The sequence below is a fragment of the Trachypithecus francoisi genome, unplaced genomic scaffold (assembly GCF_009764315.1).
Source record: "Trachypithecus francoisi isolate TF-2019V2 unplaced genomic scaffold, Tfra_2.0 Lachesis_group1, whole genome shotgun sequence".
NCBI lineage: Eukaryota > Metazoa > Chordata > Mammalia > Primates > Cercopithecidae > Trachypithecus > Trachypithecus francoisi.
The window spans coordinates 1,852,498-2,118,063 of NW_022681454.1; the positions used below are offsets into that span (position 1 = coordinate 1,852,498).

At 50.8% G+C, this 265,566-nt stretch overlaps 5 protein-coding genes, 1 non-coding gene and 1 pseudogene across 28 annotated transcripts; 5 read left to right on the top strand and 2 right to left on the bottom strand.

Annotated features, from left to right (window-relative positions):
• The first annotated feature begins 1,363 nt into the window (after positions 1 to 1,363).
• On the top strand, positions 1,364 to 17,352 carry FGFR3 (fibroblast growth factor receptor 3). Of its 17 annotated transcripts, none has more exons than XM_033213468.1 (18): positions 1,364 to 1,564; positions 1,938 to 2,148; positions 7,662 to 7,931; positions 8,154 to 8,219; positions 9,769 to 9,941; positions 10,017 to 10,140; positions 10,232 to 10,422; positions 11,310 to 11,460; positions 12,718 to 12,914; positions 13,211 to 13,356; positions 13,741 to 13,862; positions 13,941 to 14,051; positions 14,261 to 14,451; positions 14,561 to 14,683; positions 14,763 to 14,833; positions 15,051 to 15,188; positions 15,332 to 15,437; positions 15,608 to 17,352. In XM_033213468.1, the coding sequence occupies exons 2-18, from the start codon at positions 2,040 to 2,042 to the stop codon at positions 15,755 to 15,757; spliced, it is 2,439 nt and encodes an 812-aa protein (XP_033069359.1). In that variant the 5' UTR covers positions 1,364 to 1,564; positions 1,938 to 2,039; the 3' UTR covers positions 15,758 to 17,352. The 17 variants fall into 17 exon arrangements, with proteins under 17 accessions (XP_033069359.1, XP_033069360.1, XP_033069344.1 ...); XM_033213469.1 differs by lacking the exon at positions 11,310 to 11,460 and adding an exon at positions 12,089 to 12,233 and having other exon boundaries at positions 9,772 to 9,941; positions 12,718 to 12,908; positions 13,208 to 13,356; XM_033213453.1 differs by having other exon boundaries at positions 1,389 to 1,564; positions 15,611 to 17,352.
• Positions 17,353 to 21,461: 4,109 nt separating this feature from the next.
• Positions 21,462 to 65,550, bottom strand: LETM1 (leucine zipper and EF-hand containing transmembrane protein 1). 2 transcript variants are annotated; one of them, XM_033213471.1, is made up of 14 exons: positions 65,181 to 65,550; positions 58,892 to 58,952; positions 50,725 to 51,175; positions 45,228 to 45,371; positions 43,351 to 43,488; positions 41,282 to 41,485; positions 35,683 to 35,802; positions 33,449 to 33,580; positions 32,776 to 32,919; positions 31,956 to 32,084; positions 28,258 to 28,392; positions 25,380 to 25,567; positions 24,347 to 24,485; positions 21,462 to 23,092 (listed from the first exon to the last, which is right to left on the bottom strand). In XM_033213471.1, the coding sequence occupies exons 1-14, from the start codon at positions 65,260 to 65,262 to the stop codon at positions 22,943 to 22,945; spliced, it is 2,217 nt and encodes a 738-aa protein (XP_033069362.1). In that variant the 5' UTR covers positions 65,263 to 65,550; the 3' UTR covers positions 21,462 to 22,942. The 2 variants fall into 2 exon arrangements, with proteins under 2 accessions (XP_033069362.1, XP_033069361.1); XM_033213470.1 differs by having other exon boundaries at positions 31,956 to 32,087.
• Positions 65,551 to 81,246: 15,696 nt separating this feature from the next.
• On the top strand, positions 81,247 to 196,435 carry NSD2 (nuclear receptor binding SET domain protein 2). Of its 4 annotated transcripts, XM_033213473.1 has the most exons (22): positions 81,248 to 81,403; positions 113,701 to 114,326; positions 117,869 to 118,031; positions 131,754 to 131,920; positions 133,040 to 133,522; positions 145,419 to 145,563; positions 149,776 to 149,894; positions 153,235 to 153,316; positions 154,450 to 154,574; positions 165,811 to 165,942; positions 166,780 to 166,903; positions 167,998 to 168,198; positions 169,793 to 169,972; positions 170,323 to 170,479; positions 170,613 to 170,818; positions 172,557 to 172,660; positions 174,110 to 174,379; positions 175,690 to 175,806; positions 188,990 to 189,131; positions 189,510 to 189,616; positions 190,757 to 190,961; positions 192,901 to 196,435. In XM_033213473.1, the coding sequence occupies exons 2-22, from the start codon at positions 113,730 to 113,732 to the stop codon at positions 193,170 to 193,172; spliced, it is 4,098 nt and encodes a 1,365-aa protein (XP_033069364.1). In that variant the 5' UTR covers positions 81,248 to 81,403; positions 113,701 to 113,729; the 3' UTR covers positions 193,173 to 196,435. The 4 variants fall into 4 exon arrangements, with proteins under 4 accessions (XP_033069367.1, XP_033069364.1, XP_033069365.1 ...); XM_033213475.1 differs by lacking the exons at positions 81,248 to 81,403; positions 113,701 to 114,326 and adding an exon at positions 127,272 to 127,375 and having other exon boundaries at positions 117,917 to 118,031; XM_033213474.1 differs by lacking the exons at positions 153,235 to 153,316; positions 154,450 to 154,574.
• On the top strand, positions 188,765 to 188,889 carry LOC117086519. The gene has a single exon (XR_004438417.1).
• A 501-nt stretch (positions 196,436 to 196,936) lies between the features above and the next one.
• NELFA (negative elongation factor complex member A) lies at positions 196,937 to 225,056 on the bottom strand. Of its 2 annotated transcripts, none has more exons than XM_033213477.1 (11): positions 224,221 to 225,056; positions 206,237 to 206,408; positions 204,064 to 204,225; positions 201,957 to 202,046; positions 200,420 to 200,550; positions 200,262 to 200,331; positions 199,922 to 200,010; positions 198,963 to 199,074; positions 198,038 to 198,303; positions 197,786 to 197,885; positions 196,937 to 197,688 (listed from the first exon to the last, which is right to left on the bottom strand). In XM_033213477.1, exons 1-11 carry the CDS (start codon positions 224,461 to 224,463, stop codon positions 197,504 to 197,506), a joined length of 1,620 nt encoding a protein of 539 aa, XP_033069368.1. In that variant the 5' UTR covers positions 224,464 to 225,056; the 3' UTR covers positions 196,937 to 197,503. The 2 variants fall into 2 exon arrangements, with proteins under 2 accessions (XP_033069368.1, XP_033069369.1); XM_033213478.1 differs by lacking the exon at positions 224,221 to 225,056 and adding an exon at positions 206,719 to 208,133.
• Positions 225,057 to 253,883: 28,827 nt separating this feature from the next.
• On the top strand, positions 253,884 to 254,380 carry LOC117086266 (annotated as a pseudogene). The gene has a single exon (XR_004438257.1). The product of XR_004438257.1 is annotated as a 40S ribosomal protein S14-like (transcript).
• Positions 254,381 to 259,937: 5,557 nt separating this feature from the next.
• On the top strand, positions 259,938 to 261,904 carry CUNH4orf48 (chromosome unknown C4orf48 homolog). Its single transcript, XM_033213479.1, is given in 5 exon segments — positions 259,938 to 259,976; positions 259,978 to 260,012; positions 260,261 to 260,421; positions 260,671 to 260,759; positions 261,794 to 261,904. Coding segments are annotated over 5 exon segments (390 nt in total). The 3' UTR covers positions 261,860 to 261,904.
• Positions 261,905 to 265,566: the final 3,662 nt, after the last annotated feature.

Below are 265,566 nucleotides of genomic sequence, written 5' to 3' on the forward strand. Positions count from 1 at the left end.
CGTGTCCTGGGAGGGGGCCTGACTGGCAGTGGCCTGGGGCTGTGCTTTGGAGGGGGCTGCACAGTGCACTTGGAGGTTAGTGAGGCTGGGCCCCAAGATGGTCTGGGGACATGGACTTGGCCAGAACAGGAAACAAGGGTGGCCGAGGACAAGTGCTGAGCCACCAAGTGGGCACAAAGGGGCAGGCATGAGGGCTCCCTGGGAGCAGAGCCCTTCCAAGGCCCTGAGGTCAGTCCAGGGACACCCTGGCCTCTGGGAGCTGCGGGGTGGGGCTGTGCATGGGCTGGGTAGGGTCAGCAAGCAGCCAGTCACCGAGGGACTTTTATCGCCCATTTTCCTGATGACTACATCTAGTCCTGGAAGCCACAAGCCAGGCGGGCAGCAGACCCGGCCGGCCCTCCCCCCAGCTCACTGGCTCCCATGGGCCCCAGACCTCCTTGGGCTTTGCCTGAAGATGGGAGCAGTTGGCCTTTTCCTTGTGAGGGTGGACACAGAAGCTAACAGTCATGTGGGGTAAGGAGACCCAGACACCCGCAGCGTCCTCCGCAGGGCAGTACCTTCCCCTCCTGGGAACCCACCTCACCAGTCCCAACCCTCCTCAGTTGGACCCTGAGCCCGCCCCTTGGAGCCTAGAACCTCGGGCCGGCTCAGGCTCTGCCACCAGCTCTTCGTCATCCTCCCTCAGAGCCGGGCTGTGCTCCCCAAGCCAGGGGTCTCCAGCCCCTGCCCTTCATTCTAGGCCGGGCAGGCAGCCAGTCCCAGGCCTGTGTCCTCCTGGGGGGCAGGGGTAGGGATCTCTCGGGGCGGGGAACTCAGGCGGCTTAGGTGCCTGCGGCTCGGCCCCAGGTTAGTCAACGCAGCCTCTGCTCCTCGCCAGTCAGGTACGCAGGCCGCTCCGGGCTGCCCCAGGCCTGCGGCGCACACGGGAGGCTCGGCCTGGAATGCCGTCCTGCCCTCCTCCACCTGAGGAATTCCCGCTCACACCACAGGGTTCAGCTCCGCGGCATCTTGGCGAAGCCTCCTGACATCCCGAACCCCGCCGAGACCTCCCCTCTGAGCTCCTGAGCACAGCCCCAGGGGACCCGAGCTGCGCGCTGTGCAAACGGAGGCCTGCGCTCGCCCTCGGTGCGCCCCGTACCCGCCGGCCCCCGGGCCGCCCCGCGGTGCGATTGGGGGCCTCGCCCGCCTGCCCCGGCTCCCACGCCCTCGAGACCGCCGGGCGCCCCCGCCCGGCCACGCCCCCTCGGGTGCCCCGCTCCGCCCCGAGAGGGCGTGCCTTGCGCCCCTGCGAGTCGGGCGGGGGCCGGGCGGGAGCGGGGCGGGGCCGGGGCGGGGCGCGGACCGTCCCCCACTGGCTGCGGCGCGCGGGGCAGCCCAGGCTCAGTGCGCGGTGGCGGCGGCGGTGGCGGCGTCGCGAGCAGCTGGCGCTGCGCGGTCCTGCTCTGCCGGTCGCACGGACGCACCGGCGCGCCGCCGGCCGGAGGGACGGGGCGGGAGCTGGGCCTGCGGACAGCGAGCCAGAGTGGGAGCCGCGCCTAGCGAGCCGGACCCCGGCGCCCGCCAGGTCGGTGCTTGGGTCCGGGCAGGCGCGCGGAGGGGTCCAACAGTGCTCGCGGAGGGGCCAGGGCGCGGCAGTCGCGGAACCGCAGCAGTCCCTGCGGCGGGCCGGGCCGGGGCGCGGGCTTCCCGCTCCGGAAAGTTTGCCGCCGCCGCCGCCGCCCTGGGAGGGCTCTGCAGCAGCCAGGGAGGGAAGGGGGAGGAGGGAGGAACCGCGGCGGGGAGGAGGCGGCCGGCGCCAGGCGGCCCGGGAGCTCTGGGCGGCGGCGGCGGCGGCGGGCGGGGCGGCTGGGGGTCGGAGGTGTCGGGGCGCAGGAGCCGGCCACCGCCGCTTTCGTCCCTACCCGCGCCGCTAACGAGCTGCCCTCCTCCTCCCGCAGTCTCCCGAGCGGCGCCCGCCTCCCGCCGGTGCCCGCGCCGGGCCGTGGGGGGCAGCATGCCCGCGTGCGCTGCCTGAGAACGCTGCGGCCCCCGCCCCCGCCATGGGCGCCCCTGCCTGCGCCCTCGCTCTCTGCGTGGCAGTGGCCATCGTGGCCGGCGCCTCCTCGGAGTCCTTGGGGACGGAGCAGCGCGTCGTGGGGCGAGTGACAGGTAAGAAGGGACCCACTGGGCACGGGAGGGGCCGGCCCGTGCGGGCAGAGGCCTTGGGGACGGGAACCGTCCCCGGGTCGGAGGGGACTCCGGGTGTGAGTGACGCCCCGGAGTCAGCGCCCAGATTGCGCTGCCTCCTTCCCGGAGAGCGCGGCCAGCGGTAGCGCGGCGACTTGTGGGGCGCCTGGAGCCGCAGCTACCCCCCAAATTCGAGGCCGCCACGGGGAGCCAGGCCGGGGGTTGGCGTCCGCAGCCCCGTCCTCTGCGGCTCCCCAGCCCTGACCTGTCCGGAGGGCGCGGGTTTCCCCATTTCCACGATTCCCGCTGTTCTTCAGGCTCTGCGCAGACGGAAAGTTCCCATTGTTGGCGTCCCCCTCCCCCGGGCCCCAGTTTGTGGCCAGCTTCGGCCAAGGGGAGAGGCCGGACTTCTGAGGGTGGGTGTGCGCGTCAGCGAAGCCCGGCCCCTGCCCGCCGGACGAGGCTGCAGCCTCCAGCGCCCCCGCTGCCGACCCGGCCAGTGCCTGGGGCCTGAGGGCGCTTCCCCGTGGTTGCGCGCCGAGCTCCAGGCAAGCGAGGAGCGCGTGTCCCAGCGTCGCGGGCCCTAGACCGGGCTGGCGGTCCAGGTCCTGCGGGACGTCGAGGGTCTGAAGGGAGGTGAGGGAAGGGGCGCCCGGCCCGCCCTGCACGCGCGCAGCGGTTCCTCGCGGGTCAGGCCGAGAGCTCCGGTGCCGCCGCCCCGTACACGCTGCCGGCTCCGGGCGGGCGAAGGGGGCGCGCACAGCCCAGCCCGGCGGCCGCGCGGAGGGAGGCCTTGGCCCGGTGAGCTCGCGCCCCACCCGGGCCCAGGCCCGAACAGCCGCTCCTTTGTACCTCGGGGCGGCCACAGACCGCGCATTGATGGCGGCGCAGCGGCTCGCGGGGAGGTGTGAGCGGCTGCGGGCGCGGCGGGCCGGGGAGGGCGCCGGGAGGGCCGAGGCAGATGGCGGCCGCCCCGCCCGCGCCCCCGCGCCCCTTTCTCCGGCGGCGGCTGCAGCCTCCCGGAACAATGTCATTTTTTTTATGAATGAAAGTGGCCCGGCGCTTGAATGTGCGTGTCATTCAGCGGCGTGACAGGGGCCGTCGGGAGGTCAGCGCGCGCTTTTAGCGCCTGCTCGGGCGGCCCCGCTTCCAGGGGTGCGGGAGGGGCGGCCGCGGGGGGAGCCTGGCTTTCGTATTCTCATTCAGATAAAGATATTACTCCCTACGGCCGGGGAATGTCAGCCAGCCCCGGGGAGGGGCGGCGGCCAGGCTGCGGAGCCTCTCCCGGACCCCCTGCGGGCGCGCGGGGCCTCCCCCACTGGCTCCTGGAACGCCCCGCCCCCCGCCTTGGGGCGGCGACCCCGCCCGCACTGGAGCTGGTGAAACAGGTAGTGAGTTGATCGGTCAATAAACTTAATCCGGTTCCTTAACAAGATGGGCCGGGCAGTAAAAATACAAAGACCTCGTGAAATGTACTGAGGTCTAGGCTGGCGCTTGCCCGGGAACATAAATTATGGAGCCTTGGCTGGCAGTGGTCAAGGGCGGTGGGGAAGGTTTTGGCCCCTGGACTGCCCTGGCCACCCCAGGCCCTGCCAGGACAGCCCCCATCTCCCCGGGCGGGCCGTGTTCCTGGTTGGAACCTAGGGGGACCCCCCAGGGTGCAGGGAGGAAGACAAGGTCAGCTCTCTCACAGCCCCACCCCACCCAGCAGGGGTCTCGGGGGTGCAGGGTCTTTCCCGAAGGTGCTGGCTGCAACCTCCCCCACCCTCCTCTGCCGGGCTGGACTTTGAGCCGCGTGGGCCCCTGGGTGGTTCATTAACCTGGGCTGAGCCTGGCCTCCAGGTCCTTGTGTGAACCTAGGAGTCCCTCCTTCCTCACCACCCAGCCCCCCAGCTCTCAGGTCTCACTTGGAGCTGGAACTGGGAATGGGGCACCCCTTACTACAGCTGAGCTTGGGTGGGAGCCCAGGGGCTCGGGGGTCTCCTGGAGGAGGGGGGTCCAAAGTCACCCCATCTAGGGAGGCAGGCAGCCCTCACCTGAGTGATTGAGGAGTGAATGAGCTGGGAGTGGAGCCACCTTTGGTGGGGTGGGGGGTTGGCCTGGACCTCCAGGCTGCCAGCCCAGGCTCGGGTACCCTCTTCGAACCTCAGTTTCGAATGGCAGGCTGTTTGAAGGATTAGGCCGGATAACCCTGGCAAGCCCTCTTTAGCCTGCCCAGCCCCCAGATCCCTTTTTTGCTGACTTTATTGTGAAACTCTGAAGAGGAATGTTTCCAGGTGGGGAGACAGGGAGGCTGGACTTTTGGAGGCCGCCTCCTCTTAGGCTGTTTTATGGCCCCTGCCTGGCAATACCCCCAGTCCCCCAGAGAACTTCATGTGCATCCAAAATCAAAACGTGTTGTTCCCTGACCCTAAGCCCTCTTCTCACCCCAAAACCCAAATAAACCCCTGGGGCAGCCAGCTCTGGAAGTGAGTCTGAATTTGCTCCTTGTTCTCTGGGGTCAACCCAAGGGGCTTATGATGGCGCAAGCCTCCCCCACCCTCTCACCCATGCTCCTTCACATGCACTGGGCCTGCACTGCAGAGACCCAGAACCTGGAGAAAGGTTCCCCAGGCCAGAGTTTGGCCGTCCCCAGCACCCTGGCCTAATGGACATCAGTCCTGGGGCAAGAGAACCAGGGCAGGGAGCGCCTGTCACCCCCACTCTCACTTCTCCAGCCACTTCACAGGGTGTGGTGCCTTCCCTGAGCTCCTGGGCCTGTGGGGTGGGATTTTTACATTGTGCCCCATTGGGGGAAACTGAGGTACATGACCAGTGAGTGGCAAAGTCTCTGGGACTAGGAAACATCCCCCAGGTCCAGCACAGCCCCTCTGGCACACAGCAGAGGGCTGTTGTTGGCATGTGGAGCCCAAGTAGAGGCTGGCACTGTGTGGGGTTGGGGGTCTGCAGGAGCACGTGTTGTGGGATCCATAGAAGGGTGGGCTACCCCGCCTTGGGTCCAGCAGGAGTTCTGTCTACGATGTGTTTGGGCACCAGTGTCTGTGTAGTGTCAGTGGGGCCTCCCTTTTGTTGATGAAGAAAGAAAGAATCCTTCCTGGGGCCACTGGGGGGTAAAGCTCTCCCATGCCTGGTAGCTGGGTGGGGTATGGGGGTTCCACCCACCTGTGGACTCCCCGGGGCGTCAGACCTTGAGCTCACAGTGGCCACTCATGCCTTGTGTCACAGCGTCCTTCACCTGGTGTTCCCCACCCAGCCCCTGCTGGGGTCCCCTGGCCTCTGTTGGCACCTAGTAGGCAGGCAGTGGGGGGGCAGTCAGGGCTCCACCCTCCCCACCACACACAGGCAGATGGCCACCGGTGTGGCTGGCCTGGGGCTGCGCTGCCCCCCGTTCCCCCGCGCTGGACCAGGCTGAAGCGAATACTTGTGTGGATGGCTTGACCTGTTGTCTCCACTCAGACCAAACCGGAACCAACCGGCTGTTGCCCTTGGGCCAGGGCCTGCAGCTGAGGCTGCCATGACTAGCCTGTTCTCAGCCTTCTGGGGGGCCTCGAGCAGCTCCCAGCTCTGGGTGGTCCCCACAAGACACTGGCCAGAACTGGAGGGCTGGAGGTCAGGCCGGGAGCCCCCCTGGCTGCAGGGTCCCCGCAGGGGCCATCCTTGAGCTGTGGGTCCCTGTCGGGTGAGGGCTCCCGCGATGCTTCAGGGGATGAGTGTGGGCCCTTCTGGCTGGCAGGGTCACGCTGGGCACTGGGTGCGTGTGGCTGAATTAGGTGGGTTGGGGAGAATAGAGCCTGGCCAGGCAGTCAGGGACTGGTGTGGCCAGAGTGGGCAGCTGGGTCCCCGAATCTAGGCCACGCGTCTGCAGAATGACAAGTGATGGTGCAACCCGCCCAGCTGGGTCTGAAGAAGGAGGCTGCCTGGGGGACCACCCACCCCCGTCCCGGCCCCAAGCCCAGGCCTCCCGCCTGCACGCATTGTCTGGCCCTGGCAGGGAAGCCTAGGGGTGATGGTCCCCCCAGCCCTGCCCGTGCTGTGTCCTTGGGTCACAGGCTTTGGTGGCCCTGGGGAGCTGGGCAGCTGCTGGGGAGGGACCCAGGGGCCACCTGCACGTCTGCCCCTGTGGGTGAGCCCCAACCCCAGCTTCTCAGCCCCCAGGGAGGGACCAGGGCTGCTGACCTGCTCTGTGGCTCTCACAGCTTCCTGCCCCCAGCCTGGTCCTCATCTGTGAGGGGGCCCCAGTCCCCCTGCAGGCAGCAGGACCCCACCACCAGGCCCCCTTGAGGACCCGCCTGGGCCTCCCCAGTCCCAGGCCTGTGACACCCCCGGCCGGACCCAGCGACGTGTTCGCAGTTGCTCTTCTTGGTGTGTTTTCTGTCATGACTGCTGTGTGGAGCTTCCATAGGAACTGCAGGATACAGAACCTTGTCCGCCCCAGGGAGCCCCCACCCCGGCCCCCTTGTGCTGCTCTGGCCTGTGCTCTGCCCGGTGAACCCGCGCATTGCCCCCCAGATCCGTCCATATGGCGACGTGACCCTGCACCTCCTCCTTCTCGCCTGTTCTGTTCCCTGGCTGTCCATCTGAACTGCTCTTCAGGCCCATATGGGGTGCGGGGGCTGCTGAGAGGGACGGACTCCTCCTGGGGTGAATCTGCGCCACGAGGAGGCTGGCTGACCAACCCTGTCGTGGTACCTCTGTCGAGCTCAGTATCCTCTGAGCTCCATTTCAGCCGAAGGCCAGCAAAGGGCAGCCTGTCCCCTTTGCCCCCAGCACCTGCCCATTGTGGTGCCACCTGTGAGACAAGCATGGATTTTATGTTTTCAAGCAGTTGAACAAATCAAAAGAACGAAGAGTCACAGTTTGTGACACTTTGAGATTTGAATTCTTGGCCGGGCGCGGTGGCTCAAGCCTGTAATCCCAGCACTTTGGGAGGCCGAGACGGGCGGATCACGAGGTCAGGAGATCGAGACCATCCTGGCTAACACGGTGAAACCCCGTGTCTACTAAAAAATACAAAAAACTAGCCGGGCGAGGTGGCGGGCGCCTGTAGTCCCAGCTACTCGGGAGGCTGAGGCAGGAGAATGGCGTAAACCCGGGAGGCGGAGCTTGCAGTGAGCTGAGATCCGGCCACTGCACTCCAGCCTGGGCGACAGAGCGAGACTCCATCTCAAAAAAAAAAAAAAAAGAGATTTGAATTCTCCGCGTCCGTAAATGAAGCATTGTGGGGGCACCGCTGTGGGGTTGGCTGCAGGTTGTGTGGGGAAGGCAGCTGTCACACCAAGGCAGACCAGAGTCCTTGGGACAGAGACTGGTTGGCAAAGCTGAAGATAGAGACCTCTGGCCCTTTCGGGGCACGGTTTCCAGCCCCTGGTCTGGTGGGACCCTGGATCTGGGTCAGAGCCTTCCTCACTCAGGGCGGCTGAGGCCTCCACTGCTGTGTCTGTAAACAGTGCTGGGTTTGGGGGTGCCTGCCTCATGGTCACCCATCTTGCCCACAGAAGTCCCCGGCCCAGAGCCCAGCCAGCAGGAGCAGTTGGTCTTCGGCAGCGGGGACACTGTGGAGCTGAGCTGTCCCCCGCCCGGGGGTGGTCCCATGGGGCCCACTGTCTGGGTCAAGGATGGCGCAGGGCTGGTGCCCTCGGAGCGTGTCCTGGTGGGGCCCCAGCGGCTGCAGGTGCTGAATGCCTCCCACGAGGACTCTGGGGCCTACAGCTGCCGGCAGCGACTCACACAGCGCGTACTTTGCCACTTCAGTGTGCGGGTGACAGGTGAGCTCTGGGGCCACGCCAGCTACAGAAAGGAGCCGAATGCCGGGCTCCCTGAGTCCCTGCGTGGGTCAGGAGCGACTGGGGGTCTCTCTGGTCATTGGTGGAGAGGAGGGCACCCCCAAGAAGTGCTGCCCAAATGGGGGACCCTTCCTCACCTGGAGGGGCACCTGGGGGCCTCCTGGGGCAGGTTGGGCATTGGACATGGCCGTCTCTGCCTTGCAGACGCTCCATCCTCGGGAGATGACGAAGACGGAGAGGACGAGGCTGAGGACACAGGTGTGGACACAGGTGGGAGCAGGGTCCAGGGTCAGGCCGGCCGGGGTAGGGCCTGCTGCCACTGCCAAGCCCTGCCCTCCACAGGCAGCTAAGGGCCTAAGGCCCTGGAACAACCTCCCTGGGGTCACCCTGAAGGTCCGTTCCCCTCAGGATGCAGGAGGGGCTGAGCCACTGACATGGCTCTAGATGCCCGACGCTGGCTCCCTGGTGGCAGGATTGTGGTGCACGGGGACACCCGTGTTGCTGATGGGGAGACTGAGGCACAGGGCCCTGGGGGTTCTAGGAGCAGGAGGAGGCCAGGGCTGGCCTGTGGAGCTCTGGTGTTGGCTATAGGTGAGGTGGACACGGTAGGTATGAGCGCAGCAGGGCAGGGCACTCAGGTGGCTGCCATGGGGTGGATGGACCCAGGGTGAGGGCGCCAGCCGGGGGCACCTACCACAACCAGTGGCAGGCAGGGTGGCTGGCAGGAGGGTGGCTGGTGGGTGGGCTGCAGCTGTGGGAGAGCTGTCGGGGTCGATGCCTGGTGTCCCGGCCTGGAACACTGGCAGGTGGACTTTGTCAAGTTGTAGAGCAGGGAGGTGGGACTTCTGGTTTTGGAGGGACTCTGAGGTGAGTGTGTGCAGGGGAGGGTCATCGTGGCACAGATGTGGGGGTAGTTACGACTTGCGGACTGATGGTGTGTGGGCTGGGTCCCTGGGCCAGTGGGGTGAGCAGGTGAGGAGGGGAGGCTGAGTCCATGAGATAAACTGAGCTAGGGAAACTCACCCTGGGGGTTTCCAGGAGGCCTGGGAGGGAGCTCAGCACCCTGGGGTGCCTCTTTCCAGCCTGTGTCTACACTGCTTCTTGCTGGGCCTCAGTGCCTCTGATGGGTTTGTCCCTGGAAGGGGCTGGCAGTGAGGTCACTGAGGGGAGGACTGCTCCCCTCCTGGGGGATGCCAGCTCAGCCTTGCCCGGAGTCCTGGCAGGAAGGCGGTCCCAGCCCTGAGGAAGGAGAAAAACCAGTTGGGCTGTGAGGGAGGGGTGGTGGGAGCCCTGGACATCGAGATGGGAGGAGGCAGGGCCTGGGTGCCCGTCAGACTGGGAGCTCTGCAGGAGGTGGTGTAGGGTCTCTGATTCCCGTGGGCCCATGCTGCACAGCTGCCTCCAAGGCTCCTGGCTCTGCAGGCGACTGGGCTCCTCTCCTGATAAACTGCTCCCAGGTCCTGGCTTGTCCACTACATCAGGCTGCCCCCTGGGTCCTCAGTCTCCCTGTTGGTGGGCCTGGCCCCTGGCAAACCTCTCTGGGCGGTTGGGCTCCCCTGGACAACGCCCTGTGCCCTGCGACTTCACAGGTCCAGGCAGAGCATCTTGGAGGGAAAGGGAGGGGAAACATGGCCCAGCTCTGAGAAACCCCCGGGGTGGGGACATGGTGTGGAGGCTCCTGGGAGCCTCATCCCACCCTCTTTCTACACAGGAGGGGAAACTGAGACTGGGGGTGGGCAGGGGCAGCTTTGGGAAGGAGGTTGTTCAGAGGGGCCTCTGCTCCCACTTGGGTCATGGCCTTCACATGCACCTCGGCCAGCAGGGGCCCCTTACTGGACTCGGCCTGAGCGGATGGACAAGAAGCTGCTGGCCGTGCCGGCCGCCAACACCGTCCGCTTCCGCTGCCCAGCTGCTGGTAACCCTACTCCCTCCATCTCCTGGCTGAAGAATGGCAAGGAGTTCCGCGGCGAGCACCGCATCGGAGGCATCAAGGTGGGCGCAGCAGGGTGGCTCTGGGCCTGGCAGGCGCGGTGGTCGCTGCCTCCACTCATTTGTGCCCCGCTGCAGCTGCGGCACCAGCAGTGGAGCCTGGTCATGGAAAGTGTGGTGCCCTCGGACCGCGGCAACTACACCTGCGTGGTGGAGAACAAGTTTGGCAGCATCCGGCAGACATACACACTGGATGTGCTGGGTGAGGGCCTCGGGCTGGCGTGGGCTCTGGGGCGGCAGTGGCGGCAGCGGCGAGGGAGGGGGTGGCCCCTGAGCATCATCTGCCCCCACAGAGCGCTCCCCGCACCGGCCCATCCTGCAGGCGGGGCTGCCGGCCAACCAGACGGCGGTGCTGGGCAGCGATGTGGAGTTTCACTGCAAGGTGTACAGTGACGCGCAGCCCCACATCCAGTGGCTCAAGCACGTGGAGGTGAATGGCAGCAAGGTGGGCCCCGACGGCACACCCTACGTCACCGTGCTCAAGGTGGGCCACCGTGTGCTCATGGGTGCTGCAGCTCGGGCTCCTGGGCTGGCCCCAAGGGTGCCCCATGGCTGGGGGTTGCGTGAGGATTGGGGCCTGGGGTTGGAGCTTCAGGGGAAGAAGCTGTGGGGGTGCTTGTGGGGCCAGGTCTCAGCCACTCCACACCTTGGGCCACAGGCAGCTGCGGTGGGACCTGTTTCTGTGTCTGCAGAGGGCCAACCTGGGCCACTGAATCCCTGACATGGAGCTGCCCACAGGGGCCTCTTGAGGCTGGGTTTGACTCGGGCAGCAGTGGTGGCCCAGGACAGGAGGGCAGTGGCCAAGCCCTCCAGGCCCCCTCTGGACCTCAGAGGCAGTGGCCGAGCCCCAAGCTGGCCAATGAGCAGTCGTCAGCTGTGTGCATTGGGGCCTGAGCTTACTGTCTGCCCGCCTCTCGGAGTCCTTAGCTTTGTTCCCATGGCTGCCGGGTGGGGGCCACTGAATTGGGACGGTTGCGACACTCAAAGCCCAAAGAGAAACATCTGTTCAGAGAGAAGACGGTCTGATGGGGGCGGGGAGCAGGCCCAGGGCGAGGGTGGAGTCCAGACCCTGCCCAGAGAGAGGCCACCTCCGGTCCTGTCCAGGGCCCAGGTTCTGCAAGAGCCCCGGGGAGAGCAGGCCAGCGACCAGGGGCTGTCTGAGGGTCTAGGCTGGGTTGTTGGGGTGGAGGCAGAGACGTGCATCCTGTGGAACCACAGCCACCGTGAAGTGCCTCCACGCCACCTCTGGGCAGCGTTCGGGGCTGACGCAGCCCAGTCTCCATCTGTACCTTGGGGGTCTCCCATATCCTGCCTCGTGCCCGGCGAGGCTGCCTCAGGGGCGTGCCTGAGCCGGGTCTCTTGTCCCCGCAGTCCTGGATCAGTGAGAGTGTGGAGGCCGACGTGCGCCTCCGCCTGGCCAATGTGTCGGAGCGGGACGGGGGCGAGTACCTCTGTCGAGCCACCAATTTCATAGGCGTGGCCGAGAAGGCCTTTTGGCTGAGCGTTCACGGGCCCCGAGCAGGTAACGACTCTGTCCCATGCCGGCCGGCACAAGAGCTCCAGCTCCAAGGCCCTGGCCGCGCGCCCTGCACGCCCCGCACGCCCAGCCCTGCTCGCTCCCGCCCCCGGCTCGCGCTCCGCTCGTGGCCGCCTCGGCCAGGCTGGCAGCTCCAGCCTCCACGGTGACCGCCCGCTTCGAGCCCTGTGGTCTGCGCCGACCCTTCCCGCACGCCTGCGCCCCGCACAGGCGGTGCCCGGTGCCCACCGGGCCGGCTCCGCGCCGTCTGTGAGCGCCCCCTGCCGCCTCTCTCCGCCCCCGCCCGCTGCCTGCTCGCTTCCGCAGCCTGTGTGTCCGTGTGTCCATCCTCCACCTGCACCCGCCCGGCTCTGCGCTAACCCGCATGCTGCCTGCCCGCCTGCCGCTCACCTGGGACAGAGGACTCGCCGGTGGAGGGGCCTGGCTTCGGGCTCGGTACCGGTGCACCAGGCGGAGGGCCCTCGGCCACGTGGCGGTGACCAAGTTGGCGGTGGCTGAGGAGTTGGTGGTGGCGGCGTTTTCCTTGCAGCGGCTGGATCCTGCCGTGTGGACTCTGTGCGGTGCCCGCAGGGCGGTGCTGGCACTCGCCTATCGCTCTGCTCTCTCTTTGTAGACGGCGGGCGCTAATACCACCGACAAGGAGCTAGAGGTTCTGTCCTTGCACAACGTCACCTTTGAGGACGCCGGGGAGTACACCTGCCTGGCGGGCAATTCTATTGGGTTTTCTCATCACTCTGCGTGGCTGGTGGTGCTGCCAGGTACCGGCTTCTGCTGCTGCTGCTCCGCACTGTCTCGGGGACGCTGGCTCGGGACATGCCAAAGCCGCCAGGACGGACGGGAATCCTGTAGCTTATAGCCGCCTCGCTCCTCGAGCCCTCACACCTGGCCCTGTGCCCCTTGTGGGGACAAAGTTGGCCTGGCCCGGTCCTGGTACCAGAGGGGCCCATCAGCCCCTTCGAGCCCCCTTCCCGTCTGGGTCCCCAAAGGCCCCTCCTGCGGCTCTGGTGTCTCCTGGGCGCCTGGTGGCGGTGTGGGACTGGCTGGCTCTGCTGGGCTCCTCCTCTCCAGGGTCTGGTCCTCCAGACTCACCCGAGTTACTGACTGCAAGACCCTCCCGACAAGGCGGGTGCTGAGGTTCTGAGCCCCCTCCTGCTCCCAGTGGTGCCTGCAGCTCTGAGCCAGGGGCATCCATGGGGGCCGGGGTGGGGGCCAGGCCAGGCCTCAATGTCCGTGTCTTTGCAGCCGAGGAGGAGCTGGTGGAGGCTGACGAGGCGGGCAGTGTGTACGCAGGCATCCTCAGCTACGGGGTGGGCTTCTTCCTGTTCATCCTGGTGGTGGCGGCTGTGACGCTCTGCCGCCTGCGCAGCACCCCCAAGAAAGGCCTGGGCTCCCCCACCGTGCACAAGATCTCCCGCTTCCCACTCAAGCGACAGGTAACAGAAAGTAGATACCAGGTTCCGAGCTGCCTGCCCGCCGGGCCTCCCGGACTCCCCCTCAGCCCACGCTGGTCCTTGGCTGTGCGAGTCCTCCCTGCAGCCAGGCGGGCTCACCTCTCCTTGTCTCTGGTCACCATGTAGAGCCCAGGGTACTTTGGGGCACAAAACATTCTAAAAATCTTCATTCAATGCTGGTGGAAGTCAGAATGCCCCCGCTTCCGGCCCAGCACTGACCCCCAGCTGTACCTCCACACCGCATCGCCCACACGGCGCCAACCTGCCCCTGCTGACCCAAGCAGGTGTCCCTGGAGTCCAACGCGTCCATGAGTTCCAACACACCGCTGGTGCGCATCGCAAGGCTGTCCTCAGGGGAGGGTCCCACGCTGGCCAATGTCTCCGAGCTTGAGCTGCCTGCTGACCCCAAATGGGAGCTGTCTCGGGCCCGGTCAGTGGTGCTGAGGGCTGGCGTGGGCTGTAGGGGGCTCGGTGGTGGGGGTGAAACGGCCACCAGGCAGGGGCCCGGCTGTGTTTAGGGGCCATCAGGGATGTGGTGGATGTTGGGTGTAGCTGGGGCTCTGTGGAGCTGCTCCTGGGAGGGTGCATGGCAGGGACTGCCCCTCTCAAGGTGCCGTGTTTGGAGGGGCAGCAAGGGCGGGAGACAGTAGGTGACATTCTTCATCGTTATGAGCAGGCTGTAGGGGGAGCATAGAGGGCTTCCTGGAGGTGGTGTCTCTGGGCCTCAAGGGCTGGGCCAAGCGGGAGTGGGGACCATGATGGGCTGAGAGTGGATGAGCTTGCACGCTCATGGCCCCTCTGCCTCCACTGCCAGGCTGACCCTGGGTAAGCCCCTTGGGGAGGGCTGCTTCGGCCAGGTGGTCATGGCGGAGGCTATCGGCATTGACAAGGACCGGGCCGCCAAGCCTGTCACCGTAGCCGTGAAGATGCTGAAAGGTGAGGATGGGGCGGCCAGGGGTGCAGGGCTGGGCTGGGGGTGCCGCTGCCTGACACAGGCCCTCCCTCCTTGCACAGATGATGCCACTGACAAGGACCTGTCAGACCTGGTGTCTGAGATGGAGATGATGAAGATGATTGGGAAACACAAGAACATCATCAACCTGCTGGGCGCCTGCACGCAGGGCGGTAGGTGCGGTGGTAGCGGCGGTGGCGCCCGCACGCAGGGCGGTAGGTGCGGTGGTAGCGGCGGTGGCGCCCGCACGCAGGGCGGTAGGTGCGGTGGTAGCGGCGGTGGCGCCGGCACGCAGGGCGGTAGGTGCGGTGGTAGCGGCGGTGGTGCCAGGTGGGCAGCCCTTCTGGGTCTGGCAGCCCCTCTGAGGAGCCCGTGCCCCCAGGGCCCCTGTACGTGCTGGTGGAGTATGCGGCCAAGGGCAACCTGCGGGAGTTTCTGCGGGCGCGGCGGCCCCCGGGCCTGGACTACTCCTTCGATACCTGCAAGCCGCCTGAGGAGCAGCTCACCTTCAAGGACCTGGTGTCCTGTGCCTACCAGGTGGCCCGAGGCATGGAGTACCTCGCCTCCCAGAAGGTGAGCAGGGTGGCAGGTGCGGGTGGAGCAGGCTGGCACTGCCCTGAGATGCTGGGAGCAGCAGGGAGAGGTGGGGAGGCTTCAGCCCTGCCTCCCATCCCTTCCCCAGTGCATCCACCGGGACCTGGCTGCTCGAAACGTGCTGGTGACCGAGGACAATGTGATGAAGATCGCAGACTTCGGGCTTGCCCGCGACGTGCACAACCTCGACTACTACAAGAAGACCACCAACGTGAGCCCGGCCCTGGGGTGGGGGTGGGGCCATGCCAGCAGGACACCTGGCGCCAACACCGCCTTCCCACCCCTCCCAGGGCCGGCTGCCCGTGAAGTGGATGGCGCCTGAGGCCCTGTTTGACCGCGTCTACACCCACCAGAGTGACGTGTATGTGTCTTCCAGACCCCTGGCTTCAGGGGTGGAGGCGGGAACTGGGCAGAGCCAGGACCCCAGCGGCAGCCCCCACGCCTGTGCCCTGGGGCTCTTGGGCGTGGTCTCTACCCCTCCCTGGGGCAGCAGCGCAGCCCTGGCCCGTTCCCCTGGTGCCCGCCCAGGTGTCTGTCCTGGGAGTCTCAGGACAGCCTGACCTCGCCTCCCCCTGCAGCTGGTCCTTTGGGGTCCTGCTCTGGGAGATCTTCACGCTGGGGGGCTCTCCATACCCCGGCATCCCTGTGGAGGAGCTCTTCAAGCTACTGAAGGAGGGCCACCGAATGGACAAGCCGGCCAACTGCACACACGACCTGTGAGCGCCATCCCTGGCCCTCCACGGGGTCCTCGGGTGGGAGGCCCTCCAGGGCTGGGTGGGGTAGGGACTGGCAGCCCTTCAGGCTGTTCCCGAATAAGGTGGGAAGTGGTGGGGCTCACACCTGAGCACCCTGCCCGCAGGTACATGATCATGCGGGAGTGCTGGCACGCTGCGCCGTCCCAGAGGCCCACCTTCAAGCAGCTGGTGGAGGACCTGGACCGTGTCCTCACTGTGACGTCCACCGACGTGAGTGCTGGCTCTGGCCTAGTGCCACCCCTATGCCCCCCCTGTCCCCGGCCATCCTGACTCCGAGAGTGCTGAGGTGTGGGGCAGGCCCTCTGGGGCACAGCCTGGGCACAGCGGTGGCTGTGTGAAAAGGGGCTTTGTGGGACAGCGCTTACCCCGCCTCCCCCCAGCAGGAGTACCTGGACCTGTCAGCGCCCTTCGAGCAGTACTCCCCCGGCGGCCAGGACACCCCCAGCTCCAGCTCCTCAGGAGATGACTCCGTGTTTGCCCACGACCTGCTGCCCCCGGCCCCACCCAGCAGTGGGGGCTCGCGGACGTGAAGGGCCACTGGTCCCCAACAATGTGAGGGGTCCCTAGCAGTCCACCCTGCTGCTGGTGCACAGCCACTGCCCGGCATGAGACTCAGTGCAGATGGAGAGACAGCTACACAAAGCTTCAGTCTGTGTGCATCTGTGTGTGTGTGTGTGTGTGTGTGTGTGTGTGTGCGCGCGCGCGCGCATATCTGTGTGTGTCTGCGTGCGTGCACATCTCGTGGCCTCCAGGTGCAGAGGTACACCCTGGGTGTCCCTGCTGCTGTGCAACGGCCTCCTGACTGGTGCTGGGGGGACCCAGTGCAGAATGTAAGTGGGCCCACCCAGTGGGACCCCTGTGGGGCAGGGAGCTGGGCCCAACATGGCCCCAGCCTCTGCCTTTGCACCACGGGACATCACAGGGTGGGCCTCAACCCCTCCCACACCCAAAGCTGAGCCTGCAGGGAAGCCCCACGTGTCAAGCACCTTGTTCCTGGGGGTGTTAGTGACACTGCCCCCCGACCTCCAGGCTTTCCCAGTTCCCACCCTGCCCCTCAGAGACTGAAATTACGGGTACCTGAAGATGGGAGCCTCTACCTTTTATCCAAAAGGTTTATTCCAGAAACTAGTGTACATTTCTATAAATAGATGCTGTGTATATGGTATATATACATACATATATATAAAGTATATGGAAGAGGAAGACTGGTACAATGGAGGCCTGCGACCCTGGGGGCACAGGAGGCGCGCGTGGCCCTGGGCGGGGAGGGAGCCCCGGGGGCTCACCCATGCAAGCAGAGGAGCAGGGCCTTTTCTGGCACCGGTTTTGTTTTAAAACTGGACCTGTATATTTGTAAAGCTATTTATGGGCCCCCGGCACCCTTGTTCCCACACCCCAACACTTCTAGCATTTAGCCAGCCACATGGCGGAGAGTTTTAATTTTTAACTTATTAACAGCCGAGAAGGTTTATCCTGCCTATAGAGGGACAGCCGAGAATGTACGTCCAGCCTTCCCCGGCGCTGGAGGATTCCCTCCAAGCCTAAAAGGTCGTTCATAGTTGGAGGTGATTCCATTGAGTGAGGATATTTTATTTCCTTTGTCCTTCTTTTTCAGGGGAATTAGATTTCTATACGATGTTTCTTGAGGAGATTTATTTTTTGGACTTCAAAGCAAGCTGGTATTTTCATACAAATTCTTCTAATTGCTGTGTCCCAGGCGGGGAGATGGTTTCCAGGGAGGGGCCGGCCCTGCGTGCAGGTTCAGATGTTATTAGATGTTACAAGTTTATATATATCTATATATATAATTTATTGAGTTTTTACAAGACGTATTTGCTGTAGACTTAACACTTCTTACGCAATGCTTCTAGAGTTTTATAGCCTGGACTGCTACCTTTCCAAGCTTGGAGGGAAGCTCTGAAGGCAGTTGGTTGGTTCTGTACTGTTACTGGGCACTGAGTCTGGGCGGCTGTCCCTTGCTTGCCTGCAGGGCCATGGCTCAGGGTGGTTTCTTCTTGAGACCCAGTGCGTGGTGGCCAGAGGTGTCACCCAAACCTGCAGGTGCGATTTTGTGAACCCAGCGACGAACTTTGCAAAAAATAAAGACACCTGTTTCCTAACCTGGCTCTGAGGTTTCTGCCTCCCATTCTTCTGGGATAGGGGAGGGAGGGGTCACTGGCCGCCAGGTGGTCCCAGGTGGATGCTGGATGCTGGCAGCAGCACCGAAGGTCCCGGTGGTGGTCTGGGAGCCCCAAGGGCAAGGAGAGTTTACGGGAGGGCCCTGGTGGGAGGGAGTAGGGTGCCTGGGGGTGCACTGCCCTGGCTGCTCCCAGCTCGTGGTTCCTGAGGTGGTGGTGGTGGGGAGGCTCCTGTCCCACTAGCTGTGAGGCAGACCTTCCCTCATCACCCCACCCCCGGCATCCGCCTTCCCAGTCAACTGGGGAGCTTTCTGGGCATCCCCCCCATGGAGCCAAAAGTAAGCAAAACCCTCTTGGGGCCCTGGGGGGCTACACAGGTGGCCACTCTCTGGGTCAGCCTCTGCCCTCCCAGGCCGGGCAACCAGTGCCCCCACTGCCTTGGGCTCCATCAGGGTCCCCCACAGTGACACAGCACCTTTGGGCAGATGAGGTGCTGATGGGGTTGCTGAGAACCCAGAGACGGAACCGGGCTCTTGCCCAAGTTCATAGCCCTAGCAGGGTGGGAGGACAACCTGGTGAGAGCAAGTCTGGGAAGGCTTCCTGGAGGAGGAGTGCCATCTCCTGACTCCCCACCACCCTCTCTGTTGTCCTCCCCTCTGCTTTCCCCATCTGTGCTGTCCCCATCTCTGCCGTTCTCCCTCTGCTCTCCTCCCCCATCCCCTCTGTTCTTCCCACCTCCCTCTGTCCTCTCTGCCATCCTTCCTCTTCTCTGCTGTCCTCCCCGCTGCTCTTGTCCCTTCTGCCATCCTCCTCGTCTCTCCTCCCCTCTGCTGGCTTGAGAGCACGGTTTCCCAGCCATGGGCTGCATGAACTTCCACTCTATACTCTGGCTCCAAACTCACCTTTCAGGTCAGGGGGTGTTCCTGGCCCGTTTCCTGGGCAGGCAAGGGTTTAACTCAACCCCATTCAGAGAAGCACATGTGGGCGCAGGCCTGGTGGAGGCCTCACAGGGGGCTTTCCCTAATGCCCACACCTGCCCAGAAACCCCATGCTGGGCCCAGAGGCAGGCCTGACTATGGGACGCCTGGTGACAGTGGCAGGATGCGGAGGCCTACATGGGCCTGAAGGTCACAGGCTGAGGCCTGCAGGGTAGTGGGGCGACCGGGCCAACAGGCAGGCAGTGACAGCAGCCACACCAAGGCCAGCAGAGCATGGGGCTTGGAGCGCAGGCCGGGGGCGCCACCTAGCGCTGGCTGTGTCCCTGCTACAACTTAAGGCCCTTCTCCAGTCAGAGCCCTGGTGGACCTCTGGTGGGCACAGTGGGACCCTGAATGGGTGCTGGGGACCAAAGGGCTGGGCCACCGGGAGAACAGTGGTCCATGAAGGTGCTGGTGGGCCAGTCTCCTCCTCCTCAGAGCACTTCCTTAGAGAACCCAGATGGCAGGGCATAGTCCTCGAAGCTGCCCCACCAGGGGCTCCCCAGCTGCCTTCCCTGTCCCATAAGGTGAGCCCATGAGCGACCCCAGCTGTCAGCACAGCTGAACCTCCACCATCAGGCACGGGGTTGGGCGTGCTCTAGGCTGGCAGGGTCCCTGCCCTTGCCGTCTGCTGATGGCTTTCTGAGGGGGACGTGTCTCATGGGAGGCCCGGCTTCCAGGACACAACTCGTGGCTCCTGGGGTCACCAAGGGCACCAGGTTTGTTCACAGCTCTTGGGGTTGCTGTCCCCATGAATGAGCACCTCCCAGCCCATCTGTGGGTCCATCATTTTCTCTGATCAATAAGGGCCTAAGGGTCGAGGGAGGCCCCGAGGGAGGACCCTCAGCGTGAACAAACCAGTAGCCAGGGCCACAGAGAAGCCCGTGAGGCACCCACAGAGCCTGGTCCCAGTGTGGGCAGAGCCACCTAAGGGATGGCTTCTGTCTACTGAGAAGGGTTGGAAGCCAAGATGCCACACTGCTATCCTGGCCCTGGAACCATCCACGCACTCCTGCAGCCGGGCCATGCTGAGGCAGGTAGGCACCCAGAGGTCCGGACTGGGGACTGCCCTCCATGCCCCCAGGCCATCACACGTCCCTCAGGGTGTCTGGGCCCTGCCTGTGGGCTAGACTGCAGGCTCAAGGCCCTGCCTCATCCAGGACTCCTGAGGGCAGTACTCGGTACCCTTTCCCCTCAGCTGCCTGAGGAGTCTTTTGGAAGAGCTGGCCCTCCTGGGTGACACCTCGGCCAGGGTCCCAGCCCCTAACCCCAGTATTCCCAAGAAGTCACTGAGGTCCCCAGAGCAGGGAGAGCATGACCAGGTAACAGGGCCACTGGCCTGGAGAACATCCCACACTGTTCCATGAGCAGCTCACGCTGTCACAGGACCTGGGAACGTGGGCCTCCTGACCCTGCAGACCCATCCTGCAGAGCAGGAAGCGTGAGGCCAGAGGCTAAACCCACGGAGGGCGGCCTAGCACTCAAAACCTCAGGGATGGTGAGGCTCCTTCTGGAACTGGCCTCACAGCCACGCGCACCCCAAGGCCCAGCCCCTGCAGCCACGTGGACAGCACTGCTGGCTTCCACTAGCTCCTGGGTGCCCAACGGTTCAGAAATATTATTACTCTGTACTGTTACAGGAACAGATTTGATGTTTTAATAAAAATACGAGTTCTACAAAAGGTGCTTAACACGGCCCAGGACGGGCTCTCCGGTGGTCAGCCCTAGGGCCCCTGAAGGACACACAGACAAAGCCGGCTCGCCAGCACGCTCCTGCCAGCACCGGGACCCACTGGGAGCCACTGCAGGTTGTCCATTAAAAAAAAAAAAGTCTGGATTGTGACATTCCAAAAGGAGTCTGGAAGCTGTATGCCCAATTCCTGAATCCCTACGCTAGAACTGAGAGTTTAGGCCGGGCGCGGTGGCTCACACCTGTCATCCCAGCACTTTCGGAGGCTGAGACGGGTGGCTCACCTGAGGTCAGGAGTTCCGAGACCAGCCTGACCAACATGATGAAACTCCGTCTCTAATAAAAACACGCCTGTAATCCCAGTACTTTGGAGGCCAAGGTGAGTGGATCACGAGGTCAGGAGATGGAGACCATCCTGGCTAACATGGTGAAACCCCGTCTCTACTAAAAATATTTAAAAAATTAGCCGGGTGTGGTGGTGGGCGCCTATGGTCCCAGCTACTCGGGAGGCTGAGGCAGAAGAATGGCGTGAACCCGGGAGGCGGAGCTTGCAGTAAGCTGAGAGTGCGTCACTGCACTCTAGTCTGGGAGATAGAGCGAGACTCTGTCTCAAAAAAAAAAAAAAAAAATAGCCAGGCATGGTGGTGGGTACCTGTAATCCCAGCTACTCAGGAGGCCGAGGCAGGAGAACTGCTTGAAACCAGGAGGTGGAGGTTGCAGTGAGCCAAGATCGCACCACTGCACTCCAGCCTGGGCGACAGAGCAAGACTACGTCTCAAAAAAAAAAAAAAAAAAGAAGTGAGTGTTTAGCTGGAGTGAGGAGGAAATACTGAATTCCCAGGTCAGGAATTCCAGTTCCATTTTCACCAGGCACAGATATCCCAGCTCCTGAAAAAGGCCAAGGCTGACGGTCTGGCACTGGGCAGGTGTAAGAAAGGACTGTTTTAAGAACCTTATTACACAAAGCTCTTATTTCTGGATCCACCACTGCTTACATTTGCACCTGGACACCACTTTGAGGTGCAAAAACAAAGGTCAGGACATAGAGAAAAATGCACACAGAACGATGAGAGAGGATGATGAGTGAGCAAGCCTGCATCAGAGCACAGCTGATGTCTTGGAAGCCACCAAAGGCACCCACCAGAGCCTTCCCCACCTGCCAAGCCCCTGCAGCACCCGGAGGGCAAGCCGGCTTCCTGAGGCCATGCGGAGTCCAGGGCAGAGGGGACAGTGGGAGGGGCTGCCTGTGGCAGTGGCTGTTCACATCAACAGGGCTCAGCCGAGGCAGTGAGGATGAGGGCGAGAGCCGGGGCAGCTGACCGGGCCCAGGATGCAGCTCACAGGAGCGGCGTCTGCACACACCTCCCAACTGCAAGGCTTCTTCTCAAAGGCAAGCACACTTGGACAGACCAACACGAAGCTACCTACACAGGGTAAGCAAGTTCATAAATATTAATCAAGGATCTGAAACAAACTTCTTTCTCAAATAATTGAAATCCGAAAGCCTTTGGAAGCCAACTGTCCCTGCACAAAGGTTTACAATTGAGAAGCATCTCCTGTTCCTATTTTGTCAAGTTTCTTGGATGGCCGAACAAAAAGAAGCTTCAAGTAATGGAGAAGGCATCGTCTGAGCGCAGCTGCTCTCCTGGCTGCCTGTGCCGTTCCTGTCTTCCAAATCCTATGCTTGGAGGCGCCCGGAGGGACATTTTTGCCAGGAACCAACCTGACGTTAAAAAGATGAGTGTGACACAGCCGGCTGGGCAGGAGGGTGGAGGTGGCCACAGGAGTCTGCCCATGCCCTCCCTGGCCAGCCCGACCATGCTGCTGAGTGCTGAGAGGCCGCCCCACCCAGAGGGCACAGGGCAAACCCTAAGCACTGAGAGTTTTGCCCGTGAAGCCTCAGGGGATGCCCTGTGCCGCATCCTTGTGCCTCGTTGACCAGCCTGCTTGCTAAAGGAGCCCAGGGACCTGAGCCTGCAACACTGTGAGGGGTGAGAAGAGCACGCTGCTGTGGGTGCACCAGACTCAAACCTCACATCAGAAGTTACAAAGAACCCCAAATGCGCTTCAGAGCCCCGCCAACCCCTGAGCCAGGCTCATCCCTGACACAGCGAACGCACTGCAGCCCCTGTGGCACACACCCCAAGCACCACCCAAGGGAGCCCCATGGCCAGGGCTGTGTCAGTTGCGCTGCTTGGGGCAGACACGGCTCTTGGGGCAGGCAGACCGGTGTGGGAAAATTCTGTGCCAATCAACTGCTTAAAGAATTGGGGAAAATAGAAAGTCAAGAAAGGGCTCCGATACACAAGGGAAACCGCATGTGAGAACCGGCACTCCCAGCAGGGAGATGTCACTCTCCAGAGGCCATGGAGATGGCAGACACCTCTGTCTCCACAGTGACCCAGATCCAACTGAAAGTGTGCAGGAAGACAGGTCTATTGACGCTGAAATCCAGAAATCAAGGTCCACAGATGAATGGAGGCATCTTCAGCCCTGAGGAGGCCAGGCTGTGTCCCCTGATGCCTCTGAGGGTGGGCACAGCAGCCAGCTCCCTGTGGGCAGAGTCCACGTGGTCCTTATTCCCCTCCCTGGGGACAGGGTAGCACAGTCAGACGCTGAGACATGAGGCCACACGCAGGGGGGCACCTTCCTGCCTTGGCCTGGCCCGACCATCTCTGGAGTCAGGAGGCCGTGGCAGCCACACCACAGTGTGGCTCCAGACACGATTCTGTGGACGGATTCCAGGATTCCAGACAGATTAAATCTCCGTGGAATGATGAAAATTAAAATTTACTTGATTATGGAAGTCTCTGATTTATTCCAGCCAAAATATTAAATGAGCCACTAAGAATCACCACAAAGCCATCGCCAGGGTGGCAGCACAGCAGGACATGTGCCAGGCCGGCGGCTCTAGCTCTTCACCTCTGCAACCTCCTTCTCTGCCTTCTCTTTGGCCTTCTCCTTCTCCTCCACCTTCTCCTCTTTTTCCAGTGTTGCTACGATCTCAGCCACCTGGCTGGTGGAGATGTGAACATCTTCTTTGTCCACCAGCTCAATCACCTACACACATGGGAAAGGGAGAGGCTCAAGCGGCTGCACCCTACAGCACAGTGAGGCGGGGCGGGTGGCAGCAGCATGCAGGCAACCGCTGCCTGCGGGCCCCGGGGTCCTCAGAGCACCAGTTCCCCCAAGGGGGGCCACAGGCCCTGGGAAAGGGGCTCGGAAAGTGGGAGGACAAAGGAGCCAGGGGGCTGCCTTGGCGGGTGGCAGACAGCACAACGGGGCTGCCAGGGTGAAGTTCCTGCTCTGCTCGGGAACCTGGGCCATGGCTTCTCAGGGCAGAGTGTGGTGACATGCAGGGACCTTGTCCCCATTCTGCCACCCAGAGTAGCAGGGAAGGGAAGGGCAGCTGTGCAGTAGATATCTGATCCTTGCTTCCAAACTGAACTGCAAGGAACCAGCCAATGTTCCTGATAGACGTTTAGAAAATCACTAACCTGAACCAGCCAACGCTTGTGATAGGCGTCTGGAAATCACTAACATGACACATGCGCCGGGAGCCACGAGGCAGCTTCCCCTCAGAGATGTCAATGACTGGGAAAACTGGTGTCCGCACTCAGACTACAGCCCTGCCTTCCCTCCAGAGACTGGATCCTGGGCCAGGGTCTCCCGGGGTACCCTGGAACCTAAGTGGCTGCACTTGGGAGCTCAGCCCAGCAGCCACCTCTCAGGCTCAGCGGCCCCTGGCAGGTGTAAGCTGTCCCCCGGCTCCCGAATGCAGACGCCTCTCAGTCTCGGGGGTCCCCAACTTCCCTACACAGACACCTCTCAGCCTCAGCGGTCCTTGGCTCCCCTATGCAGATGCCTCTCAGCCTCGTGGGACCCCAGCAGGTGTGAGCCGCCCCCCAGCTCCCTGTGCAGATGCCTCTCAGCCTTGGGGGACCCTGGCGGCTGTGAGCCGCCACCTGCTTCCCTGTGCAGTCGCCTCTCAGCTTTCACGGGCCCCTGAGAGGTGTTTGCCGCCCCCCGGCCCCCACTGTGCCACCAGCTGGGGGCGGGGTCCCGGGAGGCGCATTGTGGTCACTCGGTGCATTTGTTGTCTCAACACTTGAGTTTGTAACTTCAGTAATTTCTCACTTCTGATGTTTCCAATGAGAGCAGCGGCTTAAAGGAGCAGTCGCAGCAACAGACTCAAACCCGACAGGAAGGGGTAGCTGCCCAGGAGGATGCCGGGCATGCAATGAACAGTCCCCCTGCCCTATGCCACCCCAGAGCAGGTGGCAGCTGGCCCGCACCGTCTGCCGTGAGGCCCACCTTGACGAGGTCGTCGATGTTGACCTTGCCGTCCTTGTTTTCATCCAGTGCTGCAGCCAGGCTGGTGAGCTTGCTTTCAGGAATGTGCTTGACTTGCTTCATGGCACTGATGAGCTCGGCGACACTGATGACGTTCTCCCTGTGGGAGCATAGCCTGCATGTGGCCACGGGCAGGTGTCCTGCTACACCGAGCCTCAATGCCCACACCTGTGGCTGCAAGTGGTCAGCACTGACACAGGCAGCTCCACGTGAGCCAGGAAACCCCCAAGGTATGATCCCATCCTAAATACACTGCCAAGAGCTCCCAGAGCCAGCGTGGACACAAACACAGAAACACTACCGGGTCCAGGGTTTCCACGGGCATGTCTGCCCCTCAGTGGCCACCCCTCCAGGGCCATGGCTGCTGGGCAGTGGTCCTCAGGCCTGTGGCCACTTGGCAATACTTTCATCATCATGGAGGCTGTGGTGCCCTAGGCAGATGAGGGCCTCCAAGAGCATGAGCAGGGGGCCACAGGCAGCCCGCCTACAACGCTGTGGGGGTGGGGGTGGAGATTTGGAGCCTGCAGGGCACCAGCTGTCGCCCAACAGCTGTTTCATTCGCCCAGAAGGGACTCACACAACGGCAGCTCCCTCAGCCACTGCTGCAGCAATCTGGGACATGTCGGGCAAAGAGAAGGGCGACTGCCTGAGTTGGTGTCAGTACTGAGTGTGGGTGGGGTCAGGAAGAGGGAGAGGCAAGAGAGAGCCTGGTAATTCGAGGAAACAGAAGCCAAGAGAGGCGGAGGCTGGAACAGGAGGGGAGAGGGCTGTGGGAAGAGGAAGAGGGGCCAGGAAGGGAGGAACTGCTCTCAGAGAGGCAGAGACTGAGATGCCAGTGGGTCCCTGGCTGGGACTGCTGGGTCAAAGGAGGAGAGGCAGCTAGTCAGAGGCCAAGATGTGCTCTTTGGAGCCAGAAGGGCCCAGCTTGGATCCAGCAAAGGGACCAGGCTTCCTGAGTCTCCCATCCCTCTCCCACGCCCGCCACCCCACTCACCCCGTGGGCATGGCGCTGGCTGGGGCCAGCTTGCCAGCTTGCTGGTCCATCTCCAGCTGCGAGATCAAGCCGTCGATCTGCCCGATCATCTGCTGCACCCTTTTTGTCAGTCTCTTGCTGGCTTTAGATTCTTCCACATATTTTTCTTCACCAGTCTTTGAAAGCTCCTTCTTGATCTCCTGCAAGTCCTAATAAAATTATTTTAGTTGTAAAAAGTTTGTCTTAAAAGAAAAAGGGGGCCGGGTGCAGTGGCTCACGCCTGTAATCCCGGTACTTTGGGAGGCCAAGGCGGGCAGATCACCTTAGGTCAGGAGTTCGAGACCAGCCTGGCCAATGTGGTGAAACCCTGTCTCTACTAAAAATACAAAAATTAGCTGGGCGTGGTGGCGGGCGTCTGTAATCCCACTTACTCAGGAGGCTGAGGCAGGAGAATCGCTTGAACCCAGGAGGCAGAGGCTGCAGTGAGCTAAGACCATGCCAACGCACTCCAGCCTGGGTAACAGAGCGAGACTCTGTCTCAAAAAAAAAAAAAAAGAAAAAAGAAAAAGGAATCTGGTTGGGCACAGTGGCTCATGTCTGTAATCCCAGCACTTTGGGAGGCCAAGGCAGGAGGATCACTTGAAGACAGGAGTTCGAAACCAGCCCAGGCAACATAGCGAGACCTTATTTCTACTAAAATTCAAACAAAAAATTAGCCAGGTGTGGTGGTACACACCTGTAGTCCCAGCTACCCATGAGTCTGAGACAGGAGGATCGCTTGAGCCCGGGAGGTTGAGGCTGCAGTGAGCCAAGATCACACCACTGCATTCCAGCTTGGGTGACAGAGTTAGACCCTATCTCAAAAAAAAAAAAAAAAAAGCTAATAAATTAACTTGTAAAGGTAATTAAATCCATTAATTCAAACCAGAGAAAGTTACAAACTGTATTTCTATCACACAAATTTCTTATTTTTGTACACTGCCTTTTTAGCAAAAGATACAGAATCTATTCTGAATCTCAATTTCCTTCACATTTGTTAAAGAAAAATTAAGTGAACAAATTAATCAAGGAAATTAAGTGTCCTTTTTTTTGAGATAGGGTCTTGCTCTGTCGCCCAGGCTGGAGTGAAGTGGCATGATCTCAGCTCACTGCAGCCTCCAACTCCCAGCCTCCCACTCCCAAGCAATCCTCCTGCCTCAGATTCCGGAGTAGCTGGGAGTACAGGCACACGCCATCATGCCTGGCTAATTTTTGTATTTTTTGCAGAAATGGGGTTTCACCATGTTGCCCAGGATGGTCTCAAACTCCTGAGCTCAAGTGATCCTCCTGCCTTGACCTCCCAAAGTGGGGATTACAGGCCTGAGCCGCCAGTGCCCAGCTTTAAGTGTCTTTTTAAACTCGAAGTTGTTTTTTTCCCCACGAATAAACACCATGGGGAGGCGAGGAGAGGGGAGGGAAGGAACAAGCTGAGGTGGTGATAAGCACCTCACATCCAGTGGAGAACCCACAAGGCATGAGGCTGTCATAAATCCAGAAATGGCAAATTATTTTTGCCAATTGAAAAATCAGGCATTGGCCGGGCGCGGTGGCTCAAGCCTGTAATCCCAGCACTTTGGGAGGCCGAGACGGGCGGATCACGAGGTCAGGAGATCGAGACCATCCTGGCTAACACGGTGAACCCCGTCTCTATTAAAATACAAAAAACTAGCCGGGCGAGGTGGCGGGCGCCTGTAGTCCCAGCGCTCCGGAGGCTGAGGCAGGAGAATGGCGTAAACCCGGAGGCGGAGCTTGCAGTGAGCTGAGATCCGGCCACTGCACTCCAACCCGGGCGAAAGAGCAAGACTCCGTCTCAAAAAAAAAAAAAAAAAAAAAAAAAAAAAAAAAAAAAAAAAAAAAAGAAAAATCAGTCATTGGCCGGCGCGGTGGCTCAGCCTGTAATCCCAGCACTTTGGGAGGCCGAGATGGGCGGATCACGAGGTCAGGAGATCGAGACCATCCTGGCTAACACGGTGAAACCCCGTCTCTACTAAAAATACAAAAAACTAGCCAGGCAAGGTGGCGGGCGCCTGTAGTCCCAGCTACTCGGGAGGCTGAGGCAGGAGAATGGCGTAAACCCGGGAGGCGGAGCTTGCAGTGAGCTGAGATCCGGCCACTGCACTCCAGCCTGGGCAACAGAGCGAGACTCTGTCTCAAAAAATAAAGAAAGAAAAATTGTATTAGGAAGTAATATTTACAAAAAAGAAAAAAGAAAAAAATCACCATGGAAGAAAAGAAAAGCCACTTTTACGTAATCATGAATAAGATCTCATCATCAAGTGACCAAACTCTTCATGAGACACCCTCCCATGTTTAGAAACTAAAAGATGTGGCCAGGCACGGTGGCTCACACCTGTAATCCCAGCACTTTGGGAGGGTGATGCAGGTGGATCACTTGAGGCCAGGAATTCAAGATGTGCCTGGTCAACATGGTGAAACCCTGTCTCTACTAAAAATACAAAAAATTGAGCTGGGTGTGGTGGCACATGCTTGTCGTCTCATCTACTCGGGAGGCTGAGGCACAAGACTGCTTGAACCCAGGAAGTGGAGGTTGCAGTGAGCTGAAATTGTGCCACTGCACTCCAGCCTGAGCAACAGAGCAAGACCTTCTCTCAAAAAAAAAAAGGTGCACATGCATCCGTGGCCAGAATGGCACACAGCCACATTCTAGAAGATTGGTTCAGCCAGAATGGCTATGGAAAAGTTACTGTATAAGGTTTATTTATAATTTGCTTTCCTCTCCACATACTCTTTGGCCAGCTTATCAAGTATCTGACGGAAGTATTATGTAATACTTTTGCAGCCAGTACAGCGATTTTACTCTTCTTGCAGTCTCAGAGTCCAGGGAGCAAATCCCACCCACCTCACTGTAGTCCTGCATGTCCTCCTTCAGCAGCTCCAGCTCCTCCTTCTCCTTGGTGAGTGACTTCTTCTGTTCCTGCAGCTTAGAGCAGGCATCGCTGAGGATGTCAATTTCCTCCTTAGTGATCTGTTCCTCCTGAGAGAAAAATGGTCAAATAATAAAGCCTGAGCCAAGGGAAAGAACTGGCCTGTTCCCAAGTGACCGGCTGCTCCGTTCATATTATATGGGCAGCCCAGGGCAAGAGTCTCACTGGACACTCATTGGTACCAAGAGAGCAGCAGGGCTCAGGTTCAGTGCTGTGCTGGCTGCATGCATGCAGTCACTGTCTGCCCTCATATGCCGAACCGCATTTGTGTAAAGCGTGTCATCTATGAATCGACACGTGCACTGTGAAACCTTCACTACAGTCAAAGAGTCACCTCCAAATGCATCTTCATGTCCCCGCTGGGTGCTGCCGCCCACCCCGGCAACCTCAGGTCCACCTCCTGCCACGGCAGACTTGGGTGCGTTTTCTAGCATCTTTTTTTTTTTTTTTTTTTGAGACGGAGTCTGGCTCTGCCGCCCAGGCTGGAGTGCAGTGGCCGGGTCTCAGCTCACTGCAAGCTCCGCCTCCTGGGTTTACGCCATTCTCCTGCCTCAGCCTCCCAAGCAGCTGGGACTACAGGCGCCCGCCATGTCGCCCGGCTAGTTTTTTTTTGTATTTTTAGTACAGACGGGGTTTCACCATGTTAGCCAGGATGGTCTCGATCTCCTGACCTCGTGATCCGCCCGTCTCGGCCTCCCAAAGTGCTGGGATTACAGGCTTGAGCCACCGCGCCCGGCCGTTTTCTAGCATCTTAAATAGACGGATCAGCCAGTGCACGCTCTTTGTCTGGCTTGTCTCCCTCACTTATTTTGAGATTTGCTCCTGTGGTCATGTGTTTCTTGTTGTTTTTGAGACAGGGTCTCTGTCACAGGCTGGAGTGCAGTGGTGCAATCATGGCTTGCCGCAGCCTTGACCGCCCAAGCTCAAGCAGTCTCCTGCCTCAGCCACCCCAGGAGCTGGGACTACAGGCACACATTGACATGCCTGGCCAACTATTTTTATTTTTTTATTATTATACTTTAAGTTCTAGGGTACATGTGCATAACATGCAGGTTTGTTACATATGTATACTTGTGCCATGTTGGTGTGCTGCACCCATCAACTCGTCAGCACCCATCAACTCGTCATTTATATCAGGTATAACTCCCAATGCAATCCCTCCTCCCTCCCCCCAGCCAACTTTTAATGTTTTGTAAAGACGGGGTCTCACTGTGTTGCCCAGGCTGGTCTCAAACTCCTGGGCTCAGATGATCCTCCCACCTCGGCCTCCCACAGTGCTGGTATCACAGGTGTGGGCCCCCCACCCAGCCCCTCTGTTGGGTTTCTCTTTCCCTCAGCAACATTTTATAGCACTTCGTGGACAGCACTTGCATATCTTTCTCCAAATTTATCCCTACGTAGTTCATTTCGGGGGGTGCCATACCGTTCAAACCTTCTCTGACTACTCATTACCACAGTGAAGCACAATTGATGTTCACACCATTTGTGAATAAAGAGTTTTCCTTTTTTCTTTCTGATCTATATGGTTTTGTTTTCTGTATCCAACTGCCCTGACTGAAACCCCCAGGCTGATGCTGAGCTCAGACACCAGCTGATTCTGAGCTGAGGAGAGACACCCTCATCAGCGTCTCACCACTGAGGGTGATGGCAGCTAGAGGTGTTTCTGCAGATGCTTTTGACTGGGCTGAGAAAGCTGCCCACGTGTGCTGGACATCTGCGAATCAGGAACAGATACTGGGTTCTGCCATATGCTCTTTCTGCAGCTACCGAGATAAAACATTCCCGGCTTTTCTAATTTAGTCGGTTTTTTTTTTTTTTTTTTGAGACAGAGTCTTGCTCTGTTGCCCAGGCTGGAGTGCAGTGGTGTGATCTCGGCTCACTGCAAGCTCCGCCTCCCGGGTTCACGCCATTCTCCTGCCTCAGTCTCCCAAGTAGCTAGGACTACAGGCGCCCACCACCGTGACCGGCTAATTTTTTATATTTTTAGTAGAGATAGGGTTTCACCCTGTTAGCCAGGATGGTCTCGATCTCCTGACCTCGTGATCTACCTGCCTCGGCCTCCCAAAGTGATGGGATTACAGGCGTGAGCCATCGCGCCCGGCCAATGTAGTCTGTTAATACAGAAATTACATTTAAAAAAATTTTGGCCAGGTGCAGTCTCTCAAGCCTATAAACTCAGCACTTTGGGAAGCCGAGGTGGGAGGATCGCCTGAGGCCAGCAGTTTGAGACCAGCCAGGCCAACATGGTGAAACCCCATCTCTACTAAAAATACAAAAATTAGCTGGGTGTGGTGGTGGGCACCTATAATCCCAGCTACTTGGGAGGCTGAGGTAGGAGAATCACTTGAGCCTGGGAGGTCAAGGCTTCAGCGAGCCGAGGTCACGTCTCTGCACTCCAGACTGGGCAAGACAGTGAGATCCCATTTCAAAAAAAAAAAAAAAAATTCAAGCCAATTTGTATTTTTTGGACAAATCCCATGTAATCATGATTCTTTTTACATAATAGTTCTATTTGATTTGCTAAAAAGTTTATTTATTTATTTTTTTTGAGACAGAGTCTCACTCTGTCACTCAGGCTGGAGTGCAGAGGCATTGCAATCTCTGCTCACTACAAGCTCTGTCTCCCAGGTTCACGCCATTCTCCTGCCTCAGCCTCCTGAGTAGCTGGGACTACAGGCGCATGCCACCATGTCTGGCTGATTTTTTGTATTTTTAGTAGAGACAGGGTTTCACCATGTTAGCCAGGATGGTCTCAATCTCCTGACCCCGTGATCCGCCCACCTCGGCCTCCCAAAGTACTGGGATTACAGGTGTGAGCCACTGCGCCTGGCCCCAAAATGTTTTTTATGGCTAGGCACGGTAGCTCACCCCTGTAATCTTAGCACTTTGGGAGGCTGCGGCGGGAAGATTACTTGAGGTCAGGCGTTTGAGACCAGCCTGGCCAACATGGTGAAATCCCGTCTCTATCAAAAATACAAACATTAGCCAGGTCTGGTGGTGTATGGCTGTACTCCCAGTTACTTGGGAGGCTGAGGCAGAAGAGTCACTTGAACCTGGGAGGCAGAGGCTGCAGTGAGCCGAGATGGCGTCACTGCCCTCCAGCCTGCGAGTTTAACATGGAAGGCACCAGGAGGCATCCCTTGTAGGCAGCACAGGTGCCTGGAGGCTGCACCTCACAGGCTGGCATAGGCAGTCTGAAGATGCCGCAAGCCCAGATCACCCCACAGGAGGTGACATCAGGTTGGGCCTGTGGAGGAGGCTTCACCTTGAGAGGCCACATTACCCTCCATTGTCTGGGCAAGCTGACAAAGGGCCCTGAAACCTGCCGACCGGCATCTCTACCTGCCACACTGTGGGCCAGGGTGCCAAGTTCCTGGCAGCCTCAGCTGCCGTGCACCCAGGCACAATGCAGAGCCCAGCCGGACTCACTCTCTTCCCAACCACCAAGCCTCCTAGGGGCCCACTGGCCTCATCCTCAACCCCTTGCACCATCTCCTCTCACTGAGGGCTACAGGTGCCCCAGCTAACCTGTCCCCATCCCTGCCCCACAACTGTCCACAAAGCCAGGCCACGCCCTCCTCAGCCTCCAGTGCCCCAGAACCTGCCTCATTACCTTCAAGCCCTCCAGCACAGGGGCAGTGTCCTTCAGGGTCTCTGACCGCAGGACTGTGTCAGACACTTCTGGCTGTAGCTCAGCCCCTAGCCTTTGGGGAATGGCTACCACACGTTCCGGCTCCACATCCTTCTGAAAGGCAAGGGGACACCGGCCCGGCCGCCGTCACACAGAAGCAGCCTCCTCAATCCCCGATGCTCAGAATGGATGGCAGAGGCCACACTGGGAGCAGGCCTGCCGGTGACAGCGGGCAGCACACCTGCCACAGGAGGTCCCCCGGGGGGCTCCATGCAGCTGCCAGGTCACCTAGGGCCCTCTCTGGAACAGGCTAGAGTACCTCACCCATCTCTGGTCTCCCCATGACTCCACCAAGCTGTCCTGTCACTTGCAGAGCAGGAGGCTGAGCCTGTGGGTGGGCACCATGCATGTGACCCAAGAGGACCACAGGGCCCGTGTTGAAGAGGAGCCCAGAGCCTGGGGGAGCCTGAGGCTCCTCTGCCAGCGTCCCTCACAGCAAGTCCCTGAGGAGAGAGTGGGCACTGCCGTGTGCTAAGCTTGTCCCTCTGAGACGGCTAAGGTACATCTCCCATGAGTACCACCGTGGCCATCAGGGAGTCCCAATGTCAGAGTTGCAGCCCCCACACCCAGGCACCCTGTCTCCCTGACCACTCCAGGGGGAAATAAAAATGCAGGACAGAGCTAGAGGGCCACGCACGTGGGGCGCCAAACACACGGGAGGCCAAGACTGTGGGCTTGTGGGGTTTCTAGGGAGGCTGGGTCAGGACAGCCTCATGCCCCACGGAGCAGGGCCACCGCTTACTGCCGCCTCCGAGCGCTTCTGCAGCTCCTTCTCGCGGTGCTCCTGCTGGATGGCCGCCTCCTCTTGCAGCGTGGCCTCCAGCTTGGCCTTGTTGTCCACCTGCTCGCCCTCCACCTCGGCTGCTTTCACCTGCGCTTCCTTTGCCTTCAGAAGAGGGTATACCTGTGGGTGAGCCTCAGAAGCCGCCAGAGGCCCCTGCTGCCCCTAACCTCTGTCGTCTGCCCTGTGTCCTCTGCCCCCGTCACCAGCTGGGCTTCACACACAGGACAGAAGGCACTGTCGAGGTGCCGCCTGCAACTGCTGGGAGTCCTCTGGGCCACTCTTTGTGCTCGCCTGGTGACTCCTGATGTGCAGGGAAGGAGCACAGGCGCTGCTGACACAGCTCCACGGGCCACAGCACAGATCCACAGCAGCCAACATGCGGCCAGGTCAGGACCCCACGGGGGATGGCAGGCAAGGGGCCGGTGAAGAGGGATGGAAGGAAGGGGACAGGTGGCTGGGTGGGGGCAATAGCGAGGGGGTAGAGGGGAGGTTGTGTGGGTGGGGGGGCTCCTTGCCCATGGTTGAGGAATGAGTGCTCTTGCACGCCTCCCCCGACCACAGAAGAGCCACCCAAGAAGAGCAGGGCCAGCTATGAAGAGATGAGGTGAAAGGGGTTTCCGACAGCACGTACCACAATCTCTGGGAGGGTCTGCAGTGTGGACTTGAGCTGGTCGGCTGGAGAGAGGGTGTCCGGGAGGTACATGGCCCGGGACAGGATGAGCAACGATGTGGGGATTTCCTGATGCAGGTGCAGGTCCAGCCACTGCAACCAAAGCCACATTCAGCAGATGGGCAGCCCCTCAACCCCACCTCCAACACAGCAGGTCAACTCATCTCATCACCAGAAGAGCCCTCAGAGAAGATGGTGTCTCAAGTTCTAAAAGGTCTATTTGTTGCTCTGCTGTGTGACCCGATGACAGCCTTAGTAAACAAAACACCAGACAGGCTCAGGAGTCAGAAGCCCCCACAGCGAGGACCCCAAGGGCCTCGGAACAGGGCATCAACTCTTCACTTAAAAACACCCCAGGGGGCTGGGCGCGGTGGCTCAAGCCTATAATCCCAGCACTTTGGGAGGCCGAGATGGGCGGATCACAAGGTCAGGAGATCGAGACCATCCTGGCGAACACAGTGAAACCCCGTCTCTACTAAAAAAATACAAAAAACTAGCCGGGCGAGGTGGCGGGCGCCTGTAGTCCCAGCTACTTGGGAGGCTGAGGCAGGAGAATGGCGTAAACCCAGGAGGTGGAGCTTGCAGTAAGCTGAGATCCGGCCACTGCACTCCAGCCTGGGTGACAGAGTGAGACTCCGTCTCAACAACAAAAAAAAACAAACAAAAAAACCCCCCAGGGGCTGGGCACGGTGGTTCACGCCTATAATCCCAGCACTTTGGGAGGCCCAGGTGGGAGGATTACCTGAGGTCAGAAGTTAAAGACCAGCCTGGCCAACATGGCGAAATCCCATCTCTACTAAAAATACAAAAATTAGCCAGGCATTGTGGGGCATGCTTGTAGTCCCAGCTACTTGGGTGGCTGAGGCACAAAAATTGCTTGAACCAGGGAGGCAGAGGTTTTATCGAGCTGAAATCGCACCACTGCACTCCAGCCTGTGTGACACAGCAAGACTCTGTCTCAAACAAAGAAACAAAACCACCCCAGGTCAACATAGAATGGGCCCACAGAGGCAGTGCCACTGAGGCCGGTCAGCACTCAGGCCCCCGCAGGCTCTGCACAGGCCAGGTTCTGGGACTGGCTGCTTGAGTGACACCAAGACAATCTCCAAATGGGCAAGAAAGACCGTGACAATGTTTGGAGACAAACTGAACATGGGCAAAACATGAGAACAAACCCTAAGAGAAGAAAGGCAACGCTGAGAGGTGGGTAGAGAAGGAAAGTGTGAACACATGACACTCAGGCCCACAATGCACCACACACCCCTGGGGGCTGAGGGGCCTGGGCAGGGACGGCATCTGCCGCACCCCCCCTCCCCCTCCTCAGATGCCCCTGTGTGTGTGGCCCATGTCCCCATGGAGCTCCAGAAGGCTGGGCAGAGTGCTAGGGAGGTTAGCACCCATGCCAGACACACAGAAGGCTCTGCTGGGGAATCCGATGGAAGACACAGCTGTGGAAGGCAGGGGGTGCCACAGGATCATGCCATAAATACTGTCTGTGTCGAGAGGGGAAGTGTGTTCACACACCTTCATCTACACTTGCAGGTTGTGTGAAAAACCCGGCAGGAGGATGACGACCAACAAGGGCACGCCAGTGCCAGGGCACTGGGAGGAAACTGGCTGGAGCCCTGCACCCCTTAACCTTTCCATGTAAGAGTGAGTGGCCGGGGCCACCACTGCCCGACCTACAAGCCACTTGATCTGACGGCATTGGGAACCAGGCACCTGCTCAGGGCACGGCCAAGAGAAGGGGCACCTACAAGCCACTCGATCTGATGGCATTGGGAACCAGGCACCTGCTCAGGGCATGGCCAAGAGAGGGGGCAGCTCCAGACATCAGACCACGCCATGCCACCCAAACCTTCCATGGCCCCAGTTCAGAAAGAATAAAAATGTGACATGTCCGACATCTCTGAGGTGAACTCTAGTCCTCATCTGACTACAGATAAACTAAAAGCAAACAAAAAAAAAATCAAAGCAATATTCAAAAGGCAATGAAAAGTGAGAATGCAGGGGTGTGAATGTGATAAGACCAGAAGGGCGAGAAACAGCCCAAACATCCTAGCCTTCCCCAGAGAGGCCACAGTGTCGCCTCGCCAGGCCCACCCAGACTTTGAGAAAAGCCTCCAAGTGGCCTTTCAAGGCTGACGTTTCCCTCGAGCCGATGCTGGCCTGGCATAAGGCGAGTATTCACGCACCTGCTTCAGCTGGCCCCTCAAGCGGTCTTCCGTGACGCCCAGGGCCCGCATGCCCCGTGCCCGACACGCCGCCTGCAGCTCCTTGACGTTCAGGCTGTCCACCCCTTCCTCAGCAATCAGCTAAAAAACAAAGCAGTGAATTATCATCCGGGACAGCTGCTGGTGGGTCACCGTGTCTATGTGAACACCCTCCAGAGTAACAGGTTTTGCCAAGCAAGAATCAAACCACTGCCACCAAAGCCCAGGTCTGGGTCGGAAGTGGCTGGAACCCTGTGACGGAGGGTCAGGATCTTGGGAAGCACAGAACGGCCACAGCCAATCCCCTGAGACAAAAAAGTCCATCTCCACCCCTCTGTCCACCTCCACCCCTCTGTCCACCTCCACCCCTCTGTCCACCTCCACCCCTCTGTCCACCTCCACCCCTCTGTCCACCTCCACCCCTCTGTCCACCTCCACCCCTCTGTCCATCTCCATCCCTCTGTCCATCTCCATCCCTCTGTCCACCTCCACCCCTCTGTCCACCTCCACCCCTCTGTCCACCTCCACCCCTCTGTCCATCTCCACCCCTCTGTCCACCTCCATCCCTCTGTCCTGATGGCAGAACCAGCCCCACCCTGGCTACTCCTGCCCCTGATGTTTCTCCTGATCCCCCCAGTCCAGCATCTGCCAAAGTGTGCCCAGGATGGAAAAGAAGGACAGAAGGAGAGGGAACCAGATGCTCTGAAGATACATCCTGACCCCATACCCAAAGAGCCCCTCTCTTCTGCTCAGCCCAAGGTCACTGTGACCCCAACTGGAAAAGCAAACAGGAGTCCCAGAGATAGAGGACACCAAGGCATACAGGGAGCAACAGGTGAAGAGAGACACGGAGAAGTAATGACAGCCACCGCTAGGCAGATGCTGGCAACAGGGCTCCCACGCCAGGACTCTGCAGCAGGGCCCACCATTTTAGAGTTCACTCCACCTCACAACCACCCTGTGGGGTAGGTAGTACCACCACCTCCACTTCTAAAACCAAACTTGACGTAACTGTGGACACACATCCAGTTTTAACAACTAACAGCGCTCCTGTGCATAAGATGCCTCCCCTAGCGTAATGAGCACATGCCACCCACCCAGTCAAGACCGAGGCCACCTTCCCCAGCTCTCGGTGCTGCCCGTTCAGACACGCTTGTCTCCACATCTGCAGCTGTCACCTGGAGTGCTCTCTGAACAAGATCATGCAGGACGTCACCTCTGGGGTTCCCTGAGGACCCACTGGGGGTGCTGTGGGTGTGCCAGGTTAGGCCTCTCACTGCCACGCAGCATTCCACGGCATGCGTGCCCTCCTTGGCCCAACCCTTCGCCCACCAAGCTGGGCTCCTCCGGTTGATCAGGAATGAAGCTCTTTCTGTCTGCTTTCTCCTCCCTGTCCTCCTGTGGGCTGGCTGACCTCTGTTGGATTTCGCTCTGGGCGTCTGAGTCTCTGTGCAGCATTTTCAGTGTTGCTCTGCGGATCGCGACATACAATCCATGGGCGCAGCTCACCATAGTGCGGTGGGGTCGGCGCTCCACCACGAAGGCAAGTGCTGAAGCCTCCCCTCCGTCTGTTCTCAGATGTCGCCTCCACCGCATCGTCACCTCCACCGCACCGTCACCTCCACCGCACCGCGGAGCACATCCCTCAGCCCCGCTTGCTACAGAAGGCGCAGGGAGAGCGCAGCCCACTGTGCCGACCCTCACTCTGGTTGCTGGGAACTCTTCCTGCTGCCATGAGGTACTTTCTCTTACTGTTTCCTCTCTGGTCGAGGAGCTTCCCTCAGCCCTTCCTTTAGGGGAGGTCTGCTGGTGACAGTCGCAGCTTCCTTCCCTCTGATACTGCCTTGGTTCCCCGTCATTGCTATATTTTTGCTGGTGATAGATTCTGGGTTGACAGTTCTTTTAACAATTGAAAAATAATGCTCCACGTCCTGTGGTCTCCACAGTTCCTGATGAGAAATCCATTGTCATTCAACTTTTCCCCTAATAGTAAAGATGCCGTTCTTGGCCAGGCACAGTGGCTCACGCCGGTAATCCCAACATTTTGGAAGGCCGAGGTGGGAGAATCACTTGAGCCCAGGAGTTCCAGACCAGCTTGGGCGGCATAATAGTAAGACCTCATCTCAGGCCGGGCGCGGTGGCTCAAGCCTGTCATCCCAGCACTTTGGGAGGCCGAGACGGGCGGATCACGAGGTCAGGAGATCGAGACCATCCTGGCTAACACGGTGAAACCCCGTCTCTACTAAAAAATACAAAAAACTAGCCAGGCGAGGTGGTGGGCGCCTGTAGCCCCAGCTACTTGGGAGGCTGAGGCAGGAGAATGGTGTGAACCCGGGAGGCAGAGCTTGCAGTGAGCTGAGATCCGGCCACTGCACTCCAGCCTGGGCGACAGAGCGAGACTCCGTCTCAAAAAAAAAAAAAATAGACCTCATCTCTACAAGAAAAGTAAACAAAACTAGCCAGGGTGGTGGCACACGCCTGTGGTCCCAGCTACTCGGGGGGCTGAGGTGGGAGGATGGCTTGGTTCCGGGACGTCAAGGCTACAGTGAGTTGAGATTGTGCCACTGGACTGCACTCCAGCCAGGGCAACAGAACAAGATACCATCTCCCCCAAAATCCAAAAAAAGACCTGGCATTCATAAATGAAACACCCCCCCCCACACACACACGTATGCGCGCACACACATACACAGGCACACACACACACGTATGCGTGCACACATACACAGACACACACACACACACGATGCCTTTCTCTCTGTCTTAAAACTATTGTCTTCAGGGTTCATTAGTTTGATGTGACTTGGTGTGAATTTATTTGGATTTATCTTATTCAGGGTACACTCAGCTTCTGACATTTGCAGATTTACATCTTTAACTAAGCCTGGGAAGTTTTCAGTCAGCCATTATTCATGAGGTATTCTTTCAGCCCTGCTTTATCCTTTCTGCCCCGGAACATCAGATAACACAGATGGTCAACAGCTGCTACAGCACAGGCTGTGGGGCTCTGTTCAACGTTTTCTACTATTTTCTCTCTGTTTGTTGTTCAAATGGGTAATTTCTATCATTTTATCTTAAAGTTTACTCGTTCTGTATTTTATCTTCTCCATTCTGCTGTTGACCCCACCCAGGTTTTGACTTTGGATACTGTATTTTTAATTTGGTTCTTCTTCTTTAATTTTTTTTTTTAAGAGACAGACTCTCCTTCTGTTGCCCAGGCTGGAGTGCAGTGACACAATCATGACTCACTGCAAGCTCAATCTCCCAAGCTCAAGCAATCCTCCTGCCTCAGCCTCCTGAGTAGCTGGAGCTACAGGCGCAAGTCATCACGCTCAGCTAATTTTAAAATTTTTTTCGTAGAAGTGGGGGTCTCACTATGTTGCCCAGGCAGGTCTCAAACTACCGGGCTCAAGGAATCCTCCCACCTTGGCCTCCCAGAGTGCTGGGATTTTATAGATGTGAGCCACTGCACCTGGCTTTAGTACCGTCTCTGAATATCTTTTAATATTAATATTTAAAAGTATTTTTTCTTCTCTTTCTTTGCCAAGATCTATTTTTCATGTGTTTTACTCTGTTGTGGCTTTTGTAGCTCTGCACTGCTGGCTGTTTGAGGCCCAGGTGCAGGGTCTCTAACTGTCGTCTCAGGGTTGGTACCAGACGTTGCCTTTTCTCATTCACTGATACCTTCCTGCTTCCTGAATCTAGATCTGACTTCCAGTTTGTCGCAGCTGACCTCCTCTGGTGTATGGTGGCATGGGCGATGGGTATTCTAATTTGCACAGAGTTTGCAATTGATGATCTGGCATCTACTAATCCCAGGACCAAGCTAACAAGGCTAAAGCTGTTTCTACCTCCCTGTGGTCCAGCTTTCAAGGACCAACCACAAACTCTAACGTCTGTTTCCCTTCCTGCCCAGACATGTCTCCACCTGCTGCACACAAGGAAGGCAGGCATCGTCCCCCCGAGCTTACTGCTCCCCATGGGTGTGGAGGCTTTGTGGGGACCAATGACAGGGAAGCTGTGGGTAACACATTTCTCTCAATGGCACTGACCTCTCCATGTTGTCACTCATTCACATCCATAAGCTAATATTTTAGAAGTGGTGGGAGCGCTGCCTCGTAAGAAGTGCAGGCTCCCCACCCAGCCTCCACAGACATCTGCGGGAGAGCGGGGCTGCTCGCTACCACTGGGAGCAGGTGCGGGGGAGTTCCAGCTCTCACAGGTGCCTCTCCCAGCAGGAGGGCAGAAGCGTCTCAGTACTGTCTCCCACCTGGCTCCCATTGGCACAATGGTAGACGTGGCCTTGTTCCTGCTGGGCAGTGGTCAAAGTCCCAACTCTCCGCTGGGTCCCCAAGGCCACCTCAGCGGTGGGGAAGTGTGGCGGATACACTATCAGATGAGAGGAAAGCTCAAGCCCCCCGCCTGGTCTCCACTGACACTACAGGGGCTGGCCCCCTCAGCCTTCTCTGACACCATCCCCGCCAGGGCTAGGGTGCCTGCTGTGTCCCAGCAAGGGCAGGATACAGGCTTCCCACATGGCCTTGCCTTGATTCGTAGAAATGACCGGCCCTCAACCTGCTCACCAGAGATGCAGGCATTCCCTTCCTGGAAGAGGCCAACACTGCCCTGAACCTCTTTATCTTCCATAGACAAAGCCTGCATTCAGGAAAAACTAAACACTGCAAACAAAATCAAAAGGGAAAGCAAAAGAAAAAGGCCTACGGATCACCCAGTTATTAATCAATGTGAACTAGGGTTAGTGCATTCAAGAAGACAAATGACAAAACAAACAGTTTTACCTGAGAACTGAAATCTTAAATTAAGAGCTCCTAATATGAATGAAAGAGTAATCAGCCGGGCACAGTGGCTCACACCTGTAATCCCAGCACTTTGGGAGGCCAAGGTGGGCAAATCACTTGAGGTCCGAAGTTCGAGGCCAGCCTGGCCAACGTGGTGAAACCCTGTCTCTATAAAAAATACAAAAAATAGTCGGGCATGGTGGCGGGTGCCTGTAAGCCTAGCTACTCCAGAGGCTGAGGCAGCAGAATTGTTTGAACCCAGGAGGTGCAGGCTGTAGTGAGTTGAGATATCGCACTGCACTCCAGCCTGGGCAACAAGATTGAAACTCCGTCTCAAAAAAAAAAAAAAAAAAAGAGTAATCAGACCCAGAAGGAGGGCAGCACCCTGAAAGCACAAAAGGGCGTGAAACACAGTCAAGCGCATGCGATGGATGGGACAGGGCAAAGGGGCAAACGGATCCTCGATGAGGCCCCTCATGGGAAGAGAGAGGCACGGAGGCGCTGTCATCAATGAGCAGGATGAACACAAAGACAGACACACCTAAGCAAGTTATTATAAAACGGATGAAATCCCAACACAGAGAGATCATCCGAGAAGCTGCCAGAGAAAAGACATCCATCTTCAAAGGATCTGCAATCTGCAAGTGGCAAGACTCCTAGTGAGCTTATTTTCCATTGTTCAGCATCTTCCAGAGTTTCTACAATAAGGACATGCTGCTTTTGTCATCAGGAAAAATAAAAAGGTAAAACACCATAGCTGTGGCGCAGTGCGGCCGGCTTACCTTGTCGTCTGCTTTTATAGAGCGCAGCCGCATGGTGAGCTGGAAGCGCAGGAAGTTGTTGGTGCCGATGGACTGTAGCTCCAGCAGCTTGCACAGGGCCACCAGCTGCGGCCGCGTCAGGTTGTCCAGGGTAAGCTCATCCTCAAATAATTTGGAAAAACGCATGATTTCCTCATTGCTGGGCCTCTCCCCTGTCTCCCGGATCTGTGGAAGTGGTCACAAGGGTCACCCCTGGGGAACATGCCCACCCGGCTCCCTCCCACGACCAACCACATTCCCAAAAGGTGCTGCCTCTCATCCTCAGGGACTCAAACCACTGACTTCTTTTTTTGTTTTTTTTTGAGACAGGGTCTCGCTCTGTCGCCCAGGCTGGAATGCAGTGGTGTAATCTCGGTTCACTGCAACCTCCGCCTCCTGGGTTCAAGCGATTCTCCTGCCTTAGCCTCCCGAGTAGCTGGGATTACAGGCTGCGCCACCACGCCCAGCTAATTTTTGTATTTTAGTAGAGATGGAATTTCACCATGTTGGCCAGGCTGGTCTCAAATGATCTGCACGGCTCAGCCTCAAACTACTGACTTGTGACTCGAGTGCTGGGCTAGCCTGGGGAGAGGTGGCGTCTGGCCTCTGGACCTCTCCTGCCTGAGCCAGCAAAGCTGAGGCTGCTGTCTGCTGGGGGAGAGGCCCAGGCCTAAAGGCTGCTGCATGCAGGTCCTGTGATCCTCTCTCTGCCACAAAAGTGTCCGGGACCCTGCTGCTCTGGGGCAGGAAGAGGTGCACCCGTATGCACCCATATCTCCCACAGATGACTGCCTGAGCTTTGGGGGAGGGGCGGCCATCTAGCTCTTTAGGGAGAGCTAGATTCCCTTAGCACAGATCACTCAGAGCCCTTTGGGTGACCCTCTGCGGTTCCTCCCACCTGAGGGACAAGCCACCAGCTCAGTCTCTGCCAAGAGCTGGGTTAGGAGGGTCCCTAGCAGAGAGGACAGATGAGGGAGGACGAGCCTGACTTGGTGCCCAGCTCAAATCGTAACATGCACCAAGACACGGTTTCAGGTGTGCTCCTGGGGGCCGCCCTACGCAGCACACCAAAATGTGTGTGACCGCAAGCACATCCTTCTTGGCAGCTGGGCAGCCCAGGAAAGGTTGGGACGGGCCCCTCCTCCCGCTCTGCAAAGTGCAACATCCTGGGAGAGGCTCCCAAAGCATGGCTCCCCCTAGAACATCTTGCTGGAACCACCACCCACTCCTTGGGGGGCTCAATAGCCCCATGGCTGTGCCGCCTCCTCCCGAGAGGCTTCCCTGTGGTTAGGCCTTGGCCTGGCAGTCTTTTCTGTCAAGGGTCAGATAGCAAGTATTTCTAGCTTTGCAGCCATGGAAACCACTCGCCTCTGTGCTGCAGGGGGAAAACCCCACAGACAATGCACATGCATGGCTGGAGTTTCTAGCCCCAGGTTTAAGCTCTTCCTGCACTTCAGACATCCTTCTGACTCCAGTGTCCCAAGTCCCTCAAGCCAACGACACTGGCCTCTTTGGCCCCATCTAGTCCTCAGGGATCTCGTCCATGGCACCCACCCTCTCCCCCATCCTCACCTCACTGGCCACACGACCACAGGAAACCTTGAGGGCTGCTCCTCCTCTAGAGCCCCCACTGCTCCCACAGTCCAGGCCTCTGACCAGCCCCTGGGACCTGGGACCTTCTTGACTGAGTCTAGCCAGAAGGCAGTGCCCAGCAGAGGAGCCCAGCCAAGTCACCTACACCTCACATCAGCATCTCAGGCCCCTCATGAGTCACATTCTACTGCGCCCGGAGGACTGCAGGGTGACGAGACACAGACACCCGTGATTCTGAAGGCTGAGGAGGCGTAGCCACCACAGCTCAACTCACTGGGAGCTCAGGGGGGCCAGACTCCTGACACTCCACTGGCTCCCAACTGAGCCTCCTGGGTAAAGTCTCAAGCGCCAGCCAGCCACCTGGGGGAGCTCCACTCTGCTGAGCACAGTGAAGGGGAAAGAGAAAAGCAAGGAAGGCACCCTGGTGAGGTCACAGGGACTCAGACGAATCACAGCACCTTCTGGAAAAACACAGAGAAGTCTTTGGTGGCGCTGCCCTTGGCTGCCTTGTTCTTCAAGGCCATCTCTTCGATGGTGTCCTGGAGGAACTTGGCCAGCTCCAGCTTGACCCGAAGCTCCTTCTTCAGTCTCTCCTCCTGCAAGGGCAGAGAGGGCACTACACTCCAGGCCCCGGGCTCTCCTGCCGACACCCAGACCCTGGGGCCTCCTGGAGGGTGGGCTCAGGAGTGCACTCCAACTGCTCAGACTGTGGTTTGGGCAAGGAAAACATCTCACGTTTGTGCCCAACCCCCACCCCCAGAAACATTTCACAAAACACTGACTCTCATGTAAGTGCAATACATTCTCAAACCCTTTTATTTCATGGTTTTAAAAAAATACCCATGTGTGCCGGGCGCGGTGGCTCAAGCCTGTAATCCCAGCACTTTGGGAGGCCGAGACGGGCAGATCACGAGGTCAGGAGATGGAGACCATCCTGGCTAACACGGTGAAACCCCGTCTCTACTAAAAATACAAAAAAAATAGCCGGGCGAGGTGGCGGGCGCCTGTAGTCCCAGCTACTCGGGAGGCTGAGGTGGGGAATTGCTTGAACCTGGGGAGGCGGAGGTTGCAGTGAGCTGAGATTGCGCCACTGCACTCCAGTCCAGGCGACAGAGCGAGACTCCGCCTCAAAAAAAAAAAAAAAAAATACCCATGTGGGCGGATCACCTGAGGTCAGGAGTTCGAGACCAGCCTGGCCAACATGGCAAAACCCTGTCTCTACTAAAAACACAAAAATTAGCCAGGCATGCACACCTGTAATCCCAGCTACTTGGGAGGCTGAGGCACAAGAATCTTTTGAACCCAGGAGGTGGAGACTACAGTGAGTTGAGACTGCGCCACTGCACTCTAGCCTGGGTGACAGAATGAAACTCCGTCTCAAAAAACAAAACAAAACAAAACAAACAAACAAACAAACTCGTGTGATCCCCTAAAGCAAGGGTTGGCACACTTTCCATTAACAGGCTAGACAGGAAAGCATTTGGCCTTCATGGGCTGTGTGGTCTAAAACAACTGCTTAATTCTGCTGGTGCCTCACAGACGAGACACATGACTGGGCATCGCAGGTTCCCACAGGGGACTGAGAACAGGCAGGGTCCAGATCTGGCCTGTGGGCTACAGCTGGCTGACCCTGCCCCAGAAGGACCTCACAACTCCCCTACAGCATGAGGAACACTGGTCTAGAAAACCTGTATTTTAAAACACATTGAGCTGGAAGCAGTGGTTCACACCCGTAATAACAACACTTTGGGAGGTCATGGCAAGAGGATTACGTGAGCCCAGGAGTTTGAGACCAGCCTGGGCAACATAGCAGATCTTGTCTATAAAAAACAAACAAAAAAAATTAGTCCGGCATGGTGGCTTAGCCTGTAGTCCCAGCTATTCAGGAACTAAGACAAGAGGATCACTTGAGTCCAGGAACTTGAGGCTGCAGTGAGCAGTGATCGCGCCATTGCACTCCAGCATGGGTGACAGGGCAAGACCTGTGTATGGTGGCACATGCCTATAATCCCAGTTACTTGGGAGGCTGAGGCAGGAGAATCTCTTGAACCCGGCAGGCAGAGGTTGCATGCAGTGAGACAAGATCACACCACTGCACTCCAGCCTGGGTGACAGAGTGAGACTCTGTCTCAAAAATAAATAAATAAATAAATAAATAAAGAGAAACAAATCCAAAACCCAGCATCCACTAAATAATTATCGCATAGCACAAGGACGATATGAAGATACATAAAGTCTCAAAAATATCTAGCACTTGAAATAGTCACAAACAAGGAAGCTACCACAATGAATTTCAGACTCGTTCTAAAACAAGCAGTTGGGATGCCGCCCTCACCTTGATGGACTGAGTCTCAAATGTGGATGGCAACATGTTGGGGAAGAGCTTCACAGCAACAGGCAGCAGAAACTCCATGAACGGCACCACCACGAACACGAGGAATGGCACCAGGCGGAAGAGGTCAGCACAGATCCGGAGAAACTGGAACGGGGTGGAATCCATCAGAGGGGAGCAGAGCACATGTGACAACAGGGGCAAGGGGTGTGAGCATTTCTCCTATAACAGTTTATAGGCACAACCTCAGGCAGCGACTCACAGGACCCACTGAGGACTCTAAGTTCTAGAACTACTCAGCAGACCACTCCCGAAACCCACTTTTTTCTCAGGGTCCAAAGCAAGTACCAGCAGCCTCCAGAAAAGCAGGGTATAGTGCTGACACCAAGGGCCACTAGGTGCTCCCAGCGATCCGGTCCTCCAAGGACACTGGCCAGCAATCCGGGCTCGGGGACCAGCAAGTGAGGGCTGCAGGCTGAGGACTGGGCATGACTAGAGTAGTGAGGGGTCACCAGGATGGGCTGACCCATACCTTCTCCTGGAGGGTGCTCTAGAAGGAGGGCTTCTCTTGTGTTTCCTAAGACTATACTACAAAGCAATCATTAGGAAAAAACCCAAGTATTTCATTGACATAAACAAACTAGTGCTTGATGCCATTAAAGAAACACCCAATTTGAAACAATCAGAAATCCCTGTGAAGCCTGAACAACTGCTGGAAAACAGCATGCGTGATGCTGCCCCTCCTCGGTGCTGCTCACATGGGTCCTTTGGCCAAGGTGTTCTGTGTAGTTCCTACGTTTCCACTGGCAACAAGTGAGCATTCCCAGGGAGACGCCCTGAGAGCAGCAATGTCCTCCTCCTCCTCATCAGCCTCTTTCTCCCGACCCTGCATTCATGGAGCCAGCCTCCACTCTCATGGACACAAAACAGAAGCTGCCTAACTCTCCTACCTGTCATCTGTAGGAGGGGAGAACCCTGCCTTCCTGTACATTCATTTTTCTATTTATTATTGCACTGGACCCATGGACTCCTATATTTTTTCACTGATTTACAATTTACGGCTGTCTTTATTCCCAAACGGTGCCATATTTGGGCAGGACATATCCTTAAAGCTGGCACATGTGTTTTTTGATATGCCTCATTAATTTTTTTAGCAGTTCTACTGAGGTGTAATTTATATACCATAATATTCACCTATTTTAAATAAATTTGATGATTTTTGGTAAATTTATACATTGTGAAGTCATCACTAAAATCCAAATTTACAACTTTTTTTTTTTTTTTTTTTGGAGATGGCATCTAGCTCTGTCACCCAGGCTGAAGTGCAATGGTGCGATCTCGGATCATTGTATTTTCACCTCCCTGGTTCAAGCGATTCTCCTGCCTCAGCCTCCCAAGTACCTGGGATTACAGACATGCGCCACTAAGCCCAGCTAACTTTTTTATATTTTTGGTAGAGACAGGGTTCACCATGTTGGCCAGGCTGGTCTCAAGCTGCTGACCTCAGGTGATCTGCAGCGCTGGCCTCCCAAAGTGCTGGGTTACAGGCGTGAGCCACCGCACCCAAACAAGAAAATAACTTCTTAAATATTTTAAACACAAAAGCAGAACTACAAATTCCATCCTCTTAGAGCACATTTTTTTTTTGAGACGGAGTCTTGCTCTTTCGCCCGGGCTGGAGTGCAGTGGCCGGATCTCAGCTCACTGCAAGCTCCGCCTCCCGGGTTTTACACCATTCTCCTGCCTCATTCTCTACTGCCTCCGGAGTAGCTGGGACTACAGGCGCCCGCCACCTCGCCCGGCTAGTTTTTTGTATTTTTAATAGAGACGGGGTTTCACCGTGTTAGCCAGGATGGTCTCGATCTCCTGACCTCGTGATCCGCCCGTCTCGGCCTCCCAAAGTGCTGGGATTACAGGCTTGAGCCACCGCGCCCGGCCCTAGAGCACATTTAAGTGCACAGAATTATCTTTATTTTTTTAAATTTTTTTGAGACCGAGTCTCGCTCTGTCTCCAGGATGTAGTGTGGTGGCGCGATCTCAGCTCACTGCAACCTCTGCCTCCCGGGTTCAAGTGATTCTCCTGCCTCAGCCTCCTGAGTAGCTAGGATTACAGGCGCCTGCCACCACACCCGGCTAATTTTTGTACTTTTAGTAGAGACGGGGTTTCACCATGTTGGCCAGGATGGTGTCAATCTCTTGACCTCCTGATCGGCCCGCCTCGGCCTCCCAAAATGCTGGGATTACAGGCGTGAGCCATGGAGCCTGGCCATGATTATCTTTAAAAAGGAAGGCTGGTGCCGGGTGCAGTGGCTCATGCCTGTGATCCCAGCACTTTGGGAGGCCAAGGCAGCAGGACTGCTTGAGGTCAGGAGTTTGAGACCAGCCTTGGCAACACAGTGAGATCCGGTCTCTACAAAAAATTTAAAAATGAGCCTGGTATAGTAGCATGTATCTGTGGTCCCAGCTACGTGGGAGGCTAAGGTGGGAGGATCCCTTATGCTTGGGAGGGCTGAGGCTTCGGTTAGCTATGAGGGCGCAATTGCATCCAGCCTGGGTAGGGGAGCGAGATCCTATCTCAAAAATAAAAATAAGTAAATAAATACTAGAGCCACACAAACGTGATATAAACCCCAAGAGTTAGAAACCATGAGGTGTTCTTGGGAGGAAAGGATGGAGCGGACAGGAGATGAGGCTGCACCTGGGAGGGTGGACTTGCTTCTCAAACAGGGCTGCGCTCTCTGCGGCCCATGGTGTCCCATGGCTATCACAGAAGCAAACAGTATCTGTGCTGAAGAAAACTAGCTCACCACCTACATCATACAAGGTGTACCCCTCTGAAGTGAGATTCCATCTCTTTTAAATTAAAAAAACTAACTAAAAATAAACTAATCGAGCTTTTAGACTTAAAAACACAGGCATTGAAAATAAAACCTCAGTGGCTGCATTAAATAAGATTACTTCAGCTGAAAAGAAAATGAGTAAAACAGAGAGAAGACATCTAGATTGCAGCCCCGAGACGAAGACAGAAAATGGAGAATCTTTTCAGAACCGTGAAGGACAGCAGAAGCTGGTGCACCAGAGGCCAAACCAGGAGCCCCAGAGTCTGGGCACTGGTGAGCGAGCAGGTTCTACGACAGATGGCAGATGTGGAACCTTGGGGTCAGGAGCATGGATCCCAACAATAAAAACAAACTCACCCAGAGAGACACACACAGCCCTCCAGACAAACCTGGAAGCAATAAGACAGACAGGGCCTGCACCTGCACCAGAAGTGCAACTGTGCCGATGCAGACCCCTCCCTGGAAACAGCAGCGGGGAGGGGGAATGGCATCGAGAGGGTCAAGAGTGGGTGGAGGTGTGTGCTGAAAACTGCTGGTGGGAAAGAGGTGAAACATCAGCAGACGGTGATGCAATTCAATTTAGTGGCTAGGTGGGCCTTTCCATAGGTGCGGCGTTATGAAAGGTATTAGTTCCTGGCTCAACTGCCCTTGTTACAGTCTTTCGTGATAATATTAGGTGTGTCAGGCCTCGGGGGCAGGCCTCTGACCTCCCTACCCTCCTTTCACCTGCCCTCAGGCAGGTCACTAATCTTCCCAGCTTCTTTTTTTTTTTTTTTTTTTTTTGAGACGGAGTCTCGCTCTGTCGCCCAGGCTGGAGTGCAGTGGCCGGATCTCAGCTCACTGCAAGCTCCGCCTCCCGGGTTCACGCCATTCTCCTGCCTCAGCCTCCCGAGTAGCTGGGACTACAGGTGCCCGCCACCTCACCCGGCTAGTTTTTGTATTTTTAGTAGAGACGGGATTTCACCGTGTTAGCCAGGATGGTCTCGATCTCCTGACCTCGTGATCCACCCGACTCGGCCTCCCAAAGTGCTGGGATTACAGGCTTGAGCCACCGCGCCTGGCCCCAGCTTCTTGACTACGGGTTTTAAGACCCTCCCTAAAGAGGGTTCTGCCCTATGCCCTGAGGAAAGGAATGCCCAAGAGGACTGGTTCAAGGAGCTTCCAGAAAGCTGAATATGGTAGAGGTTCACCGGGAGTTGCGACCCGGGAAGCATGGAAGCTCCATGCCCCTTCCCTGTACATACCTTGCCTTATGGTCTCTTCACCTGTATCCTTCGCACTATCCTTTTTTTTTTTGAGACGGAGCCTCGCTCTGTCACCCAGGCTGGAGTGCAGTGGCCGGATCTCAGCTCACTGCAAGCTCCGCCTCCCGGGTTCCCGCCATTCTCCTGCCTCAGCCTCCAGAGTAGCTGGGACTACAGGCACCCGCCACCTCGCCCGGCTAGTTTTTGTATTTTTAGTAGAGACGGGGTTTCACTGTGTTAGCCAGGATGGTCTCGATCTCCTGACCTCGTGATCCGCCCGTCTCGGCCTCCCAAAGTGCTGGGATTACAGGCTTGAGCCACTGCGCCCGGCCCGCACTATCCTTTATGCTAAACTGATAAGTGTTTCCCTAAGTTCTGTGAGCCACTCCAGCAAATTAATCGAACCCAAAGTGGGGGTGGGGGTGCCATCACACCTCATGTAGCCCATAAATACATGGACCTACTATGTACCCACAAAAATAAAAAATTAAAACAATTTAAAAACAAAGAGGGGGCCAGGCATAGTGGCCCATGCCTATAATCCCAGCACTTTGCGAGGCCAAGGCAGGTGGATCACTTGAGGCCAGGAGTTTGAGGGCAGCCTGGCCAACATGGTGAAACCCCTCTCTACTAAAAATACAAACATTAGCCAGGTGTGGTGGCACATGCCTGAAATCCCAGCTACTCAGGTGGCTGAGGCAGGAGAATCACTTGAACCCAGGAGGCAGAGGTTGCAGTGAGCCAAGACTGTGCCACTGCACTCAAGCCTGGGCGACAGAGTGAGACTCTGTCTCAAAAAATAAAAATAAAAACGAAGAGGGGTTGGTGGGAACCTAACTTGAAGCCAGTCTGTCGGAAGTTCTGAGAGGCCTGGACTTGAGACTGGTGGGCGGCATCTTGGGGACTGAGTCCTCACCCTGTGGGATCTGGTGTTATCTCCGGGTAGATGTTGTCAGAACTGAATCAGAGGACACCCAGCTGGTGTCTGCTGTGTGGTCTTCTATGTGGATGACTGTTGCAGTGGAGGGGAGATGAAATACACCGGTAAACCGAGTTTTTCCTAGGCAATAGGTTTTTTTCTCTACCAAACAGAAAGCAAGCCCTAAAAATAACTTTCAAACAATCTATAGAGTGAAAAGAATTTGGGCACGGCCCAGCACAGTGGCTCACACCTGTAATCCCGACATTTTAGGAGGCTGAGGTGGGAGGACTGTTTAAGCCCAGGAGTTTGAGACCAGCCTGGGCAACAAAGTGAGACCCTGGATCTATAAAAAACAAGTAGCCAGGTGTGGTAGTACAAGCCCGTGGTCCCAGATACTCGGGAGGATCGCCCATGCCCCGGAAATTGTGCTACTGCACTCCAGCCTGGGTGGTACAGCAAGAAAAAAAAGAAAGGACTGGACGTGTCCCCATTACCTGCCTGCGCTCCCGGCGGGTCAGGGTGTGGCCGTTGAGGATGCGCCAGAGCATGCGTGCTGCGATCTTGGTGTCGATCCATAGCAGGCGGAAGCCATGGTAGTAGTGCTTCAGCTCGTCCAGCACCCTCTGCCCCAGGGACTTCTTTACCACCACCTCTGCGGGGGGGCTGTACACTGGGCCGCCTTCCTCCAGCTTCTTGTTTTTGTCCTTCAAGGACTTGAGGGACTTCTCTACTACCGAGTCATCGCCAACAGGGCGTGAAGAGTGCCAGCTGCGCACAGGAAGGCACCGAGGTCCCATGACCACAAAACCCACAGAGGTAGAGGTCCATGGCGCTCCCAACACCGTGTGAAGGCACTCGGGTCTCAGAGTCCAACAGCCGAGGTGATCGCCTCTGAAGGATGGGTACACAGGGTGGATGGAAGTGCAGCAGCCAAATGGAACATTCCTTGAAAAGGGAAGAGTAGAAAACAGTAGTAAGGGCCGGGCGCGGTGGCTCAAGCCTGTAATCCCAGCACTTTGGGAGGCCGAGTCGGGTGGATCACGAGGTCAGGAGATCGAGACCATCCTGGCTAACACGGTGAAACCCCGTCTCTACTAAAAAATACAAAAAACTAGCCGGGCGAGGTGGTGGGCGCCTGTAGTCCCAGCTGCTCGGGAGGCTGAGGCAGGAGAATGGCGTGAACCCGGGAGGCGGAGCTTGCAGTGAGCCGAGATCCGGCCACAGCACTCCAGCCTGGGGGACAGAGCGAGACTCCGTCTCAAAAAAAAAAAAAAAAAAAGAAAACAGTAGTAAGAGCCAGGACTAGCCTTTGACAGCTCAGCACCAAACACCAACAGCAGCAAAACCCACATGCCCCGTGCCATGCTATGTCACAACCACACACAATAATCCCACCTACTTCCTGATGTTTGCACTGCCCCGGGGAGCCCTTCGGAAGGGAGGCCAGGACAGCGTGCAGCCCACTCAGCCCCACACCTCGTCGGACAGCAGCATGGGCTCGCTGATCCCCACAGCAGGGCGGGCAGGGCAGACACAAACACAATCAGCAACGGATGGATCCCTGGGTGGGTCTCCCAGGCCCACTCCCAGAGCCTTGGGGAGGTGGGTGCATTGCTTTGACACTTCGTGGGGGAATGGAGGGCAGAGTAGAGACTTTGTTGACTTTGGAGGTCTTCTCCTCCAACAAGTGACTTTCCGGAAAGACCCATGGCTCTTGAGCAAGACTTGCAGATCAGTAAGGGCGCTCCCTGACCTCAGATCTCTACACTAGCTGCCTGCAGGCACGGGAGCAAAACAGCAAAATCCAAAGAATAAGGCCCAAGGCCCATCTCCTCCTCCTCTATGCACCTGTCCACTGTGGCACCAGCAGGCTCTGAGATCAGAGCCTCACACCTGCCCCTTTGCCTGGACATCCCTAGCTCACGTCCTTGCTTCACTCAGACCTCCCTGACCACTGCACCGCTCTGGCCTCTCATCCACAGTGCTGCCTCCTAGCGGGTGCCCTGCTGACATCTGGCCATCTTAGAGACCAGGTGCACACTGTGTGCACCACACTTGCTTTCTCCCAACTGGAATGTGGGTCTGCGAGGGCCAGAGAGCAGGCTCAAGGCCTCACAGGCGGCAGCGGGAGGCTGGCACTAACCCGGACCCATCTCGGTCCAAGCTGCATCGGCCCCAGCAGCCGCCTGTGCCGTATCCATCACAGAAAGGCCTTGAGGAAGCCACTGCAGCCCAAGCATCTGCAGCACAGACTGTGCCTGGCCCAGAACCTATGGTTTGTGTGCAACACAGAGACCATCATTTGACCGCAGCGTGGTGCCACAACACCATTTACAGTCCAAAATTCAAACAGCTGACCTGTGCGAGGCCCTTTCAGGCTCACGATCTCCTGCGTGTCTTGCCTGGCACACTAGAAATTCCCCTGCAATTGGGCACAGATCCCCCCTGGTTGGCCCGAGCTCACCTAAAAGTCCATGTGTGTCACATAACTTCACATCAGCTCCTCCTGCTTCCATCAGCTCTCTGTGCCTGGCCTGATGCCAGCGGCAAAGCCCGAGTTCCGGAGCAGACTGTTGGAGCTCAAATTCCAGCTCCACTACTTACTGCTGTGTGACCTTGACTGAGTAATTTAACCTCTCTGTGCTTTGGGAGCATTCCTCGTGAATTCGTGTGTTAACAGATACTAAGTACCAGGACGGTAACTGCGACATGGGAACACCCACCAACGATGTGGCTCCTGTGATTACCATCGCCTCACAGCCTCCGAGAAGCCACCGATCAGAGCTGGAAGCCAGGCGGGGACTCTTAGGACTTGCTGCTTGTTTCTCAGATGGGGATCCTGGGGGCCTGCAGACACAGGCCTGTCTCGGCTTGCAGCCCGGAGAGGGCAGTGCGACTGCTGCAGGGCACTGTCAGCCCAGGGCAGCTTAGAGTGAGCACACACCAGGATCAGAAGCCCAGGCAGCAGGGGCTCCTCTCTGTACCAGTAATGGTCTGGGATCTCCCACAAGAACTCTCTCAGGCTCAGAGTCTTCCCTCAATTACAGACATGCAAACCCAACACTGACCTCATGGAAAGGTTCTCAAGAATACGGGAAACAGACACATGGAAGGTGCCTGGTGGACACCAGTGAGGCCTGGGAGGGGCAGAAAGGGGGACAGGCACCCCCCCTTGGTCACCTCCCCAGTCCCTGTGAGGGCAGCTCCAGGCTCTCTCCAGGGTGGCCCAGCCCCACCCACCATGTCTCTAGGTTCTCCCCAGCTCTGGGGTCACCTCTGAGCCAGGAAGAGGCCCCTGAATCCACACAGTCCTGAGTCAAGGCATGCCGAGGGCTGAGCCACACAGAATGCAGCAGAGCCCATGCAGGCTCAGACTGCCCCCTGGCCAGGCTGTGTTCCTTCTGTGAGGTGGGCTCACCTCCCAGTGTGGGTGACGACAGTGCCCGTGCATGGGAACACACCTCCTCCCTACATCAAGCTAAATTACACAACTTTCCAACCCTCAGTTAGCAAGGAAGATGGTGGCTTCCACAAGAAGGCATGATGCCAGCAGTCACGGGGTGTTGACAGGCAAAGACGAAGACTCAAAAAAACAGACCAGGCAGAGAAGCACAAGGCGGACTCAGTGAAGGCAGGGAGCCATCCAGAGTTGGACACACCCACAGGGGCCTGGTCCTCACCACAGTAACATCCCCCGGCAAATCCCATCAGCATTCACACTAAGTACAGATTTAGAAACAAAAATAGCCTCACATCAGCTGAGGTCTCCCCACTGAATGAGATTCAGGTTTGCTGGGTCTCACAACTGCTGTCTGACAGTCTGCTTAGCCAAAGTCTGGGCGCTGCTTCTCTGCCTTTGTTTCTATGGGAAAGAAGGCTGGAAGCTGATACATAATGTCCATGATGTTCTCTTGGATCAAAACTACTCTGGCAGGGCGCAGTGGCTCACATCTGTAATCCCAGTGCTTTGGGAGGCCAACGTGGGTGGATCACTTGAGGCCAGGAGTTCAAGACCAGCCTGGCCAACATAGTGAAACCCTGTCTCTACTAAAACTACAAAAATTAGCAGGGCGTGGTGGCACACACATGTAATCCCAGTTACTTGGAGGGCTGAGGCATGAGAACTGCTTGAAGCTGGGAGGTGGAGGCAGCAGGGAGGCAGAGGCTACAGTGAGCCAAGACTGTGCCACCGCACTCCAGCCTAGGTAACAGAGTGAGATTGTCTTAAAAAAAAACAAAAACCTCTATCAGCTGGGCACCATGGCTCACACCTATAATCCCAACACTACACGAGGCCAAGGAAGGAGGGCTGCTTAATTCCAGGAATTTGACCCTAGCCTGGGCAACATAGTGAGAACCTGTCACTACAGAAAAAAAAAAAAAAAAAAAAAAAAAGGCCAGGCGTGGTGGCTCACGCCTGTAATCCTAGCACTTTGGGAGGCTGTGGCGGGCGGATCACGAGGTCAGGAGTTTGAGACCAGCCTGGCCAATATGGTGAAACCCTGTCTCTACTAAAAATACAAAAATTAGCTGGGCGTAGTAGTACACGCCTATCATCTCAGCTACTTGGGAGGCTGAGGCAGGAGAATCACTTGAACCTGGGAGGCGGAGGTTGCAGTGAGCCAAGATTGTGCCATTACACCCCAGCCTGGGCGAAAGAGTGAGACTCCGTCCCCCGCTGCCCAAAAAAAATGATCCACCTACTTACCCTCAGAGATCTGGGCCATTTCAACTGAGGATTGCCTGCCTCTGTAAAATAACCGTTTAAAAAAACTAATGTAAATGGTTACCATTTATAGCTACTTATCTGGTGACTCCAGGTGTTTATACTGTGTGACCAAAATAAAAAGTAAAATTTTTTGGCTGCTGAAACATTACCACTATCCACAATTCTTTTTTTTTTGAGACACAGTTTTGCTCTGTCACCCAGGCTGGAGTGTAATGGCAAAATCTGGGCTCACTGCAACCTCCACCTTCCAGGTTCACAAAGTTTTCCTGCCTCAGCCACCGAGTAGCTGGGATTACAAGCATGTGCCACTACACCCAGCTAATTTTTGTATTTTTAGTAGAGATGAAGTTTCACCATGTTGGCCAGACTGGTCTCAAACTCCTAACCTCAAGTGATCTGCCTGCCTCAGCCTCCCAAAGTGCTGAGATTACAGGCATGAGCCACTGCATCTGGCCTCATCCACAATTATTATACATATATTTTTGAGACAGACTCTCCCTCAGTTGCCCAGCCTGAAGTGCAGTGGTGTGATCCTGGCTCACTGCAACCTCCACCTCTTGGGTTCAAGTGATTCTCCTGCCTCAGCCTCCCAAGTACCTGGGATTACAGGCGTGCACCATCACACCCAGTTATTTTCGTATTTTTAGTAGAGACGGGGTTTCACCATGTTGGCCAGGCTGGTCTTGAACTTCTGGCCTCAAGCGATCTGCCCACCTCAACTTCCCAAAGTGCTGGGATTAGAGACATGAGCTACTGTGCCTGGCCTCATCCATAATTCTTGATAAGTAAACAAGTCCATCAAAACAGCTGTACAGTCCTCATTGTTTAAATTTTCAAGTAGATGTTCAAAATTGGGAACTTTAAAAAAAGTTACGTGACTAAACTACAGCTTTTATGTTTTGTTGTTGTTGTTGAGACGAGTCTCGCTCTGTAGCCTAGGCTGGAGTGCAGTGGCGCCATCTCTGCTCACTGCAAGCTCCGCCTCCCGGGTCCCAGTTCAAGCAATTCTCCCGCCTCAGCCTCCCAAGTAGCTGGGATTACAGGAACATTCCACCATGCCCAGCTGATTTTTTAATTTTTATTAGAGATGGGGTTTCACCATGTTGGCCAGGCTGGTCTTGAACTCCTGACCTCGTGATCTGCCCACCTCAGTCTCCGGAAGTGTTGGGATTACAGGTGTGAGCCATCGTGCCCGGCCAGCTTTTGTTTTAGTATGAAATTTAAATGCTAAAAAGTTGCCTGACAAATTCAACATCCATTCCTAATAAAAACAGTAACAGACAGAACAAAGATTACTTAAACCCAAAAGCTAACATCATATGTCACAAACACTAGATTCTGTATTTTCTGCTATTGTGATACCGCATGACTGACTACAGCTGCTCTGACACAGACCTGGCTACCGAGCTAAGAACTGAAACCACCCCCGAAGCAGAAGCCCTGGGAAAGAAAAGGCAGACGATTACTGTGTACTAAGATCACAGCCATAAACTAAACCTGGGCTGCTACAAGAGCTGAACAAATAACAGGAAAGGGGTCAGATACAGAAAATTGTACAACTTAGCAACTTACGGGACAGCAATAATCACTTAGAAAAGACAATGAAAAGAAACAGAAAATAATAAACATCTGGAAATTATCTAAAATGCAATGCATGTGGCCTATACAAAGAAAATAGGCCAGGTGCAGTGGCTCATGCCTGTAATCCCAGCACTTTGGGAGGCCAAAGTCAGGAGGATTGCTTGAGTCCAGGAGTTTGAGACCAGCCTGGACAACACAGTGAGATCCTGTCTACAAAAAATACTGAAAAGAAAAAAATTTAGCAAGGCATGGTGGTACATGCCTGTAGTCCCAGCTACTCAGGAGGCTAAGGTGGGAGAATGGCTTGAGCCTGGGAGATCAAAGCTGCAGTGAGCCATGATTGCACCACTGCACTCCAGCCTGGGCAATAAACTGAATGAGACACTGTCTCAAAAAAAAAAAAAAAAAAAAAGTAATATTCCTTCCCAACTGCTTTGATGGGTTTAATGATACTTCAGTTACGATCCTAAAAAGACTGTTTTAGAAGTGAAATGGTTCAGCTCATCTAGAAGGACAAACAATCAAAGGAAAGTCCAGAGAGACGAGGTTTGGGGGAACTGGTCCCCAGGGAGGAACACCTGCTGGAGAACTCACTAAAGAAAATAACCGGCCGGGTGCGGTGGCTCAAGCCTGTAATCCCAGCACTTTGGGAGGCCGAGACGGGCGGATCACGAGGTCAGGAGATCGAGATCATCCCGGCTAACACGGTGAAACCCAGTCTCTACTAAAAAAATACAAAAAAATTAGCCGGGCGAGATGGCGGGCGCCTGTAGTCCCAGCTACTTGGGAGGCTGAGGCGAGAGAATGGCGTAAACCTGGGAAGCAGAGCTTGCAGTGAGCTGAGATCCGGCCACTGCACTCCAGCCTGGGCGACAGAGCGAGACTCCGTCTCAAAAAAAAAAAAAAAAAAGAAAATAACGGGAGCAGCTAGGTGTGGTAGCTCACGCCTGTAATTCCAGCACTTTGGGAGGTTGAGGTAGTTGGATCACCTGAGGTCAGGAGTTCAAGAAGAGCCTGGCCAATGTGGTGAGAATTTTGTATTTTCGTACTAAAAATGCAAAAATTGGCTGGGTGTAGTGGCGGCAGCTCTAATCCCAGCTACTAGGGAGGCTGAGGCAGGAGAATCACTTGAACCCAGGAGGCAGAGGTTGCAGTGAGCCGAGATCACGCCACTGCACTCCAGCCTGGTGACAGAGCGAGACTGTCTCAAAAAAAAAAAAAAAAAAAAAAAAAAAAAGAAAATGTAACCTTAAGTAAAAAGATATAAGAAAACCAATTTTTTTTTCTCATCCAAAGTTATAATAAAATTACGCTATTTGTGGACCTTAAAGTTGCAGTTTCTGCCAGGCATAGTGGCTCACACCTATAATCCCAGCACTTTGGGAGGCTAAGGTGGGTGGATCACGGGAGGTCAGGAGTTCAAGACCAGCCTGGCCAATGTGGTGAAACCCCATCTCCAATAAAAATACAAAAATTAGCCAGGTGCAGTGGAGCATGCCTGTAATCACAGCTACTTGGGAGACTGAGGCAGGAGAATCACTTGAACCTGGGAGGCAGAGGTTGCAGTCAGCCAAGCATGTGCCACTGCACTCCAGCCTGGGTGACAGAGCAAGACTGTCTCAAAAACAAAAACAAAAAAAGTTGCAGTTTCAAAAGAACCAACAGACATTAAATGAGACTTGCTGTACACCAAAATACTGACACTGGACACTTTGAAGGTGCAGTGGCCAGTGCCCACTCCAACTGGGAGTCCAAAAATTAAATTCCATTTAATTCCTTTTGGGGACAGGAAGACTTCTGTCCCCAGCCCTCCAAGTGCAACTGGGCACTGAGGTTAGGAATGTTTCTATACTTCCTAAAGATTAACTGAGGCGGCCGGGCGCGGTGGCTCAAGCCTGTAATCCCAGCACTTTGGGAGGCCGAGACGGGCGGATCACGAGGTCAGGAGATCGAGGTCATCCTGGCTAACATGGTGAAACCCCGTCTCTACTAAAAATACAAAAAACTAGCCGGGCGATGTGGCGGGCGCCTGTAGTCCCAGCTACTCGGGAGGCTGAGGCAGGAGAATGGCATAAACCCGGGAGGCGGAGCTTGCAGTGAGCTGAGATCCGGCCACTGCACTCCAGCCTGGGCGGCAGAGCGAGACTCCGTCTCAAAAAAAAAAAAAAAAAGATTAACTGAGGCATGTGACAATCATTTTCAAAATGGAAAGATAAAGGTTTAAAAGAAACAAACAACAGGAAAGTAGGATATACTGTTTCCCTCAAAAGTCAAGAGTCACTGGTGACTCTCCACCATTTTCAAACCCTGTTTTCAAATAGACAGGTGCAGAGTGATACTGATTTACTCACAGGCAGCTCCTCAACCCCAGGGTGTTGGCACAGCTGAGATGAGCAGGATCCCCCGGACTACCTATAACAGGAACAGGGGAAAATAAATAAGTAGTAAATCAGGGATTTATACTGGTATCTTTTTTTGTTGTTGGTTTTTGGAGTTTCGCTTCTGCGCCCAGGCTAGAGTGCAATGGCATGGTCTTGGCTTACTGCAACCTCCGCCTCTTGGGTTTAATCGATTCTCCTGCCTCAGCCTCCTGAGTAGCTGGAATTACAGGTGCCCACCACCATGCCCAGCTAATTTTTGTGTGTGTGTGTGTGTGTGTGTTTTGTTTTTTGTTTTTTTTAGTAGAGACTGTGGGGTTTTACCACATTGGCCAAGCTGATCTCAAACTGCTGACAGGTGATCTGCCTGCCTTGGCCTCCCAAAATGCTGGGATTGCAGGCATGAGCCACCGTGCCCAGCCTTTTGTTCATTTTTATTTATTTATTTGACTTTGCCCAGGCTGGAATGCAGTGGTACAATCACAGCTCACTGCTGCCTTGAACTCCTGGGCTCAAGGGATCCTTTTGCCTCAGCCTCCCAAGCAGCTGGGACTACAAGCATGCACCATCATGCCTGGCTAATTTTTGTAAAGACGGAGTTTCATTTTGTTGCCTATTTGCCTAGGCTGGTCTCCAACTTTTGGCATCAAGCGACCCTCCTGCATTGGTCTCCCAAAGTGTTGGGATTACAGGTATGAGCCACCACGCCCAGCCTGATATCTTCTAAGTCTGAAAGAAGGCGGGGCGCCGTGGCTCATTCCTATAATCCCAGCACTTTGGGAGGCAAAGGTGGGTGGATCACCTGAGGCCAGGAGTTCAAGACCAGCTTGACCTATGGTGAAACCTCGTCCCTACTAAAAATACAAAATTAGCTGGGCATGGTGGCGCATGCTTGTAATCCCAGCTACTTGGGAGGCTGAGTCAGGAGAATTGCTTGAATCTGGGAGGCAAAGATTGCAGTGGGCTGGATTGTATCATTGCACTCCAGCCTGGGCAACAAGAGTGCAACTCCGTCTCAAAAAGAAAAAAAAAAAGTCTGAAAGAGTACAGATCTCTTTTGTAGAAAGCTCTGTGTGTAAGTTTCTGGAACCCAGTTCTGAGTGTTGGAAGGTTTCAGAACACTGCTAAGTGAAGGGTCTGCCCCAGTTAGGAAAACAGTATCTCAAAGTAGTCCTAAAGAAAGATGGGGAGCCTCAAGTAGACCCTGGCTCCAGACACCCCAAGAGGGAAGCCAAGCAGGCCAGCCCTAGGGAGGGAGCACTCCTACCAGGTGGCACCATCCCCACTCACTTCAGCTGGCTCTGGGAGAAACATGATCTCTATGCAGACAGCCCTACAGAGCAAGCAATGACCCCAAGGGGCAAGAGCTGTAAGAATTACTACAACCACAGGCCGGGAGCGGTGGCTCATGCCTGTAATCCCAGCACTTTGGGAGGCCGAGGCGGGTGGATCACCTGAGGTCAGGAGTTCAAGACCAGCCTGGCCCACATGGTGAAACTCCATCTCCACAAAAAAAAAAAAAAAAATTAGTCAGGCATGATGGCAGGTGCGTGTAATGCCAGCTACTCGGGAGGCTGAGGCAGGATAATCACCCGAACCCGGGAGGTAGAGGTTGCAGTAAGCTGAGATCACGCCATTGCACTCAAAAAAAAAAAAAAAAAGAAAAGAAAAGAAAAAAAAAAAAGAATTACCAGAACCACAAATACCAAGAGTAAGCCATTTCTTGTATAAACGACAGTGATAAGTGTACAGCACATTTCTAGGATTTCAACATGTTTTTGATGCTTTCCCTAACTTGCTGTCGTTCCTACAAGCATAAAGTCGGAGTTAATTCATACTACTGACATTCAGACCCCACTGTGGTCAAACGTCATGCTGGGAACAAGACAGGAATAGGAGCAGCAGGGCCAGAGGCACCAGCCCATGGAGGTGCCAGGCAAGGCTGTGCAGAGGCTAGGTGGTGCCAGGAGCCAGCAGGTGGCACCTTGAGATGCCCAGTGGCCTTGAACCTCTAGGCAGTGGGGTTGCAATGAGTCCTCAGCCAGGGAGCAGAAAGTGCAGGTTTAGATGGGGGAGCTCACTCCAGCCAGCCACGAGAGCCACCGTGAGAGGAGGGACAGGATGGGGAGGGCAGGCACTGGCCCTGCTCCCAGCAGACCCACTTGACACTTCCCCTCATTCAACAGGAGGCAACCCTCGTGCTTTTCTGTGGGGAAGGACATTCCTAGCACGTGCCGCATTTAGGGCTTGTAACAGTCTGGTCTATAAATTGGGAGCTGGGTTAAGGGAAAAGTGTTAGCTATGTTCTCATACACATCAAGTTACATTTTAAGTTAAAATTTAAAAGCACAGTGCAAGTGAACACACCAAGACCCTTCTCACTCCAGCTGAGACCAGCTTTAGTCCCCCACCTTTCTTCATATGAACGGGGCCCAGCACATTCTCCACTATCCTCCCCACACCATGGCACCTTCGGCCCCTCCACCCCTGCCCTGGCCAGCTCCTGAGTCTCAAGGGCTTAGCCCAGCAAGCAGGAAGGCTGGCAGGTCCCCAGAGCTCCCTGATCTGCCCCCCACAGTGATCCTAACTTCTCTCTAACACTTGCTGTCCCACTGACTCCCTTACTAGGCTCTCCTCAAAACCTGTTCTGATGGCTTCTGTCCCCAGCTCTCCAAGGAACCCCCAGTCAAGGCCGTCCAGGGCGACGGGGATCACTGCTCCATGTCCCTCACGAGCACAGATGTCATCTGTGGCCAGGCCCTGCTGGGAGCCCTTCTGTTCTTTTTTCCAACATCAACGAATTCTCCAACTGGGAGTCCAACAATTTAATTCCATACTGACACTACCAAGAGTTAGTGCAGACCCCACAGGGTAAGGGCTCAGTCCCACAAGACTGCCCCCACTCCATATGCCCAGGCTGCCCACACTTCAGCTGACTACAAATTTGAGGGTTCCCATGACTGCCTTGGTTTTGATAATTCACAAGAATGACTCAGATGCCAGCAACGGGCTCTACTTACTATCACAGTTGATTATAAAGGGTGCCTAGGAACAACCAGCTAGAGAGGCCAAGACGCCAAGGCCAGAGAGGTCCTGAGCACAGGATCCTGTGTCCTGTGGAGCAGGGTGAACACCAATGGAAAGCCTTACCAGCCTCCTCACCTGGAAGTTCTCCTCAAGGCTTCCTGATTGATTACAGTTTGGCCTACTGGCCATGGGGACTGCACCAAATCTCCAAACCCTCTCCCTTCCCTGGAAGGGGCAGGAAGTTCCCACCCTCTAATCACCTCACGGCCAGCGCCTCAATCTATCTAAGGGCCTGCCTGGAGTCACCGCATTAGCATAAACTCAGGTGCTGTGATAACGAATAATAGAAGACACTCCCAAACTCACGCCGGTAATCCTAGCACTCTGGGAGGCCAGGGTGCGTGGACTGCTGTAGAGCTCAGGAGTTAAGCCTGGGCAATACAGAGAGACCCTGTCTCCACAACAAATAAAAAAAATCAGCTGGCAGGAGGATCGCTTAGAGGCTGCAGTGAGCCATGATCAAGTTTCTGCACTCCAGCCTGGGTGACAGAGCAAGACCCTGTCTCAAAATACAAATAAATGAAAAAAGACACTCCCATCATTCAGGAAACTTCCAGGGTTTTCAGCCCTCAGTGCTGGTGCCAGGATCGGGTCAAAGAACAAATATATTTCTTATCATAACACACCTTTCTTCACCTGGCTTCCAGGAGACAATGATCCCCTTGCGATCCTCCCTACCTGACCTCCACCTCCTCCCCAGGCAATCTCTTCCCAGACTTGAATATACACCCACCACAGGTCTGATGAGCACCGCACAGTCCACACCTCCAAGAACTCTCAATCACCCCCCGCATTGTGCTCCTCTCCAAGTCCTCCCCAGTTTCAACAAATAGCACTGTTGTCTCCAGGCAGCTCAGGCCAGAGGTCACCCACACAGCCCTTAGGGCCAACCCCGCTTCTACTCATAAAGCGGCTTCCTCCCAAAGAGGACAAGATGGAGAGGCAGGAGAAGAGTAATCGGGCAGTGAAAACCTGACAAACGCCACTTCAGCCTACCAATCAAGGTCATCATCAACAGTGACAAATCATTTGGACAGCATGGAGCCTAGACATGATGTGATGAGGATGCTTCACCTCTGGGGTCTTCCTCCAGAAAAACCATCTTTCCCAGCTTGATTATGAGGAAACATCAAGAAATGCCAGCACAGCAGCACCCTACACTCCACCTGAGCACTACTCCTCAAAGATGTCAAGGTCACTGCAGACAAGCAAAGCCTGAGAAGTAATCAAGATGGGTGGTGCAGATGGGTCCTGGGACAGAAAAAGGACCTTAAGTGAAGAATGGGAGAGTAAAGAAAATCTAAATACGTTATGGACTGTAGTGAACAGTAACAGATCAACGTCAGTTCATTAACTGTGACAACGAACCCTACTCATGTAAGATGTTAGTAGCAGGGGCCCGCAGCACTCCACTTGGTGTATCACTCATAGGGGTTCAGGGACCTCCTTCACAGTCCGCCCTGGGTTGTGCTGGCTCTGAAATCCCTACTGTTCTACCGCAGACCTGTCAGTGTCCCTGTCACAAAGTGCCGTAGTAACTACGGAAGACATTTGTATTCCTGAAATGACAAAATCACACATAAAAAGTTAATTATTATTTACCAAAAACCTGCTACATAAGCACGAAGTGGCAAAAGTACTTTTATCACCATCAAGAAGTCCAGAGAGAGCTCTAACATCTAACACAGCAACTAGAAAGACCAAATGCTGAGCTCCACCTTCAGACTGTGCAGTTTCACCACTCAACATCCTCCCACCACTCCAAAAGTTTTAGTGGCTAACCAGTCATTATTGTTAAAAATTACAAGAATTGGGGGCCAGGCGAGGTGGCTCATGCCTGTAATCCCAGCACTTTGGGAAGCTGAGGTGGGTGGATCACCTGAGGTCAGAAGTTCGAGACCAGCCTGGCCAACACGGAGAAAACCGTCTCTACTAAAAATACAAAAATTAGCCAGTCGTGGTGGTGGGTGCCTGTGATTTCAGCAACTCAGGAGGCTGAGGCAGGAGAATCACTTGATCCCAGGAGGTGGGGGTTGCAGTGAGCCAAGACCACACCACTGCACTTTAGCCTGAGCAACAGATCAAGACACTGTCTCCAAAAACAACAACAACAACAACAACATAAAACAAGAATTGGGAGGATACATTCAGGGCAACTTCAATCTATCTCTCTGGGGGTGCGGAACAGGGACAAGAATTGAAGCTGGGTGTCTGGGCATGGTGGCTCCTGTAATCCCAGCACTTTGGGAGGCCAAAGCAGGAGGATCACTTGAGCCTTGGAGCTCAAGACCAGGCTGGGCAACATATCGAGACCTGTCTCTACAAAAAATTACAAAAAAAAAAAAAAAAAAATTAGCTGGGTGTTGTGTGGCACAACTAACAACTTGGGAGGCTGAGGCAGAAGGACAGTTTGAGCCCAGGAGTTTGAGGTTCAGTGAGTATGATCGTACCACTGCACTAATTACTTTGAGTCCCCCTTAGCAAGTTTTATGTTTATTCCAATTTTACAAATAAGGACATAAGCTCAGGTAAGTTGGTTAACGAGAGAGAAGGAGGAGGTCGGCACACCCCGGAAGAGCATTCACTCCAGGCAGCACTTTAGGTTAGGGTGGCTAAGGCCATGCACCCTGAGGACCCTCAGGGCTTCGGAGTCCCCGTGTCCCCCGGGTGCAGGTCGCGGCCTAATCACACCACAGGGGTCTGTGGGTGCTGGCATCACCTCATGGGAGAGGGACCAGGAAGGCTCCTGCGGCCCAGCAGGTGCTGCTCGCCGGTGTCTGCCCTGCCCATCCAGTCTCGTCTCCGGGACCCCAAACGTGACTGAAGGGCACGGCCGTCCTCGTGCGTGGACGACACGTTCCACCGAGCTTACTCGCGCAGGACGCGCTAGGGCTGCCCAGCCCTTTAGAACTTTCCCAAGCCTGTCTCGGAGGCAGTGACCCGCGGGGACCCGGCCGCTTAAGGTCACAGCACCAGGCAGAGGCCCAGCGGCTCCGCCCGGCGCTGGCGGTCCAGCCCGCGATGAGATTCGGAGCCCCACCGGCCCGCAGGGGGTCCGGAGGCTGGGACCACCGGGACCCCGCATCACGTGACAACCAGCCCGAACCCCAGGGTCGTCCGCCCTCCCGACCCACCAGCCGGGAGCCGGCCCCGCCCTGGGGCGCCCGCCGCTTACCCCGCGGGGCGGTGACCCGAGACGGCGGAGGGAAGCGGGTGGGTGCCCGGCCGCGGCAGCTCCTCAGTAAGATGGACGCCATGTGCCCGGGCGCGGCAGCCGCTCAGGCCTCCCGAGCTGCCTCCTTCTCCTTCTCCGCGGCTGCCGCGTCTCTATGCCGTCCCGGCGGCGCCTCAGGCCCGGCCCGCGCGGACGGCTGACGGTGGCGCCTTGAAGCGCTCAGCTCAAGGACCCGGCACCGGCGGCGGCCTTGTCCCAGCACAGACGTCCAGAGGCGCAGGGCGGGGCGGCCAGGCCGCAATTCCCATTGGGCCCCTCAGCGCCCGCCGCCGGCCAGGTGAGGGGCGGACCGCACCACCGCGGACTACCGCTTCCGGCGTGCACCGGAACGGCCTGCACTCTGGGGCGCGGACTACCGATCCCGGCGTGCACCGGGGCGGCGGACTACCCCGAGGCGCGGACTACCGCTCCCGGCGTGCACCGGCACTGGAGCGACGAGCTTCCGGTGCTCGCTGTATCCTGGTTCCCGTCGTACCGTGGACGCCGCGGTTTGCAGCGTGGCGGCCGCAGGAGCTGAGGGAGTCGGCCGCGCTTGCGCGGGTATTGTCTTTTTGTCTCTGGGCGGCAGCAACACCGGGTGTCTCTGGACCTTTTCTGGGACTAAGTCCTGCACCCACGAGTAGAAAACGGCTCCTGGGAGCTTGGGGCTCCAAGGACAAGTCAGGGGACGCTGGGGATGGAGTGGCGCCCTCGTCGCCCTCGGCCGCGGGCCCTCGCCGGCCTCCCCTGCTCTGTGGCTCTACTCTCGGAGGTTTGCACTGCGGCGTGCGCAGCTCTGAGTGCCTCTTCCCTGCGTACCAGGCGGCCCTCCGCAGATACAGCGCTGCTCGGCGTCGGGAGTCCCCGGCCACCACTAGGGGGACGGGAGCGCAGGGTCCCGCCCCAAAGGACAGGGCCATGCCGGCCCCTGGAGGCGAGGGCACTAGGCTGGGCGGCGGCGCAGCCAGTAAGCACCGCCAACCCCAGCACACCGCGTCCTCTCGTCTGAGCGGGAGGAATGGATGTGGGTCCTGCGTGGGCGCGGGGGGACCCCTCGTTTCGCTGTGGCCTAAGCAGCCCCTGGGGTCCCGGGCGCCGCAAGGGCGCCAGGTTTCCTAACCTGGGCCAAACCCTGTCCGCTCCACCTCCCAGTCCAAGAAGGAACAGCCGAACGCCAGGACACCAAGGACCTGGCTCGGGAGTCTCCAGAATTCCCGCCAGAGCTGGGCTGGGCTCGCGGACCGCTCATGCGCTGTCTCCCAAGAGCCTCCCCGCAGCCCATTTTAACAGCCAACCTGACCAGTCCAGGGAAGAGAGACCGTGCAGCCTCCTAGCAGACCGTGACCTCTGAGCCCCACCTTCCCCTTCCTTCCCTAAGATGAGGATCCCTGAGTTGGGGCAGGGAAAGCAGACAGTGAGAAATATGGGGACCTGCGGCGCTGGGGGCCCACCTGGTCGAGATCTCCAGCTAGGAGATCCCCAGCACAGCATTTGCCCTGCTCTCTGTCTTGTTCAGGGATGTAACCTGCCTCCTTCTGCTTCTCGGCACCTCAGGACACTGCCTGGGAGGGTTTTGTAGTGCACACTCAGCATCTCTGTTCCCTGGAGCACATGGGGTGTGAAACGCCAGATGCCAGCCAGCTCCCCAGTCTTGAGAGGCTGGTTGAATGGCACATCTCCCTAGGAGGCTCCCTCCCCAGGATCCCCTCCGCCCCTGCTGTCCGTGCAGTCGGTCCTCACCCACAGGAAAACTTGGGTTTAGCCTGCTTGCCTGGGTGGTTTTCCCAAACAGGAACTGCCAGGTACTGGGCCTGGATGCGCTTGGATTCCCCATCGCAGGTGGGAGAAGGGGACATTGTTTAGTGCAGGGCACTCTGAAGCCATTTGTAAGTCCCTGTGTCCACACTGGTCAGTGGGCACTGCAGACATCAAATGCAGACTGAGTTTAAGCACAACTAGGCCTGAACCTAGGCCTGTGCTGCCAACAGACATGAAGGGGCCCCGTTTCCACCCATCCCTCAGGAGACAAAAGGGGGATACAGAAGGATAGTCCTTGTCTCCCCACCCAGGGTCGGGCCTGAGCTGGAGTGGACAGTTGGTCAGGCTCAGAAAGAACTGGACTTTTTATGGCTCAGCTGTAGGACACTGTCCTAGTCCTGGTCTGGACATTGGTCCTGAGCACCAGATGACCCTGCTCGATGCTAACTAGGGAGGGAGACCCCGGGGAGGGGAGAAACAGAGTTCCTCCCATTGATGCCGTGGGGTCCCAGGTGTCCTGACAAGGCCAAGCAGGAGGTGGTGACTGCCCCATCTGTGCTAGTGTCTGTTTACAGGACTTTGAAGGACACTGGATGAGGGGGGAAGCCCTCCCTGGCCTCCACCCTGCCCAAAGTGCCAGGTGTGAGGAAATGTGGAACACACCCTTGCCTGCAGTTGGGATGAACCACCATCCCTGGACCAGGACAAGGAAAGGCTGGCAGTGGAGAGACAACAGCAGGACTGACCCAGGCAGGTGCTGTCTGCGATGCTTGTGCAGCCTAGGCAGGGTGGGATCTTAGATAAATTAATTTTCAACAATTAAAATAGCTGTGGTCAGGTGCAATGACTCACACCTGTAATCCCAGCACTTTGGGAGGCCAAGGTGGGCTGATCACGTGATCAGGAGATCGAGCCCATCCTGGCCAACATGGTGAAACCCTGTCTCTACTAAAAATACAAAAATTAGCTGGGGATTATTAGGGTGCATGGCTGTAATCCCAGCTACTCGGGAGGCTGAGGCAGGAGAATTGCTTTAACCAGGGAGTCGGAGGTTACAATGAGCCGAGATTGCGTCATTGCACTTCAGCCTGGTGACAGTGCGAGACTCTGTCTCAAAAAAAAAAAAATAGGTCAAAAGAAATAAGTAGAAATGTGGCATCCAGCCAGCTGACTGTGTACCCTTAAGGCTGGAATGAGGCCTTCCAGTCCCGCATCTCCATATGCAGCAGAACAAGGTCACAGAACCATGGCGCAGGGTTTAATAGCAAGCACTGTTTTTAGCCTTTCTCTCTTGCTCTTTTTTTTTTTTTTTTTGGTTTGGGAAACTTCCTTTTCCTTCTCCCTATGTGCCTCACAAATCACACATAACCTTCCATAGTCACTCGTGTGTATACAAGTGACAGAGTAGAGAAACAGGGCAGGAAGTCCAGGTAGCACATGGCCGCATTAGGGAGGTTAGGGATGTAGTTAGGGAGGGGGTTAGGGACCCAGTCAGGGAGGGGGTTAGGGATCTAGTTAGGGAGGGGGTTAGGGATTCAGTTAGGGAGGGGGTTAGGGACTAGTCAGGGAGGTTAGGGATCTAGTTGGGATTGGGACCTAGTTGGGTTTAGGGATCTAGTTAGAGAAAGGGGTAGGGATCTAGTTAGGGAGGAAGTTAGGGATCTAGTTAGGGAGGAAGTTAGGGATCTAGGCAGGGAGGTTAGGGAACCAGTTTGTGAACTAGAGAAAGACTTAGAAGGGCTGTGTGCTGTACTTGATCCATGCTCTGGTGCAAAGCAGCCAGAGTTGCATTTGCCAGATTAGGGGTTTGCTGGGAAGTATGATGAAAGAAGAGAGTCAAGGATGTTTGCAAGAGACTATGAGGCTTGTCCCAGGAATTTAAACTGAGGAGAGGGAAAGGGAAGAACAGGAGGGGGCAGTGGGAGATAGCAGAAGATAGCAGGATCACTGGCCTGCGGGCTGAGAGGGGTTTGGAGCCAGGTACCAGAGCAAGTAAGCTGACGAGAGTGGGATGCTCCACACAGGGTGCTTGCACTTACTGGTGATGGCAGGGGTGACCGCCCAGGAGAAAAATCTTGGATACCAGGTCACCTTCCTGCAGCTGGGAGAAACTTTTGCCAGGTACATGCAGCAGAAGTGGAGGTCAGCCTCCAGCCTCCAGCTTCCTCTCACCCCACTGAGGAACCATCTGCACATAGAAGTGGTGACTTTGGGCCAAGCATGGTGGCTCACACCTGTAATCCCAGCACTTTGGGAGGCTGAGGTGGGCAGATCACGAGATCAGGAGATTGAGACCATCCTGGCCAACATGGTGAAACCCCGTCTCTACTAAAAATACAAAAAAACAGCTGGGCGGGGTGGCACGTGCCTGTAATCCCAGCTGCTCGGGAGGCTGAGGCAGGAGAATTGCTTGAACCTGGGAGATGGAGGTTGCAGTGAGATCGTGCCAGTACACTCCAGTGTACATGTACACTATACTACATTACACTTTTTGAGACATAGCTAGACTCTGTCTCAAAAAAAAAAAAAAAAAAGTGGTGGCTTTGTGCTGGGACATGGGAGGGCTGTGCATTTGGATTTGTTTGTTTTTTTTTTGAAACGGGGCCTCACTCTGTTGCGCAGTCTGGGGTGCAGTGGTATGATCACGGCTCACCGCAGCCTTGACCTCTGGGCTCAAGCAATCTTCCTGCCTCAGCCTCCTTGAGTAGCTGGGACCACAAGCATGTGCCACCATGCCTGGCTAGTTATTTAATTTTTTGTAGAGACAGGGTCTCACTATGTTGCCCAGGGTGGTCTTTAATTCCTGGCCTCAAGTGAGCCTCCTGCCTCAGCTTCCCAAAGAAATGCTGGGATTAGGCAAGAGGCACCATGTTGACCTAAGTTTGTTGTTGTTTTAATTTTTTTATTAGAATCAATGGAACCCACTTTTTTTTTTAAGATAGGGTCTCGCTCTGTTACCTAGGCTGGAGTGCAGTGGTGCAAAATCGCAGTTCACTGCAGCCTCCACCTCCTGGGCTCAAGGGATCCTCCCACCTCAGCCTCTAGAGTACCTAGGACTATAGGCACATGCCACCATGCCTGTCTAATTTATGTATTTTTTGTAGAGATGGGGTCTCGCCACATTGCCCAGGCTGGTCTTGAACTCTAGGGCTCAAGCAGTTCACCTACCTCGGCCTCCCAAAATGCTGGGATTACAGGCTCCCTGGTCCCTTTTGGATTTCCACTCTGGGAGCAGCCAGCTGCCAGGTCACGAGGACACTCAGATAGAGAGGCACACATGGGGAAGAACTGAGGATAATCCATTTTCAGCAATAGAGAATCAAGACAGGCTGTGCCTAAAGAATTTGCTCTAGGACACTGTCCCAGTTCCCAGGGCATGGGTCCTGGTGTCTCGGCTGCATACCAAGCCTGTGGGCTGAGACGGGTTTGGAGCCAGGTACCAAAGCATTCATGAGGGACATCAGTAAGGTTAGAATGAGGTCTCTCCATGCAGGCTGGGCCAGAGTTTCTATGGCAGCTTCTATGACAGCTTGCTTCCTGTTAAGTCCAGGTGGCCTCATCCTGAGCAGGTGCAGCCCACTCCTCAGCCAAGGACAGTGGGATATCTCAGGCTTCCCTGCAAACACTTTCCTCTCCAGGGCCTTCCCCACAGATTCCAGCTGTGCTACTGCCCCCAGTTCAGTGAGGTGCTGCACACTAGCGCTCTGGCTGGGCTCCATCTTCTGCATATAGATTTTCTTTTTTTTTTTCTTTAATTTTATTGTACTTTTAAGTTCCAGGATGCATGTGCAGAACATGCAAGTTTGTTACGTAGGTAAACATGCGCCATGGTGGTTTGCTGCACCTAGATTTGCTTTTTATTTTTTATTTTTTGAGACAGAGTCTCTGTCACCCAGGCTGGAGTGCAGTGGTGTGATCATAGCTCACTGCAGCCTTGAACTCCCAGGCTCAAGCAATCCTCCCGTCTCGGTCTCTGGAGTAGCTAGGACTACAGGCATATGCCACCATGCTCGGCTAATTTTAAGATTTTTGTAGAGATGAGGTCTCCCTATGTTGCCCGGGTTGGTGTCCAACTCGGGTTCAAGCCATCCACCTGCCTGGGTCTCCCAGAGTGCTGGGATTACAGCAGTGGAAGCTACTGTGCCCAGCCACATTTGCTTTTTAGATCCTTCTACATTTGTGGGAAAACTGGTGAACTCTGAATAAACCCTGGTGATCAGTTAATAGTAAGGGACTGGTGTTGGTTTCCACAAAGCTACCCTGGAAACGTAAGATGTTACCATTAGGGGAAAGCAGGTTGGGGGCTCTCTATGATCTTCGCAGCTTTTCAGTAAATCTAAAATTATTCAAATAAAAAATAGTACAACATCTGGCTGGCTGACAGAAGGGGAGGCAGCCTCCATCCTGCGTGGCTGTCCCAGACTGGCTGGGGTGGCACTCTGGCTGTCCCTGGTCAGTCCCTAACTCAGGCTGCCAAAGATGGTCGCCATTCCAGGGAAGAAGTGGCCCAACGCGCTCCCCAAAGACGTCGCTGCAGGCACAGGGTCTAGGAAGAACTTTTATTTTCTTCCTTCTGCTGCTGTGGGTTTTAATTTCCTGCCATTTTCATAATTAAAAAAAGAAGTGCTATTTTAGCACGAAACAATGTTTCTTTAGCCAAAGCTGGAGTGAGTGGGCAGCAATGGCCGCTTGCCCTGCTCTGGGTGGTCCCGATTCCGGGGAAGTCCCTGTGCAGAATGGGGTCTGCAGGGGCGGCAGGAGGAAGTGGGGGGCGCAGCACCCAGGCCTCGCTTTCTTCCCTCCGAGGGACCTCGAGCTGCAAAATCCGAAGAGCCTGGCTGGGGCAAGGTCGCGGGGTGCGCGGGAACCGGGGCCTGGGATGCGGGGTCGGGGGGCCTAGCCAGGGCCTCTACGGAAGTGAGGCCAGGACTGGGCCGTGGGGTGGGAGTCGTGGCTGAGCGGGCGCCCTGTGGGCGGTCGAGGAGCCTGGGGACCTCTTCTCCTGCCTGGACACTGTGCTTGCCTGGCTGTCACCAGTCCCAGCCCTGCCGCCCTGGGGAGAGGGAGAAGGCGTGCAGGTGGGTGCCACGCCCTGGGGCTGGCTCTGGCCTGACACAAGGTCCCAACTGTAGTTGCTAAGGCCCTGCAACTAGTTCGAGAGGTGTTGTAGAGCCAGGTGCTCACCAGTGCTTTGGGAGGTGGAGGCAGGACGATTGCTTGACCTTAGGAGTTTGAGACCTGTCTAGGCAACTGGGGAGACCCCCCCGCTCTAAAAAAAAAAAAAAAAAAGCAAAAACGAAGTCGGTCGTGGTCTTATGGGCCTGTAGTCCCAGGTACTCAGGAAGCAGAGGCGGGAGGATCGCTTGAGCCCAGGAGGTCAAGACTGCAGTGAGTCGTGATCGCGCCATTGCACTCTAGTGTGGGCGACAGAGCTGAGATCTTGTCTCAAAAGAGAGATTTTTGGGCCCTAACCCGGTATCTGTAAGTGTGAGCTCATCTGGAAATAGAGTCTTTGCCGATGTAATCAAGGAAAGATAAGGTTATTAGGAAGGGCCCTACTCCAATAGATCTCCGGTCCTCATAAGAGAAAACAGACTCAGGCAAGGCAGAGGCCATGTGACCACGGAGCCAGGGTTCAGAGGTTGCCACTAAAGGATTGAGGCAAGCACCAGAAGCTGAGGAGATACCAGGGAGGACCCTCCCCAGAGCCTCCCACCCCGCTGGCACCTTGTTTTCAGGCTCCTAGCCTGCAGAACGATGAGGGTAACTTTCTGGCGTTTTGTGGCCCTAAGAAACTGGTAGGAGGGGGAACCAGGCCTGGGAACCCCCTAGTCCAGTCCAGAGGTAGTGTTCACGGGGCTATGGGGGATGAAAGAGGGCTCTGGAGGAAGTTGTCCCTCAGCTAAGAGCTGGCACAGCAAGAGGGGTAAAGTTCAGATTGGTGCTTGCCAAAGGTGGGTGTTTGTGGCTATCCAAGGGGTGACACCAGTGGGAGTCACCTCTCAGGCCTGGGGCTCTGCTTGCTTGCATGGCCTCTCCAAGAAGCATCTTTGTGGGGAGATGGATTTCCAGTTGTCCCCAGGACTGAAGCCTGGTCCTGATATGTGGTTTATTCCTGGAGGTGACCACTGGGACTCAGCCAGGACATGGGGAGGGGGCTCCTTAGCTGGATTTCAGCCCCCATGTCCATCACCCCTACTCGATGGGGAACCCGCCTCAGTGGAAGCTCTGTTCACATGGCCCCAAGAGGCCTTGCAATGCTGCCTGTGGGCTTCCAGTGGCTGCAGCTGTCACTCCCATGGGCCATCCCAGGGGACCAATGTGGCTTTCGGGCTGAGTGGGAGCTGGGACAGAGCCACATCTTGGGAAAGGTGAAGTTGCAGCCCGGAGAGCAGAGTGGTTAGGGCTGGGAAAGGGTTGTTGGGACTGGCCGTGGCTGCAGCTCTGCTTCGGCTCTGGACCTGCTGGGCCCTGAGTTGAGGGGATGGGGCCTCCTTCCCTCCCCTCCTTGGAGGCAGGAGCCACCTGGGGCTGGGAGGCGGGGCAGCTTGAGACTGCTGGTTTCCACTTGGAAGCTCTCTTTATCCGGCCTGGGATGGAGAAAGGCTGGGGTCAGAGTGCACACATCTCCATGGAAACGGCAATGAGCCTGGCCCCTGGGGGACCCCAGCCCTGGTGGGGGTTGGGGAGGCCAAGCCGGGGCTCAGGGGCTCCTTTGGCAGCAGCCTTTATAGGGAGGTCCGGGCCAGGAGATGCCAGACATGCAGCCATGAAGAACCAGATGGAGGGGAGAGGGCTCTCCCTCCTAGGGCTGTAGGCCCCGAATAGGCGGTGACTATACAGCTGACAGCCAGATATGGAGCTTTTCTTTAGAGAAAAGAGGAGAGTCATAAAGAGATCAAAACAAGGCTCCGCCTGTGCTACTGTCCCTAAGCACCTGCTCAGGGTCACTCTGGGCCCACCCAGGACCCAGGCTCCCCTACAATGGCCCCTACCAACCTGCCTGAGGCCTGCTCTCCAAGAACAACTTCTCTCAGCCTTCAGGGATGGGGAAGCAGCCCTGGCTGTCAGAACATCCCAGCAGTCTGTACCCACAGCATTGCCCTGCGGGACTGAAGCATCAACAGCCCATCCTGGAGCCTCTCAGTGGAGCTTGGACGACACACCTGCAAATGGCGAGCACCTCAGATGAGGGCCTCCTTTCCCCAGGAAGGCACCAGAGGTGTCTGTTGCGGACCTCTTCTTTTTTTTTTTTTTTTTTTCTTGAGACAGAGTTTCTTACTCTTGTTGCCCAGGCTGGAGTGCAATGGCACAGTCTCGATTCACTGAACCTCTGCCTCCCAGGTTTAAGCGATTATCATGCCTCAGCCTCCCAGGTAGCTGGGACTGCAGGCGTGCGCCACCACACCCAGCTAATCTTTGTATTTTTAGTAGAGATGGAGTTTCACCATATTGGCCAGGCTGGTCTCAAACTCCTGACCTCAGGCATTCCACCCGCCTCGGCCTCCAAAGTGCTGGGATTATAGGCATGAGCCACCACCCTGGCCCCTTGTTGCTCTTGAGAGCAACAACACACATCACTTTTGGGGAGAGGCCCTTGGTGTCTGGGTGGGGATTGGGGTGCAGAGCTGGCCAGACTCACTGCAAGGGGCTCAGGATCACCCGAGAGAGCTTGTCTGGGCTCAGGGAGGCTTGTGCTGGGCGGGAAAAGACCAGCCAGCCCCAGATCACTTTCTTCCAGGAAATCCAAACACACACTTGCATGTTTTGAATACATTTACATGTTGATTGTACTATTCAAAATGCAGGTTTTTTGGGAAAAGGAGCCCTAATTCCAAATCTGTAGAATGAAATGAGATGTAGTAGTATTCCTCTTATGCTGTGGAGATTTAAATGGTGTTGGGGAGGCAGGCGGTTTCCAGGCCTGGGCCCTAGAGGGATCCAGGGCTTGGAGAGGCACCTGTCCTCCTCCCCACAGCCAGAGGGTTTTGGCCACTGCCCAGATAGACACCTTCTAGGGGCTTCTGGTGGCCTGAGGTGAGTTCTGGCAATGACGGCCTTGGGGCATCTCCTGGCAGCTGCCCAAGCCTACACTATGCACAGGACCCAGCAGGGCCTCACCACTTAGGGTTTGGAGGAAGAATAAATAATTTGGTAACCCCTTCCAGTGGGGACCCTGGGGAGGGCTTCCTTGGGCCCCAGTGTACTCCAGGCCAGTCCCTTCTCTAGTGGGAAGCAGAGGTAGCCTGTGGCTGATCACCAAGGGGTCTTTTTGAGCAGGCTTTGTTCTGTCCACCTGCCCTTGAGGCTCTTCCTGGACCTAAAACCTCAGGCTCCCCACTCTCATCCTGCTTGCTTTTAATGGACCCTGCCTGGCCTTAAGGACCTTTTTCTCATCCCTTTCAGACCAGGAGAAGGAGTACTGGACTTTGAGCACTCCTGAGTGACTGGAGAGACCTGAAGGATTTAGGAGTAGGCTGGGCCAGGGCTGGAGCCTTGGGTCACAGCACCTGGTCTCAACAGCAGGGCACAGCTGGGTGCCTGTTTCTATCTGCAGGTGACCTGGCTGCAAAAGTCTGGAGGCTGCACCAGCAGATGTCTTACTCTGCAGCCTAAGGTGTCTGAGGCCCAGAAACCAGGACTGTGGGTACACAGCCTTGTCCAGAGAGCTCACATCTCAGCTCCCGGCACCCCTTCTGGTACCCACACCAGCACCTGGAGTTGGGGCCTGGGCAGGAACCCAGTCTACTAGAAAAGAAATGAGCACGGGCTGAGCACCATATAGGAGGCTCCCAGGCTGGCTCCTGTCATGTGTTCCCATTGTACAGACAGCCTCCAAAGGGTGGAGGGGCTTGCCTGGCTCTCACAGCTCCAGTGCCAAAGGCTGTGCTTCTGCTGTGGGGACAGTGCTCAGGATCCTGGGAAGGAAAAAAGCCACTGCTCACCTCCCTCTGCCCCTCATACCTGCCCCAGCCCCGAGTCTTCGTAAATGTCTGTCTCCACTGCCTGAGTCCAAGCCCACTGTCCTTGCCACCTCATCCCCACGTCCCTGACTCTAATCCAGCCACTTCAGCTGCCATAGGTCAGGTTCTCCAGAAGCCTTATTAGGGACAGTATCAGTCTGCTCGGGTTACTGTAGCAAACACCACAGACTGGGTAGCTTAAACAGTTTAGGAGGCCAGACACGTGAGATCAAAGTATTTCCAAAGTTGGTTCCTTCTTAGGTTGCCAGGGAGAATGGGTCCCATCCTCCTGCCAGCAGTCATTGGCGTTAGGAAGCATCACCCTGACCTCTACTTTCATCTTCACATGGCCTCTCCTTGGTGTGCCTGTCTCCAAATTTTCCCTTTTTATAAGGATACAGTCATACTGGATTAGGGCCCACCCTAATGACCACATTTTAACTTGATTACTTCTAGAAAGACCCTCATCTCCGGCCGGGCGCGGTGGCTCAAGCCTGTAATCCCAGAACTTTGGGAGGCTGAGACGGGCGGATCACGAGGTCAGGAGATCAAGACCATCCTGGCTAACATGGTGAAACCCCGTCTCTACTAAAAAATACAAAAAACGAGCCGGGCGAGGTGGGGGGCGCCTGTAGTTCCAGCTACTCGGGAGGCTGAGGCAGGAGAATGGCGTGAACCCGGGAGGCGGAGCTTGCAGTGAGCTGAGATCCGGCCACTGCAGTCCAGCCCGGGCGACAGAGCAAGACTCCGTCTCAAAAAAAAAAAAAAAAATTAAACTTTATTAGTTAAGAAAAAAGATACATTGAAGTCTTAACTCCCAATACCTCAGAATGTGGTCTCATTGGAGATGAGGGTCTTTTTTTTTTTTTTTTTTTGAGACGGCCACCACACCCGGCCTTTTTTTTTTTTTTTTTTTTTTTTTTGAGGCGGAGTCTTGCTCTGTCGCCCAGGCTGGAGTGCAGTGGCCGGATCTCAGCTCACTGCAAGCTCCGTCTCCCGGTTCCCGCCATTCTCCTGCCTCAGCCTCCCAAGTAGCTGGGACTACAGGCGCCCGCCACCTCGCCCGGCTAGTTTTTTGTATATTTAGTAGAGACGGGGTTTCACTGTGTTCGCCAGGATGGTCTCGATCTCCTGACCTTGTGATCCGCCCGTCTCGGCCTCCCAAAGTGCTGGGATTACAGGCTTGAGCCACCGCGCCCAGCCTTTTTTTCTTTTATGAGACAAGGTCTCACTCTGTCACCCACTCAATTTTTGTGGGGTTTTTCTTTTTCTTTTTGAGACAGAGTCTCACTCTATTGTCCAGGTTGGAGTGCAATGGTGCGATCTTGGCTCACTGCAACCTCCACCTCCCAGATTCAAGTGATTATCCTGCCTCAGCCCCCCGAGGAGCTGGGATTACAGGTGGCTGCCACCACACCTGGCTAATTTTTGTATTTCTAGTAGAGACGGGGTTTTGCCACATTGGTCAGGCTAGTCTCGAACTCCTGACCTCAGGTGATCCATCCGCCTCAGCCTCCCATGCTGGGATTAACAGGGGTGAGCCACTGTGCCCAGCCTAAAGTTTAGTTTTTACAGCAGTTTTAGTTATACAGCAAAATTGAGCAGAAAGTGCACCCAGGTCCCATATAGTCCCTTCTCACCTACACACCCAGCCTCCCCCATCATCAGCATTCCCCATTAGAGTAGTACATTTCTTATAATCAATGACCCCACATTGTCACATCATTATCACTGAAAATCCAGTTTGGGTTCACTCTTGGTGCTGTACATTCTTGTATCCACTGTTATAGTGTCATACAGAGTATTTTCACTGGCCTAAACATCATCTGTGCTCTGCGTATTCATCCCTCCCTGCCCTAACTCCTGGCTAATCTTTTGTCTCCATAGTTTTGCCTTTTCCAGAATGTCATGGAATTGGAATCATACAAGTTTGTAGCCCTTTCAGATTGGCTTCTTAGTTTTTTGTTGCTTATAGCAGACTACCTGAAACTGGGTGATTCATAAAGAAAATGAATTTATTTACTTATTTTTGAGACAGGGTCTCACTCTGTTGCCCAGGCTGGAGTGCAGTGGCAGTGGCACAATCATGGCTCACTCAGCCTCAACCTCCTGAGCTCAAGTGATCCTCCCACCCAGACTCCTGAATAGCTGGGACTATAGGCATGTACCACCACACCCAGTTGATTTTGTAGTTTTTTTTTTTTTTATAGAGATGGAGTTTTGCCATGTTGCTCAGGGTGGTCTCAAACTCCTGAGCTCAAGGAGTCCCCCATCTCAGCTTCCAAAAGTGCTGGGATTACAGGCATGAGTCACTGCACCTGGCCGGAATTTATTTCTTACGGTTATGGAGGTTGGTAAGTTCAAGGTCCAAGGGGTGTGTCTGATGAGAGCCTTCTTGCTGGTGAGGACTCTCTGAAGTGTCCCAGGCGTCCCATGACAAGGGGGCTGAGCATATTAACTGCTAGCCCAGGTCTCTCTTCCTCTTATTTTTGAGAGATGGGGTCTTGCTGTATTCAAACTCCTGGGCTCAAGCAGTCATCCCACCTCAGCCTCCTGAGTAGTTAAATTACACCCTGACAGTGAGGATCTTCTTTTCACGTGCATCCTTGCCATCTGGATATGTACTTTAGGGAGGAGGCATCTGTGGAGGTGTTTTGTCCACTTTACTGTAGACAGGATCACATTCTGTTGCCCAGATTGGAATGCAGTGGTGCAATCACAGCTCGCTGTAGCCTCATGTAACTCTTGGGCTCAAGAGACCCCTCTGCTTCAGCCTCCTGAGTAGCTGAGACTACAGGCATGCACCACCATGCCTGGCTGTTTTATTTTTTGTAGAGACAACATTTCATTATGTTGATCGGGCTGGTTTCAAACTCCTAGCCTTAAGGGATCCTCCTGCCTTGACCTCCCAAAATGCTGGGATTACAGGTGTGAGCCACTGCCTTTTTGTCCACTTTTTAAGACAGGGTCTTGCTATGTTGTACTGGCCGGAGTACAGTGGCTATTCACAGGTGCAATCCCACTACTGATCAGCATGGGAGTTTTGACCTGCTCTGTTTCTGACCTGGGCTGGCTCCCCTCTCCTTAGGCAACCTGGTGGTTCCCAGCTCCTGGGAAGTCACCATATTGATGGCAAACTTAGTGCAGACACCTGATTGGCATAGTCCAGAACTGGATTCAAGTGGTCCACCTGCCTCGGATTTCCAAATAACGAACTATAGGTGTGAGCCACTGTGCCTGGCTTGTCCACTTTTTATTTTTTATTTTTATTTTTGAGACAGTCTTGTTGTCACCCAGGCTAGAGTGCAGTGGCATGATCTCGGCTCACTGCAACCTCCACCTCTTAGGTTCAAGTGATTCTCCTGCCTCAGCCTCCTGAGTAGCTAGGATTACAAGTGCCCGCCACTATGCATGGCTAATTTTTGTATTTTTTTTTTAGTAGAGACGGCGTTTCACCATGTTGGCTAGGCTGGTCTGGAACTCCTGACCTCAGGCGATCCACCTGTCTCGGCCTTCCAAAGTGCTTGTATTAAAGGTGTGAGCCACCGTGCCTGCCCCTGGCCGTAATTTAACAAATTCATTTATTTGTTTGGTGATAGAGACGAGGTCTTGCTATGTTGCCCAGTCTGGTCTCCAACTCCTGGGCTCAAGCAATCCTTCCACTTTGCCCTCCCACAGTGCTGGCTCACACTTCTCACAGGTGTGAGCCACTGGCCTTGGCTCCATTTTGAATTAATTTTTGTTTAGTCTGTGTCTAGCCTCATTTTTTTTGCACGTGGACATCCAGTTGTTCCAGCACCATTTGTTGAAAAGAATGTCTTTTCTCCATTTCCTAAAGTCAAGCTCAGTTGACTCCATTATGTGGTCTATATCCGGGTTCTCTATTTTGTTCATGGATCTATTTGTGTATTTTTCCACCAGTACCACAATGTCTCAATTACTGTAGCCTTACAGTAAGTCTTGCAGCAACACTTTTTTTTTGGGCGGGGCACAACTCAACCCATACAGGGCCCAGCACCTGTGAAGGGACAACAGTGGAGGTGGCGCGGGAGAGGAAGAGGGGAGGTGAGCTGTGGCCACTCCTTGGCGGCTGGAGCTGGGTCCGGGGAGGCAGGACCTGGGCTGAGGTGGCGTTCTATAGCCGAGGCCGGGTAGCAAGACCCTTCTTGAGGGGAACCCGGGTGGCGCACTTTAACAAAGCTCTGCTTGACCAAACTCTCGCCAGGCTCCCCTGGGCCCTCTTCTCAACGAGGCCTCACGCTAGGCCTGTAAAGCTCGAGCAGGCACTAAAGCTCAAGGCCGAAGGTGTCCCCGGCTCCCTGAACCTGCTTGACAGAAAACCCAAGGCCGCCGGCTCAGGCAGCACCTGGAGGCAGGAGCCGAACTTCCATGAGCGGCAGGCAGCAAACCACATCGGCTTCAGCGGCCCGGCCCTCTCGCTTTTTGCAGCGTCTGACCTCCCCGCTCGCCCGCGCCGCTTCCTCCTCTCCCAGTGCTGCACGCCCGCGTCACCCCCCTAAGCCCGGCGCTACCGCAGCGGCGCTGGGGCAGCGCCCCTGGACCCGGCGTCCTCCCCTTGCGAGCGGTCCTCCCGCAGCCGCACCCAGCTCCGGGCCGGACCCTCGCCGGGGGGACTCGTTATTCACGCCCTGCGGCCGTTAGGCGGGAAGAGCACGACGCCCTGCCCTGCCCCGTCGCGGCGTCTGACTCTCGCCGCCACGTCTGTGTTGAGGCCCCGGGTCCGCAACGGCGGGGCCTCTGCGACGGTTTCCCCACCCGTCCCCGCACTGCCGCTCCGCGAGGCGCACGCCGCCAACCGCCTCCCGCGGCCCCAGGCCCCGCGCCCCTCTCACGGGACAGGAGTTTGCGGACCCGCGCGGGCGGGCCGCGCGCCCAACGCCGACCTACGCGGCCGCGCGCCCACGGCTCTGGGGCGCCGGCTCCGGACGGTGATTGGGCGCGGACCGTGACGTCACTGCGCGCGGCGCCCGAGGCCGCCGGGTCTGGGCCGGGTGCGCGCCGCCGAGTAGCGGGAGCAGGGCGCGCGCCCGGCGCTCCTCTGAGGCGGCTCGCGGGGCCCGCGGCCCTGCCCTCCCGGCGCTGCCAGCCCCGCCCGGCCGCGCGGCCACCACCCGCCGCGTGCCTGCCCGCCCCGCCCGTGCGCGGCCCCGGCGCGGATTTGAAAAGCCCGGTCCGCGGGCCCCGCGAGCGCGGCAGCCAATCAGCGGTGCGCACTTTTCCCGCGGCTTCTGCGAGGCGGCGGCGGCCCCGGCGGCGGCGGCGGCGGCGGGCGGGAGGCGCGGGGGCGGGGTCGGCGCCGCGCGCGAGAGCCTCGGCCTGGCCGCGCTGCGCCCGCCGCCGCCGCCGCCCCCTCCCCGTCTGGGCCCTTACGCCGCACGGCCCCGGCCCCCTCCTAGCCTGCCGCTCCGGAGAGCCGCCCGCCGAGGATGCGACGCACCGCAGGTCACTGGGGCGCCCGCCCAACCGTCGCGGGCCGCCAACCGCCGGGGCTGGGGCCGGGAGGCCGGGCTGTGGGAGGCCTGAGGGGCGGTGGGGAGGACCGCGGAGGCCTGAGGGGGCGGGAGCCCCGGGAGGACTGAGGGCACCGATGAAGCCTGAGGGACCGGCTCAGGGGATGGGGGACCGGGAGGCCGAGCGGCCCGAGAGGGTCGTGGGGACCGGGGGGACCGCGAGGACCGCGGAGGCTTGAGGGCCGGCGGGAGGACCGGGCGGACCGCGGAGGCCGGGACGCGTCCGGGCAGGGGAGGGGCGGCGGCCTGCGGGCGGCGGCGGCTAACGGGGCCGGGCGGGCGGGCGCGGCCATGTTGGGCCCGGCCGGGCCCTGCGGCTGCACCTGTGCCGGGCCCGGCCGAGGCGGCCGCCTTTGTTCCCGCGGCGCCGAGCGGGTCGGGCCGGCCTTTGTGCGGCGCCCCCGGTCCGGGGCGGCCGCGGTGGGAGGGGCAGGTTGGGGTCCCGGGGCCGGCGCCGGGGCCAGGGGTCGGGCTGAGGGTCGCTTTTTGTTTGCAGGCGGTGTCCGGCGTTGACACTCGCGGCGCCCGGGCGTTGGTCAGCGCGGGCGCTCCCCCGGGAAGCCGGGCCGCGGTCCGGCCCTTGGCAGGTGGAGGCGGGGGTGAGCCGGGCGTGGGTACCCTGCTGGGGGGCTGCGCGCCCTCGGCCTCCGGGCCTCCCACCTGGGATGTTCCCCTTGCACCAGGATAGAGATTGATAGTCCTTGAAGCCTCAGGACATGAGATGGGACCTGGCGACTGAATGGCTGGTTTTGCTCCATTCACAGGAACCGTGGTTTAAAATCTCGGCGTTTAAAAAATGCTGGTCTTGACTTTCGGTAGAAATAAAATGGATGAGGATATTGTATAGGACCCATTGCAGCACGAATCTTTCTGTGCCCACGATGGGCTTTGGCATTCAAGTTGAAACATAGTATCAAAACTGATGTGGTGATGTTAGTCATTTTTAGGTAGATAACGTGTATTGTGTGTGTGTGTGTGTGAACAGACCCTGTGAAGACAAGACTAATTTGATAAAGTTCAGACCTGGCTTAGGAGGAGCTCTTCAGTACTACCCACCTACTTCACAGACTTTCAAGCCTTGATTTTTAAATGAGTTAAATGCCAACATCACGCATTGATTATATTGACTCTGTTTTGTGTATTTTAAATATTATCAACATGGAAAATAACTTAGGAGCCATCCCATTTATGAACTTGGGACTTAAACTTTTTAATTTTCCCAAAATGTTTTAAGTGCCCTAGTTACATATTTAAATGTGATGAGAGCAACAATATTTTAAAAAGCAGAACGCCAGCAACATAAAGCAAACAAAGTTCTGTGAGCGCAACCTTTCCTTGTGTGCTTGATGTGTGCTCTCATTCCCCACAACTGATGATGGTTCAAATCTAAACTGCCAAATGGAGATGAAGAGGACTCATGCTGTAAGCACGATTACTTTGAGTCATTTCCTTTTCTTTCCTTCCATTTTCTCAGCCACCCAAACCCAGCAACCTTCAGTTTTGGGCTGATGGTTGGTAGAGTGAGGACTTACTGCACAATTTTGAGTTTCTGTAAGCTTTTGTGAACAGCTCTGATCTATTCAGTACAAAAATCATCATCTCCTGACTGCTTTACTATCAAAGAGTCTGGCCTCTGATTCTAACAGTAAACATTTTATTTTAAGAGTATGAGGTAATTGTGAATTTCAAAGAATGATGGACAATTTATCTCACATATTCTTATGTAACATGTAAACTAATATAACTTGTGGAGACATACAGAACAAAATGATAAGGTCTACAGACTGCAGGTGTGACTTGGTTTGTTTTTATGCAATCAACTTATCCAGGGCTTTTAAATCAGTACCTGCTGAAATGTGGGGACCCAAACGAAGCGTTAATCGGAATCCTGGAATGAGTCAGGAAGATAATCTGAATAGGTAGGCTACCCACTCTTCCTAATCCTGTGAGAGTTACATGGGTACAGCCTTCTGCCTATTCAGATGATCTTCTCCTAAAAGGAACCAAATCTTACAAAGTTTACTCACATAGCAGAATGTGAACTTTTTTTTTTTTTACAGTTTGAAGATTCAATGTAAAACATGCAAAAGTAGCTGGAATTAGTCTTGCTGAGCTGCAGGATTCTCTTTACCAAGTAAGAACTTGTATGAAAGGATGTGCTAAGATGGTGCTGAAGTTCATAATCCAAACATATTTTGTCCTGTGCTATTTATTTATTTTTAGAGACAGAGTCTCTCTATGTGGCCCAGGCTTGAGTGCGGTGGCTATTTCAGAGGAGAGCGATCATGGTGCACTTCAGTCCCAAACTTTTGCGCTCAAGTGATTCTCCCACCTCAGCCTCCTGAGTAGTGGGGACTACAGGCACACTCAGCCTTCCTGGCTCTGCCTTGTCCTTTTTAGCAGGGCAAGTGGGCAAATAACTTTTCTAAGTAAATAATTAATCAGCAGAAACAGAAGCCATAAGGCTTTGTACTCATATATTCTGATCCAGGTGCTTGGTTTTGCCTTTTTTTTTTTTGGTGGGCTGCTCATGGCCATAGAATGCATACAACTTTGGATAAGCATTTTAGTCTTCTGAACCTCAGTCTCTTGTTTTGCTTGATTGTGGTAAATTTGACCTTGTTCTCCGAATATGTGGTACCATGTCCTGACTCCAGGCCTTTGTGTGTGCGCTGTTCTTGGGTGTGGACTGCCTGCCACCTGTCCTTCCTCTTTGAGCATAATTCATGGCTTTTTAATGGCCACTTGTGACCTTTCTCCCCTGTTGGGTTAACTCTTAGAGGTAGGACTCTGTCATTGCCTTGGGCAGCATTGCCTCTGCTGGTGCCTTCTCATGGCAGACACTCAGTAAGTGCTGAATAAACGGGTATATGGCTTAGAGTAACCAAACTGCCCATTTTAATGCCAATATCTGGCCTGTTTGCCTCTCTGTTTTGTAAGTAATGGAGCATCTGGGAGAAGAAGCTGAGTCTAGAAAGGAAATGGCTTGGCTAAGGTCACTCTGAAACATTGCAAGTATATAAGTACAACAAGTGATAGGACAGATCTGTACTACCACCAAGATGGAGCAAGAAATCTACCTTGTCGATTTCTCTATCCTTGGTCAGAAAAAAAAAAAAGTACACAATACAATAGAAGAGATGACACAGGGGCTTTAGAGGATTAGGCTTGTATTTATAAACTGTATGATTTGCTAATTCTTTTTTAATGAATAGTTATTTACAGCGAGTACTTTGGGGGAGAAAAAGACTTATGTTGGTTACCCAGGGACTCTAGCATTTTATATTTGTCTATTGGTTGCAATATTGCTCTTTTCTTTCGAGACAGGGTCTCACCTGTTACCTGGTGTGGAATGCAGTGGTGTAATCATAGCTCACTGTAACCTGGCACTCGTGGGCTCAAGCTCTCCTCCCAGCTCAGTCTCCTAAGTAGTTAGGACTACAGGCAGTTGCCACCATGTTTGGCTAATTTTAAATTTTTTTATGGAGACAGTCTTGCCATGTTTGGGCTGGTCCCTGTAACTCCTGGCCTCAAGTGATATTCCTGCCTTGGCCTCCCCAAGTGCTGGGATTACAAGTGTGAGGCACTGTGCCTGGCCAAGTTGCAGTATAGCTTTTTACTTTTTTTTTTTAAAGACAGAGTTTTGCTCTGTTACCCAGGTTAGGGTGGAATCATATGATCACAGCTCACTGCAGCCTTGACTACCTGGGCTCAATCGATCCTCCTGCCTCAGCCTCCTGAGTAGCTGGGACAACAGGCGTGTGCCACCATGCCTGGCTAATTTTTGTAGAGTCGGAGTTTCACCATGTTGCCCAGGCTGGTCATGAACGCCTGGGCTCAGGTGATCCTCCCACTTCGGCCTCGTGCCTGGCCTGCAGTATAGCTTTTGAAGGAATTGATTGATTTGATGAAATTTGGTTTGCTGGTTAAAAAATCAAGACAGATTGTCCGGGTGCGGTGGCTCACGCCTGTAATCCCAGCACTTTGGGAGGCCCAGGCGGGCAGATCACGAGGTCAGGAGATTGAAATCATCCTGGCTAACATGGTAAAACCCCATGTCTACTAAAAAAAAAAAAAAATTAGCCGGGCGTGGTGGCGGATGCCTGCAGTCCCAGCTACTCAGGAGACTGACAAAGGAGAATGGCGTTAACCCGGGAGGTGGAGCTTGCAGTGAGCCAAGATCGTGCCAGGGCACTGCAGCCTGGGAGACAGTGAGACTCCGTCTCAAAAAAAAAAAAAAAAAAAATCAAGACAGATTTTGGCCAGGCCCAATGACTCAGGCTGTAATCCCAGCACTTTTAGAGGCCAAGGCGGGTGGATCACGAGGTCAGGAGATTGAGACCATCCAGGCTAACACGGTGAAACCCTGTCTCTACTAAAAATACAAAAAATTAGCTGGGCATAGTGGTGGGCGCCTGTAGTCCCAGCTACTTGGGAGGGTGAGGCAGGAGAATGGTGTGAACCTGGGAGGCAGAGCTTGCAGTGAGATGAGATTGCGCCACTGCACTCCAGCCTGGGCGACAGAGCGAGACCCTCGTCTCAAAAAAAAAAAAAAAAAAAAAAAAAGCTTTCAAATTAGATTTGTGTTAGCATCTGCCTTCCTAAAACCACGTGGCCCCAGATGAGTTTTCAAAGTATCTTACTTTCTGTAATACTTAATGGTTTCAACAAAACATACAAGGATAGAAATTGCAGTGTTAGTTAGCTGAGTGATGGCCTCGGCTCAAAAACTCCAGTAGTGGATAGACACAGTGGCTCATGCCTGTAATTGCAGCACTTTGGGAGGCTGAGGTGGGAGGATCGCTTGAGGCTAGGCGTTTGACACCAGCTTGGGCAACATAGGGAGACCCCATCTTTACAAAAATTTTTAAAAATTAGCTGGGCATGGTGGTGTGTGCCTATAGTCCCAGATACTTGGGAGGCTGAAGTGGGAGGTCACCTGAGCCCAGGACTTTGAGGCTGCAGTGAGCTATGATCATACCACCACACTCTAGCCTGGGAGATAGCACAACCCTCTCTCAAAAAAAAAATCAAACCTAAACACAAAACCCCAGTAGTGGGACTACCCTAGTGGGTGTGTAGAAAAAATGCTGTTTTTTTCTGGAAGGAATTGGAACCTCAGTTTTTAAGTTGACTTGGTTGGCATTGAGACAGCTGATGATGTGAATTAAATGTATTAGGCTGTTGGCCGGTGTGGTGGCTCACTCCTATAATCCCAGCACTTTAGGAGGCCAAGGCAGGCAGATCACCTGAGGTAAGGAGTTCGAGACCAGCCTGGGAAATGTGGTGAAACGCCTTCTCTACCAAAAATACAAAAATTAGCTGGGCGTGGTGGCGGGTGCCTGTAATCCCAGCTACTTGAGAGGCTGAGGCAGGAGACTTGCCAGAGCCTGGGAGGCGGAGGTTGAAATGAGCCTAAATCATGCCACTGCACTCCAGCCTGGGTAACACGAGACTCTGTCTCAAGGAAAAAAAAGATTGTTATGCTTTTAGAGGATCTGTGCATGTTAATAATGTTCTTACATTTTGATGGTTTTCATATATTTTCCTGCTATATTATGGAGGCTAATGATCAGAAAGCATTTTTCCAACTCCAGTTTTACTGTCTTCAGGTAGTTCTCTACACACTGCCTTGTCTTTTTAAAATCCAGATGTCCTATGTGTCCCCACGCTTCAGGGGGTGACTCTCACTGCCCATTGGGGTCCAAGACCAGTCTCTCACTGGGCTTTCTGACTCTCACTGCACTATGCGTTTTGCCTTCATCTCAGTTATTCAGCTTATCTCTTTCTGCCGTGTTTTTCCTCTGGGCCTTTGCATGGTCAGTTTTTGTTCCTTTCTTCTGCCCCTGTGCCCCCTTACCCCGTGTGTGGGGGCTAGGCGTGCTTTCCCTCTTCCTTCCCTCTGCCAGGTCTCAGCTTGGGCCCCAGACTGAATGCCATCCCTGACTCCCTGCCTGTTTTGGGAGACCCTTGTCTTTTCCATCTTCACCCACTCCCATTCTCATTCTGTTAGAGCCACACGGGCCTCTTGCCTGCTCTGAAGCCGTACAGCTCTGCTGCCTTCGACTATTGCCCTTGCTCCTCCTTTGACCTGGAATGCTGTCCCCAGGTATCTGTGTGGCTTGCCGCTCACCCTCCTTCAGGTCTTTGCTTATACTTCTCCCTCTCAGGCACCTTCTCTGACCACAGATTTAAAGTACTCTGTTGTGACCGTGTACTATTACAGTGTGTCTGTGATCCTGGTGCTTTATGAAGCCAAGACGGGAGGATCACTCCAGCCCAGGAGTTTGAGGTTGCAGGGAACCGTGATTATGCCACTGCATTCCAGACTGGGTGACAGTAAGACTCTGTCCCAAAAGAAAAATAAAAAAATTATTATATATGTACACACACACTTCTGAGATGGAGTCTCACTCTGTCACCCAGGCTGGAGTGCAGTGGCACAATCTAGGCTCACCACAACCTCTGCTTCCTGGGTTCAAGAGATACTCCTGCTTCAGCCTCCCAAGTAGCTGGGATTACAAGTGTGTGCCACCATACCCGGCTAATTTTTTTTTTTTTTTTTTGAGACGGAGTCTCGCTCTGTCGCCCAGGCTGGAGTGCAGTGGCCGGATCTCAGCTCACTGCAAGCTCTGCCTCCCGGGTTTATGCCATTCTCCTGCCTCAGCCTCCCGAGTAGCTGGGACTACAGGCGCCCGCCACCTTGCCTGGCTAGTTTTTGTATTTTTTAGTAGAGACGGGGTTTCACTGTGTTAGCCAGGATGGTCTCGATCTCCTGACCTCGTGATCCGCCCGTCTCGGCCTCCCAAAGTGCTGGGATTACAGGCTTGAGCCACCGCGCCCGGCCTTTTTTTGTATTTTTAATAGAGACTAGGCCATGTTGTCCAGGCTGGTCTCGATCTCCTGACCTCAAGTGATCTGCTTGCCTTGGCCTGCCAAAGTGTTGGGATTGCAGGCGTGAGCCACCATGCCTGGCCAAAACAATTTTAAAAATTACTCTGTTGCTATCTGACACTCCCCATCTGCCTTAGATTTTCTCCATAGCACATACTTCCGACATTCCATGTGTCTTTCTGACTGCATTGGGTCATCTGTGAAGGCAGGGACTTTTCTCCTTTTGCTTGGCTTGCTGTCATGTCCTCAGCACCTGGAATGGTACCTGAGTGACTGTCAGGCATTCAGTGACTCTTTGAATACATACATACACAGCCCTCAGTACTTTGTGTGCTTTAGGGGGCATAATATGTCCCAGAAATGGTGTGAATGAAGGGGAGTGGTGTGAGCATGTTTGCCTTGGTGTGGAGTTGGAAAGGTGTGGAGGGCCATGGGCTGGTGGCAGAGGTCACAGAAGAGCCTTATGCATCACTAGCAGGGCTGGAGAACTGTGACTTTACCAACGCACAGGAGGCGAGGCTGGGGAAGTGTGGACAGGTGGGAGAGAATGAGCAGAGGCCCCATTGCCGGGGCTGGACCACAGCATGAGAGTGGTGCAGGAGCAGGGTCCCTGTCCAGTCCTTACAGATGGAAAGATTGAGTAGTTGCTGGTACCACTGTTACCTCTCTGTGAACCAGGGAAAGGGAAAGTGGGCCTTGCTTCTGACCTACCTCATTTCCTTCCAGAAGGAAGCTCTGATCTCACCTACCTGCCTAAAAATGTGTTACTGGAACTTCACTGTTTGCTTAGAAGAGAAAGCCCTAGATCTTGAGGATGGCGTGTGGTTCCTGCCTGTCTTTCCTTCATATATCTGTGTGTGTGTGTGTGTGTGTGTGTGTGTGTGTGTGTGTGTATATACACACCACATTTTTTTTTTTTTAAGTGTATTTTTTCTTCCCTCTGTGACTCTGGCCAGTGATCCTGCCTGTCTTTCTAGCGTCTTGGCTGGCCAGTCCTTTGTGGTTGCTGTGAGATCACATCATGCTGCCTGTAGCTCTTGTGATGAGCCGTGCCCTGTCCCATGGATCTTTGCATGTGCTGTTGCTTCTTCCTGAGTTGCCTAATTTTATGTTGCTGTGGTGGTTTTATGGCTCACCCCTCATCTCTGTGAAGCCTTTCACTATTTCTACCAGAACCAAGTGTTGGAGACCCTGGGCCCATGGCACTTGATGTGTGTGTGTCTCTCTGTGTGTGTGTGTGTGTGTGTGTGTGTGTGTGTTTTCTCCCAAGTTTGTCATGCCTTCGTGAGTACTGGGCCCTCTTATGACAGTTAGCATGTTGCACAGGCTCTTGTCCCATTCTCTTCTCCATGTGAATTTTTCAAGGTGAGGGCCCTTTGATTTGTCTTCAGTGCCTAGATGTGGAAAGCACTTAGTTAACAAGTGGAGATAGTTTTTGGGTATTATTTTGTTTTCCTAATGATTTTTATTTCATAAATACGTGAATTTCTAGATTTTTGGTTAAAATATGTGTTAGAGGCTGGGTGTGGTGGCTCATGCCTGTAATCCCAGCACTTTGGGAGGCCAAGGTGGGCAGATCATAAGGTCAGGAGATCGAGACCATCCTAGCTAACACGGTGAAACCCCGTTTCTACTAAAAATACCAAAAATTAGCCGGGCGTGGTGGTGGGTGCCTGTAGTCCCGGCCACTGGGAGGCTGAAGCAGGAGAATGGCATGAACCTGGGAGGAGGAGCTTGCAGAGAGCTGAGATCACGCCACTGCACTCCATATCCTGGGTGACAGAGCGAGACTCCCTCTCAAAAAAAAAAAAAAAAAATGTTAGAAATAGGAGGCTTCTGTGTTCTTTCCCCTCCAAAATTTGGAGTTGGTGTAATCTTTGTACAGCCTTGCTACACGAATCTTTGAGCAGCAAAGCATCTTCTTCTCATTGAATCCTCACAGCAGGAAATTGAATCCCAAAGATGTCAAGTAACTGATCCAAAGTCACAAGGCTGTTTGTGATGGAGTTAGAACTCCTGCAGGGCCTGACCTCTGATTCTGCACCCTGGGAACTTACTTGTTTTGCCTCTCAGGGAAAACTTTAACATACAGCTGTCTGTATGTGGATGGAAGACTGAGCCATTATATTTCTGCCAGTCAGTATGGCAGTGTACTTCTGTCTGATAGTTCTTCATTCATTGAGTATCAGCTGTGTGCCAGTGATGAGCCAAGACCTATGTCCTTGTTCCCATGGGTTTTATAGGCCTGAAATGGGATGAAATGGGGAAGAACAGTGAGCAAAGGTCATATCTTTGAAAAGCCTGTGAAATACTTGTCAAAAAGAAAAAAAAAACCAAACCTGAGTCCAGTCAAGCTCCTATGTTTAACAACCAATCTACAGGAAATACAGGGGCGAGAGAAACATACTGCACTATACTATAGAGTTGCCATTGGCAACACTGAGAATGTGGGAAACTCTAAGACCAGTAACCCATACTCATCAACAGGGAAAAATGTAGGGGACTGATGACAAGAGACTGGAGGTACATGGACTAATTTTTATCATAGGGTTTATCTGTGTTAGTGTCAGACCAGTCTGTTAGAGAAACAACTGAATATCATTTATGATATTTGAGACAATTAGAATTTGGAACATTGATTATATTTATTATTGAGGAATTATTTTTATTTTTAGCTGTGATAGTGGTTTTGTTGTGTTTAAAGTAATTCCTCCCTTTTAGAGGTGCATACAGACGTTTACCGATGAAATGGTACATCGTCTGGGATTTGTGTCATGATCCTATGGGAGCGAGGGAGTCTGTTATTTGTGGTTACATCAGGACTTCAGGACTGGTCTAGGTTGAGAGTGGTATGGGCACATGGGTTCTAACTTTTTTTTTTTTTTTTTTGAGACGGAGTCTTGCTCTGCCACCCAGGCTGGAGTGCAGTGGCTGGATCTCAGCTCACTGCAAGCTCCGCCTCCCGGGTTTATGCCATTCTCCTGCCTCAGCCTCCCGAGTAGCTGGGACTACAGGCGCCCGCCTCGTCGCCCGGCTAGTTTTTTTTTTTTTTTTGTATTTTTAAGTAGAGACGGGGTTTCACGGTATTAGCCAGGATGGTCTCGATCTCCTGACCTCGTGATCCGCCCGTCTCGGCCTCCCAAAGTGCTGGGATTACAGGCTTGAGCCACCGCGCCCGGCCTCTAACTTTTTTTTTTGAGATAGGGTCCCTCCTGGGCTCAAATGATCCCCCCACCTCAGCCTCCTGAGTAGCTGGGACACAGGTGTGTGCCACCACACCTGGCTAATTTTTTAATGTGTTTTTTTTTTTTTTTTTTGAGATGGAGTCTTGCTCTCCATTACCCAGGCTAGAGTGCAGTGGCGCGATCTCGGCTCACAGCAAGCTCCAGCTCCCGGATTCACGCCATTCTCCTGCCTCAGCCTCCCCAGCAGTTGGGACTACAGGCGCATGCTGCCACGCTCGGTTAATTTTTTTGTATTTTTAGTAGAGACGGGGTTTCACCCTGTTAGCCAGGATGGTCTCGATCTCCTGACCTTGTGATCCACCCACCTTGGCCTCCCAAAGTGCTGGGATTACAGGCATGAGCCACCGTGCCCGCCTGTTTTTGTTTTTTTTTTTGTCTTTTTTTTTTTTTTTTTTTTTTCCTTTTTGTGGAGAACGGGGTCTCACTGTATTACCCAGGCAGGTCTCGAACTCCTGGGCTCAAGCTATCCTCCCGCCTCTGCCTCCCTGAGAGCTGGGATTACAGGCGTGAGCCACCGTGCCCGGCCTGTTTTTGTTTTTAAATAGAGACAGGGTTTTGCCGTTTTGCCATGTTGCCCAAGCTGGTCTTGAACTCCTGGACTCAAGCAGTCCTTCTGTCTGCACCTCCCAGAGTTCTGGGATTACAAGTGTGAGCCACTCCTCCGAGCCCTGGTTCTAACTATTCTCTCCACATTTGTGTGTGTTTAGAATTCCTTATCACACAAAGCAAGTCATGAAGGAAAGATCTAGGTGCATCTAGTAGGGAGGTTATACCTGACAGGGCTTTGGGAAAGACTTCCTGATGGGATAGACACTAGAGCAGGAAGCAGAGAGCAGAATGAGGGTTGGGTGTTGGCTCCATGAGGGTAGGGATGAGTATCAGATGAAGGGCAGAGCCTGTGCAGAACTTCCATGATAGAGCAGGAATAAGCTGGTATGGCTGGAGCAGAGGGTGTTGGGCACGTTCTTTTAGGTCCTATTAAGAGCAGTGTGAGGTTTTTAAGGGTGATGGTGTGACATGAATCTATTTGCTTTGGAAAGAGGATTCCTTAGATTGCTCTATAGATTGAGGTGGTGCTGGGGAAGGTTTGGGAAGAGTGTGTACAGAAGCCCAATCTGTGGTCACTCTGTTCAGGTGAAAACCTTTCCATTGTCCCTGCTTTGGGTCCCTGATTGGATTGGACAGCCCTGTCTCCTTGAAATGTGGTTTGGCCTGTGATTTGCTCCGGCCAGTGGAAAGTGACATGTAACTTCTGAGTGGAAGCACTGAGACACGTGCTTTATCATATTCCCTTTCTCTTGTTTCTGACTGTGGAAACAAACGGATATGTACCGTGGGCAAGAAAGAAAACTTTGGGCCGGGCGCGGTGGCTCATGCGTGTAATCCTAGCACTTTGGGAGGCCGAAGCGGGCAGATCTCGAGGTCAGGAGATTGAGACCATCCTGGCTAACACAGTGAAACCCCGTCTCTACTAAAAACACACAAAAATTAGCCGAGCGTGATGGCAGGCGCCTGTAGTCCCAGCTACTCGGGAGGCTGAGGCCGGAGAATGGCCTGAACCCGGGAGGTGGAGCTTGCAATGAGCTGAAATCGCGCCACTGCACTCCAGCCTGGGCGACAGAGGGAGGCTCTGTCTCTAAATAAATAAATAAATAAATAAAAGAAAACTTTGGGTTGAGCCAAGTAACAGTTTTGGGTTTGTTACTGTACCATAACCAATCTCCAGTGGTTCTCAAAGTGGTCCCCAGACTGGCAGCATCAGTGGCCTGGATGCTAGTTAGAAATGCACATTTTCAGGTCTCAGACCTACTATATCGTAAACTCTGGAGTGGGGCCCAACAATCTGTGTTCTAATGTGTCCTTCGTGTGATTCTGATGCCCTTGAGTTGAGAGCTACTGTCTGAGTTTCCTGACTGATAAGTCAGGAGACTGTTGGCGTCAGTCTTGGTGAAAGAGCTTGGTGGTTGGCCAGTGTTGGGATTGTGGGTGTGGAGGAAAGTGGACAGGCCTAGCTAGGAAGGCTTCTGGAGTAAAATTGATAAGTTGTGTTGTTTGGGATAAGGAGAGATGAGGGGAAGTTCTGGTGCCAGTGATAGCCCTAAGTTTTTTTCTGACAGAACCAGATGGATGGAGGTGCCATTTACTGTCCAGATAGTGTTCTTTCTGTATGCATTTACATTTCGTCCATTTCAAGGTTCAGAAACAAGAGAAAGCCCATTAAGAAATAAAAATTTGTGAACTTCCTTAGCTCGAATAAGTTTCTCAATGAACCCCACCTTGATGACCCTCCCCCCATTAAAAAGTGTACTCCCTCTGCAGGACTGGGTGCGTGGCTCAGGCCCGTAATCCCAGCACTTTGGGAGGCTGAGGCAAGCAGATCACTTGAGGCCAGAAGTTCGAGACCAGCCTGGCCAACATGGGGAAACCCTGTCTCTACTAAAAATACAAAAAATTAGCTGGGCGTGGTTGCGCCCACCTGTAACCCCAGCTACTTGGGAGGCTGAGGCATGAGACTCGCTTGAACTGGAAGGTGGAGGTTGCAGTGACCCAAGATTACACCACTGCACTCCAGCCTGGGTGACAGAGCAAGACTGTTTCCAAAAAAAAAAAAAAAAAGTGTACCTCCTCTGCTCTCCTGATCCCACCTCGTTTGTTGTCCCCATCTGCTCTCTCAACTGTAGTGGAAGCCTCATGAAAGCAGGGCTCTTGTGTCTTGTCCATGACTGCGTTCCCAGAGTGAGCAGCCTGGATGGGTGCTCAGCATGTGTGAGCTGAAGGAGCTGTCTAGATGGCGATGAGGAGTGAATGTGGCCCACATGGAGCGTGCTGCACGCAGGAGCTGCGCTGCCGCCTCCCATTATCTGTTCATGTTTTTCTGCACATAGCCTAGGATAGAGGCTGGAACTGTCATGAGAGCATGGAGAAGCTTGTTTAACTTAAGACAACTTATTCTTCCTTAAGTGGGAGAGAAAAAATGACATTTCAGCAGAAGCAGCACTAACTACAATGAAAACTTACAAAATGAGACTACTGAGAAAGTTGCAGGAATAAAAATTAGATTTTCCCCCCTTTTTTTTGTGGGGGAGGAGATGGGGTCTTGCTCTGTCACCCAGGCTGGAGTGCAGTGGCATGATCTTGGCTCACTGCAACCTCTGTCTCCTGGGATCAAGCCAGCCTCCCAGGTATCTGGGACTATGGGGGCATGCCACTGTGCCTGGCTAATTTTTGTATTTTCTTGTAGAGATAGGGTTTTGCCTTGTTGCCCAGGCTGGTCTCAAACTCCTGAGCTCAAGTGATCTGGCCCACCTTTGCCTCCCAAAGCACTGAGATTACAAGTGTGAGCCACTGCAGGCCCCTTTTGTTCTTTTTTTTTTTTTTTTTTTTTTTTTTTTGAGACGAAGTTTTGCCCTGTCACCCAGCCTGGAGTGCAGTGGCACAATCTTGGCTCACTGCAGCCTCCAACTCCCTGGTTCAAGTGATTCTCCTGCCTCAGCCTCCCGAGTAGCTGGGATTACAGGCATGTGCCACCACGCCTAGCTAATTTTTGTATTTTTAGTAGAGATGGGGTTTTACCATGTTGACCAGGATGATCTCGATCTCCTGACCTCACGATCTGCCTGCCTCAGCCTCCCAAAGTGCTGGGATTCCAGGTGTGAGCCACCGCACCTGGCCTCATTCTTTATCTGTAAATTGTATACTTTATTTGTGGAAGACAAATGGGATTATGTATGGTGTTAACAGTGTATTGGGCTCTTTTCAGTTGAGTTCTAAAATCTGCAAGTGTATCTTTAAAATTCAACTGCCTGGGCCACGCCGGTAATCCCAGCATTTTGGGAGGCCGAGGCGGGTGGATCACCTGAGGTCAGGAGTTTGAGACCAGTCTGACCAACATGGAGAAACCCTGTCTTTACTAAAAATACAAAAAATTAGCCAGGCATGGTGGCGGGAACCTGTAATCTCAGCTACTCAGGAGGCTGAGGCGGGAGAATCACTTGAACCTGGGAGGTGGAGGTTGCAGTAAGCCGAGATTGTGCCATTGCACTCCAGCCTGGGTGGCAAGAACAAAACTCTGTTTCAAAAAAAAAAAAATTTCAACTGCCTGTAACTCCTTTGAAACAAATAATAGTGCTGCTTGTTTGTCCAATATCTACCTTTTTGGGCTGAACCCATGTCTATTTTTTATATACCAGTATGTTCACAGCTGCTATAGGCATTTCAACAAATCAGTGGATTAAATCACTAAAGCGCAGAAACAAGACATTGCCAGTGCCCTCAGGCTCCTGCTTATGGATCAATGGAGCGTTATTGAGGGCTCTCTACTGATTCAGAATAAATAGTAACAGAATGAATTATGGCCATTGCCTTGTCTATTTTCTTTGGGAGAGGGGCCCCTGGTCCCCTGGTGATTCTTGTAAGTTGGTACACTTCTGAGGTAAAGGACATCTGTCTCAGTGGTCCCCGTTTATGTGTGTTTTGATAGCACCTTGTCCTTGCTCTGCATTTCTGCTCTGGGGAGTCGCAAGTGGCTGCTTCTGGCTATGCATAATGCTGGAGTGTGGAGAGGCATGCTCTGGGTCCTTGAGCCTGGCTGCTGTTCATGGTTGTGCCTTCTTGGTGGGTGCCCCTGTCTCAGGAGCTGTTGTTGCCTCTCTTGGTACCCATGTGCTGTTCCTCTTTGTTACCACCCAGAGGTCCCTGCAGAGCTGGGTCTGAGGTCCCGGTTCCACAGAGCTGCCTTGGTACAAGCAGTCCCTCACTGCTCTCTTCCCCCAGGGGAAGTTCCAGTCGCAGTTCCACAACTCAGTTGAGAAACTGAGTTGTGTGAGTTCCAGCCTAGAGTTTATATAAATTTTATTTCTAGAGATGTGCAATTTGACACATCATTATGGCAAAATTAGCTTCAGTATTATTTTTCATAATTCTATACTCAGAAAATATCTTTTATGAATAATTTGTATAATACAGAAAAGTGGAAGGAAAAATACAACTCTGCTCTCACCAACCAAAATGTTGAAGCATATTTTCAGCTTATCTTTTCCTTTATGAAACTAAAGCACGTCCATTGAAGACATGTGCTTTGTGAGTCTTGTAATCAAAGGTGACAGTCCCTGCTCTGCTCCCTTTCAGAGTTCCATCAAGGCAACCTCTGCTCTTTCAGCTGTTTCCTTTTTTTCTTTTTTCTTTTTGAGACAGGATCTCACTCTGTCACCAGGGCTGGAGTGTGGTGGTATGATCTCAGTTTACTGCAACCTCCGCCTCCCGGGCTCAGGCGATTCTCATGCCTCAGCCTCCTGAGTAGCTGGGATTACAGGTGTGCACCACCATGCCCAGCTAATTTTTGTATTTTTAGTAGAGACAGGGTTTCACTATGTTGGCCAGGCTGGTCTTGACCTCCTGGCCTCAAGGGATTCACTCATCTTGGCCTCTGAAAGTTCTGGGATTACAGGCTTGAGCCACTGCGCCTGGCGTTTCAGATGTTTCTATTTATCTGTACTTTAAAAAGTAACTTGCGGCCAGGTGTGGTGGCTCACGCCTGTAATTCCAGCACTTTGGGAGGCCGAGGCGGGCAGATCACGAGGTCAGGAGATCGACACCATCCTAGCCAACATGGTGAAACACCGTCTCTACTGAAATACACACACACACAAAATTAGCCAGGTGTGGTGCCATGTGCCTGTAGTCCCAGCTACTCAGGAGGCTGAGGTAGGGAATTGCTTGAACCTGGGAAGGCGGAGGTTGTAGTGAGCTGAGATTGCGCCACTGCACTCGAGCCTGGGGACAGAGCAAGACTCCGTCTCAAAAAAAAAAAGTAACTTGCTTATTTTGCTAATTTTAGAACTTCCAGATTGATATATGTTCAGTTCTGTCTGTGGAAGATGATGAAGATTTAGCTTTCTTACCTGCCCCTCTTACCTCCCATGTTACCTCCCTGCTTCTTTCCAATATTCCCAATGTTGTGGTGGTTTGATGATCTATTCCAGAACTTAGTGGCTGAAAAAACAACAACCTGTATTTGTTTACAGTTTTGTAAGTGGGACGTGGTTTGCCAGGGTTAGCTTGTTCCTCCTGCTGCATGTGATGCCAGCTTGTTGGTACAGGCTGTCAACTGTGAGAGTTCAGTAGGGACTTTTGGCCATGGACTTCATTCTTCTCAGTGTGGTCTATCCCATGAGGCTGCTTGGGCTTCCTTGCAGCATGGTGGCTGGTTCCATGAGGGAGGAAGTGAGATTTGCCAGTCGTTTTAAAGGCTAGAGTGAGAACTGTCATCACTTTTGACACGTTCTTCTTTTTTTTAAATCCCCGTTACTCAGTTATAGCAAGTCCCCACTTTTGACATGTTTTGTTGGTAAAAACAGCTACAGGGTCAGGGTAGAGTCAGGGGACTGGGGAAGCAGACCTTCATGTCTTGGTGGAGAGAGTGACAAAGAATTGTTGGCCATCTTTATTTATATTTTATTGGTGAGGTCTTGCTCCCTTGTGCAGGCAGGAGTGCTGTGGCACGATCATAGCTCACTGTAGCCTCCAACTCCTGGGCTCAAGCAGTCCTCCTACTTCAGGCTACCAACGTGCTGGGATTACAGATGTGAGCATGAGCCACTACACCTGGCTAATTTTTGTTGGCTGTCTTTAATCTACCACACTTTTTTTTTTTTTTTTTTTGAGACGGAGTCTCCCTCTGTCGCCCAGGCTGGAGTGCAGTGGCCGGATCTCAGCTCACTGCAAGCTCCGCCTCCCGGGTTTACGCCATTCTCCTGCCTCAGCCACCCGAGTAGCTGGGACTATAGGCGCCCGTCACCTCGCCCGGCTAGTTTTTTGTATTTTTTTAGTAGAGACGGGGTTTCACCGAGTTAGCCAGGATGGTCTCGATCTCCTGACCTCGTGATCCACCCGTCTCGGCTTCCCAAAGTGCTGGGATTACAGGCTTAAGCCGCCGCGCCTGGCCTCTACCACACTTCTATAGCAAGTTTTGGTTTAAATGAATGTAAATTGTTACATTGTTCAGCTAAATCATACACTGTGATGGATAATATTTACTTGTATGAGTTTTTGTTTTCCTGTTGGCTTTATTTTCCATGTATCTTGTTACTAATTCAGCCTAGGGTTTTTCAAATGAACTGTATGAAAAGCCTTTGGGATGGTCAGTTACGCTAGATCTGTCAGTTCCTTTTTTTCTTTTTTTTCTTCTGTGATGACCTTTCTCCCAGAGCTGTCTTCCTGCTCCAGATTGGACTCCTCCCTATTCTGCTGCACAGCTGTTCACATTATCTTCTGAGATGGACCATCTGTTTTTTTGGATCTCATGTCTTCCTTAGTTTACCTTCATGTTTGGTGATAGGCAGTCTGGTAGTTATCTTAAAATATGTGTGAGGCAACGTTTATTAAGACTGCATGGCTGCGTGCGGTGGCTCATGCCTGTAATCCCAACACTTTGGGAGGCTGAGGTGGGCAGATCACCTGAGGTCAGGAGTTTGAGACCAGCCTGGTCAACCTGGTGAAACCCTGTCTCTACTAACAATACAAAAATTAGCTGGGTGTGGTGTTGGGCGCCTGTAATCCTAGCTACTCAGGAGGCTGAAGCAGGGAGAATTGCCTGAACTCGGGAGGCGGAGGTTGCCGTGAGCTGAGATCGGGCCACTGCACTCCAGCCTGGGTGACAGAGCGAGATTGTCTCAAGAAAAAAAAAAAAAAAAAAAAGACTTTATATGCCCATCATCTCTGCATACTTTTCCTCAGAATTTTGAAGGTATTACTTTATTTTTTATTTTTAAATTGTTTTTATTTTTATTTTTTTTGAGACTGATTCTTGCTCTATCCAGGCTGTAGTGCAGTGGCAATCTCGGCTCACTGCAGTCTCCACCTCTGGGGTTCAAGTGATTCTCTTGCCTCAGCCTCTGGAGTAGCTGGGATTACAGGCATGAGCCACTGCGCCTGGCTAATTTTTGTATTTTTAGTAGAGATGGGGTTTCATCATGTTGGCAAGGCTGGTCTCAAACTCCTGGCCTCAAGTGATCCACCCACTTTGGCCTCCCAAAGTATTGGGATTACAGGCGTGAGCCACCACTCCCAGCTGCTTTATTATTTTTGTGCTTCCCATGTATATAGTATTTTTTTTTTTTTTTTGAGACGGAGTCTCACTCTGTCACCCAGGCTGGAGTGCAGTGGCATGATCTCGGCTCACCTCAACCTCCGCCTCCCAGGTTCAAGTGATTCTCCTGCCTTAGCCTCCCAAGTAGCTGTGATTACAGGCACCCACTTCCATGCCTGGCTAATTTTTGTATTTTTAGTAGAAATGAGGTTTCACCATGTTGGCCAGGCTGGTCTGGAACTACTGACCTCAGGTTATCCACCCGGTTCGACCTCCCAAAGTGCTGGGATTACAGGTGTGAGCCACTGCGCCCAGCCAACCTTTTTTTTTTTTTTTTTAATTGAGATAAAATTCACATAACATTTATTGTTTAAACCATTATAGAGTGTATAATTCAGTGGTGTTTTTGGTATGTTCAGTGTTGTGCAACAGTCCCTGCTACCTAATTCCTAAACATTTCATCATCTCAGTAAGAAACTCTGCACTGTTAAGCAGTCACTTTCTATCCTCTCCTCTCCCAGCCCCTGGCAGTCATTCTACTTCTGTCTTTATGGATTTGCCTATTTTAGGCATTTTACATAAATGGGATCATACAGCATGTGGCCTTTGTATCTAGCTGCTTTCACTTAGCATAATGTTTATCTATGTTGTAGCATAAATCAGGACGTCATTTCTTTTTATGGCTAAATATCCATCGCATGGATAGACCGTTTTGTTCAACCATTTATCAGCTGATAGACTGTTGGGTTGCTTTTTACTATTATGAATAATGCTGCTATGAACATTCTTGTACAAGGGTTTTTTTGAGACGGAGTTTCACTTTTGTTGCCCAGGCTGGAGTACAATGGCACGATCTTGGCTCACTGCAACCTCCACTTCCTGGGTTCCAGTGGTTCTCCTGTCTCAGCCTCCCAAGTAACTAGGATTACAGGTGCCCGCCACCACACCTGGCTAATTTTGTATTTTTAGTAGAGATGGGGTTTCACCATGTTGGCCAGGCTGGTCTCGAACTCCTGACCTCAGGTGATCACCTGCCTCAGCCTCCCAAAGTGCTGGGATTACAGGGGTGAGCCACCACACCTGGCCGTTTTTTTCTTTTTTGAGACAAGGTCTCGCTCTGTCACCTAGGCTGGAGTGCAGTGGCACGATCTCGGCTTACTGCAGTCTCTGCCTCACAGACTGACACGATCTTCCCACCTCAGCTTCCCAAGTAGCTAAGACCACGGGCACATACCACCACGCCCAGCTAAGTTTTGTATTTTTTGTAGAGACAGGATTTTGCCATGTTGTCCAGGCTGATCTCGAATTCTTGGGCTCAAGCGATCCTTCTGCCTTGGCCTCCAGTAGTACTGAGGTTACAGGCGTGAGCCACTGTGCCCCGCCTACATGGAATTGTTTTATATGAGAACAGAGGTTCTTCCATCATTCAGTGATAGCAGGGCTGAAATATATTTCAGGTAGACTAGTGTGATATATTAGGTATGTGTAAATCATATTTGCAAACTTGGGTTTTCCATTTCAGTCTCTTCCGCCCATGGAGGAATGGGTTGGAGCTTGGTCCGTCTCATGGCCTGGCTCTGGGGAATGTCCTGAAGATCTGACTGCTGTCCTAGTGTTGAGACCTCCTTCTGCTCAGATTCACGAATTATCAGAGTGGGCTTTAGCTGACATCTAAGCCAGTGGGCAAAGTGGGAGCAGTGAGGCCTACTGTGTCTGAAATGTTAAAGCTCCCCAGAGGGCCGGATGCAGTGGCTCATGCCTGTAATCCCAGCACTTTGGGAGGCCAAGGCAGGCAGTTCACAAGGTCAGGAGATCAAGACCATCTTGGCTAACATGGTGAAACCCCGTCTCTATCAAAAATACCAAAAAGAAAAAAGAAAAAAAAATTAGCCAGGCGTGGTGGCGGGCGCCTATAGTCCCAGCTACTCGGGAGGCTGGGACAGGAGAATAGCATGAACCCGGCAGGCAGAGCTTGCAGTGAGCCGATATCACGCCACTGTACTCCAGCCTGGGCGACAGAGCGAGACTCCGTCTCAGGAAGAAAAAAAAAAAAAAAAAAACCTCACCAGAAATGCGCACTGGGACTTACCCAGCCCCAGTCCAGGAAGGAATAGTCTTCCTGCCTCCCCACCGCCCTCTGTGTTTCTCTTTTCCTAGCATATCTACACTTCCTAATTTCTGCCTCTCTCCTCTAGAATATAAGCACCTCAAGAATAAGGAATGCATTTTGTTTGTTGCTCTATTTCCAAGTGCTGGAGAACTTGTGGGACTCAGTGGTTCTTTATTTTTATTTCTTTATTTTTGTTTTAATTTTAGAGATGGGGTCTCACCGTCACCATGTTGCCCAGGCTGGTCTCCAACTCCTGTGCTCGAGCGATCTTCCCTTCTTGGCCTCCCAAAGTGCTGGGATTACAGATGTGGGTCCCCACACCCGGCCTGAGTGGGTTCTGAATGGTGACTGTTGTTGTCCAGAGCCACCCCTGCTTCAGAGAGCAGAGTCCCTCCCCTCATGTTGGAGACCTCGCAAGGTCCATGTGGTCCTATAGGGGCTGTTCAGCCTCCCTAGCCCCTTAATGTGTCAGGTCATATTGTATATATTCCGTGAAATGTGAATAGTTGTATAATTCCTAAGCACTCATTTTAAAAAACAGCAATGTGATGCTTAACTCTTCCCACCTCTGTTCCTGTCCCCCCTAGAAAACCACTGATAACTCTTTTTTTTTTTTTTTGAGATGGAGTCTCGCCCTGTCGCCCAGGCTGGAGTACAGTGGCCTGATCTCAGCTCATTGCAACCTCTGCCTCTCAGGTTCCAGTGATTCTCCTGCCTCAGCCTCCTGAGTAGCTGGGATTACAGGCATGCACCACCATGCCCGGCTAATTTTTTGTAGCTTTAGTAGAGATGGGTTTTCACCATGTTGGCCAGGGTGGTCTCGAACTCCTAACCTGGTGATCCGCTCACCTCAGCCTCCCAAAGTGCTGGGATTACAGGCATGAGCCACCGTGCCCGTCCTAGAATCACTGAACTCTTAACTGGTAATTTCTGTTTTAACCTCTATATTTTTATTTTCCACCTGAGTGCTTAAATGTTTTCATCCTTTTTACAATGGTCATGTTGCATTTGTAATTTTAAGGTATTTTAAGAAGAAAAATATTTATAAACAAGGAATTCTTAGGTTATTAGTCTTCTTCCTACAACAGCACATCTCCAGTACAAATTTGATTCCTCTAAGTCGGCCTTCCCAGGTTTGACATCTCTGACTCTAATCCCTTCCGTTCTTTGTCCTTGTGATTTTACATCTTTATTTTGTGAAAGAGATATGTCTATTAAACTCTCAGACTGGGCTCGGTGACTTAAATGCCTCCAATCCCAGCACCTTGGGAGTCGGAGACGGGTGGATCACCTGAAGTCAGGAGTTTGAGACCAGCCTGGCCAACACAGTGAAACCCTGTCTCTACTAAAAATACAAAAAAATTATCCAGGCGTGGTGGTGCGTGCCTATAGTCTCAGTTACTTGGGAGGCTAAGGCAGGAGAATCACCTGAACCTGGCGGAGAGGTTGCAGTGAGCCGAGATTGTGCCACTGCATTCCAGCCTGGGCGACAGAGAGAGACTCCGTTTTAATAAAAAAAAAAACTCTCAGTCTTTGCATATCGCAAGATGTATTTTGCCTCTTTTTCTTGTTTTTGTTCTTTTGTTTTGAGACAAGGTCTTGCTCTGTCCCCCAGGCTGGAGTGGAGTGGTACTTTCTCGGCTCTCTGCAATCTCCGCTGCCCAGGCTCAACTGATCCTCCTGCCACAGCCTCCCAAGTAGCTGGGATTATGGGCATGCACCCAGCTAATTTTTGTATTTTTTTGCAGAGGGAGGGTTTCGCCCTGTTGCCCAGGCTGGTCTCGAACTTCTGAGCTCAAGTGATCCACCTGCCTCGGCCTCCCCAAGTGTTGGAATTACAGGTGTGAGCCACTGCACCCGGCCTATCCCTCGTGTTTGAATGATAATTTATCTGGGCATAAAATTCTGGACACTTGTGGTGGCACTAGGTGGACATTTATTTTCCCTTAATGCTTGCTTCACAGACAGCCTTGCTCTGTAGCCCAGGCAGCAGTACAGTGGCATGCTGATAGGTCACTGCAGCCTTGAATTCCTAGGCTCAAGTGATCCTCCTCCTTCAGCCTCTGAAGAAGCTAGGATTAGCTTCTAGGACTATAGGTGTGTACCACTGTACCTGGCTAAATTTAAAATTTTTTGTAAAGATGGAGTCTTACTATGTTGGCCAGGCTGGTCTTAGACTCCTGACCTCAAGTGATCCTCCCACCTCAGCCTCCCAAAGTGGTGGGATTACAGGTGTGAGCCGCCCCATGCCTGGCAAAGATTTTCTGTTTGTTCTTCATGTTCTGTCATTTCAATACACTGTATCTAGATAATTTGTTTTTTATTTATTTTGCTCAGAACCTAGGGTGCTCTTTTAATCAGAATACCTAATTTTCCTTTCATCTCTGGAAAATGTTTCATCTCTTTGAAATTTGTTGGCTGGCCGAGGTGATAGTCTGGCTGTGCAGATAGTCTACATTTTGCTTGTCTATTCATCTGTTGATGGACCCCTGGGTTATGTCTACCTTTTGACTACTGTAATCCCAGCACTTTGGGAGTCCAGGAATGCGAGACCAGCCTGGGCAATGTGGTGAAACCCTTTCTCTACAAAAAATACAAAAATTAGCCAGTGTGGTGGTGCACGCCTATAGTCCCAGCTACTTGGGAGGCTGAGGTGGGAGGATTGCTTGGGCCAAGGAGTTCTAGGATGCAGTGAGCTGTGATGGCACCATTGCACTTTAGCCTGGGCAACAGAGCAAGATCCTGTCTCAATAAAAAAAAAAAAGAAAGAAAAACGGAAAAGTTGTCTTTCTCTCATCCTCCCAAGCCTCTCCAACTAGAACTGCATTGGAATGTAAGCTCCTTGAAGGTAGAGTATTTTTGGGGGTATACGTAACATATACATATGTAATATAAAATTTACCATTTTAACCATTTTTTTTTTTTTTTTTTTTGAGACGGAGTCTTGCTCTGCCGCCCAGGCTGGAGTGCAGTGGCCGGCTCTCAGCTCACTGCAAGCTCCCCCTCCCGGGTTTACACCATTCTCCTGTCTCAGCCTCCTGAGTAGCTGGGACTACAGGCGCCCGCCTCGTCGCCCGGCTAGTTTTTTGTATTTTTTAGTAGAGACGGGGTTTCACCGTATTAGCCAGGACGGTCTCGATCTCCTGACCTCGTGATCCGCCCGTCTCGGCCTCCCAAAGTGCTGGGATGACAGGCTTGAGCCACCGCGCCCGGCCCATTTTAACCATTTTAAGGCATTTAATTCTACAGTCTTAAGTGCGTTCACGTGGTTGTACAACCATCACATTATCTCCAGAACTTTTTCATCTTCTCAGACTGAAACTCTGCCCCATAATTCCCCATCCCCCTTCCTCTTCCCCCAGCTCCTGGCACTCACCATTCTACTTCCTGTCTCTATGAATTCTATTCTGGGGACCTCATGTACATGGAATTTTACAGTATTTGTCTTTTTCGTGTCTGCCTTATTTCACTTAGCATAGTGTCTTCAAGATTCATCCATATTGTAGCAGATATCAGCATTTCCTTCCTTTTAAAGCTGAATACTACTCCACTGTGCAGATAGTCTACACTTTGCTTATCTGTTCATCTGTTGATGGACCCCTGGGTTATGTCTACCTTTTGGCTACTGTAACAGTGCTCCTGTGAACATGGTGTACAAATATCTTCTGGTTCCTGCTTTTAATTCTTTTGGGTAGACAGTGTTTTTCACCCCGTTCTGTTCAATGTTATAATCCCAACACCTAAAATCAGTGTCTTGCACATAGTAGGCACTTTATAAATATTTGAAAGAATGAAACGTTCATGATTGTTGTCTTAATTTTACATGGTTTTCATTTCTTTATCAGCCTTTTTCCTTGCTGATTTGCTCATATTTATCTTCTAATCTATTACATTTTTAGCTGTGCCTGGTCTGCTATATTCAACTCAACTGAGTTTTTAACTTCAATACCAATACCTTTTTTTTTTTGCAAGTTTGCAAATCATGAAAACAGTAATTTCCTGTTCTTCTGTGGAAGACCTTCCATATTGTCCTGTGCCTGGCTCCTGGAAGATCTCCCACTGCTGGAGGGAGGCTGTGTTTACCTCAGGGGCATCTCTCAGTGGCTCTCCCGGGGAGACAGGGGCTCCCCATGAGCACTTCTCAGGTTGCCCTGCAGGCCCTACCGGTGTCACTCATTCTAGACCTGTTTTGACATACATTTTTTGGTCTCAGGATTTAGCCTTCTTAGGCGGAGGCTTGGGGTTCACATTTCTCAAGCGTGGCTCTGTCACCCAAGTGGCCTCTGGTGGGTGTTTGCTGAGGGCCCAGCCCTGGGCTGGCTGGTAGAGCGGCTCAGGTGATGATGACAGCACTGTGACCACAGATACCTGGTGATGAGGAAGTCCTCTGCCTAGTGGTGGCTTCTTTTCCTCCTTAATGTTTGAAAGTACCCTGCAAGGTGGGTCCTCTGTTCTCAGGGCATGGAGTGAGGATGAGTGGTAGAGTCACTTGGCTGGGGTCCCACAGTTTAGTAAGTGGCAGAGCTGGGATTCTAGTCCAGGTAGCAGCCTCCACACTTGGTGCTCCTAATCACTGTAGCCAGCTGCTCTCCATGACTCCTCTCCTTATGGCTCGGTGCAGGAAGCCCAGTCAGGCCCAGTCCCCTGTCCTGCACCTCTGCTCTGTATTCCAGCTGCCAAGCCCCAGCTCTTAACCCCTGGGGTCCTGCCATGGGCAACCTGCACCCTATGAGGCTCAGACTGCTGTTCTCTTTTCATTTCTAGACCTGGAGATTTCTCTTTTTTGCTTTGTGTTAGGCAGTGTAGCTGACAAGGTCTCGCTGAGTCACGAGGCTGGAGTGCAGTAGTGTGGTCACAGCTCATTACAGCGTCAAACTCCTGGGCCTAAGCCATCCTCTCACCTCAGCCTCCCCAGTAGCTGGGACTGTAGATGTGCGCCACTATGCCTGGCTAATTTTATTTTTTGTAGAGACAGGGTCTCACTATACTGCCCAGGCTCGTCTTAAATTGCTGGGTTCAAGCAATCCTCCCTCCTTGGCCTCCCAAAGTGCTAGGATTACAGGTGGTGAGCCACTATGCCCGGCCTCCCTCCCTCCCTCCCTCCCTTCCCTTCTTTCTTCCCGAACTCTTTTCTTTCATTTATCTCCTTCCTTCCTCTCCTTTCTTCCCTTCTCTCTTTCTCTTTCTCTTTCTGTGTCTTTCTCTCTCTCTCTCTCTCTTTCTCTCTTACCTTTCTTTCTTACCTTTATTCGTTTTTTGAGACAGGATCTCACTTTGTCACCTGAGTGGGAGTGCAGTGGCGCCATCTTAGCTCACTGCAGCCTCGACCTCCCAGGTTCAAACAATCCTCCTGCCTCTCCCCTCCAAAGTAGCTGGGACTACAGGTGCATGCCACCACACCTGGCTAATTTTTGTATTAGAGACAGGGTTTCACCATGTTGGCCAGACTGGTCTTGAACTCCTGAACTCAAGCAGTCTACCCGCCTGAGCCTCCCTAAGTGCTAGGGCTATAGGCGTGAGCCACCATGCCTGGCCTCTTTTTTTCTTTAAAACAGCATTTTAGCCATCTTCATCAGAAAATTTCCATAATGTATTAACATGGTGACAACGTTAATAGAATTCCTGATGTTGAATTATCCTTATATTTTTGGATAAACCCTTTTTGGCCATGGTATCTTTTTTTTTTAAAATACAGTGATGGCTGGATTTGATTGACTTCTGTTTAGGGTAGTTTCAGTCAGTTCTTGACTGATCTTGTCTATAGCTTTTTTTTTTTTTCAATACTTCTTTTTTTTCCTGGTTTTGGTATAAGGATTATGCTAACTTTGCATAATATTTTGGGAAACTTTACATCATGTTCTATGTATGTTTCCATCATTTCTTTTTTTTTTTGAGATGGACTCTCGCTGTGTTGTCCAGGCTGGAGGGCAGTGGTGCGATCTCGACTCACGACAACCTCCGCCTCCCACGTTCAAGCGATTCTCCTGCCTTAGCCTCCCTAGTAGCTGAGATCATAGGTGTGTGCCACCACACCTGGCTAATTTTTGTATTTTTAGTAGAGATAGGGTTTTACCATGTTGACTAGGCTGGTCTCGAACTCCTGACCTCAGATGATCCTCCCGCCTTGGCCTTCCAAAGTGCTAGGATTACAGGCATGAGCCACCATTCCTGGCCTGTTTCCATCATCTTTGAATAACTTAATAAGAATAAATTATTTGTGATGAATAATACAACAGCTAAAAAGACTAAGCTGTATTTGTACATATCATCATGGGGAAATAAAGATACGTTGACTGACTAATCAAGTTGCAGAGCAAAGGTATGATGGTGTTTATAGCAATACAAACTGCATGCAACAGTTCTGTGTTAATGGATACATACTATAACCTGGGAGGACATATAGGAAGATCATGATGGAGATTGCCTCTGGGGGACAGCAAATGGAACTTATATGTTGGAAATAAGGTAGACTTCATCTTTGCTTTATGCATTCACTCCTCACCAGACTGGTGGGAGGCAGCACCTAGAGGTAGAGTGCTTATATTTGAGTGCTGCCCCTCTGCTTCCCAGCTATATGATGTGGGTGTCACAGCCCCTGCACCTGTGGAGTGGAAGAGTCATACCTACCTTATAGTGTTGTGGGTGTGGAGGTGGATGGTCTGCCTAGGTGACCCTGGCTTCTTGGACCTGGCAGCCCCATGAGGGCTGGCTCCCGTTCCTCCTTTCCTTTCCTAGTTCTCAGGTTTGGAGACTGCCTTCAAACCAGAGTGCCACAGAGGAAGCACTAAATACACATTTGTAGTGGTTATTATTTGTAGTTCTTTTCTTTCATGTTAAAACTAGAAGCGGCTGGGCATAGTGGCTCATGCCTGTAATCACAGCACTTTGGGAGGTCGAGGTGGGTGGATCACAAGGTCAGGAGTTCACCACCAGCACCAGCCTGGCCAACATGGTGAAATCCCGTCTCTACTAAAAATACACACACACACACAAAATTAACCAGGCGTGGTGGCACACACTTGTAATACCAGCCACTCAGGAGGCTGAGGCAGGAGAATCGCTTGAACCCGGGTGGCAGAGCTTTCAGTGAGCCGAGATTGGGCCATTGTACTCCAGTCTGGGCAACAGCGAAACTCCATCTCAAACAACAACCACAATAACAAAAAACTGGAAGCAAATGTGGCAGAATGCAAAAAATTGTCTTTCAAGGTGGTGGGTATATTCGTTTGTCCTATTGTTCTTCATACTTTTCTTTTCTTTTTTTTTTTTTTTTGAGGCGGAGTCTCGCTCTGTCGCCCGGACTGGAGTGCAGTGGCCAGATCTCAGCTCACTGCAAGCTCCGCCTCCCGGATTTACGCCATTCTCCTGCCTCAGCCTCCCGAGTAGCTGGGACTACAGGCGCCCGCCACCTCGCCCGGCTAGTTTTTGTATTTTTAGTAGAGACGGGGTTTCACCGTGTTAGCCAGGATGGTCTCGATCTCCTGACCTCGTGATCCGCCCGTCTCGGCCTCCCAAAGTGCTGGGATTACAGGCTTGAGCCACCGCGCCCGGCCTGTTCTTCATACTTTTCTAAACTTAAGAACTTACCCACTCCTTGCCTTCCCCAACATAAGAAAGATTGTTAAACCCATGGGTATGGTGGCTCACATCTGCACCCAGCACTTTGAAAGGCCAAGGCGGGTGGATCACTTGAGCCCAGGAGTTTGAGACCAGCCTGGGCAACATGGTGACTTTGTCTCTACAGAAACACAGAAATTAGCTGGGCATGGTGGCAAGTGCCTTATAGTCCTCACAGCTGCTCAGGAGGCTGAGGCGGGAGACACTTGAGCTTGGGAGGCAGAGGTTGCAGTGAACTGTGATCATACCACTGCACTTCAGCCTGGGTGACAGAGCGAGACTGTCTCAGGGAAAAAAAAAAAAGGTGGTTTGGGCTGGTGCAGTGGCTCATGCCTGTAATCCCAATACTTTGGGAGGTTGAGATGGGAAGATCCCTTGAGCCCAGGAGTTTGAGATCAACCTGGACAGTATAGTGAGATCCGTCTCGACAAAAAAAGGATTAAAAAGTTAGCTGAGTATGGTGGCATGCACGTCTAGACCCAGCTACTTGGGAGGCTGAGATGGGAGGATTGCTTGAGCCCTGAAGGGTAGAGGTTGCAGTGAGCTGAAATTGTGCCATTGCCCTACACTCCAGCTTGGGTGATAGTGAGACCCTGTCTCACGGGGAAAAAAAAATTGTTTGGCAGGGTACAGGGGCTCCTGCTTGTAATGCCAGCACTTTGGGAGGCCGAGGTGGAAGAATTGCTTGAGGCCAGGATTTAGAGACTAGCCTGGTCAACAAGAAAAGATCCCGTCTCTACAAAAAATTTTATTTTTATGTTTATTAATTTATTTTTGAGACGGAGCCTCACTCTGTCACCCAGGCTGGAGTGCAGTGGCATGGTCTTTGCTTGTTGCAGCCTCCACCTCCTGGGTTCAAGCGATTCTTCTGCCTCAGCCTCCCAAGTAGCTGGGATTACAGGTGCGTGCCACCAAGCCTGGCTAATTTTTGTATTTTTAGTAGAGTTGTGATTTCCCCATGTTGGCCAGTCTGGTCTCAAACTCCTGACCACAAGTGATCCACCTGCACTGGCCTCCAAAAGTGCTGGGATTACAGGCATGAGCCACCTCACTCAGCTGCTGAACTTTTCACCAAATTGGGGAACTTTTGGAGGGCCATTGTTTTCTCCAAATATTTTTGCCCTTTTTTTTTTTTTTGAGACTGAGTCTCGCTCTGTCGCCCAGGCCGGATCTCAGCTCACTGCAAGCTCCGCCTCCCGGGTTTACGCCATTCTCCTGCCTCAGCCTCCCGAGTAGCTGGGACTACAGGCGCCCGTCACCTCGCCCGGCTAGTTTTTTGTATTTTTTTAGTAGAGACGGGGTTTCACTGTGTTAGCCAGGATGGTCTCCCAAAGTGCTGGGATTACAGGCTTGAGCCACCGCGCCCGGCCTATTTTTGCCTTTTTTTTTTTTCCCCTCTCCTCTTTCTGGGTGGGACTCCAGACGCTTTAATATTGTTTCACAGATCAGTGAGGCTCTGTTTCCTTTTTTTTTCTCCCTTCTTTTTACAGTCTTGCTTTGTAATCCAGGTTGGAGCGCAGTAATGCAATCATAGCTCACTGCAGCCTTGACCTCTTGGATTCAAGTGATCCTCCTGCCTCAACCTCCTGAGTAGCAGGGACTACAGGCACACATCACCACGGCTGGCTAATTTTTGTATTTTTTGTAGAGATGGGCTCTCACTGTCTTGCCCAGGCTGGTCTTAAATTCCTGGACTTGAGTGATCCTCCTGCCTTCGCCTCCCAAAGTCCGGCCGCATTCCCCTTAAGAATGGTTTTGTGACCGGGCGTGGTGGCTCACGCCTGCAATCCCAGCACTTTGGGAGGCCAAGGCGGGTGGATCACGAAGTCAGATCAAGACCATCCTGGGTAACACGGTGAAACCCTGTTTCTACTAAAAATAAAAAAAAATTAGCCAGGCGTGGTAGCGGGTGCCTGTAGTCCCAGCTACTCAGGAGGGTGAGGCAGGAGAATTGCTTGAACCCGGGAGGTAAAGGTTGCGGTGAGCTCAGATCGTGCCACTGCACTCCAGCCTGGGTGATAGAGCGAGACTCTGTCTCAAAAAAAAAAAAAAAAAAAATTTTTTTTTTGTCCAACAGCTGGAATCTCTTTTCAGTTATTTCATAAGCTAGGCTGCTTGGAATCAGCCTGGAATTTGGGCAGAGTTTATAGGCAGAATTTGGGGCTCCCCTCTGAGACTCTGTCCTTGAGATTTCCCCCTTCATTTTATAGCTGTTACAGTTGCTTCAGACTCTCCTCAGTCACACATTTAAAAATGGAGTTTACCCAGTGCTGTTCCATTTTCCTTCAAGAATTGGTTCCATCCATTTTCTCTCTGCTTTTGGTTGCTCTCAGTTCCTTCAGGAGGTGGTTTTTTAATATTTTGTCCAGGGTTATAGTTTTTACCTGTGGGACAGTTGGTATGATATGAGCTGGAAGAGGAACTGACTTTGATCTACCTTTTTTTTTTTGAGACGGAGTTTCGCTCTGTCGCCCAGGCTGGAGTGCAGTGGCCGGATCTCAGCTCACTGCAAGCTCCGCCTCCTGGGTTTATGCCATTCTCCTGCCTCAGCCGGGACTACAGGCGCTCGCCACCTCGCCCGGCTAGTTTTTTGTATTTTTTAGTAGAGACGGGGTTTCACCGGGTTAGCCAGGATGGTCTCGATCTCCTGACCTTGTGATCCACCGGTCTCGGCCTCCCTAAGTGCTGGGATTATAGGCTTGAGCCACCGCGCCCGGCCATTCTACCTTTTTAAGAAATTGTGCGGGCCAGACAGAACACATTTGTGTGTGTTTTGGTGTTAAAGAATTGTCCAAAGCGCATGAAACTGAACTGGGACTTTAACGTTTTCAAGGTTTTACATTTGCTCTTTCCTTCCTGTCTCCTTCCTCAGCTGTCTGCTTTTCTGTGGAGACTGCAGGTTGTAGACACCAGCGGCCCCCTATTGCTGCACATCAGGTGTCCTCTCCCTCAGTACTGTGGACTTCTTGGGCTGCATACCCCTGTTGCCCGGGCATCCTGTGCATAGCAGGAGGTACAGCAGCATCCATGACCACCACCCATCATAGGTCAGGGGTCGCCCCCTAGTGGTGGTAATTAAAAAATACTTCCAGATGAGGCTAAGTGTTCTGGGGAACAAAATCCTCCCCATTTGAGAACCGCTGTTCTAATCCACGGGCATCTCTGGTCCTTATTGTATTCCGTTTTTCCCCAGTGTCTGATGCTGTTGGTTTCTGCATTCTCAGAGGGCTCTTGTTGGAGCTTTTGATGGTGTACGTCTGAGAGATGCCTTCCCAGCTGGGGCGGGTGCCTACCTGTTTCTTATTCCTAGCTGTGTTTTGGGGCTCTAGCCCCTTCACTAGGTGTCTCAGATTAGGGACTGTAGCTTTGCAGTGAAGACCCCACACCACCACACTGCAGCCAGAGTCATCTTTCTAAACTGCGTAGTTCTGCACTTGGGCTTCATTGGCCAGTGTGGTGCACTGGCAAAGTAACCTGTGTTGTGGCTCAGCAGTGTTGTCCTCAAGTAGTTAATCTTCAGATAGTAGCTAGAATATGTGATGTTACTGCTGTGTTCTTTCTTGTTTAATTTAGGCCTGAACACGGAGGGGATAGTGGACTGTGATAAGAATACTGGGTTGAGCATAGCCAGATCTGACTGGGAATGCTTTCACCCTTGGAGACTCTTGGTTTTTTGCTTCTTATTTTCCTCAACCTGGAGCTAATCCTGTGCTTGGAGTTGGAATATCTGGTTTTACACTTTGCTGACGAGGTCATCTTGGGCACATTCTGAGCCTGATATCTCAGCTGTAACAGGAGGGACTGGGATGAACTCTTTTCCTGTTAGTGTTGATTTTGCTTTTATGCTGTTCCCTGTTGTCCTTTTGCATAGGCCTGGCATTATGCCAGCTGCCTCACACATATTAGCTCTTTTAAGTATATGCTGGTGGAAGGTGGAAATCTGTGTTTCAGGGATGATTGACAAATTAAGTTATGCGTCCATGGCCATGCTGTAGATTATTAGTGGTATAACTGGAGTTTGCTGTCTTGACTGACTTTCATGTTTTTCCTTTAAAAAATGATTCCTTGTTCTTTCCTTTCAGCTTTATCATTTTGTGATTCCGTGTAATTTTTGTGATACTAAAACTGCCTTCTGTGATCTGAATTGTTATAAAAACATCATAAATTACTTACAAAGAAAATCAGACCCCACAAAGCTGTAGAGGTCCTGGCATACCTATCCTAGGTTTTAAATGTAATTGCTTTTTCTTTCTTTTTTCTTTTTTTTAATACCATAGTGTTCTAAGAACGGAAGCATCTGGGCTGGATGGAATTTAGCATCAAGCAGAGTCCCCTTTCTGTTCAGAGTGTTGTAAAGTGCGTCAAGATGAAGCAGGCACCAGAAATCCTCGGCAGTGCCAATGGGAAGACTCCGAGCTGTGAGGTGAATCGCGAGTGTTCTGTGTTCCTCAGCAAAGCCCAGCTCTCCAGCAGCCTGCAGGAGGGGGTCATGCAGAAGTTTAACGGCCACGACGCCCTGCCCTTTATTCCGGCTGACAAGCTGAAAGATCTTACTTCCCGGGTGTTTAATGGAGAACCCGGTGCACACGATGCCAAACTGCGTTTTGAGTCCCAGGAAATGAAAGGGATTGGGACACCACCTAACACTACCCCTATCAAAAATGGCTCTCCAGAAATTAAGCTGAAAATCACCAAAACGTACATGAATGGGAAGCCTCTCTTTGAATCTTCCATTTGTGGTGACAGTGCTGCTGATGTGTCTCAGTCAGAAGAAAATGGACAAAAACCAGAAAACAAGGCAAGACGGAACAGGAAGAGGAGCATAAAATATGACTCCTTGCTGGAGCAGGGCCTTGTCGAAGCAGCTCTTGTGTCTAAGATCTCGAGTCCTTCAGATAAAAAGGTATCTAGGAGACGATGTGTCAGGGGTCACGTGACCTTGAGTAGTGAGCATGGCCATCGTGTGAGGGCACCTGCACGAGTACTGGGGTAGGCGGAGGAGATGAGAACAGATCTGGTACTTCCAGCCACTTGCCTGAGCCCTGGCTGTGGGTTGGAGGGCGGGCTCCAGGATGTCCTGGCACTGCCTCCTCAGTTCTCAGCTGGCTGCTGAGCCTGTTGAGAGGTCTAGAGAGGTGAGCTAAGTGTTCAAGATTCAAATGGCTAAAAAGAGGTAATGCTTGTTTCTTAATGTGGTTCTGCCAGTTTCAGAGCCCTGGCTTGACAACATCAGGCTACACTCTTTTCAAAGATCTCATCTCCAAGGTGTTCTTTAGCCTGGTATGGTCAGTGGAGACATGCTGGGCTCTAGAATGTGACTTCGTAAGTCTGCACCGTCTGATGAGTGGGAAGCAGAGCTGTGCAGCGGTGCACCTGCTGTCCTTACCCTATGGTCCAGTGTCCACTTACTGTCTTCTCAGCCAGGTAGTCCAGCAGATGGCCTGCCTCCCTGAGGCCTAGGGATGTGTCTTTTGCCTCCCATTCTTGGTTCCCAGGGCAGAGCCCAGCACACTGGACACAAGCGAATGAGTGTTTCCTCATCCTAACTTGAGGTGGAAAGATGTGGTGGCGCTGCTCCATTCTGTCTGGTGGTTGGTGTTTCCATGCCTTCACGTGGCATTCAGATTGGCCCTGACACTCTAATGGATATAAGCCACGTGAAACAACCGAGGGGCCGTAGCTTTGGCAGAAGGAAGGAACTCTTGATGGGGCAGCAGTCTCTGTTCATCTGGTGGTCGATAGGGTGTTGCTCTTTAGTTGCTGCTCCTTGGAATTGTTAAAATAATGAAGAGCTTTGAGGGTTAAAAAAATGTTTTTTGATTACTCAGGAGCTATTTAGTTCTTGCTCATGTAATTGCAGTGGCAAAGTTTCTTAATTTTATTTATTGTTTTTGCGACAGGGTCTCTGCCCAGGCTAGAGGGCAGTGGTGTGATCATGGCTCACAGCAGCCTTGACCTCCCAGGCTTAGGTGATCCTCCTACCTCAGCCTCCTGAGTAGCTGGACCACAGGTGTACACCACTATGTGCCCAGCTAATTTTTTGTTTTTTGTAGAGATGGGGTCTTGCTCTGTTGCCCAGGCTGGTCTCAAACTCCTGGGCTCAAACGATTCTCCCACCTCCGCCTCCTGAAGTACTCGAGTTACAGGTGTGAGGGGCCGTGCCCAGCCTAGAAAGATTTTTTGAAGTGCCCACGGCAGTATTGAACCTCATGGTTTTGCATGGGAAGAGGCCTGTGCAAGTTGTCAGAGACCTAGCTGTTTTGTTTTGAGACAGGGTCTTGGTATGTTACACGGGCTATTCTCGAACTCCTGGCCTCAAACGATGCTCCTGCATCAGAGCTGGCTTTTTCTTTCTCCTCCTGCTGAAAAAAACAAAAAAAACTGGCTTTTATTCCTAGCTCTGTCCCTTGGTTTTGTTAAAACTTGAGTAACTCACCTGAATTTTGACTCTCCATCTGCAGAGTGGGGTCAGTAAATGTAAACCTGAGTTGCTGTGCAGTAATCTGGTAGCTGTTCTGAAAGTATGTCAGGCCTGGTGCGGTGGCTCACACCTGTAATCCCAGCATTTTGGGAGGCTGAGGCAGGAGGATTGCTTGAACCCAGGAGTTCAAGACCAGCCTGGGCAACATAGCGAGACCCCGTCTCTACAAAAAATAAAATTACCTGGGCATGGTGGCACTGCCTGTGGTCCCAGCTACTAGGGAGGCTGAAGTGGGAGGATCAAAAAAACATGAAAATGTGTCATGTGGCGGCTCATGCCAGTCCTCACCAGCATGCTCATGGCAAGGTTTTGGGCCAGCATCTTTAGCTCACAGATGAGAAAACTGAGGCCTGAGGCAATGGAACAATCCACCCATGTGTATAGTGCTCTGAGGAGCAAGACCAGGGATTCATCCTTGGCGGGTTGCAGCCACGCTGGCTGTGCTTGTTTCCACTGGAGAGCACAACTGTGAGTGGCTTGTGGGGAGGAGTTTTCTTTGGTGGAATGTTCAGCCTCAACCTACCCATCATGTTCTAGAGATGGAGAAATTGAGGCTCAGAGAGCCCCAAGGACTCAGATTACATGTGATGGAGCCGAGACTTGCTCCTAGTCCTCCTTGCCCTTGCCCTCATCACTCTAGGATGGTTCATGTTGGTGACACATGGGCTGCTGAGAACTGATTGTCAGACATGACTGGGGACAGGGATCAGTATGGATTTGGAATTTTGTGAGAATTCCTTTTTGACCAGTTGAATAAAGCACCATTGAAGACCATCTATTAATAGTAGGCCAAGGAAATAGATTTACATAGAGATCTTCGTAATGTTGAACACCTGCTATATGCTGTGCACTGTCCTGATCCTTTAGCTGAGAGTGAGAGACAAATTTCTTTCTTTTTTTTTTTTTTTTTTGAGGCGGAGTCTCGCTCTGTCGCCAGGGCTGGAGTGCAGTGGCCAGATCTCAGCTCACTGCAAGCTCTGCCTCCCGGGTTTACGCCATTCTCCTGCCTCAGCCTCCCGAGTAGCCGGGACTACAAGCGCCCGCCACCTCGCCCGGCTAGTTTTTTTTTTTTTTTTAGTAGAGACGGGGTTTCACCGTGTTAGCCAGGATGGTCTCTATCTCCTGACCTCGTGATCCACCCGTCTCGGCCTCCCAAAGTGCTGGGATTACAGGCTTGAGCCACTGCGCCCGGCCTCTTTTTTTTTTTTTTGAGACAGAGTTTTATTCTGTTGCCAGACTGGAGTGCAGTGGTGCAATCTCGGCTTGCTGCAACCTCCGCCTCCTGGGTTCAAGTGATTCTCCTGCCTCAGCCTCCCGAGTAGCTGGGACTACAGGTGCTCACCACCACTCCCAGCTAATTTTTTGTTGTTTTAGTAGAGATGGAGTTTCACCATGTTGGCCAGGATGATCTCGATCTCTTGACCTCATGATCCACCCGCCTCGGCCTCCCAAAGTGCTGGGATTACATATGTGAGCCACTGCGCCTGGCCTTTTCTTTTTTTTTGAGATGGAGTCTCACTCTGTCGCGCAGGCTGGAGTGCAGTGGCACGATCCGGCTCACTGCAAGCTCCACCTCCCAGGTTCACGCCATTCTCCTGCCTGGGCCTCCCGAGTAGCTGGGACAACAGGCTCCTGCCACCTCGCCCAGCTAATTTTTTGTACTTTTAGTAGATGGAGTTTCACTGTGTTAGCCAGGAAGGTCTCGATCTCCTGACCTCATGATCCACCTGCCTCGGCCTCCCAAAGTGCTGGAACTACAGGCGTGAGCCACCACGCCCGGCCTGAGAGACAAAATTTTAATGAAACGATGTTGAGGCTATCATCTAAAACACAGCAAGGGAGCACACTCCATTTTTGGGGGTCTGTGTGTATTTGGACATTATAGACTAATGAATCCTTGGCCTTCTGGATACACAGGTAGTGATTGGATGTGTTAGTGTTTGTCTTTTGTTGTTCATTTTCAGATTCCAGCTAAGAAAGAGTCTTGTCCAAACACTGGAAGAGACAAAGACCACCTGTTGAAATACAATGTCGGTGATTTGGTGTGGTCCAAAGTGTCGGGTTACCCTTGGTGGCCTTGCATGGTTTCTGCAGACCCACTCCTTCACAGCTATACCAAACTTAAAGGTATTGTGTTCTTTGGGTTGTTTTTCCAACTCTCTTCTGCACTTAATCTTTCTCATCTCCAAGCTTTTTTCTTACTCTTTCTAAATAGCCCTGCTGTGGTTCATTTCTGCAGCTTTACCTAAAATTAGTGATTGATTCATATGTGATGTGTTGCCATTTCTTTTTATATTCAACTCAAATACGTACTTCATCTGATTGAATTAGTGTTAAGGGAGACCTGACCTTTGCCTTGTATAACTTCTGTTTTAATTATAGTTTATTATTTAGTTATAGTGATTGTTTCAGGATGATTTGCACCAAGAGTGTTTTATGCTAAGTTTAAGTTGTAAAAATGTCCAAGTGAATTTTATTAGGCCTATGGGAAGATGGAAAACACTGGAAATGATCATCTTTGTCTTATGAAGCTTGGGTAGATAAATGGATTTTTACATGGAGCAGCTGATGTGACATACTAAGAATGAATGTAAGGCTGGGCGCGGTGGCTTACGCCTATAATCCCAGCACTTTGGGAGGCCGAGGTGGGTGGATCACTTGAGGTCAGGAGTTCGAGACTAGCCTGACCAACATGGTGAAACCCCATCTCTACTAAAAATACAAAATTAGCCGGATGTGGTGGCGCACACCTGTAATCCCAGCTACTCAGGAGGCCGAGGCAGGACAATTGCTAGAATCTGGGAGGCAGAGGTTGCAGTGAGCCGAGATTGTGCCATTGTACTCTAGCCTGGGCAACAACAGCAAAACTCTGTCTCAAAAAGAAAGAATGTTCTATGTCCCTGATACAGAGCAAATAATAGTCAACCCATAAATGTGTTTTTAGAGAAAACTAAGATAATGTGGTTTGAGGTTTTTCTGAAAGTTCTTCTAGAGTGAAGTTGGAATTTAGTTTGAACAAGTTTCAATGTGGTGAGTGCAGAGTTAGAACTGAGCGAGTTAGTGTCACCCTGTGATCTGATCTGCGCACCCTCCGGAAGTGTGGCGTCTAAAGCCAGGCCAGACCAGGCCAGTGCTCCAGTCCAGTATTGCTGACTAGTCAGCTTCTTATGACCCCTTGGTGGTCCTCGTGTACATGTCCCCTTCTGGTCTCTGGCTGAAGGCCTGAGCTCCTGTGGGGGCAGCATTGCTGCCTTTGCTATGAGCTTACGTCTTTGCACTGACACCTGCATGGCCAAACAGGCTTGTCAACTGGCTGTGGGAGCAGGTGGCTGTTAGGAGTGGAGTACAGTGGTGCCTCCCTGGCAGATGTAGATGTTAGAGGGGCAGGCTGACGATGAAGAGATCTCTGCTGAGTCCTGGGTGCCCTTGCCTGAGTCCTGCCCTGGCCTCCTGTCCTGTGAGGCACAGGCATGTGTGCTCTGCAGGAGTTGTGGCAGAAGAGCCTATGGCCTGGCTTTAGCTCTGTCTCCGTGGAGGACCTTTGGCATCCTTGGCTTGCCACAATTGGGGGATTCCTTTCCAAGGGGCTGCAGGAACCCCAGGGTGTACCCCAGGGTCTCTACGCTTGGTCAGAATATGAAAAAACAAATGCTAGTTGAGACAGAAATTGTCTCAACCCCTTTGTTTGGGGATAGACCTTCAAGCCTCTGCAGCCCAGGTGCAGGCACACATGGGTGTGTGTGAGGGGTTGCTAATTCTTTCTCTGCTTTCTAAAACCAGGCGCAGTCTCCACACAGCAAACCTTGTGACTCCCATGTCATTTGTCTGTGTGGCACACAAGCAGCTCTTACTGATTTCCTTTTTAGTGTCTGGGGATATTTACTTGTTTATATGATGCCATCTTTAGCTTTTAGCCTCTCATGCCTGTGAAACTGAAGTAGTCTTTTGAAAGTCTCCTTGTTCTTCCTATTAGAGTTTATTACTTTTAATTTCTTCTTCTTTTTTGTTTGGGATGGAGTCTCACTCCATCACCCAGACTGGAGTGCAGTGGTGCAATCTTAGCTCACTGCAACCTCTGCCATCCATGCTCAGGTGATCCTCCCATCTCAGCCTCCTGAGTAGCTGGGACTACAGGTGCGTGCCACCACATCTGGCTAATTTTTGTATCTTTTTGTAGAGATGGGGTTTCGCCATGTTGCCCAGCTGATCTCAAACTCCTGGGCTCCAGTGATCCGCTTGCCTTGGCCTTCCAAAGTGCTGGGATTACAGGTGTGAGCCACAGTGCTGCAGCTCAACTTTAATATCATTGCATCTTTCCCCTGCCTTGGAGTTAAGTAATTCCTGTAGTCTACAACAGCTTCTCTGACATTCAGATATACTGTTATTTTTATTCATCTCTCTCTTTTTTTTTTTTTTGAGACACAGTTTCCTTCTGTCTCCCAGGCTGGAGTGCACTGGCATGATCTCAGCTCACTGCAACCTCTGCCTCCTGGTTTCAAGCAGTTCTTATGCCTCAGCCTCCCGAGTAGCTGGAATTACAGGCGTGCGCCACTACGCCCAGCTAATCTTTGTATTTTTAGTAGAGACAGGGTTTCACCATATGGGCCAGACTGGTCTCAAACTCCTGACCTCAAGTGATCTGCCCGCCTCGGCCTCCCAAAGTGCTGGGATTACAGGCGTGAGCCACTGTGCCCGGCCTCATCTCTCTTTCTTTGCTTGATTCCTGGACCTTGCACTGTGGCTAAGTGCTTTCACTCTTGTGCTTATGGCACTGTCATGTTACTCTCTGCGGTTGAAGCTGGGACTCAGGAATCAGCCTGCCAGGGTCTAGTTCAGCTGGCTGATCTTTTTTTTTTTTTGTGAGGTGGAGTCTCGCTCTGTCGCCCAGGCTGGAGTGCAGTGGCTGGATCTCAGCTCACTGCAAACTCCGCCTCCCGGGTTCACGCCATTCTCCTGCCTCAGCCTCCCGAGTAGCTGGGACTACAGGCTCCTGCCACCTCGCCCGGCTAGTTTTTTTTTTGTATTTTTTAGTAGAGACGGGGTTTCACAGTGTTAGCCAGGATGGTCTCGATCTCCTGACCTCGTGATCCGCCAGTCTCGGCCTCCCAAAGTGCTGGGATTACAGGCTTGAGCCACCATGCCCGGCCCAGCTGGCTGATCTTGATAATGAACTTAATCTTGCTAAGCTTCAGGTTCCCTGTATATGAAAACGAGGAAGGTGATACCATCACCTTCATGGAAAGGTCTTTTTTTTTTTGAGACGGAGTCTTGCTCTGCCGCCCAGGCTGGAGTGCAGTGGCCGGCTCTCAGCTCACTGCAAGCTCCGCCTCCCGGGTTCACGCCATTCTCCTGCCTCAGCCTCCCGAGTAGCTGGGACTACAGGCGCCCGCCTCGTCGCCCGGCTAGTTTTTTGTATTTTTCAGTAGAGACGGGGTTTCACCGTATTAGCCAGGATGGTCTCGATCTCCTGACCTCGTGATCCGCCCGTCTCGGCCTCCCAAAGTGCTGGGATTACAGGCTTGAGCCACCGCGCCCGGCCCATGGAAAGGTCTTAATGCAGTGACCACCGGATGCTTGTATTAGCAATTGTTATTATCCTCACTTTTACTTTTAAAACCTGAGTTTTTATTTTATCAACCCTGATTCCCTGCCGGGCACGGTGGCTCAAGCCTGTAATCCCAGCACTTTGGGAGGTGGAGGCGGGCGGATCACGAGGTCAGGAGATCGAGACCATCCTGGCTAACACGGTGAAACCCTGTCTCTACTAAAAATACAAAAAAAAAAAAAACTAGCCGGGCGAGGTGGCGGGCGCCTGTAGTCCCAGCTACTCGGGAGGCTGAGGCAGGAGAATGGCGTAAACCCGGGAGGCGGAGCTTGCAGTGAGCTGAGATCTGGCCACTGCACTCCAGTCTGGGCGACAGAGCGAGACTCCGCCTCAAAAAAAAAAATCAACCCTGATTCCCTTGGTTTCTTCTATAGCTGCTTCCTGAAAACCTTCCTGTTTGAACAGTTATTAACCCTGCAGCCACCTAGTATTTGGTTAATTTTAATAGTTTTATGTCTGTTTTTAAGTGTTTGCATGTCCTCGGGTATTCCCTCAGTTTTCAATATATAATGCCAAATGGGCATACTTGGATTCTAGTTTTTGTGTGTATGTGTGAAATATTGGATCTATTTTTTTTTATCTATCTAAAAACTTTCAAGTCAAAGTAAAACAGCACAGCAGACACCTTTCCCCTCATCTAGATTCTCCACCTTGAAACATCTTGTTCTACCTGTTGCATCTCTTTTTTTTTTTTTTTTTTTTTGAGACAGAGTCTCACTCTGTTGCCAGGCTGGAGTGCAGTGGCGCGATTTTGGCTCATTGCAACCTCTGCCTCTCAGGTTCAAGCAATTCTCCTGCCTCAGCCTCCTGAGTAGGTGGGACTACAGGTGCGCACTACCACACCCAGGTAGTTTTTATATTTTTAGTACAGGCGGGGTTTCACCATGTTGACTAGGATGATCTTGATCTCTTGACATCGTGATCCGCCTGCCTTGTGGCCTCCCAATGGGATTATAGGCATGGGTCACTGTGCCTAGCCTCCATCTCTTTTGTTACATGATATCTGGTAGCTGTCGTGGCACTGTTACCCCCAAATACGTCAGAACAAGGACAGTTTCCTTGCTGACTCAGCACCCAGCCACATTTTGGGAAACATCATATCAGTAACAAGGTCTGTTGTGCTAAAAGCAGGTATAGGGGCATGTCCCCAGCAGGCCCCATACCTGCCTTTTTCTGCACTTTGGGGTTGAGATGCATACTTTGCATCTGGTGGTTGTGTCTCTTCAGCTTCTGCTAGTCTAGAACAGCACTCCCAATCCCCAATTCCTCATGACCGCTTTAGCTTTCTCATGATCAGACCTAGGTCAGAAGGCCAGGTTGTATCTCAAAGTTGGAACCTTGAAAGATAGCTTTGGCCCGTTACTAAAGATCTGTGTGCAGAAGAAGGGAGTGTCCTGCACCAGCCTAGGCTGGGCAGTGGTCTCCCTCACCTCAGCAGTCTGCTTCTCTAGAAATTATTGTGGAATGTAGAGTAGGAGGCACAAGCAAGCCTACTTCAGAAGACTGATATATACTTTTTTTTTTCTCGTGAAGGCATTAAGAGTGTAAAAGATACGTACATTTGAAAAGCTGTTCAGAAGGAGTCAAGCCTGGGTAGATACCCTCCAGCCGAAAGGAGATTTAGATAATCTTAAAAAGAAAAGGGGTCAAAGGAAGTAAGTAGAACAAAGAGAAGTGAGGGAAGGACAGAGTGCTAGTCAGACTACATTAGAAGGAGCTTATGTGTCAACTGACCCACCCCTGGTAGGCTATGGCCACCAGAGCTCTCTGTGGAAAGGCACAGATCCCCATTGTCACTAATGAGGGACCTGTGGACTGTGCTTGTAGTCTGTCCCAACAGTGTAACTTTTGTTGTTGTTGTTTTGAGATAGGGTCTTGGCTCTGTTGCTCCATCCAGGCTGGAGTACAGTGGCACAATCATAGCTCACTCCAGGCTCAAACTCCTGGGCTCAGGTGATCTTTCTCCTGCCTTGGCCTCCCAAATTGTTGGGATTACAAGTGTGAGCCACCATACCTGTCCCCAACAACCATGGCTTTAGCAGTCCTTGATGATTCATCATGGACTTGTTAAATGGTAACTGGCTATTACTGCACTTTCTACCTTTTAGCTGTCATTTTTCTGTGAAAATGAACTCCCCCTTAAAAAAAATGAGTTATGTATTTTAGTCCTTATTTTCTTGAATCCTCACATTGTCCCAAATTTGACCAGTGGGAGTCCCATTAAGTTCCTTTCAGCTGTATGCCTTTGACATGTCCCCGTCAACCCCTGAGCACCTCTTTATGTTCTGGTAGAACAAGATGTTCCAGGCTCATCTTGTACTGTTTTCTTTTTTCCCCCCCAACCCTAGCATCAGCCATTTCTCAGAGAAGGCCTAGGTTCTTTGAGTACAGAATGGTATGTAGGAGCCCAGGTCTGGTTGCTGGTTGTGTTCATTGCTCTGGGAGACAGAGTTTGCAAGGGAGACTCTGTGTGCAGTAGGTCTCCAAGCAGTGCTGAGCCCTTGCTCCGAGTGGAGCTCTTGGGTCCATTTTTGATTCTCCAACACTTGGCCTGCAGCACCCCACGATGAGAATGAGACAGTGAATGGTGAGTGTCGTTTTGGAAGGGCAGGGACGTGAAGAAGAGATCTGCCATGGAGTGGGCTGAACATGGGTCCTGTGAAGCCGGTACTTTTATATTTTTCTACCCTCTATTCCTATCCTGTTGTGTTTTTTTTGTTTGTTTGTTTGTTTGTTTGTTTGTTTTTTTGTGGAGATGGAGTCTTGCTCACTCATCCAGGCTGGAGTACAGTGGTATGATCTCGGCTCACTGCAGCCTCCACTTCTGTGTTCAAGCGATTCTCCAGTCTCAGCCTCCCGAGTAGCTGGGATTACAGGAGCACACCACCATGCCCAGCTAATTCTTGTATTTTTAGTAGAGCTGGGGTTTTACCATGTTGGCAAGGCTGGTCTCAAACTTCTGACCTTGTGATCCGCCCGACTCGGCCTCCCAAAGTGCTGTGATTACAGGCGTGAGCCACCGCGCCCGGCCCCCATTAAAAAAAAAATTTATTCATCATGTGTGGGATTTATGGACCAGCTTGAATCTTAGTGTATCTTAGTAATATACTTAAGTTTTGAAAACTGGAGTGTAATATACATGCAAAAATGAACATAACTACAGCTAAATCTAGATTCTTTTGGAAATCAAAATTTCCTTTGGAAATCTTAAGTTAATGAATGAAAGTCTTATTATTATTAATTTTTTTGGAGACGGAGTCTCGCTCTTTCGCCCAGGCTGGAGTGCAGTGGCGTGATCTCCACTCACTGCAAGCTCCAACCCCCGGGTTCACGCCATTCTCCTGCCTCAGCCTCCCGTGTAGCTGGGACTACAGGCGCCCGCCACCGTGCCCGGCTAATTTTTTGTATTTTTAGTAGAGACGGGGTTTCACAGTGTTAGCCAGGATGGTCTCGATCTCCTGACCTTGTGATCCACCTGTCTCGGCCTCCCAAAGTTCTGGGATTACAGGCGTGAGCCACTGCGCCTGGCTAATGAAAGCCTTAATAGCATTTTTGTAATTTTTAGCAGCTGAACCTGTGTTAGCTACTATCTACCAGGCACCTAGGTGGGCTAGCAGCTTTGAGGCTCAACCTTTTTTTGAGACCAAGTCTTGCTCTGTCACCCAGGCTGGAGTGCAGTGGCACCATCTCGGCTCACTGCAACCTCCACCTCCCGGGTTCAAGTGATTCTCCTGCCTCAGCTTCCCGAGTAGCTGGTACTACAGGCATGTGTCACCACGCCCGGCTAATTTTGTATTTTTGCTAGAGACGGGGTTTCACCATATTGGCCAGGGCGGTTGAGGCACAACCTTTTAAGTTGGAAGCAGAAGATAACTATATGTTTTAGATATCACACTCGCTGGTTTTCTCTTTAGATAACTGTGGTCTGGAATCAAGTAATTTTCTGTTGTGGAGATTTTTGTTGTCACTTTTTCTGTGTTATGGAAGGGAATGTTAAGAATTAACCCTCATTGCTTTATATAGGAAAAAAATCCTTCCAGCATTTTCTTTTTTTTTTTTGAGACGGAGTCTCGCTCTGTCGCCTGGTCTGGAGTGCAGTGGCCGGATCTCAGCTCACTGCATGCTCCGCCTTCCAGGTTTACGCCATTCTGCTGCCTCAGCCTCCCGAGTAGCTGGGACTACAGACACCCGCCACCTCGCCCGGCTAGCTTTTTGTATTTTTTTTAGTAAAGACGGGGTTTCACCGTGTTAGCCAGGATGGTCTCGATCTCCTGACCTCGTGATCCGCCCGTCTCGGCCCCCCAAAGTGCTGGGATTATAGGCTTGAGCCACCGCACCCGGCCCCTTCCAGCATTTTCTAAAAATATTGCAGGTAATCTGACTTTCTCATGTCTTGTGCTATTTGATAATATGACCTTCTTACTGATTTGTTTCTTGCTTGTTCTATTAGTTGCTGAGAGGTGTGTTAAAATTTCCCATGGGATTGTGGATGTGCTGTTTTTCTACTTGTAGTTCTGGCAGTTTCTGCTTTACCTATTTTGTGGCTCTGGTGCCCTCCAGAGACTGAACTGGGAAACTTAGGCATGGTCATGCTTGTCCTTTGTTTCCCAGGGAGCTCTGTGGTCTCATGTCCTTGTGACTTTGCTCCTGTGCTTCCTTCTTGGCTTCTGCAGACACCTGGCCTTGTCTGCATCTTTATGGCTTCTCTTCGCTCCCTGGAGCTTTATCTCTGAGGCAGCCTTGTCTCTTGGTGGGGTTCATTTTGCATGCATGGAACTTAACAGGCTTCACAAAATCTGGAGAGAAACTCTGGCTTAGTTGAGCCCAGAGAGTCACAGACTACCTGTAGTCTAATGGGCTGTGATAGGGAAAAAAGGAACATAGTACAAAATTAGGTACCAGGACTGTTAATAGAAGCCAGGTTCTTTTAGAAGGGGATGTAGGTGGGGAGGTCAATGACATGCATTTTTATATAGATGGTGATTAATGAACATCAGAACTTGCATAGAAAGAGGGCCAGGTGCAGTGGCTCATGCCTGTAATCCCATCACTTTGGGAGGCCGAGGCAGGTGGATGACTTGAGGTCAGGAGTTCGAGATCAGCCTGGTCAACGTGATGAAACCCTGTTTCTGCTAACAGTACAAAAATTAGCCAGGTGTGGTCGCAGGCGCCTGTAATCCCACCTCCTCTGGCTAAGGCAGGAGAATTGCTTGAGCCCAGGAGGCGGAGGTTGCAGTGACCCGAGAGTGCACTGATTCACTCCAGCCTGGGCGACAGAGTGAGACTCCATCTCAAAAAAAAAAAGGGAAAGAAATTACATAGGAAGGGAGAATTACTAATACATAGTACTGGGACAACTAGTTAATTATTGGTAAAATAAAAACAGTGAGATATTCACCTCTCAACTTGAACCAAAAGAGTTCATGTGGATTAAAGAAACCCACAAAAATAGTAGAAAATTCGGTTATCAAATTTCTAGATAGGAAAGAACTTCAGAATGTTACACTCATTTATTTTATAAACTTGGGATTGATTGCAATAATCTCTTCTTTTTTTCCCACCTGACATGCAAGGAGCATTGGTCTGTGTCATTATTTATAAACATGGGTTAATTTTATATTGTGTGTACTGTTACAGGTTTTCTTTATTATAAAAATGCTATAACATACCTGTATTCATTTTCATTACTAAGAAAAAGTTCTTACGAAGTTTTAAAGTAATGGAAGAAGTCACGAATCCCTTGACATATCCTTGAATCTTAGGTATTTTCAAATCAAAGAAGTTTGAACACTTAAAAACAAGTCAAATTGTACTGAAAGATTAATAGTGAAAAATCATCCCCTGCCTTCCTCTCTCCTCCCCAGAGGTAATTATTTTTATCTCTTTCAACATTTTCTTCTACTTTTAATACTTTGATTTTTCATGTAGACGTTTTTCTGTTAACTTTCTATCATGGAAAATGAAGATTGAGCTCTTCAGCCATTTTCTATTTCTTTCCCCCCATTCTCCCTATATAATTAAGTCACTATTTGTAATAAATGAAAAATAAGTGTTTACATAATTTTGACTATGTAAATATCATTCAGTGAAAAACCAAGTTGTGTTCTGTAATTGCATTTTCCTTTTTGTAAAACCTTTTGTTTTCCTTGGAGTTAATTATTGTCGTTCTTTTGAAATCATGTGCTATGTTGTCCATACAGCCTTAATTTTTTAAAAGTATTCATCTCCTCATCCTTAAAACTCATCCTTATGATGAAGTTAGTTTCTCCTGTTTATATATTTATATAGTTATTTTTTCTCCTAAAAAACAAAAAAGAAAACCTGGGTTTGAGTCTCATCTTCCCTTTCTGCTCCTTGGAACTCATCTTTTAACCCTCTTTCCTTATTACTTAGATTTTCTTTCTTTGTAAAAAAGTTCTTTTCTCTCATCTTTTCTTCCCTTGGAAGAAAGAGATTCCCCTCTCCTAGAATCTTCCTTTTTCCTGCTTGAATCTGGTTTGCTAGCATTCCTAACGTTTCGCACTGCAGTAAGCTTAGACTTTCTTTAAGCTGCTTTCCCTAGTTATTTACATTGTTTTCTGTAGTTCTATGTGGGCGGCAAGCCACCCAGGTGCCGAGGCAAGAGACTGAAGGCACAGGCTGTTCCAGTCTAATAAAGAAAATACTTAGAATAGTTTTATTAGATATAGAATGTAGACATGATTATATATGAATATTATCAATCATTAGTTTGTAGTATTATATTACCCTTTATTCCAATGTTATAATAATCTGTTCTACAATTATAACCTAGGAAAAACCAGGCCATACAGAGATAGGAGCTGAAGGGACACGATGAGAAGTGACCAGAAGACAAGAGTGTGAGCCCTCTGTCACGCCCGGACAGGGCCACTAGAGGGCTCCTTGGTCTAGCGGTAACACCAGTGCCTGGGAAGGCAACCGTTACTTAGCAGACCTTGGTCTAGCGGTAGCTCCAGTACCTGGGAAGGCACCTTTTACTTAGCAGACCAGGAAAGGGAGTCTCCTTTTCCCTGGGGTGGGGGGTGGTTAGAGAAGACTCTGCTCCACCACCTCTTGTATAGGGCCTGACATCAGTCAAGCCTGTCCACAGCCATCTGGAGGCCTAAACGTCTCCCTGTGATGCTGTGCTTCAGCGGCCATGCTCCTGTTTCACTTTCATGTTCTGCTCTGTACACCCGGCTCCACCTTCTAGAGAGCCGTAGCAGAATTAGTGAAAGTACTAAAGTCTTTGAAATGCATAGAAGAAATAATGATGTAAGCTGTCCCCCCTCTCTCTGCCTCAGCTACCAAACAGGGAAGGGCCCCCTGTCCGGTGGACACATGACTCATGTGACCTTACCTATCACTGGAGATGGCTCACACTCCTTACCCTGCCCCCTTGCCTTGTATACAATAAATCACAGCGCAGTCAGGCATTCAGGGCCACTACTGGTCTCTGCATCTTGGTGGTAGTGGTCCCTTGTGCCCAGCTGTCTTTTCTTCTATCTCTTTGTCTTGTGTCTTTTTTTTTTTTTTTTTTCTGAGACGGAGTCTCGCTCTGTCGCCCAGGCTGGAGTGCAGTGGCCAGATCTCAGCTCACTGCAAGCTCCGCCTCCCGGGTTTACGCCATTCTCCTGCCTCAGCCTCCCGAGTAGCTGGGACTACAGATGCCCGCCACCTCACCCGGCTAGTTTTTTGTATTTTTTAGTAAAGACGGGGTTTCATCATGTTAGCCAGGATGGTCTCGATCTCCTGACCTCGTGATCTGCCCGTCTCGGCCTCCCAAAGTGCTGGGATTGCAGGCTTGAGCCACCGCGCCCAACTTGTGTCTTTATTTCTATGATATCTCGTCTCTGCACACAAGGAGAAAAAACCCACAGGCCCGGTAGGGCTGGTCCCTACAGTTCTATACTGTGTTCTTTCTTGGTTAAGTTTCCTTTTTTCCTGGAGGCTATTTTTGGTATCTCAAGACAGTTCGTATGGGAAGTACATTTTGAGTCCTTGCAATTCAGAGTATGCTACTTTTTTTTTTTTTTTGAGATGGAGCCCTGCTCTGTTGCCAGGCTGGAGTACGGTGGCACGATCTTGACTCATTGCAATCTCTGCCTCCTGGTTTCAAGTGATTCTCTTGCCTCAGCCTCCCGAGTAGCTGGGCCTACAGGCACACACCACCATGCGTGGCTAATTTTTTCTGTTTTAGTAGAGACAGGGTTTCACCGTGTTGGCCAGGCTGGTCTCGATCTCCTGATCTGAGGTGATCCGCCCACCTTAGCCTCCCAAAGTGCTGGGATTACAGGCGTGAGCTACCGTGCCTGGCCTAGAATATGCTGCTTTTCTATCTTCACACTTGATTGATGGTTTGACTGGGTATAGAATTTTATGTTGAGAAGAAATTCCCCTAGGAATTTTGAAGGTATTACTCCATTTCTTTATAGCATCCAGAGTTTTTGGCCATTCTTCACATAATTTGCTATTATTCACATGCCTTGCTATTCTATTTCTTGTTCCATTAAGTTGGAGGCTGGCCCTTCGCCCAACCCCAAGCGGCTTGAATTTCAGCAGGGTGTGCTCTGCTGTGGATGTTGGGACATTTAGGGCTGTTTTAGTTGGAGACTTGATTTTGGGTTTATTCTTGGAGCTTCTCTGTTTCTCCAGAAAGCCTATTATTTGGGTATCCGACCTCCTAGATCGATCTTACAGGTTGCTATGGAAATAGGTATTTTTCATCTTAATTTTTTTCTTCTTTCTGGGAGATATCTTATCTTCCAAGCTTTCTTGTTGAATTTTTTTTTTCATAGTTGTATTTTAGAATTTCAAATACCTCTTTGTTTTTCTGTGTTCTCTTTTCATAGCACACGGGGTTTCTCTATTGGGTGTCTTCTCTTCCCTTGTCTTGTGTCTGTGGCCCTGCAGAGGACCATTCATTTCTGTGTGTTTTGGATTCATTCATACTGGATGCTTCCCTGGGTCCAGGGGTTCCTTGGTGCTGGGCTTGTGTTTAAGAGCACGGCACTTAGAGCTGCCTGCACCCATGGGTGGGGAGGCTTGGTTATCCCACCCTCCTTTGCGTTAGAGGGTCTGATTGGCCATTGGCCACTTAATCAGGGGAATCTCCAAAAGACTCACTGGAGAGATTTTTCCTTTGGAGCACTTCAGGTCTTCAGGAAGTATCCTTTGATTCCTCGGGGCCAGTGTTCTGCATGAGGGGACAGGGAGTGGTAACCGCCACCCTCCCCACCTCATTGCCCCAGGGAGGTCCCCCTCCCTCTTCTCACCTGGCACAGAGATCTGACTTTTTAACCTGCTTACCTGTATTCACCTTCTCATTTGACTTCAGTGGAATCTGGTACCTCCTCTCTTGGATTTTGGGCCTCTTTCTTTGCTCATCCAGTTCCCCCTGGCTGCATTGTAGGACATGGCTTCTTCCTCTCAGCTAAGAGTTAAGAGTAGTGGGCATCTGTGGGGTTACTCTGTGGTCTGAGCAGCTCTCTGAGGCCACTGATGCTCCTGTCCCCCTAGCACTGTGAGACAGCGGGGTAGCTAGCTGTTAGGTAGCAGGGCTGGTATTTGAACCCAGGTCGTGTGATGCCAGTATACTGCCTCCTTCACTGCTCCTGTCACTCCTTTCTTGCAGATGTCCTCTTGTCTTATTTGGTGTCTTTTTAAGAGGGAATAAAGGAGTGTATTTAGTCAGCTAGCTAGCTTTTTTCTTTCTTTTTCTTTCTTTTTTTTTTTGTTTTTAAGACAGAGTCTGGCTCTGTCACCCAGGCTGGAGAGCAGTGGTACAATCTGGCTCACTGCAACATCTGCCTCCCAGGCTTACGCCATCCTCTCACCTCGGCTTCCCGAGTAGCTGGTACTACAGGTGCACACCACCACACCCGGCTAATTTTTGCATTTTTCGTGGAGACAGGGTTTTGCCATGTTGCCCAGGCTGGTCTCAAACTCCTGAGCTCAAACAATCTACCCGCCTCAACCTCCCAAAGTGTGGGGATTACAGGCTTGAGGGACCGCGCCTGGCCTGGTTGGCTTTCTTTCCCAGTCAATTTTAGAACCTTATCTGAATCTCTTGTAAGTTAGTTTCCCTCTTTGGCATGTGGCATGGTAGGGATAAGTATAGAACTTATTTTGAGGTTAACAGGCTCAGACAACACCAAGGAAAACAACTGCAAAACAGCAGTAGATTTGATTAATTTCATCCCAGAACTAACTTTCATTTTCTAACATTTTTTTTTAAAAACTAGGTCAGAAAAAGAGTGCACGTCAGTATCACGTACAGTTCTTTGGTGACGCCCCAGAAAGAGCTTGGATATTTGAGAAGAGCCTCGTAGCTTTTGAAGGAGAAGGACAGTTTGAAAAATTATGCCAGGAAAGTGCCAAGCAGGCACCCACGAAAGCTGAGAAAATTAAGGTGATAGATGACCCTTCAGTCTACTTTTAAACCAGAAATTTAATTTTTATTCTTTAAGTTAACTTATTTTTGTTTTGAACTTATACTTACTTGCTCGAAATATTGTAATGGCTTAACAATCTCTTTCATAGTTGACTTTTGCCCAAGAATGCTATGTTACAATATGATAAAGTTTTTTTAGAGACACAACTTATTTTTTTTTTTTGCTCACTTGATGACTCTCAGAGATAACTTGTTTTAGAATTTTTATTTTTATATGTATATATACACACACATACATAGAGAGGGATTATATTAATGTAATGTGATAGGAATTGATTTCTGGTTTAAAGAAACAATAAAGGTATTATGTTGGGCTGAATTCTAAAATTGGTTTTTATACGTTTTTTATTTCTATTATTTTTTTAAATGTTTTTGAGATGGATTTTCACTCTTATCGCCCAGGCTGGAGTGCAATGGCATGATCTCAGCTCACTGCATCCTCTGCCTCCCGGGTTCAAGCGATTCTCCTGCCTCAGCCTCCCAAGTAGCTGGAATTACAGGTGCCTGCCACCACATCTGGCTAATTTTTGTATTTTTAGTAGAGACAGGGTTTCACCAGGTTGGCCAGACTGGTCTTGAACTCCTGACCTCAGGTGATGCATCTGCCTCGGCCTCTGCAGGTGCTGGGATTATAGGCAGGAGCCACCACACTGGTCAAGTTTTTTATTTCTAAAATTATGTGAAAATGTAAAAGTATTCTTTTTTTTTTTTTTTTTTTTTTTTTTTTTTTGCGGTAGGGTCTCACTCTGTCGCCCCAGGCTAGAGTGCAGTGGCGTGGTCTGGGCTTACTGCATCTAACGCCTCCCAGTTCAAGTGATTGTCGTGTCTCCACCTCCCTAGTAGCTGGGACCACAGGCATGCACTGCCATGCCTGGCTTATCTTTTGTATTTTAGTAGAGACGGGGTTTTGCCATGTTGGCCAGGCTGGTCTTAAACTCCTGGCCTCAAGTGATCCATCTGCCTCGACATCCGTAAGTGCTGGGATTATAGGCATGAATCACGTGCCTAGCAAAAGTAGTTAACTTTTATGTTTGTGTAATGAAACTTACAGTGTCTCTCTTTTTTTTTCCCCCCCAGCTATTGAAACCTATTTCAGGGAAATTGAGGGCCCAGTGGGAAATGGGCATTGTTCAAGCAGAAGAAGCTGCAAGCATGTCAGTGGAGGAGCGGAAAGCCAAGTTCACCTTTCTGTACGTGGGGGACCAGCTTCATCTCAACCCTCAAGTAGCCAAGGAGGCTGGCATTGCTGCAGAGTCTTTCGGAGAAATGGCAGAGTCCTCAGGAGTCAGTGAAGAAGCTGCTGAAAACCCCAAGTCTGCGAGGGAAGAGGGCATTCCCATGAAGAGAAGGCGGAGGGCCAAACTGTGTAGCTCTGCAGAGACCCGGGAGAGTGACCCCGATGTAGTGAAGAGTACTCCTCAAAAGACGGCAGAGGCTGACCCCAGAAGAGGAGTAGGGTCTCCTCCTGGGAGGAAGAAGACCACAGCCTCTACGCCACGAAGCAGGAAGGGAGATGCAGCATCCCAGTTTTTGGTCTTCTGTCAAAAACACAGGGATGAGGTCAGTACTAAGTTGTGTTTTGTGCTAGCAAGTTTCAGAATTTGGGGAACATTCCTTTAGTGCAGAATCATCTGTTTCTCAACATTATCAGGAGAATCTAGCCTGAGTCTTGCATAGATTTTAGATCTAATAAATAAATATTATTAGTGAACAGCCATTCTGACCCTTGAGGGAAAAGATACTTGACTTGCACTCTGGGTTCCTAAAATATCCCTCCTAATGTGGATAAGAAGATACCTAGAATAGGCCAGGTATAGTTTCTCATAATCTCAGTACTTTGAGAGGCCAAGGTGGGAGGATTACTTCAGCTCAGGAGTTTGAGACCAGCCTGGGCAACATGGTGAAACCCCATTTCAACAAAAATTAGCTGGGCATGGTGGCACATGCCTGTAGTACTAGCTGCTTGGGAGACTGAGGCAGGAGAATCCCTTGTCCTGGAGGCAGGAGGATCCCTTGAGTCCTGAAGGCAGGGTTTGCAGTGAGTTGTGATGGCATCACTGCACTCTAGCCTGGGTGACAACAGAGCGACACTGTGTCTCAAAAAATAAAAAAAAAAAAACTGGCACAGAGGGAGGTGGGTCTCATCAGGCTGCGCTTTGCTTGAAGTGTGTGGCCGTGTCCTTAATGTGTGACTCTAGGTTAGCATTTTCTCCAGCAGTCTGTTCTGAAGCTTCCAGTGCAGGATGTGCTCGTCTATAAAGCTCATTGTATTCACTGGCACTGAGGGTTTGATTTATTTTCCTGACATTTAAAAGGGTAGCAATGTGATTAAGACATTTATATAATTTTCTTAATTGTTTACATAAAATACACAGTCTGTTAGTACATAATAAAGGCTGTAAAGAACTGAAGGAGTTGGGTTCCCCACTTCCAACTTTTGGTTATGTTACTTGAAGTGGGAGATAGTCTAGTGCTTAAAAGGCTTTTTTAAAGTGTTCATTTTAAATGTACTTCCATAGGAATTTTCCATTCAGCAGTCTAAATCTACGTGGTGATTAAAGGTATCAAAAACAATAGTGTCGGCCAGGCGCAGTGGCTCACACCTGTAATCCCAGCACTTGGGGAAGCTGAGATGGGCGGATCACGAGGTCAGGAGTTCAAGACCATCCTGGCCAACATGGTGAAACCCCGTTTCTACTAAAAATACAAAAAAAAAATTAGCTGGGTGTGGTGGTGCCTGCCTGTAATCCCAGCTACTCAGGAGGCTGAGGCAGGAAAATTGCTTGAACCAGGGAGTTGGAGGTTGCAGTGAGCGGAGATCGCACCACTACACTCCAGCCTGGCGACAGAGTGAGACTCCGTCTCAAAAAAAAGTCTGTCTTCAGAAAATTTTCCATGAATCTTTAACCAGCATGTATTTGTGGCAGGCAGCGTGGCACAATAAGGAGCCGTGAGGAGTTCAGGCAGAGATGCATAAATAGGTGACTGTGGGTATTCTAAGAAATCTACTGGACGTGATTTTTTTGTCCCTCTATGGGATCTGGAAATTCTACCAGAGAAAGGCATTGGAGTGATATCTTCGAGAGTAATCCATGGCTGGGCGCGGTGGCTCACGCCTGTAATTCCAGCACATTGGGAGGCCAAGGTGGGCCAATCACCTGAGGTTAGGGGTTGAGGCCAGCCTGGCCAACATGGTAAAACCCTGTCTCTACTAAAAATACAAAAATTAGCTGGGCATGGTGGTGTGTGCCTGTAATCCCAGCTACTCAGGAGGCTGTGCCAGGAGAATCACTTGAACTGGGAGGCAGAGGCCATAGTGAGCTGAAATCATGCCACTGCACTCCAGCCTGGGTAATCCATAGGGCTTTTCTCAGGAATGCAAGGGTAGTCTGATGTTAGAAAGCTATTATTGTGACTTACTGTGTAATGCTCATCTCCATAGAGGGAGAAAAGGCATTTGATAAAATTCATTGCTTTTTTTATTAAGTAAACACTCCGTATTTATGGGGTATATGTGATATTTTGGTGCATGTATTAAAGTTCATTGCTTTTTCTCCTTGGGAGGCTGAGGTGGGAGGATTGCTTGAGCCCAGGAGTTTTGAGGTTACAGTGAGCTGTGATTGTGCCACAGCTTTCCAGCTTAGGTGACAGAGTGAGAGACTGTCTCATAAAAAGAAAAGAAAGGCTGAGTGTGGCGGCTCACACCTGTAATCCCAGCACTTTGGGAGGGTGAGGTAGGAGGATTGCTTGAGCCCAGGAGTTTGAGCCCAGCCTGGGCAACATGAAACCCTGTCTCTAAAAAAATTTTTTTTTTAATTAACCAGATATGATGGCATGTGCCTGTAGTCCCAGCTACTTGGGAGGTTGAGGCAAGAGCTTGAGTTCAGAAGTTTAAGGCTGTGGTGAACCATGATCATGCCAGTGCACTCTAGTCTGAGCCACAGAGTGAGACCCTGCTTTAAACAAAAAAATTATTGCTTATTGATAAAAGGTTACTAAACCAGGAATAAAAGGGAACTTCCTAAATCTGTTGAAGGATATGTATCAGAAGCTTTCATCGAGGATATTACTGATGAAACTTTAGAAGCATTCTCTTTAGGCCAGACATGGTGGCTCATGCCTGTAATCCCAGCACTTTGGGAGGCTGAGGTGGGTCGATCACCTGAGGTCAGGAATTCAAGAACAGCCTGGCCAACATGGTGAAACCCTGTCTCTACCAAAATTATAAAAAATAAGCTGGGTGTGGTGGCGGGCACCTGTAGTTCCAGCTACTTGGGAGGCTGAGGCAGGAGAATCGTTTGAACCCAAGAGGTGGAAGTTGCAGTGAGCTAAGATCGTGCCACTGCACTCCAGCCTGGCAACAGAGCAAGACTCCGTCTCAAAGAAAAAAAAGGCATTCTCTTTAAAATCATGAACGAGGACCAGCTACAATGGCTCACACCTGTAATCCCAGCATTTCAGGAGGCTGAGATGGGTGGATCACTGAAGGTCAGGAGTTCGAGACCAGCATGGCCGACGTGGTGAAACCCCATCTCTACTAAAAATACAAAATTTTGCCAGGTGTGGTGGCGAGTGATTCAGAAAGGAGAATCAGTTGAACCTGGGAGGTGGAGGTTGCAGTGAGCCCAAATCATACCACTGCACTCCAGCCTGGGCGACACAGTAAGACTCTGTCTCAAAAAAAAAAAAAAAAAAAAGAAAAAGAATGAGACAGGAAACCATTTTTCACCATTTAATAAACATTGTACTGAAAATACTAGCCAATATTAGGCCGGGCACGGTGGCTTATGCCTGTAATCCCAACACTTTGGAGGCCAAGGTGGGCGGATTACTTGAGGTCAGAAGTTCAAGACCAGCCTGGCCAACATGGTGAAACCCCGTCTCTACTGGAAATAAAAAATAATTAGCCAGGTGTGGTGATGCGTGCCTGTAAGCCCAACTAATCAGGAGGCCGAGGCAGGAGAATTGCTGGAACCTGGAGGCAGAGGTTGCAGTGAGCTGAGATCATGCTACTTGCACTGCAGCTTGGACAACAGAACGCATCTTCGTCTCTAAGAAAATGCTAGCCAATATTATAAAGGAATAAATAAAGCTGTCATTGTTTGCAGAAGTCTATGTAGAAAACTCAAGAGAATGTACAGAAAATCTTTCAGAATTAATAGAGTTCGCCAAAATTGGTGGATATAAAATTAACATACAAGTGCAGCATCAAAGAGGAAATGTAATGTTAAAAAAGATACCATTGATAATAGAAACAAAAATGTCAGGTACTGTGGAATCAGTATTATGAAATATGCATTTAACTTTAGAGAAAAATAACATATTTTAGCAGACCCCAATAAAGATATATTTATATATGGGAAGATTCAAGCTTCTGAAGTTGTCAATTCTCCCTTTAATAATCTATAAATTCAGTATATTTCTAATAAAACTTCTAACAGGAATTTCTTTGCGCTTTGTAAGTGGATGCTGATGGGGCCACGTTTGAAGAGAGGCTTGGCCTAAGGACTTGCTCTACCAGATAAGAAGTTCTGTTATTTAAAATAACAGTATTTGGCCAGGTGCAGTGGCTTACACCTGTAATCCCAGCACTTTGGGAGGCTGAGGCGTGCACATCACCGGAGGTCAGGAGTTTGAGACCAGCCTGGCCAACATGATGAAACCCTGTCTCTACTAAAAATATAAAAATTAATCGGGCGTCGTGGCAGGTGCCTGTAATCCCAGCTACTTGGGAGGCTGAGGCAGGAGAATTCTTGAACCTGATAGGCAGAGGTTGCAGTGAACTGGGATTGTGCCACTGTACTCCAGCCTGAGTGACAGAGCAAGACTCTGTCTCATAAAAAATAAAATAGCAATATTCACGCAGGGCAGTCATATGGTCCAAGATGGGGCCCACAACAGGCTCCTGAGCATGTGGACATGGATGGGAAAGGGCTGCAGAGCAGCTGGGTGGGATGTCTGCACTGGACATGGTGCTTGGACCACTGGTGGTTTAGGAACTTGGCCAGCATGGGAGAGGAGCTTTGTCACCATGGGAGAGGGAAGGATTTCTTAAGCCAAACTGATTAACAGGCTATAAAGGAACTATGTATGTTAACATGAAAATCTAGGCCAGGCATGGTGGCTCACACCTGTAATCCCAGTACTTTGGGAGGCTAAAGCTGGAGGGTTGCTTGAGCCACTGCACCACTTCAGCCTGGGTGACAGAGACCCTGGCTCAAAAAAAGAAAAAATTCTTATGTGTCAAGGACACCATGAACACAGTGAAAGGACAAATTCTGTAAAGAGCCGAAACACTTCTGAAGGAGAAGGGCAAATTTCTTGGAGAGCCAGTAAGTGCATCAGGAGGTGCTGCTTAACTGCAGCCATGCCCAGGGAGCTGTATGTTACGATCCTGGTGGGGTGGTCCTTCTCAGCCATCAGGTGAGCAGACATCAGACTCAGAACAGCTGGGGATTGAGAAGATGAGCAACACTGGGACTCCTCGTACAATGCTGGTAAAACATCATTTATTACACCTGTTTTGAGAGAAATTTGGCAATTTTCTCTAGTGAAATTGAAGATGTGCTTTTTTTCTCGTACAGTTTTACTCCTATTTACCCTAGAGTAATTTTGCCCTTGCACCCAAAGAGACCACAGTGTCCAAAACCAAAAAGTGTGTTCATACAGTGTGACTACACATCAGTTAAAGTGAACTCATTGGATGTCAAAGAAGAAACAAATTGCTGAAGGGTGTGCACATTCTATCACTTGTGTAAAATTTGAAAAGGGCCACATACCCATAATTGAGTTTAACCTATCCCTTTCTCTGTGTCCATCTAAAAAGTGTAAGCGGGCAGCTGTGAAGGTGTGTGCCTCTCTCCAGGAGCCAAGAGGTCTACCCAGGGAGGAGCCATTAACATCTGGTAGAGTAGCTGTGGTCATTGTTGGATATAAAATGATACAAAGCAGGCCAGGCGCAAGGTGGGAGGATCACTTGAGGCGAGGAGTTTGAGACCAGCCTGGACAACATAGCAAGATCTTACCTCCACCAAAACTAAACTAAAATAAAGTGGTTTAAAGCACCCAGCAATGTGTGGACAGCCACCGTTTCAGGCATGTTGGGGGAGGGTGCAGTGGCAAGCTCTGATTGGACACCTCAGTGTTTGACAGCTAGGCCTGCACAGGGTGGGTGAGGTGCTGTATGCTCTTAGGCCCTGGAAGGAGGGTGAGGCTCTGTCGGGTGGGAACTGCCCCGTCAGCCACTCTGGCATGTTGCTTGGCTGTGTCTCCACAACCTGTTCACTAGTTTGGAATTGTGAAAAAAAGTGGGTACCTGAGAAAGCCACTGTCCAAAGACTACCCTATTGGCTTTTTGGGACCCAAGTTGATCTCAGGTGGTCCTTCTAGTGCTAAGAAATGTGCCAAAAACGAAAGTCTGGATTGGCACTGTACTAAAAGTAATATAAAACCAAACTGAAGGTGTACAGTTAAAATTGAGTTCTGGGCAGGGTGCAGTGGCTCACACCTGTAATTCCAGCACCTTGGGAGGCCGAGGAGGGCAGGCTGCTTAAGGTTGGTAGTTCGAGAACAGCCTGGGCAATACGGTGAGACTCCCATCTCTACAAAAAAAAAACAAGAAAATTAACAGGGCATGATGGTGCACACCTGTAGTCTCAGCTACTCAGGAGGCCCAGGCAGGAGGACCACTTGAGCCTGGAAGGTCGAGGCTGCAGTGAGCCATCATTGTGCCACTGCACCCCAGTTTGGATGACAGAGCAAGATCCTGTCAAAGCAAAAACTACAAAAAATGGAGCTCTGTATTAATGTCCAGCACTGCCTTGCCCACCCCTGGTCACTGATGGAAGGCCCGTGGAGCCTCCCTTCCCTCCACTGGACTCTGGCTGGGTGGTTTTGAGGAATTTTCTATTAGAAAAGCAGTGACTATTAGGATGCTCTTTATAACTGTTCTGTAATAAGCAATTCTAAACTTGAAGAAGCTCCTCCCTGCTTCCATCTATCTAGCTCTTTCTACATTGTTTTTTCTTTTTTGGGAGCGCTGGTGCACACAAGGATGGTTTTTGTTGGGTTGTCAGTTAACCAATGGCCATCCCTTGAGATATAGAGTCAGGTGGAGCTTCCCTGCTGTTTCCTGGATCTTCCTTTTCTAGGGTCCCTAGATGGAAGGCTGACTTCAGGACTTTTTGTTGCTACTTGCTGACTCTTTAGAAGTCATTTTCTTTTTCTTCTTCTTCTTTTTTTTTTTTTTGAGATGGAGTTTTGCTTTGTTGCCCAGGCTAGAGTGCGAAAGAGCCACCTTGGCCCGCTACAACCTCCTCCTCCTGGGTTCAAGCAATTCTCCTGTCTCAGCCTCCTGAGTTGCTGGGACCACAGGCACACGCCACCACGTCTGGCTAATTTTTGTATTTTTAGTAGAGATGGGGTTTCACTATGTTGGCCAGGCTGGTCTTGAACTCCTGACCTCAGGTGATCCACCTGCCTTGGCCTCCCAAAGTCCTGGGATTACAGGTGTGAGCCACTGCACCCAGCCTAGAGGTCACTTTCTAACTTTGTTTCTCCCTACTAGTGAAGAAATGTATTTCTTTACATATATATAAAGATTTTTTGTTTTTGTTTTTGAGACAGGGTCTTACTGTGTCGCCCAGGCTGGAGTGCAGTAGAGCAATCATGGCTTGCCACAGCCTTGACCTCCCTAGGCTCAAGTGATTTTCCCACCTCAGCCACCCTAGTAGCTGGGACTAGAGCCGTGTGCCACCACGCCTGGCTAACTTCTATTTTTTATAGGGATGAGGTCTTGCTATGTTGCCCAATCTGGACTCAAACTCCTGGCCTAAACCTGAAGCGATCCTCCTACCTCAGCCTCCCACAGTGCTGGGATTACAGGCATGAGCCAGTGCACCTGGCTGGCTCCAGTATAAGCAGCATTTTCACTAGCAGGCTTTTTTGGCCTGATTTTTTTTTTTTTTTGAGACGTAGTCTTGCAATGTCATCAGGCTGCAGTACAGTGGCATGATCTCAGCTCACTGCAACCTCTGCCAGCTCACTGCAACCTCTGCCTCCCAGGTTCAAACGATTCTCTTGCCTTAGCCTCCCAAGTAGCTGGGATTACAGGTGCCCACCACCACGCCCAGCTAATGTTTGTATTTTTAGTAGAGACAGCGTTTCACCATGTTAGCCAGGCTGGTCTCAAACCCCTAACCTCGTGATCTGCCCACCTTGGCCTCCCAAAGTGCTGGGATTTTACAGGTGTGAGCCACTGTGCCTGGTTTGGCTTGAATTTTGAATTTTTTTTTTTTTAATTTTTGAGACAGGGTCTCACTGTGTTGCCCAGGCTGGATTGCAGTGGCGCAATCACAGCTCACTGCAACTTCCGCCTTCCGGGTTCAAGCGATCCTCTCCTGTCAGCCTCCCTAGCAGCTGGGACTACTGGCACACGCCACCACATCCAGCTAATTGTTGTATTTTTAGTTGAGATGGGGTTTCACCATGTTGGCTAGGCTGGTCTCAAACGCCTGACCTCAGGTGATCTGCCCACCTCGGCCTCCATAAGGGCTGGGATTACAGGTGTGAGCCACTGCACCAGCCTGAGTTTTTAATTTTTAAAGCCTTTTCTACCTTTCCTGATCCTAATTTTTATACATCCATTGGAGTGGAACCAGTGCTTTATGTCTCAGTTCTTTGTACATGCCTTGGTATTAGTTCTATTGTTGCATAACAAGTTACCTCAAAATTTAGTGGCTTAAAACAACAGCATATATTTATTGTCTCAGTTTCTGTGGGCCAGGAATTTGGCAACCGCTTAGCTTAGTGGTTCTGCCTCAGGGTCTCTTGAAGTTGCATTTAAGATGTTACCTGGGGCTACATCATCCTAAGGCTTGACTGATGCTGGAGGGTCTGCTTCCAGGGTACCTCCCCTCACTCATGCTGCTGGCAGGAGGCCTCGGTTCTTCACCATGTAGCCCTCTCCATAGGGCTGCTGGCGTGTCCTCACAACTTGATGGGGGCTGACTTTCTCCAGAGCAAGTGATCCAAAAAAGAGCAAGGTGGATATCTTTTATGCTCTACACTTGGAGTCATACGCAACCATTTCTGCACTGTGATATTGATTACGCCGTAAGCAGTAGTGGGGGCTTGAGCTCCAGGAGGCAGGGGTCACGGAGGGGTGGGGGGTCGTCTTGGAGGATGGATACCTAAACATTCTTCAGTGAAGCCTGAAAGCAAAAGGAAACTTTAAAAAATGTTGGGGGGAGCACAGTGCAGTGCCTCATGCCTGTAATCCCAGCACTTTGGGAGGCCATGGCGGGCAGATCACTTGAGGTCAGGAGTTCAAGACCAGCCTGGCCCACATGGTGAAACCCCCGTCTCTACTAAAAATACAAAAATTAGCCAGGTGTGGTGGTGCATGCCTATAATCCCAGCTACTCAGGAGGCTAAGGTGGGAGAATCACTTGAATCTAGGAGGCAGAGGTTGCAGTGAGCTGAGATCACGTCATTGTACTCCAACCTGGGCCACAGTGAGACTGTCTTTTCAAAAAAATAAAAAAAATAAAAAAAATAAAAAAAAACATGTAGGGAACAGGTGGGATGAAGGCTGAAGGAGGGGAATGTGATCTGAAGACTGATTTGTAGAGTCTCCAATTATATTGGCAATGTTTTAGTCAGCTGTGGGATTGTGGAAATTTGGTATTTCATGTTTTTTGGTATGGTTTAAATTTTTATTTATTTTTGAGACAGAATCTTACTCTGTTTCCCAGGCTGGAATGCAGTGGCACAGTCGTAGGTCACTGCAGCCCTGGACTCCTAGGCTGCAGTCATGCTTCCACCTCCGCCTCCCAAGTAGCTGTGACTATAGGCACTTGCCACCATTCCCAGCTAATTTAAAAATAACTTTTTTTTTTTTAAAAAACACGATCTTGCTCTGTTGCCTAGGCTGGTCTCAAACTCCTGGCCTCAAGTGATCTTCCCACTTAGGCCTCCCAAGATGTTGGGATTATAGGCGTGAGCCACTGTGTCCAGCTTGTTTTTGATATGTTAAGAATAAAGAAGTGGCCACTATTGAGTGCTTACACATGTCAGATACTTGCCAGTATGTTATTGTACAAAAGTATATCTAGTACTCCTCAGAATGACCTTATAAGGTAGATATAAATTATCTCTGCTTTATAGCTGGCTAACCTGAGCTTAAAGTTGTAAGGTTTCAGTGAGATGATGCAGTCAGGAAGTAGCATTGGGACCTGACCCTAATTGTGTGTGTGAGTGTGCACTTTTATGTTTCAGAACTCGTAACCATCATACCATACGGTTTCGTTGTGAAGCTGGGAGACTTTAATGAGGAGTCATTGCTCTGTTAACCTAAGATGATGATGACACTTTCCTGGCTTCCCCACAGAAGCCGTCTGTGGTGACTGTCTTGTGAGATGGGGTGATTGCAGGGTGCTTGTGACTCTGCTTTGATGAAGCAGTAAAGGACACTGTTACGATTCATCCTAACTGGGGGCTCTGGAGTCATGGTGGGTTATGGGGTGCTAGGAGCAGAGGTGGGTGGACGGGCAGCAGGCCTGTGAAGGAATGTGCTGTGTTTGAGGAGATGAGAGGCAGGTGTGCTGTGCAGCCCTGTGCAGAAACTTTCGCTGGTTGAAGAGCTGAGGCCCTTGGAGCTTGAAGAGTTGGGCATGGGTGGGTCATGGCAGCAATCAGGGCAGGGCCTGCTGGGTTGGGAGGGATGTGGCAGGAGTAGGCTTACGCAGGGCTGGGGACAGGGACCCCACAGGGAACACTGGTGGAGTGCTGGAGGTCAGAGCCAGACCTGGAACTGCAGAAGGTGCCCTCGAGGTGGGAGGTCCCAGGCAGTTAGGCTGGGGGTGTCTGCAGGTTGTCTAGAGAGGTGGGTGGGCATTGGTGGATGTTGGTGTCCAGGCCAGGGTGAGGACAGGAGGGAGTGGAGCCCATGACTCATCCAGGCAACAGGAGGGCAGATGGTAGGGCCATGGGAGGCTGTAAGAAGCCATCTGTGGTGACTATCTTGTGAGGAGGGGTTTGGGTTTGGGGGCAGAGGTTACACCTGTATTGTCTGGGCAGGTGGTAGGTCCAGGTGGTGATGGTAACCAGCCAACACTAACCTGATGGTTCTTTAGCACTGCCAGGTGGAGTGTTACTGCCCCATTTCACAGAGTGGAGGCAGAGACAGTGGTGGAGTGTTACTGCCCCATTTCACAGAGTGGAGGCAGAGACAGTGCCTTCACTCGCCAGAGTCCACAGAACTACCTAGTAGAGGAGCCAGCGTAATAGCTGGGTCTGGCTCTGGAGCATGCTGATTGGTACCAAGCCAGTCAGCAGACTGTTTCCAAAGGGCTGGTGAGCAGTGAGGGCTCTGTTCTGACTGCTCAGCTCTGCTGTTGTGGCAGGAAGACAGCCATGGGCAGTATGGGAACAAATGTGTGGGGCTGAGATCCAATAAAACATTGTGGACACTGTTGTTTGAATTTCCTGTAATTTTTGTGTCATGAAATATTATGACATTTTTCAGACATTGAGCAGAAGCAGGTGGTGGGTTACACCTGGCTGGCAGGCATTAGTGTGTCAGCCCTGTGCCCTGCTCTCAAGATCCGTGGCTCTTGGACCTGGGGACACATTAGCAACCCCTGGGAAATCTTTAAATCACTGAGGCCAGACCTTCCGGGTTGAGCTGATCTTGGATGGGACCTAAGCACCTTGGGATTTCAAACCCCCAGGTTATTACCAGGTGCAGCCAACGCCCCACGATCAGACTTCAGTGTGTCTGCAGATCATCCTGGAGACCTTGTAAAAGTGCAGATTCCTGGTAGGCAGGTTGGGGTGGGGTCTGGGAGTCTGCATTTCTAGCATGCTCTGGGTGCTGATGCTGGCAGCCCTCGTGTGGCTGGAGGGTAGGGAAGCCTCGTCTCTTGGCTGTGCAAGGTTGTCTCCGTGTGCTGACTTGGGCTGTGACAGAAGCCAGCTTGCACTCCTTGGTGTGTGCCTTCACCCCTGTCCAGGGCCTGTACGTGAAAGACGAGAGTGGGTGCTGCCCAGTGAGGACGCTGAGCTGAGCCCACCTCCATGCTCAGGGGTGGCGTTCGTTCCTGTGGCACTGGCTCTACAGCTAATTTTTCAGGGATGCCTAGAGGCTGGGTCTTAAGTTAGTTAGTGGTTTTGGAAAAGTATGTATATATTTTTGTCATGTATCGTTTCCAGCATTTACAGAAGTAGAGTTGAATTGTTTTCACTGGCACTGTTCTCATTTATGAGTTTTTAGTGAGTCACAGCATCAGTTAAGCACTACTTTTCTTTGAAGCTTTTATGGACATAGTTCCATGATGTGGGAATAAAAATGCCACACGCTAAGCTTTGAAGGGCCGTGCATTTAATTTCATGCAAAACAAAACCCAGTGAGTTTTACGGATTTAACTTCTCATTGCACCTTCTCCCGTGCCCACAGGTGGTAGCTGAGCACCCAGATGCTTCAGGTGAGGAGATTGAAGAGCTGCTCAGGTCACAGTGGAGTCTGCTGAGTGAGAAGCAGAGAGCGCGCTACAACACCAAGTTTGCCCTGGTGGCCCCTGTCCAGGCTGAAGAAGACTCTGGTAAAGCATTATGCTGATGTCCTCTGCTTGGGTTGACGTGTGTAGTGTAGCAAACTGAGCTCTGGTCTTGGAACTGTAGGGAAGTATGTCCGCTCTCCTCGTTTCTGACCCATGGGGTTTGGACCAGCGGTCCAAGTGCGTGTGGTCACAGCCTCTGCCGTCTGCGTTTCCTGGCTTATGAGAGCTATTCTGTGTGGTCCCGACTGGGCTGTGGCTCCCTTGCTCTCCTGCCCAAGTTGAGCAGCCACGGTGGTCACTGCTGCTGATGGGGCTGTGTGAGAGAGGACGGAAGAAGGAAGGGGAGGATTCCAGGCTTACGTGATGTGGTAGTGTCAGCCTTCAGTCCTGTGACTTCCGAGGAGGCAGCACTTCCCATGCTTCTGAGAGCAACCCTCCTGGTTTCGGCTGTAGTCTGCACCTTACAGGGGCCTGGAGTGTGGGCAGCTCCTGGCCTGTTTGCCCGAGAGCTCACAGCGCAAGAAGGGTGACTGGACTGACCTTGAATTCAGGTGTTCTTTGGTCCTTCGTAGGCCTTCGACTTGGAAAACAAAAAGTGCTACTTTGCTTTGGGCAGAGCTGACACTGTAAGATTTGAAGATGTGTAACCATGGTTAGATTCGTGATATGTGTGTGCTTGGACACAAATTGTGGAAAACTGATATTTGAATGTAAAAATAAGTGACATATTGGGGTATCAATTTAAAATACCAAAGTACTGTATCCCTGACGATTCATCATTGAGGAGCTCTGGAGAGGCCAAACATAAGGTGTTTCAAGACTCACCTGAAAGAAAGTCGGAACCCAGAAGCGATAGGGTCTGGTCTCATGTGCTGTTGTCACCTTTCTCTTTCTCAGATGTTTTCATCTTGATTTAGGTGTTTCTAGATCTCTTCATCAACTATCTCATTAATCTTGAATTTTGTTCAGTTTGCTCAGTGTTCATTGCAAATACTGTAATTTAGAATAGCAAGGATATTTAGGACTTGTATATTTTCTTGAAAAGAAAATATTCCTCACTCTATCAATACGCTAAATTTAGATACATGTTCCCTTTAAATGACTGGCTTATTTAAAAATGAGCCAGCTCTTCCTGAAGCCAGATTCAGCTTACCCTCAAAGTGTAAGCATAAATTTGATTGTGTTATATTTTACTGACTGCTTAGTGGATAGAATGACAGTGAGTTTCTACCCACAGTGTGTGTCAGGTGTGTGCAGGTTCTTGGGTGCCCTTTAATCCTGACTCTCAAGTGACCCTGGTGCTAACAACTAAGATGGCACACCACATCTTTGTCACGTGCCCATGGCCTTAGTGTTAGAAATCTACACAGATGTCTGGGCATGGTGGCTCATACCTGTAATCCCAGCACTTTGGGAGGCCAAGGTGGGTGGATCACTTAAGGCCGGGAATCCAAGACCAGCCTGGCCCACATGGTGAAACCCCATCTCTACTAAAAATACAAAAAAATTAGCCAGGCGTGGTGGTGCATACCTGTAATCCCAGCTACTCAGGAGGCTGAGGCATGAGAATCTCTTGAACCTGGGAGGCAGAGGTTGCAGTGAGGCAAGATCACGCCACTGCACTCCAGCCTGGGCGACAGAGCAAGACTCAGTCTCAAAAAAAAAAAAAAAAAAAAAAAAAAATCCAGCCAAGCGCAGTGGCTCGTGCCTGTAATCCCAGCACTTTGGGTGGCCGAGGTGGGCGGAGCACCTGAGGTCGGGAGTTCGAGACCAACCTGACCAGCATGGATAAACCCCATCTCTACTAAAAATACAAAATTACCCGAGCGTGCTGGCACATGCCTGTAATCCCAGCTACTTGGGAGGCTGAGACAGGAGAATCGCTTGAACCTGGGAGGTAGAGATTGCAGTGAGCCGAGATCGTGCCATTGGATTCCAGCCTGGACAACAAGAGCGAAACTCCATCTCAAAAAAGAAAAAAAAAAAAAAAAAAGAAAACCCCGAAAATCCATACAGATGGATTGTTGCTTATTTCTGTGAGAAACGGCTGCTGCTGCCTCCTCCTGGATGAATGGAGAGGTGTTTAGGAGGTGCTGTGTCAAGGATCTCGCCTGTGGGAAACCAGAGGTGCGGGGTGGCGTTGTGCTCATGAACAGGTGTTCTGAAGGCAGACCTGTCTGAAGGGGTCCTCGAGAGTTTGGCTGACTGTGCCATATGGTGCCTATGCTTGGCAGTGGCTGAGCAGGTCCTGCTGCCGGCCATTCCATGGGCTTCCTCCTCAGGCTGCCTTTACACCAGCCTGCAGTGGTGTGGCCAGGAGTGGAGCTTTCATGAGGGCTGCTTAGCTGACCCCCATCACGCCAGGCTGGAACTGCAGCTGGTAAGGGCCCCCATGCTCTGGCTGCTGACTCTTCTTTTGCATTGGCCTAGACCCGAGGTGAGGCTCTGTGAAAGCATTGGCACCAGGGCATGGACACTTACTTGTAACTCCACCTGAGGCCTTGCTGGGCCCTGTGGAGCTGAGCACTCTTTTGCTGGTGTCTTCTGTCCCAACAGTAGTGAGGCTTGAGGGTGACAGTGTCCTTCAGGGCAACAGTGTCCTTCTGCAAGATGTTTTATGAAGAGTCCATTAATAAAAACCCTGAACCTCTCTGTAAAGCAGTCATGCAAATGAAAATACTGGATTTATATTTAAAATAAACATTGGCATGTTGAAATTAATCGTCTATCTAGAATTTGCACTCTTATTTCACACCTTACTGTCTTAGGTCGGTGTTGTTTGGATGCCTTAGGTCTTGGATTAGCGGCTATTCCTGGGAACACCTAACACATGGCACAGCTGAGCAAACATGGAGGAAACCGTTAATTTGCATATATAAATGTAGTGTTACTACTTAACGTGGTTCTTTAAGGAAATGTTTAAAAAGTAGCAGTGTTGTTTTTTTTTTTTTTAAGTTCAACTTTAAATTCCACAAGTCTTTGAATGTTAGTAAGGAAAAGATTTTTTTTTTTTTTTTTTTTTAAGACGGAGTTTCATTCTTATTGCCCAGGCTGGAGTACAATGGCACGATCTCGGCTCACTGCAACCTCCACCTCCTGGGTTCAAGTGATTCTTCTGCCTCAGCCTCCCGAGTAGCTGAGATTACAGGCATGTATGTGCCACCATGCCTGGCTAATTTTATATTTTTAGTAGAGACGGGGTTTCTCTATGTTGGTCAGGCTGGTCTCAAACTCCCTACCTCAGGTGGTCCACCCACCTCGGCCTCCCAAAGTGCTGGGATTACAGGCATGAGCCACCCCACCTGGCCAGATGGCTCACACTTATAATCACAACACTTTGGGAGGCCGAGGTGGGATGATCACTTGAAGCCAGGAGTTCAAGACCAACCTGGGCAACATAGTGAGATCCTGTCTCTATCTTTAAATAAATAAATATAAAAATAAAAAAGAAAATTCTGGAAGTCTTTTAGGGTAAGGTGAGTCACTGATTGGATAAAAATATATACTTGCTGTATGCTCAGGTTTGTTTACAAAGGTTCAGATAAGCAGTTTTGTAGATAAAATGTAAGTCTGATATTTGAAAACCATTTATTACACCCCTGTCCTAGGCACTGTGGTAGCCTTGGGGGAATTGCTGAATAAGAAAAGCAATCCTGTCCAGGTGCAGTGGCTCATACCTGTAATCCTAGCACTTTGGGAGGCTGAGGTGGGCGGATCACGAGATCAAGAGATCGAGACCATCCTGGCCAATATGGTGAAACCCCCTGTCTACTAAAAATACAAAAATTTGCTGGGTGTGGTAGTGCGCACCTATTGTCCCAGCTACTCGGGAGGCTGAGGCAGGAGAATCGCTTGAACCCGGGAAGGGGAGGTGGCAGTGAACTGAGATCACGCCACTGCACTCCAGCCTGGGAACACAGCAAGACACCATCTTAAAAAAAAAAAAAAAAAAAAAAAAAAAAAGAAAAGCAATCCTTGGAATCCTTGGCCAGGCAGGATGGCTCATGTTTATACTTCTGGCACTTTGGGAGGCCAAAGTGAGCTGAATGTAATCTCTAAGGTTAGATACAGTCGCCAGTTTTTTTGTTGTAAAGAGATTTGATCTGTAAGACATAAGCCCTGGAAATCAGCAGGGTTACAGGAAACACATCATGCTGGATCTATATGTTGAATGCCCTGGGTATGTTCTCACAGTGCTTCGAAGGCAGCTTTTGGAGTGGTTTTCATCTACGTTTTCCCCATCCCTCGTTCCAGGTAACGTAAATGGGAAAAAAAGAAACCACACAAAGAGGACACAGGACCCTACAGAAGATGTTGAAGTTGAGGACACGCCCAGGAAAAGACTCAGAACAGACAAGCACAGTCTTCGGAAGGTAATTGTGTTCCAGGTTTGCCGACCTGTCAGAGTGTATGCTGCGGGACTCTTGGTGCCACTTTTTCCCTGCATGGGAGCACACGTGAGATGTGGGTGGCGGTGCACTCAGCTCTTCCCAGGTTGGTTTTCAGCAGAAGGCTTGCATTGCTCACAGAACCCCATTGAGAAAGGCTGCTTAAGAAAGCAAGTTCTTACGCGCCAGGGGTGTTATCACAGAAACTGATGATATGTTGCTTTCCAAGAAAACAGACATCCAAATGCTTTGAGTAATACTTGTTTTTTAGACTGGACAAAATTGTCATTAAAAATGACCTCTTTGGCCAGGTGTGGTGGCTCACGTCTGTAATCCCAGCACTTTGGGAGGCCGAGGCGAGCGGATCATGAGGTCAGGAGATCAAGACCAGCCCGGCAAACATGGTGAAACCCCGTCTCTACTAAAAATACAAAAAATTAGCCGGGTGTAGTGGCAGGCACCTGTAGTCCCAGCTACTCGGGAGGCTGAGGCAGGAGAATAGCGTGAACCCAGGAGGCAGAGCTTGCAGTGAGCCGAGATTGCACCACTGCACTCCAGCCTGGGCGACAGAGCGAGACTCCGTCTCAAAAAACAAAAAAAGAAAATACAAAAAATTATCGGGCATGGTGGCATGTGCCTGTAATGCCAGCTACTCAGGAGGCTGAGGCAGGAGAATCACTTGAACCTGACAGGCAGAGGTTGCTGTGAGCTGAGATCACGCCACTGCACTCCAGCCTGGGTGACACAGCAAGATTCTATCTCAAAAAAAACAACAAAACCCCAAACACCATAACCTCTCTATAGGGCTTATTATTCAGGATGTAAGTAATGAACTGGCATGAACATCCATTAAGGATATGTGTTACACGTCAGTAAAAAGTCAACAATTCATTAAAGGCAATGAATCTAGATTTTATAGACTTGTTTAGTTCATTAGTAATTCATGTTATTGTTTACTGAATGGGAATACTAAACAGCTATGCAGGAAAAGGGCAGCGTAGCTACAAAGCCAGCCCCTGGTCCTTGTGCTCCTCGCTTACTGCCAGCATGTGTCCAAGGGCACAGTTTGCCTGGTGCTTGCAGGGGAGTGAGACCAACCAAGCAGGCCCTGGGTTATCCTGTCTAGCATATGGTGCCATGCATGTGGAAGACATGAGCCCTTTTCCGTGTATGAAGTAGTGCCATTCATTTCAGTTGTCTCAGATGTCCGTCCAGTTAACTTTTTCATGAACTGAGACTTTAATTAGACTTAGTACTTTGAATTTCTATTTTATTTGATAATAGTTCTGGCCGGGTGTGGTGGCTCACCCCTGTAATCCCAGCACTTTGGGAGGCTGAGGCGGGTGGATCACCTGAGGTCAGGAGTTTGAGACCAGTCTGGCCAACGTGGTGAAACCCCATCTCTACTAAAAATACAAAAATTAGCCAGGTGTGGTTGCACATGCCTGTAATCTCAGCTACTCGGGAGGCTGAGGCAGGAAAATCACTTGAACCTGGGAGGCGGAGGTTTCAGTGAGCCAAGATCACGCCACTGCACTGTAGCCTGGATGACAGAAGGAGACTCCGTCTCAAAAAAAAAAAAAAAAAGTTCTGACAGAGTAGTTGTATATTTGTGATTTTGAGTAAAGCTTCATTCTGTCTTTCACTGATCTAAATTAAAATGTTCTTTTTATTTCAAAGAATGGAAAATAAATCTCACATTGCTAAGGAGTAAATATGTGGACACCATGTCATTCATCTTATTTCTTTAAACTCATGTTTATAGTTGAGAGGAGCAGGCAGGCCCTGCCCCATTTTTCTGGCCAACAGAACATTCTTCTGGGGCACTTGCCATCAGGTGAGGTTGCTGAGCGAGCAAGTGTTCAGCAGTAAGCTAGGTCAGATTCACCTGTAGTCACTAAGGTTTATAGTTACCAGGAAGCGTGCACTTAATATTTGCTCTGGTCGCCTGAGTTTTTTTTTTTTTTTTTGAGAGGGAGTCTCACTTTGTCACCCAGGCTGGAGTGCAGTGGTGCAATCTCAGCTCACTGCAATCTCCACCTCCTGGATTCAAGTGCTTCTCCTGCCTCAGCCTCCTGAGTAGCTGGGATTACAGGTGCGTGCCACCATGTCCAGCTAATTTTTTTGTATTTTGAGTAGAGATGGGGTTTCACCATGTTGGCCAGGCTGGTCTCAAGCTCCTGACCTCAAGTGATCCACCCACCTCCGCTTCCCAAAGTGCTGGGATTATAGGTGTGAGCCACTGCGGCTGACCAGGTTACCTTCTATTAAAGTAGCCCTTTGCTGGCAATCATACTGAAACTGGTTGCTTTGAAATATTTGTGTAAATAGTATACCTAAAAAATACATGACCCTGGAAACTCAAAATACTAAAATTCACATTAAGTGGCTAGTAATGTTTTATTAGCTACTGTCTCAGGAGATAGCACATGATAAAAAGAAGTAGTGGTGTCTCTTCAGATTTGGGTTTTATAAACCTGATCCAAACCACATATGACACCCAATGTGCACTGAGCACTTCTGACGTGCTGGGCACCGTCTCAAGTGCATTCTCCTGTCACCTTGTGCATGATCCTCTGGACTCCACACCACTGCATCCTGTCTTACCAGCTCTGGTTCCAGGCAGGTGGGTGAGATTGGGTATGAGTGCAGGAGTGGCAAGTCGTTCCCTGGGCAGCACTGCTTTAGTGCTCTGGGGACAGGGCATTTTTCAGCCACACCTTTCAGAATCTCGGCCCTCGATAAAAGCTTCATGATCATTTCTCCCTTTTTTTTGCTTTTCTCAGTTGTGACATATTTTACTGATGATCCTTGTTCATTAGGTGTATCGGGAGTTTGTCTAAAAATTGGAAATCCTCAGTGTAGTGATACTAGTAATGTTGGTCCTGACTTAGCAGGGCTGAGTCTAACTTGATTGGGCACCTCTTGAATGGAAGGATCAGTTTTTCTCATGTTCATGCTCTGCTCTGGGTTCAGTGGAGAGTCTAGGTGCATGTTAAATACGACTTGTATCAGGTGTCTTAACCACATGACTGCAGCAGGTCTTGGCGTGGCCCCACCCACCTCGCCCTCCTGACAGATGCGAGAGCGGGAGGTGCGAAGAAAGAATCAGTCCAGATTGTGAAAAAAAGTCTGAGATTGGGCAACCACGGATGACTTGTGTGTGGAACACATTTCCAAAGGAAGAAGTTTCTGCCACGAAACTTTTCAGCAACCTGTGTTCATTCACATGAGGAGATTTTTTTTCCTTTCTTTTCCTTTTGTTGTTCTTTTCTTTTTTTCTTTTTTTCCTTTTTTTTTTTTTTTTTTTTTTTTTAAATAATAGAGAGACACAATCACTGACAAAACGGCCAGAACAAGCTCTTACAAGGCCATGGAGGCAGCCTCCTCGCTCAAGAGCCAGGCAGGTAATGTGGTCAGCGCCCTTTCCTTCTTGGCTTCTGGGTGCCCAGGCTGGGCTGGGTGGGTGGGCTGAGTGTGTGAAAGGGGAAGGCCGGGGCTGGTGAAGGGGAACAGGGGCAGGGGAGGAATCCACAATTAAGCTAGGAGTGAAAAAGAAGGAAGGGAGGTTCTCTTGCAGTTGAAAAATAAACTTTTAATGTGTATGTTGTTTTGAAGGGTTTGGCTAAATTTTATTGAAGTTACTTTTTACTTGGCTCTATTATTTTCAATTTGAAATTTTACTAGAAAAGTGATTTCAACCAGAAGTTTTCAGGTTTCTTACTTGATGGTGCCAGTTGCTACTGTAGATTCTGTCAGCCTTCAGTATCCTGACCCTCTGCATGTAAGCTAACAGTAAGGGCTCATTATTTATATTTCACATGCTAAAGAAACTAGCTTAAAACATATATGAAAAATAACTGCCAAAAAATAAGAGGGGAAATTACACTTCCTTTTACCTTTTAGGTATCTTTTTGAAATACCTGTTTGATCCCTTATTGAAGAAGTCATACCTTCTCCAACTCTTAATTAAAAGGAAAACAAAACCCTGAGGGGGAGGAGAGTGAGAGGGGATTGGGAATGGCTCTGTTTTTCTTGTTTTGCATGAGGTGCTGGACTGGCTTTTAAAAATCGGTTAAATAGACTCTTTTTTTTTTTTTTTTAAACATTTGTGAGCAATTGGACATTTGAACACTAGCTGATGATATAAGAGCATGGTTACTTTTAAGCATGAGAGTAGTGTGGTTATATGTAAGACTTTAGGTTTAGAGATTTGTGCTAAACTTTTTATAGATGAAGTGATATGTCTGGGATTTCCTTCAGAATAATCTGGCAGGGGGACATGGAACCAGATATGAATAGAGCCGTGCTGGCCCCAGCTTGATGTTTTTGGGGGCCAAGTAGTGAGGACATGGGGTTCATTGTACAGTTTGTCTGCTTTTGTTTATGTTCAGATTTTTTCCATGATAAAAAACCAGAAGGACAAAGGAATTCAGAAGATTCATCTTTAGAACTTCACTTATTTGAGGGGTAATTTTAAAGCAGTAAAAAGATTAAGGGTTTATGATTTGAAACTTTACAAACCAAAATTATTTTACAGCAACGAAAAATCTGTCTGATGCATGCAAACCACTGAAGAAGCGAAATCGGGCTTCCACGGCAGCATCTTCAGCTCTTGGGTTTAGCAAAAGTTCATCTCCTTCTGCATCCTTAACTGAGAATGAGGTAAAATAATAATAATAACAGTAACCATGGCATTGGTATGAAGGCCATTTAGCTGCCCACGCTGCAGTGTGAGTAACGCTCAGACTTCATAAGTGCAGCATTGGTGCTCACTGCCAGTGCAGATGCTTTAGGGCCTCTTGGCTATCTCACATTCATGAAATGGACAAACAGTGCACTATGTTAGTTTATTTGAGCACTTTTTATACACACGCACACAGTGTGTACATGTACAGATATACTTCAGTCTTGATGCAGTTTCATAGTTCTTAAAATCTGTCTTAAGAATGTTGTGTTCTGTGTAGCCCTCACACTGTAAGAGTTCACATGGAAGTAAGTCTACATTGGTTCTGAAAGGGCACAGTGTCAGTTGAGCTGACATACTGAGTGGGGTGGAGGGCGACTCACACACCACACCTGACTCTTGTTGCTTCCAGACCTAGGCTCATGGAGGAAGCCAAAGATTTCTTTGTTCTCATACATTTCATGGCTTTGATCCTTTAAATTCTGGCACATTTTTAGTTACTTGAGTGTTGAGGTGAGTCAGAACTACCACTGTAATATGACTTGTGTGTTCTGGACTTGCAAAGTATATGATAGCAAAATAAAGCTATTTGAGACTGCTGCCTGCCATCATTGTAACATGACACTTAGACTTTATTATTAAACCTAAAATTTTTGCTGTTGCCAAAAACAAAACAAATAGCCACAGAATGTAGGTGTGACACTTTTTTGTTCAGAGGTAGTTTTGGTTTCCTGATTTTTAGGGATCACCTTCATAGAGCTTTGGAGTTTTAATTTCTTGTTATTTGGTTCTCCGTGATGCTGATTTTCTCATTGTAGACATGGGTCCTGTTTTTGTCATATTTATGAGGAGATGATAACTGGGGGCCCTTTTGGAACAGGGTAGTGAGGCAAGGGCTGGACAGGCCCCTTACTCGTGCTGAGTCAGAAGGCGGCACTTCTGACCAGGTCCCTGCTGAGGTCCCCAGGAAGGATGGGGTGTGCCTCAGTTGTTTCCACTCGTTAGAGGAGGGTGGGCCTTCCAGTGCAGGAAGGTCAGGGACCTGGGCAGCCTGTGCAGGCCTCAGAGAGCTCTGCGGCTTGCCGCTATGAATCCTTCGTGGTGGTGCAGATAGCGACCACTCCTCTGAGTGGGATTTTCTGCAGTGACTCAAACCAACTCAGTAGTGGTTGAGACCTGCTCACGGATGGTGGGACTGGGGCTGGTTTACAGTTTGATACATGTAGATAACTAAGCATTTGTGACGTTGGGACACACTGGAGAAAATGCAGTAAGAATTATTAACTGAAACATCTAGGAGCTTATTGAAATAATGGAAAGGCAAATTTTATACAAATTATTTTTCCTTTCTTTCTGTCCAAGTTCGAGTTAAAATCCTAGAAAATTAAATGAAAGGTCATTTACAGTTCCAAAGAAGAATATTAAACATTTTTCACTTAAGTTGAGATTTTTGCTTTAAACAACATTTTTAATGAGTTTTTCTGTTATCATAATTTTGGTCCAGTTATTCACTTGAGTTGTTGCTTATACTGTTGTCAGGTACAATAGAGAGAACATGGAGCCTGCTGAAATCTTGTCTGTTATTCCTAATCCTAAGTCATGTATATTGAAGACTTTGATTTAGAGTCATGCATGAGGTTAGTGCAGCAGGGGTTGAGGCCTGCCCATGAGTCAGGGGAGCTCAGTCTCCCTGGCCTAGGCAGTTGTTCTGACCTTGAGAAGACTTAGATGAAGCATTTTGTCATCATTAGACTTAACTTTTAATTCTTTAGAATGTCAGAAGTTGATAGGTTGTTAAATACATTTATATAATACATTAAAAATGTGAAATCAATGCACCTTCCTACATTTTGAAGGTGATGCGTAGATCCCATAGTGTGCATCATGTTCCTTATATGAAAACATTTAAATTACTGGGTCTTTTCCATTAAGCTACTTTTGTATGGCTTAGATAAATCTTCCATTAGTGTTCATTTTTATAGAATTATGCTGTTAAAACAACTTTAGGTGAACAAATAAACTTGTCTATTATGTATTAACGCGACTGAACTACAGTAAATGTTTGTGATGTTTCCAGTACTGAATGCCTGTTAGCATATGAGGCAAAGTGTAGTGTTATAAAAGACACTCTGTTGACTGCTGGGCCCGATTCTGATATGAGTTAGGTGACCATGAGAATTGCTGTTTGAGGTCTACACTGACACACACCCATTTGGGTCACACCCCCTTTGCATGTTTATATTTCCTCCCTTTCATCACATTTGTTTGAAATAAGGTACTTTCATAGGGTTGATATTTCAGAACACTTTAGGTCATGTTATAGTTTAAATTCTTCTTGAAAAAGGTATATGTGATAAAAATTTTTATTGGAATAATTATTACATGGTACTACATCACCCTGAGGAAGAGAATAGATTAAAATTACACACTTGCATGACAAAGGCCTGTGAAGGAATTAATGTGATTTAAGTGTTTTGTAACTTCATTTTTTATTCCTTTAGTAGAGCAAATTCTTATTTTTTTCGCCTTCACTGGTAACAGCTTTTGTGGGAGTCCACACCAGTCAAGTTGGATTTGAACCCAGCTGCCCTGTACTGCACTTAGAATGATGTAATATTCCAGGATGCTGCTGCAGGTGGCGTATCATCGTACACACTCAGTGACATTTCTATCACAATCATTTTATGGAAGATGTGTGATAATCTGTTTTTACTGGTATTAATAAACACATACAATGAAGAAAACAGATAACAAATTTTAAGACCAAGGTAAGATACCTAATCAAGGCCATTTAATCAATCACATTCATCTCATAATAGAAACACGTTCATATTCCAGTGGTCCATGTAGATTTCAAGTTGAAAGGCAGGCCCTTTAGTTGGGGGCTGTCCAGAGCTGCAGCAGGGCCTTGCACGGAACGGGTGGCCCTCTTAGAGTCGCTTCTCCTCTAGTTTTTAACTCACTGGATTTTTGTGGAAAATATCAGCGTCGGTACCCTCAGAAACAAACTAACAGCACATGTTAGGAGGAGTCCTCATCAGCTGTTCTTATTGCCAATGAGATATGTTCAGTATTGTAGATACTACACTAATTTCCAACATAAGAGGCAGAAAGAGTTTTGATTCTATCCTTTTTTACTAAACAGTTTTATTATGACACTAGATACAGTAAATTTTTAGAAAAAAATACCATTTACAGTATTGTTGTGAACCATTTAACCCTTTTGATCCAAGGCCCCGGACCGAGGGGATACTGTAATCAGGTTATTTACACCAACTGCTGCATCAGTTGCTTCTGTAGAGCATCAGCCCTCATGTTTCATTGTCTTAATGTAGGGGAGCAGCCTGGTGTCCTGCCCCAGGTGTCCGCATTTTTGCATGGCGAGGAAAAGGCTTACTTGCCCTTCAGCTCATCAAAGCAGAAGGTGTACTATTCACAGTACCATGCGAGTAGCCCACAGTTCATTCCCAGCAGATTCTTTGGCTGTGTTTTATCTTTAATGAACGTTACTGACTAATATTTTGTTGTAAACCATTAAGTAATGTAACGCATGTAAGATGCTTAGGGTGCCTGGCCAGGACTCCATGGTTTTCTTTTGTGACAGTAATAATGGTTATAATAATAAAAATGATAAAATCACCATCATTCTATTTTTATCCAAAAGCATAAATTTTGCTTTGGCATGAACAGTGGTCCTCTTGACTGCATTATGCATGTGAGGATGAAATAAACCTAGAAGTGGCAGAACACTGGATTTGTGTGTGTAGCGCTTTAGGGTGCTGGACTGTAGGCTGAGGGCTGGTTGGGTCGCTCTATTGGCTCTGCTCAAATGTTGCAGGATACATAGCTCCAAAGATGGCCTAGGAGCAATCTAAGCTGTGTTACTCCAAAGGACATGAAAAAGCTCAGGAGTAAAATTAAAATTCTCAAAAAAAACCATGACATTTAAAGATGGGGAAAAAAAGATGGTATAAAAATGGCTCTGGTTCAATAAGCAGTCACCCAAAGTAAAGACTCTACCCTGAAAGGGTTTTGGTGAAAATGAAGGTTATTTCATTTGAAATTACAGCATGATGAATTTTGCGTGGGTGACCAGCCAGCTAGCCCATAACTGATAGATGCATTAGAAGTCAGCCAGTGTGTTGGTGCTCCCCCTCTATTATGGAGAAAGTGAAACCCTGCAAATGACCAAATGGTGTCCAGAGAGCAGCATGACATCGGCATCAACTGAATACCCAAGGAGCACACGGGGGACCATGGACGGGAATAACAGTGTTTCTCAGCGGGAGGTGACATCGTTCCCTGGGGACATTGAGAAGGTGGGTGGGGGTTAGTGAACTCAGCACTCTGCAGTGAGAAGGACAGTCCCATGTGTGGCAGCACTGCCCCACTTCAGATGCCAGGAGTGGGCTCATGATAGAGGAGCGGAGTTTTCCGAGAGGGCCATTTCCTGGTTTCCTGAAGGAGGTGGCTGGAAAGAGCTCTTGTTTAAAAGAACTTAGGGAGGACCATTGGCTTGCCAAGAGTACAGAAATTCATTATGCTACTAATTTAACATGGAATTCCTTCATTTCATAAGAACCTCAAAATAATGGTGATATATTCTAGCCTTAAGACATTTGAATTGCCGGTTGTTGAGATGAATTTTGGTTGTCATACATGGAACCATTTTAGTCCCATTTGACTCGCTTCGGACACCACACCATGTCTGTGCCTGGCAAGGGGAGGTGGCTCTCTAGTGTAAAACTTGAGGCATTCACAAGAGGTGAAAACTTGTCAGAATATATAGAAGGTTAGATTGTAGCTGTTCTAAAAATGTAAGTACTCCATTGTAATAGAGTGGCATCTTGAGGTAGTGTACGTATTGGCAATAGAGGTCCTGAATTGTTTTTCTAAGACTGATCTGAGAGCCACTGGACCATCAAGCCTTTATATATCTGCTTCTCAAATTGCCCCACCTGCTCTAGATGGATCTGTGGGCCGTTCCTCAGTGTTCATGCAAAAATTAAATGTCTTTTTTTCAGTCATACGGACTCTAGGTGTAGTTGCATCTCAGTGCTGTCTTGAGTATACATTTATCTCTTATACCTGTATCTCCCAACTAGAAACAGTTCCAGTGTTTTTAAGAGACTGTTCCTTAAAACCAGCAGGAAACTTAAGCGAGGTTTCATGACATACAATCTTTCATGTGGTGAAAGACACAGGGTGACTGTGTGTGATGTGCGGGGTCCTCTGTCCCACTGCTGCTTCTTGAGTGGGTGGAGTGGTGCTTAGAGGATCTCCGAGGGGTCCCTGCAGCTCTGGGGGATCTGATTTTGTGTTTTTTGTTTAAGTACTTTACACAGAAGCCTAGGTAGATTTAAAATGGGGTGCTCAGGGACTGTGGAGCAAGACACGGGTGGGGTGGGAAGATGAGCATTTGGAGAGTTTCATGTAGCTGGAGACTAAGAGCTGAGCACACCAAAGGAAAGGAGGGAGGATGCTGTGCGAGAGCCACGCTGTCAGGAGCAAATTTGCTGCTCCCGTGCTGCCCTGGCCCTGGCCCTGGCCTTCCTTGCCCATGGTTTGTGCCCAGAGGTGTGTGTGAGGCTGCCAGAACAAGTGCTGAGTCTGTCACAGAAATGTTTAAAAAAGAAAAGTAAGATTATAAATTAGCATCTAGTTCCAAAACCAAAAAAAGTGCCTGTGGATGTATATAAAATTAAGATGATAAGAAAGTGCTCCTGAGAGGGCTCTTGCCAGAAGCCTGATGTGAGTGGGCGGCACCTGTGGTAGCAGGGCTGCGAGCTGGGCTTCTGTCCTCCTCTGTGTCCCAGCATGGAAGCCAGTATAAGCATTTCCAAGTGAGGGAAGGGTCCTTGGCTCGTTTGATCCAGTTGAGTTGAAAGGGTTGCCTTGGCGGCAGAGGCTCCTCTGATGGCTGACATTAGTCACTGCATCTGGGCCTGAGACGTGCCTGGAGGACTGTAAAGCCATGGATTCCCCTCACTGGAGAGGCTCCTGTCTGATAGCAGTAGATGAAAAATAAGGTCATTTTGACTTTGGCAAGCTTGCTTCATTTCTTTTTCATTTGACTTATAACACACTTCTCTAACATATCTAGCCCTTTTAAATTGTTAATTTAAAAGGTTCCTCTGACCAGGTAGACTTTTGTATATAGACCAGGTGAGAGCCCTTTTGACTTAGTGTGAAAATATAACATCTTATGCATTTAAAATCAATAGGTTCATCACCTTAGTTTTAAAAAAAATCTATAAACAGAGTAATTGCTGAGGTTTGCAGTTTATCTTTGAGATTATAAAGCTAAATTATAGTCTTTTGCCAGAGAAACTGAAGTAACTATCATTAGAAAAGGTTTCTCAAAATACTCTCAAAGCTGGTATTGGCTTGTTATTAGCTTCTAAAATTTGCGGGGGGAGGGGGGTCTTACATTTATTTATTTATTATTTATTTATTTAGAAATGGAGTCTCACTCTGTCGCCCAGGTTGGAGTGCAGTAAGTAGCACAATCTCGGCTCACTGCAACCTCCGCCTCCTTGGTTCTGGCAATTCTGCCTCAGCCTCCCAAGTAGCTGGGATATAAGCGGCCGTCACCACACCTGGCTAAGTTTTGTGTTTTTAGTGGAGACAGGGTTTCGCCATATTGGCCAGGCTGGTCTTGAACTCCTGACCTCATGATCTGCCTGCCTCACCCTCCCAAAATGCTGGGATTACAGGCATGAGCCACTGCACCTGGCGGATCTTGCTTATTTAAAAAAAAAATTCTGACTCATATTTTAGGACTTTGTGTCAACAAAATTGATTTTGATCACTTTGGGTACCATTTTTTATTGTTTTACCTCAAATAGTAGAAATTACCACTAATTTACCTGGCAGTGATGTCAAATTGACTCATTAGCAGGTAGAAAATTATTTGTATTATATTCATCTGATTCCTTTACTGGCTGAGCAAGGGGCATGCTTCCTTTGGGACATTCTCACAGCAGGGTGTCTCTCCAACAGCCCAGCAGGCCTCATCTTGTTGGTTGGATACCTTTGAACTCCATGGTTATGTGTTAGGTCCACATTTATGTTTTTTTCTAGCCTACCTGTAGTTGTTGGCCTTTTTGCATATAACTCTCGGGTAATATTTTGAGGCATGCTGACCATCCAGGCATATAGTATTTTCAAGAAACAACTGAGGTAGGGGTGGGGGTCCTGGTCCGGCTGATGGGGGATTTGCTCAGCACTGTGCTAGTGGAAGCACGTGTATTGTGGGCAGTTTTGTCATTGTCCTCAAGTCCTTTACAGACAGTGCACAGCCTGCTGCCTACAGTCAGCCAGACACTCCTCCCCAGCACACTCCCTGTGGGGTGGCCACTGCTCAGGACACAGTGGGACAAAATTGGCTTGATAGGATATTTTAGACTCATTTTACTTTTGACGGGCAGGCCTTGAATTGGGAACAGCAGCCACCTGGCCTCACTCTGGCCACAGGTGACACTTGGTCCTTGCTGCCACCTGCTTGGGGCTGTGTGGCTACGGCTGTACAAAAGCCTGTGCAGGTTAGAAGATGACTGTGGTGTGCAGCGGTGCTCTGTGAATGGAGACTTCCTCTGTTCTCAGAGACTCACCCCCAGCCCTGACCCTAGAATTTAGTGGTAGCCAGGAAGTTTCTAGTTTGTGTAACCTAGAAGGGTCATTTTAATAAAAATTGTTATGAACTATAGTATTTTATGAACTATAGTATTTTAGATGATGAGTGACTAATTTTGACTAACATTTTACTGTGCTGTTAACTTGGAAGACCTGTTTGAGATTAGTCTTGATTTCACACTCATTTAATCTGCTGAGCACAGGGCTGTTGTCATTTGTAAACGCAAACACTGTGGAGGTACTTCTCGCCATCAACTTCCTTCTTTACAAAAGCATCACTTCAACATGAAAATTATGTCAGTTTATAGAAATATTTATTGTTCAAGGTCTGTAATTGTATTTCAAAAACGATGTCGTATTCAAGTTGTGAAGGGATTTGTTTTGTCAAAAAATTAAAAACTCAATGTGTATGACGCCACTCTGAAGAGTAGGGGACTGCTTTGCAGTCACAGAAGGTGGCATCTGACTGCGGCTCATACAGGTCACCCTGAAGGGCCATGTGCTTTTAGCAGTTGGCTGGAATGTGTTCACTAGGTTCCATTATGTTTGGTAATATCATCTTGAAAAGTCCCTGTAATAGATCAAGGAGACTGCATTCCCTGCCCTGAAGGAATGTATTTCTAAGGCAAATAGGCAACTTGGTACTATCTTATTCTGAGTAGAGAGTGGAGAAAGTATTTTCAGACTGAAGAAAACTTTGAAAAGTCAGGAGCTAAGCTGCTCGGAGCTCAGTGCCGCAGCATGGCTGTGGTGGACGTGGGGAGCAACGGGAAAGTTCTTGACAGAGTCTGTGTCTGCTCAGTCCCTGCAGTTTTCCTTTTCAAATGCATCCCGTTGGATATGGAATAGATCGTAGATATTGTAGACTGAGATTTGGGACTGTGTTGGGACCGTACAGGTGAATGTGCCACCTCCACAAATGGCTTCTCCGAGTGAGTCACGTCACCTGGTGCGTGGAGGTGGAGCCTGCGGCTGGAGTAAGGCTCGCTGTGGGACGCCCTCGTACTTTGCTCTCCTTGCGGGTGGTTGCCGAGCCGAGAGCGTTGGATCCTCCCCGACTGTGGCTAGTTGTCTGTCCAGTGGCTGGGAGGGGGTGTGGTGGGAAAAAGTCGGAATCTTTACAATCTGTGTCATGGACTGTACTATTGTAAGGTCTGTATTCTGTATGTGGGTCCCAGACCCTGATCAGGAAATGAGCCTCATGTGTGTCGTTAACATTTATATATTTCCATTCAAAATATGTATTCAGTGTTTATTTCCTCAAAACAGACTTTGTTAATGTAGGAAATCTCTCCAAGTGGAAACGTGCTAACTTTTTCTGTAAATCTGAAATAAAAGGTGCTGTTCCTTCCTCTGACCCAGGACTGCTTTGTGTTTTCTGTCTTTCTCTCCATGCATTTTTTTCCTCATTTTTAAAGCTTTTTGAGTTTGTTCCACCACGTTAAGGGAAGAGCATGGGTTGGTGGATAGCGCTGGGGCTCTCTCCTCTGAGCCCTGCAGAAGGCCCCTTTCTCTGGGCCTTGGTTCCCCCATCAGATGGGTCAGCTTGGGCGCCTGTGTGGGTGACTCTCTGAGTGGGGCCCCAGACAGTGTGGCCACTGCTTCCCGATGCCCTGTGCTCCCCTGGCACCCCCTCCAGTCTCATCTCAGAAGTGCTCAGGTCCCCACTGCTGAGTCCACATCTGAGGGGTTGTTAAATTTGGGGTTTGAGCTCAGAGCACGTCAAGTGGCCCTTCGTGGGTGTTAAAGAGCAGGACGTGAGCTACGGCCCCCTCAGGGCCCTCCTGGCAGCCTCACAGTGACAGAGCCTTAAAATGTGTGCTGCTTTGATTAGTGCTCATGACACGAGTCCATCTTCCTGGAAAAGGTGAGGAAATCAAGATTAAGAGGCCACATTTTCTTTAGACTTTGTGCTGTCAGGAGATGTATCTAGTGAGACGAGAAGAGCGGCTCACAGCTGTCACCACCCACAGTCACCAGTCAGAGCCGACGGAAGCCCTTGGAAAAAGCCCACTCTGGCTGGGCGTGGTGGCTCCCGCCTGTCATCCCAGCACTTTGGGAGGCCAAGGCAGGCGGATCACGAGGTCAGCAGATCAAGATCAGCCTGGCCAACATGGTGAAACCCCATCTCTACTCAAAATACAAAAAAATTAGCCAGGCTTGTTGGCAGGCGCCTGTAGTCCCAGCTACTCGGGAGGCTGAGGCAGGAGAATCGCTTGAACCCAGGAGGCGGAGGTTGCAGGGAGCTGACATTGCACCACTATACTCCAGCCTGGGCAACAGAGCAAGACTCCGTCTGGAGGGGGGAAGAAAAGCCCACTCTAACATTAATCTGAAGTCAGCAAACACTTCTGTGTTTGTTTTTAATTTGTTTTTCTTCCATCGCTCCCTGTAATGTCAGCTAAATGTGGAAAAGCTCATGGATAAGGTCACAGGATTGGTCAGAGTCCCTGGTGGGGTTGGCTTTTATTTTTTAATGTGGCCCAATTCCAATTTCTAACTTTGTATTCATTGGCAAACAGCAAGCCGATAACATAATTACTTGTTTTTGTGATGATCGAGGTGTACAGGAAATGTAGTTTATGCTTTTGCTCTGTTTCATCTCCAAAATTCAGTGTTCAACACTTACCTAACATCAAATAAAAACCAAATTTTTTAAACACTTGATTTAACAGACAGGAAGATTCTCTATTTTATTCATTTAAACATTTGTTGATGTTGCTTGTCAGGTGAGGCTGAAACGCTGTGTTCATGAGGGTGAGGCTTCAGCCTGGTCTTCAGTGATTTCTGTTAAATGAAGGGGAGACAGAGACAGAAGAGATAGAACCTGTGAGCCATTCCACTCGCTCAGGGATTCCATACCTCTATCCCAGACCTTTTACTTATAGACTCAGATGTGAATCAAGTAGGTAGATTTTACCTTGCCTTTGCCCACCTCACTTCTCTGGTGGGGAGAACAAGTGAACTGTGAAATATCAGGAAAAATAGGCAATGGGAGAAAGAAGAGAAACCGAACGGTCAGCCTGTGGTGTGAGTCCGGAAGACTCTCCTGACTGCACCCCCGCATAGGCACATACTTGACACATGGTCTCCGCCCCGGAGGCAGCTGGACAGCATGGTCACCTGATGAGGCTGACACTCCCTTCATCTGTGGTTCCTTTACACATTCGTTTGCTGTTAGCATGTTTCTCCCACCTTAGAGTAGTAGAACCTGAACAGACTAGGTAAGAAGGGCCAAGATTCTTCTTCCCAAAGCCTGTCTTAGTTCACCTACTAGAGCAAATTGGATGTTCATAACACTTCCTTCATTTTAAGGAATATGCCTCTTACATGCATATAGATGCTAAATACTAGGTAGAATAAAGTCCATTTTTGAATTTTCTACATAGTCTAATTACGGGTTATATTATCACAAAAACCAGTTGATGATGGTTCCACTGTGAAATCACTGGCAGTACAGGCCAGTGCTGAGAAAGACTGGAGGGTGGTGGGGCTGGGCGGGACCAGCCTGCTTGCAGGGCGTGGCCACCCACTGTGTTCTGCGACTAGTGAACTGTCATCCGCCTCCTTCATCTCTAGGTCTCGGACAGCCCGGGAGACGAGCCCTCGGAGTCCCCATATGAAAGTGCAGATGAAACACAAACTGAAGTGTCTGTCTCATCCAAAAAGTCTGAGCGAGGAGTTACTGCCAAAAAGGAGTACGTGTGCCAGGTGAGGGGAAGGCAGCATCCGCTGTGTCTGTGCTGCTGTCTGACTGGGGCCCTGGTACACAGAGCGAATTTGTAGTGTCTTCTCTTTTCCCTCCAGACCCCTTCCCCAATGTCACCATCACTCACTGATCTCTGTTTTGAAGGGGTCAGACTGACTGCCAGTGGAATCCTGGGATTAAGTTGCCTCCATTAACATTCATAATTCGCATGTAGGATGAGATTTGTATACACATCATGTAATCCACACACACACACATAAAGTTCCTGTTGGAAAAGCCGAGGTGCTAGGCCTGTTTTAGCTTCGCTGATGACACGCACACCAGATAGGCCAGGCTGTGGGCTGAGGGGGCCATCACTAGACCTGTGTCTGCCCCCAGGACACCAGCCAGGCCACATACCCTCTGTGCTTCAGTCCTGCCCCATCCGTCAGCTGAAGATGGCGTGGGAGCTTCCATGCTAGGCAGTTGATGAGGGAAGTTGAATACTGCCTGCACTCAGCGTGGCACCTGCCATCTGGATTAGGATGCCTTTGATTTCTGTTGATTTTCAAATCTGATTTAAAGTATCTTGGATATATCCTTCAGGGTTGTGATCCTGTTGTTTCCTTTGCCATTGCTAAGGACTGGCCTCTTTCTGTAACAGTCATCTGGTTTTAATCTGATAATGTATTTGTTCGTTCTGTTCGGGCCAGACGTTTGCCCATGCATGTTGTTATATATCCTTGAGTAGCAAAATGGGATTTTCTGCTACTGGAGACAGAAGCAGACGGCTTACCTTGTGGTAAGAGGTGCAGAAGGGACTGCTGGGCGCTGCTTACCCGCCTGCTCTGCCCCCGCAGCTGTGTGAGAAGCCGGGCAGCCTCCTGCTCTGTGAAGGACCCTGCTGCGGAGCTTTCCACCTCGCCTGCCTTGGGCTTTCCCGGAGGCCAGAAGGGAGGTTCACCTGCAGCGAGTGTGCCTCAGGCAAGTTCCCATGGGCGGGCAGCTCTGCAGCTTGGCCGGCCACCTGCTCCTGCAACCCCCTGCACAAAGTCCTGCCCTGAGGTGCCTGCAGTGGACAAGCTCCCTCCCCATCTCTACCACCTGGCCCTCTCTGGAGCTTGCAGCCCGCACCTGGCAGGTGTACCCACCTCTCAGTGGCTGCAGGGTTTGCTCTGATTTCAATCATATGTGCCCCCTTGGTACCTTTCCATCAGGTGGCGGGCAGGGTGGGGCGGGATGATAGGTTGTGGACTTTTCATCCCGTGGGCTGGCCTGAGCCTGTGCTGTGTGTGAGGCGGCCACCACAGGGCACTGCCGCTCAGACAGTGCAGCATTAAGGGTATGGGTAACCTGGTTGGTCACCGAACACTGAAGTCCATAGGAACATAGAGTTCTTTACGAAGACACAGTGTCACCTTGAGCCTCAGTTTCAACAGAAGGAACAGCTCCAGGCTTGTCCTGAGTTGTCAGTGCTGTTGTTCTGCCTCCGTGTTACTGCATCAGGTGCTGCCTGGCACAGTCTGGGGTCTGTGAGAATGATGAGAGGACAGCTGCACAGCCATGGCCCTTCCTGCCTACTCACCGGGCCCAAGGAGTCTCCTAGCTCATGTCAGAAAACTTCCTGGGTCAGGAAGACACCTGGAGAGTCTCCCAGGCCGTGGCAGTCCCACAGCAGCACCTCACTTCTGGGAGTGTCTGTCTGCCTGCCCAGAATCATGAGTGACGGCTCCACCACTGGCCAGCTGCTCTCGAGGAGGAAAGGCCTCTTTTCATAGGAGCCCCTTCCTTCAAGCTTCTTGCTGGTTAAACTGGGCCTTCCCAGCCAGTCTGCCTAGTAAGATTCTCCTGTATTTCAGGTGAAGCTGGAGCTCAGATCGCAGCAAGGTAATCCTTGATGGCTGGATCTTTTTGCTGGAGAATGCTTGGACTAGTGAGCAAGGTTGGAAACAGGGCCAGGTGCTTTAGCAACGTGGCTGCCTCTGAAGAGGAGCTGCTTGATTTTAGTGGCTCAGAACTGCAATTTAATTCTTGTTCTTTGCACCTCTCTCTCCACCCCTTCTTTAACTTTTTGTTAGGGATTCACTCATGTTTCGTGTGTAAAGAGAGCAAGACAGATGTTAAGCGCTGTGTGGTAACTCAGTGTGGAAAATTTTACCATGAAGCTTGTGTGAAAAAATACCCTCTGACTGTATTTGAGAGCCGAGGTTTCCGCTGCCCCCTTCACAGCTGTGTGAGCTGCCACGCTTCCAACCCTTCAAACCCAAGGCCGTCAAAAGGTACAGGTGCACCTGCGCAGCCTTGCTGTGGGTTCAGAGGCAGGCCCATGGGCGCTTGGGAAGGTGGGCTCTTGGGATTGTCACCAAAGAGCATTAATTCTCTTGAGTGACTAACTGGACGTCAGCTGGGTTGGGTTTTCTTTGACAAAGGACCTGTCCCCCTTTTTCTTCTTTCCATCCTAAATATCACCCTAAAGATGCTTAACTTTAGGAGAGGGGCAACCTTTGGACCATTTTGGTAGATTTTGTTTGTCCTGGCTTTTTTTTTTTTTTTTCCCCTTCATAGAGATAGAGTCTCGCTCTGTTACCCAGGCTGGAGTGCAGTGTGATCAGAGCTCACTGCTTCCTTGACCTCCCGGCCTCAAGCCGTCCTCCCGCCTCAGCCTCCTGAGTAGCTGGGACTACAGGCACATGCCACCACACCTGGCTGATTTTTGTAATTTTTTTTTTTTTGAGATGGAGTCTCCCTCTGTTGCCCAGGCTGGAGTACAGTGGTATGATCTCAGCTCACTGCAACCTCCGCCTCCCAGGTTCAAGTGATCCTTCTACCTCAGCCCTCCGGTAGCTGGGATTATAGGCACGCACCACCATACCTGGCTAATTTTTGTATTTTTAGTAGAGACAGGGTTTTGTCATGTTGGTCAGGCTGGTCTTGAACTCCTGACCTCAGGTGATCCACCTGCCTCAGCCTCTCAAAGTGCTGGGATTACAGGCGTGAGCCACTGCGCCCGGCCTATTTTTGTATTTTTTTGTAGAGATGAGGTTTCACCATGTTGCCCAGGCTGGTCTTGAACTATTAGGCCACTGCTCTGACCTCTTTTTTCTGAAACAGGGTCTCCTTCTGTTGTTGAAGCTAGGATGCAGTGGCGTGATAACAGCTCACTGTAGCCTTGACCTCCCAGGCTCAGGTGATCCTCCCACCTGGTGTGGACCACGATGCCTGGCTAATTTTGTTTATTTTTTTGTAGAGATGAGGTCGCTCTGTTGTGTTGCCCAGGCTGGTCTTGAACTCTTGGGTTCAAAAAATCCTCCCGCCTGGGCCTCCCAAAGTGTTGGGATTACAGGCATGAGCCACCACGCCCAACCTGTTTGCTCTGGTTTTAATGGCCCATTATATGTAAGAAAACATCTTTATATTAAATTACATTTGGATTATCTAATGTTAGGTGTGTGGGATGAGGGTGGCAGGTTGTCTGTACTTCTTGACACCAGTGGTTCTTTATCAGGGGCAATTTTGTCCTCCAGGGGACATTTGGCAATGTCTGGGGATATTTTGGGGATGTGCTCCTGGCATCTAGTGAGTAGAGGCCGGGGATGCTGCTCAACACTGCACAATGCCTAGGATGGCTGCCCACGTGCCCCAGATGCCTGCCGTGCCCAGGCTGAAAAAACACAGCATTTTAGATGTATGACCATTTTCTCAAACATTGTTTTGAAGCACCTTTGCTCTGAAAGCTTTTTTTAAATCAAATACCTCCATTTCATTTTAGCATTAACTTTTCAAATTCATGGAGGCTGAGTAATTATTAACTGCTCCTTTCACTATGATTGCAGTCAGTGTTCGGGTCCTTAGGGTGTGTTTCTTTGCCTTTAGGTAAAATGATGCGGTGTGTCCGCTGCCCTGTTGCCTATCACAGCGGGGATGCTTGTCTGGCAGCAGGATGCTCAGTGATCGCCTCCAACAGCATCATCTGCACTGCCCACTTCACTGCTCGGAAGGGGAAGCGGCACCATGCCCACGTCAACGTGAGCTGGTGCTTTGTGTGCTCCAAAGGTGAGGGGCCTGGGGGTGTCTGCGGCACACGCCTCTCACTCCCAGGAGCCACGTATCAAGGCAGGTTCATTCCTTGTCTGTGCTGTGTTCACTGATGTTGACAGTGTTCTCTGCGTCTTCACATTCATAGTATATCACAGTAGTTCTAAATTAATTGTAATCATGTTGCAAACATACAGGAAATTATTTGTGGTGAAAATGACGTTTGCTTTTGTGCTAATGTACAGATCACTGTTTTTAAACTGATGTTGATAAGTTAAGGCTGTAATAGCTGTAGATTGTGAAGCACTGAATCTGGGCTGAGCCATAACAGACAGGCTAAGCCTGCCTGCCTTGCCCTCCTCTTGCAGGGGGGAGCCTTCTGTGCTGCGAGTCCTGCCCAGCGGCCTTCCACCCTGACTGCCTGAACATCGAGATGCCTGACGGCAGCTGGTTCTGCAATGACTGCAGGGCTGGGAAGAAGCTGCACTTCCAGGATATCATTTGGGTGAAACTTGGGAACTACAGGTGTGAGACATAGAATCGTATGCTTTTATGTTTTTTCTGTTCACATGTGTTCACTTTACAGTACTTAAAGTATTGAAATTATTGTCGCTCTCTCTGAGGAGTCTGTGAATCCTGTTTTTAATATTTATAATAGATGGTGGCCGGCAGAAGTTTGCCATCCCAAAAATGTTCCCCCAAATATTCAGAAAATGAAGCACGAGATTGGAGAATTCCCTGTGTTTTTCTTTGGGTCTAAAGATTATTACTGGACGCATCAGGCGCGAGTGTTCCCGTACATGGAGGGGGACCGGGGCAGCCGCTACCAGGGGGTCAGAGGGATCGGAAGAGTCTTCAAAAACGGTACGGAGATTTTCAGATAGAGAGTGAGACAGCACTCTCATGCATTTTCTTACCCCTAATTTCTATTTTTACAAATTTGATCTTTGTAGAAAATACTGGACTACCATTCAATCTGTATTTTTAAATTAGGAAAAAGTTTGCAGTCTGGTTTATTTGTTAAGCATACAGGAAGATACACTGATAACTTTTGTAACATTGGTTTGTGATTAATTCCATTAAAATTCTGTAAAACTATTATTCAGAAATTATTTTTAGTACTAATTTACAGAAATGTTCCATGGCTTGCCTTTATGTAAAATGCAGATCTGAAGGAAGGGTCCTGTTGTCTGGACCTTGTGCAGCGGGCTCTTGGGGGCTCACTTTGCCTTTCAGCGCATGAGGAATCGGGTGGTCAAGCAGACAAGGTGCTTGGCCTCTGATTCCCCAGCTGCGGGGAGGCAGGAGCAATGACGTGGCATGGCCGGCTGGCGACCCACGTTGGTGGGAGGCAGGACGGGGTGTGACCCCTCACTGGAGGAACTGGTGTTTATGACACAGGTTGAGAGAGAATGAGGCCAGCAGGGAAAACCCAGGGTGTGCATGTGGCTCGTTCAGGAGAAGCACACGCTGTGTTGCAGCCAGGTCAGTGCTCGCTCCTGTGTGGCTGCAGGCGGGGACCCATGCATTTAAAGCTCTGTTAGCTCCGTGCTGCCAAAAGCTTTGCAGGCTGCACTGAGTGGTAGGAGGAGTGCATGGTAGGCACTCAGAGGTCTCATAAAGAACAGGTAGGCATTGAAAGAGTTTTAAAAATTATTAAGAGGGCAAGACGAAATTGAGAGGTGGCCTGATGTATTAGGCGCGACGGTCGGCGAAGTCTCCTGACTATGGATGTGGGTGTCCTGTAGTGCCAGACCCCTTTGTGGCTGACTTGCAGCCGCGAAAACAGGGCAGACCACAGGACACGTCCAGTGTTGACATGGGACTGGCCTCCTTCTCAGGACGGATGGTAGGGGTTTGTGTTTCCTCTGTTCTTGCTTGAGCCTGTGGTTCATCTCTCAGAGCCCCTTTCGCTTCAAGAGGAGCTCAGCTGCATGTTTTGTTTTGTTTTGTTTTGTTTTTGAGACGGAGTCTTGCTCAACTGTGGCCCAGGCTGGAGTGCAATGTTGTGATCTCGGCTCACTGCAACCTCCACCTCCTGGGTTCAAGCAATTCTCCTGCCTCAGCCTCCCAAGTAGCTGGGACCACAGGCACCTGCCATCATGCCTGGCTAATTTTTTTTTTTTTTGTAGAGAATGGAGTTTCAGCATGTTGGTCAGGCTGGTCTTGAACTCCTGACCTCAGGTGATCCACCTGCCTCGGCCTCCCAAAGTGCTGGGATTACAGGCGTACAGGCGTGAGCCACCGCACCTGGCCTCAGGTGCATTTTTATTTTCTGTCTGAGAACAGCAAATCCCAGGCTTTGACCCTGGTGCTTTGTCCTTAGGCCATAGTGGAGGACAGGGAGCTCCTGATAGAACTCCGCCCTGGGCCTGCCTCGTAGAGAGGTGATGGCTGTTCTCGGAGCACTCCTCTGCCTCACACACTTGGCCGCATTTAAAAATACCTGCCCACTGACAGTTGTTCATAGACTCTAGTTTTATGGGAACCAGAAACTAATACTTAACATTGAAAGTTTAGAGTGAACTATAAAAATATGGAGCTTGAAAGGTAGTTACCTTTATTTACTAAAATCCTTACTCCTATTTCATTGACTTTTTAGCACTGCAAGAAGCTGAAGCTCGTTTTCGTGAAATTAAGCTTCAGAGGGAAGCCCGAGAAACACAGGAGAGCGAGCGCAAGCCCCCACCATACAAGCACATCAAGGTGGCGTGTGGGAGCTGCGTGCACGCGTGTGGAGGGAGTTTTCCCCAAGGGCTGTGAGCGGTTCTCAGGCACACCCAGGCTATGCCTGGGGAGAGGACTGTCACCAGCCAGGATCTGTGGTGCCTGGCATGGATGGCCACGCAAGAGACCATGAGCAAATGGCACGGGGGGATCTGCATGGGGGTTCTTGGTTCCGCCTTGGAGCATGAGGCTTGGCTTGGTAGCTAGCGAAGGGGTTGGGGTGACAGTCCTGACCGGGCTGCTTGGAGCAGGAGGAGCTGAGGGATGAGCCTCCCACCTCCACCAGGCTGTTGCTAAGTGCTGGGAGTCGGTCACATGGGAGCAGGGCTCAGTGACCGAGCCCCAAAGGCGTAGATCCTCTACCTCAGAGACTAAGGCGGGGTGTGGGGTGGGGGGCTTTGCCAGTTCTGTGTTTATTCTAGTGAGCTCGAGAGCCCCAGCAGGAGAGCAGGAGGAAGTGCAGCCAGGGCAGGGCTCTGTGAGAGCTCCAGGCCCCTCGGGGCTGCCTGCGCTCAGAGCTGGTGCCTCTTGGGCCACATCCCCAGGAGCCTTGTGGCCGTTCCTGACGAGTGTTTGTGATCAGTGTGCCGGAGGTCAAGTGCTCGCTCTGCCTTTGCTTGTAAAATGTGGGCTACAGTCAATATCTTTGTGTGTAAAGAAAGCACTCTGTATTCATCTTTATATAGTATTTTCTTTGGGATGGATTCCCAGAAACAGAATCACAGGGTCAGAGAGCCTGAAATGTTTAGATTCTTGGGGAATATTCCCAGATTGTTCTCCGAAGGGTACAGTTTGTCACACCACAGCATCGAAAGGGGTGTCTTTCACCACCTCTTTCCTAAGATTGTGCATTTCTACCCCAGCGGATTTTCAACTATCTCTACTGCTTTATTATTTGGTTGCATGTCTTTCACTAATGATAAACCACAAGGTCATGAGAGCAGAGGCTGTGCCCCCCTGCCCAGCACTGCTCCCCTGGGGTGGCCTCCCATGTGGCTCGCTGCTGGGGCTTGGTAAAGGAAGAGTCAGAGAGATGGGTCGGGAAGCTGCTCAGAAGAGCTCTTACCCAGCGTTTGCTGGACACCCTGCAGTGTACTAAGCAGTCAACATGCGTTTTCTCTCTTCATCTTACAATGGCCTGACTGGATACGTGTCAGCTCTTGTTCATCAACGAGGAGCACAGACACTAAGATAAAAGAACGTGAGAGGGCGTTGGGTTGCCCTGCCTGCCTCCTGTGCTAAGAAGGCAGAGGAGAGCTCTGGGGTCTGGGGAGGGCTATTCTGAGGAGTGTGTCCCAGTCGGGCCTCTGAAACTTTCTAAAAGGACACCTGGAGGCTGGGTAAGGAGAGGCCGTGGTGGGCGTGCCAGGGTATCCGGAAGGCTCTTCATTCATTTGTGGGCCAAGACAGCTTACTCCTTCCCTGCAGGTGAATAAGCCTTATGGGAAAGTCCAGATCTACACAGCGGATATTTCAGAAATCCCTAAGTGCAACTGCAAGCCCACAGATGAGAATCCTTGTGGCTTTGATTCGGAGTGTCTGAACAGGATGCTGATGTTTGAGTGCCACCCGCAGGTGTGTCCCGCAGGCGAGTTCTGCCAGAACCAGTGCTTCACCAAGCGCCAGTACCCAGAGACCAAGATCATCAAGACAGATGGCAAAGGGTGGGGCCTGGTCGCCAAGAGGGACATCAGAAAGGTATGTGCCATTATCGCCTCCCCTGCTTTTGAGAAATTACGGTTCACTAGGAATTAGACTTAGGTTTGCTTGTGGTGGTTTTGTATTCATGTGAGAATGGTATTTTTTGGAAAAAAAATTTTTTGTTTTTGTTTTGAGACAGGGTCTCTCTATCATCTAGACCGCAGGGCAGTGGCATGATTGTAGTTCACTGCAGCCTCAGAATCCTGGGCTCAAGCCATCCTCTCACCTCAGCTTCCCAAGCAGCTGGGACTACAGGCGTAGATGACCATGCCCTAATAATTTTATTTTTTTTGGAGATAGGGTCTTGCTATGTTGCTTAGGCTGATTTCAAACTCCTGGCCCCAAACCATCCTCCTGCCTAGGCCTCCCAAAGCACTGGGATTATAGGCAAGGGGCTTGGTGCTTGACCTGAAATATTTTTTTGAATTGAATTATTACAATTGAATATTTTAAAATGTTACATGAAAGATATCTGCTAAAACTCATACATTCCCTTAAAGCATGCCTTATGTCAGAATTCTGATGGTTATTTTTATGAAATGGAAGATTCGTGAAGTGACCTATTTTCCTCTGGGCTAACAGCCAGGTGCTTGGGAGCACTCACCAGGCAGGCGTAAGGAGATTGCTCTTGTGAGGGGTGGTCCTGGCACAGTCTAGGACCAAGCTGTTGGTAGACACCAGGACTGCTGACCTCCTGCCTCTGCTCCCAGACTGCATCCCAAGGACATCCAGGGACTAAGAGACATGTGGAACTGCTGACCCTGATGTGTTTTGGCATGGCCTGGGGGTGGGTGGTCTCAGACTCCAGGTCCATACCAGGGCTGATCCAGCACAGAATGTTCATAAGCCTGGTGCCAGTTCCAGCAACAGCACAAAAGGTTGCTTAGAAACACCTCCCCAGCATCCTTGTTCCTCACCTGCCTGACTGCTGATTCACCCAGACTTGCTGTATATGCTGTCAGATACTTTGTAGCCATTTTTTCTGTTGTGGAGATCACCGTGTAAAGTGGGTTATGTAGAAGCTTGGTTATCAGACAGCCCTCCTGAGACAAGGTCATGTAAGAAGCAAGGGTTGGCATGTTGCCACTTCATGAATACTTAATATATTTTTCATTGGCAACCTTTACATACAGATGTGTCTGAGATCCTTTGAATTTAATTTATGAAGACTTTGTATGCGCCCTCCATGGAGGTATGCTGATGTGTGTGGTGCCCATTCTAAGTGATCATGATAGGGAGTCTTGAGCCCCGACACTGAGGATTGGTCAGCACGCTTTTTGTCATGGCCACATTCTTGTGATTTCCAGGGAGAATTTGTTAACGAGTACGTCGGGGAGCTGATCGATGAGGAGGAGTGCATGGCGAGAATCAAGCACGCACATGAGAACGACATCACCCACTTCTACATGCTCACTATAGACAAGGTAACGTGGAAGGGTCCCCCACTGTGAGCTTCTGCAGTGTCCTGGACCTGGAGCCCTGATGGTCACCGGCAGAACTGGACTTTGCCCTGTGGCAGCGCCAACATTTCTCTCCTTGGCTGCTTATTTTCAAACATCTGCAGGATTTCTTCTGAGGTGCAGCATGGCTTTCAGCCGTGCCAGAGGGCTCCAGCTAACCGCCTCCAGCACTCAGGCACCCTGAGGCTCTGCTTGTCCAGGTGTGCATGCAGGGCGTTCCAGGCAGCCTTCCTACAGGGCAGGGAAGTAGAGAGGACACAGATGAGGAAGTCTGAGCATCTTCTTTTGTTTTTTCAAAAAGGTTTTATTTTTTAATTTTCAGTGCTCTTTGGTAAGGTCTCAGCATCTTCTCTGTTGTGTAGCAGAATCGTTTTTGGTTGGTTGTTGCTTGTGTGGAGCCCATGTTTCTAAGCATTTTGGAACCTGGGTGCTAGAGGGACCAGTGTTCTCAGGCAAAGGAGGGTGGGGTGATTTGTGTAAAAGTGGGCATGGATAAAAGACAGTGCATCTGGAATGCTCAGCTCTGGGCCTGATGCCCAACCCTGACAGGGTGTTGCCGGGCCCTTCCAGGGCAGCTCCTTAAACGGCCACAGCCCCGTGGGGTGCGTGTCATCCCTTCCCTCACACAGCAGGCTTTTGGCTTCTGGATGACTTCAGCTGGGGAAGTGTGGCCTCCTTAGTGCCTGAGTGGTCTTTGAAAGGAAGGGAGATAGAATACATGTTTCTGCCTTTTGTTGCCCTTAAGCTCGTCATCTAGTAGAAAAGTCTGGCTATTTTTAAAAGAGTAGATTAATAATAGTGCTTGAAAACCAGATAGACAATGATCACAGATAAAAAATGTTGAACAATTCATGGAAGACAGATGTGATGAGATCTAGAGAGAAATGGCTGCTGTGGAAATAAGAGTGGTTCCAGGGACCTTGTCAGGTGGTCCCTGGGGAAGCTAAATCCCCTACCCCTGCAGTAGTGGGGCAGCAGTGGCCAGTGGAGCCTGCTCCGGGCGAGCATTGGGCTCTGTGTCAATCACTGCAGGTCGTGGGGCTTAGACCTTTCAAGGAAGTCAGTGTCATGAAGGACAAAAGAATCCTGAGTTAAAAGAGAGTAACTAAAGAAGTACCCAGAGGAAGTGTGTGCTTCTTGATCAGAGCCTGAATCTGGGATGAGGAGCTATAAAGTATGGTTTTGGGGGCAGTGGGAAAAATTTTAATTTGGACAAGGCGCTATTCTTCATGTTAAATTTCGTAGGTGTGGAAGGTGTTGTGGCTGCACAAGAGAATGACTTGTGATGCGTTTAGGGTCAGAGATCAGATATCGGTAACTGACTTTCAAAGAATCAGGGAAAAGATGTGTGTGTGTATACATATATCCATATGTATCTCCATAAACACACCCTGAACCCCTCAAGCTGTGTGCAAGGTGAGCAAGAAGGATCCTGTTCTCCAAATAGTGGGTATCTGTGCTCAGGATCCCTGATTGCTGCTTCTGATCACAGAGGTGCAGACAAAGAGGTGGGCTGCCGTTGTTATTACACCTCCCTCAGTTGTTACAGGCCCCTCCCCTCCAGCTGATGTATCGTCAAGAGGATTTAAAGGGCCAGCACCAATTGCCCTCCTCTTTCATTTTTCTGTTTTTCTCCTTTTGGGAGCCAGACATTAAAAGACTAGGACATTCAAAAACAGCTTTGGGGAAAAGTAGATAATTTAGAAAATTAGAAAGTGACTGTGCACGCTCAGGTAAAGGTACAGGCTCAAAAAAGATCTGAAAAGACCTTAAATTTACATCTTGGGTTGATCCTCTGCATAGAAACAGCCTGCAACAATCAAAAGAAAACAAGAACAATAAATAAAAATAACACAAACAGCAAACCCAGGGCAAGGGGAGAAATAATCTAATTTCTAGAGTTACCATATTATTAGACTTATTAGACTTACTTGTCTAGTGTTCAGAAAAAAAAAACAAAAAACCCTAGAAAGAGACAGGAAAATATGGCCCATTTAAAGGGAAAACAAAATAAACAGAAACTGTCCCTAAAAGAAAGGCCGGATGACAGATCTACTAGACAGAGAGTCTAAAACATCTGTCTTAAAGATGCTGAGAAAACTAAAGGAAAACCTGCAGAAAGTCAAGAAAATCATGTATGAACAAAATGGCAGTATCAATGAAGAGATAGAAAACCTATAAAGAGAAACAAACAAAAAAGAATTGTTGAACCTGAGAAACAGAAAAGAAGATTGAAGAAAAGTGAACGGAGCCTAAGGGGCATGTGGGCTACCATCAAACAGACCAACATATCTATTGTGGGAGTCCCAGATGGTAAAGAGAGAAAGAGGCAGAGACAACTTTTGAAAAAATAATGGCTGAAAACTTCCCAGGTTTGATGAAACACATGAATATAAACATCTAAAGAAGCTCAATGAACTCCAGATAAGACGAACTCAGAGAGACCTACATTGAGACATGTTATAATCAAACTTTCGAAAACCAGACAATCTTGAAAACAGCAAGAGGAAAGCTACTAATTACATACAAGGTGGACTAGTCTATTTTTACACTGCTTTAAAGATACTACCCAAGACTGGGTAATTCATAAAGGAAAGAGGCTTAATCGATGACTCACAGTTCCACATCACAGGGGAGGCCTCAGGAAACTTACAATTGTGGTGAAGGCGAAGGGTACCTTTGCACATGGTGGCACGGGAGAGAAGTGTGTGGGAGCCCCAGAAAAACTACCATTTATAAAACCGTGAGATTTTGAGAGAACTCACTCACTATCATGAGATGGCATGGAAGAAACTGACCCATGATCCAGTAACTTCCCACCAGGTTCCTCCCTTAACACCTGGGGATTACAATTCAAGATGGAATGTGGGTGGGGACACAAAGCTAAACCATGCCACAAGGGATCCTCAATGAGATTATCAGCACATTTCTCATCAGGAATTTTGAAGGCCTACAGGCAGTGGGCCAATGTATTCAAAGTGCTAAAAGAAGAAAAAAAAATGTTAACCAAGACTCTTATATGCAGTAAAACTGTCTTTCAAAGGTAAGGGTGAAATTAAGACATTGCCAGATAAAAGCTGAAGTTTTTTAGCACTAGACCCGCCCTGCAAGTAATGGTCAAGAGAGGTAATGAAGAGAAGCCTTGTAGGTTGAAATGAAAGGACATTATACAGTAACTACAAGTTGTATGAAGAAGAAAGGTCTCAAAGTAAATAATGGTCAGCTATAAAAGTTTGTATTGTTATAACAGTGGTTTATAACTCCATTTGTTTGTTTGTTGTCTACATGATTTAAGAGACATACATTTAGGTCCAGGTGTGGTGGCTCACGCCTGTAATCCCAGTTTGGGAGGCTGAGGTGGGCAGATGACGAGGTCAGGAGATCGAGACCATCCTGACAAACACGGTAGAACCCCATCTCTACTAAAATACAAAAAAATTAGCCGGGTGTGGTGGTGGGTGCCTGTAGTCCCAGCTGCTCGAGAGGCTGAGGCAGGAGAATGGCGTGAACCCGGGATCATGCCACTGCACTCCAACCTGGGCAACAGAGCGAGACTCTGTCTCAAAAAAAAAAAGAGAGAGACATACATTTATAAAACAATTACTAGTTTAAAGGCTGGTATTTTAATTTAGTTTGTAAATTCTAACATTTTGTTTTCTATATAATTTAAGCTACTCATGCATTACTAGTTTTACTCATGAATTACCAGCTCGTATTTTAGGGCACTCAGTATGTAAAGATGTGATTTTGTGACATCAGCGACTGAAAACGGTGGGGACAGAGCTGTAAAGGAGCAGGGTTTTTATGTTATTAAAGTCCAGCTTGTATAAATTCAAGTTATAACATTATATAGAGAATTGGAAAACTCAAGAAAATCGATGAAACCAAAAGTTGGTTCTTTAAAAAGATCAATAAAATTGACAAACCTTTAACTAGATGGACTAGGAAAAAAGATAAAAGACTCACATAACTAAAATCAGAACTGGGTGTATGAGGACATTATTACTGCTTCTACAGAAATAAAAAAGGACTATAAGAGAGTACTGTGAACAACTGTACTCCAATAAATTGGATAACTGAGATGAAATAGACAAATTCCTAGAAACAAACTACCAAGACTAAGTCATGAAAAAAATAGAAAATCAGAATAGACTTATAACTAGTGAAGAGATTGACTCAGTAATTAAAAAATCTCCTGACAGGCTGGGCATGATGGTTCACGCCTTTAATCTCGGCACTTTGGGAGGCTGAGTTGGGTGGATAACTTGAGATCAGGAGTTCGAGACCAACCTGGCCAATGTGGTAAAACCCCATCTCTACTAAAAACACAAAAGTTAACCAGGTGTGGCGGCTTGTGCCTAATCCCAGCTACCCAAGAGGCTGAGGCAGGAGAACCTCTTGAATCTGGGAGGTGGAGGTTGCAGTCAGCCGAGATTGTGCCACTGCACTTTAGTCTGGGTGACAGAATGAGACTCTGTCTCAAAAAAAAACAAAAAAACAAAAAAAAAATCTCCCAACAAAGAAAAGTCCTGGATCTGATGGCTTCACTGATTAATTTTTCCAAACACTTACAAAAGAACTAATACCAATCCTTCTGAAACTCTTTCAGAAAAACTAAAGAGGAGGGAACATTTCCAAACTCATGCCATGAGGTCAGCATTACCCTGATACCAAAGCCAGACAGGGATGCTACAAGAAAAACTACAGGCCGGGCGTGGTGGCTCAAGCCTGTAATCCCAGCACTTTGGGAGGCCAAGGTGGGCAGATCCGTGATCGACAGGTCAGGTCAGGAGATCTGGTCAGGAGATCCACACCATCCTGGCTAACACGGTGAAACCCCGTCTCTACTAAAAATACAAAAAAATGAGCCAGGCGTGGTGGCGGGCGCCTGTAGTCCCAGCTACTCAGGAGGCCGAGGCAGGAGAACCGCATGAACCCAGGAGGCGGAGCTTGCAGTGAGCCGAGATCGCGCCACTGCACTTCCAGCCCGGGTGACAGAGCGAGACTCTGTCTCAAAAAAAAAAAAGAAAAACTACAGACCGATGTCCCGTATGAACATTGATGGAAAAATCACCAAAATACAGACTGTCCCTAACTTAGGGCGGTTTGCCTTACGGTTTTTTGACTTTACGATGGCGTGAGAGTGATACCCATTCGGTGGAAGCTGTACCCATACAACCATTCTGTTTTCTACTTCCAGTATAGGGTTCAGTAAATTACATGGGACATTCAAATTTATGTTAGATGATTTTCCCCAACTGTAAGCCAGTGTAATTGAGCACATTTAATGTAGGCAGCCTAGTTAGGATGTTTGGTAGATTAGGTATATTAAATGCATTTGTGACTTAAGGTATTTCCAATTTAGGCCGGGTGCGGTGGCTAATGCCTGTAATCCCAGCACTTTTAAGAGGCCTAGGCCAGCAGATCACAAGGTTAGGAGTTCGAGAGCAGCCTGGCCAATATGGTGAAACCCCATCTCTACTAAAAATACAAAGATTAGCTGGGCGTGGTGGTGGGTGCCTGTAATCCCAGCTACTCAGTAGGCTGAGGCAGGAGAATCACTTGAACCCAAGAGGCGGAGATTGCAGTGAGCTCTGAGATCACGCTATTGCATTGCAGCCTGGGTGACAGAGTGAGACTCTGTCTAAAAAAAAAAAAAAAAAAAAAAAAAGATATTTTCAACTTAACAGTGGGTTTATTGGGACATAATCGTAAGTGTTACCAGACGCTGAGGTTCCAGCCTAGGTCTGCCTTCTCACCGCAGGGAAAGCCAATCACCGAGACAGTCAGTATTGCCAGAGAAGAAGGGCTTTCATGTGGGTGACATCAGACGGGAGACCAGCCTCAAATCCATCTTCCCAGCTGACTCAAGTCGTTATACAGGAGTTGGTCAGCAGGCAGCAGGTGGTCAGTCTGGTGTCTTATTGTCAGGATGGGTGATCTGGGAGATTTCAGTTCTTTGATACTATCTGGGAGAGAAATTGGGACAGGTTCAAGTGGAGCATCTGTGCTTGCAAACCAAATTGGCAGCATATTAAAAGAATTACACACCAAGGAACATAACCGTAGACCTTGCATTCTAGTGCCCTGCTTATCTGTGACTTCAGACAAAGATGGTGAGAGCTGACCATCAATATAATTTAGCTGAACGAAATAATGAGATATTTTTGGAAGAAGAACATTGAATGTCAGAAGTTAAATGTGAGATCCAAGAAGTAAAGGTGAACAGACAAGTTTGTGGGTATGTGGATATGTCTTAAATAAGTCAGGTTGTGTCAAATTATGGTGGATGATGATGACTGCATGGCAGGAAGAAGGAAGATGAAAAGGAGGAGGCATTGAACACTGACGGTCACAGGGAGCATCGGGAGTGTGGTGATGCCAGGGTGAGCTGCTTGTTTTGTGAGGGTGGAGGGAAGAGATTTATTAACCTTAGACTTCGTCACAGTATACGTGTGACATCTACATGGGAAACTGCTAAATGAATAGAAGTGGAAGGTGTAACTTCCACACCATTAAAGAGTAAAAAGGAGAGTGAGGAAAAGTCAATTTAGTAGAACCTGCGGGAGGAAGATGGAGGAAAGAGAAATAATAGTAATTAGAAAGCACAGATTTTAAAAAAAAATCAAAATGTCAATTATCACAATATATGTAAGTGGTTTAAATGTGTAAGTTAAGACTAAGATTCACATTAGGGTTAGTACATAGTAACAAGGAAAGGCTCCCACAGGCCTTAATGTTTGTAGTTACTGGAGTGGAGGAGACACAGGAGACAGCATGGAGAGGAAGAACTAGATGAGATGCACATCTGACAGTTTGGAAAGATCCTAAAGGTAGTGTTCAAAGAAAAAACTTTAAGAGAATATGATTCACAGCCAAACAAATCTGTTCATAGGATTCTGGTAGCAGATGGCAGCTGCTCACTTCCAGAACAAAAAATGTACACAAAGTACATCTTCATTGAAACTATGGGACAAACAGACCCATCCACTGAAGTCCAACAAGCAGAGAAAAGTACTGGAGACCTGCAGTGTCGCCTGAGCACAGGGAGTGCAGAGATGGGGAAGTGTGGCCTGGCAGCCAAAGCAAGCACTTGGGGCCTGCTCCCAGCAGAGCTGAGAGTTGAAAGGAAGCAGTGGGAAAAGAAGGCATGGGGAGTTCCTGGGAAGAAGAGATGACGCATCTTTGAAAGGATCACCTTCCAAAAGGAAGGCAACATTCTGGAAAGCAGAGAGAAAGGGACCCAAGGCTCTGAGGGCCCACAGAGACTTGGGTTCTTTGGTGAGGAGACCTCCATCAAGCTGACAGCAGTGAGACAAACCTGGGATCCAGCCAGTACCCGCTCCAGGAAATCCAGCGTGTTCAGAGAATGATGAAAAGGCTATGTAAGAAAACCCCAGCCAGGTGCAATGGCGTGTGCCTATAATCCCAGCACTTTGGGAGACCGAGGCAGGAGTACTGCTTAAAGCCAGCCTGGAGTTTGAGACCAGCCTGGGCAACACAGCAAGACCTTGTCTCTACTAAAAAATAATAATAAAAAAAATTAGCTGGGCACAGTGGCATGTGCCTGTTGTCCCAGCTACTCAGGAGGCTGAGGTGGGAGGATCGCTTGAGCCCAGGAGGCTGAGGCTGCAGGGAGCCAAGGTCCTGTACCGTTGTGCTCCAGCCTGGGCAACAGATTCTGTCTCTAAAACAAACAAAAACAAAATCCTGACCCAAAACAGCAGAACTTCCTTACAGATGGAGAAAAGCCACTTAGAAAAATTTTTATCACAAAGCAGATAAAAGTTATACCCTAATATTCATCACAAATTTTTTGAATATGAGGATTCAGAGATAGCCAGGCAGAAAGGAGAGCTAGATTGGGAACTTGTAGAACTCAGGAGTGAAACAAGGAAAAGAAAATTATTTTCTAAGCAAAGCCTAAACCTCAAGGAACACACTAGAAAGTAGGAACCACAAGGACTGCACAAGGGTGGATGTGGGGAGTGAGCAGAGTGCAGCCAAAAGAACCTGGGGGGGAGAGAGAGAGAAGGAAGGTAGGAAGGAAAGAGAGAAGGATGAGAGTGGCGCCTTGGGCAGAGGCTGCTGAGGAGAGGCACTGTGCATTCAAGCAGGCCAGAGAGTGGTTCAGCGGGGCTGAGTCAGATTGGGTGACATCATAAATAGGATTACTGGGCGCAGCCAAGAATCCTGTAGATAGGCAGGCAAAACAAAACAAAAAAAACCTAAATTGCTTCTAAGGGGAGAAATAGGGCCAGCTAGAGGCTCTTCGTGGTAGAACCCAGTGCCCCGGACAGGGCAGGCTCCACGGAATGAGCCAGGGGTGTCCATTCAGCCATGTGACTCTCTGGGTGCAACGACTACAGAGATGCAGGTTGGAGCATAGAGAATTAAAGGAACACGTCCTTCCTGAGTCAACTGCTGAGGGATGAGCTCCAAGCCTCCAGCAGAATCAGGTGAAGCTCCAGCAACAGGGTGGGCAGTGGTAGCAGCGTACCAGGCATGCTGCCCCCACCAGAAGGGGCAGTGGGAGGAGCGGGGAGAAAGGAGGGTAAGTTCATCCCCAACACCGGTGAGCCAGAGCCGCTGAGTCAGGTGGGAGCAGAAGCTGAGGTGTGTTCTGGAGCAAAGGAGAGCATAAAGATAATGCCACTGATGAGAGCTGGGCCCGAGGGGCGGTTGAGGGAGGAAATCCTGGCTGATTTCAGTGTGCACAAGCAGGGGCAAGGGTGTCCGGGACATTACATGCGGGTGTGCAGGATGACGGGGCACGTAAAGGGCCGCCAGTAGGAGAGGACAGAGTCCCCAACAGCAGATCAAGCAGCCCCTCTGCCTCACAGTGAAAGGCTGAAAGCCCGTAGAAACAAGCAAGACATGAATGTGTTCTAACTGTGCCCAGCATATCTGGAAAGAGGAAATGGGCTCACTTACTTCTTTTTTTTTTTTTTTTTGAGGCAGAGTCTTGCTCTGTCGCCCAGGCTGGAGTGCAGTGGCCGGAACTCAGCTCACTGCAAGCTCCGCCTCCCGGGTTCCCGCCATTCTCCTGCCTCAGCCTCCGAGTAGCTGGGACTACAGGCGTCCGCCACCTCGCCCGGCTAGTTTTTTGTATTTTTTTTAGTAGAGACGGGGTTTCACCGTGTTAGCCAGGATGGTCTCGATCTCCTGAGCTCGTGATCCGCCCGTCTCGGCCTCCCAAAGTGCTGGGATTACAGGCTTGAGCCACCGCGCCCGGCCGAGCTCACTTACTTCTTAAAAGACTTCCAGATTGGATCATAAAACCGAACTCTCTGCAGCATGCAAGGAACAAAGATTCTGGAAGGTTAAAAATAAAAGTGTGGGCAAGCCGGGCTCAGTGGCTCACACCAGTAATCCCAGCACTTTGGGAGGCTGAGGTGGGCAGGCTGCTTGAGCCCAGGAGTTCGAGACCAGCCTGGGCAATATAGGGAGAACGTGTCTCAATTAAAAAAACAATTGCTGGCAAAGGTATACCAATGTAAAGTCGAAGAAAAGAGTTATTCTCAGACAAGGTGGAATTCAGGCCCCACCACTTTCAGTGACACAGAAGAAGGCTTTTTTGACACCAGAGCCACCACTGGGGATGAGATGCACCCTAAATTTAGGGCCTTCCCACTAGCCTATGGGATCCAGGAGAAAGGCCAATGAAGACAGCTGACCATGAGTTTGCCTCTTAGTTGAAGGCAGAGATTCTGGACAGACGATGAGCATGAATTCATCTCGTCAAAAAAAAGGACAGAATATACTGGAGGAAGTGTTTAGAGACCAAGCAGAGACTTAGAAATTAAAAAACAAAACAAAAACAAACAATAGAAATAAGTAAATCTCTTCTTACAAACCCACAACAGTGCTGTGTATTTTTCGGAGACACACGTACTGAGGTGTGAGGTCCGAGCCAGGGCGTGGACCTGTGTGTGAGCATGGGAGGGGGGCCTGGGACCTGTGAGGGTGTATGCCAGCCGGCAGGGCGCACCTGAAGAGCATGGAGAGCAGTTCCTTGTGACTGAGTGGGGTTTACCCCAGGACCTCAAGGAGGGCTTAGCAACCCTATCAGTAGGTAAAGGAGGAAAACAAATCCAGGGTCATTTTCATGAACACCAGAAGATAATTTGAGAAAATTCAAACCTATTCCTGACGAAAACTTCCCAAGAAGCCAGGACTGCAACTATGCTTAGCTTGCTAAAGGACATCAGCGGCTGCCAGCTGATGCTTGGTGAGCCAGACACTTGTGGCCGGTTCAGAAATAAGTCAGGACGCTCATGCCGCTCCTGTCCCCCCAAGGCTGCAGCAGAGCAGCAAGAGGCAAATGGTGTCTCTTGGAGAATGAGACGGCTGTGTTTGGTGATGGCCTCATGTGAGCTGTAGTGACAACAGAGAGAGGCCAAGTCCACAGGTTTTCCTCTACCCTCCTCATGTATGCAGAGCCACAAAGAGCACTGATGCATGTATGTGAATGCAGCAGGCTTCTTTGGAAAGCTTGGCAGTGTCACTGAAGGACATGAGAGATGACATGGACGAGTGGTGACACGGGCTATGTCCCAGCTGGGAAAGAGGCTATGAGGGTGGACATCTTCCCCAGTGCAAGCTCGTTGTAAGCGCAATAAAAATAGCAAAAACGTTTAAATATACCTGGACAGGCAACTTCAGAGTCCACGTAGAAGGAAAGATCCGCAGGTCTAGCCAGTGCTTTATCTTGAAGCCTTACTGTGGGAAAGGTGGGCATCCCCTGGGGGTGACAGTGCTCCCCATGGTGTTCCTGTGACTCCAGCGGGGCCCAAACCCAGGTGGATGGCCGGGGGGAGTGTGGCCAAAGCCAGGGCTGGGCAGCCCACGTACCACGACTGATGCCTCCCCTCACACCACTTACAAAGGTCAATTCCAGATGGATTAACAGCTAGGAGAGGGGGAGATGGATGTTATTTTAATCTGTGTGGTGGGAAAAGCTGCATGCAACTACTCAGCAAACCGAAAACGCATGAAGCAAAAGGGTAAAATAGTTGCAGCTTTGTGAGAAAAGGCATTGCGCAGGGAAGATTCCCTTAGGAGCTGGGAAGCTATGGGAAAGGTTTCGACACATTTTTTTTTCTTTTTGGAGACGGAGTCTCACTCTGTCACCTAGGCTGGAGTTCAGTGGCACAATCTCAGCTGACTGCAGCCTCTGCCTCCCAGGTTCAAGTGATTCTCCTGCCTCAGCCTCCCGAGTAGCTGGGATTACTGGTGTCCGCCACCACACCTGGCTCATTTTTGTCTTTTTAGTAGAGACAGAGTTTCACCATGTTGGCCAGGCTGGTTTCAAACTCCTGGCCTCAAGTGATGCTTGACCTCCCAAAGTACTGGGATTACAGGTGTGAGCCACCGTGCCCGGCCAACACATTGTTATAAAGGGGTCTGATGTTTGGAATATCTAGGGAACATCTGTAAATCAGTTAAGATAAATAAAACAGGGTCAAGACATGGCGGGCAACCCACAGATGAAAATTGGCCTGATAAGAAGGAAGTGGCACTGGGCCCTGCTGGTAATGGTAGGAACGTAGGTTAGACATGGTGCTGCCAGGCGTCAGGGGCTGGGGTTGTCATTGTTGGCTTTGGTGGCATGTCCCAGGTGCATGCTCCATGCTGTCCTTGTCCCTGGTGTCCTGCAGAAGTGATGTGCATGCCAATGTGCACGTCAGCACGGTGGCTCAGTGCGTCATGACAAAGCATCTGCAGAGGGCGGATGAGCACCCCCGCTTCTGTATTAGGGGGTGTCATGCAGGTGTTGAAGAGTGGCACTCTGGGTTGATTAGTGTATTTTATTATTGTGAAAAGCACCTTGCAGAGAACCACATTCTGGTACCATTTCTGGTTTTAAAGGGATGGCCTGTGTGGGTATATAGAAAGGACAGGGGGCCAGCGGTCCCAGACAGGGGCACCCTGGGAGATTGCACCAGGGCTGGGTGTGTGGGCAGGTATGTCAGAGGTGGCGTGTGAATAGTGACTCCGAAGCCTACTGCTTCCTGGGACCATGAGACAGCTAGCTTATGGATGTCCGTATGCCTGTATTTATCTCTATTCATACACATGGTTTTGCGTGAACACATGACCATTATGCTTTATGTAGCCTTTTGATTTTCCCCCACGTGGTTGTGCAGTGGATCTGGCGGCTCCTCGGGTGGAGGCTGCTGGGTGGAGGCCGGGGCTGTCTGTCCCCTGCTGCTGGGTGGATACATTGTCTCCAGTTCCTGCCTTTGGCCTCCAGGCACCTGGATTTCAGTGGGTCAGTTCTAGGCCACATTGTGCTTGCATTTGTGATTCCCAGGGCTCTTTATCAGATTGCTTTCTCGAAAGCCTTCCTGCCAGCCCTGCGGCCACCCCCTCATCTCAGCCAACGTGACATCAGCGCCATGGGTGCAAAGTCAGAGCGCACTGTCACTCTGATCTGCATTTCTCCACCTTTGCCTGGATTTGCTCTTTGCGAATTGTTTCTTTGCATCCCTTGCTGGTTTTTTGGTTGGGTGAGTTTTTGCTCTTGTTGCCCAGGCTGGAGTGCAATGTCGTAATCTCCACTCTCTGTAACCTCTGCCTCCTGGGTTCAAGTGATTCTCCTGCCTCAGCCTCCCGAGTAGCTGGGATTACAGGCGCCCACCACCACGCCCAGCTAATTTTTTTTGTATTTTTAGTAGAGACGGAGGTTCACCATGTTGGCTAGTCTGGTCTCAAATTGCTGACCTCAGGTGATCTGCCCGCCTCAGCCTCCCAAAGTGCTGGGATTACAGGTGTGAGCCACCACACCCAGCCAGGGTGGTGTGAGTCTTGTTCTTGTCCTTGAGTGCCACTCGGCTAGGCTGTTGGTGTTGACCTTAGCTCCCTTGTTTGCCATCATGGAGGATGCTGGGAGCTCCGGCTCCCTGTCCTGTCCTTCTGGGTGCTCACTAAGGCTCGGTCCTCTCCATGTGGTCCTGACCTGTCCTCTGTGAGCAAGAGAAACAGGACTGGTTTGGGGGTGTCCTGTCTCAGTGGACATGGGACACCACGGTTTTCAGTACAACAAGGAACACAACTTGTTCAATGTGCCTTATGATGGTGAAAATGCCCTTTAAAAATAACACGATTGCTAACACTTGATCTCATATATTGCTTGACTTTCCAGGACCGTATAATTGACGCTGGCCCCAAAGGAAACTACTCTCGATTTATGAATCACAGCTGCCAGCCCAACTGCGAGACCCTCAAGTGGACAGTGAACGGGGACACTCGTGTGGGCCTGTTTGCCGTCTGCGACATTCCTGCAGGTACAAGCTCTGGGGACCCTGTGTGGGGCTCCTGGCTATGGGGACACTCGCGTGGGTCTGTTTGCCGTCTGCGGCGTTCCTGCAGGTACAAGCTCCAGACCCTGTGTGGGGCTCTGGCTATGGGGGCAGAGTGGCCATTGCTGCGAGCTGTGTGGGGCTGGACTGGAAAGGCTCTGGGGGAGGTGGGTGCTAATGTGGAGTCTCTTTTGGTTTGAATGTCTTTTACCAAACAAAATTGAAAGGCCATGGATCAAGCCAGTACAGATACAAAAATACTAGAGTATTTTTGTTGACCTAATATACTTAGGTCAATGCCCCTTAGCCTTTGAAGAGAAAGGCAGGTGTTTCCAATTTGGTGTCTGTCTTCTCTTCTCCCAGGGACGGAGCTGACTTTTAACTACAACCTCGATTGTTTGGGCAATGAAAAAACGGTCTGTCGGTGTGGAGCCTCCAATTGCAGTGGATTCCTCGGGGATAGACCAAAGGTAAGGCTGTGATGCCCTCCTTCCGCCCAGGCTCTGTGTTGGCATTTTGCACCCCTGGAGACATGTGCCTCACCGTGGACAGTGGCCTCCTCCAGGCTGGCTTGTTGCTGGACAGGTGGGAGCGAGGTCCCTGCTGTGGGCTGGGGAGGATGGCTCCCCAAGCAGGGCACAACAGTGCCTCTCAACAAAGGCCAGTTGTTAAGAGTTCCTCACTGAGAGTGTTTCCCGGGGCTGCCAGAACAATGCCCCACAGACGCAGGGCTTAACAGGAGCCTATCGTTTTTCAGTTCTGGGGGCCAGAAGTCTGAAGTCAGGGTGTGGGCAGGGCTGTGCGCCCCCCGAAGCCTCCTCGGGAGGCTCCTTCCCAGGCCTGTCTCCTGTTCCTGGTAGTGGCCACAGCCCTTGCCGCTCCTTGGCTTGTGGCAGCACCGCCCAACTGTTCTCCCTGCGAACATGACTGTTGACTTGACCTTCTTATAAGAGCACTGGTCCTGTTGACTTAGGGCCTGCCCTACTACTGTGTGACCCCATCTTAACAGATCTCATTGACAATGACCCTATTTCCAAATACAGTCACCTTCCAAGGTTCCAGGAAGGACAGAGATTTGGGGGGGGGCACTCTTGCACCCCTTCCCTGTGCTGTGTAGACCCTGGGCCTGAAAGCCTGACAGTGGCACCAGCTCGGCCCTGAGCCGGCGTCTGTCCTCAGCCTTGTTGCTGAGGACGGTCACTGCCCTCAGGTCACTGCCAGCCGCCTGTGTCCACGTTCCCGTGGAATTTCCCAGTGAGGAGACCCCGGGTGGTGGGCGGGAACTGTTATTGCCTGTGGTGGCCTCCTTTGCTCGTGGGTCCCATCAGCAGATCCTGGAGCTGCGTGTCTGCTGAGATGCATCATTGCAGGCTTCCAACAAAGCTCACTCTAGTCGTAGTCTTTGTTCAGCTTTTTCACACTGAGTTGAGTGAGTCTAAGGGATGTCTGGGGAGCACAGGGAGGACACTCCTCTCCTCCCCTCTTCGTGTTGGGCACCTGCAGAGATCTCTGAAGTTTCCGGATTGTAACTTGCTCTTCTGCCCTCTCTTTCTGTTTGCTTCAGCCTGTGTAATTCTTTCCGGTGATCTGTGCTTAATTCTTGACTCTAGACCTCAACGACCCTTTCTTCAGAGGAAAAGGGCAAAAAGACCAAGAAGAAAACCAGGCGGCGCAGAGCAAAAGGGGAAGGGAAGAGGCAGTCGGAGGACGAGTGCTTCCGCTGCGGCGATGGCGGGCAGCTGGTGCTGTGTGACCGCAAGTTCTGCACCAAGGCCTACCACCTGTCCTGCCTGGGCCTTGGCAAGCGGCCCTTCGGTGGGTGTGCAGCCTCATGGTGGCTTGGGGCTGTATCTGTGTGGCAGGCTCCTGATGGTGGCTCCTGCTGCCACTTTTCCTGCTGACCAGGCCTCATCTGGGTGCAGGCGCATCAGGCACTCATGCAGCAAAGGCCCTGATCCAGGGTGGCAGAGCCTTTGTTCCACCAGCCGCACATTCTAGATCTCTGCATCGAGCAGAAAAGATATGTGGTGACGGGTTAGCCCCTGGAACCTCCAGGAGGGATTCAGGCAGCTGCAGAATTGGGGCTCTCATCCATGCTGTGGGGGCGGGGCGGCCAGGAAGGAGGCGGCCCTGGGAACTAAAGCCCCTCCTAGGAGAAAGGCCTCTACAGCAGCCCCAGCACCTGCGTCTCCCTGGCAGCTCAGAGGGGTCTGGCCTGGCTGCACTACACTGGGAATGGAGGGGCCCAGAGCCCCTGTCCTGGATGCGCAGGACAGGCTGTCCCCCAGAGACACCTGTGCACCAGGAGGCACCGCTGGTTGACGAGCTACAGATCTGGCTCCGTTTGAAGGAAAGTAGAGTGGGCTCCACCTTCCAGCACCACGCATTTCAGAGATGACAGGCGCCAGTGGGAAAACAGTAGCGTCTTGTTCCACTTGGTGATGAGACAGTCTGAGAAATGGGTCGTGAGATGACTCTGGTGCTGCACAAACATCATGGCTCACACCTAAGGGTGCAGCCGCCTCCGTTACAATCTTGCAGTGTGTCGCCATGGGGCTCATGACTGTGGAATCACAGAAGAAAAATTAAAAGGCCCTTACCCAAAACAAGAAACCAAAAAGAGGCCGGGTGCGGTGGCTCACGCCTGTAATCCCAGCACTTTGGGAGGCCAAGGTGAGCAGATCACCTGAGGTTGGGAGTTCGAGACCAGCCTGACCAACATGGTGAAACCCTGTCTCTACTAAAAATACAAAAATTAAACTGGTGTGATGGCACGCACCTGTAATCCCAGCTATTCGGGAGGCTGAGGCAGGAGAAATGCTTGAACCCGGGAGGCGGAGGTTGCAGTGAGCCGAGATTGCAGAGAGCCGAGATAATGCCATTGCACTCCAGCCTGGGCGACAGAGCAAGACTCCATCCCAAACCAAAAAAACTGCAGAAAGAAAATCCAGGCCAGGCATGGTGGCTCATGCCTCTAAACCCAGCACTTTGGGGAGGCCAAGGTGGGTGGATCACTTGAGGCCAGGAGTTTGAGAGCAGCCTGGCCAACATGGTGAAACCCCATCTTTCTAAACATACAAAAATTAGCTGGTCGTGCTGGCGGGCACCTGTAATCCTGGCTACTTGGAAGGCTGAGGCAGAATCGCTTGAACGCGAGAGACGGAGGCTGCAGTGAGCCAAGATCGTGCCACTGCTCTCCAGCCTGGGTGACAGAGCTAGACTCCGTCTCAAAAAAAAAAAAAATTCAGATATTTGTGTAAAAAACATTTTTGTATGGTAAAGATGACACACGATAGAGAAAAGTGTTGGCCATGGGTGTGAGAGGGTGGTCCGTAACCTGACAGAGCCCGTTTTACAGAGTCATGCCAGAAAGATGAATACCCAAGTTGAAAATCAGACCCTTGGGAGAGGGCAGGTGGCATGAAAATGAACAAAGCAGCCCCTGCCTGTCCACGCGGGGCCGGGGGACACTCCCGCACCCAGCACAGCTCCTCTCTCAGTTGCTGAAACATAAAGAGACGTTAACAGGTGGTCCTTAGGGGCCTGGCAGGTACTGTGGAGTCAACAGGCCCTGCCAGGGAGCCCGCCCGGACTGCAGTGGAGACAGGTTGTCTGCCCATCCTGTTAGCTGGAGCCAGCACTGTTTTAATTTGTGTTCACTTGACCTGACAGTCGTAAGTCATCTTCAACTATGAGAATGTTGAAGTTGTGATTCCATCACTGCTGTGTGCTCATCTCTTGTGTTCTGTTGCAGGGAAGTGGGAATGTCCTTGGCATCATTGTGACGTGTGTGGCAAACCTTCAACTTCATTTTGCCACTTCTGCCCCAATTCATTCTGTAAGGAGCACCAGGACGGGACAGCCTTCAGCTGCACCCCGGACGGGCGGTCCTACTGCTGTGAGCATGACTTAGGGGCGGCATCGGTCAGAAGCGCCAAGACTGAGAAGCCCCCGCCAGAGCCAGGGAAGCCAAAGGGGAAGAGGCGGCGGCGGAGGGGCTGGCGGAGAGTCACGGAGGGCAAATAGCGCCAGGCGGCAGCTTGGCCGGATCCACGGGCGGTGTAGGGCGGCCGGCCCTGCCTGCGGGAGAGGGCGAGCATGACCTGGCCCAGAGGACCCAGCTCGAGCCGCCAGGACACAGACGTACAGGCCTCCTCGGGAGGGAGCGCCTCCCTACCACTGAGCCATCCTCAGCAGCGTCTGCTGCGTCTGCACTGATGACCGTCTGAGCCCAGCTCGGCGTTCCTGGACAAACAGCCTCACTCCTCAGCGTTACCGCCACACTTGAATTTCTCAGAATGTCAAGGTTCCCTCCCACTCGTATTTTGTTAGGTTAAAGTTAATTGGCATATGGAATGTTTTAATCTCCTCTGAAATGTGTAGCGTAGGCTTTTCCCGAGGGTCGCTAGAAACTCGGCTTCGCGTTGCTCTGCTTCTGCTTTCAGCGCCGTCGCCACTCAGGAGAGGCCGGGGAAGGCCCGTGTGAGGACTGACCCTGGATTCCTCGAAACCGCCATTGTGATCATCACTCTGCTCTTTGGAAATGGCTGTATCATTTTTTTGTACTAATGTGAATTGTTCCTCAGAAATGCTTCTTTTCCATCCTAGTGAGAAGCTGGCCACGCAGGTGGTGGCAGCAATGGTGTTGTAAGATTTCCTCCCGTAGTTTTTTCTCCTCATGGATTTGAATGAAATGCCAATGACACGTCCACTTCAGCGTGTAGTTCCCGCGGAGCACTTTCGAGGCCTGGCCGGGTCGGGCCGCGTCTCACCTGGGCCTATCTTCTGAACTCGCTAGGTTCTTATCAACATTTGGGGGAGAACTTTGTATATTTTTTTCATTTGGCTTTTCTTTACCAGTTTCTGATTTTTATTCTCAATATATTTTTGCTAAACCTATTTCACAAATCACCACCGACTGAAATGTGTCTTTACTGATGCGACCCTGAGTTCCATGGCGAAAGGAGTGACTTCTGCAGGGCCTGAGACTACAGTCCGCTTAGAGCACAGGAAGTGACAACTTAGGGAGCCCCGCAGGGCGCTGCAGGTCCCAGGGACCACAGCACATGGGTCTAAAGAGAGACCCAGAGTCTAGCCCTCCTGCCACCCAGAGTGGCTTCCATCTCAGCACTCTGGATCTGCTGATGGAAGACGCAGACTGCTGATCACAGTCGCCCTCCGCCAGGGCACCCACTGAGAGGTGTGGTCGTGGGGGTGGAGGCCTGCCTGGCAGGTGTGCGTGCCTCGCCCGTGTGTCATGGGCACTGGTCTAGGCCAGGTCTGACACCCACTTTCCTGTGAGGTTTCACTTTAGTTTTTCAAAGGTCCAGTTCTACAAAGTGAGACCTATCGGAGTACTACGTATGTTGTAAGAATTGGTTCTTTCTTGAGGGACCCTCGACCCTGGGAAGTTTGGAGCACCCTGAGAAGGGGGCACGGTGTGTGCCTCTGCCCACGTGCCCTGAGGGGCTGCTTGTCTGGGAGGGAGGAGGGAGAGAACATTCAGCAGCAGGTGCTTTTTTATGGCCTTTTCTTAAAATAACCTACCAGAGAAGTTTACAAAACTCCCCTTGAAAAGTATTGCTGAGGCTCCTGTTCATTTTCTGTGGCATCTTTTATGCCTTGGTAAACTGCAGTGTCTTTGGACCTGAGACTGGCTACTCTGTGGTTTTGTGATCTGTAAGTGTGGGGTTTGGGGTGTGTGGCCCACAGGGTCCCACGCCTCCCTGAGCACTGACTGGAAGTTTCACTGACTGGTGGCTGTCCCTTCTCCCATCACAGTCCGCAGCAAAGTTAACTACACAGAGGAGCCAGGGGAAACGAGCTGAGAGGCCACTGACTTGCTCATGTGGCCGTGGCCTCTGAGATGCACTCGCTGGTTAAGATGGGGTGGGGGTACTTTCCAGTTCAGACTCTAACTTCTCTCAAATTGTCCTAAGAAAATACTGGATCGGCTCATACATTTATGCTCCTTATGCCCTAACTTGGAAGGTTGTTATAGGGACAGGCCGGGCGGTGTCCCCACATACACGTATGGCCCTGGCCTTTAGAGTCTAAGGCTCCAGGACCCTGCTGTCATTTGCCCGAAAGATCCTTTCCGGCAGCTAAGGGACTAATAATGCTTACGTCAAAACATCAGAATCGGCTTTGCAGTGCACTTTGGGGAGCAGATATTAACTTATTTTTGTGTTTGACAGTAGTGAACTATTGTGACTTTTAATCGCTTTGATAATACTTCCAAATTATTTTATGATCTTTCTGAAGGAAATACTGCAAAAATTTTAAATATGGTTCCTCCCCCTTTCCAAAACCTGTTAAACTAATGAGCAAATAACACTAACTTTGAATGTCTCTAGAATACCCGTTGATAACTCGGTGGAGCCAGGCTTTGGGGTAGCGGCCCTGAGCTTGCAGGGCTTCTCTCCACTGCGGCTGACCAGGCCCCCAGCTCTGACTGTGGGTGTGGTTGGCTCTCGGCCCTGCCCAGCTTTGTTATGAGGATGCCGTGGTTTCCTGATCATCGGCTCCAATTCTTTGTCATTAATGTGAAGCAAAACACAAAAACTGCCCCAATCCTTCAGGATTCCCTGGCATCCGAAACCAAGATCTGCACCTAAACCCATACCCACCCGCGTGTGCTCACAGGGCACGTGTTCGATTGGGCAGCTTAAAACGTGGTCACCTGTGGGGGAAACTCTTCAGGCACCTGAAGTGAGAACCCAGCTGTCCGTCCTCAGGCCAGCCTTTCTTTCGGGGACACCCGTCCGCGGCTGTCTGGGTCCCCTTCGTGGTGTTTGTCTTGACGTCTGAACCCCGGTGTGCGCAGTGCCCATCTTCCAGACCTATCTTATTTTCAAGAAATAAATCTGTTTTATAATTCAAGTTAATGCAAATGACTGTCAGTTGCCAAATATCTTGATCCTATGAGTGTAGTTGATGACTGTTAGTCAGTAGAGTAAAATGTTGTGTCCATGGGGTGTCACGGCCTCACCAGACCCTGTTGAGGTGTGAAATGCCCTGTCAGAAATTAAACACAAACTTAAATGTGCCTATTGGTGTCTAAACTTCATACAATATACGGTCAGATTCCTTTTAGGAATACTGGGTGCTGTCACCAGGTTTGATAGTTAGACTTAAAAACTTGAAATTCACTTTTGGGGGGATGTACTGAAATAGAGATTTGAGACTTGCCAGTTGGGGGAAAATAGCATTTAAAATGGAAAGCTGTGTTTGGAAAATTGTGTATGAGTATTTTGTATTAAAAACATTTTAAAGGCTTTTTTTCTTAACTTATTTTACATGGGATTGTTTGATTTTTTATTTCCAGTTACTTTGACTTGCAGAGCATTGGGCATGGCGCTGATGCCTCCGATGGGTGGGGCTCCCTGTCCTGACCATGTCATTTTGCCTTTGACCTGACCCGCTGGGGAGAGGCAGTGCCATCTTGGGAAGTATAACAAATACTGGAAATAGCAGGCGTAACTGACTTTGGAAAAATGCTTTCTTCTTTCAGAAATAATTTGCTTCCCAAATTCCCATTAAAGGCGAAATGGTCTGGAGAGGAGGAACCACTGCCGTCCCGCAGCCCTGCAGTGGACTGAGCCAGGTGGTCCCCAGGCCCGCAGCCAAGTCAAGGGAGCGCCCCGAGGGCTGACCCTACCTGTTCCTCACCCTGTGGGCCACGGTGTCCTAGGAAGCCCCCAGCCCTGGACCACCCCATCCTGACGGCCGCCTAGGGAGGGACTGGGTCCTCGGAGCAGGGAGGACAAGCTGGCCCCAAACACAGCTACGGTGGCTTTCTTTAGAAAAGCTAAACTTTAATGGTTCAGATAGTTTTACAATGAAAATAGGTACCCAAATACTGTCTTAAATGTCCACAACTGTACAAAAGATGAATACAAAACTCCCAGGCAGGCACTGGCAGGGGACAAGGCCTGCCGTCTCCCACACTCTGGTGTGGTCAGGTGTCCCTGCCCCACTCCCAGTACCACCGTGCCAAGGGCACTGCCCCAGCGAGGCAAATAGAAAAGATTTTAAAAAGTAAGAGTCTAACAGGCAGAGCTGTCACTAAAATTAGGAAGTTGTAACTTTTTTGGTTAATTTACTACATTCAAAAATGTAACGTTGAGTCCAAAAAGTGTCTTAAATCACACAAAAAGGAACCCATATTAAAATTTTAAAAATAAGCCCAAAACACCCCAGAGAAATGCATCCAGAACTTAAAACAGGCTGGGTCAGCAGCAGGGCGGTGGCTGGGGGACCTGTGGGCCAGGTGTCCGCTGTCTGGTTACTTTAAGCTGGCAAAGCCATCGTCCCTTGGCGCCCCCAAGTGAGGGCCAGCTGTGAGGCAGGTGGCCCTAGGACACGTTGGTCATGGGCTTGTACTTCTTGAAGCGCGTCCACTGACCCGTGGCATAGTTCATCTCGAACACTGTGTCCACCAGCATGGTTGTGCTGCCCTGGCCATCCGCCTTGGGCAGGTCCTCCGTGTGCTCGCTCAGCTTGATCTGGATCACGTCCCCCTGCTCCTGGCATGGGTTCTCTGCAGAGAGCAGGAGCTGCTGGGTGGGTGTCTGGGGCCAAAGAGCCCGCCCCCCACCCAGCCCGGTGCACCCCCAGGCCCTGCCTAATGAACACACCTCGGGAGCCGGCCATGAAGCCCAGGATGAGGGCCTTCTCGGGCCGCGTCACTTTGTTGGCCGTCTTGAACATCTCCTGGGCAGCGAACATCTGCTCTCTCTACAAGGGAGAGAGGGGTGTGGGTGCCAAGGCCCCACCAGGACCACCTCCTGCACTCCCCTGCAGGCACTGTGGCACCCCCATGTCACAGCAGGTGACCAGGGCCATACCACCTACCTGGTGGCCTGTGGGCCCTGCCAGGGTACACCTACCGTCAGGGACAGGTTCTTCTTAGGCTGCTGCTGGGCAGGGGCCTGGGTCTGCGGGGCCACCATGGCAACCGGGGGTGTCTGAGTGGTGGGGGCGATAGCTGGAGGTGTGGTGGGTGTGAGAGGCGAGGTGGGCGCTGCAGGCGTGGGTGTGGCAGGGCTCAGGCCGCTGTTGTACATGGGTGCCCGTTGCTTGAACTGCGCTGGCAGCGTGGGGCTCGGGGTACTGGGCTCCTCTGGTGGGCGGCTGGCTTCGCGGGAGGACGGGGCTGCAGGTAGATCGGGGCCTGGTGAGGGGGCTGGACCCCTACCCTGTTCCCAAACCCTAGTGCTCCTGGAGGTGACAGGCTCAGCTCCCCTTCTCTGTCCTGCTACCCTCTGACGAGAACTCCCTGTGGCCCCCAGCCAGGGCACAGGCCCAGGAGCCCCATCAGAGGAGCAAGGCCAGTGGTCTCAGGCCTTTCCAGACCCGCAGATAACATGTCTGGACTCTGGCCAGCTGCTGGCCTGCAGAGGGTCCCCATACCACAGGCACTGGCGGGACGAGAGGAAGGCCGTATCCTCAAGCCCCTGGGGCCCAGGACCTGGTCTGAGGTGCTGTGAGCCTGGCAGTGCCCTCCATCCGGGGGGATGGCCCTCAGCTCCCCTCCCGCCTACCCAGCAACAACAGCTGGGTCACCTGGCAGAAGACCCTTGCCAGCCCCATCCCCTTCCTGCAGTGTCCTGGGGCAGGTGTCTGTGCCCAGGACGGGCAGGGCAAAGCAGCTGGTTTGTGTGGTGGAGCTCAAGCTGACAAGCAGGGCATCTGCCTCGGGGAGGGGATGACAGAGATGCAGGAGTGGGAACCGCAGCCCTGGCAGCACCCGTGGGCAAGGCCACGTCCTGACGGGCAGCTCAGCTGGTTCCAGACTGGGGCCAGCAGACTCACCTGGGGGCGTCTCGGAGCTGGGGATATAGGAGGAGGCGGGCACCACGCTGGGCGTGGAGGGAAGGTAGCTCGTGGAGGGCAGCGCAGGCTCACTGTTCAGGGACCCAAGTTTCTGGAACACAGAGTTTAAGGTTTCTCCCAGAAGACGCCATGCTTCCGGCATGTGCTAACTCACGCCCGACCTGGAGCTCCACCGCCACAGGCTGTGGCCCCCCGGAGCTACAGCAAGAAGGCGGGGGCTGCTCTCCAGAGCTCCCTGGGCTGGGCAAAGGGACCCCTGGCTCCTGGTGCCCCAGCAGAGTTGGGGACTGAGCGGCTCCTGTGTAGGAGAGGGGAGGGGTTGGGGAGCCCACACTGCCCATCTCTGAGGACAGAAGTGATGCTTTTTCTTACCACGAAGCATTGATATAAAAGGAAGATGCTCATGTAAAGAAACCCAGAACACGCAGCGATGGGAAGAAAGGAGCGTATTATCCCAAAGTGACCCTGCAGTGTGGCCTCCTCCAGGCCCTGGCCTCAGACGACCCACTGTAGCCTCTGTGCACCTGCTGCGCCCCATGGCTGCCTCCTACCTGCAAGCAGGGCCTGGTCTCCAGGACACCGAGGCCTCTGACCACCCAGCACCCCCACAGGTCTGTCCTGTGCCCATTCCCAGCCACCTGCAAGGCAGGTGCCACCAGTCCTGCCTCACAGGGGACACTGAGGCACAGGGGTGAGGACTCCCCCAGCAGCCCATCCAGCAAGCGTGGGGCAGGTTCCCGCTCTGAGCCTGAGTTGGATGCCCACGTCAGGGCACAGCCCACACTGCCACTCATATACATATATATGCATAAATACAAACCGCACACATATGTACATACACATCTATATTATCCAATAGAACACACTAGAGTGGCCACAGTCAGAACAAGGGGGCACCTGCAGCGGTGCCAGACGTGGGGTGCGGCCCTGAGCCCTACCTGTGTGGACACCAGGCCGGCTGCGTAGTCCGGGGTGGCATTCTCCACCACGGTTTCCTCCTTGGCTGGCTTCTCCACCACCTCCGCATCTGTGGACAAAACAGGCGTCCTCACCCGTGCCCAGGTGCGTCTGCAGGCTCAGCTCGGGGCAGCGGCAGGGGAGCAAACAGCTTCCCAGGAGAGGCCGCCAAGGAGTGAGGAGAAAAGCAAGCGCCCACCCACGGAAGAGGAGCCTCACAGCGGCACAGCCCTGCCCGCTCAGTGTGGACACGCCCCGCCCCACCTGGGCAGGGCCCGCAGGGACCCCCACTGCCGCCTCCACGCAGGCCCCAATCCCCACCCAGAGTCTTCCTTCTCCTCTTCGCCTCTCGGCCAGCGCCGACCATATCCAGCTCAGAGATGTCCAGCAGCTGCCAAGACAAGCACAGCCCTGCCTTAGTGACAGCACCAGGGCACAGCAGGCCTCAGGGCGCCACAGGAGCTGGGGGACAGGCCCACCTTCACACCCCGTTCTTTCCTCAGCAGCGTCCTGGAAGGCGGGATGGGGGTCCGGTTCCCCGTGGGGCTGAAGACGCTAGGCGCTGTGGTGCTTCTGAAGGGCGCCTGCTTCGGGATGCCTTTGAGTGGGGCTGGAGGACGACAGCAACTGTCAGGGCCAGCAGCAGTGACCGGCAAACGTCCCCCACCCCCTCTGAGCCCAGAACATCCCACCCCTTCTCGGCTAGCGCTGCCGTGGGTAAGGGCCAAACCCCTGGCGGGCAGCAGGCAGGACCCCCAGAATCCCAGACCTCAGGGAGCAGGGGGGTGCCGGGAGCCACAGCCTCACACTTGGCCAAGACACCAAACAAAGACAGTGGCATCCCAGCCCAGCCACAGGATCTCACCCGGTGGAGTCTCTCACCAGCGCGGGGGGCTGAGCTCTGGCTCCTTCCTGTGCCTCCACAGGCAGGAGCGCGAAGCCAGGTGCCTAGGCTCGAGGACTGCCCTCCAGAGCCTTGTTCTGTCCCGAGGACGCTCCTGAGGCCTACGCCATTACCCACCAGTGCCCACACACACCCTCCAGGGCATGCGTGGCTCTCATGGTGCCAGGCCCAGAGAGAGGGTGCCTGGCGGACCGTGCCGTAGCACACTGGGACAGGCTGGACACAGTGCTCAACAGCTGGCCCACCCTCCCTGGGACAGCAGGTGCAGCCCCAGCCCTGGGATGCCTGGTTGGGGTGGAAAACAAGGGTCTGCTCCAGGCGGGGCAGAGGAGAGGAAGGTGGAACCTTGGCTGCGGTGGGCAGGAACGTGACCTGGGGATGGCCCCCCAATGCAGGGACAACAGTCAGCAGACCCAAGATGCCTGCCTTCTACTAGGTCCCATGTGAACACTGTGGAATTATGGGAGCCCAAATAAACTAAGCCAGGCTGGTCCGGGGGCGGCATGGAGGGTGCCTGCAAGGCTGCCCTTTCAGCCACACCCATCTGCAAGTTTACCCAGCTGTCTCAGCACAGGACGACACCCGTCATGCCCTCTGGCCCCCAGGTCACTATCCAGCACCCGCTGGGGTGAGTATGCCCTGCCATGGTTCCCGGGGGCACGCCGTAGTGCTGTGACCAGGGTCCCTTCTGCTGAAGCTCACGCCCAGCCCTGAGAGCACCAATCAGGAAGGGCAGATGGAGGGTGCAGGGGCGCAGCCACGCCCTCCCTGCGGAGCCGCCTGGGAACCCAAGAGCAGCACTTGGGGCCGAGAGCCTGAGCTGGGAAGGCCGAAAGCCGCCGCTGCTGACAGCAGAGAAGCAGGGGCCAATGCTGTCCTCCGATCCGATCCCGGCCTTCCTGTCTCAGCACCCACGCATCCTCCCAGGGCGCTCCCCAAGGGGAGAAGCTGGTGCAACTGCCTCGGGGCCTTCGCTTTCCCACGCGCTCCCAACGCTGCTGCCTGCGGGTCATTCACATGCACCGCCTCTGCAACAGGGAGCCGAGTCTCTAGGTCAAGCCCTTAGCTCTGCCCTAAAAGCAAGGCTCACGGCACCGGGGTGGGGGCCTTACTGGTGGTGTCCATCTTCCGCAGCAGCCCCCGGCCCTTGGCGTGGAAGGGCACCCCGGCGCTCCGCTTCAGCTGCTGGGCGGTCTCCGTGGCTGGAAGGAAGAGGTCACATGTGTCAGGGATCCTCAGAGCGAGAGCTCTTGGCCCTTGTAAACGCATCTCTGCCAAGCGGATTCATCCGACGGCCTGAGCTGTGAACACTGCATTCTCTCTAAATGAGCAGCTGTTTCGAGCAGGGCCTGACACCAGCTCGCACATTACAACAAGTCAGAAACTCACTCAGGTGAGCAAGTTTCGGGAGCTGGGTGGCTGTGGCTGCACCTCCCAGGACCCCATGGCAGGGGGAAGCAGCAGAGAAGGAGTTGAGGGGCCTCACTGGCCCCCTCCGTCGACCCGGGCCTCCCCCTGGCTCAGTGGGAGCGCCGTCCTCGCTGAGGGTCAGCAGGCATGGTCTAGACACAAAAATATGAGGAAGAAACAAACGAAGAGATTTTCCTGACTTGGTTCAGTGAGGCTGAAGGGTCAGGGGACATGAGTGCCCAAAGCAGAGCCTGAGGCCACTGCTGGCCTCCAAAAGGGACGCGTTCCACTGTGGGGTGGGGCCCAAGGGGCGAGCAGAGTCCTTCACGGACTACCCAGTGCCCCTGGGGCTGCACGGAGCCTCTTGGACAGCGCTGGGCCCTGGCTGCTGCCTGTTCTAGCCAAGACCCACGCACAGGCCAGGCGCGGTGGCTCAGGCCTGTAATCCCAGCACTTTGGGAGGCCGAGACGGGCGGATCACGAGGTCAGGAGATCGAGACCATCCTGGCTAATCTGTTGAGACCCCGTCTCTACTAAAAACTACAAAAAACTAGCCGGGTGAGGTGGCGGGCGCCTGTAGTCCCAGCTACTCGGGAGGCTGAGGCAGGAGAATGGCGGGAACCAGGGAGGCGGAGCTTGCAGTGAGTTGAGATCGGGCCACTGCACTCCAGCCTGGGCTACAGAGCCAGACTCCGTCTCAAAAAAAAAAAAAAAAAAAGACCCACGCACAGCTGCTGTCAGCCTTTTATTTGGATTCTCTAGCAACCGGGTATTGATGTACATTATAAATATTCATTTTATAACCATTCAAAATAAAATGATTCTATTGTAATCTTTGTCGTGCTTTGGGAAAATATTAAACGAAATGATTAAATATCTTTCAAGTCAAATTGAGATCACTGGCCACTCAAGAAGGTAGCAACGTGAGAGTAAGGACAGTGCCCTCCAGCCATTCACAACGGCACCCATCATGCCCAACAGTGGGACTCGGCTGGCACAGAGTTCATTTGGTAACAGAGATTAGAGATGCCTTAACCGAAAATTCTGAAGTTTTTGATTTTTTTTTTTGAGATGATGTTTTGTTCTTGTTGCCCAGGCTGAAGTGCAATCTCAGCTCGCTGCAACCTCCGCCTCCCAGGTTCTAGCGATTTTCCTGCCTCAGCCTCCCTAGCAACTGGGATTACAGGCCTGCACCACCACGGCTGGCTAATTTTTCTATTTTTAGTAGAGACGGGGTTTCACCATGTTGGCCAAGCTGGTCTTGAATTCCTGACCTCAGGTGATCTGCTGGCCTCGGCCTCCCAAAGTGCTGGGATTACAGGCGTGAGCCACCGCGCCCGGCCTAAATTCTGAAGTTTTTAAAGCATGTTTTCAGAACACAAAGTTTAATATAGTGATAAATAAACTTCTAACAAAAAACTTCAGGCAGAACTTTATCTTCTTTTTTTTGAGACAGGGTCTCACTCTCACCCAGGAAGGAGTGTAGTGGTGTGATCACAGCTCACTGCAGCCTCAACCTCACAGGCTCAGGTGATCCTCCTACCTCAGCCTCCCAAGTAGCTGGGAGCACAGGCACGCCACCACCATGCCTGGCTATTTTTTTGCTATTTTTGGTAGAGATGGGGTTTCTTGGCTGGTCTCAAATTCCTGGGCTCAAATGACCCACCTGCCCCAGCCTCCCAACAGGTGCGAGCCACCACACCCGGCCCAGAACGCCATCTTGAAGGGGCAGCCTTGGTTCCTTAGAACCTAAAGAACCTACGACTGGAAACCACAAAGACAAGGCCTGACGGCGGCCTGGCCACTCACACTTCTGCAGCAGCTCCGCCCGCAGTGTGGCGCTCTTGGGTTTCCGCTTCAGCTGAAAATGCTTCACCGGGGGCGTGAGGGGTCCCGCGAGGGTCGTCAGGGCGTTTTTGTTCAAGTACTGGCACTCCAGTGGCAGCATGGCAGACGCTTCACACTCACCCACTGCACGGTAAGAACCACAGATGGTGAGGGGCGCCCAGGCCGCAGAGCTCCCGGCTCAGAGGAGCTGGTGGCTGCCTGGCCCCACACCCTCCTCGGCGAGGGTTAGGTCACGGGAGCTGCGGCTGTTTTCCAGCCCGCGAGAGACGGACTCCCCACGGCTCCCGCAGAACACCCAGGCGTGTTTTCAGAACAGGAGCGCCTGAGAGGTGGGCGTGCCTCGAGGGGGCTGCAAACTGGAAAAAGTTTGGCACCGCGGATATCGAGAACCACAAGTGGACATAGTACAGGGATTCCTGGAGGCCTCCAGGCATTTCTAGAACATAAAATGTTAACAGATCCCACCCCCACGTAAGAAGGACCCCCATCTGTGGCTTCTCTCTTCCCTTCCCCAAGGGTAACCAGGCCGGTGGTCTCTCCTGGAATCCCAGCCCTCATCCAAACCACCCACATCCATTCCCTCAGTCCGCATGGTCACCCCGGGTTCAGAGCCCAGGAACTGCCCCACAGGGACAGGCAACCTCCCACCTGCACTGGCTACGGGTCCCGCCTGGAGAAAAAGGCCCGGCAGGCAGGTGAGCGTTCACCACCCTCGGCCTTCCTGCCTGCGGGCCACTCCTGAGAGACGCCAGCGGGGGCTGGGGTGGGGTGGACTTGTCCAGACCACTGCTCCAGAGGCATCTGCGTGGTGCGTGTGCTCTCACAGGTGGGCAGAGGTGCCACCTGCAGGGGGGTGGCCAGGAGGGCCCCTGCAAGAGTGTGCAGCCTCGATGTCCATCCCACAACCCTGTCTCTCTGGGTGCTGCCCTTGAAGGAGCTGGGGCACAACGTCTGGGCTCTGAGGAGCCAGTTCCAACTGTCCAAAGCAGGAGAGAAACTCAGAAAAGCACAAGCATCCCATCAACACATGTTCTTCAAAATCACCCACAAATTGTTTTTTCTTTTTTTAAGAGATATGTTCTCGGCTGAGCGCGGTGGCTCACGCCTGTAATCCCAGCACTTTGGGAGGCTGAGGCGGGCAGATCACGAGGTCAGGAGATCGAGACCATCGTGGCTAACACAGTGAAACCCCGTCTCTACTAAAAATACAAAAAAATCAGCCGGGCGTGGTGGCGGGCGCCTGTGGTCTCAGCTACTCAGGAGGCTGAGGCAGGAGAATGGCATGAACCTGGGAGGTGGAGCTTGCAGTGAGCCGAGATCACGCCACTGCACTCCAGCCTGGGTGACAGGGTGAGACTCCGTCTCAAAAAAAAAAAAAAAAAAAAAGAGAGAGAGATGTTCTCACCCTGCTACCCAGGCTGGAGTGCAGTGGCACGATCATGGCTCACTGCAGCCTTGGCCTCCCAGGCTCAAGTGAGCCTCCCGCCTCAGCCTCCCAAGTACCTGGGAGGACAGGAGCGCGCCACCACGCCCAGCTAATTTTTATTTTTTGTAGAAATGGGTTCTTGCTATGTTTCCCAGGCTGGTCTTGAACTCCTGGGCTCAAGTAATCTGCCTACCTCAGCCTCCCAAAGTGCTAGGGTTACAGGAGTGAGCCACGGAGCCTAGCCTTGAGAATATTTTCTAAGCAATTTTCAGTTCACATTTAAACAACTGAATTGCTGATATTTTCAACATGCATTTCTGAGCATGTACTCTGGGCCAGGGAATGTTCTGGGCCCTAGAATCTAGGATCTGCAGATACAACCTGAATGGGCAGAGCCCCTGCCCTCACGGAGCCAACCAGGAAGAGACCGCGAGTGGCGCTGACGCCGCCTCCCACTGACACCGCCTCCCGCTGACACCGCAGCAGTGAGGATGGGGCCTGTGGGTTGTTTTGAGTTTGTTTTCAAAGATGGCAAAAAGCTAGGCAGCAGTTTACACGGGAGGATGGTGTGTACACAGTTAATATTTTAGGGACCAGGACACACGGAAAAACGTTAACAGTCTAAAAATCAAATTCATTTCTGAAAAAAACTTTTCAAGAAAGATCCATTTCCCTCCTCCCAACATGAATTAAAGCCACACAACATACCCTTTTCTCTAAGTTCTCCCAAAATATCCTGAACATTGGGATTCTGCTCCTCGAGCTCCAGGTTAAGTGAGCCCGTGTCCGGAAAGGACTTCAGGATGTCGGCGACCATGAGCACCCAGGGGTCCGAGTCGAGGCTGGCGAGCTGGATGATCTCCATCAGGGCGCCCTTCATCTGCAAGACAGGATGAGCCGGTGCCACCGTGCCCTTGCCCACTTCCGAGCCCACGCCCTGCTGAGCTTCTGAATGGGCACTGGGCAGTGACAGGGCTCTCTGGCAGTCTCCCCCAACACTTCCTCCTGAGGGCTCTCCTTCCTCTGAGCCCCCGGCCTCACCCCAGGGCCATCTTGCTTCCCTGAGCTGCCACAGCCACTGCCAGGTCGCAAGGCCCGGCATCTGGTGCCCCCCGGCAGCCTCCCACCTCCCAGCAGCACCCAGTCTGCTGGGCTTGCTCTCCCCCACCGGTGTGCAGACGCAAGAAAACCTGAAGGTTGAGACGCCGGGGCCACTACCGCCCCCACAGAAAGCCTGCAGGCGGGGCATCCTGGGGATGAGGGGGGTACAGCAGGCAGGTGCCCGGCACAGCAGAGCACAGGAGCAGGGTGGAGTCACCTGCCGCAGGGGGTGTGTGCCCGGGCAGCAGGGGGTGGGGCCTGGGCAGCACCCGTGCCAGCTGAGCTGGTCAGCCTAGTCACCATCTGGGCAGGGATGGCCACCTCCAGGTCTGGACAGTGCTGGGAGGTGGTGCACATGGAGCCTGGAGGTGGCCCCGGGACCTGGAGTGAGGCCAGGGCCTTTGGGAGGCCATGGGCGATGTGGGTGGAGGAAGCAGGTGCACCCCGCACTCCCTCAATGCCTGGGAGGCCAGATCCATCCACACCAGGGCCTACTTCAGCCACATAAACCCCCTCCCACAAGGAAACGCAGAGAACCAGGCCGTGGCGTGCTGGTGCCTCTGCCACGGGCCCACTGGGCTGCTCACAGCATGAGACCGCTGGGCTGGCAGGAGCTGGGGTTGAACAACAGCGCCCTGCCCTATCCGGATGCCAGGGCTGAAACCCTAGCACAAGGCATTCCTGATGCCCACTCCCTGCGTCAGGCGCCAGAGACCTGTACTAAGAGGGCTGTGGCCATCACGTCCTCGCGAGCACCACCTCCTGGTGGCCTCTGAGTGGGAGGACCTTCCAAAGCTTCCCTTCAGACCTCACTGTCCTCATGGGCTTCCTGCCTGGAGGGAAGCTGGCTCGAGGGGCAGAGGTCAGAGGTCGTGCCAGGGGAGCCTGCCTGCTGCCAAGCCCCCCCGCATCTGTGCTGCAGGACACCCAGCTGCCCTCAGGAGTCAAGAACCTCCGCGTGGCCCAGCCCTTCTGTTCCTTGGGCATTAGGGAGGGTGTTGCCTCGGCCTCTGACCCTGTGTCTCCAGCCCTCACTCCCGACGCCCACCCGAGTTCAGGGAACAGCGCGCGCTGCGAGAGAAGATGCCACGTGGCTGCAGGAGGCGCTGCACACACAGTGACTCTGGCAGCCGCACAGCCCCACTGTTCCCAGCCAGTGCTGCCTCCTCACAGCAGCCCCAGGGAAACCCTACGCCTGCCAAGAGGCAAGTGGGCGGTAAAGATAAAAAAGGCCGGCGATGTTAATTTAAAACAAAAAGGACCACTGTTGTGGAGTAAATGTTTTCTCTCTCCAAAATGCGTATGTTGAAGCCTGTCTTACTCTACTTGGACATCTGTTAGAAAATGCTCGGCTTTCCCGGGTGCGGTGGCTCACGCCTGTAATCGCAGCACTTTGGGAGGCCGAGGTGGGTGGATCACCTGAGGTCAGAAGTTGGAGACCAGACCACCCAACATGGTGAAACCCCGTCTCTACTAAAAATACAAAATTAGCTGGGCGTGGTGGCGCATTCCCGTAATCCCAACTACTCAGGAGGCTGACGCAGGTGAATCGCTTGAACCCAGGAGACAGAGGTTGCGGTGAGCCAAGACCATGCCATTGCACTCTAGCCTGGGCAACAAGAGCCAAACTCCATCTCAAAAAAAGAAAAAAGAAAAAAGAAAAGATAACGCTTGGCTTATACACAACAGAAATTTACTTCTCACAGTTCTGGAGGTGGAGAGTCCAAGATCAGTCAAGGCGCTGGCAGATTCCCCACCTGGTGGAGGCCCCTTCCAGCTTCATGGAAGGTGCCTTTTGCTGGTGGAAGGGGGGAAGGAGCTCTCTGGGCCTTTTTGTTTTTGAGACAGAGTCTCGCTGTTGTCACTCAGGCTGGAGTACAATGACAGGATCTCAGCCCACTGCAACCTCCGCCTCCCCAGTCCGAGAGATTCTCCTGCCTCGTCCTCCCACGGCACTGGGAATCCAGGCGCCACCACCATGCCCAGCCCGGGCCTATCTTGTGAGGTCTGTAATTCTTAGAGAGCAGGGGCCCTAACTCACTTCTGTACCCTTTACTGAATAAACTATCACATCATTAAAATCTCTCTTCCTCATCCCTGGTATAAAGGACTGCTATTTACTAAGCTTTTAAGAGGAACAGGGCTGGGTATAGTGGCTCACACCTGTGCTTCTTGGGAGGCTGAGGTAGGAGGATCACTTGAGCCCAGAGGTTCGAGGCTGCAGTGAACAAAGACGGCACTACTCCACTCCAGCCTGAGCGACAGAGCAAGATTTAATTTCTTAAAAAAATTAAAAATTGGCTGGGCACAGTGGCTCATGCCTGTAATCCCAGCACTCTGGGAGGCTGAGGCGGGTAGATCACTTGAGGTCAGGAGTTCAAGATCAGCCTGTCCAACATGGCGAAACCCTGTCTCTACTGAAAATACAAAAATTAGCCAGGCATGGTGGTGCACTCCTGGAATCCCAGCTACTAGGGAGGGTGAGGCAGGAGAATCGCTTGAACCTGGGAGGTGGAGATTGTGGTGAGCCAAGATGGCACCACTGCACTCCAGTCTGGGCGACAGAGTAAGACTCTGTCTAAAAAAAAAAAGAATTAAAAATTAAAAAAAAGACACATTACAAAACCAGTGAACTGGTTGCAGAATTTCATTCAGAAACACACGTTGTAGCAGATGCCATGTATAAGGTTAACCTTACGTGTCCACATGACTGGGCCACAGGGCACCTGGACAGTGAGTCCCTCGTGATTCCAGGTGTGTCTGGGAGGATGTTTCTGCATGAGACTAACATCTGAATTGTACTGAGGCAGAGGCCCTCCCTACTGCGTGAGACTAACATCTGAATTGTACTGAGGCAGAGGCCCTCCCTACTGCGTGAGACTAACATCTGAATTCTACTGAGGCAGAGGCCCTCCCTACTGCTGAGACTAACATCTGAATTGTACTGAGGCAGAGGCCCTCCCTACTGCATGAGACTAACATCTGAATTGTACTGAGGCAGAGGCCTCCCTACTGCATGAGACTAACATCTGAATTGTACTGAGGCAGAGGCCCTCCCTACTGCATGAGACTAACATCTGAATTGTACTGAGGCAGAGGCCTCCCTACTGCGTGAGACTAACATCTGAATTGTACTGAGGCAGAGGCCTCCCTACTGCGTGAGACTAACATCTGAATTGTACTGAGGCAGAGGCCTCCCTACTGCATGAGACTAACATCTGAATTGTACTGAGGCAGAGGCCTCCCTACTGCATGAGACTAACATCTGAATTGTACTGAGGCAGAGGCCTCCCTACTGCATGAGACTAACATCTGAATTGTACTGAGGCAGAGGCAATCCCTACTGCATGAGACTAACATCTGAATTGTACTGAGGCAGAGGCCTCCCTACTGCATGAGACTAACATCTGAATTGTACTGAGGCAGAGGCAATCCCTACTGCATGAGACTAACATCTGAATTGTACTGAGGCAGAGGCAATCCCTACTGCATGAGACTAACATCTGAATTGTACTGAGGCAGAGGCCTCCCTACTGCATGAGACTAACATCTGAATTGTACTGAGGCAGAGGCCCTCCCTACTGCGTGAGACTAACATCTGAATTCTACTGAGGCAGAGGCCCTCCCTACTGCTGAGACTAACATCTGAATTGTACTGAGGCAGAGGCCCTCCCTACTGCATGAGACTAACATCTGAATTGTACTGAGGCAGAGGCCCTCCCTACTGCGTGAGACTAACATCTGAATTCTACTGAGGCAGAGGCCTCCCTACTGCATGAGACTAACATCTGAATTCTACTGAGGCAGAGGCCCTCCCTACTGCTGAGACTAACATCTGAATTGTACTGAGGCAGAGGCCCTCCCTACTGCATGAGACTAACATCTGAATTGTACTGAGGCAGAGGCCTCCCTACTGCGTGAGACTAACATCTGAATTGTACTGAGGCAGAGGCCCTCCCTACTGCGTGAGACTAACATCTGAATTGTACTGAGGCAGAGGCAATCCCTACTGCTGAGTGGGTCTCATCCAATCAACTGGAAACCAAAGCAGAACAAAAACGCCGAGTAAGGGGAACTCCTGCCCGTTTGAGATGGAAGATTGGTCTTCTCCAGCCTTCAGACTCAGGCGGAAACATCAGCTCTTCCTGGGTCTTGAGTCTAAGGGCTTACATCACTGGCTCTCCTGGTGTGTGTGCCTGTGTGTGTCTGTATACCCTCTTGGTTCTGCTTCTCTGGAGAATCCTGCCCGATACACTGTGGAACACATCCAGCCCAGTCATCTGGTCACCCTGTATCTACGGTCCTATGTAGAAAAGTTTAATTTTCAGAATGACATCCCTAAGGTACCAGACCCCTATATAAATGAACAAAGAAAACTAAGATAGATAAATTAGAATGTCTTATCAACCTTTTTTTAAATACCAAGAAAATAAATAAAAATATTTTTCAGAAAAGTATATTACCCAGAATGGCCTAATACTTTCACAGTCTAGTTAAATGAGGTCTTTATCACAATTTCTCATAATACATAAGGACAAAGTCCAAGAAAAATACATATAAAATAAAGCCGGTATACTTAGATTAATGTTAGATAGAAGCAGATTTTAAGAACAAAACATTACTAAATACAGAGATCTCTACGTAAAGATCCAAGGTTGAGTTCACATGGTAACTATAACAACTATAAACTTGGATGCACCTAATAACACAGCCCCAAGATATATACAGCATAAGCTGAGAAGGAAGAATAGACACATCCATAATCATAATGGGGAGATCAACAAATCCTCTTCTCACTGATTTTTTTTTTTATTATTTAAATCAAGCTGCACGTGCCTGTGATACTTGGGAGGCAGAGGAGTTTGAGTCCAGCCTGGGCAATACCACACCTTTAAAACAAAAAACAGTAATAATAGAATAGATTTGTACAACATGATTATACAAATTTGGCCTAATGAACATCCACTGAGCAATGGATCTCAAAACTAGAGAATACATGTGATTCACAAGTTTACTTGCAACATTTACAAAAACTGACCATATATTTTGCCATTAAGCAAATCTTAAATTTCAAACAACTAAAATAACATAAACCATATTCTCTGACAAGAGCTCACTACAGCTAGAAATTAATAAGAAAAACAAAACTAAAATCTCTTCCCCTCCAATGTAGGAAAATTAAGAAACATTTCTAAATTACACAGGGCTCAGTGAAGAACTTAATTGAAATTTAAAAATATTTTTGACTTGATACAGTTCTGTGACTATCAAAACTTGTGGGATGCAGCTAACACTGTAATTAGAAGAAAATTAGTGCAAAAATTAGTGAAACAGAAAGCAAAGATCAACAAAACTAGAAGCTGGTACTTTGAAAATTCTTATAAAATCAACAAACATCTGGTGAGATGGATCAAGGGGGAAAAAATAAGAAATAATCACTACACACGCTTCTGACATTTACAAAGAAGATGTTGAGCTGGTCATGTTGGCCCGTGCCTGTAATCCCAGAAATATGGGCAGCCGAGGCAGGTGGATCACTTGAGGTCGAGAGCTTGAGACCAGACTGGCCAACGTGGCAAAAGCCTGTCTCTACTAAAAATACGAAAATTAGCCAGGCATGGTGGTGCACGTTTGTGATCCCAGCTACTCAGGAGGCTGAAACACAAGAATTGTTGAGCCTGGAAGGTGGAGGTTGCAGTGAGCCAAGATCACACCATGGCACTCCAGCCTCAATGACAGAAGGGTATTTGAGATACTCTCGCTACAAAAAATTTAAAACAAGAAAAGTAGGCAGGTATGGTGGTGCATGCCTGTAGTCTTAGCTGCTCAGCAGGTTGAGGCAGGAGGATCACTTGAGCTTAGGAGTTTAAAGTTACAGTGAGTTATGATCACATCACTGCCACTCCAGCCTGGGTGACAGTGACACTATGCATTAAAACAAACAAACAAACAAAACTCATAAAAACAAAAATCAATACTGAAAAATCCTCCCACAAAGTAAATTTCAGGTCCAGAAGGCTTCATTACCAAGTTCTACCAAATATTTAAGAAGAAATCACTCCATTAGTAAACAAACTTTCCAAAGAAAAAGAAAAGACCAGATACGTTACAAATCCTTTGTTAAGGGTAGCATAACCCCAATACCAAAATCCAACAAAGACAGTCTGGGTAAGTAAAACTACAGGTCAATCTCACCCAAGAACAAAGATACAATAGAAAATCCCTATACAAAACCTCAGGATGATATAATCCAACAACATAAAATGACCAATTTAGGTTTACCTCAGGAATGCAAGGTTGGTTTATGATTAAAGGTATTTTGTTAATGTGGTGAATTACATGTCAATAGATATTTAAGCATTTGATAAAATTTAAAGTTCCTTTGTGTTCACACCCACTAGGATGGCTACATCAAAAAGATAATAAATGTTGGCAAGGGTGTGAGAGACTGAACACTCAAAAATCACTATGGAGAATGTAAGATGGTGTAGCCACTAACATCCTATACAGGAGTGATCCTTCTGGCATCAGGTTGGTGCCCCTCGAGGTCAGAGGTCCCAGAAGAAGGAGCAGGAACCCATCTTTGCTGTTCTCCATCCTCCTTTAGTGACACCTCCAGGCACAGGAGTGAATCAGATGAAAATGGCCTGAAGAGAACTCCCAGCAAACTGCAGCAGCCCTACAGAAGAGGGACCTGACTATTGCAGGAAAAACAAACAAGCAGAAAATGACAATAGCATCAACAACAACAACCACCACATCCAAGGCCCCATCCAAGGGCCAGCAGCCTCAAAGACTGAAACTAGGCAAACTCATGAAGATGAGAAAGAATCAATGAAAAAATGCTGAAAACCCCGAAGGCCAGAGTGCCTCTTCTCCTCCAAATGATCACAATGCCTCTCCGCCAAGGGCGCAGAACTAGATGGAGATCAGATGGACGAGTTGACAGAAGTAGGCTTCAGAAGATGGGTTAAAAATAAACAAACAAAACAAAACAAAACAAAAAAAAACCAATGAACTAAAGGAGCATGTTCTGTCCCAATGCAAAGAAGCGAAAAACCTTGATAAAAGGTTAAGGAATTGCTAACTAGAATACCCAGTTTAGAGAGGAACATAAATGACCTGACGGAGCTGAAAACCACAGCACAAGAACCTCGTGAATCATCCGCAAGTATCAACAGCCGAATCCACCACGCGGAAGAAAGGATATCAGAGTTCGAAGACCACCTTACTGAAATAAGACATGCAGACAAGAATAGAGAGAAAAGAATGAAAAGGAACGAACAAAGCCTTCAAAAAGTATGGGACTTCATAAAAAGACCCAACCTACTACTGACTGGAGTACCAGAAGGAGACGGGAAGAATGGAAACAAGCTAGAAAACACTTAAGGATATCATCCAGGAGAACTTCCTCAACGTAGAAAGACAGGCCGACATGCAAATTCGGGAAATACAGAGAACCCCACTAAGATACTCCACAAGATGATCAACCCCAAGACACATCATCATCAAATTCTCCAAGGTCGAAATGAAGGAAAAACTGTTCAGGGCAGCCAGAGAGAAAGGCCAGGTCACCTACAAAGGGAAGCACATCAGACTAACAGCAGACCTCTGCAGAAACTCTACAAGCCAGAAGAGATTGGGGGCCAATATTCAACGTTCTTAAAGAAAAGAATTTTCAACCCAGAATTTAATATCCAGCCAAACTAAGCTTCATAAGTGAAGGAGAAATAAAATCTTTTCCAGACAAGCAAATGCTGAGGGATTTTGTTACCATCAGCCCTGCCCTGGAAGAGCTCGGGAAAGAAGCACTAAATATGGAAAGAAAAACCGGTACCAGCCACTGAAAAAACACACCAAAATATAAAGACCAATGACATTATGAAGAAACTGCATCTAGTGTGCAAAATAACCAGATAGCATCATGATTACAGGACCGAATTCACACATAATATTAACCTTAAATGTAAATGGGCTAAATGCCCCAATTAAAAGACACAGACTGGCAAATTGGATAAGGAGTCAAGACCCATCGGTGTGCTGTATGCAGCAGACTCATCTTACATGCAAAGACATACACAGGCTCAAAATAAAGGGATGGAGGAAACTTTACTAAGCAAATGGAAAGCAAAAACAAACAACAAACAGGCTGCAATCCTAGTCTCTGACAAAACAGACTTTAAACCAACAAAGATCAAAGAAGACAAGAAGGGCATTAACAATGGTAAAAGGAACAAGTCAACAAGAAGAGCTAACTATCCTAAATATCTATGCACCCAATACAGGAGCACCCAGATTCATAAAACAAGTTCTCAGAGACCTACAAAGAGACTTAGACTCCCACACAATAACGGGGAGATTTTAACACCCCACTGTCACTATTAGATCAATGAGGCAGAAAACTAACAAGGATATTCAGGACTTGAACTCAGTTCTGGATCAAATGGATCTAGTAGACGTCTACAGAACCCTCTACCCCAAATCAACAGGACGTATATTCTTCTCATTGCCACATGGCATTTATTCTAAAATCAACCACATAATTGGAAGTAAAATACTCCTCAGCAAATGCAAAAGAACTAAACCACAACAGTCTCTCAGATCACAGTGCAAATTAGAACTCAAGATTAAGAAACTCACTCAAAACCACACAATTTCATGGAAATTGAACCACCTGCTCCTGAATAACTCCTGGATAAATAATGAAATTAAGGCAGAAATCAAGAATTTCTTTGAAACCAACGAGAACAGAGAGACAATGGGCCAGAATCTCTGGGACACAGCTAAAGCAGTGTTAAGAGCGAAATATATAGCATTAAATGCCAACATCAGAAAGCTAGAAAGATCTCAAATCGACACCCTAACATCACAATTAAAAGAAATAGAGAGGCAAGAGCAAACAAACCCCAAAGCTAACAGAAAAAAAGAAATAACTAAGATCAGAGAAGAATTAAAGGACACAGAGACACGAAAAACCCTTCAAAAAAAAAAAAAATAAGCAAATCCAGGAGCCGGTTTTTTGAAAAAATTAACAAAATAGATAGAACACTAGCTAGACTAATAAACAAGAGAGAGGAGAATCAAATAGACACCAACAATAATAACAACAATAATAAAGGGGAGATCACCACTGGCCCCAGAGAAATACAAACCACCATCAGAGAATACTATAAACACCTCTACACAAATAAACTACAAAATCTAGAAGAAACGGATAAATTCCTGGGTGCATACACCCTCCCAAAACTAAACCAGGAAGAAGTCAAATCCCTGAACAGACCAATAACAAGCTCTGAAATTGAGGCAGTAATAACCTACCAACCAAAAAAAGCCCAGTACCAGACAGACTCACAACTGAATTCTACCAGAAATACAAAGAGGAGCTGGTACCATTCCTTCTGAGACTATTCCAAACAATGGAAAAGGAGTGACTCCTCCCTAACTCATTTTATGAAGCCAGCACCATCCTGATACCAAAACTGGGAAGAGACAACAAAAAAAGAAAACTTCAGGCCAGTATCCCTGATGAACATCAATGTGAACATCCTCAATAAAATACTGGCAAACCGAATCCTGCAGCACATCGAAAAGCTTATCCACCACGATCAAGTTGGCTTCATCCCTGGGATGCAAGGCTGGTTCAACATACGCAAATCAGCCAGCATAATCTATCACATAAATAACCAAAGACAAAAACCACGATTATCTCAACAGATGCGGAACAGGCCTTTGATAAAATTCAACATCCCTGCATGTTACAAACTCTCAAGAAGCTAGGTATTAATGGAACGTGTCTCAAAATAACAAGAGCGATTTAGGACAGACCCACAGCCAGTGCCACACTGAATGGGCAAAGGCTGGAAGCATTCTCTTTGACAACCGGTACAAGACAAGGATGCCCTCTCTCACCACTCCTATTCAACATAGTATTGGAAGTTCTGGCCCGGGGAGTTAGGCAAGAGCAAGAAATCAAGGGTGTTCAAACAGGAAGAGAGGAAGTCAGGTTGCCTCTGTTTGCAGATGACATGACTTTATATTTAGAAAACCCCATCGACTCAGTCCAAAAACTTACTGAACTGATAAGCAACTTCAGCAAAGTCTCAGGATACAAAATCAATGTGATTTTAATAGGCAAGCAAAGAGTCAAATCATGAATGAACTCCCATTCAAAATCACTAGAGAATAAAATACCTAGGAATACAGCTAACAAGGGATGTGAAGGACCTCTTCAAAGAGAACTACAAACCACTGTTCAAGAAAATAAGAGAGGGGCCAGGCACAGTGGCTCACGCCTGTAATCCCAGCACTTTGGAAGGCCGAGGCAGGTGGATTACCTGAGGTCAGGAGTTCGAGACCAGCCTGGCCAACATGGTGAAACTCCGTCTCTACTAAAAATACACAAATAGCTGGGCGTGGTGGCACAAGCCTGTAATCCTAGCTACTCGGGAGGCTGAGGCAGGAGAATTGCTTGAGCCCAGGAGGCAGAGGTTGCAGTGAGCCTCGGCTCATGCCACTGCATTCCAGACCGGCTGACAGAGTCTCGCTCTGTCTTGGCGGGCAGCGGGAGAGGGGAAGGCCGGGCGCGGTGGCTCACGCCTGTAATCCCAGCATTTTGAGAGGCCAAGGCAGGTGGATCAGGAGGTCAGGAGATCAAGACCATCCTGGCTAACACGGGGAAACCCTGTCTCTACTAAAAATCCAAAAATTTCGTCTGGCGTGGTTGTGGGTACCTGTAGTCCCAGCTACTCGGTAGGCTGAGGCAGGAGAATGGCGTAAACCCCAGGAGGTGGAGCTTGCAATGAGCCGAGATGGCGCCACTGCACTCTAGCCTGGGTGACAGAGCAAGACTCCATCTCAGAAGAAAAAAAAAAAAGAAAATCAGAGAGTACACAAACAAATGGAAAAACATTCCATCCTCGTGGATAGGAAGAATCAATATCATGAAAACGGCCATACTGCCCAAAGTAACTTACAGATTCAATGCTATTCCCAACAAACTACCATTGACGTTATTCACAGAATTAGAAAAAACTATTTTAAATTTCATATGTAATCAAAGAACATCACGTGTGGCCAAGACAATCCTAAGCAAAAAGAACAAAGCTGGAGGCATCACGCCTCCTGACTTCAAACTACACTTACTACAGTAACCAAACTAGTAAGGCTACAGTAACCAAAACAGCATGGTACTGGTACCAAAACAGACCTATAGACCAACGGAGCAGAACAGGGACCTCAGAAATAACACCACACATCTACAACCATCTGATCTTTGACAAACCTGACAAAAACAAGGGATGGGAAAGGATCTTCTAGTCAGTGCTGGGAAAACTGGCTAGTCATATGCAGAAAACTGAAACTGGACCTCTTCCTTACAGCTCATAAAAAAATTAACTCAAGATGGATTAAAAACTTAAATGTAAAACCCAAAACCATAAAAATCCTAGAAGAAAACCTAGGCAATACCATTCAGGACACAAGTCACGGGCAACGACTTCATGACAAAAACGTCAAAAGCAACAGCAAAAAAAGCCAAAATCGACAATTTGGATCTAATTAAACTAAAGAGCTTCTGCACAGCAAAAGAAACTATCATCAGAGTGAACAGGCAACCTACAGAATGGGAGAACATTTTTGCAATCTACCCATCTGACAAAGGGCTGATATCCAGAATTTATGAGGAACTTATATTTATAATAGAAAAACAAACAATCCCATCAAAAAGTGGGCAAAGGAAGTGAACAGATACTTCCCAAAAGAAGATATTTACGGCCGGGCGCGGTGGCTCAAGCCTGTAATCCCAGCACTTTGGGAGGCCGAGGCGGGCGGATCACGAGGTCAGGAGATCGAGACCATCCTGGCTAACACGGTGAAACCCCGTCTCTACTAAAAAATAGAAAAAACTAGCCGGGCGAGGTGGCGGGCGCCTGTAGTCCCAGCTACTCGGGAGGCTGAGGCAGGAGAATGGCGTGAACCCGGGAGGCGGAGCTTGCAGTGAGCTGAGATCTGGCCAGTGCACTCCAGCTTGGGTGACAGAGCGAGACTCCGTCTCAAAAAAAAAAAAAAAAAAAAAAAGAAGATATTTACGAGGTCAATAAACATGAAAAAAAGCTCAACGTCACTGAACTTCAGATAAATGCAAATCAAAACCACAACGAGATACCATCTCATGCCAGTCAGAATGGCAATCATTAAAAAGTCAGGAAACAATAGATGCTGGAGAGGCTGTGGAGAAATAGGAAGGCTTTTACACTGTTGGTGGGAATGTAAATTAGTTCAACCATTGTGGAAGACGGTGTGGCGATTCCTCAAGGATCTAACACCAGAAATACCATTTGACCCAGCAATCCCACTGCTGGGTATATACCCAAAGGATTATAAATCATTCTACTACTATAAAGACACATGCACATGTATGTTTATTGCAGCACTGCTTACAATAGCAAGGACATGGAACCAACCCAAATGCCCATCAATGAAGGACTGGATAAAGAAAATGTGATACATATACACTGTGGAATACCATGCAGCCATAAAAAGGAATGAGATCCTGTCCTTTGCAGGGACACGGATGAAACTGGAAGCCACCATCCTCAGTAAACTAACAAAGGAACAGAAAACCAAACACTGCATGTTCTCACTCATAAGCGGGAGTCAGCTGAACACTGAGAATACATAGACACACAGAGGGGAACAGCATGCACTAGGGCCTGCTGGGGGTGGGAGTGAGGGGAGGGAACTTAAAGGATGGGTCAATAGGTCCAGCAAACCACGGCACACGTATACCTATGCAACAAACCTGCATGCTCTGCACATGCAACCTTTTTTTTTTTTAAGAAAAAATAAAGGGCACAGTGGCTCACGCCTGTAATCCCAGCACTTTGGACTCTGGGAGGGCAAGGCGGGCAGATCATGAGGTCAAGAGATGGAGATCATCCTGGCCAACATGGTGAAACCCCATCTCTACTAAAAATACAAAAATTAGCTGGGCATGGTGGCGCGTGCCTGCAGTTCCAGCTACTTGGGAGGCTGAGGCAGGAGAATCGCTTGAACCTGGGAGGCGGAGGTTGCAGGTGAGCCGAGATCACGCCACTGCACTCCAGCCTGGTGACAGGGCAAGACTGTCTCAAAAAAAAAAGAAAAGAAAAGAAAACATTACATTAAGTGAAAGAAGTCAGGCACAAAAAACCAGATGTATGATTCTATTTATATAAAATATCCTGAATAGATAAATCTATAAAAGCAAAACGTAGATTACTAGTCACCTAGGACTGGGGAGGAAGAGGACTGGGGAAATGCTAATGAGTATAGGATTTATTTGGGGGATGATGAAAAGGTTCGAAAACTGACTAGAATGATTATTAACTCTGTAAATATACTAAAAAGCACTGAACTGTACATTTTAAATGGTGAACTATCTGGCATAATTATATGGTACATAAATAATATATTTTTTCTTTGGAGACAGGTTCTCCTTCTGTAGCCCAGGCTAGAGTGCAGTGACGCAGTCATGGCTCACAGCATCCTCAACCTCCCAGGTTCAAGCGATCCTCTCGCCACAGCCTCCCAAGTAGTTGGGACCACAGCCGTGTGCCACAACCCGTGGCTAATTTTTATATTTTTTATGGAGACGGGGTTTCACCATATTGCTCAGGCTGATCTTGAATGCCTGGGCTCAAGCAATCCACCCATCTTGGTCTCCCAAAGTGCTGCGATTATAGGCATGAGTCACTGCACCCAGCTATACGTTACATCTTAATAAAGCTATTTTTTAAAAATTCATGATTAAAAGATTGTTTTACAAGTCTTCTAAGAAGAGAATTTCCTTAACTAGATAAAGAGTATTTATTAAAGACAACAGGGAACATAATGCTTACGGGCAAAACATTCCAAGTTCTCCCTGTGTGATCGAAGGTAAGACAATGAGCTGGAGGGTCTTGGCCAGTCCAGTGAGACGAGAAAAAAACAAAAGGTAATCGGAGAAAGAAAAATAATATGAAATGCACAGAAAAATCAAGAAGATTCTATAGAAAAAAAATTTTTGCAACTAGCAAAACTTTAGCACAGATGCTAGTCACAAACTCATTATCCAAAAATCAGGCCGGGCACAGTGGCTTACACCTGTAATTCCAGCACTTTGCGGGGCCGAGGTGGGTGGATCACCCGAGGTCAGGAAGCAGAGCTTGCAGTGAGCTGAGATCCCGCCACTGCACTCCAGCCTGGATGACAGAGTGAGACTCAGTCTCAAAAACCAAAACCAAAACACAAGACACAAAAATCAACTGCGTTTCTTAAACCAGCAACAAGTCAAAACTAAGACTAACAGACCCCATGTACAACGGCGTGGAAAAATACTAACTAGGTGGTAATAGATGAGATGGAAGGCCTCTACAGAGATCATAAAGAACAGCTAAATAGATACGCCCACACCCACAAACTTTAAGATGCAATATAAAGAGGACAGCACCCCAGAATGAACTGCAAATTCGGCTCAGCCTTAAAGTCCCAGCAGGCAGGCTCTATATGTTTAAGAAGTAAGTACAGAAGATACAGGTAGAAGTGTGAAGGGACAAGAACAGCCAAAGATGATCCCAGAGAAGCACACAGCGGGAGGGTTTGCTCCATCAGCTAACAAGACTTAGAAATAAAGGGACAGGAACCGGCTTAGGGGGTTACTAGCACATCAATATGTAAATGACCAAAAGAACAGAGCACAGCTCAGAAACAGATCCACAGCAGAAGTTACAGTGCAGATCAAGGGGAAAGGACAGTCATTTCAATCAACGTCAGGTGCTGGACTAACTGGACATCCCCACGGAAAGTTAGACTCCCTGCTTCACACAATCAATTCCACACAGACTGAAGATTCAAGTGCAAAAGGCAAAACCGTACAGCTACGCCAAGATAACCCAGGGAGTGTGCCAGGCATGTCCCTTGGGGATACAACAGGCACCAATGATAGTGGGCAGATGAATACACCATCTACATCAAAATTGGGAGTTTCTATTCATCCACGATTCCAGGAAGAGGCTGGGCGCACGGATCACACCTGTCATCCCAACACTATGGGAGGCCACGGCAGGAGGATCACTTAAGGCTAGTTCAAGACCAGCCTGGGCAATATAGTAAGACCCCCCACCATCTTCACACACAAGCACAAAAATTAGCCAGGCGTGGTGGCAGAGCATCTGTTGTACCAGCTAGTACAGAGGTTGAGGAGAGAGGACTGTTTAAGCCCAGGAGTTCAAGGTTAAAGTGAGCTATGATTATACCACTAGACTCCAGCCTGGGTGACAGAGTGAGACGCTGTCTCAAAAAAACAAAAAATAAAAAACAAAAGCCGGTCACAGTGGCTGACGCCTGTAATCCCAGCACTTTGGGAGGCTGAGGTGGGTGGATCACAAGGTCAGGAGATCAAGACCATCCTGGCTAAGACGGTGAAACCCCGTCTCTACTAAAAACACAAAAAATTAGCAGGGTGTCGTGGCGGGCACCTGTAGTCCCAGCTACTTGGGAGGCTGAGGCAGGAGAATGCTGTGAACCTGGGAGGCGGAGCTTGCAGTGAGCAGAGATAGGGCCACTGCACTCCAGCCTGGGGTCAAAACAAAAACAAAAACAAAAAAAAGGATTCCAGGAAGCTAAGTCAAAGGACAACTGGGAGACATCTGTAACTGAGAAAGGACTGACACCTAGCATGCATAATAAATAATAAAAATGACCACTCTTACAAAACAATGTGGAAAAAGGAGAATTTAAAAGCAGATTTTAATATACAATTCTCAAAACAGAAAACCAAGAAGCAGGCTGAGTGCCATGGTTCACACCTGTAATCCCAGCCCTTTAGGAGGCTGAGGCAAGCAGATTGCTTGAGGTCAGGAGTTCAAGACCAGCCTGGGCAGCATGGTGAAACCCTGTATTCCCAGCTACTCAGGAGGCTGAGGTGGGAAGATCACCTGAGCCCAGGAGGTCAAGGCTGCAGTGAGCCATGATTGTGCAGCTGCACTCCAGCCTGGGTGACAGCGCCAGACCTGGTCTTAAACAAAACAAAAAAACAAAAACAAAACACTCTGAAAAATAATTTGGCATAATCCTATGATCCCCACAATTCCACTCCTAGATATTATACCCTAGAGAAATCCCAAGATTCCAAACACCTGATGCAACACATCACAATAATGTAGTAACAAAATTATTTACAACAGCACACAACTGGCCATAAGCTAAATGTGTCACTGTGATAGAATGGATAGTGTTTCGTGCTCATAGGAATACCACAGAGCAGTGAAAATTAAACCAAGTCAGCTGCAACTTGGATGAAACTGTCAAGGTGTCCACCAAAAGGACACATGCACACCACACACAAAATACACTATGATACCATCACATTAAGTCCAAATCAGGCAATCAAGCTGTGCCATTCAGGGGTGCATAAATAACTGCTAACACCGGGGAGATGGCACAGAAATGATTACCTTTCCAAAATGAGGGAGGGAAAAGTAAGAAGGCTGTGACTACCAATGGGAGGCTTCCAAGGAACAGGCATGGTTCTGTATCTCCACCTGTGTGAGGATCACAGGAGTGGCTCACGATGCTATTATCCGGGAAACTGAACAAAAATGCACTTTTCCATACATGTCATATCTCAATCAAAAACAACTACAACATATAAGATAATACACCAGTGGCCGGGAACGTTTAAACCACCATGAGGCTTCAATAGTCTGCAAAACTACTTGGTTTATTTCGCACGGAAAGAGATACAATATAACGTTAAGGAAAAAGAAAACAAACCTCACACACCCACTCATTGGAATGCTGCAAAACGGCGTGCAGAAAAGAGTAAAATGGACACAGAGCGCTCCGGACGGCCGGGGTCTTTGCGAGGTGAGAACAAGAAAATGCAGTCAGCGGACACTGGAACTACTGAGCACAGGCCGCCCCTTCCTCACGTGGGTTTCTCTCGGGACCCCCGCCCTCGCCCAGGTCACCGGGGCTGCGTCCCCGACGGGAGACCCCGCTGGGACCGGCGCACCCCCGCCCCGAAGAGTCGGTCGCTTTGGGACGGTGGGGGATTAGGGTGGTGAGGACCGGGGGCGGGGGAGGTGGGGGCGGGTGAGGATGAGTACCCGGGGGCCCAAGGAGGGGAGTGAGGACCTGGGGGTCGCAGTGAGAACCCGGGGCCCGGCGTGGAGGAGGTTGAGGATCCCAGGGGAGGTGAAAACTTAGGTAGGGGTGAGGACGAAAGGTAGGGAGGTGAGGACTCTAGGGGGGGATTCCCAGGGCGCCAGGAGGTGCGGGGAGGGGGAGCTGAGAACCCAGGGTGGGGATGAGAACTGAGGTGGGAGATGCGGATGGAGGCGGGGGATGAAGACCCAGGGGGAGGTGAGGACTGGAGGGAGGGATCGGGAGGAGCAGGCGTGAGGGCGGGGACGTGAGGGCTGAGGACCCTGGGGAGGCTGACAGTCTGAAGGGGGATGGGAAGGTGGGGGAGGGACCAAGGAGGGTCCGGAGCAGGGGCAGGAGTAGGGTGTGAGGGTCGGAGGTGGGAAGGTTGGGAATCTGGAGGCCGCGGGGCGCCCCGCCTGCCTCACCTCGTCCACCGTGCGGCGCGGGAGGTGCAGCGTCCCGAGTAGCAACTTGAGCTTCACCGCCGAAGAGAGGCCATGGAAGCAGAGACGGATGTTGTCGATGACCGCGGCCGTCAGCAGGGACGCGATGCTGGGCGGCGCCCACAGCTCGTCCGTGGCCCCCAGCTTGTTGTGCAGCCACAGGCCCGTGTCGCTCTCCCGCATGGACGCCATCTTGGGGGAAAGCGCGCGCCGCAGCCCCGGCATCTTATGAAGACACCTACGCGCCCCCGGCTAGGACCCCAACATGGCGGCGCCCGTCGGGCTGCGGGCTGCAGAGGCTGCGTAGGCGGCAGCGCCCCACGAGCGGGGATTCCAACGAGAGCGCTTCTGGGTGGCGGCCACGTCTCCGGGAAGCTCTGTGGCAACGTCGAGAGCCGGAACGACGGGGTGACGCCGAGCAAGAACTATCGGCTTCCGTAACGCATCATGGCGGCGCCCGCGGCCGACTCTCTGAGAGACCGCAAAAGATGATGTCATGAACGGGCGCGCGTATTCGCGGCTTGGGAGCCCGGGATGCGGCCTGGCGTTCGCAGTGCAGGTGTCAAGCGCTGCAGACTCGCGGCTCGCGCGTTGGGGCGGAAGTTCCCGGTGGCGACTGCCCCCACCGTCCGCTCTTCGCTTTCTCCCCGCTTGGGTCTCGGCGCGGACCTGGTCGCCCGTCCCCGCGGGCCCAGTACCTGTACAGAGAGGAGCCGCGGCCCTGCGGAGCGAGCCTGCGGGATCCCAGTCTCCGCGCTGAGCTTCCGTCCCCCGCTGAACCCGCTCTGCCCGTGGCGCGCCGCCAACGGAGCTGCGCTGAGCATGCGGGCCGGAGGGCGCTCGGGGAGTGGTCCCGGGGCACCCGTGACCCCGCAGTGCAGGGAGGCCTCGGCCCTTACTCGGTCTGGAGCCTATGGGCAGGAGCCAGTAGTGAACTTTTTTCAGTTTTACGAGCTTGTCATTAGGTACAAACATGAGTAAAAGTTGAACTTCATTTTATTAAATTCATTTTACTCTTTTGTCTTTTTGACGAGGCCTTCCTATGTTGGCCAGGCTGGTCTCAAACTCCTGGGCTCAAGCGATCCGCCCTCCCGCTTCTGCCTCCCAGAGTGCTGGGGTCACAGGCCAGGGCCGCCTTGCCTGGCTTCTGTATTATAGTATTTTTTTTTTTTTTTTCGAGACGGAGTCTCGCTCTGCCGCCCAGGCTGGAGTGCAGTGACGCGATCTCGGCTCACTGCAAGCTCCGCCTCCCGGGTTCACGCCATTCTCCTGCCTCAGCCTCCCGAGTAGCTGGAACTACAGACGCCCGCCACCTCGCCCGGCTAATTTTTTTGTATTTTTAGTAGAGACGGGGTTTCACTGTGTTAGCCAGGGTGGTCTCGATTTCCCGACCTCGTGATCCGCCCGCCTCGGCCTCCCAAAGTGCTGGGATTACAGGCGTGAGCCACCGCGCCCGGCTGTAGTATCTTTTTTTAAAAGGTCTTGTCCTTATTCTTCCACTGCCATGCGCTTACCGCCGTTCACAGCTGTTGCCACTGGGCAGTGGGAACGCAGGGAGGACAGGGCTCAGCCCAGCTGCTAGCAGTGCCCTGGCCTTGGCGGCTTGAACTTGTCAGTCCTGCGGAAGTCACACGGTGGAAACCCGCAAATGCTAAAGATTAGGGCTGGAGCGGTGGTTTTGTTGACTGCTTAAACTGAAGAAAGTGATAGAGAAAACGTTGATGATGAAGACTAAACTTAAAACTGTGTCATGTCGACAACCATTACATTGCAAATAGCACATAAAATTTAAGAGAATATTTTTTGAATGATTTAAAAGTTAGTATCCAATTCAGCAAAGACAAGTTATTGACTAATGAGTGAAGTTGTGACATCAGTGGGGTGGTGCTGAAAGAAGTTTAATGATTAAGCCGGGCGCAGTGGCTCACGTCTGTGATCCCAGCACTTTGGGAGGCTGTGGTGGGCGGATCACCTGAGGTCGGGAGTTCGAGACCCGCCTGACCAACATGGAGACACCTCGTCTCTACTAAGAATTCAAAATTAGTCGGGCATGCCGACCCATGGCATGCCTGTAATCCCAGCTACTTGGGAGGCTGAGGCAGGGGAATTGCTTGAACCTGTGAGGCGAAGGTTGCAGTGAGTTGAGATCACACCACTGCACTCCAGCCTGGGCGACCAAAAGAAAAACAAAAAAAAGTCCTTATTTTTACTTTAAAGCAATAAATTGTACAACTTCACTGAATTTCTAAAAAAAACCCTAGTGGTATTTTGATTGGATTCCCATTAGGTTTGTAGATTAATTTAGAGAGAACTGACATCTTTATATAGTATATGATCATAGGCTTTCATTTTTCTTTCTTTATGATCTTCAGTAGACATTACTATTTTTCTCCATATGGCTCTTTTTTTTTTTTTTTGAGACAGGGTCTCACTCTTGCCCAGGCTGGAATGCAGTGGCACGATCTCGGCTCAGTACAGCCTCTGCCTCCCAGGCTCAAACGATTCTCATGCCTCAGTCTCTCAAGTAGCTTGGACTGTAAGCATATGCCACCATGCCCAGCTAATTTTTGTGTCTTTCTTTCTTTCTTTTTTGGATACAGAGTCTCGCTGCATTGCCTAGGCTGGAGTGCAGTGGTGCGATCTCGGCTCACTGCAACCTCTGTCTCCCAGGGTCAAGCAATTCTCCTGCCTCACTTTCCCTAGTAGCCTCCGCCTCCCAGGTTCCAGTGATTCTCATGGCTCAGCCTCCCTAGTAGCTGGGATTACAGGCACGCACCACCACGCCTGGCTGATTTTTGTATTTTCAGTAGAGACGGGGTTTCACCATGTTGGCCAGGCTGGTCTTGAACTCCTGATCTCAGATCTGCCCACCTCGGCCTCCCAAAGTGTTGGGATCACAGATGTGAGCCACAGCACCCAGCCTATTTTTGTGGTTTTGTTTGTTTTTTTAGTAGAGATGGGGTTTTGCCATATTGACCAGGCTGGTCTCGAACTCCTGGCCTTGAGTGATCTCCTTGCCTTGGCCTCCCAAAGTGCTGAGATTATAGGAATGAGCCACCATGCCTGGACAGTTCTTTCTTACTTATTTATTTTTTTAGAGATAGCATCTCACTCTTGCCTAGGCTGGGGTGCAGTGCTGCAGTCTTGGCTCACTGCAGCCTCCTAACTGAGACTACAGGCATGTGCCACCATGCCCACTAGCTTTTGAAATTTTTGCAGAGATGAAGTCTCACTTTGTAGAGATGAAGTGTCAAACTCCTTGGCCTCGAGCAATCCTCCCGCCTTGGCCTGCCAAAGAGCTGGGATAACAGATGTGCACCACTGCCCCAGGCCTCATACAGCTCCTAATCATTTCACTACCTTAATGCAGATGCCTTAGTGTATTTCATGCTCTTATGAATGATATCCTAGATTCTGTTTTCCAGTTGGTGATTGTGAATACGAGGAACACTATTTTTTAAGTTGGACATACATCCAGCAACCTTTATGGACTCCTATATTTATTCTAATAGTTGTGGGTTGATTTAGTTGGTTATTCTGAATATTTCATTTACAAACAATGATCGTTCTGTCTTCCATGTATATTTATACTTTTCCTTTATTCTTTTTTTGGTATTGGCCAAAGATTCAAGTCCTATTGAACATTAGCAGGGCAGTGAGAATCCTGTTGTCTTGCTTCCAGTCATAAAGGTATATGTCCAATTTTTTTTTTTTTTAACAAGACAGGGTCTTGCTATATTGCCCAGGCTGGTCTCAGACTCTTGGGCTCAAGAGTTCCTCCCGCCTCTGCCTCCCAAAGTGCTGAACCAGCACACCTGGCCCATGTCTGAATTTTATCCATGAAATAATATAGGTTATTAGCGGATCACCTTTGTCCACTTAAGGAAGTTTTCTTGTGTCCTTTATTTTCCAGAGTTTTCACCCTAACAGTGTTTCTCTTTAAGAAAAATGAGCTGGCCGGGCGCGGTGGCTCAAGTCTGTAATCCCAGCACTTTGGGAGGCCGAGACGGGCGGATCACGAGGTCAGGAGATCGTAGACCATCCTGGCTAAGACGGTGAAACCCCGTCTCTACTAAAAAATACAAAAAACTAGCAGGGCGAGGTGGCAGGTGCCTGTAGTCCCAGCTACTCGGGAGGCTGAGGCAGGAGAATGGCGGGAACCCGGGAGGCGGAGCTTGCAGTGAGCTGAGATCCGGCCACTGCACTCCAGCCTGGGCAACAGAGCGAGACTCCGTCTCAAAAAAAAAAAAAAAAAAAAAAAAAAAAGAAAAATGAGCTTTTCCGCATCTGTTGAGAAAATCTCACGCTACCCTTCCTCTAGGCTATGAATGTGGCTCCCAAGGTCGTGATAGGATCTCTGATGTTCAACCGTCCCTGTGCGCCTCAGAAGAGCCTTACTCGTCAAGACAAATTATCTTTCAGGGCCAGGGCCAGGGCCTGAGCAAGGGGAGAGAGCTGAGGGAGGCTTCACGGGGGTGGAAACACTCAGCCATCACAACAAATGGTATTTGAATGCAACGTTTTACAAACTGAAAATCAATGCCAAGAAAAATCAATGATAAACAAAATACTGAAATTTTAAATAAAGACAGATAGTAACAGTGCCATGTCAAGCCATATTGGAGCTGAGGCAAGAAAACCAATCAGTAATACTGATGCTGCCTTCATTTAAAATTTTATATTTTGTTCACCATAGTTTTTTTGCATGAGTTTGGACTCTTTAAGGTAGTGCATTAAAATATTTTTTCTTTTAAATTATTTTCCTTTTGTAGGAGCTACTCTATTAACTGGAAAATATTTATCTTAATAACTGAGTATTTTGGAACCTCCTGAATTTTTGGCCCAAAACAAGTGCTTCACATACTTCACCCTAATCCCAGCCCTGTTTCTCTTAACTCGCTGTGAATTTCTTTAAAATGTGCACCTCTGATTATAAGTGAATCGTCCTATAATTTTGTTTGTATATATTCTTTTTTATCTAGATTGGGAATTAGGGCTTTGTAGCCTTTTATTTATTTATTTATGTATTTTTCTTTTTTTTTTTTTCAGACGGAGTCTTGCTCTGTCGCCCAGGCTGGAGTGCAGTGGCTTATTTTTTAAGGCGCCCTAGATCAAATTTAAAAAGTTCCCTTCTATTCCTAATTTGCTACAGGTTTTTAAAAATCACGACCAAACATTTAATTTTATCAAATGTTCTTATAAAATGTTTTGTTGTGCATATATTGAGATGATTGTATGAATTTTTTCACCTTTATTTTGTAAACGTGATGAATTACATTGATGGCATTTCAAATTACATAAACCTTAACTTTCCTGGAATAAGCCCAACTCGGACTAGGTTGTTCTTTTTCACATGTTGCTCGATTTCGCTTGTTAGTATTTTATCTAGTCTATTCATGCTTTGTTCATGGGTGAGAAGAGCCTTTGCAGTGTTGGGTTAAGTTTATGCAGCCTCATGCAGTGAGTGGATCCCTTTTCTTACCTTCCCTGGGAGAAGCCCTCTAGGTCAGCACCACACCAGCAGCCAGTCCTAATGGGCTGCCAGGACGGCTCCTGGAAGCTGGGGAAAAAATGATGACATAGAAAATGAGATTGAAGGGCGGGCGCAGTGGTTCACGCCTGGAATCCCAGCACGTTTGGAGGCCGAGGTCAAGAGATCAACACCATCCTGGCCAACATGATGAAACCCCGTCTCTACTAAAAATACCAAAATTAACTGGGCGTGGTGGTACATGCCTGTAATCCCAGCTACTCAGGAGGCTGAGGCAGGAGAATCTCTTGAACCCGGGAGGTGGAGGTTGTGATGACCTGAGATCGTGCCATTGCATTCCAGCCTGGGCAACAAGAGTGAGACTCCATCTCAAAAAAGAAAAAAAAAAAAAAAGGTGGAAAAGACAGAGAGGTCTTGGCAGAATATTGAGGACAGGATGAGAATTGAGACCACCTGTGTCCACTTCACTCTTGGGACTCAAGAGCTGCGATCACCTGTGTCAACCTGATTTTATTATTATTTCCAGAAAACTCTTTCCAGGAAGATAAAACTAAATCAGTCAATCACTGTCTGCTTCAGGAAAATCTTGCAGGCCAATGTATCCTGGCACATAGTTTACCAATCTGAGAACCAGCTCACTCATCAGAACTTCCGTCTGGCTGTGTATCTCTGTCCTGCACTGTTGGCTCATCAGAACTTCCGTCTGGCTGTGTATCTCTGTCCTGCACTGTTGGGCCATGAGCTTTGTCCTAGCCCAGCGAGTCCTTGCATTGAAAGACAGACCAACAACCATCTGAGCCCAGATTCTAAAATCCTATGAGGCCAGGCGCACTTTGGGAGGCTGAGGTGGGAGGATTGCTTGAGCCCAGGAGTTAGAGACCAACCTGGGCAACAGAGCAAGACTCTGTCTCTACGAAACACTAAAAAATGAGCCGGATGTAGTGGAGCACACCTGTAGTCCCAGCTACTTGGGAGGTTGACAGGGGAGGATTGCTTAAGCCCAGGAGGTTGAGGCTGCAGTGAGCTGCGGTTACACCTCTGCAATCTAGCCTGGGAAACAGAGCAAGACCCTGTCTCTAAAAATAAACACGTTTCCTGGGAGTCACTGCTGAGTTGTTGGCAGTGAATGGTACTAAATGTTCCCATGGGATTCAGCTGAGACGGCCTCCCCAGGATGGCCTGAGACTTGTGACAGGAACCAGCACTCTCCTCGTGAGCCTCTGGTTTCCTTTTGTGAAAGCTCCTTGTGTTCTAGGGTTGAGAAAGCCTTCTTACGTGTGCTTTGATTATACGATGAGATGAAGATTTTGATCCTTGTGGAAACTACTTTGCTGCTAACAACAATGTGTTTGTCTGCCTGTCCTTGTCACCTTCTGTTGTGAAGAGCTCTTTGGGAAGAGGATGAACTAACATAGGTCTGAATGTCCCTGTCTCAAGGGCACCAAGGGCCAGTGAGTTCCGGTCTTGTGAATCCACTGTTGTGATCTAACAAACGAAATCCTCATCTGCACCTTCTTCAGTTTTGCCTTGTTTTCAGAAAGATCCTCTGCTCACGCCTGTCCTCCCGGGGAGACCCTTAGGTCAGCACTCCCTTCAGTGGAGGGTTCGCGGCCCCAGGTGAAGGAGCTCTTGCCAGCGTGTGTGGTGGCTGGAGTCCTGCCCTCAGAAGGGGTTTCTGCTCCCGGGTGGGCGTGCTCCCACTGTGACCTCAGTGCTCCCCTTCCTGAATGGTGCCCTTCCCTCAAAGACCACTTCGGAGCTGGGCACGGTGGCTCACGCCTGTGATCCCAGCACTTTGAGAGGCCGAGGCGGACGGATCACGAGGTCAGGAGATCAAGACCATCCTGGCTAACACAGTGAAACCCCATCTCTGCTAAAATTACAAAAAATTAGCCGGGTGTGGTGGCGGGCGCCTGTAGTCCCAGCTACTCGGGAGGCTGAGGCGGGAGAATGGCGTGAACCCAGGAGGCAGAGCTTGCAATGAGCCGAGATCACACCTCTGCACTCCAGCCTGGGTGACAGAGTGAGACTCCATCTCAAAAAAACAAAAAACAAACAAACAAAACCACAAAAAGCACTTCGGGTTGCAGTGGCCACTGTGAATAATTTTTGTACATCATTCTCAAATTGTGTATTTGAAGGGCTTAGAGTGAAAAAGAGAGAAATTCACAAACACCAAATGATCTTTCGTTCCTTTGCGTTTTGTCATTAGTAGGAGGAAGCTTCCTAAAGAAAGATTGAAAAATTAATTCCTAAAGGATTCCTTGATCAAAGCAAATAAAAATGGGAAAACGTAAAACTCTTTTAGATCCCTCAAATTGCACCGTGAACTTTATGACCTTTATTTCACTCTTGCTACAAGCTCCTCCACTGTCCCACCCCTCTATCTTTTCTTTATTTTTTTAGAGGTAGGGTCTTGTTATGTTGCCCAGGCTGTTCTTGAACTCGTGAGCTCAGGTGATCTTCCCAGCTCAGCCTTCAAGTGGCTGGAGCCGAGGCCCACACCACCATTCCTGGCTATCTTTCAAAAATTAATTTTAATTTTAATTTTTGTAGAGATGGGGTCCCCTTGTGTTGCTCAGGCTGGGATGCCCATCGTTTGAATTCATGTCCTTTCTCTTCTGTTTGGCCAGAAACCCCTGAGGCTCGACTGCCTCTTAAAGGCAAATCATCTGAGAAACAGGCAAGCCCCTTCTCTCTCTCTCTCCCCTTCCTTCCTGCCTGCCTGCCTTCCTTCCTTTCTTCCCTCCTTCCCTCCTTCCTTCTTTCTTTCTCTTTCTTTCTTTCTTTGTTCCTTTCTCTCTCCTTCCTTCCTCCCTCCCTCCCTCTCTCTCTCTCTTTCTTTCTTTCTTTCCATAATTTCTCTTTCTCTCTCCTTCCTTCCTTCCCTCCCTCTTTCTTTCTTTCTTTATTTCTTTTTCTTTCTTCCTTCCTTCCTTCCTTCCTTCCTTTCTTTTCCTCTCTCTCTCTCCTTCCTTCCTTCCCTCCCTCTCTCTCTCTCTCTCTTTGTTTCTTTCTTTCCATAATTTCTCTTTCTTTCCCCTTCCTTCCTTCCTTCCTTCCTTCCTTCCTTCCTTCCTTCCTTCCTTCCTTCCTTCCTTTTTTCTTTCTTTATTTTTCTTGAGATGGAGTCTCACTCTGTCACCCAGGCTGGAGTGCAGTGGCACAATCTCAGCTCACTGCATCCTCCACCTCCCAGGTTCAAGCGATTCTGTCTCAGCCTCCCGAGTAGCTGAGATTGCAGGCGAGTGTGACCATGCCTGGCTAATTTTTGTATTTTTAGTAGAGACGGAGTTTCACCATGTTGGACAGGCTGGTCTCAAACTCCTGGGCTCAAGTGATCTACCTGCTTCAGCCTCCCAAAGTGCTGGGTTTACAGGTGTGAGCCACTAGGACCGGCCTGGCTAATTTTTAAAATAACAGCTTTATTAAGGAATAATTTATATATTAAAAATTTACCCTTTTGGAAGTCCAAGCCACAGCAGTCAGGCAAGAGAAAGAAGTAAAAGGCATGCACATAGGAAAAAAAGTCAAACTATCTCTGTGGGGCAAAGAAAGAGAGATCAGATCGTTACAGTGTCTATGTAGAAAAGGAAGATAAAAGAAACTCCAGTTTGATCTGTACTAAGAAAAATTGTTTGTGCTTTGAGATGCTGTTCACCTGTAACTTTGGCCCCAACCGTGTGCTCACAGAAACATGTGCTGTACTGAACCAAGGTTTGATGGACTTAGGGCTGTGCAGGATGTGCCTTGTTAACAGTATGTTTGCAGGCAGTGTGCCTGGTAAAAGTCATCGCCATTCTCCTTTCTCTTAACCAGGGACACAATGCACTGTGGAAAGCTGCAGGGACCTCTGCCCAAGAAAGCCTGGGTATTGTCCCAGGTTTCCCCCAACTGAGACAGCCCGAGATATGGCCTCGTGGGAAAGGAAAGACCTTACCATCCCCCAGCCTGACACCCGTAAAGGGTCTGTGCTGAGGAGTGAAAGAGGGAGGCTTCTTTGCAGCTGAGATAAGAGGAAGGCTTGTGTCTCCTGCTCGTCCCTGGGAATGGAATGTCTTGGTGTAAAGCTGACCATTCCCAATCGTTCTATTCTGAGATAGGAGAAAACCGCCCTGTGGCTGGAGGTGAGATATGCTGGCAGTGATACTGCTCTGTTGCTCTTTGCTACACTGAGATGTTTGGGTAAAGAGAAACATAAATCTAGCCTACGTGCACATCCAGACACAGTGCCTTTCCTTGAACTTATTCATGACACAGATTCCTTTGTTCACATGTTTCCCTGCTGACCTTCTCTCCACCTGTTGCCCTGCTACACTCCCCTCGCCAAGATAGTAAAAATAATGATCAATAAATACTGAGGGAACTCAGAGGCTGGTGCCAGTGCAGGTCCTCTGTATGCTGAGCGCCAGTCCCCTGGGCCCACTGTTCTTTCTCTCTACTTTGTCTCTGTGTCTTATTTCTTTTCTCAGTCTCTCGTCCCGCCTGACGAGAAATACCCACAGGTGTGGAGGGGCTGTCCCCCTTCAATCTCTCTTTGCTGATGCTCTGATTCTATACCTAGAAAACCCTGAACTCCACCAAAAGGCTCCTGTACTGTAATGACTGCAGTAAAGTTTCAAGATACAAAATCAACATTCAAAAGTCATCAGTATTTCTTTTCTTTTCTTTTCTTTTTTTTTTTTTGAGACAGAGTCTTGCTCTGTCACCAGGCTGGAGTGCAGTGGCATGATCTTGGTGCACTGCAACCTCCACCTCCTGGGTTCAAATGATTCTCCTGCCTCAGGCTCCCAAGTAGCTGGGACTACAGGTGCGTGCCACCATGCCCAGCTAATTTTTGTATTTTTAGTAGAGACATGTTTCACCATGTTGGCCAGGATGGTCTCAATCTCTTGACCTCGTGATCTGCCCGCCTCAGCCTCCCAAAGTGCTGGGATTACAGGCATGAGCCACAGCGCCCGGCCAGTCAGCAGCATTTGTATAAACCAATAGTGTCTAAACGGAGAGCCGAATCAAGAATTCTATCCCATTTACAATAGCCACACACAAAAATAAAATACCTAGGAATACGTCTAACCAGGGAGGTGAAAGATATCGATAAGGAAAGTTACAAAACACTGCTGAAAGAAATCATAGATGACACAAACAAATGGAAAAAATATCCTATGTTCATGGATTGGAAGAATCAATATTGTTACAATGGCCATACTGGGCTGGGCACAGTGGCTCACACCTGTAGTCCTAGCACTTTGGGAGGCCAAGGAAGGCCTGATCTTTGATAAAGTCAACAAAAATAAGCAATGGGGTAAGGACTCCCTATTCAATAAATGGTGCTAGGAAAACTGGCTAACTACGTGCAGAAGAATAAAACTGGACCCCTACCTTTCACCTTATAAAAAAACTAAAGATGGATTAAAGATTTAAATGTAAGACCACAAACTAGAAGAATCCTAGAAGAAAACCTAGGAAACACCATTCTGGACATCAGTCTTGGGAAATAATGTATTACTAAGTCCTCAAAAGCAATTGTAACAACAACAACAACAAAAATTGATGAGTAGGACCTAGTTACACTGGAGAGTTTATGGACAGCAAAAGAAACCACCACAGAGTAAACAGACGGCTTACAGAATGGCAGCAAATATTCTCAAAATATCCCAGTGGGCTGGGCGCGGTGGCTCAAGCCTGTAATCCCAGCACTTTGGGAGGCCGAGACGGGCGGATCACGAGGTCAGGAGATCGAGACCATCCTGGCTAACGCGGTGAAACCCCGTCTCTACTAAAATATACAAAAAACTAGCTGGGCAAGGTGGTGGGCGCCTGTAGTCCCAGGTACACGGGAGGCTGAGGCAGGAGGATGGCGTGAACCCAGGAGGCGGAGCTTGCAGTGAGCTGAGATCCGGCCACTGCACTCCGGCCTGGGCAACAGAGTGAGACTCCGTCTAAAAAAAAAAAAAAGAAAAAAAAATCCCAATGAAGGTGTAATATCCAGAATCTATACGGATTTGGTTCAGAAGACAGGAGGGTTTGGCAGCCTTATTGCCACATTTTCTTGACGTGGAAGTGTTGTAATCTGGAAGACACAAATTTACTAAGTGGTTAAACAAGCAAGGGCCAAAAATTCCCAGTAATGAGATACCTACCAAGGGTCCTAGGTGAGGTAAAAAACAGGTGAGACTTGGGAGGGCGTTTTTGACAATTGACCAGATATAGCTGAGTCCATGCCCTGGTCATGTCTACGTAACCGGGGAGCTTGCTCATAAATCTTTTGATTGTTAACATTGTTATGCCCAGAGTTGTTAATATACATGCAGCAGGTTTTGTTAATAGCCGTACAGACTCCACCTTGTTCAGCTAGTAAATAATTCCACACTAGTCTGTTATCAAGGATTATATTTGCCGTACAGTCTAGGGACTCTTAAATTCCCTTTCGTGCCTGACCTGTGTTGGTGGCTAATGATTCCAGGGTTTGAGTCGAATTCTTTAGGGTTGACTCGTGGTAGGCAAAGTCACTTCACGGGGCTAAGATTGTCCTATTACTACCCTGATTCCTCCCAGAATTAATCCTATTGCTCATTATCTTCTGATGCTCTTAGGTCTTATGGGGTTACAGACGTGACCCCGGGAGGGGCAAGGATGGTCAACATACATCCACTCCTGTTTCAAGATTTTGATATGTAAGGGAAAGCTACTTCTAAAACAACAGGTGGGCTCCCTGGGGAGCTGAGAGCTGGGTGCTGGGAGTGATCACGGGGTGGCCTTCTTCCCACTTGTGGCCACAAACAAAAATGAACCCAGTTGGGACACAAAGAGAGGGCCTGTGGGACGTGATATGTATCCTCTGCTGCCAAGTTGGGTCTATAGAGATATTCCCTGCTCCAATGTGGGTGTTGAACAACCTTTGTTTTCCAGGAGAGGGTGGTACTCCCACCTTCCCAGATTAGACAGTTGTTTTTCCCCCTCTATGTTCTGATCTGGGAGAAGGCACCATAGATGATTTCCTCACTCGCAAGTGGGATCTGATTTACTTCACTGCAGCCTTGAGAACCTGGCAACATGTTGCGTCAGGGCCTCGCAGGGAAGCTTCTGCTTCTGTGTTAATACAAGAGTGAGCACAAAAGACAGCCGTTAGCACACTGGAGATATAGACAGCCAGCTTTCTGGGCCCAAGTAATAGTGGTGGGGAGTGGGGTACAGGAGTAGGGGGATGAGGTTCAGGTGAAATCCGTTAAGTGGAGGAGAGTTCCACCTAACAAGTAGGGGTCTGGGTACTTTGGGATCACTATGGTTAGGAAGTCTGGGGAGATGGCTGTGAGATTTTCCAGATAGGCCAGAAGATGGAACTCTCTGTCCTGGGGATGTTGATGACAAACCCAGCAACCATAAAGATGGTTCCCTGATGCTGTAATTTTTGAAATATTTACTGTATCATTCTGTTCCCACTCACAGTGGATCAGTGTGATTGGGAGGGCAGGCAGGATAAACAGTGGCAGCATGGTGTCCAGTTAGGCCTTAGAGTGGCCTCTACACCCAACAAGGACAAAAGAGGTATTTCCCAGTGGGAGGCAGCTGGCCAGAGTGATAGAAAAGAAGTATTAGAGGAAAAAAAGAAAAATTAAAACTCCTGTTCCCACCCATAGCTAGTGTGCCTGGCTCGTGTAGTGGCCAGACCCTGTGCTTGCTTGTTCACGCACCCCTCACCACTCTTTGCCTGGCTCACCCTTGGCAGACCTGGGATCCAGGCTAGTAGGATAAGCCAAGCACAGTTTGCCAGGCCAAGTGGGCAGAATGAGCCCAGTGGGCCCGAGCAAAACTCGAGAAAAGGTGCCACTGGCCACAGAGGTTTCCAGTTGGTGAAGTGACACCCCAAGGATCCTGTGACAAACCCATATCACTATGCCCCCGGCCCTCCCAAATCCCATGTCCTCCTCACACCTCAAAACACAACCATGCCTTCCCAACGGTCCCCCAAAGTCTTAACTCAAAAGTCCAAGTCCAAACTCTCATCTGAGACAAGGCAAGTTCCTTTCACCTATGAGCCTGTAAAATAAAAAGCAATTTAGTTACTTCCAAGATACAATGGGGATATAGGCATTGGGTAAATACTCCTGTTTCAAAAGGGAGAAATTGGCCAAAACAAAGGGGCTAAGGCCCCCTGCAAGTCTGAAACCTAGCAGGGCAGTCATTAAATCTTAAAGCTCCAAAATAATCTCTTTTGACTCCATGCCTCACTCCCAGGGTATGCTGATGCAAGGGGTGGACTCCCAAGGCCTTCGGCAGCTCTGTCCCTGTGATTCTGCAGGGTACAGCCCCCATGGCTGCTGTCACAGGCTGGTGTTGAGTGCCTGCAGTATTTTCAGGTGCACAATGGAAGCTGTCAGTGGATCTACAATTCTGGGGTCTGGAGGATGGTGACCGTCTTCTCACAGCTCCACTAGGCAGTGCTGCAGTGGGAACTCTGTGTGGGGGATCCAACCCCACATTTCACCTACACACTGCTCTAGTAGAGGTTCTGCATGAGGGCTCTGCCCCTGCAGCAGACTTCTGCCTGGACATCCAGGTGTTTCTGTACATCCTCTGATACCTAGGTGGAGGCTCCCAAGCCTCAACTCTTGCCCTCTATGCACCTGCAGCCTTAACACTACATGGACCTTGGTGGCTTCTGGCTTGCACTCTCTGGAGCAGCAGCCTGAGATGTATCTTGGCCCATTATAGCCATAGCTGGGGCTGGAGTGGCTGGGATGCAGGGTGCTGTGTCCTGAGGCTGCACAGAGCAGTGGGGCCCTGGGTCTGGCCGACAAAACCATTTTTCCCTTCTAGGCCTCCAGACCTGTGATGGGAGGGGCTACCATAAGGATCTCTAAATGTTTTGGAGACATATTCTCTATTTTCCTGACTATTAACATTCGGCTCTTCTTTGTCTCGCTCTGTTGCCCGGACTGGAGTGCAGTGGCCGGATCTCAGCTCACTGCAAGCTCCGCCTCCCGGGTTCACGCCATTCTCCTGCCTCAGCCTCCCGAGTAGCTGGGACTACAGGCGCCCGCCATCTCGCCCGGCTAGTTTTTGTATTTTTAGTAGAGACGGGGTTTCACCGTGTTAGCCAGGATGGTCTCGATCTCCTGACCTCGTGATCCGCCCGTCTCGGCCTCCCAAAGTGCTGGGACCACAGGCTTGAGCCACCGCGCCCGGCCTCGGCTCTTCTTATGCAAATTTTTGCAGCAGGCTTGCTTTAATTCCTCCCCCAGAAAATGGGTTTTTCTTTTCTTTCACAAGGTCAGGCTGCAAATTTTCCAAACTTTTATGCTCTGCTTCCCTTTTTTTTCTTTTTATTTTATTTTAGGTTCTGGGGTACATGTGCATGTTTGTTGCATAAGTAAATGTGTGCCATGGTGGTTTGCTGCACCTATCAACCCATCATCTAGGTATCAAGCCCAGCATGCATTAGCTATTTTTCCTGATGCTCTCCCCTGTTTCCTCCCCCAAAAGGCCCCAGTGTGTGTTTTTCTCCTTCCTATGTCCATGTGCTCTCATTGTTTGGCTCCCACTTATAAGTGAGAACATGCGGTGCTTGGTTTTTGTTCATGCGTTAGTTTGCTGAGGATAGTGGCTTCCGGCTTCATCCACATCCCTGCAAATGACATGATCTCATTCGTTTTTATGACTGCATAATATTTCATGGTGTACATGTACCACATTTTCTTTATCAAGTATATCATTGATGGGCATTTGGGTTGATTCCATGTCTTTGCTATTGTGAATAGTGCTGCAATGAACATACATGTGCATGTATCTTTAAAATAGAATGATTTATATTCCTTTGGGTATATACCCAGTAATGGGATTGCTGGGTCAAATGGTATTTCCCATTCTAAATCTTTGAGGAATCGCCATACTGTCTTCCACAATGGTTGAACTAATTTACATTCCCACCAACAGTGTAAAAGTGTTCCCATTTCTCTGCAACCTTGCCAGTGTCTGTTTTTTGTTGACTTTTTAATAATCACCATTCTGACTAGCATGAAATGGTATCCATTGTGGTTTTGATTTGCATTTCTGTGATGATCAGTGATATTGAGTTTTTTTTCATGTTTGTTGGTTGCATGTATGTCTTCTTTTGAGAGGTGTCTGTTCATCTTCTTTGCCCACTTCTTAATGGGTTTTTTTTGTTTTAGTTTTCTTGTAAATTTGCTTAAGTGATATTAGACTTTTGTCAGACTGATAGATTGCAAAAATTTTCTGCCATTCTGTAGATTGTCTGCTTGCGCTGATGATAGTTTCTTTCATTGTGCAGAAGCTCTTCAGTTTGATTAGATCCCATTTGTCAATTTTTCCTTTTGTTGTAATTGCTTTTGGTGATTTCATCATAAAATCTTTGCCCAAGCCTATGTCCTGAATGGTATTGCCTAGATTTCCTTCTAGGGTTTTTATAGTTTGGGTCTTATTTTGAGTCTTAAATCCATCTTGAGTTAATTTTTATATAAGGTGTAAGGAAGGATCCAGTTTCAATTTCTGCATATGTCTACCCAGTTCTCCCAGCACCATTTATTAAATAGGAAATCCTTTCCCCATTGTTTGTTTCTGTCAGGTTTGTCAAAGATCAGATGGTTGTAGATGTGCAGTTTTATTTCTGAGTTTTCTATTCTATTCCATTGGTCCATGTGCCTGTTTTTGTACCAGTGCCATGCTGTTTTGGTTACTGTAGCCTTGTAGAATAGTTTGAAGTTGGGTAGTGAGATGCCTCCAGCTTTGTTCTCTTTGCTTAGAATTGTCCTGGCTATACAAGTTCTTTTATGGTTCCACATGAATTTTAAAATAGTTTTTTCTAATTCTGTGAGGAATGTCAATGGTAGTTTAATGGGAATAGCATGAAATATATAAATTGCTTTGGGCAGTATGGCCATTTTCATGATATTGATTCTTCTTATCCATGAACATAAAATGTTTTTACATCTGTTTGTGTCCTCTCTGATTTCTTTGAGCAGTGGTTTGTAGTTCTCCTTGAAGAGGTCCTTCACATCCCTTGTTAGTTGTATTCCTAGGTATTTTATTCTCTTTGAAGCAATTGTAAATGGAAATTCATTCATGATTTGGCTCTCTGCTTGTCTGTTGTTGGTGTATAAGAATGCTTATGATTTATGCATGTTGATTTTGTATCCGGAGACTTTGCTGAAGTTGTTCATCAGCTTAAGAAGCTTTAGAGCTGAATCGATGGGGTTTTCCAGATATAGGATCATGTCATTTGCAAACAAAACAATTTGACTTCCTCTCTTTCTATTTGAATACCCTTTATTTCTTTCTCTTGCCTGATTGCCCTGGCCAGAACTTCCAATACTATGTTGAATAAGAGTGATGAGAGAGGGCATCCTTGTCTTGTGCCAGTTTTCAAGGGGAATGCTTCCAGGTTTTGCCCATTCAGTATGATATTGGCTGTGGGTTTGTCATAAACAGCTCTTATTATTTTGAGGTATGTTCCTTCAATATCTAGTTTATTACGTTTTTTACATGAAGGGATGTTGAATTTTATTGAAGGCCTTTTCTGTATCTATTGAGATAATCATGTGATTTTTGTCTTTAGTTCTGTTTATGTGATGAATTACATTTATTGACTTGTGTATGTTGAACCAGCTTTGCATCCCGGAGATGAAGCCGACTTGATCATGGTGGATAAGCTTTTTGATGTGCTGCCAGATTTGGTTTGCCAGTATTTTATTGAGGGTATTTGCATTGATGTTCATCAGGGATGTTGTCCTGAAGTTTTCTTCTTTTGTTGTATCTCTGCCAGGTTTTGGTATCAGTATGATGCTGGCCCCATAAAATTAGTTAGGGAGGAGTCCCTCCCTTTCCATTGTTTGTAATAGTTTCAGAAAAAATGGTACCAGCTCCTCTTTATACCTCTGGTAGAATTCAGCTGTGAATCCACCTGGTCCTGGGCTTTTTTGGTGGGTAGACTATTTATTTATTTATTTGAGACAGAGTTTTACCCTTGTTGTCCAGGCTGGAGTGCAATGGCACAATCTCGGCTCACTGCAACCTTTGCCTCCCACGTTCAAACGATTCTCCTGCCTCAGCCTCCCAAGTAGCTGCGATTACAGGCACCCACCACCGCGCCCAGCTACTTTTTGTGTTTTTGGTAGAGATGGGGTTTCACCATGTTGGCCAGGCTGGTCTCGAACTCCTGACCTTGTGATCTGCCTGCCTCAGCCTCCTAAAGTGCTGGGATTACAGGTGTGAGGCACTGTTCCCAGCCAGCAGGGTATTTATTACTGCCTCAATTTCAGAACTTGTTATTGGTCTATTCAGGGATTCAACTTCTTCCTGGTTCAGTCTTGGGAGGGTGTATGTGTTCAGGAATTTATCCATTTCTTCTAGATTTTATAGTTTATTTGCATATAGGTGTTGATAGTATTCTCTGATGGTTGTATTTCTGTGGGGTCAGTGGTAGTATCCCCTTATCATTTCTGATTGTGTTTACTTAAATCTTTTCTCTTTTCTTCTTTATTAGTCTAGTTAGCAGTCTATTTTATTGATTAAAAAAACCCAGCTCCTGGATTCGTTGATATTTTGAAGGGTTTTCCATGTCTCTATCTCCTTTAGTTCCATTCTGAGCTTGGTTATTTCTTGTCTTCTGCTAGCTCTGAGGTTTGTTTGCTCTTGATTCTTTAGTTCTTCTAGTTGTGATGTTAGTATGTCGATTTGAAATCTTTCTCAGTTTTTGATGTGGTAATTTAGTGCTATAACTTTCCCTCCTAACACTGCTTTAGCTGCATCCCAGAGATTCTGGTAAGTTGTCTCTTTGTTCTCATTAGTTTCAAAGAACTTCTTGATTTTTGCCTTAATTTCATTATTTGCCCAGAAGTCATTCAGGAGTAGGTTGTTCAATTTCCATGTAGTTGCATAGTTTTGAGTGAATTTCTTAATCTTGAGCTCTAATTTGATTATGTTGTGGTCTGAGAGACTGTTACGATTTCCTTTCTTTTGCATTTGCTGAGGGGTATTTTACTTCCAATTATATGATCAATTTTAGACTAAGTTCCATGTGGCACCAAGAAAAATGTATGTTCTGTTTTTTGTGGGGTGGAGAGTTCTGTAGGTATCTACCAGGTCCACTTGATTCAGAGCTGAGTTCAAGTCCTGAATATCTTTGTTAATTTTCTGTCTTGATGATCTGTCTAATATTGACAGTGGGGTATTAAAGTATTCTACTATTATTGTGTGAGTGTCTAAGTCTCTTTGTAGGTCTTTAAGAATGTACTGCTGGGTGTGGTGGCTCACACCTGTAATCCCAGCACTTTAGGAGGCCGAGGCGGGTGGATCACGAAGTCAAGAGATTGAGACCATCCTGGCCAACATGGTGAAACCCCATATCTACTAAACATATAAAAATTAGCCAGGCGTGGTGGTGCGCACTGTAGTCCCAGCTACTTGGGAGGCTGAGGCAGGAGAATTGCTTGAACCAGGAGGCAGAGGTTGCAGTGAGCCAAGATTGCACCACTGCACTCCAGCCTGGGTGACAGAGCAAGCCTCTGTCTCAAAAAAGAAAAAAAAAGGAAGAAAAAAACCCCACAAACAAACAAACCAAAAAACGTGTTTTATGAATCTGGGTGCTCCTGTATTGGGTGCATATATATTTAGAATAGTTAGGTCGTTTTGTCGAATTGAACCCTTCACCGTTATATAAGGCCCTTCTTTGTCTTTTTTGACCTGTGTTGTTTTAAAGTCTATTTTGTCAGAAACTAGGATTGCAACTTCTGCTTTTTTCTGCTTTCCATTTGCTTGGTAAATACTCCTCCATCCCTTTGTTTCTAGCCTATGTGTGTCTTTGCATATGAGTTGTGACTCCTGAATACAGCACACTGATGGGTCTGGTCTTTTTGTCTAGCTTGCCATTCTGTGTCTTTCAATTGGAGCATTTAGCCCATTTACATTTAAGGTTAATATTGGCATGTGTGAATTTGATCCTGTCATCATGATGCCGGCTGGTTAATTTTGCAGACTTGTCAATGTAGTTGCTCATAGGGTCATTGGTCTGTGTACTTCAGTGTGTTTTTATGGTGGCTGCTAACAGGTTTTCGTTTCCATGTTCAGTGCTTCCTTCAGGAGCTCTTGCAAGGCAGGCCTAGTGGTGGTGAAATCCTTCAGCATTTGATTATCTGAAAAGTATTTTATTTCTCCTTCATCTATGAAACTTCGTTTGACCGGATTTGAAGTTCTGAGGTGGAAATTCTTTTTTTTTTTTTTTTTTTTTTTTGAGATGGAGTCTCCCTCTGTAGCCCAGGCTGGAGTGCAGTGGCGTCATCTCGGCTCACTGCAGCCTCCGCCTCCTGAGTCCCGGTTCAACCAATTCTCCTGCCTCAGCCTTCCGGGCAGCTGGGATTACAGGCACGCACCTCCCTGCCCAGCTAATTTTTGTATTTTTAGAAGAGACAGGGTTTCACCATGTTGGCCATGCTGTTCTTGAACTCCTGACCTTGTGATCTGCCCACCTCAGCCTCCCAAAGTGCTAGGACTACAGGTGTGAGCTACTGCCCCTGGCCTGGAAATTCTTTAAAAATGTTGAATATTGGCCAGGCACGGTGGCTCACAGCACTTTGGGAGGCCAAGGCAGGCAGATAACAAGATCAGGAGATCAAGACCATCTTGGCCAACATGGTGAAACCCCGTCTCTACTAAAATACAAAAAACCATCTGGGCATGGTGACATGTGCCTGTAATCCCAGCTACTTGGAAGGCTGAGGCAGGGGAATCGCTTCGACCCAGGAGGCAGAGGTTGCAGTGAACTGAGATTGCGCCACTGTACTCCAGCCTGATGACAGAGCAAGACTCCGTCTCAAAAAAAAAAAAAAGGAATTTGAATATTGGCCCCCTATCTCTTCTGGCTTGCAGGGTTTCCACTGAGAGGTTCACTGTTAGTCTGATGGGCTTCCCTTTGTAGGTGACCTGGCCTTTCTCTCTGGCTGCCCTTAACATTTTTACTTCATTTTAATCTTAGAGAATCTGATGATTATGTGCCTTAGGGTTGACCTTCTCATGGAGTATCTTATTGTTGTTCTCTGGATTTCCTGGATTTGAATGTTGGCCTGTCATGGTAGGTTGGGGAAGCTCTCCTGGATGATATCCTAAAGTGTGTTTTCCAACTTGGCTCCATTCTCACCGTCTATTTCAGGTATTCCAATCAGTTGTAGGTTCAGTCTTTTTACATAGTCTGATAGTTCTCAGAGGTTTTGTTCATTCCTTTTCATTATTTTTTCTCTAATCTTATCTGCCTGCCTTATTTCAGCAAGATCGTCTTCAAGCTTTGATATTCTTTCTTCCGTTTGGTTGATTTGGCTATTGATGCTTGTGTTTGCATCATGAAGTTCTCGTGCTGTATTTTTCATCTCCATCAGGTCATTTATATTTCTCTCTAAACTGGTTATTCTAGTTAACACTATCTATAATGTTTTATCATGGTTCTTAGCTTCTTTGCATTGGGTTAAAACATAATCCTTTAGCTCAGTGAAGTGTACTATTACCCACTTTCTGAAGCCTACTTCTGTCAGTTCATCCGTCTCAGCTTCAGCCCAGTCCTGTGCCCTTGCTGGAGAGGTGTTCTGATCATTTGGAGGAGAAGATGCATTCTGGCTTTCGGAATTTTCAGCGTTTTTGCATTGGTTTTTCCTCATCTTCGTGGATTTATCTACCTTTCATCTTTGAGGCTGTTGACCTTTAGATGGAGTTTTTGTGGGGTCCTTTTTGTTGATGTTGTTGTTGTTGTTGCTTTCTGTTTGTTTTTCTTTTCTTTTCTTTTTTTTTTTTGAGATGGAGTCTCGCTGTGTTGCCCAGGCTGGAGTGCAGTGACGCAATCTTGGCTCACTGACTGCAACCTCTGCCTCCCGGATTCAAGCGATTCTCCTGCAGCCTCCCAAGTAGCTGGAACCACAGGCACCCACCACCACACCTGGATAATTTTTGTATTTTTAGTAAAGACAGGGTTTCACCATATTGGCCAGGCTGGTCTCGAACTCCTGCCCTTGTGATCTGCCTGCCTCAGCCTCCCAAAGTGCTGGGATTACAGGCGGGAGCCACTGCGCCCGGCTGTTTTTCTTTTAACAGTCAGGCCCCTCTTCTGCAGGTCTGCTGCAATTTGCTGGGGGTCCACTCCATACCCTGTTTGCCTGGGTTTCACCAGTGAAGGCTGCAGAACAGCAAAGATTGCTGCCTACTCCTTCCTTTGGAAGCTTTGTCTCAAAGGGGCACTGACCTGATGCCAGCCGGAGCTCTCCTTTATGAAGTGTCTGGTGACCCCTGTTGGGAGATCTCACCCAGTCAGGAGGCATGGGATCAGGGACCTGCTTAAGGAAGCAGTCTGGCTGCCCCTTACCAGTGCGAGTGCGCTGCGCCAGGGGGAATTCCCCCTCGTCCCGGTCACCGGGACTCTTGGGAGCCAATAGGCAAGAAAGATTAAGTCTGCCCAACCTGAAACTGCGGCCATCACTCTCCCCAGGTGCTCTGACCCAGGGAGATGAAAACTCTGTAAACCCCTGGCTGGAGTTGCTGGAACTCCTGCAGGGAGGCACTGCCCGGTGAGAAGGGATGGATCTGGTTCCCAGCTAAAGCGGTAGTCTGGCCATGATCTGCCACAGCTGCTGTGCTGCGCTGCGGGGCATTCGGCCTAGTCCAAACCTCACAGTTTCCCTGGCACTGGCCCGGGAAAACTGCCGACTAGAGCCACAGTAATGGCAGTCGACCCTCCACCCCCGCCCCCCGCGCCCAAAAAACTCGGTCATCTTAGGCAGACTCCAGGCTGCTGTGCTGGCCAGTAGGGATTCCAAGCCAGTGGGCCTTAGCTTGCGGGGTTCCATAGGACGGGGGCCTGCTGAGTGAGGCCGCCTGGCTCCCTGGCTGCAGCCCCCTTGCCATGGGAGTGGATGCGTCTCCTGCCTCGCTGGAGTTCCCAGAGCCGCTGAAATATGCAAACGCTCCTGCAGCTCAGTGCCCGCCTGAGCGGCCGCTGACCCGTGCGGCTGCCGTCGCCTGCACAGCTTTATGGTCGGAACCCAAGGTCCTGGTGGTGTGGGAACACGAGCGAATCTCCTGATCTGCTGATTGCAAAAATCCCTGGGAAAAGCGTAGTTCTCTGGGCGGGTAGCGCAACCTCTCACTGCCCGCCTCGGCTGGGGGAGGGCGACCCCTTCGCCCCATGCAGCTCCTGGGTGAACGGTCTCCCCACCCTGCTTTTCCTTGCTCTCCGTGGGCAGCACCGACCACCTAGTCAGTCTCAATGAGAGAATCTGGGGACCTCAGTTGGAAATGCAGAAATCGCGTTTGTCTTTGTGGGAGCAGCAGACGGGAGCTGTTTCTACTCGGCCATCTTGGCCCCTCCCCCGCTCTGCTTCTTTTTTAAATATAAATTTCAGTTTCAGATAATCCCTTTGTTCCTGCATACCAGCATACACTGTTAGAAGCAGCCAAGCCAAGTCTTGAATGCTTTGCTGCTTAGAAATTTCTTCTGGCCGGGCGCGGTGGCTCAAGCCTGTAATCCCAGCACTTTGGGAGGCCGAGACGGGCGGATCACGAGGTCAGGAGATCGAGACCATCCTGGCGAACACGGTGAAACCCCGTCTCTACTAAAAAATACAAAAAACTAGCCGGGCGAGGTGGCGGGCGCCTGTAGTCCCAGCTACTCGGGAGGCTGAGGCAGGAGAATGGCGTAAACCCGGGAGGCGGAGCTTGCAGTGAGCTGAGATCCGGCCACTGTACTCCAGCCTGGGCGACAGAGCGAGACTCCGTCTCAAAAAAAAAACACACAAAACCCCCCCCCCCAAAAAAATACAATTAGCTGGGTGTGGTGGCAGGCACCTGTGGTCCCAGCGACTCAGGAGGCTGAGGCAGGAGAATGGCGTGAACCCTCCCGGTGCGATCTCAGCTCACTGCAACCTCTGCCTCCCAGGTTTAAATGATTCTCCTCCCTCAGTCCCTCGAGTAGCCAGGATTATAGGCATGCACCACCACACCTGGCTAATTTTTCTTTTTTCTATTTTTAGTAGAGATGCGGTTTTACTGTGTTTACTAGGCTGGTCTCGAACTCCTGAACTTGTAATCCACCCACCTCAGCCTCCCAAAGTGCTGGGATTACAAGTGGGAGCCACCACACCTGGCCTTGTAAGCCCATCTGTTCTGCCCATTTACTTTCCTCAGGAGTATAGTAGGTGCTGCTGGCGTGGGTGCAGTACCCACATTAGTCCGTGGCCTGGAGTATAGTAGGTACTGCTGGTGTGGGTGCAGTACCCACATTAGTCCATGGCCTGGAGCGCTGGTGTTGTTTACCTGTGGCCTTGGCTGTTCTGTCCATCAGAGCATTTCCTCTGGGATAATAGAGGTGTCCCCCTTTTGGTGTCCTCTGCAGTGAGTAACGGCCACCTCCTTTGGGAGCTGGATGGCATCTAAAATGCCAAGATCTCAAAGCAATGCTGTATGGGGGATTCCTTAGCTGTTAGAGGTCCCTTTTCTTTCCATATGGCATCTTGAGTATGGAGCACCAGGCACCCATATATGGAATCGGTAAATATGTTGACTCTTGAGTCTTTTCTCAGTCAGAGGACCCTGATTAGACCAATTAATTCCACTTTTTGAGCAGATGTCTGGGGAGGTCAAGCTTTGGCCTCAATGCCTTCTTGTTGGCTAACTATTGCGTAACCGATCTTTCTCCCTTGTGAATAAAACCACTTTCATCTCTGAGCCACTCTACATCAGGGTTATGCAGGGGCTCAGGGGCCCATCTTTGAGGTCAGGTCTGCTAGAGCAGGTCTGTTCTGTGGTTTCCACACAGGAGTGAATGAATTGGGGATCTCTTTCCTGGGACATGAAGTCCAGCAACAAGGAAGCAGAGTTTAAAACTCAACATGCTTTAAGGGTAACATCTGGGGTGTCAAGCAGAAGGGCCCGATATTTAAGTAACCAGTTCCCTCTTAGCCATTGGTGTCCCTTCGTCTCTAGGACCCCCTCTACTTGGTGGGGGGATCATGACATCTAATGGTTGTCCCAAGGTAAACTTATAGGCTTCTGTCAATATAGTGGTGGCGGCTACAGCTCGCAAGTCTCCCGGCCACCCAGCCACCACCTGGTCTAGTTTAGAAAAGTAAGCCACTGGTATAGGGTCATTCCTGAGCCTCTGGTTTAGGATGCCCAAAGCTACCCTTTGTTTTTTACCTAAGATGAAAGGGTGGAGCTGCACAGCATCTGAAAGTTCATCTAAAGGGTGAAAAGTTTTTCTTTTTTTTGAGACGGAGTCTCGCTCTGTTGCCCAGGCTGGAGTGCAGTGGTGCGATCTCGGCTCACTGCAAGCTCCGCCTCCCAGGTTCACGCCATTCTCCTGCCTCAGCCTCCTGAGTAGCTGGGACTACAGGCGCCCGTCACCACTCCTGGCTAATTTTTTGTATTTTTACTAGAGACGGGGTTTCACCATGTTAGCCAGGATGGTCTCGGTCTCCTGACCTCGTGATCCACCCGCCTCAGCCTCCCAAAGTGCTGCGATTACAAGCGTGAGTCATCGCGCCCGGCCTAAAGGGTGAAATGTTTTTCTATGTTTGGGAGTCCCAAAGTAGGAGCTGTTACCAGCTTTTCTTCTAATGTTAGGAATACCTGTTGCAGGTTCCATCCCAATTTAAAGGCTCATGATCCCAATTTAAAGGCTCATGATCATGATTATGAAGTCCTTTCAGAGCTTCATAAAGTAGTTCTGCTATGAGCCCAAACCCAGCAGAATCCAGCCATTCCTCCAAAGGCCTGTTTCTTAGTCTGAGGGGACTGGAGTGCCAGGATGGCCTCTTTTAACTCCTGAGTCAAAGTCCTGTCCCAGGAACGGGCACATACCCCAAATACTTAGCCTTCTGTACAGAGATCTGGGCCTTGCTGGGGATACCTGATGCCCTTGTTTTTCCAGAAAATTAAGGGGCTAGATTATGTTCCTGTCAGAGACTTCCCTAGAAGGGCTGGAAATTAATAGGTCATCACATATTACAAAAGCGGCCCATTAGTTAATGGTAGTTCCTTTAACTCTTTTGCCAATGTATTGCCAAAGAGATGGGGACCGTTGCTAAAACCTTGAGAAAGGACAGTTCAGTTGACCTAAGAGGCAGCATGAATGTGTGGATCAATTCATTCAAAAGCAAAAATACAGTGGGAGTCCAGGTATAAAGGTACACACAAGAAAACATCCTTAATTAGGCATTAAGTCTAATATTGTGAACCAATGAGCATCTTTAGGGACTTGGCTCCATACTGTGTAAGGATTAGGAACTTTTGGGAGGATTGAATAACTGCCTAGGAGTCTGAGCTGACACTGATGTCAGCTACCCCAGCTGCCATCAAGAACTCCTTGCTGTGTAAACTGGGTGACAAGTGAAGTCAGTCTGAAGGCTGAGTTACAGTCGACCCAACTGGCCAGACGTGGGTGGGACTCCAGGAGGACAGCATGGGACTTCCCACCCCACCTGACACAAGAAGAAAAATCTTGTGTCTGGGGCTTAGATGAGCTGGTTCAGTGTTGATGGAACCTGAAGACAGACTGAAGCTACACTACAACATGCTCAGGGTGGCCCTAGAGGCCAGCGTGGAGAAGAAATTCTCCCTGTGGGTACAACTCCGATCAGTTAGCTTGCTTTCATGTAGAGGCAGAAGAGACCTGAAATAAGAATATAGATGGAGTTGTGGGTGGGGCTGTTTGACTGGTTGATGAGAACCTGGAAGGAGCCAGTTTGGAAGAATGGGGAGACACAGCTATGGGGAATGAGTGTGTGGATGAACAACAGGAACAGGCAGAGTGGGAGGAGTGTCACATTGCACCTTCATGCTCGGTGTCCTCCACAGGGGAGGCACTGGATGGCCATGGTGATGACTGATACGGTTTGGCTCTATGTGGCCACTCAGATCTCGTGTGGAGCTCTGATCCTCAGTGTTGGAGGAGGGGCCTGGTGGGAGGCGACTGGATCATGGAGGCCGACTTCCCCTTTGCTGTTCTCGTGATAGCGAATGAGTTCTCATGAGGTCTTGTTTAAAAGTGTGTAGCACTTCCCCCTTTGCTCTCTTCCTCCTGGTCTGCCATATGAAGAAGGTGCTTGCTTGCCCTTTGCCCTTCTGCCATGATTGTAAGTTTCCTGAAGCTCCCCAACCATCCTGCAGAACTGTGAGTCAAGGAAACCTCTTTCTTCATAAATTACCCAGTCTTAGTAGAGATGGAGTTTCACCATGTTGGTCAGGCCGGTCTCGAACTCCTGACCTCCAGTGATCTATCTGTCTTGGCCTCTCAAAGTGCTGGGATTGCAGGCTTGAGCCACTGCGCTCCACCAATACACTTTAAAATAACTTCTTAATCAAGGAAGAATCACAGTAAAATTAGAAAGCATTTTGAACTAAATTAAGATGAGAATTCTTATCAATATTTGTGTGATGCATATGAAAACATTAAATGCTTATATTAGAATATAAGAAAGGTATCTTCTAGAAGTGTTCCTTCATATGAAAAAAATAAATAAAAAGTTAATCAGGAAATAAGTTGATGACTTCTAATATCTCAGTTTTCATAAATCATCTAGGTGAATTGTTAAAAATAAATTAGGTAAATGTAAATAGGATAAACATTTATAAATTAACTTTTCATGTAATTTGAAATCTTAAAGTTATGTTATGATAAATTAAATGATATTCATAAATGTGTGGTTCATTTCCAATAAGAAATTGAAACTAATTGCTGAACATAAATACATTTGTTCTTGGTTTCCTAAATTTCATAAAAGACTACATATATCTAGGTCTATTAATACACATAAAAATTACGTTATGCATTCTTTTGATACATAATTTTTCAGCATTTTTACACTTATAATTACACTACACTATAAATTTTACTACAAATACTATTTTACTCTTATATTGCAAGTTTTGTAGGATGCTATTTTTGTTATTATTCTAATTCTAAATATTTGATAATTTCCCTTGTGATTTATTTGACCTATGTTAACACATAAATTCGTGCATTTAAATTTCCAAACATATGGAAGTTTTCACTTATATTTTTGTTATTATAAGTAATAATTACATTGATTTGTAGTTGAAAAAATGATCTATATGTTTGACATGTTTAAATTATTTGACACGTTTAAAGACTTTAGGTCTATTAAGTGATCAGTGTATGTATATATAAAACAAAAAATTTTTTTTCTAGAGACAGAATCTCACTCTGTTGCCCAGGCTGGAGTGCAGTGACACAACCATGACTCACTGCAGCCGCAAACTCCTAGGCTAAAGGGATCCTCCTGCCTCAACCTCCCAACTAGCTGGGATTACAGGCATGCACCACCACATCCAGATACTTTTTAAAATTTTCAAATCTTTTGTAGAGTGAGGGTCTTGCTATGTTTCCAGGCTGGTTTCAAACTCCTGGCCTCAAGTGATCCTCCCATCTCTTATAAGCACAAGCCACTATGCCTGGCCTAACTTTTTAAAAATTAAATATTCTGCATATGCTTGAAAAGAATGTATTCTGAGGATACAGTGTTCCATATACGTACTCAATTAGATAATGTTCTGTGAAGTTCAAATCTACATCCTTACCATTTATTTTCTGTTTGAATAATTATCAGAAAAGGCATGTTAAAATATTACACTATAATGGTAAAATTAATTATTTCTTCTGTACTTCTGTCAACTGTTGCTTTCAATGTTTTGAAGCTTTGTTATTTAGTGTCTTGCTATCTCATAACCCCTTTTGACATCAGTACCTAGAACTGAGTTAATATATTTGCCTGGATTAGGGTTTTCAATGAAAAATCCTCAGCTCTGTCAATGATCTTTTCATCACCTAGGAGTTTATATCAGTATACAGTTTTGGTATCAAAATAAAAGAAAGCATTAAATAAGTGAAATGTGTGAATAACACAAGTGGGATTTGTGCAAATTCATGTTTTTTTTTTTTTTTTTTTTTTTTTTATGATGGGGAGGGTTGTGCTTGTCCTCTTGTTGGATTCACTAAATAGAGTCACTATCAAAAAAATACATTATGGCTGAGCGCGGTGGCTCATGCCTGTAGTCCCAGTACTTTGGGAGGCCGAGGTGGGTGGATCACTTAAGGTCAGGAGTTCAAGACCAGCCTGACCAACATGGTGAAACCCAGTGTCTACTAAAAATACAAAAATCAGCTGGGTATGGTGGCAGGTGCCTGTAATCCCAGCTACTTGGGAGGCTGAGGCAGGAGAATCGCTTGAACGGGGAGGCAGAGGTTGCAGTGAGCCAAGATTGCACCATTGCACTCTAGCCTGGGCGACAGAGCAAGATTGTGTCTCAAAAAAAAAAAAAAAAAAAAAAATTATAGAGAAACCTGTTTCTAAAAATCACAAAATGGTTCTCATCTATAAAACACTGATATGTGATTGTTCAAATTGCTTGCTAGAAATTAAAATGACCGGCCGGGCGTGGTGGCTCAAGCCTGTAATCCCAGCACTTTGGGAGGCTGAGACGGGTGGATCACGAGGTCAGGAGATCGAGACCATCCTGGCTAACACGGTGAAACCCCGTCTCTACTAAAAATACAAAAAACTAGCCGGGCGAGGTGGCGGGCGCCTGTAGTCCCAGCTACTCAGGAGGCTGAGGCAGGAGAATGGCGTGAACTCGGGAGGTGGAGCTTGCAGTGAGCTGAGATCCGGCCACTGCACTCCAGCCCGGGCGACAGAGCGAGACTCCGTCTCAAAAAAAAAAAAAAAAAAAAAAAAAAGAAATTAAAATGACCAAGAGTTAAACCTAGGCCGGGTGCAGTGGCTCATGCCTGGATTCCCAGCACTTTGGCTGAGGCAGGTGGATCACTAGAGGTCAGGAGTTTGAGACCAGCCTGCCCAACATGGCAAAACCCTGTCTCTACCAAAGAAAAAAATACAAAAATTAGCCAGGTGTGGTGGCACATACCTGTAGTCCCAGCTACTGGGGAGGCTGAGACAGGAGAATCACTTGAATCTGGGAAGTGGAGGTTGCAGTGAGCCTAGATCATGCCACTGCACTCCAGCCTGGGTGACAGAGTAAGACTCTGTCTCAAAAAAAGAGTTAAACTTCTAATTAATATATATAATTCTGTATATAAAGTGTACCAAAAAGATGTGTTTTATGAGAAAAATTATAAGAAAGGCACAGATCTTTCTGGTGTGGAGACTGGAGACGACGTGCAGAAATGGCAACTCGAAAGGGGAAGGAAAAGAAGGAAGAACAGGTCATCAGCCTCGGACCTCAGGTGGCTGAAGGAGAGAATGTATTTGGTGTCCGCCATATCTTTGCATCCTTCAGTGACACTTCTGTCCACATCACTGATCTTTCTGGCAAAGAAACCATCTGCCGTGAGACTGCTGGGATGAAGGTGAAGGCAGAGACTGAGGCGAATCCTCGCCATATGCTGCTATGTTGGCTGCCCGGGATGTGGCCCAGAAGTGCAAGGAGGTGGGTATCACTGCCCTACGCATCAAACTCCAGGCCACAGGAGGAAATAGGACCAAGGCCCGGGGACCTGGGGCCCAGTCGGCCCTCAGAGCCCTTGCCCGCTCCAGTATGAAGGTCGGGCCGATTGAGGACGTCACCCCCATCCCCTCTGACAGCACTCGCAGGAAGGGGGGTCACCATGGTCACTGTCTGTGAACAAGACTCCTCAAAATATTTTGTTAATAAATTGCCTTCATATTAAAAAAAAGGCACAAATATGTATTATTTATTGAGAAAAAGGAATAATTTTAAGGTTATTTCAAAATATGGATTCAGGAAGGAAACAGAAACAAGATAAAAAGGAACCAGCAAGTATGAGAAAGAGAGAGAAAGAGAGAGAGAGAGAGAGAGAGAGAGAGAGAGAGAGAGAGATGAAGAGCATCATGGGAGTGAAGATACAGTTTTGGTAAGAAACATTTTTTTTTTTTGAGATGGAGTCTTACTCTATGACCCAGGTTGGAGTGCAGCAGTGGGTGCGATCTCAGCTCACTGCAACCTCCGCCTCCCGGGTTCAAATGATTCTCCTGCCTCAACCTCCCCAGTAGCTGGGATTACAGGTGCGTGCCACCATACCCAGCTAATTTTTGTATTTTTAGTAGACATAGGGTTTTGCCATGTTGGCCAGGCTGGTCTTGAACTCCTGACCCCAGGTGATCTGCCGGCCTCAGCCTCCTAAAGTGCTGGGATTACAGGCATGAGCCACTGTGCCTGGTCCGTAAGAAAGATTTTTAAAAGAGAATAATTTTGCATGAGAAAGAATCTGATATGGTAATTTTTTGTCCTAAAGTAGAATCTCTAGTTAAGAAAGAGAGGCTGGGCATGGTGCCTCTACATGCCTGTAGTCTCAGCTGCTTGGGAGGCTGAGGAGGGAGGATTGCTTGAGCCTGCAACGTCCAGGCTGCAGTGAGCCATGATCCTACCACTGTACTCCAGCCTGGGTGACAGAGCGAGACCTGTTCAAAAAAAAAGAAAAAAAAAAGGAACAAAATAAAAGAAAAAGAGAGACAAGGCAGAAAGTTGAAGGATATCGTCAAGGCTCTGAGTAGTTGTGATAAGGTTCATAAAGCATGAATTTATGAAAGGAATTTGTGTGTGATCCAGTTGGTTGTAATTAAGAGAATTATTTCTAAGTTTTTCTGAAGATTGAACTTTTCATCCCCTATGTTATTTATTTTTATTTATTTTTAAATTTTGTTTGAGATGGAGTCTCACTCTGTCGCCCAGTCTGGAGTGGAGTGAAGTGGCACGATCTAGGCTCACTGCAACCTCCGCCTCCCAGGTTCAAGTGATTCTCTTGCCTCAGCCTCTCGAGTAGCTGGGAATACAGGCGTGCACCCCGACTCCTGACTATTTATTTATTTATTTATTTTTAGTAGAGATGGGGTGTCACCATGTTGGCCAGGCTGGTCTATAACTCCTGACCGCAAATGATCTGCCCACTTCATCCTTTCAAAGTGCTGGGATTACAGGTGTGAGCCACCGCGCCTGGCCACGTACCCTATGTTATTTATTTGTTTACTAAATTTTTAAAGGTTGGCTGAAATGCCTAGGCTTCAGTGATCCTCCCACCTCAGCCTCCTGAGTAGCTGGGACCACAGGCACACGCCACCACATCTGGCTTGGTCCCCTGCATTAGAATAAAGTTTTCTTGAGCTAATGGTCTGCTCATAGTAAAACTGCAAGAGGTTTAGGTTTTTAATTCTCTGCAGCACTTTTCTGGTTTTTTATTTTCTCCATTGGATTTCCCTTGTTTCAGGTCAGAAATGCTGTCTTCTTCATTTAGAGTGGAAATGTCATTCCTTGAGGTACAGCTTTCCTCTTAGAGCATCTCAGACTCCTGCTTCAGAAGTTCAGCTTTTGCTACATCTTGCAGCCTGTGATTCTCAGGACACGCACCATTGCCTCCAGCTCCTTCTCCCCATCAGAAGGCCTGGGATGGTAACGCTGTCCTTCAGCCTTTGTGTCAGCTCCTGTATTTCTCTCCCCTCTGGTTCCAACTCTGTGGTTATGACCTGATGCTGAAATGTCTGTCTTGAAGACCTGAAAAAACAATGTTTTCTTCCCCTATAATTTCACCCGTCGTCCTGGGTTTTCTTGATGTGTCTGAATTGTCCGTGTAACCAGGAAACTTCTCATGCTTTTGGTTTTCCTAACAGCCACGTATTCTCCTGCCCGAGCTACTAACTGTCTCCTTTACATTCCTCTCTAATATGGTGTGCGCTCAAAACCTTGGACACACACACACCCTTCCCATGTCTGGTTAAATTGAGTACATTTTCATCAGGTTTGACTTTCAGGTAAACTAAACAGGTGTCCCATAAGTGGAAGAAATCACATGGCAGGAGGTTCTTCTTTACCTTTTTGGTAACTGGCCTCAAAAAACAAAGATTTTAAAAATATTTTATCAAGGTAACTTCCTGAGTTGCCTTTATTTGTTTTGTAAATTACTTAGGAAAACTGAGCTTTGAAAGGGTTTTTTTTAAATCCATGTATCTTTCTGTATTGCTTTTGAAGTATTTGACTATCACTCTGGTTAAATAAATGACTGTTATTTCACAGTGACCTGTGATCCTGTTTTGACCAAGTGTTTTGAACCTTTTGACATCTTTGGCAGCTGGAAGACTCAGGGTGGGTGGAAGACACAAGCGAGCCGGGAGGTGGGGAGAAGCCCTGGCTATCTGCAGAACCGGGCAGGTCTCAGCTGAGGGAGGCCTGTGGCCCAGCAGGAGGCCCAGCAGCTGGTGGGAGTGGGCAGGGGAATGCCCTGGTGGGGGAGTTGGGAGGGGACAGGGGACCTTGAGGGCCTCAGCTGCATCAGGGCTTGCACTTCCATTGGAGTTGAGAGGGGAGCTATGAAGCCTCATGCTTGGTGGTAGTGTCTGATGTGATCCCAAAGGCCCCTCTGCCACTCATAGCTGCCAGGAGGCTCATCCACAGCCCCGTGGTGCCTGTGCTGGCCACAGAGGCAGTAGGACAGCTAGAACCCAGGAGTTCGAGACCAGCCTGGGCAACATAAAGAGACCCTGTCTCTAAAGAAATCTAAATATTAGCCAGGCATGGTGGCACGTGCCTATAGTCCCAGCTATGTGGGAGGCCAAGGCACGCTGTCTCTCCAAAAACAACAACAACAACAACAACAAACAAAACAAAACAAAAAAAACAAACAAGGAGAGGACACTAAGCTAAGTGAAATAGGCCAGTCCAGCCACAAAAGGACAAACACTGTGAGATCCCTCGCAAGTGAGGCCCCAGAGTGGCCACATTCATAGAGAGAAAGTAGAGGCTGCGGGAAGCGAGGGGACGATGGGGAGTTACTGCTTAAATGAGGACATTTTACCAACATTTTAAAATAAAGTTCTCTCTGACTGCTTTGTGGAGACTGGACTACAGGGGGCTGGAAAAAGGGAGACAGTGAGGAGGCGACTCTCTAAGCCCAGGTGAGGGGCTGGGACAAAGGGCAGAGAGGCGTGGGGTGGAGAGAAGAATTCCCAGGGCTCTGGGGATAGAGCTGACAGGATTTCTGGAAGGATTGTTGAGGGCTCAGGGAAGGGGACATGGAAAGCTGGGGGACAGATATTGCCTAGAAACACCCGGGAGGAGCAGGCGAAAATGGGAAGGAGGGGACCCAGATCCGACAGGAGCAGGCTCCAGACGGAAAGGAGTAGGCACTGGACGGCCGGAGAGGTGCGGGCCGCCGAGGGGGCGCCACGTTTGTTTTGTTTGGGTGTGAGGGAATCTCAGCCTGTTTGCTGGAGAGAACCCTAGGGTGGGGGCTGTGCCTTGGGAGGAGGCGGCTGGGAAGGAGGGAAGGTGCACGGGCGTTCCGAGGGCACAGCGATGTCCCAGGAGAGGAGGGGGAGAGGGAGTGTGATGGGCAGCGGTGGCCAGATTGGATGGTGGGACGAAATAGGTCCTCAGGCCCTGGATGCCCGGGACGTGGGAGAAGGTGCGTGAGGGGTGTACGTGGAAGGGGGTGCGGTGAGGCCGAAGGCAGCCAGGGGTCATCCAGATCCTGGAGCTGGGGGCAGCAAACCCGAGACTCCTGGCCACCCAACTGCACCGCTGACTGAGGCCCAGTCCACCTCGCTTCTGGGGAGGCGTTTCCCTTCCCCGCATGGACACGGCCGTCTGTGGGCGCTAGGGGCAGGGGTGACACGGCACGTTTCGAGCGGGCGCAGCGTGGGACCGAAGGGGAGAAGGACGCCTGCGGCCCAGCACGTCCCCGGAGGCACATCCCCCCCAGGGCTCAGCGGCCCCGGCGACCGCGCGGGGCTCCCCCTCTACGGCTCCCGCCCCACTGGGGGACTACGACGGCCTGCTCCTGGGCTCCGGGCTCCGGGTGGAGAAGAGCGCGGAAGTGCGCACTAGCCCGACACTCAGGAGGTCCGCTGCCTCCCCAGGCGCCTGCGACACCAACCCGCAGCCCCCACCCAGCCCCCTCGGGCCCTGCCTGCGTTTCAGAGCGCTGGGGATGCAGTGCACCCCCGAGGCGCGACCAGGTCCCCGAAGCCCGGCGTCGGCCCAACCCGGAGGAGGCAGCAGCGGTCATGGGCACGCTTCCCCAGCCCACCGTCCCACCCCCGCTCAGGGTCAGGACACCCGCGTCCCGCCGGGGCAGGGGCGACTCTGACCACGTGAGAAGCAGGTGCGTCCGCGGTCCCAGCTTGTGCCGGGAAGACCACCGGCCAGAAGCCCGGAGGTTGGGGACAGAGGTCGGCCAGGCGGCGGAGGGGGGCGCGCGAGGCTGGGGGTCCTGCACCGCGAGAGGGGCGGCCTCCCAGTAGGGGTGCGGCTCCGCCCACCAAGAAGAGGGTCTGGCGGGAGGTGTGGTTAGTCCCTGAGCTCCGGGCCAAAGCGCGGACTGCTGGGGTGGGGGCAGGGGGGTGGCGCCAGCCCCCACGTGGGCCTGGGGCGCCTTCTGCGGAGGCAAAGGCCTGTGTAGGTGTCGGCGAGGGGCCTGGCTCCAACGTCTGAGACCATCCCTCCTAGGGCGTCCGGAGCCCAGATTCGCACTTGCCGGGGACCCCCAGGGACCACTGGCAGCACCGCGCTCTTTAAGGCCAACAGCCCTGAGTTCATGGGGCTGAAATCGGCACACAGAGGCCGAGGACCTGTGGTCGGGGCTCCCGGCAAGCGGTTCTCCGGGCTCCGAGGACACTGAGAGGCGGAGAGGAGGACCCTGGGGAAGGGGTGGGCAGCCGGGGGGGACCGAGCAGGCTGGTGCCCACCCTGACGCCAGAGGACCAACGAGAGGCTGGGTCAGGGAAAGGCCAGGCAAGAGCGGATCCCCCGAGCCGATCCCCCAGACCAGCTCTCTCCGGGAGGTGCGACCCCACACTGGACACCACCCGCCCGGGGTCGGAGGCCAGGCTTTTGCAAGCACCACTCCCCGCCCCTCGCGAACATCTAGCAGCTCCCTCAGGATCGCCGCCCACCTGCTGAGATCCAGCCACAAATCTCCCACTTCCTCAGCTTTGCTTCGCCAGCAGTGCGCCCTGGAGGTCTCGCCCTGGCGCCGCCTCCTCCAGGCAGCCCTCTAGACTGCATCGGCCATGGGCCTGGACGCTGCTCCCAGGGCCAGCCCCCGGCCAGGGCTAGGCACACCCGATTCCTGGAGCGTGCTAGGTGCCTCTAAACCCGCGGCCAGCGCAGTCTCGGGTTTCCATGACGACGACGTCTGATGGGTAACCCGGGCGGGGTCGGGTCGGAGCGCATGCGCGGTGCGCGCCGGACGCGGAACGTCTGCCGGTGTCGCCCGCGCTGCTGGTCCCGGGGTCCCTGAACCGCGGTAAGGGCGGGGGTGCGGGTGTCCGAATGGGGGTTTTCGAGATACGGGGCGCGGACTAGAGGCTAGCTGGGCCCAGGGACCGGCCAACTGGAGTCGAGGAGCCAGGGGTGGGGCGGGGGCTCCCTGGCCCGGGGTGGGTGGGTCCAGGGCTCCCCGGCCTGGGGCGTGTACGAGGGTAGCGGGCCCGCGGGAGGGGACGGGGGCTCACCGGCCCAGGGCGGGCGCCGCTGACCCCTCGCTGGCTTCAGGGCGGTCCCGCTCCCTCCGCTGGCCATGGCCCCCCCGGCCGCGTGCCGGTCCCCGATGTCACCGCCGCCGCCGCCGCTGCTGCTGCTGCTGCTGCTGAGTCTGGCCCTGCTGGGCGCCCGGGCCCGCGCCGAGCCCGCCGGGAGCGCCGTCCCCGCGCAGAGTAGGTGCCGGGGGGCCGGGTTCCGGGGAGCGGGGCGGGGCTGGCGCCGGGGGCGTGCGGGGCCGGTCCGCGGGGAGGACCGCGCCTCGCCTTTGTTCCCGGGAGCGGGTCCTCCCCTTCGCGGGAGATGGTGCCGTGGGGAGGGGGGACGCGCGCTCTGTGGCTCTGGGTGGACGGGCCTAGGATGCGTGGGGGCCTTGCGGGTGACTCCCCCTGCACCCCCTCCACCCTGACCCGCGTCCCCCGCAGGCCGCCCATGCGTGGACTGCCACGCCTTCGAGTTCATGCAGCGCGCCCTGCAGGACCTGCGGAAGACAGCCTGCAGCCTGGACGCGCGGGTGAGCGCCCGCAGCGCGACGGTCTTCCCGGGCTTCTCCGGGGGTGGGGAGGGCAGGGAGGATGCGGAGCAGACCCCCGGGGGGGAGTGGAGGGTCCCTCATCCTTCACCCCTGATTTAAGATGCCACATCTATGTCCCCTTCCTCTGGCTCCAGTCTTCCAAGGGGCATTCTGGGCACCCGTCTCACCTATGAGACACGCCTCTCTCCAGCATGCTCTGTTTCTAGCCCCGCCCCCAGAAGGCCCTCACTGGGCACTTTGTCCTATGACTGCCACTCCTGAGGGCTGTGACAGACCTGGACCCTGAAGAAGAACTGTCAGCCCAATCCAGGATCCCCTAGGTGGGCGGCGAGGCCCCGGGGCAGAGGAGAAACTGAGGCCAGAGGATGTGGCCAAAGCGTCAGGAATGGGGGGTCAGGCTGGGCAGGGTGGTCTGGATCCTGGGTGGATGCACAGGTTGGCTAAGGCCCCTCCAAGCCTGGGTGAACAGGGAGCCCCCAGGCCATGGGGTGCAGCCAAGGAGTTTTGGTTTGTGCCGGTGCTCCTGCTTCTTCCTGGAAAGGGAAAATTCTAGGAAGGAGAAAGCAGGGAAGACCCTGCCTGGTCACCCCTACCCCGACCAGCCCTAGTGTCCTTCTTGGGAACACTCCAAAGGGCTTGGACTAAGACCTGGAGCCCTGTCCCCACTCCCAGAGGCTGGAGCTGAGCTTTTGGGAGGAGCAGCCCCCACCTATCCTTAGGCATGAGGGTGGGAGTGGGGGACAGTGGACCCCTGTGGGTGCTGTGGGAGCTGGAAGAAGGCAAGTAGGCACTCTGGCATGGCATGGGCACTAGCAGACCCCAGGCAGGCCCCACCAGTGAGAGCCGCTGCAGAGGGAAGAGATGAGTGGGAGGCTCTGGCTGTGGGGGTTAGAGCCAGGGCCTGACTTTGTCTCAGGAGTCGGTGGAGATAGGGCTGCCTTGGGCGGGTGGAGGTCCAGGGGAATGCCAGTGGGCAGCTCGGCTGCACCCTCACACCTCTTGTTGCTTTGCAGACGGAGACCCTACTGCTGCAGGCAGAACGCCGTGCCCTGTGTGCCTGCTGGCCGGCGGGGCGCTGAGGACCACGCTGCTCCATGTCAATAAACGCCCAGTGGCACACCTGTGTCCTGTCTCCCTGTTCTGGCCATCAGAGCCCCTGCATCGCCCCCAGCAGTCCTGGGTTGGGCCCCTCTCTGGGCTTGGGTTTCCCCAGCTGTTCCACCTGGGCGAGCCCTCTTGGCTGCTGTCCCACACCAGTGCCCATGCGGAGAGGTAGACACACACGTCTGACCTCAGTGACCTGTGCTTCCTCGGACATGCTCCCCTGCCTGCCTGCCCTTGTTTTGAGGCTGGGAAAGTGTAGAAATCGGCCTGACCCCCCTGAGTCCCCAGAGCAGCTGCCCCAGGGCTGAGCCCCTCCAGGATCCTGTACCACTGAACTGGTGGACCAGCTGCCTGAGACTGGGAGACTGGGGAGAGAGGGCAGGGCCACCCTGCACAGCCTCAGCTCCCCTGCCAGTCCCACCTGCAGCCCTGAGCCTGGCCCCTGGTCACCGGGGAGCTCTGGGTGGGAACTTGATGAGGCTGTCCTCCCATCCACACACATGTGCACATAGCACCCAACAAGTGACCTCCAGCTGAAGCAGGCACCTCCCTCTTTTCATTCATTCTGTAAATGCTTTTTCAGTAAAATTAGAGCCTTTTATCAAAGTAATGCAGGAACGTGGTTACGAACAAATCCAGGTGAACAGCAGGCCAGAAGTGACTGGCATGTGCCCTAGGTGGGACTCGGCCTTTGGGGCTTTCGTTCCCTGGCCCTGGGGCCCCAGCCCCGCCCTGCCTCAGGCAGGTGGAACTGGACATGCCTGGTATCCACAGTGAACAGAGTCCTCCCTTGGAGCTAGCACCCGTGGAGAGACTGAGTCAGGTGTCCAGCTAGGAGGAGGTCTGCACCCTCTAATGCAGGCCAGGGAGAGGAGGGGCCTGACATCACTGCAGGCCTGGGCAGGGTGGGGTGTGGGGCAGGAACCAGTGCCAGCCACCAGCACTTGCTCAGAGGCTGGGAGGCTGGGCCATGTCTTTAGGGGCATGGCCTGGTAGTGCTCATGTCCCATTGGTCAGCCTTCCTCACGTGGCCTTTCTAGCTGCAAGGGAGGCCAGGAACATAGCCGTATTTCTAGGCTTATATTGACAGATTTAGCCAGTCAAGTCCAGGAACAGCCAGATTCTTATTTATCCCTGCAGTGTTAGGGATTCCTCACACTAAACATTGTTTATCCAAAAATTCAAATATAACTCAGTGTCCTGTGTTATGGGCAGCTGTGTGTCCTGGCACAGGGTGAGGTCTCCATTACTATAAAAGATGGAGTCTGGAGCATACTTCTAACGGAGCCCTGGGGAGATGCCCTCTGGGATACGGTGGGGACACGAACCAGGCTCGGCTGTGGGGCACTGGGTGGAGAGGCCTCCTCCTAGGCTTTGCAGGGCTGGGGCAAGGACAAGATTTGGTGACAGGAGCTTCTGGCTGGCAGTAGGGAAGGGATTCGTGGGGCCTGTGAGGAGGTGACAGCAGACTGAGAAGGAGAGTGGCCCCATGGCAGCAGTGGGTAAGAGGTTGCTGGATTCCAGGTGTGTTTGCAAGTAGAGCCTGTGGGATTTGGGTGGGGGGTGGGAGTGGTCATGGGGGTCTGGGAGGCCACTGGGCGGGTACGCCTGGAAAAGGAGCTGGAGAGAGAAGTCTGGGATCCCCTGTGGTCTGTTTGGGGGCAGAGGAGAGAAGAGGGCCCCTAGGGGTGATGAGCAGCTGTGAGGCAGGAAGAGAACCAAGCTGCATCCGGGGCAGCCACAGGTGTGTCTCATGCTACCAAGGTCAAGCAAGGCAAGAGGACCACAGGGTCCATGAGGAGCGGGGAAAGCCTGGGAGGAGCAGAGTGGAGGGAGCTTGGGCATAAGCGTTGGCAGGGCCAGTGGCATTCACACTCAGTCCTGTAGCCATGGTGTGGCTTTCCTGCCAGGGGCTCAGCAACTCCAGGATGAGTCAACCCTGGCATGGCCGAGCAGTGACCTGGCACTGCAGTCTCTTTCTGGGACATCTTTTCTTTCCCTGGACCTGCTGTTTCCCTGATCTTCCCTGCATTCCCCCCTTATATCTGTACCTTCTCCAGTGTCAGGGCATCCCCTTGGTCCAGGGCCTGTCCCTGTGTTCCTTGTGGGCCCTGCCTTCCTCCCAGCCAGCTGGGCATCCCCACTGCCCACCTGCACTCTAGCCCAGAGCTGCCTTTCTCTGGATCCTATGGCCTCTGCTCCCTGCTGCTGTGTAGAAAAGTATGTGGGAGGGACACTGTGTCCGCTTGTCTGGAAGGCGGCTGCTGCCACAGTTCATCTGCAGGTCACCCTTCCCACCGCAGGGCCTGTGCATGCGCCTTCTGCACCGACGCACTCTTTGCCCCCTGTCCCTCCTTAAATAATTAGTTTATTTTTTAGAGAGGGCCTTGCTCTGTCACCCAGACTGGAATGCAGGGGCCCCACCACAGCCCCCTGCAGCCTCAACCTCCTGGGCTCAAGCCATCCTCCTCACTGGGCCTCCTGAGTAGCGTGGCCCACAGCGCGGGTACCGGCCCCCAGAGCCCAGAGCCTGCAGCTGGGTTCCGAGCGCATGCCCACACACCCAGCCGCGCCTTTTCTTCGATGCGTTTGTCCCTAAGGGGTCCCGGGTTGTTTGTCCCTGTTTGTTTCCTGACACCCCGCCACCCCACACTGGATTGTGAAGCCCAGGAGGGTGAGATCTGCGCTTCCCAGGGGCCCCTGCAGGCCGAGTGTTCACCCAGTGGAAGCTGCAGGGAGGCTGCCTGAGCCAAGGCTCTGGGAGGAGCTGGCTGCAGGGGTCCCCCGCAGCCTCCCTCCCTTCCTGCCCTGGGGTCTTTGGGACGCAGGGCTGCACGGAGTGTGGTTTCGGGCCATCTTCCCATGGAAGATGCCTGGCAGGGCGAGCCTGGGGCTTAGGGCGCTTTTCTGCCACTCCCACCTCCCGGCCTCCTGTGGAGCCCCCGTTGGGCGCCCTGTGGGCCTGGGGACCGTTCTGCTTTTCGTCCTTCTTCTTCTGGCCTCCTGGACTGTAGTTCTACTTCATAAGAGCAGCCGGCCCGCCGCCGCCCCGCGCTCGTCTCACCCGCAGCTCCCTTCCACCCCGCCCCGCTCCCTCCCACGTGGCCAGGCCCGCGCCGTACTGGGGTCCCGCTGGGCTGCTCGCCGGCTCCCCGCGCCCCTGTGCTTCCTCCCCACGGACTCGGGCTCGGGGTGGCCGCGGTGGCATAGGAGCGCCCCGACGGCCTTGGAGGAGACCCCGCGCGTCCCGCTTGCGCGTGGGCTCGCGGGTCCCAGCTCCGCCGTGGCTGGGGCTGCCCTGCCAGTGTTCCCTGTGTTTGGTGCGCCCTCCTCAAACCTGAGTATCCAAGCGGCGGAGGCCTGGGCGCCTCTCAGCTTGGCCTCTGAAATCTGGAGTCTCGGCCGCGGTGCTCTCACGGGCCAGGCGGGGCGCGGGGGCAGCTGGGGCGGGGGCAGCTGGGGCAGGGGTCTCCGGTGAGGAGGGCGCTTCGGGAAGCAGGAGCCAGAGGCGGGGTTGGGCGGCCAGGGAGGACCCGCAGGTCTGGGTTTCCGCTCTTGCCCCACAGGCTGACCTGACCGAGCCTCAGTTCCCTTCTCTGTAAAATGGGCTCTTGGCGCCAACCTGGGGCTGATACAGGCGCTCTGCTGCTGGCGCTGGCAGAGGGAGCACCTTGTTGCCTGC

Bases quoted from the DNA above. Each gene is read 5' to 3' on its own strand.
- FGFR3 (XM_033213468.1), top strand. From the start codon at position 2,040: ATGGGCGCCCCTGCCTGCGCCCTCGCTCTCTGCGTGGCAGTGGCCATC. The intron at 7,932-8,153 runs GTGAGCTCTGGG...TCTGCCTTGCAG, and splicing joins CTTCAGTGTGCGGGTGACAG to ACGCTCCATCCTCGGGAGAT. The intron at 15,189-15,331 runs GTGAGCGCCATC...CCCTGCCCGCAG, and splicing joins GCCAACTGCACACACGACCT to GTACATGATCATGCGGGAGT.
- LETM1 (XM_033213470.1), bottom strand. From the start codon at position 65,262: ATGGCGTCCATCTTACTGAGGAGCTGCCGCGGCCGGGCACCCACCCGC. The intron at 24,486-25,379 runs GTGAGTGGGGTG...ATGCTCCCACAG, and splicing joins GCCAGCGCCATGCCCACGGG to GGAGAACGTCATCAGTGTCG. The intron at 23,093-24,346 runs GTGGGCCTCACG...CCATGTGTGTAG, and splicing joins ACATCGACGACCTCGTCAAG to GTGATTGAGCTGGTGGACAA.
- NSD2 (XM_033213473.1), top strand. From the start codon at position 113,730: ATGGAATTTAGCATCAAGCAGAGTCCCCTTTCTGTTCAGAGTGTTGTA. The intron at 118,032-131,753 runs GTATTGTGTTCT...TTTAAAAACTAG, and splicing joins CAGCTATACCAAACTTAAAG to GTCAGAAAAAGAGTGCACGT. The intron at 145,564-149,775 runs GTAAAGCATTAT...CCCTCGTTCCAG, and splicing joins CCAGGCTGAAGAAGACTCTG to GTAACGTAAATGGGAAAAAA.
- NELFA (XM_033213477.1), bottom strand. From the start codon at position 224,463: ATGCCGGGGCTGCGGCGCGCGCTTTCCCCCAAGATGGCGTCCATGCGG. The intron at 200,011-200,261 runs GTGGGGATTGGG...TTTTGTCCACAG, and splicing joins GAGGAGAAGGAAGACTCTGG to ATGCGGAGGTGGTGGAGAAG. The intron at 198,304-198,962 runs GTGAGTCTGCTG...ATCTACCTGCAG, and splicing joins CAGCTCCGAGACGCCCCCAG to CCCCGTCCTCCCGCGAAGCC.